A 264481-nucleotide genomic window follows, 5' to 3' on the forward strand; every position below is an offset into this window, starting at 1 on the left:
TTTAACCTGAGTTGGGAAAACTATGTTAGAGTTGTTCAGTTTGATTCAGTTCTGTAAATCAGGTAGCGTTATCACCCAAAAATTGAATGCGAGTCTATGTGTAGCATTTTTCATAATATAATGTTAAAGTAAATATTGCTGTATGTATAAAACATTTTGTTTATTACTTTGCATTGATATGTTGAAGCACAGTCGCCTCACAATAAGAAGGTCCCTATTTCATGTATTTGCTTACCCAGGGCCTTTCTGTGTGGAGTTTGCATGTTCTCCCACAGTCCAACATGCAGATTAAGTGAATTGAAAATGTGAAATTTCCCATAGGTGTGAGTGAGTGTGTGTCTGTGTATATTAGCCCTGTGATGGATTGGCCACTAGTCCAGGATGTTTCCCTGCCTTCGGCCCGAGACCGCTAGGATTGGCTTCAGCACTATCCACGAGCACACACAGGACAAGCAGCTACAGAAGATGGATGGATGGATGTTGCTGTATATGTCAATTGTTAAATACAATTCTTCCTTGTATGTATTTATTGAAAAGTACAGTACAGTAGAAGCAAAGAAAGTGCCTTTTAAGCAGGGACATAAGAATATTTAAGTATTGCTTACCTATACAATGAGTTTGCAATTGTGTTTGCAAGTTTAAGTGTTCACCGTGTGGTGGTCGTCCGAGTTGAGTTTTGATTTCCAGGGGACGGCTGCCACTGCTGCACTCTGCAAAAATTTGAATCAGGGTATTTATTCCATGCAGTGTATCCAGCTGACTTTGGCATATTTAAAGCTGTGTTTTTTTTTTTTAAGTGTTAAAATTCAGAGCCAGCTGAGTAAGGAAATAAGTGTGCAATTATGAGCTCTAATGTATAATCCGTCGGGAAATGTGGCTAAATATTTGCCTGTGATTGATCTACATGGCATGCCCTTGATTAAAAAAAAATATTATCAATAAACTAATTTGGTATCCCACTTCGCTCAAGGTTGAGCATGCATCAACACTAAACAGCTCTGACTTTTATTCTCTGGGATTCTCTGGGTCTCATTAGATGTATTTTAATCAATGTGTGAGATGGCAGTGATAAAGTTCCTCTAATGCAGCCCAATGCGATTCACCTGAATTGGGTTTCCTGCTGTTGTAGAGCTCAAGGTTACCTCAGTAAAGTGCTTCACAATTACTAAGACTGTAATATTGGGTATCGCATTGATTGAAGCTATTATAATGCCCTTGCCACCGTTTTATAAAGTTCAAACCAAGTTTGTGTAGAGTTCTGACTGAGTGTCCACCACTTAAATGGAGGAAGTGGTTTCTCCAAAATGGTTTGTCAAGGTTCCGTTTCAATAACACAAGTCAATTCAGCAATAACATTTGACAATAATTGAATTAGAAATGTAGCTTTTTCGGCTCAAACCATGATGACAAAATTTGTTTTTCAATCTGGTCCAGTTGGCACCCGAATGTTTGTTCAAAAGTAAACCAACTGTCTTCAGGTCTTTAATTTCTTTTACTTATAACGTCCTGTGACATTTGTGATTGTTTAGAGATTCTCAATTAAGTGAGTTTATTAGCATGCTCTGTTGACCAGTAAAAGTTTAATAGTTTTGGCTCTCCATTAAGGTGGCTATTTACTGCTCTGCTTTGTTGAGAGAAGAGTGCTTTCTCAGAACATTTAATTTTGTGATATCAATCAAGTAATTGGGACAATCCATGTGTGATACCTATTTTATAAAAAGGCTCATGGCACTTTTAAAATAAAGGATAAATTGAAAAATGTCACACTTTTATCTCCCCTTTTTGCATAAGATTTCATGTTAATAAACTATCACAGTATATACTTGAGAATTGATTTAGGTGCAGAATTAATGTTCAGATGTTCATATCACATGAGTAACCTGTTCATTTCATGCTATAAACAGGATTAGGACAACATTTGACATGCAAAACACATACACAGACACACAGAAAAAAATCTGTTATCGCCACTTTTAGCATACAGAGCATATGTGCATATAGCAAAAATGTGTGTGCCCACAGGACTGGCAAGCCGATTATGCATGCCTTTTTTATGGTCAATGCATCTAATCTTGACCTGTTGAAAATCTGCTCGGTTCTGCTTTCAAGACGAAAATTAAATTACAGCATGTTCACCAGCACCGCATCCGTGTTAAATCTGGAAAGAGGTCCCGGAAGAGTTCTCTACACCTTAATTGATTGTTAGAACAGCTTCTCTCAGTTACGGGTTAATAGGATTGTTTGAATCAGATGGGAAATGGGATTGCCCATCTAAGTTCAAAGTAAAAAAAACAGGACGGAACTGGAGTAGATCTGAGATTTCCCATCTTCCTCTCATTCACTATTAAACCCTCTTTTACAGTATGTTTATCTGTTTGTATTAGTTGTCTTTGACAGCAATAACTAAAGCTGTTGAAAAGGAAGCTGAAAAAGATTCATTAATAGCAGTACTGGATATAAAGGTTTGCGTTATAACCAAAATCATATAACATTTTTTTTTTTTTTTTTTTTTATACATCACAATATAGCTGGTATTTGCTGGTACTTTAATTGTCTAAATAGCCATTAAAATATGAATTAAAGGCACTTCATCTATCTTCGTTTATTAGCGCACGGAAAACATGACTTTTATCAAGCTTGTACTGTATTTTATTCTCCTTTTGGTGTTCATACTGTATGATATTCTCAACCAGTACATGATTCTTACTGGTTTTGGCTGTGAACGGATGGTTCATATATATGTGTCCGTGTCTTCTCACCCTAAAGGGAATGACTGGAAGACTTCAGTCCTCAGGATTGAGCTCAACACAAACACCAATACCTTAATTTAACAGAGCCCATGGAATCACTTACTGGACTTGTTGAACATTTCAATGAGCTTTAGGAATTGCATAGTTTAACACTGTTGTATTCCTTGTACATGGAATGTTGTTTGGTGTTATACATCCTGATTCCAACGGAATTGCGTCTCATGACCTGACATGCCATCTCAAGTAGGGGGTCTTGTGCTGCAGGATGTTTACTTGCTTAAAAGGTGTTTCCATGGTTTTGAACATATCAATTATGGCATTTACACATTTGTATGTTATTAAGACAACGATAGATCCCCAAATTCCAGGATCCCAATCTAAATGATCAGGTTAGAAAAAAAATATATGCATAACATATTCTCATACTGTCCAGTTATCCAGTGTGATTTGAGAATGTTCCAAGAAGAATCTTGTCTGCTTCAATGAAAGCAAGAAAATGTGACCAATGTCACAAATTTGCTTCTTTAAATGGTGCAGAATCTTATTAATTTTATGCCATAGCATTTCTTTTGTTGCCATTTTTTTTCTGAATCCTAAACATTCTTTGTATTTTCAAGTTTAAATTAGATTTTGAATCTCAGATTTCAATGTGGTCTCAGACCTTTTGTACCCCACTACTACCACAGTGTGTCAGGTCATTAAAAATCCCAGGACACTTCTAAAAAAATTAAAAAATTAAAAAATTAAGAGTATGGGTGTAACCTTTGTGTCCTGATTAAATTTGAGAGTATGGGTGTAACCTTTGTGTCCTGACTTTGTGTCCCCCCCCACCATTGGCCCTTATCAATCATGGCCTCCTTATAATCCCCGTACAAGTATTTCATCTGAAGTCTGAGTCATGTCTGAAGTCTTTAGGCTGGAGTCCGAGACAAGTCCGAAGTCTCTGATCAACAAGTCTGAGTCAAGTCTAGAGTCTTATCATGAGTCTCTAGTCACCAGACATTACATATTTCATTTAAAATATTTTTTTTTATTTGTATTTATTTATTTTATTTCACATAAAAATCCTATTTGCAGAAATGCACTGCACAGCCAATAGTACATACTGGAATTTCGGAGAAACTTCCACTATAATTATTCCAATAATCCACTGGTAGCATCATTGCAAATAATAAGAAGTGCTTTTATATGTAATTGTGTTTCTGACCTGTAAAATGTATTGTTTGTGAGTCTGAAACCTTGTCAAACCTTGCATCAGCAATATTAAGCAAAAGGGATTCAGGGATTATACATGATTCAAATTAAGTGACCTTACAACAGCACTAATGACTTCTAATATCATTCTATTTATTACTATTTGTCATTTTTAAGCTTGTTATTCTTACTAGTACACTATTAATATAATTATATTACACCTTGTATTATTAGTAGTCAATATTGTCTGTATATGAAAGACTCATCATTTTCACAAGTAATTTTCCTCGAGTCAAGTCTGAAGTTTTTTAAGGTCGAGTCTGAGTCGAGTCTGAAGTCCATAAAAATGCGACTCGAGTCTGAGTCTCTAACTCGAGTGCCCATCTCTGCCCCATACATGAAATGGCTCTATCACTCTACTCTCTCCTCTACACCATTAGCTGGTGTGTAGTGTGAGTACTGGTGCACTGTGGCTGCAGTCGCATCAGCCAGGTGGATGATACACACTGGTGGTGATTGAGAAGAGTCCTCTGTTCACTGTGTAAAGCACTTTGTGTTGTGTCAGAAAAGCACTAAATAAATGTACATTCATTTATTCATTAAAGTACGTACTATAATAACTTCAACTATCAAGAGTTCTATAATGATCTTGAACATGTATTTTTGGCCCCACCAGCAGCAGAGGTGTTATCTTTCTCTCCTCACACCGCAGCAGACGCCTGCAGCACTGACTCACTTTATCTTTTGACAAATCATCATATTTATATCCTCACATCTTTTATATCATCAGAATGAACATCTTGGGGTTGAAAAAAGCAGATGATGTGTAGTGCTGCTATGTGGTTTTAATTTAACATGAAATAAAATCAAGAGCGATTGTAGGTGCTTGTGATTTTTCTTACTCCCTAGTGTTGCTTGAGCTGCATCACAATCCATTAGGCAGGTTATGACAAATCGATATATTGGCGCAACCACACAAGACAGATCGAGGCGAGGGCGAGCTCCTCAGACAGTGGAATGATTGTGTTTACAGCGGCAGATGAAACTAGTGCCCTACAGTCATTGCGACTTAAACACATTCCTCACGATGTAACGACAGTCTGCCATGTGAGGACTTAATGTCTCAGACATGTCAATATGTTTTCAAGGGGAGAGATACCATTATCTGTAGTGGGTTTATGCATGAGTCGTGTGATGATTAGTAGTTTTGTTGGCTAAATTAAACAGGCCAGTTTCTAGCATGCTAGCATTCACCTCCTCAGTCATATACTATATCTCGAGTAAGAGACATTGGCCCCAAAAGAATGACTTGTTTTGTTTCTGATTTATAATTATCAATTAGTTTAGGTCCTCTAATCTGATTAGACAAGCAGTGTTCCAAGAGTAATATTTGACTGACTGTAGGTAAATATCCACTTCATCCAACAAATGAATCGGACTGAATAGCTAATGAATTCAGACCTTTTTGCTAACCTGTTTGGCCAATTTGCTGAAAAAAACCAACTCAATAGAATGATTTATTTGTGAACTGGGCATGACTAGTTCTGATTCTACTCTAATGTTTCTCAGATAAGTCGAAGTTTTTCACTGTGTATTTTTTGAAAAGGGACTCGACTGGACTCTGGGTTAAGTCCGAGTCCTCACTTGTTCAAGTTAGAGTCAAGATTGAGTCAAATTGCTCACAAGTCCATGACAAGACCAAGACCTTGAAAATATGGTCTTAGACTTGGACTCTGGTCTCGTGTCCTACAACACTGGAACAAAGTATTAACAACATAACTGTCCATATTGTGTCTGAAATGTACCCTACACAACATTAACCTCTTGTTCACAGAATTGTCTTGTAACTTCTTTTGGAATTTTTTTGAAAAGTTTGTTGGCAGAACAAAAATAACTGTCAATGTTGCGTCTAACATGTACGTTTTTCAATATCTTGTTCGTAGAACTGTTGTATAAAACAATATTGTATACTCACAATTGTGCTGTGGTACTGAATTGTGGCAGATTCCTGAAGGTAAAACATTTATTTTTTTCAATTTATTTCTTCGAATATTATTTTGGCCATACCTGTATCTATTTTGTCAGAATATTATTTTGGCCAAATCGGAGCATAGATGCTCTATACTTTCAAAGAAATCACTATAAATGTTCTTATGGAGCTTGCCAGTCACATTTGTCAACCTATTGGAAATGCGGACAGTTTGATACAATGTCAAACGCTGGCCAAATAGGTTCACACATCTCCTTTGAGACATGGGCTGCAAAAAATGGATCCGCATTTAGACCGTGACAAAAGTCCAGGAATGGTGTGAATATCCTCTGAAAGGGAGGAAATGTTAACAGTCATAACTGTCAGTCACCCAGTTGTCGCTTTAGCAATGAGAGTTCTTTCCCAAAGAGCTTGACAGTAGATGAGCCTTTGAACACAGTAAAACGTTATGTTAATCAGACGCCTCTGCCTGCTGCTGAAGACTTTGAGTCAGCTGTGAGAGAGGGTCTGTTAGCTAATGAACAGCACAGGGCATATTTATTCAATACTGTATTTTGCAGAATTTCATTTCTGACAGGCTCCCCAGGAGGATGTTGAGCAATTTAAATGATAATGCTCAGAATTGCACATTTTGTCTGCCCCCATAATTCTTAAAGTGGTGTGTTGTATATTTCCATTTTTTAAACTTTAAATTCACTAGATCTACACTACCGGTCAAACCTTGACTGAAATGTTTCTCATGATCTTAAAAATCTTTTGATCTGAAGGTGTACGCTTAGACATTTGGTTTAGTAGACAAAATTATAATTGTGCTTATTATTCATTTTTATTTCATTATAAAACTAAAATGTAATAAGAAAAAAGCAACCACTTTCTTGGTTATAATAAAGAAATAATTATTTATTTAATAATAAAGAATAGCAACCAATAAGTGCCCAACATAGAAGGGAACTCCTTCAATAGTGTTACAATACCTCAAGAAGTTGGTTGAGAAAATGTCAAGTGTTCATGTCTGTAAATTCTAGGCAAAGGGTGACTACTTTGAAGATGCTAAAATATAACCCTGTTTATAATTATTTTGGATTTTGTTCAGTCACAACATAATTCCCATAGTTCCATTTACGTTATTCCATAGTTTTGATGACTTTACTATTATTCTAAAATGTGAAGAAAAAAACATTATAATAATAAATGAGTAACCGGTTAAAGTCTTTTGACCAATAGTGTATATTGTTTATGTATATTGGTTATCCATCCATCCATCCATCGTCAACCGCTTATCCTGTGTACAGGGTCGCGGGGGGCTGGAGCATATCCCAGCTAAAATTGGGCGAAAGGTGGGGGACACCCTGGACAGGTTGCCAGTCCATCGCAGGGCCACACATAGACAGACATACACTCACACTCACATCCACACCTAGGGCAATTTTTTTTTTTTGGAGACACCAATTAACCTAGCCTGCATGTCTTTTGGATGGTGGGAGGAAGCCGGAGTACCCGGAGAGAACCCACGCAGACACGGGGAGAACATGCAAACTCCACACAGAAAGGCCAGGGCAACCAGGGTTTGAACCCACGACCTTCTTGCTGTGAGGCGACAGTGCTAACCGCTGCACCACCGTGCTTTTTTTTTCTTTTTTTTTTTCTTTAGCTGTAAGACAGTTTGCTGCAAAAATCTTTTTTTGCGTCTTTAAATTCATCCCCTTTAACCTTTATATGACCCCACGATCACATGCAGGGTTGTTGTATTTTGGCTTTGCTTTATGCAGTGCATAATTAAAATTAATTTAAACCAACTGATCTCAGTTCAGGAGACTATGTGCTTGTCAGTGAAGGGTTAAACTTTTGACGTGCAGAGTCACATGACCAAACAACACTGCGCCGACCACAGCAGAGCTTGGCTTTGAGAGAAGCGGCAACAAAACTACATCTGGTAAGAAACCTTACGTTTTTACATTGAAACCTGAGAAAATGTTACTCTCTAGTTTCATCTGATATGCCTTTCTAAAATTTTTGCAAATTGACATACTAATGTGTACTTTAGTGCTTTTATTTACTTATAAATCCTTTATTTACTGTGCATTATCACGTTGAGAATCAATGGGTTCATCCAAAAGCTGAACATTTTTGTTTTCAGAGGTGTTATATGGAGTTTGGATGGAAATAAGCTTAATATTGAACTGTTCTGAGACCAGTGCAGACAGTCAGCACACTGGAGGTTAAGTAATAAACTAAATGGGGAGCAGGGAAGCATCCTATAGCTCTCCATGCATGTAAGTGCATTCAATCCAAACTTCCTATCAAAAGTTCAGTTTCAGACTGCAGATGATGTTTGGACCACTCAACACGTTTGGCAGACAGTAGTAATCAGTACATCGATTCTGAATTTATAATGGATCATTTTATTTAAATATGGTTGGCAATGATTGGATGATGCTGGCCATTACTTTGAATCAGATTTAATTATGCTAATTTCTGATGTAAAGTCAGTAATATCTCAACAACCTGAATAACCAAAAATTCTATAGCTTGGTATTATTTAAAATTTCCCAACTGTTCACATATGTTCCAATAGATTTTTTTAGGAAAAATATTAGTCTCAGGCAGTTAAAGCTCCATAGCAACACATTAAACTGGTCTTTTGCTGTTTTGTTATTTATCACACTGTTTCTTGACTGTCCTGCCATAAGTGTTCACTCACAGGTCACGAGACCTCTGCATTGTGTTTCATTCTGTTGCACTCTGTCTAGCTGTTTTTGAATGAAATGGGTTTGATTGGGGTAAGGCAATCCTAAAACCTGCCTATTTATTCAGGGAAACCTTAATACAGTTTTGTCGATAAGTCAACCTTCAGGCAACCTACTGAATATGAAATTTCGAAAGAATGTAGTTTTCCCTCAAATTCCCTTGAAGTACCTTCCTCTGGCACAGTTGCGTAGCATGTCGAATTTTGTGTTGTTGCTGACAGGCTTGTGGAAAACAATCAAATCTATCTGAAGTAATGTCACATACATTAATAATATGGACTTGTCCGTCAAGCCTGGTGGAAGATTTCTCTCTCTGACAGGGATGACACATGGGGGTGCCCAGGGACTGCCAAAAGGATCGTAGAACTGCATACGCTCACCCAATCCCTCATTCACACAAATTTTTAGCAGAGTGCTGGCAGTTATTTGATGCCAGTTGAAAAGGTTGACCGCTTCAGGGGCCAAAAATGGCATCAAAGGTCAGCCCAGGTCATCCAAGAAGTCCCAAGCAGGAATTGGCCACTTTAAATTTGAACGCATATCTTTGTTTTTGGAAATGCTGTTTGTGACATTTCGAATCTGTGCTCTGATCCGAATGCGTTTTTAGCAGTCTGTCACTCTCCGCTCATGTTTTATTCAGAGTCGTAGGCCATCTGTGGGCTCCCACATAGTCTTGGGCTCGTCAATATAGCTAAAACATTCATTTTCAGCCTTTTGATGATTAGCTGATATATATCTAGATATTTATGTATTGAAGTTCCAAGCAATTGAGCTTTGCCCTGAAATATGTCTTTCCTGTCATTTGCTGTATGGCTTGTGACGTCCTCTCTGCCTGTGACTGTGGAGACCAGACAGTTGTGGTTGTGTATTGGTATGGTTGATAGATAATCCTTATGGTCAATAAGTGATTCCTCCTTATTCTAAAATGGTACATAATTACCTTGACTGTGGATTTAGCAGTCCATGCATGAAAAGGGGGTGACTCGCACTTCAAGTGAATGATTTAATGATGTTTGTGTGTCCTCAATTCCTCCAGTGCTTGTCCACAGAGGCCTTGGAACACCCAGTAGAGGGAGGATGGGTCACAGGTTTGTTCTGCCCACTGCATTTTTAGGTTGAGTGAAGGTCGGTGACAACCCATATGGTTTTGGCTAACATGAATAGCTGGGGTGTGACATGATTCAGAGAGAGCGTGCAAACCCTTCAATCTTTTTTCCTCTAACTCTCTTCTGACAGCAGTTTTATACTCAAATAAATACATGCCCTTTTATGCCAATGCTTTGCTCGGTCTCTCTTATTCTTATCCTGTTTACCAACATCTTATCAACATGCACTTTTCTGTCAATAACTCCCTTCAGCTAAAGTTGGTTGGCTTGTTTGGATGACAAATCACCTCTGGATTTCCCCTCTGCCACAACCCAAAAGAATCAACCATTGTGATGTTCTGCCCAATGTTATGTTGACACAATGTGAGGATCGGAAGTGACTGAGGCAAAGGATTACACATGTATGAGTTCTTACTAAGGTAATGACAATGTCAAAATGGGCTCTTGGAATATTGAGCATCTTCAAGAGTGTCTAGGCCTGAACTTTAAACCCTTCCATTAGCTCTTTTCATACTCAAACAGCACATCAAGGCTGTCATAATAGAATGTGACAGGTAGGCTTCCATACAAGCTGTAAGAAGAAAGCTCCACATTTAGAGTGATAGCAGATGTGTGGATAAGTAAGCAAGCTCTAATATACTCAAAACTGAGAGAGGAAGAGGCACCTTCATACTGTACAAGTTTTCCAGCATTTTATAGCAGCTCTATGCTGTTGTAGAGATACAATAGTGCTTTATCTGATATTTTGATTGCTTACCTCTCCCGCCTCACCACATGTCTCTTTTCAGAAATGAGTAATAAGGTGACCTCTTCCTGTAGTCATATTATAGAAAAAAATATTTATTTACCGACCACACACACATTTTACATTTACTCATTCAGCAGATGCTTTATCCAAAGCAATTTACAAATGAGGAATGCTACAAATTTGCAGAAAAGGAAATTCATCCTAGGGGTAGAGCACTGGTTCTCAATGGTATGAATGTGAGAAATCAGGCAAAGTGATTTTGTGTATCTACGTATTGGTACTCATTGACCGAACATGAGTAGAGGTTGGACAGTGTGGAAATTTTATTTAATAAAAATTAGATTTCTCCCAAGTATAACACGATTAACTTATTCCAGGGGCAATACCCCTGGATGAACTTGATGTTAAGTGCTTGATCAAAAGCAATGGTGATGGACAGTGTCTTACTCCTTGCAGAGCCCTTATGGTTGCTAGACTGAGCCTTAACTACTACTACACAACACCACTTCTATGTGCCAACTCTTATCATGTCTTCCTTAATTTTTAAGGTAAGACACAAACTTTCAGTGCAAGAACCAACCATCATGCCTCAAACCTTGATTCAGATGTTTCTCCACTTCAAGCAGATCCCCCTCTGAGCTGACACCTCGTATAAGGAAGAATCTTGTGGAGATGGGATGGAAATAGATCCACTTCACCGAACTTGTTCAGGGCTGATAAAAATGAAGGCCAATATGATAAATTAGTAAAGGAGAGAGTTTCACTCCACCACTAAATGTAGAGTATAGGAACTGAGGAGGCAGAGCACTCTATGAGACGGTGCATGTTGTTGTTGGTTTGTTTGTTTGTTATTTTAAGGTACGAAGCACTTGAATCAGCAATCCTTCTGGAGTTTTCAATGCCTCTGTGCAAAAAAACTATGAAAACACAACCGTTTAACCTGTCAGCATCCTCCTACTTTGACTGAGGCGGTTTCAACAGTCTGAGGCATTTGCTTATAGCAGATGTAGTGTTTGTGGACCGCTTTTTTTCCTACCTTAGTGATAGACTTGCTTCCTGAGAGGATCTACCATATTGCTACAAACTGGCCTGTTTCTAGTAAAAAGCCTGAGGCATTCCATGGTCTGATGGTCGCACAACTAAGGGTTTTTATAAGTTCTGTCTGTCTCTCTCATACAGACTTACCGTCTTTTTCTTTCGGTCTGTCTTTCACTGCAGTGATGTATCTTTAAAGGGATAATTCATCCAAACATCCAAATTCTGTCATTATTTACTTGCCCTCAAGTTTTTCCAAACCTCTTCTTTCCAAACCTTTTCTGTGAAACAGAATGGGAGATGTTTGGCAGAAGGGTAAGGACTGACACCTTCGGTCACCATTCAGTTTTTTTTACAATATACAAAGCGTATGGGGCTTTGAAACAATGACAGAACTCTGCACCTAGTGCAACATTTAATGTACAAATGGAAGTAAGCAAAACAAAGACATTAGGCATAATGTTATATTTAGGCTTTGTGGGTCAGGAGGACCACTAATATGGTGACTGCAGTAAATGCTCAGCCCTGACTGCATGCAGCTAGACAGACCTGGCACAGACTCAGTGTTTTAAGCTTGGCTTTTACTGCAGTGGTGGTTTATCTGAAAATGATCTCAGGAGAGGCTTGCACCTGGAACATTGCCATATTCTCTGTAACATGCAAGCAAAAACCATCACAACATTATTACCCCATAATGCTTGACATTACAGCTCTTATTCCAAAGTAGCAAATGTAATATTATGAAATATAGTGAATTAGTCCTAATTACACCATCTCCATAAGGGGTAGTCATAGTCTTAATTTCAATGCACTTACCTCATGAATAATAATAGTTGCCGCATTGTGAATCTCATATCTCTGATAAAGAAAGGAACTCTGTCATGCTGATTCATACGCCTCTGGTAGAAAACACAGCCTCTGCAGTTTTGCAAAGAGCTGCAGCCAAATCCAGTCCTCTGCTGAGGAACACAGGATGTGTAGTTATGAATAGTACACCACATAGCTAATTAAAGTCCCACCCACTAACTGGATTGTGTCAAATTTTTTGTATTTCTCTGGATCAATGGTGAGTCTGTTGAATGTGCATTGATTGCCTCAGGTGGCAGACAGATTGAATGAACGAGTCTCTGTCTCCAAATTGTGAAATCCCAGGATGCACAATTCCCTGAAGAGAAAGCATGTGTTTGCTCATCGGTAGACAATCAGATTGTGAAGTGAGGCAGTATTAAATGTGATAGTGGGAAGTGCATATCCTATTTGTATGGACATTCCTCTAATTACTAGCCTTGGGCTCAATACCTTGTTCATGCATCGATAATCTGAAATTTCCCCGAAGATTATCAATATTTATCGATTTTCTTTCAGATATACATAGGGCTGTTCCTTGCACAATAGTCTTTGTCTCTTCAGACATATCTCTCAAGACAACTTTGGTAAACATTTGTTTTTTAGCATAATATGAGGTTAAAAAGAACAATTTATGATACCAGTGTTGTCAGCTTTTACTTCTGATTAGAAGTATGTCCTTTGATCATAATCTGGACCAACTATTTTGGAGATTTCTGCCTTTTTACATTGAAGTAGATAGGGAGTGCTCCAAAGATGGCTGCCAGTGGACTGACTTGTTAGAAAGACTTTGTCCACACTTGTTTTTGTTAAAAAAAACAAAAACTATATACAGTATTGTGGAGCGGAGGGGGGCGGGGCCGGTCGGAATATCGCGCGCCCGGTCCCCAATCAGCCTGATGAGGCGCGCGAGGGATAAAGGCGGCCGGTGACGATTGTTCGAGAGAGAGAGAATTACGGACATTTTTGTTTGTGTTGTCTTTTAAGTTTTCCATTAAACTATGATTTATATCGTCAAGCCGGTTCTCGCCTCCTCCTTGCCCATCCATCAACTGTGTTACATTGGTGCCAAAACCCGGGAGGGAGGAGGGATGCCCGTCGCAGAGTCCTCGACACTGCCGTCCACCCAGGGGAGCGCCGCTGCCATCTGCCGGGGGACGGAGTAGCCCGACCGCCCGGATGCGGGGTACGGCCGTCGTCCGCGGGGCAAGTGGGGACTGGATACCCCGACCGCCTGGAGCGAGGAGCCGCTGCCGGGGCGGAGGAGTGCCCTGCCGTCCCCAGAGACGCGGAGGGGTCGAGGGAAGACCGCCGTCCGCGAGGGAGGAGGGAAGAAACTCTCCGACCGCCCGAGCGGTAGAGCCGCTGCCAGGGGCGGAGGAGTGTCCCCATTTGCCGCCAGAAAAGCGGAGGCGCGTTCTGCCCGCTGGGGGTCGGCGGTTTCACTCCGGTTCGCCGGTGTTGGAGCGGCTGTCGATCCGCCTGAGTGTGGAGGAGTGTTCGGGGACCACGCGACGGTACATCAGAGAACCGGTGAGTGAGCTTTTTCTCTCTCCTCTCTCTCTCCCTGTCGCACCGTGTTGGCCTTTTCCCTCGCCTATTTTGTTTTTTTTTGTTGTTGTTGTTGTCTTCCCTCCTGTCTCCTCCCAGGGCGAGGAAGGCGGGGATGACCACGCGGACATAAGATACACCCCGCCCCAGCGGTGGCACCTCGGCCTGAGATAACGCCGGGAGGAGTGTGGAGCGGAGGGGCGGGGCCGGTCGGAATATCGCGCGCCGGTCCCCAATCAGCCTGATGAGGCGCGCGAGGGATAAAGGCGGCCGGTGACGATTGTTCGAGAGAGAGAATTACGGACATGTCCGTCATGTGTGTTTGTGTTGTCTTTTAAGTTTTCCATTAAACTATGATTTATATCGTCAAGCCGGTTCTCGCCTCCTCCTTGCCCATCCTTCAACTGTGTTACAAGTATATATAAAAAAAAGCATTGATTTAGCTAGGTTTACTCCTCTCATCCACCCTGGAATTAGTTTTTTCTTCACCAAAAATATTTTCTAGTACCACATACTTTGAAAATAAATGTTGTGCTCTTAACCATGCACTCATAATTTTATTTATATATATATATATATATATATATATATATATATATATATACACACACACACATACACTGATCAGTCACAACATAAAATGCACCTATCGTGTAGGTCTCCCTCATGCCACCAAAACAGCTCTGACTTGTTGAGGCATGGACTCCACAAGACCTTTTGAAGGTGTCCTTCGGTATCAGGAACCAAGACGTTAGTTGCAGATCCTTTTAAGTCCTGTAAGTTGCAAGGTGGAGCCTCCAAGGATCTGACTTTTTGGTCCAGCACATCCCGCAAATTTTGAAATCCCGGCCAGACGCATTTTTAAGGTCAGAAAAAGAGGACATATCCGGGAAAAAGAGGATGTATGGTCAACCTATAGTGAGGTAGTACTTAAAAATAAGTTTGAAGTTTGAAAATTCTTTGATTTTATTCATGATAAAATATTTATGAGTAACTTCCAAATTTTGCACCATCTCAATCCAGCCACAGACATGCTTGTGTAGCGTCTTGGGTGCGTTGCATCATAAACATAAAATGTTTAGGCCACTGTGTCAAGTTAAATAGTTTAATACTCAATCTTTAAACACATCTTGAGATCCCTTAGTTCACATTTGCGCTCCAAGTGTTTTGAACGCAAGAACGTAACACATCTTTTTGTTGTTGCTGCTGAAGGTTGTTTTCTTCACCGTATAACCGTTGCTCACACAGCTGAAATTTCACTTACAGCCCTCTGGAGTAAACAGGTGGTACTACAAACTTGCATTTCTCAGGACTCTTCGTTATTATGGTCTGGGGGAAGTGAGATTGTTTGCGTAAATGGTTTTTATCGTGTTATTTTTTTGTCAAATTAATTGCACTGACAATGCGTTAAATCGACAGGCCGTGTATGTATGCATGCATATATGTATGTATGTATGTATGTTGAACAATGCTCATTTATCAATGTTTTTTTTTTTATCTGCATTGGTGTTGATCTAAATTAATAATCTAGAGATGAGGAACACACAAACGAGAGTTATTTACAGTATCAGTATATTGTTCTTGATTGGCAGCATTACGTGAAATGCACTGCAGAAAAAACAAAGGACGATCCTTCTTTTAAGCACACATTGTAAATGGAGTGTATATCGCTGCGCCGTTTTGTGGTCCATTCTGCTTAACGCGGTGGCTCATTGTTGCTTATCGTGGCCCATTCGGCACGTTTCGTAGCCGAACCACCAGACCGCTTGGTTCTCCCGATGAACATTCCGCCCCTGATCGGCCCAAAAGTGTGTCGGTCCAGCCCTGTCATCACCGCAATGTGTTTTCTTATGTTGAATCTGAAATTCTGTTTGCTGACATTTACACTTGTTTTGGTGTTGAATGAATGCATTGCATAAATGTATCTCTTCATTTTCACTCTGTTGAGTGAAAAAAAGTGTTTGTTTTCAGCCCTTGCTGCTGGCCCGCTGTGTGATAAACTCGAATCGAGTGATAGCGCTGTTGTAAAGTTCTTTTGCCATAAATGTACTGTTCTTAAATCTCAATAAATTACACATTTATTAACACTTATTAAATTAAAACCAGTAATGTATCAACAGTAAAGTCCCCAATTGTAACGGAGAGTATTTTCTTTTTCATAAACATGTTACTTAAGAGAAAAATTGCCCTCCATTAAACCTACTCATAAAGAGTAAATGTAGCGCATTACTACCCACCTCCACTCACGCTTTGGAATGAGACAGTGGTAGTCCAAGCATTCCCCGCCTGGCTGCCAGTTCCTTTGAACTGACTTTCTCTTCCTTGTGAGAGGAGTATATCTGTGTTTCCCCCCACCCCCTCATTCTTCCTTTCTCACTCTCCTCTTTACCACATTCTACATTGCACACACGTTCTTCCCTACACGTGCACACATGCATGCACAAAGACCCATTGTGCTAAGAATGTAGAATGCATGGGTAAGGATACTGCCATGCCTACATGGTTCTACGGGTACACCGTAGAAGACTGATATTTGACCCATCCTCTTCTCCCCAGCTGACTGTGATCTGTCGCTCCCGCCGCCTCCCTCTCCACCTCTGTCTCGCTTTCTCTCTCGCTTTGAGATCTCTCTGAGCTGTGCTCTTTGTGAGGCTGAGCACACACCTTCACACACTGGCTGAGTGCAGTGGTCTGCGCCTGCATCAATTGGACTTCACACAGTGGGGAGGCATGGAGCGCTTTCTTGGCTTTGTTAAGCAGATACGGAGGTCCAGGAGACGCAAGGGAAAAAAGTACCGCCCGGAGGAGGATTATCATGAGGGCTATGAGGATGTTTACTACTATGCTTCAGAGCACCTGAACCGTAAGTGTTCTCTGCTTGCAAGGTTGGAAGAGGGATTACAGCCTACGTATCAGTCATTGTTTTACATGCATGACTACCCTGGAGAGCATAGGGTGGACATTGTGAACAAGTCTACATTGGGGGAATGAATGAATTAATGAATGAATGAAAAGATTATCTGCAGACCACAAACTACTGGAGTGTCTTCAGCTTGCAGCAGTTGAGGTTCCTTGTCAGTGCAAGTGTGTTTATAAGGGTGTAGGTGTGAATGTCCCACCTCCCTCTGCCTGATTGATGGTTTCAGTCTGTCACCATTTGTTGTTATTGATTTAGAGGGTGTTTAATGCTGCGCTGGCCATTAAACATGTACTAGAGTGGATATTTATTGCCATTCTTGTACACTCACTTCTGAGCCGCTGCTGTTTAAGTGATACTTTAAGTGTATTTGTATTTTCTAACTGTCCTTTCTCCATTTGAGAAGTTTGTGTGCGTGCACATGTGCCCTTGTGCTGACACTAGGCATTGTTTTCAACATCATGCCAGTCTCAGGTAGCTGTAGTGCTAGGTTTCAAAAACACAGTCAGAGTGTAGCATCATTCCACAACCATTGTTCTTCCATTGTCTGTAATATAGCACGTCTTCAATGCAAGCTGCATCTATTAAGTCCCTGCGTTTCTTTATTCTGTCTTTTATATCTTGATGTCCTTTTTTTCCTATCTGGGCTGAAGTTCTCTCAGGGAGTTTTGTATCTAGACGATAGAATGACAATTATCATTGTGCTCCACTGGCACTCTCTTACCTGTTTTACCTGCCCACAGGGGTCATGGGGTAATAACAGGGACGAGGGCAGGGAATGCTGTAATCTTCATTACACAACTCTAGGTGAAAGATGGACCATCTGAGAGTGGTTTAAAGTGGATGTTTGCTGTTCGCAAAGCAACGTTGTAGTATTCTCTTTTGTATTACGTCAAATTAAGAAAATCAGTTCAAATGTGCATTAGATGACTAAGAAAGGTGCTCACTATTCAAAATTATTGGGTTGTTAAAAAGGTGGCATACATTTGATATGCTTCCAATTATATGCAAATTCACTTTTTATATTTTAATGTAATATTTTTTTTCTTCCCATTTAAGGCCTATTTATAACAACTTTTGTGACGAATTTGCAAGATGAACTGCCGACGAAAGGTCTATTCACACAGACCATAAAGAGTAAAGTGAAAAACATTTTCACCCCTGTACAGTAGGAGGCGCTGTTCTACAAACATTATTCTGGTGCACGGATCTTTAAGCATTCAGCTGTCAATGCATAAGATTACTGTATTTAACTCAGTAAAGGCAGATAATGACCTAGTTTGGCATAATGGTTTCATTATGTTCGTTCCATATTTTTGGATGCATTAAGAGTAATATAGAATCTGAGTGAGATGAGTAAAGAGCGCTGTTGCATACATCCCTGTCTTTATATTTATGCATGTATTGTGCTGTATATATTCTAAACAAACTCTCAAATCTAGCTTCCCTTTTTTAAATGTGTGGTTAATACAACACAAGGTACAGTGATATAAATGCATGTAATGTGCATTAAACAAAACTGGTATAGCATAACATATGATGCATAACATTTAAAATAATATAAAAGAAAAAAACAGACTTATGGTCTCTTCTTAATTTAATAATTGAATATTTGTATTGAGTTCAGGGTTTCTTGTGCATGATGAGAAAAAGACCACAGTTACAGAAATACTTTGTTTTATTTTATTCTTGCAGTAAAAATAACAGAGAGGTTTGGCAACAAATCTGTCTACACTCATAATAAAGAGACATGTTATGTGTTATTTCACTGCAAGCTTAGTGCAAAGGAATTGCCAAACCTCACAGATGTTTTTAATGCCTGGATAATATAACCGACACCGTAATATACATTTTAAATTAGCATATTAAGACAAAACACCAGGTATATTATATAATGAGGTATCAGCTTTTTACATAGTCTATATATTCTAAAAATGAAAGATTGTTACACTTAACATACTGTTTATTTTTGCATATTTGCATAGTTTTTGTGAATGAGACGTGTAAAAGAGCATAGCACCTGTGTTTGATAGTTGTTAGGCGGCACCATTGTGCTGGATTGTGCAGCAACTTTGGAAAAATGACAAAAAGCTCTCATCTCATTGGTCAATCAGTTTTGATTGCACTCCGAAGAGAGAGAAAAAAAATCAGACTGCTCTCCGTAAAAAAAAAAAAAAAACCTTCAACGGTCGTCGGGCAATTCTTCGGACCCTATGTGAATACTGCCATGGGAATCCATCAATAGGACTTTATATACTACCTCTACAGATCTCTTCACATACTTGAATGAACACATTCTATTCTCTGATTGTATCTGTAAATAGTTTATTCTTGTAATGCTTTGTCTAGCTGTAGCATTTCTTTGGATACTAAAAGTTTTATTACCAAGTTTTTCTTTTGTGTGAAGACACTTTAGTAAAACTCTTTTTGATTCATATTCTGATTCTTAATTAGCCTGAACCTTGGCACAGTATGTGTGTTTTATATTTATGACTCATTTGAATTTAGTTTCAGTTTTTCTCCATAAGTATGTTATTACAGGTTTTAGGGTTCTGAATATTTTTTTATTCAGACAGCATTACCCAAGATATACTCACTCTTTGTCATCAGCAATCGGGATACAGCAATCGGGAAACCTGCAGAATTTCAGCATTCTCCTTAGTTGTTTCTAGCTTGAATTGAGGATGACTAGTCAAACTGATTGCATGACAAAATTCATTCATTCCACAGTTTGCTTCTTTGTAGAAACTTGGAATTCTTTTTGATCAGCGAGTTATGCTGATTATAATATTGCCTGATGGCTGCAACCTGTTCTATAAATGGTTTCTCTTTCAAGTGTGAGTTTTAATGTCAGGTATTCGCTTTGATATGCAGCAGCAAAGTGCTCAGTACCGAAACATAGACTCCAGCTAGGCCAATTAGGTGTCTAATTTTGAGTGAGTCATACAGAGAATGTGAAAGAATAAATGCCATTTGGAATATTTTTAGATTGCTAGAAGATGTGAATATATCATATTTTCCACATATCACTCCTCAGTTTGGCTTAACGCATTAGGTTTGTGTTAAATGTAATTGGACTTTGAGCTTGCAATGCTGCTATTAAAATGTAAAGGCTGGTAAGCGCAGTTTGATGGGCACAAAGGGATCAGCTGCTAGTTATCCCATGACAAAACCATGGAAATGTCACACTTGGACCTCCCTAGCCCAATCGGCCTCCCCTCAATCAACTACAGCCTCAGTCTCTCTCTTCATTATTTCTGCCTTGCTCATGTTCACGATCAAGTTTTATTTTGTCCATTTATCAAATTATCCCTTGTGTGGATTGTTGTTCCATTTTGATACAGTAGATTTTTCTACTGATGGGCATGCTGTAGGACCCACACTTTGGAGGATGTCTACAGGATATGTTGAAATGGATCATATAACCATAACAAAGAGGACGAGAGAGACTATATGTTTTTGTTGATTCATTCAGGAGTCTAGGGACTGTAAAACAGAGCTTCCTGGTAGTGGTGACCCAGTGTTGTCACCTCTTTTCCATTTATTTATAATGGAATATGTGAGGGGTTTCAACCCATTTTCCAATTCACTCCCCCATTTGTAATTTTGAAGTTAAATATGTCGCTATTCCTCATGTTTATTCACTTACTGTATAAACACCTTAACTATTGTTTTCAACTGGATAAGTCAACACAGGTGAACCAATTTCTTCTGTAGACTGGTGTGTTCCAGAGCTTATTAGTATAGTGTATAGAATACTGTTAACTAGTGTTTTAAATGTTGACTTATTCTTTGAAAGAGACTCCCTAAATGAAACATTAGCCACGTTCTTTTAGCTCGGGGCAAGTGTCCTTTCCCTGCTGTGAGGTTCCCTGAAACCTAATGCACAGCATCCATTTTGCTTGTTTGTATTTCTCTTGGCTGCAGGAATAGTCTTTGGTGTCAAGTTTCAGGCAAGTACCTTTTTGGTCAAAGACTTGAAATCAACATGAAATTAAAATTGACACAATTTTATGAAAATTCTGTCAAACAAATGAAAAAGAAACCTTTTTTTTCACCCAACTTAGACCAATTTATAAAATTGTTGTCCTTTTCAATTTAGATTCCTTGATTGGTAAATAGGATATACTTTTAGTAAGATTACATTGCCTTCAATATAACTCTGGAGGATATGACCCAAGTGAGATTAGAAGCCTCAAAGTATGCTATGGTAGAATATGTTTGGTTCCCAAAAAGAGAGTGGCAGCTATCTTGAAGGAACTGGAGAGCAAATCAAGGAACTGGCATATCATAGCAGAAATCTCCATAGTAGGTCACACGAAACAGTACAGACAAAAATAATACAAAGTATCTTCATTTTGACAGTAAAGAGAAACAAAATGTTTCCCTCTGATAAAATGTTCATTTGTTTTGTCCAGATTACAAGATGAATAGTCCCTTCACGTATTTAGAATGGAGAAATCCTAGTTTGCCTTTTCTTCTGTCTGCTAACAATAGTTTTTCCTATTGGTAGCAGACAGTAGAAAAGGCAAACAAGTTTTTCTCCATTCTATATATGGATGGGTGTTTAGTTAAAATAATGGTTCCTTCATGAATTGGAAGTCACAAGATTTTGCTTTCCGAAGACATGTTCAAGCAGTCCCAAATTAACATTTGCCTATAACCCTCTCCAAATCCTTTTGGAACGATGGCAGCGTTTGTTGAAATATGGTTAAAGGGTGCGGCTGTTGCCCAGTGACAGCTGTTTTAGCCCTGCGGTTGCTAAAGAAAGATGAAGTCTGATATTTTAATGAGCTGCTCACAGTTAGTAGGTGATAATGAAGCCTGACGGTCCTCCAAAATGATCTCTCCTCTCCAGTCACCATTCAGAGTCAGCTGATGCTTCTTTAGGCAAGAGAAAGATGGATGTTGTTGTCTTACTCTTGTTTGAGATTTAAAAGTACTTGGCACACTTTCAATGTTTATCTTAATCTTTATCTTTTTGTTGATGTTATTTTATTGTCAATGTAATTTGTCTTTTTCATTAACCATTTTGTAATGTTTCTCTGCTTTGTCCTAGATCAAGTCACAATTAGGCATGGTCGCCATTTGATGAACTGTGCAGTGTTGATGTAATTGACTAATTGGAATAAACTGTTGAAAAGGACGTTCACCAAAAGTATCTATTGTGGTCCTCCGCTTGTATGATTTATTGACAGATGCTCCAAGGTGTTGATGTTCTATTACTGCGTGGCTATGAAGTAGTTCCACGTTTGTTGTCCTGATTACAGTTCCATATCTTTTCATCAAATTATCGGCTCTTAAAGAGCCATACAGCTTTTTGAAACCAAGCAAATATGTAAAATAATGTAAAATATTTGTATAATAAAACCTACCCATCTGTAAAATCCTGCTAATGTAATCTAAAGCTTGTGTTTCTTGCAAGCCATAACTGTACCATGTTGGTTTCAGCTGGACTACCAGTCAGTGGAGTCATGGCTGGGCTGGTAGATCATCTTGGTCAAAACAGGTCATATCAGGTTAATATCCTTTGTTACTGTTCCATAAAGGTCCACCAGCTCAGCCAGATCTCCATCAGCTGGTAGTCCAGCTGAAACCAATTTGGACAAGCTAATAACTAGCTATAAACCAAAAATATTTACATCTGTGTTTTATATTTATTCATTTAGCAGACACTTTTATCCAAAGCAACTTGGTGCATTCAAGCAATACATTTTATCAGTATAGTTTGAACTCATAACCTTGGGTCCAAACCTACAGAAAATACCATGTTCCAAACAGCTGCCACCTTAAGATGGTTTTAGCTGAATTTTGGGCAGAGCATATATTCAATGAAATCTACTCAAGCTTATACCTCCAAATTTGTCCTTACTAGGACATACCTTTAGTTTGAAACACTTCCTGTTTATTATTGGCTGTAGAAATGGTTTGCACTGAAAAAAGTGGACCCTATCTTTTAATGCCTTTTCTCACTAAATGGATGCCTTCCTGTGATCTACAGACCATTCCAGCGCTCTCAGCTGTCACGCCAGTGCACTGCCCCATTTACAGTGGGCATTTTACTCCCTCCTTGCACATGTATTGTAAGGCCACCTCATCCTCCCCACTGGAAATGTCCTCTCTGAAAGCAAAGGCGTAACCTATTATCTCCCCCATTTCTCTGCATGCAATAGAGCCCTCAGCATTAAAGAGGCATGATGAATTCTGATATGTTGTGTAAGAGCCATTAAGGAATACATTAAGCATTAATTTTCAATGACAGTGCCATGTATTAGATACGTCTTGGGTGAGTAAGGAGTTCCAGGCCTCCGGAGTCTTGGAATCTATTTTTTTGTTCATTTTTGGGAGAACTCTGTCAAATAGGTTGACCTTTTCAGATAAGCTGAGTAAACAACAGCAATATTAACTTGTCATCTAGTGATGACATCTTGTTCTCAGTTGCAGCCACCAATGCCCCCTGAAAATTCATCCTCCTTATTACTGTCAGATGGGCTATCATGTGTTATTCTTCAATTTAGTCTCTGAGAGTGTATGATACTCAGCTTGCAACAAAAGGTGAAGTAACCAGATCTCTGTGGTTTTGTCACTGTTTTTAATGTGAGGGGATATTAGCCATATTCATGGTTAAATTTAACTTAATATAATAAAATCTTTACAGTGATTTGGCTGATAAATAAAATAAATAAAAAAATTATTGCACTGAATTCTGCAACCTTATTTTGGAAGTTCTGAAATGGTTCTGTCTCTTAATTAACTTACTGAAATTCAAACATCTGCCCCCAGTGGCTGAAGCTGGAAGTGTTGTTGAACGTGCGGGAATGTTCCAGTTCACTCCGTGGTTTGATTAAATTTACATGAGCATTGCAACATTTTTGGAAAACTGAAATTATGTGCTGCATTTCACGGTTGGCTGCACTTTTCAAGTGAATTGTCTAGGGGGGCCAAAACCGAGCAAAATGAGGTTGTAATCAGACAAGGTTTTTAAGGTGAGTTTTAGATGGAGGATTTAATAAAACGTACCTCCCTAACCTAAAACTTTATCCTAAACTTAACCAATAGTATCCAAGAAGAGAAATGAGTGTTTAACAAAACGGACATCCTTTTTTTGGAAATAATATTACCATGTAAAATATATATATATATATATATGTCACGCCAGTGCACTGCCCCATTTACAGTGGGCATTTTATGTTTTTTATATATATATATATATATATATATAAAACATTACATAACTACCATACATTCTGGTATAAGTTGCAGTTATTTACATTTTTTCCAAAATCCTATATTCCTTAAGGTTTATTTTTTCATGAAACAAGAACTGAATTAGAAAACTGTTAAACACAATTACTTAAAGCAAATTCCCTGATAAAAACAAGCCCAAATGCACCATTATACGATGTACAGTATGCTCAGGCAATCTTCACAGAGCGCGTCTTAACATCAGGGACACACAAAACGTTCTTAGGAAGGAAATTCTTCTTAACTACCGTTTTCATCTTAATTTCTAACTTAAGAAAAAAGTCAGGAATATTTAGTATTTCTCGCAAAAACTTCTTATGAAAGTTCTTAAATTTTTTCTTGAGTACAATCTTAAGAAAAAGGATAAGCAGCATTCAAATTCTCAAAACAAAAGTTTTCTGTAAAATCATTGTAAATAACATCTTAAAGATAGGATAACCTCAAAGTTGTCTTAAATCCTAAAAGATAAGATGTTTAGTGAATTTAATGGGGTTTTCATGTTGAGTCTGAAGTCACAATGGCCTGTTTACATAGAAATGATTTTTTACTGTTTTGTGTTTAATGATATTTTTATTTTCAGCTTGTTTACCCCGTAAATGTTATCACCAAATTCATACAAAGGTTATTTTGAAAATTCTTTATGTGGTGACCGTCCATGATAATTCAAATGGATGCACTGCATATAGCGCGCGCTCTCCACAATCTTTAGTTCATAGAAACATAATAATTATAACATCAGGAAGCTGAGACTTTCTTTTTCTCCCCCATCCACATCCCTACCGGAGTTGGCCACAGCGAAGACAGCCTCCACCACCCTTTCCCATTTACCTACCTCGTATTTTCCTACGTGTTATAATTATCAAGCTTCCCAAGTAGAACTTTTCCTTGCATTAATTTCCTCAACAAAACTTATTGTGTATTTGTTTCGTTTCTTTTCTTTTCTTTTCTTCCATGTCAAATTAAAAGGTATTAAATGGTTACCAGCATGTAAATTCTCCTATGATGGGTAGTGTTTTTACACATGTCACACACTCTCACAAAAAACATGAGGTGCTTGCTACTAAAAGTTTAATAGATACGTTTATTGTTATGATTGTGTTGAAGTATTTAATTTGTTGTTTGGCTGTTAGACAAGGCAACTCCATAAGCAGGCTAGTATGATCAGAAAATGGCAAAGCCTGTCGATTTATTCTTAAAGCTGCTATATTTAAGATTGACAATAAGCGTTTGAAATGGGTACTGCAATCCAAACTCAAAATATTGGAGAGTTGTTAGCCCCGTCTAAGACTCAATCTCATGTGGGTTGCCAGAATGAGCGAAACTGAAAATGTCTCCAGTATTAATCCTTGTTTTACTACTCCTCTGGTCATGGTGGTTTTAGACAGATAGCAAGGCTTTTTAGGTTGGGTGGAATCCGTTATGTCTGATCCACTTCGTTTGGTGACTTCCATGGCTGCAGCACGCTGTGTTGTTTGCCTGCAAACTTGTTTAAATCTGGCAACCCGGAGGTGCCAATACTGTTGGTAAGTGGGCACTGGGTGGGATCACATAGTCCAAAACATTAACAGAAATTCCGGCCTGGAATGGGAACTAAAAAGTATATAAAAATATACTGGCTGTTGCGTTGTTAACGGAGAAGCCAGTATTTCAGCTTGGCATGTTTCCTAATTCTCTAATGACATATTATGGTCATTGTATGTAAAATTTTTTTTTTTTTTTTTTTTTAAGAAATTAAGAAAAAAAACTATTCAAGAAAATATTTGAAATACTGGTCATTCATGCCTACTGGATACAACCTCTGTCAGTGTGACTTATTCACAGATGAGACTTATCTGGGGTTTGTTCTCTCACATCAATGCGATATTCAAATATATTTTAAGGGATTCTACGGACCGTCAGGGAAGTATGGATTTGATTTCAGGGAACATGAATATTCTGGAGCAACATGTTGATTTCCTGCATGATCATGTTGAAAAAATGACAACATTTTATAGAATGTTTACTTGTCTTGGAAATTGGACATTTTCAAAGGTCATCTCTGCTAATGATTCATAATGATGTCTCAGTGTGACAGGTAAAGGGGCATATGTCATATAGGATTGTGACTCCAATTACAGTACTCTGTGAAATGGCTTGGCACATTTTCTCACAGCTTTCATCATCAAGCGCTGGCTGGACCCTCATATTGGTCCTTTCTTCCCAGAGTGCTTGGGAAGAGCCCCCCATCTTCCACTTTTTCCCCCTCACATTTGTCTTTTGCACTTCCTTTCGCTTGATCAAACTCCTCTTTTATTTCCATCTCTTTCTTCCTCCATTTCTGATTTCACTAGTGGCGTAATCCATCAACTCTGATGAGATCAGGACCCAAACTGCCTTGTGCATACCGCACTGCACCGTAGGCTGTTTTTTGGTTGTAGCTATTTCTCTAGCCTTTAATGCGCTTGAATGGTTTCTTTGCGGAGACGATTCAGGATAGATTTTTTTTTTTGTATGAGTAGTTGATGCATAATGTGACCATGGGCTTTTTTTTTATATAAACATCAAGATTTGAGGTTAAGTTTATATGAATGTATAAAGGAAAGTGTGTATCTAAGGTCATTTTCACATGGTCCTCATTTATAATGATTTTTTACCCACTTTTTGCCTTTATTAGTTTCTTTTAAATTTCAAGTTTTTAAAAGTATACAAATCATATAGCCTATCAAGTAATAATAATAGCATGTAATGCATAGCATGTCACACTGCAGGACATGCCAACTTCTCAAAAGTTTCAACTACCCATATGCCTTATAGACATGATAATAGCTTGGTATGGCAGCATATCTTTTGCAATACAAGTCTGAATTACTTGTTGTAAATCCAGTCATTTTGGCATGGTTTGAATTTTTAGTGTGTCTACTCCTATTAAGACTTAATGAGTTAATTCTTGGCATGTTATTTCAAACTACTTCAGTAGAAGTCTTAAGAAATGTGTTAAGCCCTGCTTAGGCATGATTGCTCACAGCATTTGATAATTGTTACGGCAGAGTGAATTACATTCAAATTATTCATTTGAAATGTGCATCAGTTGGTGCCTCTTAAATTAGGTGCCAAATTTAGGTGACCCAAACAAAGTTAACAGTATTGGGCAAAATAGGAAATTAACTTTCATGAGGGAATAGCATACTTTGGTTCCATCTTGTAAATATGACACAAATGTGGGATTATTGGCATTACAATATTGGGAAAGTATTGTGAGATAAAATATTGCAATACTTTGAAATGCAGTCTGTCGTCTCTCTCTCCTCCTACACCTCTAAAATGAAAGATGTGAAAACACTTTAATTTCTTTGAGTCTCTGAATGATCACATAATGCCAGTTGATTGCTTTTTCTCAGACATCCCAGATGTTTTATGAGCTTTCTAAGCATCTTATCCAAGAAATCCAACATTTGCTGTTCTAATGGCTGCTAAAAAGGAAGTAAATTGAGTCTAGTTTAGTCAAATAGTGTGCTTATTGTATAATCATTAGTGTCACCATGCATCAGACCAAGATCAGCACTTTGGTCTGTTCCAGTTCTATTGGCTTTTACTCACAGGCTGCATTTGTGGAACATAATCAAGTTATATTAGTGCCACAACAAACACAAAGTTTCTCAAAATCACCCCTAAAGTTATTAATCAGTGCACAAGTCACATTTTGATATGTGTGCTTTTAGCCAGGTAGGAATAGAGAAAAAGAGAGCAAAAGAGGTGCTATAGAATTGTAAATGAGGCTTTGCAGGACTGACCTGAGGCTGTTTTAATAAGAATGTTTTTGTGGAGCTAACAGGGTTTCTGCAGAGAACGCCCAATCAGCTATGTTTGCCACAGTATGGTGAGTGCCAGAGTCACACCTGCCTGTATGCGTGTGGAAGCTTGTAGAAGTGTGTGTGTGTACGTGTACGTGTGTGTGTGTGTGTGTGTGTGTGTGTGTGTGTACGTGTGTGTGTACAGCTCTGTCACTTCTACCTGGCTCTGTTTACTGATTATTATTCTACTCCCACAAAGCTGCCACTTGAATCTTTGCTCATGGTTGTGGTACTATGCAGAGGAGGGTTTTATATAAACTTTGAGAATTAGATGACTACAACAACTGAAGTGCAGATATCACAGGTTTGTTTGCCTATGTGACCTGCTGTGTTACAGCTGTTCATGCCTTTTAATCCATATCTCTGCTGTATCTGCAAACCCCTATAAAACCAGCCCGTTCGGGCCGGAAGCTCAACAAAGGAACGCAAACCAGCATTCTTGCGTAAAAAGTTTCTGGATTTAATCGCATTTTGGCGGTGATGTGTGATTAGTAGCAACATGTAAAAAATATTGAACACTGTGGCTTTTATTAACAACATGTAGTTACAGCTATTTCATTGTTTTCATGTGTGTGGACGAAGCTATTGTCTTTTATGTCCTTAAAGGTTTGTCATAGACTCACTGTGAAAGTGGCTAACAGTAAAAGGGGCTAGCAGTAGATAGAAATTGATTTATTGCAGTAACTTCAGGTCAAGGCCATATGGCTTAGAGTAAATTAGCATCTCTTAGCCTTTTTTCCGACAATGCCAAATGCTGTTCAAAAAGGGACAGTTGACTTTTGGGTAACACTTTATAATAATGGTCTGTCATAAATAGGCAACTATGCATGAATTAATGCAGGACAAAGTAGTAGTATCACATTAACACTTTATTTACTACTATTAACTAATATGGTAGCATGATTATCCAATCAGTAAGTAATAGTGAATAATGTCCCCCTCAATGTCTATGGTGGTTATGGCCATGATCATAGTCAACTTAACTTTCAGAAATATAGGAATGTATTTGCCCAACCTGTGTATTCCTTGGGGTATCTCTGCTGTTACAAATTATTAACTTTGGCATGTTAGATATTGCAGGAGGTCTTTTCAAAATAATTTTGGTAAACCATAATCAGGGTTGGGGAGTAACAGAATACATGTAATGGGATTACATATTTCAAATACAAAATATAAGTAACTATATTCCACTACAGTTACAATTAAAATTATTTTTAATTAGAATAGTTACATTTAAAAAGTATTTTGATTACTGAAGAGATTACTTTGCATTTTATTGTCATTTGTTTCAATTAATATTTAGTCCTTTTTAGATGGAAAACATTTATACATATAAATTATGATATCCAAAGTGCATTTGAACAGCGGTGAAACACTTTCTTACGTGTTACATTCATACAAGCAGACAGAGAAGTACGTTTGGAGCAGAAGAAATAGAAATAAACCTTGTGTAAATTGTCAGCTTTACGCTAAGATAAAATGCTGTTTCTAGCCATTTTACATGCACGTTACCAAACATGATCATATTTTTTTATCAAGAAAATTCACATTGGATCATCATTTCTTTTTTTTAAGACCTTTGAAATTTGGTTGTATTCTTGATAATAATTGTTGTAATGTTTTCCTGTAAAAATATCTAAAAATCCTTAAAACAAGATCAATTTTATTTATCTTGTTTTAGAAACAACACTACATAAGATATTTAAGTTTTTCAGAGAATGTATTTTTAACATGTGTATTTTGTCTTACTGTACTGGCAGTTTTTATAGTCAAAACAAGTGAAAAAATCTACCAGTCCTGAAGAAGTAATCTAAAGTATTTCGACTACGTTACAGACCTTGAGTAATCTAATAGAATACGTTACAAATTGCATTTTACAGCATGTAATCTGTAGTGGAATACATTTAAAAAGTAACCCTCCCAATTCTGCCCATAAGTAACGAGTTATGTGTTACCACATAAACATTAAGAAATGAATAATTATATTAAAGTGAGGGTCATGGAGACAGATTGAATAAATGTAATTGATGAATTACATTTAATGTAATGTAAATGAATAATTAATTAATATACACTTGAATATATACATTTTATATATATATATATACACACACACAATATTTTTACAGTAATGTTTTTAGTCATATATACTGTAGGTTAATCTTAGAAGAAGTGTTTAATTTTATGTGAAGTGCATTTTTATTTCTGAGTAACTTAATGGATCCAATGGAAAAAAAAAGAATTAGTGTCTGGTGCTTCAAGCCTCTAATCCAATCAGGGTTCGCCCTATTCAGTGATCACTGAAACTGAAAGAAGTGGGTGCAATATGCACACGGTAAACTTCAACATACATACTGTTCTGTTCAGACCGAAGAAAGGCAAAGGAGGAAGCATGTCAAATTAATTGTATTTGTAAATATATTTACAGAGTGAACTGTCTTGGGCGGAAGTACACTGGTGGAATCGGCCTCAAAGCTGCACGCCTGCACGGTCTTCTCTCTGTTTCTTTTGGAGATCAACACATGTCCTTCAGAACACATAATTTTATTATTTTACTTTAAGAGATAAGACTTCGAAAACATGCAGAAACCATGAGCACCAGCAATTAAAAGCATTATCCTGCTAAAGCTTTGTAGCCTATGCGATTTGTTCAATTATTTCAATGATTCATAATTTAATTCCATGTTTTGAGTGTTTAACTTTGATTAAATAAAAAAAATGTAGGAACAAAAATGTGAGTATTCATTACTAACTGTAACACCTCAATTACTATTAATGGTTTATAATGTGCTTTCACTTTATAATAATGTTCCAGATAACCTTTAACTCTTAAGGAAGGAAACTGTAAGATCTCATTAATTATTAATTCATTACCATGACCCTCACTTTATGTTAATGTGGTAACACTTGACTCATTACTTATGGGTTACCAAAATTATTTTTAAAAGGCCTCCTGCAATATCTAACATGCAGAAGTTAATAATTTGTAACACCAGAGATACCCCAAGGAATACACAGGTTGGGCACATACATTCCTATATTTCTGTAAGGTAATTTGACTATGATCATGGCCATAACCACCATAGACATTGAGGGGGACATGTTTCTCTGAAGGTGCATTTCATGAGACCAAAAAAAAACAAAAAAAAACGAATCATTCACATTTTAATGTTTTGATTAGTAATTTATTAGTAGTTATATTAAATTAGCCATTCTCAATGAGGCAAATCAAATTCAGTAATCATTGACTACCAAACAGTGAACTACATCAGTCATCATTTCACTATTACTTACTGATTGGTTAATCATGTTTCCTTATTAGTTAATAGTAGTAAATAGAGTTTTAATTTATACTACTAATTTATCCTGCATTAAATCCTGCATAGTCATCCATTAATGAATAACCATTATTATAATTATTTGTACTGACTTTTGCCCCTCTATTACTGCTGAGTCTTACCATCAGGTGCTAAAATGATTTGCATAATCAACCGGTCCATAAACTGACTGAGGACAATGTTAGCTCTAGGAAAGCTGGTCTTTAGGGTATTCTTTCTTTTTGATACAACATAACACCCTATTGAGCACTATAAATAGATATTTATGTCGTTTATATTTTTTACACGCTAAATGCTCTCAATCTGAAGCGAGCAGCCAAACCATGATGCATTGTTGCTTCAAAAGTTTTCTCAACTTGAATCACTGTATCACAATATAAGTGAGTCATTTATCCAGCCATGATAATATTATACAGCCTCTCTTTGTCAAGATCTCTGTGTACTTTTTAATCAGCCAGGAGTTTGTTAGAGAAAATTAGTTTGTAGGAAAAATGGCACAGGAGTTTTGTTGTTCAACTGAGCATAAAATGATCCTAGAGTGTGGGGTACTGTGGTAGCAAGCTGGCCTGACACCCTGCCTCTTCCCAGCTGTGCTTGATTTCCTTCCCTCTCATCCATGTCCAAGACAACATCCGAGTCATTTCCACAGCCAAGTATCAATTTTAATTGTGTATAGCTTCTCTGTTAAACTCTGCACAGAGCCAAAGGGGATATTTGGACCAAAGAGGAGTTTTTCTTTCCCCTCTCATACACACCAAGTCCTTTTTCTTGTAGAACATTTTTTAAAATGTATTAAACGTCCTTTACTGGACCACAGTGTTCTAACAATGCTATATGATAATTTACCAGAGTTGATAGCTTGCAGTCTGAATTGCATGTCATAGGATAAAGACGGTGAACTACAAAAGATGACACGTCTTCATATTGTGCAATATATTATTTGCTGATTGCACTGAAAAACAAGCAAGCAATAGTGCAGTCTGGTTCACAAACAAATGAATCTTTGTGTGAATCAATAAAGAAACCGGATCATGAAAGACTCCCAATCTTCTGTGTTATCAGTTTGAATCATTCTAAAGAATCATTTACTATTATGTTTTTGTCTGAAAGGCATTGATTTTGTTAAGTTTATGCCAATGTGGATGGAACAGTGTTTTCCTTTTTGAAAATGCGATCTTTTTCCACAAACTTTGGAAAGATAAAACAGACTTTTTAAAGGAAAATTGATTTTTTGTGGGCATTGCCTGAATTAATCTGTCAAAGATAATACTGGTAACATCTGGCACACTTTCTGAAACACAAGTCCTTACTTTCTTGTTTCTCTTATAACGTCATGAAAAACTAGAACATAAAATATCACATACCTGTACCATCACTTTAAAGAGGTGATTATGTTTCAAATGAGCCCACACACACAAGGTAATCGGATGCATAAATCATTAGATAATTGACATGAAGCACAATATGCACAATAAGCACACAGCATCTGCCTTTCTGTCATCTTGCAATCTGGCTGAAAACACGTTAACTTTCAAGGATCAGATGACGTAATTGGAAATGAATTGGCACCATTTAACGCTAAACCAATAAAATTGGGTTCAGATCTGTGCAAAAGTAATCCATATTTGGGCAGAGAGACATGTGATTTGACTGTTCCATATGGCCACCAGGAGATGGCACCAAGAACTTGACAGACTCTATGATGCAGACTGATTTAGTCAAATGGCACTCATTCTGTGAGATCTCATTACTAAAACCATGTATGTATGCCATGTTTGCATGTGTAATTAGTTTGGAGAGACGTTTTTGTACACTAGATTATTTTTGTAATGCTATGACTTTTGATTGCGTTGTTGAATCAACAAGAAATTGCTCTGTTACAGTTGACATAATTGGGAACAAAAAAAGCAGTTTTTTGGAGCCACCTTATTTATATTTATAGATGTCAAAAATAAGTAAAATAATAAAAAAATTTGTGTGTGATTTTTACTGCAGTTTTGTATTCCCATGTCTACAGTATACTGTGTTGGGATGGTGGCGTCATGTCAAAACCAATAGAACTCCACACGCATGCAGTAAACGTGTGTCCCGTTCCATTTTACGTTGCACGCGCTTAAGCTACTATTGCCTACAACACAAATAAATGGTTTAGAACATTTGCATCGTTAAAATGAGACCTAAATCATAATCATCGTGTGCTGTTTGTTCTCATGACATGTAGTTATACATGGAAGATAGTCGTTTGTAGTTTTATTTTTTATTTTTTTATAAATTTATCATTTAGTTTTGATCACTAAAATTATTCATGAAAACTTTCTAAGCACTAAAATATGTTACCAAAATAGTACCGAAAATTACATGGTGGTAGTAGCAATAATAAATTAATAGGACTAATTTTTTTTTTTATACTGTTTCCCCCACTGCAGAAATGGCTTTCTTTATGTAACACAGTTTTTTTCATTGGTGTGTTTGTAAGCATTGCATGTGTGCACATGTTGTGTTGTGAGTGCTCTTTGGGTGAGTGCTCTGGCTCCTGCAGACAATTGCCTGGGAAAACGTCTCCAATCATTATGCCTCTTTGTCCATCGGAAGCCTATAACCCCCCCCTCCCACCCCCTCACCCAAATTGGAGACAAAAAGGGAGTCAGGAGTTTAATGGACAACCGAGAGAGGAGGCTTGAGGAGCTTTTGGCACTTCTGAGTTAAAAAAAATATATTTTGCTCTAGTGGAACTCTGAAAAGCTGTTGTTGACGTGCCCAGGGCACGCCGAGATGACCGTGTAATGCCACTGCTATCTGAGGTGCTTCAGTTCTTCTTTACTTTCCTAACTTGCACTGAGGGAACAGAGGATGCAGTGGCTAAAGACTTGTGAGGTGTCTAGGCCTGGTTCAACATTAGATGAACAGTGATTAAAAGCTCCACTGCTGTTTATATATTAGTGTGAGTTTATAACAGGGCTGCGTATGTATGTATTCATTGTTGGTCTGCGAATGTTTATATACCACTTAGAAGAATAGTTCACCCAAAAATGAAAATTATGACATTTCTTTCTCACCCTCAAGTTGTTTCCAACCTTTAGGCTGTTATTTTGTCTATCAAACACAAAAGGAGAATTTAGGAAGAATCTTTGTTAATGATCTTTTCCAAACAATGACAGTTCATAGCTCCAAATAGGACAAAAAGACATCACAAAAGAGAACTATATGATTTTTGCACCATAGCTCACAAATCAAATGTGCACCAATTGACAAGTTTGACGTCGATGACGTTTGGTCACCAAGATGCATGAGAACCAATGACATGATGTCACGGACATACAACCATACAATTGTCCGAAAAGGCATTATAGTTGATCTGAAAGCTGCGACAGAAGACAGATTTCATATAGTCAATTATTGTATAAGTTTGGGTAAATAATGACATTTTTAATATTGTAGTAGCCTAACCCTTTAAAACCACACTGATTCTGGAAGCCTGAATAGGTGATCTTGCAGATAATGTATGAAGGCAAAAACTGCATAGTTAAAGGTTTAATTCAGTTTACACTTTTTGTGAATGCAAAATGCATATATATGTTGGAGCTTTTGAATCTGACAGCTTGTGCATATTTAATATTGACTATGAATCTGGGGAGTCAAGTTTTCACAGTAATTATGGACTGTAGATAAAAGCCTGAATCCTGTGTGGGTGAATCAGTGCAATTCAAAACGGGCCTCTTTCCCAGTGCTTGCAGCTGGCAAGACAACAATACCCAGAATACACTCAGGAGCTCTAAAGACTTTGAGGCTTTTGTGTCATGCATGCAGATTGGATGTTTTCAATCTCTTCTACTGTTACTGGGATCCACCATTGTTAAATAAGTTGCTAGTAAATCTGAGCAATGGAAGTGAAGACAGAAAATATTCCATTCCGGCATGTATGTATTCCAATGTTATACGAACAGATAACATTGACTCTTTTTAGCTCTCCAAAGTCTCAAAGACTTAGTGTTGGTCTTCATTTTAAGAGGAAAGCCCACATTGTAAGTTTGTATAGACATTAGAATAGTGTCATGATTTACAATCTAATTGTAAGCACATAATCTACGACAAGATGCCAGTTAGAAAGTGCATAATCTGGGAAAACCTTGTATTTCAATTAGTGTTTACACGTTGGATAAATAGAGCAGATTCACATTCATTCTAAAACACAAACTGGAAGTGAATTGGGACAGAAAAAGTTAACGTGGTCTATTTTTGTAGGGTTTAAACACAGAAATGTGAAGCTTATATTTGTATAAAAGCACTTGCCTTAATTATTCTGTTAAAACTTTGAAGGTTTGTTGACATTACCTTATCATTGTAACAAAGTTGTATAACTTTACACAGTAAAGGTTTATAAGAGATTGGATCACACTTAAATCATGTGTACACACATATCCTTTGTCTTGTGATTTATACTTTTGAAAAAGTGAATATATTAATGTAAAAGAATTGGGGCCAATTCACTTCCATGAATTGGCCCCAATTGGAACCTCATTGGAACCTAAATGTTTGGCTTCTTTTTTTTTTTTTTTTAAGAAAATTATTTTTGTGGTAATCAACAGTATGCCACAAATGCTTTTGATTGCGCTTAACTTGTATTGAACCCGGAACATTCATTTAAGCACTACCAAAACTCTAGCTGTAAATTGTAAGCTGTAAACGTCTAATCACACCAAGTATGGATCTCTGAATTTGGGCAAACCGAAAAAATTAATTTAAATAGCTCTTCGGCAACACCAATTATAGAACACCCACTTATCATGTGTTAATGACAACCAACCATTTATAATTATAAAGTTTTCTTTCTTGTACCGTTCACGGGTAGCATTGATTTCCTTTTCCATCAGCTCATTACTATATTTCTCTGCTGATTGAAAACTTGAGTGTCATTACCCTCTGTGCTCTATGCAGGGAAACAAAAATAATGACTGCTAGAAAATGAGTACATTTGACTAGCAACTACCTTGAGTCACAGCATGTTCGATGCTGTTCTTAAAAATAGGCCAAGTTAAAAACTGTGACGTGACTCATTGACTCATTTTTGTAAAATTAAGCCAATTCACCCAAGTTAATTTTTTTAAGTTGGCATTTCCACAATTATCTCCACCTGCCAGCTATCTGTCTCACTTTCAACCAGTTTCCCCATTCCAGCTAGCTAATGTAATTTCAACTAGGAAATGTTCAGGTTGCAAGTTTGATGTTCTTCCTGAACATCTTTCCAAAGATGTTTTTTAAGACAGTTAGTCCAAGCGTGACAGCTGTAATTAATAGCTCCCTAGCAAATGGACTAGTGCCAGCTAGTTTTAAACATGCAGTTGTGCAACATTTGTTCATACACTGTTTTAATTTTATTGGATCTCAGCGCTGCGTTTGACACTATTAACCATAACATCCTTCTCAAACGAGTGTATGGTTGGCATCCAGGGTCTGACCTTGCAGTGGCTTGCTATCTTTTCTCTAAATTTAGGTACTTATTCCTCTTCATTGCACTTGTCTTGTGGTGTCCCTCATGGATCTATTTTAGGTCCGTTATTGTTTTCTCTTTATATGCTTCCACTGGGTTACATTTTTCAGGAATATAATATCGCTCATCACTGCTATGCTGATGACTCCCAGTTTTACTTTCCAGTTAGACCAGACACTAACTGCCCATTTGAGAATCTGCTGAAATGCCTCAAAGACATTAAAAGTTGGATGGTGACATATTTTTTGCAGTTAAATTAAGTTCAACTGAAGTGTTGATTTTAGGCTGCCCAATGTCTTCCTCTCCTGTCTTGGAAGCCCAGTTAGGTCCTCTTTCTTCCAATGTACAAAAGAAAGTTAAGAATCTTGGAATCATTTTTGACTCTTTGCTACTTTTTGATAAACAGATAACTGCTGTTATTAAGGGAAGCTTCTTTCATCTCAGATACAAAGCTAAAACATTTCCTTGTATGTAAAGATCTGGAAATTATCCATGCTCTTATACTTCGCAGATGGATTATTGTAATTCACTGTACATTGGCTTTTCTCAATCTGCTTTATCTCGCTTACAAATTGGCAGACAGTTTAACACGGTCAAAAAAGAGGGATCATATTTCCCACATATTAGCATCTCTCCACTGGCTTCCTGTTAAGTTCAGGGTTGATTTTAAAATCCTTCTTTTTGTTTAAGCATTGTTTGGACTTGCATCAAAATACATTCGTGACCTTCTCCACCCTTACTCTCCAACCAGAGTGCTTAGATCTTCCAATCAATTGTCCCCTGTTGTCGATGTTAATTGCACAAGGGTGATTGGGCCTTTTCTGTGGCCGGACCCAAACTTTGGAATAGTCTCCCTATCACGTGAGGTCTACTTCATCGTTAGCTATTTTTTTTTTTTTTAAAGCTTCTCTTAAATCATATTTTTATTCTTTAGCCTTTGAACATTTTTAAATGATGGATGTTTATTGAGTTGTGATTCTTTTAAAAAATATATTTGTATGTATATGCAGTTTTATTGTTTTTATTCTTGATATTTTTCCTCTTTATTATGGTTTAAGTTTCTCTATTTTACAGCACTTTGGAACAACTTATGTTTTAAATATGCTTTATAAATAAATGATGATTGATTGAAGAAATGTGCTAAACAAATGTTTGCATAACCATTTGGACTTTTGGACATTTGGTAGCAATGTAAAAGGAAGATTAACTTTATTAAAACTACTACGAATAGCTAAAGAATAAGCTGATATGTTAAATCAACCAATGTGTTTAATTTGTGATTCTGTAGCTGTTAGTATTACAAATACTAACCGATTGTAAATTGTCACATTGTACTTCACAAAACAGGTTAGTATGTCTGTGTAGCATGTGTGAGCAGATTAAGATGAATGGACAACAGCATGTGTATGCGAGCAAGATTTGGGAATAACAGCCTCCTACAAGCTTCATAAGCTGCTTTTGATGGATGGCTGCTATGTTTGGGGCTGTTGTATTCCCCAATTATGTACTGGGACTGCTCGTCTACTATACTTTTGATGTAATTTGCCAGCTTTTATGTTCCAGATAGGCTTAATATTGTGCCACTTAATGAACTTGGTTGAAGAGATAAACTATACTGCCAAAAGTATGTGGACATCCAAACAATAGACCCAAATGTCCTTGTTGGGCATTGAAAAACATTGGCATTATGGAGTTGGTCAGACTTCACAGCTACCACTCTTCTGGGAAGGCTTTCCTCAAGATGTTGGAACATGGCAGTTGGGATTTGCTTGCAGTCAGTGTTCCACTTCATCCTGAAGTTGTTGAGGGGGGGTTCAGGTCTGGGCTTTGTGCAAGCCAGTCAAGTTCTTCCACACAAAGTCAAGTCATTTTTATGTGTGTAGCGCTCTTCAGAACAAACATAATTTCAAAGTATGCTTTAACAGAAAAAAAAGCTGTAATATAGTTATGCTTTCAAGTCATAATGGTGCGGTTTAATAAAAACGTGATTGTGCCTTAAAATAAATAATAAAATAATAAAGCAAATTATATTTTTATTTAGACCCCCAGTGAGCAAGCTAAATGCAACTGTGGCAAGGAACACAAAACTCCCATAAGATGTTGGTTACTGGTGAAAAATAATCTTTGGGGAAACCAGGCTCACTAGGGGAGTCAGTTCCCCTCTGGCTAATCAGAATGAATATAATGCCAATATTAGTTATTTATGTGTAGTACAAGTCATGATTTATTGAATTTAGTAAATTAAGTAAGTGTTAGGGGCCAATGTTTAAACCAAAATATTTTGTATGAACAAAAACAGACTAAAATACATTTATTTATGGGACTTTGTGCAAAGGGGCATTGTCATGCTCAAACAGAGGAGGGCCCTTCCCAAATAATTGCCACAAAATTTGAAGTGCACAATTTTCTAGACTGGAATTGTATGCTATATAATTAAGAATTAAGATATTTTTTTGGAATTAACAGGCTTGGGTAAACTCTGTTATTAGACTGTGGTGACGGCATACCTTTTGGCTATGCTGTGTATGACATCATCATAGTAATACACAATCAAAAAAATGTGGCCACACATGGATGCCACTACAACAGTAGTGCTTGTACCAGTGCTTCCTGCCAGTTTTAAGCATGCTATACACACTGAAACCTCTTCTCTTTTTTGTTCACAGAGTAAGGAGAAGACATGAATTACATTATTGAATGCCCCAAGTCAGAATCAATCATTTTATTTTTTTGCTTAGCAGTTTGAGGTGCATTGCAGTCACAGAGATTTACTCTGGTGATTCACCATAGAACCGAGCTGGCACAGACTGACACATGCTGGATGACTTAAACATGGTCTTACAGTGGGGCTGGATAAACTAGGCCCCCCACTTTGTGCTGCTGTTTCTAATGGGTTGTTTTCCTTTAATGGATTTCATCCTGTTGGCAAGAAGAATCAAAGAATGTGTTATTTGACTGTGGTTATTAACTACCTTACTCTAACCTTGTATGTTTTATATAGCTTGAAGCAGTTTAATGCTAAGTGTTGACATAGTTTATTGCAGAAGGATGCACATTGGCCTGACAGAACCAGAGGGTTTTGGATCTGCATAACAAAACCTGTGTATCTGGCATTTGAGTGAACATCTAGATATGACTAGAGGAGAATCTAGTTTAATGTGTTATATTCTCCCTTGAGCCTTATCAAGCTACACTTGCTTCAGTGCCAAGCCATGTCAAAGCCATCATTTTCTCACAACCAACTACTATTGCAGTGACCCCACAATGTTAGTCTAAGGTTGGTAATGAAGAACAGTTCTTATTCCAAAAAGGTACAATTTTTAAAATAAATTTTAAACTGAATGCGTTTCATGACACTCCATTCCATTACCTGTTCTAGAATATCTGCATTCTTCCACCAACAAGGAACACTAAAATAATCTAATGTCTGATGAATGGACTGAACTGCACGTCAAACCAAGAACTGTTAATGTGTTTTGTGTACTAAAGGTTTTTGTGGGACTTAAAGCAGTGCAAACTTTAGGAAGAGTTTTGTTGTATGATACCTTAAAATGACACCAAATATAGTATTGACTTTTAGTAGTTTTATGTATAATCTGTAGGCAAAATATAGCGTAGTAAGTAGTATAATGGTAACACGTTACAGTAAGGTTCCATTTCTTTAACATTAGTGTATAGTTAACATGAACTAACAATGAAAAATAAATTTACAGCATTAAACTTAGTTGCAACCCGTTATTATTCCCATTCAATTTATGGGAATAATAAATTGATTATTATTTAATACAATTTGATGCTAGTGCAGTAGTCGTCAGCATCTGCATGATGACACCAAAGGTGCCTCCTGGCATCCACTCATTGATGTGGAGAGAAACCCCATTGTTTTCAACGAGAAAACATTGTTGTCATTTATCAATCTTTGAATATAATTTTGTGTACTTATCCTCAGTGTTTTATAATACTTATAAATATATTAGTGTGATATTACATTATACAATCATATATACTATATTAGATTCCCTTATCCAACCCCATTTTTAAACCTAAACGATATTCAACAATATAAAACATGAAAGACACTTAGATATTCATTATTTGATGTACATTATTTGATATGTCTTGTGACAATCGGTCACAAGACAATGGCATAAAAATGGCTTTTTCTTTCAGTGAATTGTCCAAATGGGCTAACAAATCTGTCTTAATTGATTCGTGATTCAGTTCGATTCATTGAGAGCTGTAGTTTTTAATGAGGAAATGTTTTTTGGAAAGGTATGCAAAAAAATCACACTCCCTGAAATGTTTAATAAAATAAGTGTTGAGATATCGCTCCATTCTCTTTTACAGCTCTAGACTCTGTAAACAGCTAAAACAAATTTGTCTGTGCGCCACAGTCTCTGGTGCTTTCTGCCTGTCAATCATTTTGCGCATTCTCATAGTATTGTAGTTGCAGAAAATTATTGAGACTTAATGCCATTTTTATGCCTGGTTTTTCATAACAGTTGCCAGTTGAGGGTGCTATTTTGCTACTGTTGTGCTTAATAATAATGGGATGACAGTCTTCTGCTCTGTGTTGTATCTACAGTATCTTTGTGCAGGGTTTTAGGAAGAGGGGGTGTGGCTAATTCAATGGGTCAGCTTGAGGAAATTCCAGAAATGCAAAATAACTTTAGTTAATGTACTATGAACTAACATGAACTAACAACAAACAATTATATTTGTATTAACTAACATTAACAAGGATTAATAATGTTGTAAACACTTTTTGTTAATTGTTTGTCCATGATACTTAATGCATTAACAAATGAAACCTTATAGTAAAGTGTTAAATTACTTTAAAATCTTTACAATTCCCATCGCTAGTTCCTAAGAAATAGGATTAAAGGATTATGAGACCCATTCTGTGGGTTAAAGACTGTGGCATTTGGTGAGCACACCAGTGACTAGAAGGGAGGTAATTGTTAATTTCCATACCAATGTTAATTATCACAGACAACCTTTATAGCCATTAAATATTTTAATTAATGATCATTAGTGTCGTTAAAGGACATTTTCCTGCACACCAAACAAATGAAGATGCACAACTAAAGAGTGAACAAAACCTCAAATACGTCCTTGAGACAGTGGAATTTTGCAGGGTGCAGTTTTGTGCAAGCACCTTGTAATTTCCTTCCATTAATTTTCCTCTGAGTCTTGCACATCATGATGTTAAATGCATGGTCAGTCACACAGGTCAAAGGCAAAGACAGAGCTCTACTTTTATCCTAGTCAAACATGATCACCTGTGAACTGTGCCTCATACTGCCAACTACATATTTTTCAGACGTAACTGCTGATGTTCGATAAAATACTTAAAATATTAAAGGGTTAAAATACTTTCTCCTGTCCTAACTTAACATGTAGGAATAACTGTAAGTAAGCAATTGGTTGACCGATTTCCCCAAATGTGTAAACTCTGTGGTGCTATCAAAACCTATACAAATGGTTTTTTTTCTCTGCACTGATATAGGAGAAATCACACAATAGAAACAAATAGTCATGGTGGACTGCTGTAGTAGCTGCAAGCTAATGCAGATGTCTGCCCACTAGAACATGAGACAAGGTCTTACTAATTTGGGCTGTTGAACACAATTTTCGTTTCAGATTCAGCTGTGTCCTTGAGATTGCATCCTGATTACAGCATAGTTGTTTCTACTTGAAAGACTCCAAATACTGTTTTCTTTTTTTAGTAAGCCTCATGTTTGCACTCTGCACTTAGCGTTGTTTAGAACCTAAGGGACTTGATTTTCCATCACATTATTTTTAAAAAACCTTAGTGTTCTGTTACTCTTTTCATGTTTGGAACCCCTAAAATGTTCCATATGGAACCTTTTACACGGGTTCAATCAAAATAACCCTATTGTGGTCATTCTGTATGTAAAATTTCATTTTTTGCATTTTTTGACTAAACTTAAGGAACATTCCTTAATTTTCTAATGTAGTTATAAGACTCAAAATGTAAAAGTGCAGTTAAAGTTTTATTTTTCAGCATTTTTCAACCACACTAAAAAAGGTAAAACGATATGTACTATGTACAAATAAAACTTAGAATTATGTAAATACATAAATAGAGCAAAATATGTTTTACAAATAAAACTTAGAATGATGTAAATACAAAAATAGAGCAAAATATTTTTACCTAAATAACCCTTTTGTGCCAAAATATAAAATGTGTTTATAAATAGAACCAATTGGCAGAAAAGGGTTCGTATGAGTTATGTAATAAATTAGGACTGGAAACTGCATTCTTCTCATATGTAATACTGTTAAACTTACAAAGCCTGTTAAAAGTGGCCTGTACTTTTGAAGAATACAATGCATTATGGGGCATGTCATCCCATCATTATATTATCTGCCTTCTTGAGTCCCTTGTCTATGAAGACAAAGGCTTTGAATTACAATTATCAAGATGTGAGAGTAAAACTCTTAAAGCACTGGAATTGCCTAGACATTTTTTTTACAAATGTGATTTGTAGTGTCAGCTTGACATTCTGTTGTAAACAAGTATGATAGTTTACAGGCCATCTGAGAGAATGGGTTATAACAAAGGAGAACCAAAAGAGATTCAGAGGGTAAGTTAAATCAATATGAACATTGGCAGGCTGTTGAAAAGAGGGCTCTGCCAGTTCAGTTAAGGACTAAACCGTTATCCTACCCGTTTGCGGCAAAAACATACTGAACAAAATGCGGCGTTTTGAGTACATGAATAATTATATTAATTATTATACATAAAGTCTAGACACATTGCTCATCTCTTGTATTGACTAAAGTCTTGGATTGTAAAAAATTGCAAATACATTGTGTTTTAAGTGACTATTGATTTGACTTTGTGTAAATAATGCAATTCATGCTCTAATGGGACTACCAGTTTCACATGTGAATTGTCTGAGACTAACTATTTTAAGAAATGCCACAATTAATCATGCCCCTAGATCCGCTTGTAGCAATGGGTTTTCCTATGAACATTCAACTACTTTTAACTTGTCTTTAAAACATGCCATACGTGGCATGAGATGATGAAAAATGGCAAAAAGCACTGCAACAGCCAAAAAAAGTCAGTCTGCAAATATATATACATACATACATAGACCAAAAAAATAGAACAGACGGAATACAAAGCCTATATGTGATTCATTGTTTAGTTGACATTCGATCATGTTATCATTTTATAATGTCATTCATTTTACTTCAGCCCTAAAAATATCTTTGTATCCTTCCTCTGATTTTAGTGACATTATTGTTTTACTGTGTCTTCATCATGCAATTTGTGCTCTGATGTTCTGATATTTAAACACTAACTAAACCTGTCCATGCATTCTCTAATGGTTCCCTTTGGACTGCTGTACCAGAAAGCCACCCTCGTCTCTTCTCCCCATCTCTTCCTTGCTTTACTGTCCCTGCAGTGTTCCAGGACCCTTAGGCAGTGGCCTCATTTTCCTTTCTTATCTCTTCTCTTTGTTTGCGCCTCTAAGAGCTCAGCTCATCCTGAGAAGCTCAAGACTTCTAAATCAATTCACATTGATACTTCCCTTCTTTTTTCCTCAGTAACTCTGTCAAAGCCATCTGTAATTACTATCGCTGCTCTTGAGTGAGCTCAAATTCGCTTATTTTGATTTGTTACTGCAGACTCGGACATCATCATTTGGCTTGGGCTAAAATAGATGTGAATCAAAGATCATGTGAACTATCGCTTTAGTAGCCCACCTGTGGTTTCAGATAGTTTATGAAAAAACTGTAAACATGTGTCTGTGGCTCTATGATAATTCCTAAGTTTGTTTTGAGTGACCCACCCACTTAGATCCGCCGCAACAATGTTACTTGACTAATGGTGTGAGTTGGGGGTAGGACTATCTCTTTGTTTGACTAACTGCAGATGAGGGGTATATTTAGAAAGCTAATTTGAAAACATTGTTTATTTTTGCAATTCCATTCGGTGGCACTAGTGTTGCAGATATTACATACTTAAGCTTTAAAGACAAGGAAAGTAATGCTTTCTATAGGAATAAAATAAGACTTCCTTCTAAAGCATGAAGGTTATAGCCAAATCGAGGTTCACACTCTGGTGTTGTCAAATTAGCTCATTTGTGCTAATAAAGACATTCTGACAAAATGTGTGGGCTGTCCTTCAAGAGGTCCTAGCTTATGAAAAACAGGGTCAGACAAAACCATTAGAAACTCTCCTTGCCTGTGATTCTCAGTTTTGTATACATATTTATAAGCAAACATGAAATTGATAAATGTTCTGTTGACTAAGCGTCTCTGGTAATTGGGTTTCATTAATTGGTGTGGCAGAGGATTGCACATTTTGTTGCCTGAGGAGTCTGGGCAGATGGAGGAGGACTTTACAGTCAAAATGAATGACCGTACTCTTCTATTTCAGAGATTTTTTTTTTTTTTTTTTTTAGCTTCTCCACCAAATATATTTTACACTACAGCTCTGTCCTTGACAGTATCGCCGTAGGAAGGAACTAGAGGTCGACTGATATTGGATTTTGCCTATACCAATATCTTAGCTGGTGGATAAGTTAAATAACCAATTAATCAGCTAGTAGTTTTTAAAATCAATTTATTAAATGTAAAATAAATAAATAAATACAAATATTAGTCTTTTCTTACACATGCACAGACATAGAGGCAACAGCAGTCCAAAATGTATAACATTTCAGATGCAGTTTATTGTGCAACCAAAATAACAATAATAATCTGGAAAAATAAGATTTGGTGCATAACGCAGGACTTTTAACTATAAACAAGCCCAAATTACACTGGGAACTGTTATTTTGAGTCCTTGGAAGAATTAAAAAAAAATGTGTGTATGTAAGTAATATCACATGAGCAAGAGTGCGATATGGCCCTACATCAGCACTGCTGTGATTCGGCCGCAGGTAATTACAGCAGTGCTGACTTAAGGCCATATAGCACGATTGCGAGTGTGATATTGCTTATATACAACAGTTCAATGAACAAGTACATTCAAAAAAATTAGGAAAAACCGAGTACGGTCATAAAAACGCATTTGGGCATGGAACTACTTTCTTACACGACCGATCAGAATCTGCCGTTGCTGGTTCAAACCAAATGATGCATTTAGGCCATCATTAGTAATTCAAAAAGTTTAGCATGATTACTCAAGAATAAGGTGTTGGAGTGATGGCTGTTGGAAATGGGGCCTGTCTAGATTTGATCAAAAATGACTTCAAATATTGATAGTGCTGTTTTTTACACAAGTAATGTCCTGACTATACTTAACACTAAATGTTTAATTGTGAAGATGTCTTCAAAAATAATGACATAATTAGTTTTCATTTATCACTTAATGTAATACAAAGTCCAGTTAAAATAAAAAAGCTAGATCAATATTCGGTGTGACCACCTTTACCTTCAAAACAGCACCAATTCTAATAGATACACCTGGACAAAATGTTTATTCGTTGTTGGCAGACAGGTTGTTCCAAGCTTCTTGGAGATTTCACCACAGTTCTTCTATCTATTTATGCTTCTCAATAGCTTCTGTCTCTTCATGTAATCCCAGACTCAAAGTTCAGTGGGGGGCTCTGCGGGGGTCATGCAATCTGTTGCAGGGCTCCCCGTTCTTCTATTCTCAAACAGTCTTAAATGTGTATTTCATTTTGACTTAATAAATCTGAAGATATAAATAACCATCTTAAGACAAATGTTTTTGTGAAATATCTTATATGACTTTTGCACAGTACTGTGTGTACAGGGCAGTGGTGGCTCAGCGGTTAAGGCTCTGGGTTACTGATCAGAAGGTCGTGGGTTCAAGCCCCAACACCACCAAGACACCACTGTTGGGCCCTTGAGCAAGGCCCTTGAACCTATCTGCTCCAGGGGCGCCGTATCATGGCTGACCCAGCACTCTGACCCCAGCTTAGCTGGGATATGTGAAAAATAAATAATTTCACCATGTATATGCAGAAATGTATGTATAATGTGTGACAATTGGTCAAATTAAATTAAATTAAATTAAATTACAGGTCCTTCTCAAAAAATTAGCATATTGTGATAAAGGTCATTATTTTCCATAATGTAATGATAAAAATTAAACTTTCATATATTTTAAATTCATTGCACACCAACTGAAATATTTCAGGTCTTTTATTGTTTTAATACTGATGATTTTGGCATACAGCTCATGAAAACCCAAAATTCCTATCTCAAAAATTAGCATATTTCATCCGACCAATAAAAGAAGTGTTTTTAATACCAAAAAAAGTCAACCTTCAAATAATTATGTTCAGTTATGCACTCAATACTTGGCCGGGAATCCTTTTGCAGAAATGACTGCTTCAATGCGGCGTGGCATGGAGGCAATCAGCCTGTGGCACTGCTGAGGTGTTATGGAGGCCCAGGATGCTTCGATAGCGGCCTTAAGCTCATCCAGAGTGTTGGGTCTTGCATCTCTCAACTTTCTCTTCACAATATCCCACAGATTCTCTATGGGGTTCAGGTCAGGAGAGTTGGCAGGCCAATTGAGCACAGTAATACCATGGTCAGTAAACCATTTACCAGTGGTTTTGGCACTGTGAGCAGGTGCCAGGTCGTGCTGAAAAATGAAATCTTCATCTCCATAAAGCTTTTCAGCAGATGGAAGCATGAAGTTTTCCAAAATCTCCTGATAGCTAGCTGCATTGACCCTGCCCTTGATAAAACACAGTGGACCAACACCAGCAGCTGACATGGCACCCCAGACCATCACTGACTGTGGGTACTTGACACTGGACTTCAGGCATTTTGGCATTTCCTTCTCCCCAGTCTTCCTCCAGACTCTGGCACCTTGATTTCGAATGACATGCAAAATTTGCTTTCATCCGAAAAAGTACTTTGGACCACTGAGCAACAGTCCAGTGCTGCTTCTCTGTAGCCCAGGTCAGGCACTTCTGCCGCTGTTTCTGGTTCAAAAGTGGCTTGACCTGGGGAATGCGGGGATGTTTCTACTCAAGACTCAGTCCAATGCTTCCACGAGGTCCCCAAGGTCTGGAATCGGTCCTTCTTCACAATCTTCCTCAGGGTCCGGTCACCTCTTCTCGTTGTGCAGCGTTTTTTGCCACACTTTTGCCTTCCCACAGACTTCCCACTGAGGTGCCTTGATACAGCACTCTGGGAACAGCCTATTTGTTCAGAAATTTCTTTCTGTGTCTTACCCTCTTGCTTGAGGGTGTCAATGATGGCCTTCTGGACAGCAGGCAGGTCGGCAGTCTTACCCATGATTGCGGTTTTGAGTAATGAAACAGGCTGGGAGTTTTTAAAAGCCTCAGGAATATTTTGCAGGTGTTTAGAGTTAATTAGTTGATTCAAATGATTAGGTTAATAGCTTGTTTAGAGACCCTTTTCATAATATGCTAATTTTTTGAGATAGGAATTTTGGGTTTTCATGAGCTGTATGCCAAAATCATCAGTATTAAAACAATAAAAGACCTGAAATATTTCAGTTGGTGTGCAATGAATCTAAAATATATGAAAGTTTAATTTTTATCATTACATTATGGAAAATAATGACCTTTATCACAATATGCTAATTTTTTGAGAAGGACCTGTATATGCATGCACGCAGGTGTGTGTGTGTGTGTGTGTGTATATATATATATATATATAATTCCTTGCATTTATATAGCGCTTTTCTAGGCACTCAAAGCGCTTTACATAGGATAGGGGGAATCTCCTCAACCACCACCAGTGTGCAGCATCCACCTGGATGATGCGACGGCAGCCATAGTGCGCCAGAACACCCACCACACACCAGCTATTGGTGGAGAGAAGGGAGTATAGTTATGTAGCCAATTCAGGGATGGAGATGAATACGATGCCATGGTAGATAGGGGCCAATGGGGGGTTATTATTATTAATATATATATATTCATTCAAGAATATTTTAAGCTAAAACATTGATGTTGATTTAAAAAATTGCATTATCTACCCAAATGCCTCTGCGTTTTTCTGATAGAATTCCACCAAACCTAAATGTCAGCCATAGGTAATGAAAGAAACATATTTGAGAACATCAAGTTGGCTATAAATTAAAATAGGAAATTCAAAGTGCTGACATTCATTAAGCAACTCCAATTTCACCTCATTATTTCACTAATTCAATTGGATGGAGAGGCATTGGCAGAAAAAAGATAATTGCTGTGACTTTTGCCATGCTTGAAATCCCATATTCACTCGGGTATTAAATGAGATTTGTTCATGTGTGGATTACTCAGAAAACCTGCACTAAAAACCTTTGTGTTTTCACTCAGACTTTAGAGTTCAAAATTTAGATTCCTAATTCAAAGAGACTGGAAAGGATTGGAAATAGATTTTTGATACTACATTTTCTGTTTTTGTGACTTTTTGTGTACCATAGAAATGTTTTATTAATGCATTGCATGTTTGTGAGTGATTAGGTTCGACTGTTCAGTCAGACTTCTCAGGAGACCCAAATAAAGGGCTTTAGATAGAAAAAATAATCAGGGCCTTTCTAAAGCAAAACCAATTTGAACTGCATTTCCTACATACCTGACTGCTTTCAATCAACCCACACAAAAGGTGTGAGTCAGCGGCCCTCTGTGGAGTCATTGTGAGGGAGGGCCCTTATATTGATGGGCTAGAGAGGCTGAAGCTGTATAGGGTGAGGAGAATTAAGAGGTTCATGAAAAATAATGCAGAAAGTGCATAATGATATCTTCATTCTCTCTCTCGCTCTCTCTCTCTCTCCCTCGCTCGCTCGCTTGCTCTCTCTCTCCAGGGGACATACTTGAGTTCCTGTTTATGAGAATACTTCATTTACTTTCTTTAATTAAACTTTTTAATGGAGGAGGAGGTGTAAAATTATGTAGAATTGTACTTTTTTTTTTCCCTTGAAAAATGGCATGCATGATATTTTTCATCACCACAGTGGAACATTTTCTCAGGAAGTGCTTGAGTCTAGTTGAACACTCAAATTATTTTCTGTGAATAACAATCACTTTACACTGAAGTTGTGCTGAAGTTTCGTTTAAAGGAATAGTTCACCCAAAAATGAAAATTCAATAATTTACTCAAACCTGTATGACTTTCTTCCATGGAATACAAAAACAACAATTTAGGAGAATGTTAACACAGCTGTTTCCCTTTCAATGAAAGTATACATTGGTGAACACCATAAGTAGTCTATAAATATCATGCTCAATATTCTGAGCCTTCAGAAGCTATGAACAAATGCCATTTGGTGTGACTGATGATAAAAATCATGTCTTGACACAGCAATGTTGAATATGCTGTTACGACCTCCCCTGTCTAGGGTAGAGGAGAACGAACAGAAATATTCAAATATAAATAATCGTCCTCAGAGCCCCCGTCTCCCGTCCCAGTACTGATCCAACACGAGAACCATTTCCCAGAAAAAGAATTTATTTAGAGAACATGTAAGTGACCAAGAAAACTCAAGACTTTACAAAGGAAGTAATTTACTTAAGAGGAGGCTAATGCCAAAATAACAAACAAAACAAGTCTAACTATTTCAACAACTAAATAACCTAAACACCAAAATTAATGATGTAAACAAGAAAACAATACTAAACCTAACTTCCTCTCTAAGTATAAACAGGAGAAAAATAAGTCAAATTAAATGGCGCCTACCTCTCTACAGCTTCCTTAACTGAAAAATGATAACGAAACAATACAGCAAAAACTTAAAGAAAATAACTCACCCTGCACTCAGGGAGTAAACAAAAATAAAAAGAAAAACTATAACAGCCCAAACAACATTGCACTGATCTTTTCCCTACACAGTAGTACGTTTTTCTTAGGACACAAACACAACATAGGGAGATATAAAAACACAGAACTGGACCAGGAGAAAGGATCTCTTCAGAAGAGAGACAGAGGGGAAAACCTCCCGTCTCTCTCGCACTGCAAAACTGGTCAGCTCTTTATACCGAGCACACGCCGGCATGAGCGAATCAGCATTGGGAGCTACACAGGAGTGCTGATTACCCACAGGTGCTGCCACTTAACCTATGGGAGATCAGAAACAAAACAAAAGACAAACACTCACAACACTGACAAGGATACGTACTCTGACGTAACAATGCACATGTTCAAATGACATTTGAGAATTATGACAGAGGGGAAACAGTATTGTGAACTCTCTCAAATCATTAGATTAATGTTTAATGGAAACGTTTTGGGCATATTCGGCCGAGCAAATTAATAAAAAATCCTGTTAACCAACCCAATGACATTTCAGCACAAACTACTCTTCATGTGCAGAGAAAGGATGACAGGACAGGATAAGCTCTGTGAAAGAGTGACATGGCGGTATTGACTGCAAGCATGAAACAATAAGATCAAGAGAGTCGACAGACTGATATTGGAAAAAGCACAGTGGATTGGGTTATTTTTATCTTAATTGATACCCCTCTATGCTCCCCACTACTGTCAGAGCTAATATTGTTAACGACACATGGCACATTGCAATCTACGGTCTCAAAAATTCCTGTGAAATTTGAAACAACTGACCAAATTTGGAGGACATTGCTGTAGAGAGACATTCAGCTACAAGCTGCTGATTAAATACATTTATTGACAGTGTTGTGTGACAAAATGGTTAAATGTCTGACAGCTGAGCAGGTTGGTCATATTGGTCATATTGGGCTGTGTGTTTGTGTACGTGTCCTTTTTACAAAGGTATTGTGTCAAAAACAATACACACTCACTCTCATAATGGTGAGTGGTATGACCGGAATCTTATATCACGGTATCAGTAATTTTATATCACTGTAACCAGGGGTTAGATTGGTCTGAAATGATACAAAACAGCATACCAGCACCACTGATTAATTTTCCTGTTTGCTTCTTGTTTGTATGCCTTTTTTCAAGCAGATATATTTTGGCAATATTCACATGGCATACCATACTGTATCACGGATCGTTTATACTATATATTATTTCTGGATGAGCTACATTTTAAGCCATTGTAAAATAGCAAATATACAAATTAACACTGTGGCATGGGGGCGTGGTCATGTGTCGATCAGCGGTAGAGCGCGGCACCTGGGTCTTAATTATCTCTAACACCTGTCTCTCATTAGAGTGCTGGCAGAGGGAGACCTGAAAAGGCATGCCAGAGTGTCAGGGAGTGGAGAGAGTGGCCAACAAACACAACAGTCATGCACCGAGAGAGTGTTTGTCCATTTATTTATGAACTGTATATTTGTTTTGACGGTTACCTTCAATTGGCTAAAAACTGAACATTAAAAGACTGAACTTGAACCCGCTTCATTGTCTCCTGACTCCTTCATTGCCCACAAACCTAGATGCTTCTACAAACACTAATTCATAAATGGTCAAATTAACTCTAGAGGTGCTTAATCAACTGTGAATTTGATTCACTTTTACACATATCATGGGTACTATGACTGTTAATGACTTGATAAACTCTTAATTTTTGCTCTATTACTCACACCCTGCTATGTTATTATATCAAAACACTTTTACTCTAATGCTTCATTTGAAAAAAATTATACATTTTAATGCTCGTTTTATAGACCCACCAACATTTACACACTTATTCCAATGTGATTAGCTTCCGTGGTAGCTCACCTTATAGTGTTATACTTTAGACTCTGAGACTGAGCCTCGAGCTCTGCCTGCGACACTTGAAACGAAAGTGAAAAAGATTATGTTGTGCTTAAGTAAATGTTCAATTTAAGACAAAATTGCTTTTAAAACACTATTGGTTAGGTTTAGGTTAAGGGTAGGGATGTCGATTTTGTTCACCTCTCATTTATCTTTTAGGACACTTGGTTAGGTTTAGATTAAAGTTTTAGGTTAGTGAGGTACGTTTTACTAATTAAAACATCCATCTAATATTCACTCCTGCTGGACATTTCACTGGGAAACTGCAGCCAAACGTGAAACGAAGCACGTAATTTTGTTTTGCAAAATTGCTGGCATTGTCATGGAATTTTCATGAAATCAGGCTGCATGGATGACAGCACTTTGCAGCCATGGAGGTAGGGCTGGGCGATAAAACGATATCAATATATATATATCACGATAAAGAAAATCCACGATAAGCTTTTGAGGAATTTTACTGCATGTCGCTAAAACACATGCAGTTCGGCTTTCTCAGGCTGCGTTTCCACTGGGGCGGACGAAATCCGCTCAAAGGCGCTCGCAGCGCTAGGAGAGAGCTTGCTCTGCACCACTGCCAATCCTACGATCCACCTTGCGAGCATGACGCCAGGCATTCATGGGAATAAATTGAAAACGCTCTCAGCTTCGCTCACAACGCGCCAGTGGTAACTTACGGTCAGACTGGATGAACTTGCTAATGCTAGCTGCCTTGCTAACTATTAGGTTACGTCGTACACCGGATTGATTCCATCCGCACCGCAAGACTTCATGACAACTGTTGCGCCCTCTCTTCGTCTCTAGTGAAGAGCGCGACAGAACAACAGTGATGTGGACAACGGCTCTGATCTTTCTACACTGTAATCTTGAATATTGTTCTCTAGCAACAAACATGCATAATGTCTGCCCTGTCCCGCTCCACACGCGTTGCCTCTTTTCACTGCATGTGTGTAGACATGAAGCGCCACATGAGTTAACGTGGTTTCAAAGCACCTTTTAGACCATAACGTTTTTCCCATCTAAATGTATCTTTATTAATCATGTTACGAGCCTTTAAAAATAAACAAATCGATTTTTAATCAAAAGTTTATTGGATGTCTGAAATGGATAAGGAGAGACTAAAATTACTAGTCGGTAGACTAGTCTCTCAGTTTAATGAAAATTTATAAAGGTTTTTTTTTACTAATTTCAGTTTAGCTTTTTGCGCTGCCCTGTTTTTGTTTTGATGATGATGATTATTATTATTATTAGATGCTAATTCCAAGACTGCTGTTTATTTTACTTTATGGAAAATCAGATTTAATGAACTAAAGTTTATTGCTCATTTTACATGATTGTGACATTTATTATATTGCATATAATGCATAGTCCATAACGATACAGTAAATAAACGATACATAGCCCAAACGATACAGTAAATAAATACAGAACATAGATTACCAGATTTTTTTTTTTTTTTTTTTAAACCCACTTTGTTCAGTAAATGTCCCGTAGTAAACGTTAGCTAGCACCGACACTTCTAAGTGGAAACTGGTCCACACATCAAAATAATTCTATAATAATGTGTCAAGTTGTCGTAAACCGCTGAACTCCACATCTCAAAACTTGAAGTTCCATTAAGGTGAAAAAGAGAGGGATAGTAAAGCAGAATGATTGCTGAAGTGGCACAGTAAAGGTCAGTGCACTCGGCCCTGGTATTAATCAAGGAGACTCATTGATAATTTAGCTGCATGGGCAGCTCTTGGGTCATGGGCATCACTGAGTCTTGTAAAGTCCAGTCACGCACTCTTTTACATAAACTGATACACACACATTGACAAAATCTCTCAATTTGTGTTTCATTCTGTCATATTTCCTCTCTCATACACACACCTTCCACTGCTCACAATAAACCTGTGGCTTGCAATTCAGCAATGCACCCGAATAGGGAAACATAAGACAGGGCATTAATCTAGTCACATTCTCCTGTCCTTACATTTCCGGTTTCCATGCCGAACACCGAAACAGCTCTATTTTAAGAATGCATTGCTTACCTGAGTCCTAAAGAGTTTTACATTAGATTCCACTTGTGCCCCTGGTAGATACCTCTCTCCCCATATTACATGAGTCATTTGACAGCATAGCCGATGTCTTATTGACACGCAAGCCTCTCAAAAGCTCTTTCTAGTACAGTCTGATCTTACATGGTAGCTCATGGTTATTTGATTGACTAAATTTCTAATGTCTTGTTTCTAAGATAAATTCTTGTTTCTCTCACTTCTAAATAACTCATTCCAAACTTAATTGGCATTCATTAAAGACCTGCATGTTACAAGGAGATGATGTACTTGCAATTCCGAAGATAGATATTTCAAGTGCTTCCAAGGCAACACTATATTGATATTCTGCAAATGTTCTGGTTAGGGGATGTTCTATATCCCTAATTCTTAGTATTAAAGTTATTTTAATTAAATCAGCCCGAATCACTTAACAAACAGACTTACTGTAAGGCAGAAACACACACTACGCACGGACACTTCTAGCTATGCAAGCTTGATTTTGTGTATTGTTGCTTTCCAAAATGTGTCGGACCACAATTCATAACACATCGCAAGTATGCGCTGCATCCTCAATGTTGCCGCAAGGGGTGCTATGATGGATGTTTGTGATAACTGTCCTCTTCTATGGTGAGTTTCCTCTTTTTAGCCAACTACTGTGATGGTGAAGCAACAGTTTGAAGAGAATATTCCTGAGCAAGTAATGTAAAGCCAAAAAGTTTAGCATTTTACCAGAATGATGTCACATCTGGTTGTATTGCATAGACTTATGAACGTAACCAAAGTATGTCTTGCAAATCAGTCCGCTCGGCACCATCTTTGGCAGCTATTTGTTTTTTATATAAACAAGTGGCATACAAGTGCAGCTCCTATCTACTTGAATAGGAAAAGACAGAAATCTCCAAGATAACAATCAAAGAACTCATTTAAAATCTGCATTAAAATATGACAACAACTGTAATTTGTAATTTTTTTTTTTAAGATTACACTATCTTCCTAGCTAGTATAGCTAATGCACATGTGCATTCTTGAGTTGATTGACAGGCAATGTCTGTATCTTAAAAGGTCATTGGCTCTTTTACCTTTAAGGCCTGACTTCCTTTCTACAAGCTTTGACCTTTGGGAGTTCCAGTTCATTTTAAAAGGAGTGGCCCATCTCTGCTAAACAATCTCTGATGTAACTGCTGCTCCTTGAGACACTCATAATGGAAATGATTGGAGCCAGTTCATAAACATTGAAATGCACAATGTTTCAAAAGTATAGCCAGAACACAATACATGTTAACAATTTTAAGTGTGATAAAATCGGAGATTTACCTGCGTTATGGCGTTTACCAGATTACAGGGTTTATCGGCATCACATTCTCATGACAAACAAGTTGTAAGATTTCATATACCTTTATACAGATATGGTAAAAGTAAAATAAGTGATTGTCACATATTGTACTCATAAGCTATACTTTTGAAACATATACACTTTTTTGTGTATTTTAATATTTTATGGACTGGCCCCATTCACTTCCATTCACTTCCATTGTAAGTGCCTCACTGCAAGCATGATTTTTGCATTTTAGCCTCGTTTAGCCTCACTAACAAGTGGCTTTTTTGTGGCCACACATCTGATTAGTCCCAATCCTGTAAGTTCTCGTCACCTCGTATTGTGCATGTGGAAATGCGCTTTCACTAATAAACATAGCGTTAGAGTTCTACTGTCGATTATTATTATTTTTTTATTATGATGTGACTTCACTAATAGTTTTAGTGATCATGATCATACAAGATTTTTTCCTGACCACATTTCTTCTGTGAAGCTGACGTTTCACCACTATCCTTCCAGGCTTTAATAACGCATTGGACATTTCTCAACCCGATTTCAGCAATCTCCATAGTTGTTTTCTTTGCATGATGTGAGACAATAATTTTCCCCTGCTGAAATACAGTAACATCTTTTCCATGACCACGGGATATGTATTCCGACATGGTTGTTAAGAAATGAAAAGCTGCACACTGCATCATTGAGGGTTCAAATAATTTTTGCCAGCTGAATCATATTAATCGCTGCAATAATGATCCAATCATAGGATATTAAATATCTGCTTATTTAAATCCAAATGGCAACTTTTTTTTTTGGCAAAGCAGTGTATTTAACCATTTAATGCCACATTTACACTGCAAATACAGCATCATGTTATGTGTTGGTTTTCATGCATAGCACACAGGAACAAGATGCCTGTTGAGTGTCATAACAACAAAGTGATGCAGCATTTCATTTACAAAGCTCCAAAGTCTAAAACTAAACGTATTCTTTTCCTGCTTAGCAAGCGCTATTATTTTCTTTATGAAATGCACATTAAAAAAATCCTTCATTAAAAACTTTAGTTTTTCTTATTTTAGTGCTATTTGATTTCCCCACACACACACACACACACACACACCAGATCCACCCCTGTTGCATCTCAAACTTTCCAGCTTCAACCCCTCACTCTGTTTCCTAATCTGCCTTGAAATTTCTGTCACGTCTCTGCCACTGCTGTTCTTGCCATTCTGTGCCAGTGCTGTTGAAAAAACGAGAACTGTCAAAGAATAACCTGTCACTCACTGCCCAAAAACGCTCTTCACTTCCAGCCATTTTCTCTTTGCTGGAACATCAAGGCTCGCTCGCTTCCTCACACTCCTTCCTTATTCCTTTTCTTGCTCTCTCTTCAATAATTTTGAGTCAATTTTTGGCAGTCTTTAAACTCCTACTCGGGCATCTGTTTTCCATCGTTGCCTCTGGATTGGTCTGACTGTGTCCTCACTATCACAAAACTGCCACAGTGGAGCACAACAGTCTGGTTCTGGAAGTAAAAGTCGCATTAAATTCTTCCATAGACTAAGTGATTTTTAAATGATAACCTATAAAGACAGACCCGCCATGTGCTCCGAAGTTGTTCATCGATAGTTAATGCCTTTGTTGAAGCCATTAGTCTGCGTAATTTCAATTTTTTCAATAGCGGTATTCCTTGTGAACAACTACACTACCCATGGTCCAACAGAGAGCTATTCACCAATCAGAGAACCGCCACCAACAAAGCCCACCAAAAATGTCCAGCAGCGACTGTCCGCATCCATGACGCACTGTGAATGACGCAATGAAGTCGGTCTCCCTACATCCTCAAACTACATATTTAGTTGTATATATCAGAATATTTTTCAGTAAACCTAAAATATATTGTTTCTATACATATAATTAACAACCTAAAATCAATAGTTTTATACATTTCCATCGTTTTTTTTTATTATTAGATTACATCATTCGCATTGCTTCTTGTGATTGTAGTATGGGCCCTTGTAACAGACAGTAAGTACACAGTCTTGTACTTTTGTCTTTTTGTCCAATTGTCGAATACTTTTTTGCTTCAAAACTAATTTTATAATGTTATGATTCACCTCGGAGCTGGTTGGTTTGGCACATAACTTAGAACTCTTTTATGAAGGAATTTATCAAAAGTCTTTTTTAAAAATACTTTTGGAACCCATATGGCTTAAAAAGTGGGTAGGCGATGTTGCGCTCCATTAACGTTGCTTTATTTCCACCCACAGAAACCATGAAGTAAACACATTTTTGTTGAAGACATTTGTATAGATTTTTGTGTGATGATGATGGCAGAAATTCATCAACTGATAATCAAATGATGACTGTTACCTTATTTGCAAAGTTACTTTGCATAGAACCGGGTGCTAAAACAGCACAGCACAGCACAGATTTATTCATGTGAAAATAAATGATGCTATAAGCGGGCACGATTGATTCTTTAGTGTCTAGATTACAGCTCTCTTTAGCCACCCTGCTTATCTAATTGAGGACTGCTGTGCTCTTAAGGAGTAATCTCGTTCTCACCCTATCCCTCTCTCTCTCTCTCTCTCTCTCTCTCTCTCTCTCTCTCTCTCTCTCTCTCTCTCTATCTATTTCTCTCTTTTATCTCTCTCTTTCTCTTTCTATCTCTCACTATTAGCGTGGTAAACAACTTCTTCTCACCTATTATCTCTGTCTGCACAGTTCTTAGTAGCAGCAGACCCACATCTGTAATTATGCTAGCTTGTACACAGGCATGAGGACGTGAGGGTGGCTTGATTGATAAGAGCCCTGAGTCCCTGTCAGAGCTACCCTTTAACTGCCTGTCGGAGACCATTACAGGGTCTCTCTGCTACGAGGGAACAAAACAAAAAAGTTTCAGGTTGTTACCACCCCCTCAGGCACCAGGGATAATTCTGGCTGTTCGAAACAATAGGGCAATAAGTTGGTGTTGTGCATCTCTGTATGTGGCTGAAACAGTATAAGGGCTCTCCACATGCCACAGGTTAGGTTGCTGAAAAGATGCTTATTCACTCAGTGCTGTGGACATTTTGAGTCTACTCCACGAAACAGTAAATGTTGCAGGCTGAGACTCCAAGAAAAACTCTTGACTTTGCTTGGAACAGGTAATGAGTAAATATTACAAGAGGGAAAAACGTGTGGGCTTGGGTATGGCTCCAACACCTAGCACTGTAGTTTGAAGGTCCCATGTAATCGAAATTGGAGTTGTGTGGCTTTAAGGCCATGTCTCTTAGCTTTGGAGCCATTTATATGTTGGTGTTATCCTAAATGTTAACAAAATTAACTTTTAGGGGATGCACAAATTGAAAAAATGTACAGTCTTATGGGAAAATGGACCAAAGATATTGATGACTCATCTTGCACAACATGGACTTTTGTCTAATTAAGCACTCACTACAATGACTGTCCCTCCCCTAATACCACCTGCAGCAGTCTAGCAAGTAGCAAATGGTTTTTGGATTTGACAAAACTAAAGCCTTTTTGCTATTGAAACAAAAAATAGGTTATCCCACCAAAGTTTCTTGGTATGATGCAAGACTGAGAGACACATGGCAGTACAGAAACAAAACAAGCTATGTGCTCTCACAAGACACAGCAACCCGAATGGCACAAGTGCATATTGCCAAGATAATAGGCTACATGCACTCATACCAACTTACAGATAAGACGAGAGAATGCACGACAACGGCAACAAAGCACTGCCATGCATTCTTGCAGTAGACACAGCCTGTGCGTACATCGGTAGGCAAACACCACACTATGCACTCAACAGGCGGTAACACTAGACAAGACACCTGTGTGAGAGTTCATCCACAAATAAACCTAACACCTCAGACTGAAGTGAATGAAACTCAGCACAACATGAAGACGGATCATAACCCGGAAGCGAAATGCAAGCGCAATGCGAACGCGCCCATGGTTGCGAAAGACCGACATAAACGATTGGCGTGTGTGCATGTCGCCAGGATGGTAGAAGTGCAATACACATGGCAATAAAAGACCAAACATGGAGCATGAGTGTCCAGATTTTGACATCGAAACCGAACAAACAGGGAAGTCAAGATCCAAACACCATGCTCCGGATATGAAACAAGGCCAACTGAAGAGCGCACAGCAGGAAAACCACAACAAAAGCCAAAAGACAGAAGACCAAACACAAGACAGACGCAGAACAATGATGTCACAAGTTTGTTACACAAAAACCTAGACTGTGACAGTCTAGTGTGACCGCAATGTTGATTATAACTGGAGCAATTTTTTGTTTTTTGCATCACTACACTGTTCACTTTCATTGTAGACTGTGTGTCTGAATGTACACTGATCAGCCACAACATTAAAACCACCTGCCTAATATTGTGTAGGTCACCCTTTTGCTGGCAAAACAGCACAAACCCGCATTCCAGAATATCATTCTGAAATGCTATTCTTCTCACCACAGTTGTACAGATCGGTTATATTAGTTACCGTAGACTTTGTCAGTTCGAACCAATCTGGCCATTCTCTTTTGAGTTCTCTCATCAAAATGCCGTTTTCATCCACAGAACTGCCGCTCACTGGATGTTTTTAGCTTTTGGCACCATTCTGAGTAAAGTTTAGAAACTGTTGTGTGTGTGAAAATCCCAGGAGATCAGCAGTTACAGAAATGCTCAAACCAGCCCATCTGACACCAACAATCATCCATGCGATTATCTAATCAGTCAGTTGTGTGGCTGCAGTGCATAAAATCATGCTGATATGTGTCAGGAGCTTCAGTTAATGTTCACATCAACCAGGGCCTGGGTAGCTCAGCGAGTATTGATGCTGACTACCACCCTTGGAGTCGCAAGCTCGAGACTCCAGCCAGGTCTCCAAAGTAACCATATTGGCCTGGTTGCTTGGGAGGGTAGAGTCACATGGGGTAACCTCCCTGTGGTCTCGTTTAGTGGTTCTCGCTCTCAATGGGGCATGTGGTAAGTTGTGCGTGGAGCGTGGAGAGTAGCATGAGTTTCCACATACTGGGAGTCTCTGCTGTGTCATGCACAGCGAGCCACGTGAAAGAATTTGCGGATTGACTGTCTCAGAAGCTGAGGCAACTGAGACTTGTCCTCCGCCACCCGGATTAAGGTGAGTAACTGCACCACCATGAGGACCCACTAAGTAGTGGGAAATGGGCATTTCAAATTGGGAAGAAAAGGGGATAAAAAAAAAAAAAGTTTACATCAACCATCAGAATGGGGAAAAATGTGATCTCAGTGTTTTGGACCGTGGCCTGATTGTTGGTCCCAACAGAGAATGGCCAAACTGGTTCAAACTGACAAAGTTTATGGTATCTCGGATAACTGCTCTGTACAATTGTGGTGAGAAGAGTATCATCTCAGAATGCTATTCTGAGATGCAGGTTGGCGCTGTTTTGGCGACATGAGGGGGACCTACACAATATGAGGCAAGTGGTTTTAATGTTGTGGCTGATCGGTGAATAAAACAAAGTCTTGCTATCTTGTTCATATTTCTAATATCCACTCTCATCCACAATTTACAGGCCCCGTAGGAAACATTAACTCATGTCAACTGTTCTTGCAACACTTCTCTTTTGTTGCTGATGATATGTAATGATTTTACAGATTAAAGTAATGGCCTCGGCATCGCTGCAAGTAGTGAAATGTTAATGAGAATGCTTGTATCTCAGCCGGTCAGGCTGTCACTGCAGCGTGGGTTATTTCTCAATGAGGGAGGATGTGTTTTGTTGTCATCACTTAATGATACACTGCTCCCTAGATATGGTTAAGTTTCCTCCTCCAGTGGAAGTCTGGTCCCACCTTTTTTGCCCGTTTTATCATCTGCCAGGTGCTAATCAAAAGTCTATTCATTTAGGAATTTAATAGCACATGAAGACAAGCAATCATTCATGTCTGGAGCACAAACTGTGCGAGATGAGTCACACACCAAAGTTTAATCCTTAATACTTTGGGAGATTGTTCACACCTAAGTATGAGCAATAGTAATAGTGATGCTTACCTTAATACAGTACATGTAATGCTGATCCATGGAAAAAAGACAGAGAGATTGATAGAAGTTGTTGGAAAGAGAATGGGAGAGTTCCAATTGACTGATAGTGCACTGCAAAGTGGACTTCACACTTTATTCAGCCATTTTAAGTGAGATTCCAATCCGAAGGAATCATATATGTCCAGTTAAAAGGGCAGTTCAAACAGCATCGGTAATAAGGGTGCATCAATACATCACTTCAAAGGAAGTCAGAAGAGATATTAACCCACCAGTCATTGCAAACCATCAGAGTACTAAACAAAGTTTAGCTAAAATAAATTCTGAAAGAAAAGAAAAGTAAACTCTGGAGTTTGTGTTCCACTTAATTCACTTCAGGTGTGCTCTCTATTCAATTGTGTGTGAGTGTAAAGTGCACGAGGACATGATAGTTACATCCATTATCATGATAATTGGTCATATAACAGTTAAGAAGACACAGATATTATAAAATAACCAAATAACATGTATTTTAATATCAAACAGCAACTGCCATTTAACTTTACGGTTTTGAGTCTTGAGAAATGTATTAATTATATTTTATATCATAATTATATTAATCTTGCTAATGAGAAATGCATTTAGCTCCTGATGCCTGATGTAGCTGTACTCCCTTCAGAACAAATTTAATAGCTGATTTCCCTTTTTAACACACGTGATAACAAATCTCACATCAGTTAACAAGTCAACAGACACTCAAAGTCCTCCAATTTGTACGCTCTCTACAGGTTGTGTGAATATAGATCCTGCAAAGAGCCTAGTGCTAATCTCACTAACTAGCACTCAGTTGAACCTCAGCTCAAAATTAACCACCTGAGTTCTTATGGTAATGATAAGGCATTTGCAGTGTTTAACACTGGGTGATCCATCTTTCGTCTTCATCTTTCACGTACCTGCTATCTCCTAATGTGTGTCAGAGTGAGTCATCAGTGTCCCAATGTTTAGTGGATTAAGAACCTTGCTGCTTCCCAAATTTGTGTTCATGATATACAGTACTGATTTACAAAATAGGGGGAAAGGAAGCAGAATTAGATACAGCCTCTGTCTCTTTGTGTATCATTCACCCATTCTCCCAGCTGGGGTTTAAAAATGGAGCTGCCATGTTTGCCACATCTGCTCAATCTTTGAGTGCAAGTTTGTGCTTCTGGCTTTAGATTACAGACTCTGGAAATCTGTAGGAGGTCCAAATGAGCCAGTGGCATGATAATGCTAGACCCTCAGCTAGATCTGTTGCATTTGGGAGCAGCTGGAATTGTGGACTTTATAATGTCAGAAGTGTCAAACCACAAAACTTGATACTTTAAAGAACCCAGACATACCCGTTGTTTACAGAGTGTTTGTCATGGCATAAATGTGTAAAAGCATGTTTGCAATGTTGTTCTGCTTTTTGTATCTGAGTGATCAGCACTGGGTTGGGATGTGCATCATAATCACAGTCTCCACCATGCTCTTTGATCCCACCTGAACAAGGTTTTCACCTTTTGAAATGCTAAGCGTCTACATGCAGGTCAAAGTCCTGATTTAGAACAGCCTCAAGTTTTACATGAGACAGAACATGATTTTCCATAACCACATGCATGTTATTATTCTGTCAAACTTTGAATTAATGTATAGTTTATAACTGAATGAGGGTTGTTTGTTGTAACAATGAAGTTATAACATTGTTATCCTCCACGTGCAACAATGACAGCTTTGCAGATCTTTGGCATTCTAGCTGTCAGTTTGTCCAGATACTCAGGTGACATTTCACCCCACACTTCCTGTAGCACTTGCCATAGATGTGGCTGTCTTGTCTGCCTTTTCTCATGCATCTTACAGTCTAGCTGATACCATAAATGCTCAAGGGGGTTAAGATCCATAACACTCTTTTCCAGTTATCTGTTGTCCAATGTCTGTGTTTCTTTGCCCACTCTAACATTTTCTTTTTTCTTTTCTGTTTAAAAAGTGGCTTTTTCTTTGCAATTCTTCCCATAAAGCCTGTACCCCTGAGTCTTCTCTTTACTGTTGTACATGAAACTGGTGTTGAGAGGGTATAATTCAATGAAACTGTCAGCTGAGGACATGTAAGGTGTCTATTTCTCAAACTAGAGTCTCTGATGTACTGATCCTCTTGTTTAGTTGTACATCTGGTCCTTCCACATCTCTTTCTGTCCTTGTTAGAGTTGTGCTTTTTCTTTGAAAACTGTAGTGTACACCTTTAGAAAAGTTTTTGGCAATTTCGGGGGGATTGTCCCTGTAATAAGTGCACTTTAACAAATGCATAAATGTAAATGATTGACTGAGTTTCTAGAGAAAGCGGTTTCTCTTTTGCTGTTGTTTTGTTTTTTGTTTTTTGCTGTTATGTTTTACCTAATTTTGACCTTAAGACATGCCAGTCTATTGCATACTGTGGCAACTCAAAAACAAATACAATGTTAAGCTTCATTTAATGAACCAAATAGATTTCAACTGTGGTTGATATAATGGCAAGTGATTTTCTAGTACCAAATTAGTAATTTAGCATGATTACTCAAGGATAAGGTGTTGGAGTGATGGCTGCTGGAAATGGGGCCTGTCTAGATTTGATCAAAAATGACTTTTTTCAAATGGTGATGGTGCTGGTGCATCAGCAATATCCTGACTATATTTTGTGATCAGTTGAATGCCAATTTGGTGAATTAAATTTCCTTCAGAAACAGCAAAATCTGTAAATGTTTCCAAACTTTTGGCTGCCTGTGTGTGTGTGTGTGTGTGTGTGTGTGTGTGTGTGTGTGTGTGTGTGTGTGTGTGTGTGTGTGTGTGTGTATTTTTTTTTTATGACATATTGTGATTTGTATGCAGTAATCAATACTTTTTTAAAGGGACAGTTCACCCAAAAGTCAAAAGCTCTCAGTATTTATTTACCTTTTTGTTGTTTCTAACCCTTTTGACTTTATTTCTTCCTTGCAACACAAAGATAATGTTTTGGAAAATTTTAATATACATTTTTTATATGCAACTATGTTGAAAAGAGATTTGTGCTATTTGTGGCTTTTTAGAAGCTTGAAAGCTCTAAGTATCAAAAAAATGGTCCATATAAGTCATGCTTTATATTGCAAGTACTCAGTAATAGAGCAGCTTAATGTAAGTAAAACACCGAAATGTCCTATTTTGTGTGTCACAGTAGAAAGTAAGTCATATGGGTTTACAAAATAAATAATTAAGGTGAATAAATTATGACAGAATTTACTTTTTTGGGTGAACCCTTTTAAGAGTAAAAATGTAATCTAAAAGTAAACCATTGAGATACCAAGCATCACCACTACCCTTGTTTTGTGCACGTACTGCATTTTTACCCTTAAGGAGACTGTAAGGTATCACCGAAACAAAACATGTAAATGCACCTTTAAAGGTAAAAAAAGGTGGTTCAAAAAAGGTCCCCTTGAGGGTTCTACCCCACTAAATGCCATTGTACATTTATTTCAGAGAGTGTAGGTTTATCATATTGTAAAGTGAGTTGGCTGATTCACTCTCAAAAAATAATTTAAGTAATCAATAGTAAAAAAAAAAAAAACAGTACTCATTTCATTAGATGTCTGTTATATCATTACCTTGTGGACTGTACAAGGTAACAACACCCATAACCATTCATTTCATTACGTTTGAAAGGTGCCCTATTGTTCTAAATCAAACAATAGTTTTGCAAGGATGTCACCAGCTTAAATATGCATTTCCAGTGAAGCAGGCAGGCAGTTAGTGCTGTAATATAGATGCACATGATTGCTGTTGCAGCTTCTGTGGCTCAAGTGCAAGCTGAGGATCAGATTTAATGTCTAGCCCCCCGCCATGCTCTCACGAGGACGCCCCGGTTCAATAGTGAGCAGCTAGAACGTTTGTGTTCCCTTGCTGTAGTGGAGGCTGGTTAACAAGTTAGCAGAGGCACTGAAGTGCTTTTATCTCCTCTACATTGAAATGCACGGCCACATCGCAAAGCCCAGAGGGTTCGGTTTTGCTTGATTCATCTCTGTCATACACACTCTCACACTCACACACACACCAATGAACACAAGCAAACGCACACCCAAATTAATGTTACTGTCACACTCAAGTAGACCTTTGTAGATGTTTATCACTGTTGTCACCCCCTTTACCTAGAGTTATGTTTCTGTCTCAGGGGATTTGCAATGTTTCAATGCATTAAACGTCTAGAGGTTCTTATATACAGTATTGAGGCTTTTGGCTTTTTTACAAAATGTTTCCTGCATAACTGTGATTCCACAGAATCTGTGTAGAAGCATCTACTAACACACTTACATTATACAGTTTGTGCACATACAGCTCTGGACAAAATTAAGAGACCACTGCAAAATGATCAGTTTCTCTGAATTTACTATTTATAGTTATGTTTTTGAGTAAAATTAACATTTTTGTTTTATTCTATATAGTACTGACAAAAATTTTCCCAAATACAAATATGGTCATTTATAGCATTTACTTGCAGAAAATGACAACTGGTCAAAATTACAAAAAATATGCAGTGTTTTCAGACCTCGAATAATGCAAAGAAAACAAGTTCATATTAATTTTTAAACAAAATACAAATTTTCTAACTTGAAGAGGTCATAAATCAATATTTGGTGGAATAACCCTGATTTTCAATCACAGCTTTCATTCATCTTGGCATGCTCTCTAACAGTCTTTCACATTGCTGTTGGGTGACTTTATGCCACTCCTGGTGCAAAAATTCAAGCAGCTTGGATTTTTTTGATGGCTTGTGGCCATCCATCTTCCTCTTGATCACATTCCAGAGGTTTTCAATGGGGTTCAGGTCTGGAGTCTTGATCCAGTGGTCCTCCATCTACACCTTGATTGACCCGGCTGTGTAGCATGGAGCATTGTCCTGCTGGAAAAACAATCCACAGAGTTGGGGTACATTGTCAGAGCAGATGGAAGCAAGTTTTCTTCCAGGATATCCTTGTAAATGGCTTGATTCATGCATCCTTCACAAAGATGAATTGGCCTGATTCCAGCCTAGTTGAAGCACCCCCAGATCATCACCGAGCCTCCACCAAATTGGAATCGGGCAGATTTGTCTTTTTGAAGGATGCGTGAATTTATTCCTTCTGCTCTAAACAATGCTCCCCAACTCTGATGATTGGTTTTTCCAGCAGGAAAATGCTCCATGCCACACAGCCGGGTCAATCAAGGTGTGGATGGAGGACCACTGGATCAAGACTCTGTCATGGCCAGCCCAGTCTCCAGACCTGAACCCCATTGAAAACCTCTGGAATGTGATCAAGATGAAGATGGTTGGCCACAAGCCATCAAACAAAGCAAGCTGCTTGAATTTTTGCATCAGGAGTGGCATAAAGTCACCCAACAGCAATGTGAATGACTGGTGAGAGCATGCCAAGGTGTATGAAAGCTGTGATTTGAAAATCAGGGTTGTTCCACCAAATATTGATTTCTGAAATCTTGCTAAGTTAAAACATTAGTATTGTGTTGTTTAAAAATTAATATGAACTTGTTTCTTTGCATTATTCAAGGTCTGAAAACACTGCATCTTTTTAGTTAATTTTCTGTAAGAAAATCCATTCAGCCCTGCTTGTCCAAAGGACACTGGCAGAACAAGCCCCCATGGCATTAAACAACCATCAGTGTGACAACCCAGGATGAGGCAGCTACAACTGAACATTGTCACCAAATAAAACAGCTCAGCCCAACATGATTTCAAAGAGGGACTGCATTTACACATGCCAGCTATAGAACTCAGGAGAAATTGAGGACCTATTGGGTTTCATTTAAACCTGGGACTGAAATCGTGTATTATTTCCTCTTGAGTCTCATGTCACTCTCACTAGTAGCAGAACATCTCTGAAGGTCTACAGTTGGATAGAGAAGTCCATGAATCTCAGTGAGTTTAATAGTTGACATTGTCTCTTTGAAAGCTGTGGCTTTGTCACTTTTTTTTAACTGCAGTTTCATAGTTCACTGTACGAAGTCTGATAGAACTGTGAATTACGAATGTAAAAATATGTTGATGCATCGCGATTACATTAATCTGAGAATCAAAATTAAATGCATCAATTATAGAATGTTATTATCGATTACATTTATAGAACAAACTTATAATTAAAATGATGTACATGAGTGAGCATATGAAATAATAATAATAATAATTCCTTAAATTTTATATAGCACTTTTCTAGGCACTCAAACGCTTTACATAGTATAGGAGGAATTTTGATCTGACAGTGAAAATGCAATGCATTAGTTAGAAAATTTTATAATTAAAATTATGCAACAAATTGACAATTGAGATTGTGATGCATAGACAGCTTTTGAAATTCAAATGAGATGCAATCTGATGTAACAGATTTTTGTAACTTTATTAGTCTTATATTTTGCCTATTGTCATTTTAATTATTGCCAAAACAGTTCTGAAATGTCACTGTTAGTACTTTAAACAGCTTTTTGGGGCAACATTGCAAAAAATAAATAATATATATATATATATATATATATATATATATATATATATATATATATGCTGTGCTTCCCCATTCTTGAAAACACAAGCTAGCCATCTCTTCCTGATTATGCTGTGACAGCATCCAACTGATTGCAATATAGTGTTTGAGGACTAGCTGTCATGTCTTGTAAACAAAGTTTATTAAGTATATTAAAGGGCATTTCATCATCTGTTAGTTTAGAGAAGTAGTTCCTATCCCTGTTCCTCCAGGCCCCCCAACTCTACACATTTTGGATATCTCCCTAATCAAACGCACCTGATTCAACTTAACATCTCATTAGTGGAGACTCCAAGACCTGGATTGAGTGTGTCAGAAAAGGGAGATATAAAAAATGTGCAGTGTTATGGGGCCTCCAGGAACAGGGTTAGGAACCACGGTTTAGAGCATTAACAACATTTTCACCAGAGCAGGTTGGCAATGACATCAGCTGTCATGCCTCGATTATTGAGTCATTTGCAGTTCCATCTTTAGCCGAAACACTCCTACCTCACTGCAGTACTGTTTGTGCAGAGTAAACAAGCGCTAAAGCTGCAGTTCATTCACACTAGACCACGATTATGCAGTTGAGATGTTTTTTTATGAGCTATGTCATCATTAGAATGGGCTGCATTATGGGCAGCTCAAGTGCTGCTTCCCAACTGACCCAAAGCTAATTTTCCTACCCACGTGTATGCTGTATTTGATTTGTTGATGCTTGCAGATGCTGATTGGAAAGATGCAAATTTGATCGTCAAATCATGTGCCATTTTTTTCCTCTCCTCCCTTTAGCTCAAGGCACTGAAGTCATTGGGGTAGAAAAACCTTTTGAAAAATGTAAATTGTGACACTTTTTTTCCTTTTGGAAGGGGGTGAGAGAAGGTGGTTAGGCTGTCCTGTGCATTGAGATAGAAAACCATTAGACACATAGTTATTTTAGCAGAAATTTCTCCATTATTTAAGGTGGGGTGATGATATAAATTAATTGAAAGGCTAAATACAGTACACACATTCTGCTTCCCAAAGGTATAGTGACGCATCTTCAGTCATGTTTGCTTCGTTGATGCATAGCTGGTGCCGTAAGGCTGCTTATCTCAGCCAAAGCTAGCAGCATTGATCATGTTTAGATGGCATGTCCATTCTAGTGGATTGCCTCGGGAAACACAACCATAGAAAAATTGTATTGCTCAAATGTTGCTCGTTCATAGCAATTTAACTATTAACAACACTAAACAGAGTTCCCGATATGTTTTATTAAAGGGATAGTTCACCCAAAAATGTTAATTATCTCATCAATTACTTATTTTCATGCTATCCCAGATATGTCTTTCTTCTGCAGAACACAAACAAAGATTTTTAGAAGAATATGTCAGCTCTGTAAAGTCCATACAATGCAAGTAAATGGTGAACAAACCTTTCAAGCTTATGTAGTACATTCAGAAAGTATTCAGACCCCTTAATTTTTTACATATTGTTTTGTTGCAGCCTTATGCTAAAATTATTTATATTTATTTTATTTTTTATTTTTTCACATCAAACTACACTCCATACCCCATAATGACAAAGCAAAAAACTGATTTTTGATAACTTTGAAAATGTATTAAAAAGAAAAAACTAAAATAACACATTGACATAAGTATTCAGACCCTTTGCTATGGCACTTGAATTTAGCTTGGGTGCATCCAATTTCTCTGGATCATCTTTCAGATGTTTCTTCACTTTGACTGGTGTCCACCTGTGGCAAATTCAATTGACTGGACATGATTTGAAAATGCACACACCTGTCTATATAAGGTCTTACAGCTGAAAATTCATATCAGAAAGCAAAAGCCAAGCAATGAGGACAAAGGACTGCCTGCAGACCTCTGAGACAGGATTGTGTCAAGGCACAGATCTGGGGAAGGCTACAGAAAATTGCAGCTGCATTGAAAATTCCAAAGAGCACAGTGGCCTCCATTATTCTTAAACGGAAGAAGTTTGGAACAACCAGGACTCTTCCTAGAGCTGGCCGCCTGGCCAAATTGAGCAATCAGGGGAGAAGGGCCTTGCTAAGAGAATTGACCAAGAACCTAATGGTCACTCTGTTTGAGCTCCAGAGATCATGTGTGGAGATGGGAGAATCTTGCAGAAGGACAACCATCACTGCAACACTCCACTGATCTGGGCTTAATGACAGAGTAGCCAGATGAAAATCTCTTGCTCAGGACCTCAAATTGGGCCGATGGTTCACCTACCAACAGGACAATGACCCTAAGCAGCCAAAACAACACAAGAGTGGCTTAGGGACAACTCTGTGAATGTCCTTGAGTGGCCCAGCCTGAGCATGGACTTAATCGAAAGTCCATACTCATCTCTGGAGAGACCTGAAAATGGTTGTCCACTAACGGTCCCCATCCAACCTGACAGAGCTTGAGAGGATCTGCAGAGAATAATGGCAGAAAATCCCCAAATCCAGGTGTGCAAAGCTTGTCACATCATACCTTAAAAAGACTTGAGGCTGTAATCGCTGCCAATGGTGCTTCAAAGAATTACTCTGTTAAGGGTCTGAATACTTATGCCAATGTGATATTTCAGTTTATTTTTTTTTTTTAATTTTTATAAATTTACAAAGTTATCAAAAATCTGTTTTTTGCTTTGTCAGTATGGGGTAATGGCATGTAGATATATATAGTATATATATATATATATATATATATATATATATATATATATATATATATATATATATATATATATTTTTTTTTTTTAGTATTTTAGCATAAGGATGCAACAACAAAACGTGGAAGAAAAATAAGGGGTCTGAATACTATATGAATGCACTGTAAGTGTATTATGATGCTCCTTGACTAATATATTTTTCTCTCCCTCTCTTGCTGCCTTTCCTGCTCATGCTGCTCCTTCCATTTAGGTAAGTCCATCTCTTTAATATTTCATGTGCGTGCTGTCTGTCACTGTCTGTCACATTCAAGGGTCTTTTGTGGACCCGTTTCAGATCAAGAAAAAGCTCTGCCACCCACATAGTGACCTGATGACATCAACCCTAAGAGACCCCCTATTTACAGGCAGCTAAAGGTTATATGGTCACACTGGTGCCAGCAGTTTGATGGGTGACATCGGTGCATATGTGTGACCCATAAATTTAAAGAAATAGTTCACCATAAAATACAAATTCTGTTGATATTATTTACTGACAATATGTCATTAAAAACCATATGACTTTCTTTATTTCTCCTCCCAAATCTCAGTCATATTTGTGTATTTTTAAATATGTGTTATGACGGATTGCGGCAAGTTTGACTAGGTGTTAGTTGTTGCATGACTTGTAATTAAATGCATTGCAACTGTTTTAATATGCTTAAGAGCAAACGAGATTTAAGAGCTGTGGCAAATGTGAAGTTTTTCAGTGGATAACGACTTAATCCTCATATTGTGTTCTGGTCATTTTGGCCCTAAGAGGATTTTCCTTTGCCTGAAAATGCTAGTTAATGCTAATGCTAGTTAGCAATTGGACTAAATCTTACTGACTTTGCTCACGCGGGTTTCACCTTGTTACACTTCTGGTGTTCTCAATCAAAAATGACCGGCCTATTAAAATTGCTTATAAATCTCTAATTTTGCTATATTATCACCAAATATTGGATTCAACTTGTTTTCTTTCAATTAGCACAGGTTTTGTTATTCTTTTTGGAATCTTTTTTTCTTGATCGGAGGACTTACTGGCCTGAACTTATACACCATTATTTGTGGATAGTTTTAGCAATATTAAATAAAATAGAAAACATTCTGTGCTATTTATTACACAAGTGTGCTTTAATATTTAACCAGGAAGTTTGTTTTGAAATGCTTTTATTTTGAACAAAAAGGCAAAAAGTCACACTTGTGGTGTTCCCGGTCAAAAATGACTGGCCGTTGAAAATGAATGGGGAGATCAAAAATAAGAGAATAATTGACTGTTCAGGAGCATGTTCATGTTAACATATGTGCATGTGTGCTTGAAAACATAAAGGCCTCAGACCTGTGCACGCGCACAGACCCACACACAAACACACACACACATGCTCAAGTACAGGGTAGGATAAAGTTAATCTCTGTGAAAAAGATAGCATTTAATACTCAAAAGAGTTTGTGCGTGTACATGAATGTGTGTGTTATTGCGCAAGTGTGTGTATATGTGCACGTGCACAGGTCTGAGGCCTTCGCTTGCAAGCACACATGCACATATGTGAACATGAACATGCTCCTGAACACTTTATTTTTGATGAACACAATTTTTTATCTCCCCCATTAATTTTCAATGGCCGGTCATTTTGGACCGGGAACACCACAAGTGTGACTTTATGCCGTTTTGTACAAAATAAAAGCATTTCAAAACAAACTTCCTGAATGAACATTAAAGCACACTAGTGTGATGTACAGAATGTTTTCATATTTTTTTTAATATTGCCAAAATTATCCACAAATAATACTTTTTTTCCCCAATCAAAAACGGAGGTGCATAAGCTCAGGTCAATAATATTGAAAACAATTTGACAAACATCTAATCCAATATCTGGTTATAATATGGCATAGCGAGACATTTCTTAGCAATATTTAATAGGCCAGTCATTTTTGACCGGGATCACCAAATTAGGTAAAATATTTCAACATAGTACAAGGGTTAATTATCTCTCCATTCCTCAGACAAAGCTATTGTATATTTTGAGAAGGCTTGGAGTATAGCACACAAGTCATATGGAGTACTTTTAAGGTGCTTTTATAGCACTTTTGTTTTTTTGGAGCTCAACACACCTAGTCCCCATTCACTTTCATTGTATGGAAACAGCAGTGTGAACATTCTTCTAAATTTCTAATTTTGTGTTCTATGGAAGAAAGAAATTCACATGAGGTTTGAGTAAATGATGACAAATTTGTAATTGTAAAAAAAACAGTCAGCTCAGTTCCACCAACCTCCAAGCGTAAACAAAGAGATTGCCTGACTTTTACAGATGTTGTTGATATAAAAGTCTGAAAAGGTCTGTGTTTGTTTAAAGAGTTTAGACCACCCAAAGAGTCTGGGTTTTAAATATGTCTCTTTCACTGTCATTTGTGCAAGACCACAATCGATCTGGGGAGTGGATTGTATTTCCAGCAGCTAGAAATAGGCCTTGATGTTGTGTCGTTCCAACATAGTTTATGTAAATGTGAACTTTTAAAATGTGACCCATTTAATTTAGGGAAACATATATAAGAAAATGATTTGCACCTCCATTATAATGATTTTTATAAGCACTTATGTTCTGTCTTTATTTAATGAAATGTTTTTAATCCATCTTTACAAACGATGATTAAATCGATGAAATGTCTTCCGAATCGACTTTGTGAAGTCTAAAATCTTTTGACGTGGAGCTGGCTGGATTTTTAAAAAGATGTGAAAAGGAGTGTAGAAGCCCTGAAAATAACCACTTCCCCCTCACACAGGAAGTGGTGGGGGGTAGCAATGCTGCATTATGCAATTGTAATCTCCGCTTGGCTTACCCAGTCAAAGTCTGATGGCTTTATGAAACAGAACCAGCAAAAGTGATGCTGACTGATACCATATTGCACCATTAGCAATGGATCCTTGTTTTTCTAGAATAGCTGTTGTATTATAAAAGGATCGGCCACCTCATTTTGGCTTGTGTCAGTCAGCTGCGACAAACCAATAGAGAGGTAATTTACTTCACTTGCCAGAGGCCAAATAAATATTTACTTGCAGCCCTGAGGCCATGGAAATACTGTACCGTACTGGCAATAGAAAGCCAGGACTTACAGACTGTTTAGAGACATTCTACGTTTCAAACACAACAAGTGATTTTGGATAGCAGTGCAAATACATTTTAAGATACCGAAAGGAATTCTTAACTGCCAGGTGCAATGATGTTGATTTTTACTGCTCTGGAATACCAGCAGTCCATAATTTCAGACGAGTTTGACTAGTTGTTTCTAAATTCCACATGAATTTGCAACACATTTTATTTCCGTAATGTGACATATTTCCAATTGAAACAGGATAGTCAACAAAAAACAATGTATTATTCATTTTTTAACGGATTGGAAAAAGTGGACATTCCATATCAGAATGGAGCCAGACCTGAATGCAAGGAGGACAAAACTGTCCTTTTGAAAACCCACCAGCACATACTTGAGGCTTTTTGATCACGATCTAGAGGCTGAAGGTCAAGTTCACCCTCGAGAGGGCTTCTCAACGTTTCCCAATGTTATTGTTTTTTCCTCTTTTAAATGTATCAGTATTAGCTATTAGCTGTGACCTTACATTTAATCAAACCAACATTAAATACAGGCAAGATTTTACAAAGGGTACATTACCAAAACAATAGCCTAAAATAATGCCAAATAGCCATTTGGCTATTGATTAACATAATTCTTTGCATCCACATGGCCTAGGTAACACAAGCCGAAAAGTAAAGTTGTTTCAGAGGCTGATTACTTTTAGATTTTTCTTTGGAATAACGCACACTGGTAACACTACAATATGGTTACATTCGTTTTACATAAATTTAGCATTACGTATCATAAACTGAAAATAACCAATATCGTTTTTACAGCATTTACTAATATTTGTTAATGTTAGTTAAAAAAAATACAATTGTTCATTGTTAGTTCATAGTGCATGAACTAATGTTAGCATATGCAACCTTTGATTTAAAAAATGTATTACTAAATTGTTTAATTAACATTAATAAATGCTTGGTAAGTATTGTTCGTTGTTTGTTCAAATTAACTAATGTTAACAAATGGGACCTTATTGTACAGTGTTACCCATGCACTGATCAATTGTGCTTAATAAGACCAGAAAATGTATTAAAGTTAATGGTGTTAATTTTGATTCCACGTTGACTTTAACCCCCCACAAGTGCTTCAAACAAGGGAAACTTTCTGGATCTTGGACCACTGAATGGTGTGTCAAACAGGCCCTTGTTAGGCTGCTCACAGTGTGAAGGGGTCTTGGATAGCAGGTGTGTCAGAGATAAAACGGAAGTAGTATGATTCGTTGATATGTAGCACTGGAGGTCAATTGTTGTCAGGCTATTATTGGCATTGATGTTCAAGCCTGCGCAGGTCTATTGAAGTATCATTCTCTCTCTGTCCCTGTCTCACACACACACACACACACACACACACACACACACACACACACACACACACACACACACACACACACACACACACACACACACACACACACACACACACACACAAAGACAGTGATCTGCCCTCTGGCTGGCCTTGGTTCTGATTAAATGCAGATACTGTATGCTGGTAGCTGTCACCGTGTTTTGTAATAACAGTGACTAAGATTGATGGTGCCTGGATGTCATTCCTTCATCATGGTTGTGCTGTCTTTGATTCCAGCAAAGTGTTTTCCACAGGCTGCCCTCATTTAAAGCAGACACACAAACTTTCATGCTCTGCCAAATGAGGACCTGCAAAGACTCGCATCTCAGGATTGAACAGATTAGCACACACTGTCAGGAAGTTTTAGAGCATAAGATGTACGACAACAGTCCTGGTACCCAACTAACCTGGTTAAACAGCTCCCTCTGCTGAGGTGCTGCAGCTCTACATCAGCATTATCGGATGATTTATAAACCTCCCTTATTAAAATGTCAGTGATACATCCATTTGCTGTAGTGAACATGACATCATTAAGAGCTTGACTGATCATAGTTAACATTGCAGTGCTAAATTGTATCTGTCTGTCTGTCTTTCTGTCTCTTTCTATGGCCCTCCACTGCAGGGATTCACTGTGTTCATGTATTGGCAAAGCATACTTGGTCAACCGAACTTTATATACGATTTTTAGATTGGCTGCAGTTGTGTTTGATGGGTAAAGGGGTCAATGGCACACACACCCACACACACACAAAGAAAACATTAGCAGCACTTTATAGTATTGCTGAGTCAGATAAGCAAGCCATTATACTGTGTGATCTGCCTGGCCACCTTTCGTCCACTAAATCCATATGGAGAAGACATTAACCACCCTGCAGGAAAGTCATTCATATTCATAATATTCATAAGCTGCTTTACTTACACTGTTACCCTTGCCTTACATGTTTTGCCACGCCAAGAGCGGTTTATGTTGTTTTTTTTAACCTTTTCTATCCCAAAACACAGACACACACACACACACACGTTGATTCATAAACACACTCACAAATACTGTTGCATGCATTCTCACACCATATTTCACCAGAGGGTCTCAGCCCACTTCCTGTCTACTCCTATAAGTTGCATACTACCGCTCACTGATCCACCCTTTCTGAGAGAGACTGCACAATTTCCATGGCAACCACCATGTGCATGCGTCTGTGGTTACTGAAAATCCCCCACCTGCATTTGCCGGTGCACAACTGTGCGCGTTGCTGCCCTCGAGTGGTGGAGAGGGGGATCTGATGTGTGTATAATGATTTTAGGGCTATCAATTAGTCCTAGTCCTTGTTTTAAGAGAGGTTCGATTAGAGAGGCACATGGGTTGAGGGACTGTTCTCCCCAGGTCAGATCTAGTTCTCGCAGCTGGGATCAGAGGCAGAATGCGAAGGCTGCTGCAGAGCTGGGCTGGGGTCCCTCTCTCATGTCCAACCTTTTACACTGCTTACGTTCATGAGGAGGAACTGGCAGGTACAGGAGAGGAAGTAGACATCCAAGGTGAGAGACCATGAGTGGCTTTGGTGCAGACTGGTCATACTATGAGATAGGCTAGGGTATTTGTGGAATCGTGCAAATCATGAAGGAATTTGTAATGTATGTTACAATAATTGATGTAAATGTGTTATTTTTCCTGGTCATGATAATGTTGCTAGAATGTTATCCATTCCTGAAATCTTTGGGTTAATGAGTTGTCTGTCATGCTTACCTAATTTTGCAAAGTAGAACATGTTCCTAATCAACATCCGTGTTGGTGCTGAAACAACATCCCTATCAATCAGTCAGATTATAGGGTTAGGTTTAGGACATATATATTATACACACACACACAGTGGTGAGAAAATGTATATGCACCCTTTCGAATTAGCTGGTTTTCTGCATTAATTGTTCATAAAATAATATCTTCATCAGTCACAAGTATCGACAAACACAATGCGTTTAAGCTAACAACACACAAACAATTATAATCTATCATATCTTTACTGAACACAACCCATTGAACATTCACAGTGCTGTGTAAAATGTAAGTGAACCCTTGGATTTAGTGACTGGTCGGCCCTCCTTTGGCAAGCAATAACCTCAACAAAGCGTTTCCGGGAGCTGCACATCAGACCTTCAAAACTTCAAACTTGGGAATACATTTTTTAATATGATTGCAAGCGGTTCAGGTCCAGAAGCCTCAAACAGCCTCAAATGAGGATGCTCCATCCACCATACTTCACCGTTGTGATGATGTTTTCATGTTGGTGTGCGTTGCCCTTTTTACGCCATACGCAGTGCTGCGTTTTCTTCCCTAACAATTCAACCGTAGTTTCATCAGTCCACAAAACATTTTCCCAGTTGTGTTGTGGAGTGTCAAGATGGTATTTGGCAAACTTCAGGTGCACAGCAATGTCTTTGTTGAAAAGTAGTGGCTTTTTCATGGTGTCAATTTGACACTATCAGCTTTTATTGACGTCATAGGCCTAGGCGTTCACATACTTTTTCCATCCTTCACTTTGAATGTTGTTTTTAATATGTACAACAACATAACAATAGTATGTGTGTTATTAGTTAAAACAGATTGTGTTTGTTCATTATTGTAACTTAAATGAAGTTCAAACCAGTTTGTAATACACAATTATACATAAATGCAGGTAATTCAAAATGGTCCACATACTACTACTTGCCACTGTAAATAAATTATATAATTTTTGATACATCAGGCTTTAAATGTCCTTATCCTTGTGGGACCCTGCATTTTAATTTGTATTTAAGTTTCTCTTAGCCCATACATGCCTGAGTAGTAACTCATGGAGTATCTTAAGAGTTATTTCTTTACATATATACTTCATCAATTGCAATTCAATATTAATTGCCAGACTTTGTGAGAGAGCGCGAGAGAGGGAGCGCGAGAGAGAGAGTGCTTTAGCAGCCTGTGGAGATCCTTTTTGATGTGGCCTCACTTCAAAGGGGCAGAAGGGTTATTCCAGCTTCCCATTGGAAACAAGGCCGTGTTTGTTTGTGAAATCACTGTCATCAGCATGTCATCACACTTGATAGGCAATATGCCTGGAATAATGCAACTGATGCCTCTCTGCAATCCAAACCTGCAGAGCAGTTTAATCTTGTTCTCTTGTGTTAAGACACTCGGTGCTCTTATTTTAAATCCCTATCTCTATTTCGCTGACTGTTCCTTTCATCTGGAAAAAGCTTCTTAAGACAATTCTGTGGGATGAAGATGCTTGACTAGACCTGTTAATCGCTTGAGTTGCACCTTGGCTTGAAGACAGGTCTGTCTGACAGGGGCGTCTGTGGGTAGTTTTTGCTCTTTCAAAATATTTTCAGTCAGACGAAGGCTGTTTATGGTGTAAACTGTTACTGCACTTGATTGCAGCATCTATTTGACAGCGAGATGGCATGAGTGGTCTCTTCATCTTTGTGTCTGCTTGGCACCTGGACTGAGTAGCAAATTGTCCTGATGGTGAATTTCTGCTCAAGGCAAAGTCAATTTTGCAAACTGCCTCCATCCTTTCCCTGGTAACTTGGGGCTGGCACCACATGTTCCCTGGTAACATGGGGCTGGCACCACATGCCCTGGAAGACCAATCATGGCCCACTGAGAGAGATGCCAGGATCCCAGCTTTGCCAGTCTTGCAGTAGTTGTGACATGCAGTGTGGGGGAAGCTTGATAAGCACTTAGCTGTTTAAACTTTGTCATGGCAGTGAGTGTTTGTGGATCTTCCCATGGTCTGTTCTGAGGAGAAACATTGTTTTGAGGTTCAGCTCAGAAATGTGTAATTTATTGTATTTATGAGTAAATTAATGAATGCATTGGCCATTTTAAAACACAATTTGCTCTTCCATCTGACATTGGTGTACTATATACTGTATAGTGTTTTTATATAATTTGCCATATGTAACATCACATTTTTAATTCCACCGTTCATGGTTTTCTAGGCCAGGGGTCAGCAAGCTGTTTGAATTGAGGTCCGTTTTTTGCTCTTGTTTAATCTATGCCATATCACCTCTCCACCAACTCTACAGTACATGCACATGCAGCTCCATTTCATTTCCACTTTATTTGCAGTAAGGGTAGCATGGAGTGGTTAACTACTCGGTTAGTTGGTTAGATTTGCCACTAGTCAACGCATTGGGTCTGTGCAGAGTAGATTTGAGTTTTGCTTGTTGCATATGGTGATAGCAAGAGGAAAATTCCTTAGTCTATTTAGTATATCATGTTTATTTGCATGCAAATAAATTTTTAAATAAATTAAAAACAAAATTGTAATTATGCTAGTGTAAATGACGTGAAAGCGAAGCATTTGCGTTTACTAAGCATGTATGAAAGAGTCAATAATTGGTGGAATTATCAATTCATTATCAAATGGCAGAAAAAGTCATTTACATAAGGTAAACATTGACCTGCTGAATATCCGACTAATTTGCAACTATTCTGGTGTGTTAGTTGACTAGTAAAATTCAGTACCCATGCAATCCCTAATATGCAGTAATATTTACTTTTACAAAGTATTGTTTTAATGGCATAATTCACATGATTTACTCACCCTCATGTCATGCGAGATGTGTATGACTTTCTTTCTTCTGCAGAATGCAAACAAAGTAAGTATCTCTAGGACATTACAATGCAAGTGAATGGTGACCAAACATTTGAAGCTCCAAAAAGCACATAAAGCACCATAAAAGTAATCTGTATGACTCCAGTGGTTAAATCCATGTCTTATATTATTTGATAGGTGGGGGAGAGAACCAGATCTTTCAAAGACTTAAAGTTTTTTAAGTCTTCACTTTCACATTCTGAAAATCTTAACCACTATTAAAATAACCACTTGTCTTGTAATTACTTTTATGCTGCATTTATGTGATTTTTGTTTTGAGCTTCAAAGGTTTGGTCACCATTCACTTTCATTAAGGACATACAGAGCTGATATATTCTTCTAAAAATCTTGATTTGTGTTCCCCATATAAAAAGAAAGTCCTACAGATCTAGTATGTCATGAGAGCGAGTAAATGATGAGGGATTTTTCATTTTTGGGTGAACTATCCCTTTAAGAGTAAAAAGCTTGCCAAAGTGCATTTAGCTGTCACCTCCAATATGACTGTGATATTGTTTTTTGTTAAACCACTGTTGTTTTTGTTGCACTCTGCTATCACAAGTAAACGGATCTGCACTACACAGTGGGTCGTGCTGATAGTTTGGTCCATTTTGTCCCACTTTTTAAGTGTTTGGCTTCCCGTAAAGCTTATAACTAAACAATACATGCTGCATGACTACAAGGAAAGAATGCAGCAAGAGGTTTTTGGCACTTCAACATTTGGACTTATCTAGAAATATCTAAATATAATACATACCCCTCCTTTAGACTTATCACAAAATTTCCAACAGTTGCCAACTCCTGTTATAGGCTAAAAAGAGCAGAGATTTAACATAACAGATGCTGTCTTGTTTGTGACATACTTGATGTTTCCACCACATCAAGTTAGAAAGGGACTGGTCCATTTTCTCAATAAGGAATTAAACAAATGCACAGATCAGTTTAATTCTGTTCCCCAGAGCTTGCTTGGAGCAGCTGTTAATTTGAGTAAATTAAATTTTTAAGGAAAGATTTTTAATTTAGAGATGGTACACATAAAACAGCATCAGAAAAGCCCTCATTTGCATGACATTGTGATGCACACTTGACCTAAATGTAATGGCCAGGGCTTCAATCCGACCCCTCAATTTGCTTCCATTAGACTGGATCAATATATAGCTCTTATCTAAGTCTAGCATAGTGCAAGAACAAGTGAGCGAGAAAGAGATGTCAACATGAGCCCTTTATTGTAGCTTTATTATAACTTTATATAAAATTAATTAGAAGATAACCATGGAAAATAATGTTTCTGTCACCAAAACTGTACTATGGTGGAATTATTTTGACACATTAGGCCCCTCAATAAAAATGTATAATCTTTTCTGTCCACTGTGTTTCTATGCTTTGTGGATGACTGCGTGGATCCCATTATAGCTGCAGACCACTCGTTTTTAAATAGACTTCCTACAGGATAATGTGTCCTGTCACTAAGTACACATAATTTCAAGCTGCTTCCATGAACATAATAGTGATGTCTGTTTACTCTAATGGCCTACACAGCCCCAGATTTCTGTCCAATAAAGTGCCTGTGGGATGAGGTGGAAAACTGTTCACTGCATTAATGTGTAGCTGAAAAATCTAGTAGCCACGGAGTACCTATATACATACACTCATTCACATTGAACAGCTTTTCATTTTTAATACCATGATTTAATTAAGCTATATGATGATTTGAAATTGAATAATGCTCCCACTGCAGAACTAACTTTATTTGAGCCCTTTCCTGTCTTAATGCAGACACTAACAATAGTGCGTTTCACCACTTTCGCCACTAGAGGCTGCTAACGTCGCAGAAAACACACTGCGACTATACACGCCATTTCAGCACCACTGCTAGTGGACAGCTCCCGTCATTGTCTATAGTGTTTTTTATAGACTAAAGGGCATCAGAATGCGTTCTCGCTACTCCTCTAGCTTTCTTGTCCAAAATATTGCGCTTCAATTTTTTTTTATGGTCCGGTTAATCTCAAATCTAAGACATCATGGTTTTATAATATTGTATAATATTATAAAATATATGATAATTTATGTATTGACTGCAGTGTGACATGCTGTAATTCATCTAAACAAATGTAAACAGCAGGTTGCTGATGCTTTTATAATTGTTCTGCATGCCATTTTTATTAAAGTCAGGTTTACTGTACATTTTAAATTCTTTGTGCTTCACCCAGATTATTGGTAGTAAATTTACAAACAATACATATTTGCTTAAAAATAAGAGCATCCCTCTATGTGAATATATACAGATAGAGTTATTGTGGATGTGTAAAATGTGCAAAATGTCACATTGCTGGACAGTTAATGATGGCAAAAAAAAGAGAGACTCTATAATGAACACTGAGGTCTGGGTGAGTCTGAGATTTCTGTGAAACATATTTTCCATCTGTCTGACTGCAGTTGCCATGAGCGCTCTCAGCATCTGATGATTGAGATTTGCCAGGACCCCCAACCCGGCAAGTTCACAGCCATACAATTTGTTTAATAACAGACCTCTGCACCAGTATGTCATGTTGATGTTGAGTACATCCACCCATGCACATGGAACACCCCTTAATTACTTGCATTCACACATATGTATGAATGCTTATCCTTACGGAGCTATTTCCCATGGAGGTTGGCAGGCACCTTCAGAGCTGCTATGAGAAAGCAAAAAGTGTCCTACTGGTTTGATTGCCATTCCAGCCACGCTCATCTCAGGAGAATTGATTGCACCTCCCAGGAGACAAACAAGAGATTTGATTTCCTTGGTTTAAATATGTTTCATAACCATGTGGTGTCTCTCTTTACAATTTAGATCTTTATATTGCACCCATCATGAATGATGATGATATGTCATATGTTGCATCATATGCTCTTTTCTCACAGAGCATATACAGGAAATCAGATGTACCTCTCAATGCACCTGCAAATTTAAAATTAGACTTTTGTGGCTTTTAGTGCATGTCTATTAGTTTGGAAGCCACATACAGCTCTGGACAAAATTAAGAGACCACTGCAAAATGATCAGTTTCTCTGGATTTACCATTTATCGTTATGTGTTTGAGTAAAATTTATGTGGTTTTATTCTATAAAGTACTGACAACATTTCTCCCAAATTCCAAATACAAATATGGTCATTTATAGCATTTACTTGCAGAAAATGACAACTGGTAAAAATAACAAAAAATATGCAGTGTTTTCAGACCTCGAATAATACAAAGAAAATAAGTTCATATTAATTTTTAAACAACACAATACTAATGTTTTAGCTCTCAGAAAGTTAATATAAGTTCAGAAATCAATATTTGGTGGAATAACCCTGATTTTCAATCACAGCTTTCATTCATCTTGGCATGCTCTCTAACAGTCTTTCACATTGTTGTTGGGTGACTTTATGCCACTCCTGATGCAAAAATTGAAGCAGCTTGGATTTGTTTGATGGGTTGTGGCCATCCATCTTCCTCTTGATCACATTCCAGAGGTTTTCAATGGGGTTCAGGTCTGGAGTCTTGATCCAGTGGTCCTCCATCCACACCTTGATTGACCCGGCTGTGTGGCATAGAGCATTGTCCTGTTGGAAAAAACAATCCACAGAGTTTGGGGACATTGTCAGAGCAGAAGGAAGCCAGTTTTCTTCCAGGATAACCTCTTGTACACGGCTTGATTCATGCATCCTTTACAAAGACTAATCTGCTCGATTCCAGCCTTGCTGAAGCACCCCCAGATCATCACTGATCCATAGATCTGTTAAGAAACCTGATTAAATTTTTACATTTTATCCTGTTTGAGTCCAAAGTTTAGTCTCTAGGTTAATCCGAAATGCCATTTTTTAAATTACATTTGAATGCTGCTAAACACAATGTACACAAATGTGGACTTCAGCAAATGTTTTTCTTAAAAATCTTATATTTACTGTACTTTATCACATTGAGAATCAATGGGTTCATCCAAAAGCTGAAACATTTTGCTCTCAGAGGCTTTATATAGAGTTAGGATAAAAATAAGGTGAATTTCGAACTGTTCTAAGACCAGTGAAGGCATACAGCACAATGAAGGTTAAGTCATTCACTAAATAGGGAGCAAAAAAGCAAGGGAACATCCTACAGTTCTATATGCAGCTCAGTGCATTCACTCCTAAAATTTTAGTTTCAGACTGTAGATGTTTGGATCACTCAACATTTTAGGCAGACATGGTGCAATGGTAATCAGTACATAGATTCAAAATGTATATTTTATTTTAACATGTTTGGCAGTGAAGGGTTGATGCTGGCCATTACTTTGAATCAGAATTAATGATGCTGACTTCTCATGTAATGTCTGTAACATCTCAAAAATTTCAATAACCAACACTCATGGAAACAATGTGATAAAAGAAAAAAAAAATCAGACTTTCTATAGCTTGGTTTTATTTAAAATTTCACAACTTAACCTGCTGTCCATATCGTATGTGAACATCCATTTTTAGGAAAACTGTTTGTGCTAGATTTTTTTATTTGTATTATTATTTATTTTTTGCATGTTTATTAGGCGTTACTAGTTACAAATCAAAAAAGGAAATGGAAAATGCACACAGCTGTCACGCTCGGGTCTCAGGAGGATATGCTTGTGTTCTGAAAGTTGACAACGTGATCTTTTAGCAAATATAAACATTTAAAATGTATTAAAAGTCTTTCTTTTCTAGAACAACATACCAAACATATTGATGATTAATTTAGGGGTGTATACACATTTACTGTCCAATCAAATGCTCTCTGAAATGAAAATGCCACTCCCCGCCCTAGTACCTCCTGCAACAGACTAGAAATAACAAGTAGCAAATCATGGTTTGCTGTGATGTAAACTGAAGTCTTAAAAAAGGACAAGCCCTTTGATATGACCCACTCCAACTTCCTTTTTCAATAGGAAATATGTCAACACAGGAACGAAAACTGCACTTGTCTATCCATTTAATGCGGTTTTTAAGCTGGTGCCTTTTTGATTAAATATTACATGCACATGTACATCCCAAACTGTGATAATTTGTCCTTTGGGTTTCTCATGTGTGATAGATGCATAAAAGACTGCATTAAGTATTTAGGGGTTAATTTGCCTAAATTTTTTGAAGTGATTATGGTTTACTCAAATAGTTCCTCTTTTCTTGTCTTATATTTTTTTTAATACAAGCTTATGGTGGATGGCTCTATATAGCACGTTTGGGTCTTAAACAGTGGTAGAGTGCATCAGTTCACTGACATCTCTATAAATGTTATACAGAAATGACATCTCTTTTCCCTCTTCTCTTGTACAAGTGGACTGATGCACTTTCCCTGTGTGATAGAGCAATAATCTCTGATGTGCAGGGTTCCTACTCCAAAACAACAATATAAAGATCAATTTAGCCACATGAAAACAGGCCTTGCAATACCCTTGTAGACCATTACCAATACTCTTATAGACCCTTCCCACTGAGAACTACATGCATGGCACACAAAAATATCTCATCTTTATGTGGTGATCCCTGTTCAAAGCATTATCTATCCAAGTGGACAGACAAATCCCTGTATGTATGTAATCTGGTCAGTATGCATAATCCCAATAGCAGACTGGACCATCAACCTGGATGCTGAACATAATTTAAATGAGAACACAGTACAGTTGCAATGACCTTAATACTTACTTTCTTGTTAAAGACTCATTCTTGAGTATTTTATACATGCACGCACAGTCACAGACAGAGATAGACCCCTTTAATTCCCTTGCCCCTTGTTGTCAGGATTATGGAGCTTCTAAATATCCGATAATACACTGAGACATGCCTGACCTAAATGCATGTTATCTGTGTTTAACAAAAAAAAAAAAAAAAAAAAAAGGATTGCTGATTGGTAATTTGCACATTACAGAATCAAGCAGTGATGAAAGGCGATATGCAAATTTTTGACATCAGTAAACGGACGCAGTTGGCTTATTAACTGTTCAAATCCGCCAAAAAGGATTTGCAATTTTTTTTTTTGTCCATTTGAATATCTCTAACATTTATGTGAAAGTGAAGAACAATAAATCTTAAGATTTCAGTCGCTTGATTGTTTTGTTGTTTTTGTTTGTTTTGACTTTATTGTCTGTTCAGATTTCCTGGACAGAAATTCATCTTTGACACTGGCATAAAAAATACATCTTATCAGACAATACTGTACATCCACATACGTAACACATAATAAAACACATGGAACTCATTTGTCCCCATTTAAAAGCATTTTACAGTTACTACAATACATATGCATATATATATACCTACCAATATAAATATATAGTACCTCAATTACTAATTTGGTTTAAAACGGTTAACGCCAATGGGACAAATTATCTTTTATACATGTTCTTTTTAGCCAGCGGTATACGCAGCCTATGCCCCGACGGGAGGGCCTCAAAGCAGGAATGGAGGGGATGGGTCTGATCTGAATATACTGCAATTGCCTTTTTTTCCATAAAATATGAATATAGCTCTTGCAATGTGCTGTTTCTGGCCGGTGATCTTATTTGCTTTAATTACTCGTATTAATTTTTCTTATTTTAATTGGGTTGTTGCGTGTTCAGAAAAACTACTGTCTGCATTTTTATTTCTTTTGAAGTGACAAAAAAAATGCATGAAGTTTGTTTAAGTTTCATCAAGGAAATTATTCAGCCCTAACCAAAGGGAAATCGATAGAATCTCAGTTGCGCACAACGTGAATAAGTGCGCAACTGAGATTCTATCGATTTCCCTTTGGTAGAAACAAGCACGCTGCCATCTGGAAAATTTGGCTTTAAAGGTGCACTCACTTTTGTCTTTGTGTCATCTTGGATGCTGACACCTAGTGGCTTATATGCCGCATAATTTAAAATCAATAGTTTTCAGTTTCAGATGCCATTGTAGAAATATAGTATTCACAGTCAGTCATGATTACTTTAATTAATGAGTGAAAGTGTCAAATAACAGGACGTTTACTGAGAATAAGCGAATAGTATACAGCTGATCATGTGATTCTAACATGGCAGCCCCCATGAGGAGACCCACTCCATGTAGAATAAAACAGATTTTATAAGGTTACTGATTTGACTGGAGTCTTCATTTGAATGTGAGTGGTCACTATTTCCTACATATATTGCAAAATTACAATTATTGTCATGAGGAGTTAAACTTTTTTAATGAGGAAATAATTTATGAATGCACCTTTGAACTTCCTGTCTAGCGAAGTGGATTTACAGGTTATAGAGTTGCCAAATGTATCAGTATTTTAGGATTCAACAGATGTCATAACCCAGTAGCAGAGAGGGTAGATTTGAAAACAAGAGTACTTCATTCATAAATCTAAAAGATCCTACCTTAATGTTGTGGACATACCGATATGCCTCTGTGCTCATGAAACTCCTCGAGGCAACACAAAATCATTAAAAAGATTTCTGTACGACACCTCTGACCATCTTCTCATGTCATTCATCCATCGTGTTATAGTAAAGGTGAGCAGATTTTTAATGTTAAGCAGGGACAAGGGAAGCGGTGCCACTATTTTCTCACACACACACACACACACACACACACACACACACACACCTTGTATTCCATTTACAAGCATTTTAATCACATTTAAGCCTTTTAAAATGGTGGGATGACAAATGAAATTTCAGTACAAGTACAAATGTGATTTCCTTTAATGTCATGACTGGATGTGAAATAATACAAGCTATCACTGTTCGGAATGTCATGTCAACTTCACATTTTAACACAATTATTAACAAATAAAATCCTAAATAAATAATTAGAATTACTCCTATCATAATAATTAAACACTTGTGTCATGAAAAAGAGCAGTGTGTCAGCTCTCTGAATGGGATCTGCCAGGTCGAATTTAAATAACTAACATTTTCATGTAGTAAAGTGATGGTGTAAACTCACAACATTAACTCTTGGTGAAAACTACGTTCTGTGCACAAAAAAAATAATAATAATAATATAGTCCGGAAGTTAAGAGACAAAACACGGAAGCGCTGAAAAGGGGCGGGGCTGAATAAGGAGATTATATTTTATTTCCCCGCTTGTATTAATATCGAATCCATAATAAATTATATATAGATTATATTATAAGAACCCACTCGTCGTGTGTGTATGTGATATATAGATGTATATATATATATATATATATATATATATATATATATATATATATATATATATATATATATATAGGCCTATATAAGTACAATTAATAAAGTACAATATAGGCTAGTCTAAATAAGACAATAAATAATTTAATCTCAATGAGTTATTTGTCCCTTGGCTGGGCTAAGTTATCTGGCTACTACTCCTGAATATAGTACTACTAAGCATGCAACTTTAAAAGCTCCTTCAGACTAGACTGACTCGCAGATGAGAGAGACTTCAGCAGCCCTGCGTGTGTTCCTCTGCTGCGCGCTCCTTGCACAACCACAGGATTTTTATGGGGGGGAAAATATGATTTGCCATTGATAACCACGGATCCTAGCGTTGGATTGCGTGCTGGGAACAAGTGCATGATTCGAGGTCTGCACCGCTTGCGGAGCCTGTCTTTCTCCGGTGGGACACGGTGCCTGTACTATGTGCGAGGAATCTGGATGCCCATGTGGATGCATCTCTTTTATCGGACGAGCACCTCGGCAACGCGCACTGAGCTAGTATGATAGCCGTCTCTTTCAAATGCCGATGCCAGATACTGCGGAGAGTGAACAAAGGTACTGTTGCTCATTTTAAGCCTTCATTCTACCTTTTGCAACCCTCCACCTCGTCTCTGTTTGCAAGCGCGCTGTTGTCTGATTGTTTATGTAATCGATGTGGGCTGCTGACATTTACGCAGGACATTTAGACGCAGAACGGGGTCATCGGACCTGATAGAGGACAGCAGCATGGACCAGAGATGGTCATCAGCTGCGCGCCTTTGTTTTAAAATCCTTTTGCATGAAACCTTCGGGCAAAAAAGACGCACTGAAGTATCGCTCATCACCCACCCTCCATCATCCACATTGATATTGAACAGGAGAGAGTACCGTAGTTTGGTGGTCTGCCCAGTGTAGGCTACTTGAAATTATGCTCAGTGTCTTTCTCCCCAGTTGATCTGAAGGCGAGCTGTGGTTTGGGAATGCTGTTTTGTTTGCTGGATGAGAAGCTGATCAAGGTGTGCATTGGAAACACTGGCTTTGTGAATCATGCTGGGATGCCAGCAGGGATTGTCTAAACCATCAGTTTGTGCATCTCCAATGCAAACTAAACTAAACCTTGTCTTGAATGCCATGTTGTGTTGCTCTTGAGACTATGGGATTATTCTTTAAGGATATTTGTATAATTTTGCCCATTGTGCAATGGCTAGAAACCGTTTTCTAAGAGAGTAGTGGTAAACCATTACATTATTTCTGTATAGTTTCCCTCGTCTGATGTGAATGTGAGTTGGCCAGTTTGGCATTACTTAAAAGACGTGAAATGGTGGAGTTGTTATAAATACTGCAAGTTGTCCTCCCTCAGAGGGGAGCACTTGATGTAAATGAGTAAATACTCAGTTGGCTTTGTGGGGGGGACAAGCAAAAAAGAATTTCAGCCAGAATGTAGATGCCTTTCATCCATGCACAAACCAGTAGCTTGTGTCTGGATGATATACTGATTTTGGCAAATACCTTGAAAGGATCCGTCATTAATGTAGCTAAAACAGCAGGTGTAAATTATAAGCTACAGTATAGTTGCATGTGTTATGTTGAGAGAATCAGATATGATTTCCCTTGACACTTAGTGCATTATTATAGTTGTGTTCCTTCACAGACGCCTGTGTGTCAGTCATATATTGTTTTCTCTACAGATCTTGCCACCTGTATGGTTTATCACATGGTTTAACTCTATCGCTTTGTGTGTGTGTTCGGAGTCTTAGTCATTTGGCTCATGATGAGTCAGCGAGTAATCTACAGTAGGTTAAATGAGAGAGTACGAAGGATAATTTATTTATGGAAGATAATGGATGCTGCAGTCATACTGTAGGTGATGTAGAGCTGGTATTGGTTTCTGGCCACAAAATGTTAAACCAGTCAAGTCTAATCATTATGTCTGGTGATATCATTAAATATATTGCACCCTCAAAAGTCAACAGCATTTTATATTACGAAACAGTGATATTTAATTAAGGGATAATTAATTACAATATTGATAATTAAGTTTTTCAATATGATTATCACATTACTACATGACTTTCTGCAGTAAATGATTGCCACATTATATTTAGTTTAATGGCCAATTCATGCAATTATCTAATCAGCCAATCATGTGCCAGCAGTGCAATGCATAAAATCAGCAGATACTGGTCAGGAGCTTCAGTTAATGTTCACATCATCCATCAGAATGGGGAAAAATGTGATCTCAGTGATTTCAACCGTAGCATGATTGTTGGTGCCAGACGGGCTGGTTTGAGTATTTCTGTAACTGCTGATCTTCTGGGATTTTCAAGAACCATCTCGAGAGTTTATTCAGAATGGTGCCAAAAACATCCAGCGAACAGCAGTTCTGCAGACTGAAATGGCTTGTTGATGAGAGAGGTCAACAGAGAATGGCCAGACTTGTCCGAGCTGACAGAAAGGCTACGGTAACTCAGATAACCACTCTGTACAATATGTAGTGAGCAGAATATCATGTCATAATGCACCACACATCGAACCTTGAGGCGGATGGGGTGTGTGTGTGTGTGTGTGTATATATATGTATGTATGTATATATGTATGTATGTATGTATGATATACAGTGTTGATGTAATACATTACTAAGTAATTACTTTTACTTTTTCATTGAAAAATAAAGTACGGGATTACTCTTATTTTTCAGTCATTTAATTAGGTACTTCTGATGTAATTGCATTAAATAATGTATAGACTATAGAACAATTCTAAATGTAATGTTTAATGTTAAAGTATAAGTTTTCTAATTTAAAACAGCCCCTTAAATTCTTTGGCCAGTTCATGAATAATTTATACTGATAATATATACCTAGGCTTATAAATATACCTTTTATAATGACTTGCTGTACATTGTCCTGCTTATTACATGGCTACCTACAAGGGTCTCACTTTATATTAGGTGTATTTTAACTGATATGTACTAAAATTAAAATATATGCAATATAATGCACTTTTTTTGTACATGTTGTTCTGCAAAATTCTCATAAGATTCACATTTGCTTCTACAGAGGTTGAGATACGGGTAGGTTTAGGGTTATGGTTTAGGGTAAATGTTAGGGTAGGGTTTGGCTTAGGATTAGGGGAAGGTTAACAGTGTGAATACAGATGTAATTAAATGTAGATACTTTAAGAACAATATGCATTTACATAAGTAAATAGTGTCAAATTCTTAAGTACATAGTTGTTAAAGACGCCTAATATAACGTGGGTCCCTTACACAATAAATGGCCATGGAATACTGATTTGAGTTATATATTTTAAAAACTAAACATTTAATATCATAATACAAATATATTTGACCTCAGAATGCAGCAATTGACAAAACAACTATTAATGGAATTCATGTAATAATGTGATATTCTTATTGAAAAACTTGTTCAATATTATGTTCTATAAAAATAAAATATTGCAATTCATTTTAGAAATTTCTTCTCAAAGAAAAAAAAAAGGCTTGGTTTATTTTTTTCTTTCACCAAGGGTCCACTGCAGTGTTTCCCCCTAGGATTGTTTTCTGCAGCTGTGCTGTTGTGCGCATGTCCACAAGCCCGCATTGCCAGACCAGTATTTACGCGTGTTGGTCAAAGAACAGATTAAAACAGGGGTGTCAAACTCCATTTCAGCCAGGGCCACATCAGGGTTTATTTGCACCCTCAAAGGGCCAATTTGAAAATGTGGCACCAGCACCTGCTTTGGTAGCATCCATGCAAATAATAATACATGTTATGTGCATTGAAATGCACATTTGACCGTACAGCATTGATTTTGATGTTGGGATGCAGATGGAAATTATGATATTAACCACAGTAACATCTATGGAAACAAATGAACACCTATTTTTATATGGCTAAATTAAAATATTCTGACAGTGTGAATAAGTTGGGTCTTCTAACAGATTCCTTTCATCAGGCTTCGTCTGATTAAACTACAGTCATCTCTTTGAATTTCTGAAGGCAACAAAACAATTTACATTTGCCAACAATCAGAGAGAATTACAAGAGTACAGAGATTACATAGATGGAAAGCTGCTAGCTTGGTCCATAACTTTGAAAATGCACCATAGTTCTTCCATAGTATCCAAAATTTTAACAATAATATTTTTAATAGTTCATGGTAAACATAAAATCATGCATGGTTCCTCAATACTATGGTTAGTAACTATGGTTTCTATATAAAGAACTATGGCATTTTTGTAATGAAAAAACAGCAGACTAAATACATGTATAATGTTTTTCTGCCACAACTACCATAGGTAATATAGTACAGTTAGTGTTGGTCCATGGTAACGTTTTGTAAGCGTTGCCTTCTAATTGATGTTTTCTTCTGTTTTCTTTGTCAGTGACATTTAGAATGTGAGGGCTGTTTATTTTAAAGTAGTTTCATCACCGAGGCAAAAGAATTTTGCAACAGACAATTCTGTACCGCATTCAAACGGGTTTCGCAATCCCCTCCGCACATCTCACTGGTTCACATGCATGTTTAAAATAATCTGTTGTTCGATTGAGAACAGTCCGTGAATAACCGCACCTGCTCTGCCCTCGTGCTGCTATGTGTAGCGCTGTTTCATTCCACTTTTTAAGCAAGCAAAATGTGCTACAAAACAGAGATGACAGGCGAAGGTTCATTTATATTCACGAGGAAAGCCCTAAAAGCCCTAACTCCCTTGCCATCCTACATTTCGCGGCCACTTGAAATGAAGTAAGTTTGACGTGATGTTATGCAATGACATCACTGTGTGTGAGTGTGAGTGAGTGTGTGTGTGTGTGTGTGTGTGTGTGTGTGTGTGTGTGTGTGTGTGTGTGTGTGTGTGTGTGTGTGTGTGTGTGTGTGTGTGTGTGTGTGTGTGGTGGGGTCCCTTTCGCAGTGTAGAAAGCACACAGCTGACTGGGACTGGCAAATATTATGTTGCATCCAGAATATTAAATTAACCATGTGAAATCCCAAGAGCAGCACTCATAATTTAGCAGTGGTGCAGCGCTGCTGCAAAATGCATATAGGGGAACACTGGTCCAGTGCAACCATTGTTTCTGATGAATTATCATTTTATTTGAGATCATCTAGTAATCCTGGCCTTAGCTCATACAGCATTTGTCTTGGTAGTGGCATTTACGGTGCCATGGCCAGTTGGTTTTATATCTATTTTACACATTTGTAGCTACCCAGTCAGAAAATTAAAAAGGGGCAGAAGGTGTTGGATTTCTCTTCATGTTACGAAGAAACAGACAGAAGTCTCTGCCAGTAAACAAAGTAAAAGTTCACCAAAAAAATGTAAATGATGTCCTCATTTATTCCAAACCTGTGTGACTTTTCTGTGGAACACAAAAGATATTAGGCAGAATGTTAGCCTCCGTCACCATTCACTTTAATTGCTTTTTTTTACCCTTTCACCTAAGAAATGTTATGGTGTGGCTAACCTTCTACTTAAAATCTCCCTTTGTGTTCTATGTAAGAAATAAAGTTGTAAGAGTTTGTAACCGCATGAGGGTAAATGGTGATAGAATTTCCTACTATCCCTTTAATATTTATTAGATGAAGATTCTTTGGCAACTTGAAGGATGGAGCAGTATAAGTAGGTTGTTTGATTAAATTAATTTATGCCATTTTTGTTTTCACCAAATGGAATATCCATGCATGCCTTCACTTTTGCAGGTGTTCTGCGAGCTGTGCCAATTATATTTTAGTAGCATGTTTAGTAATGAGCAGAGTGATGCCATTCACTGCTGTATTGCTTTTCGGCGACAAGGTGGGCAGAGGGACCTTGCCTTAATAATACAGTCACGGAAAAGCATGTGTTTGCTTTAGAGATTGTATGTTTGTGCTTGTGTGGGAGTATATATTCATTCAATCCTTCGGTTTGTATGTTTGAGCATATGATCAGTTCACATCCAAGTGTGTGTATTTGTGTGCATGTGTGTGGCTGCTTGTCTTAGTAGCGTTATACCGTGCCTGCTGTAATAATTGATATGCTAATCGCCCCCTGGCTCTGATAAGAGTGCTTTCAATCTTCATTCTTGAACAGTCACTGGGTACACTGTAACCATTTTGGACTGAGCTCACTGGCTCAGGCCACCTGTTTTCAAAGTGAAAAACAATTTAGAGCTCAGTTTGTGGCGCTGCATTAAGGGAACCTGCAGATAAGGTCTAATTCACACCAGATAGAGAGACAAAACGCACCCCAGCTGAGAAGAAATAGCATGGGGTAAAAAAAATCCACAAAAAACCCAGAAGGAAATAATCAGGCAAACAATATCCTGTTACCTGCATATTACTTCTTGGATTCAGCCACAGGAACTATAGTATGGATTTGGTAATGATGGTCAATTTATTGACTAGTCGTCCAACAACCAACTAGTCGATAAGTGAGGTCAACTTGTTTATCTAAATCTTTCTATATTTTTTAGCAGCTGGGATTTAATGAACTAGCTGACAGCATACTGTGCTTTAGCTGTTGTACAGTTTGCATGGTTTTAAGCACCACCCCCTTTTTAAGTACTAATACAACAGCCGTAAACATTCAGATGGACGTCTTTGGCTGGTGCGCCAAATCTCACATTGCGTTTTTTTTATTAGAAGTCATGACGTGCTTTTTATTGTTTTAATATGTTCCTTGAGGTTCACTTATAATATTAGTATATAATATTAATATTATTTTTTACACAAGAAAACAGTAATATATTTTTAAACATGATCATTCTACATTTAAACAACGCTCAGTTTTGGAGCTGTTTCTCTTTTAAGACTTGACTGTACCACTGTTACGATTGGCTGTCTGCTCTTTCCTTGCAATCTCACTGCTCACCACTACTGGCCAGGACTACAGAAGTGAAGGTAAAGTAGGCATTGATGTGTTGTTGTGGAGGTGGTCAGATTGAAATGTCTAACACGGTGTGACATCACAATGTGGAGGAAGTATAGAACGAGGCCTTTTGGCAGCTTGGTTTCAACAAATGCTAATTTTGCAGTGAGGAAGTTTTGAGTTATGAAACTTAGAGTATATTTTTATAGTTCAATGACCTCTTATTTGTATAAAGATTAAGGAAAATTAAATTAGTATTTAAAAAAATTGTATTTAATAGTATTAAAAGTAAAATGGCAAACCTTTTAAAAGCATGTTTCAAGACCCCTATGTTCCATTCCATTGTGCTCAGTCTAGCAAGTTAATACAAGGTTATACAGGTTCAATACAAGTTGAACTCAATAAGAAAATATTTTAAACTTCACTCATTTAGGAAATAAAATTGAAAATAAATAAATGTAAGTGAATAACGCTAGTCCATAAATGAACAAAATACACTGTTTCAAAAGTAGAGTCACAAGATAACATTATATGTGTTCACATGTTTTTGGTGTTATAGCATATGCCAGATTACAGGGTTTACCAGTGTTGTGTCGTCATGATGACGAAGTTGTATTATTTCACAAAGATAAGGTAATTAAACAATTTTATAAAAAATAAATAAAATGTTAACATATAATATTTAAATATTGTATCTACACTTTTGAAACGGTGTATTTTGATGTTTATTGACTGGCCCCAATCACTTCCAATGTAAGTCAGTTACTGTAACCACAGTTTTTCTCAAAAGGATTGAATTTTTTTTTTTTATGACAATCAACATTATGCTACAAATGTTGTCGATTGAACTTAACTTGTATTGAACATTCCTTTTCGTCACATCCCTAGTTTCTACCACGCAAACAATGCAAGAATCACACCTTTTCTGTTCAATTCACTCTCCAGAGGAACCATCATGATTTCAGAAGTCCACAGGGCATCAAGCTCTTTTGACAGGTTTGAGTTTAAAAAGAAAGCTGTCAGATTTTGGAGTTGAGAGATGCAGTTTCCAGTGCATCTGGCTCTTATTCATTCTGCTGGCACACATCTGTCCTGATCCTCCACAGCTTTCCCTTTGAACAGCCTCCATCAATCCTTTTACATTTGCCTGACAGCTGGATTTATCGTCAGGAAGAGGAGGTAGTGGATGGAGGTGCTGCTTCTGCCCTGCAGAGCGTTATGAGCGTAGACCTGAAATTGTAAAACCTAGAGACATTATGGTTTGACAGCTCCCAATGAGTATCCTATATTTAAATCATGATCACTACAGATATAAAGTGGAAGATAGTAGAACAGAGCTCATTAAGTTTGAAGTTCAGGGTCCTAGAACGTCAACCTTCAGCCTTTGCAACCACTAAAATGAACAGCTGTCAAAGGAAACTGGACTAATTAAAAGATTTTTATTTTAATTTATTTTTAATAGAAAATGTAAATGGTGCTTTCCTGTGCAAAACTCACCCCCACAATGCCAATCTGTTATGGGTGGATGCCAAGGCAATATTATGTGGTTTATTAAGCTTTTAATAGTGCGATACTATGTGGTTGCTAGTAAGGGACAGAGAAAAAATAGATTCACAGATGAATTGCAAATCTTTCTCCAACAATTCTTAATCAGTTCTCAAAAGGATAACATGTAGATGTATCAGGAAACATTTTGAAATTGGATTGTGACTCCCAGAATTGTGAGGAGCCTGAAGATTTCCACCCCTAGTTGTTATAGTGTTCTTGGAATGGAATGGTCTCTCCTACAATATTTGAATAATATACATTAGTTTTGGCCCAGTAGGTCAAACTTGTAAGACTTGTAAGACACTTATAAAAAATAGTAGCATACAGTAATAGTAATGCTTGTTGTAGCAAGAACCATCCCCGATTCACTTATGTTAAAAGAAAAGACTATCGAAGATTAAAGTAAATAATTATTGTCAACAATATCACAGACATAACTTTACCTTCCTCACATGGCCCAATGACATGTCAGTTGTATTGATTGCTCTGCTGATATGTCAGGCGATGAAACCAACACGAGCCTCCATTTTGTTTTCAATCAGCCCTGTCTGTTTCAGTAGAATAACCTTTGTGCCCAGAGGAAGTCTATCATTTTGAACGGACTACACTGTGTCGCCATGCCTTGAACCCTCTCTTTAATTTCTCCACATGAGTATGAATGTCACAGAGTTTTCTAAAGGTTAAGTTTCTATGCTCTTGCGGATGGAAAGCAGATAAGCACCTCTCAGCCTCCGCTCTGGCACGGTTTAAATATCGCCTCAACGGCGAACACAAATGTGCTTCTCAGACAGGTTAATAATATGGTAAAAATGCCCATAAATGGCAGTCCTTTCTCAACTGAATGACTCGTCTAAGAGAATGTCCTCTGTTGGGCACAATTAAGTCATTTCTACCCCTACGTCGGTTTTTGGCAAGGCTCGTCTGTCTCAGGGATATTCACACCCCTTCCAGGCAATCCAGCTGGTCCTGAAGCCCGGTGCAGGTTTGGAGGGCCCTTTGTGGCATGCTGTTCTGTTATAATTGAGTTGCAATCACTAACTGTGCATATTTGTTCATAAAACTTGTGTGTGAACGTTTTCATACAGAAAAATGGTTCTAAAAGTTATACAAAACTATATGTACACGACAGACAGATAGCACGCCTTTATTACTGGAAACTACTAACTGACCTACATGTCACTTATTTCAGAGTAACCAAAATTATTTGCGTTATTCAGAAGCTCAGTCTGGAATAGGATCTGCATTAAAATCGATTATGTGTAATCTATGCCTATTTAAAAGGGCTTTATTGTGTTTCAGATGATTTAGAGAGTGGCATACTAAGATTTCTCAGGCGAAAGAATAAGGATGCATTTGCAGAAACTGACAATTGGCTGTACAAGTGAGGTTGTGCAGAAAGACCTTATAAGGAGTATTCTTGGGGGTGTATTATGCTAATTGCTAATGCAGGCACACACTTCCTTATTTAGAATTATTCTGATTCTTCAACATTAGAGCAAAGGTTAGAACAAAATGTGTATACATACCTGTTGCAAATCCGAGAGAAATTTTGTGTGTGAAACTTGTCTGCACACATTCAAGACACCATTATTAGTGAATGAGGCCCATTGTGTTTGTCAGTCTGGACTAGGCTCATCCTGTAGAATTTTTCACACCCAATTTAATTGAGTTGCTATTCAGCTACTTGCAGCCCAATGTAGGTCCATAAACATGAGCACACACCAAAACAAGCATCCCTGATTCTGAACAGAAGCCTTCATTAGCCTCATTACATGCAAGGCTTGCTTTGCTTCTGCTTGTGTCAGCTGGACAGCATATGAAAGCAACCAGCGATAGCTAATTTGACCAAATTCATGTGCTGCCCTGGAGCTTTAATGCTCTTGCATCTAAAGCTCTTCTTGGCTTTGCAAAATTTGTGGCATCAGCATTGTTTCAAACCAGACCGGTTGTGTAAGACGACTGCCTTGGAGGTATTCTGTGTTTTCTGATTGGCTAAGCTGCATGCATATGTCGGAATAGCAAAACTGGAACTGGTACAGTGTGTCATGGAAAATGAATGCAGTCCAGCTCAAAGCAAACCCGAACAGCCATCTCTCGGCTGGCTCCAGTTGATTAGGGGTCAATAGAAGAAAGATTCTTTTGGCAAGAAATTTCAAATAAACACTGGCAACACTTCAGACATTACATTTTAAGTGGACTTGTAGGTATAAACACATGAATGGTAGCGCTCTCCAAAACAATTTTTCTGACTTTCTTGAACACTAACACTACATTGCCAAATGTTTATGAACATCCCTTCTAATTCAAATCAGGTCTGGCTAGGTCTCTTATTTCTTATTAAAACCATTCTTAATGCTGCAAAATACAGTCTGAATGACATTCTATAGCGTACATTCCCTGTTCCATTATAACGCTGCCATTGTGCACAAAGTGAGGTCCATAAAGAAATGGTTTTCTGAGTCTGATGTGGAAGCAATTAACTGGCCTACACAAAGCCTAGACCTGAACCCCACTAGACACCTTGGGATTGAATTGGAAAACTGGCTGTGAGCCAGACCCCTTCACCCAACATCAGTGCATGACCTCACTGATGCTCTTGTGTCTGAATGGGAGCAAATCCAAGAAGCCTTGTTTCTACATCTAATGGAAATCCTTCCTAGAAGATAGGAAACTTTTAAGAAGGACCAATTCCATTTTAAGGCCAATAGTTTTTAAATTAAATGCTCAACAAGAATATATGCATGGTGTTTAGGTGTCCACATACATTTGGCCATATAGTGTAATGTGGTCACCCACTGTATTTGAGCTTAAAGCACCTGAAAAGTTCCAAAACATTCCATCCAAAAAAGAAGAGCTATGTTTTATCCCTATAGATTTTTCCACTAATACTTTCATTTCTAGTGACTGTGTGGGCTTTGCATAGGAGAAACAGTTCTGATGGAGGCTTGGCCCTGTGGGGGAAAAGAAACATTATGAAGCAGCAGGTGGTAATGGGGCTCGTGTTCAGTTTGGTTTGCGAGATGGGGGAATAGAAGAGGTAGAGAGGTTGGTTGTTTTCTGTCATTCTTAATCTTCTCTGTTGGTTAGGATTCCTTCAGAGTTGGGGGAGTGATAGAGAACAAATAGTTTGTTCTTCTTGCCCACTGAGAAAGTATCTTCTAGCACACTCCTTCCACCATCTTCCCTTTGATTTATTTGTATTTCTCTATGCACATGGGGCATTGAAGTTATAATGCAGTGTTATAACATGCTGCTCTAAGATAATGAACTTGTGGCACCTGGTGATCTTGCACAAAACATGTTTCACACACATTTTAGTTTACAGAGAACTTCAAAGACCTTCAAAGATCTCTTGGAATCAGTGTGTTTGCAAAGTGCAGCCAACAGCGAGTTTCAAAGGAATACTCACCCAAATATTTAAATTATATCATCATTTACTTTCCCTTATTTTTGTTGTAAACCCATATGACTTAAATTCTCTTCTGTGAAACACAAGGAGATTTTTTGCAGAATACCCAAGATGCTTTTATACAATGAAAGCATATAAAGTAGTATAGTGACCAGGGTGTCATGCTCCAAAAAGGTCAAGAAATTCCATAGAAACAAAAGTAGTCCATATGACTATTTGCCAAGTTTTCTAAATTCATACAATAGCATTATTTAAAGAAAAGGACAAATCAATGGTGAAAACGAGACCTTCAATAATTATGTAAGGCTATGTTCAGACTGCAGGCAAATCAGATTTTTTTCTCAAATCAGATCTTTTCAGGTAGACTGTCCGCACTATTAATTGCAAGTGATCATATCAGATTTGCGTGTTCAGACATAACCAACATATCTGCATGGGTTGCTTTTGTAACAACTTAGGCTTACCCATGTGACGATGCTTTCAAAACAGATGCGGGAAAAATGGAAGTGCATCATCTCGCTCTCCAAATAAGTGTCCTGTCCAGTCGTGGTGCAGAACACCGTTTTTTGACATCAGCTGTGTCTCGTTTGGAAGGCTGCATTCTCCAGAGGTCGCATTTGTTGGCCTCATACGTCTTGCTTCAGAAAAGCAAGTAGGATACTTCAAATTCGACCTTTCACGGGAATTCAGAGGATGCATGAGGTGTATCCTTTGTGGGCACTCACAACCCACAATTCTTTGCTTCAACAGAAATGTCTAAATAAAATAACGGTAATTTGCCTCATACATTCCCTTCCAAAGGGATTTTGTTCCCTTCTCACTCAAAGCGTGCGCTTGTTACAGTGTGGTGTGCTGTCATGGCAAACATGATACGTTCCGTTTCCATTTTTTCTATGAAGGCGGTCTCATTTAAACGAGACTTGTTTAAAGGAGGATGCGCGGTATACGGCAGGCTTCAAAGGACATGTCCTAACTAGCACACAGTCTTCGAAATCAGACACAGCCATCATCGTTGTGTCACGTTGAGAGTGATGCTAAAGACCATTTGAAATCCGAATTGAGCAGCCACAGCGTCCGGACTGAGACGCATCTGAAAAATTTCAATCGCATTTGAAACCACCTCCCAATGTAGCTTGAATCAGATTTGGAAAAATCTGATTTCATGTGGTTATTTGCTGTCCAGACCATCAAAAACTCATCTGGATACAATCTGATATGGCAGTCTGAACAAGGCCTAAGAGTATGTTATGATTTAACCAGGTTTGCCCATTGAGAAACTGTTGCTATTTTGTTCTTAAGCAGATGTTTAAACATTATAATGGTACTGTAATCTCACACTGTCAAGAAATGTTACCATGGCTGGGAGCGGTATTCATCTTTAAAAATGCCCAGCAATGCCTTTCCTTTATGGAGGTCAAAGAGAGTTACATTCATTAAATACATTTGGAAGCATTCTCATGAATTTCAAAGACATCCCGCAGTTTGAGTTTTAGCTTTTAAATGGATTGGCCTCAGACACTTTACTCCGCAAATTACTCTCAGTAGTGGCCTTCAGTGAGAGCTGGTGCTCCTCTCACCTGCTCATCAGATAAGCTTCATAGAAGGGCAGAAAACACTGTGGGCTGGAATGAAAGTAAAATCAATCTGAGGAGTTAGCCACTTAACTACAGGAGTGATGCAGCCAAAGGGTTGTCTGCTTGAAATTGTTGATGACACTGTTGGGTATCTTTATGAATGAAAACCTTCGTTGAATAAGCAAACCTTTATTTTTCCAATCAGCCCTGCTGGAAAATCAATTTTAAAGGGATAGTTCACCCAAAAAAATTCCCTCATCATTTTCTCACCCTCATGCCATCCCATATGTGTATTGACTTACTTTCTTCTGCAGAACACAAACAAAAGATTTTAGAAGGATATTTCAGCTCTCTAGGTCCATACAATCCATGTGAATGGTAGCCAGACCTTTGTACATTCAAGTTCACATAAAGGACACATAAAAGTAATCCATAATACTCCAGTGAGTAAATCTATTTCTTCAGAAGCGATAGGTGTGGGTGAGAAACTGAACAAAATGTCTCAAAAGTATATATTTTTTACTATACATCTCCACTTTCACTTTTACATCTGAAAGCCCCATGTGGTGCCTGTTTAGTTTCACTTTCACATCTGAAAGTATCATATTGCTTCCGAAGATATGGATTTAACCACTGGATTACGTTTATGCTTTTATGCTGTGATTTTTGGAGCTGCAAATGTCTGGTCACCATTCACTTTCATTGTATGGACCTACAGAGCTGAAATATTCTTATGAAAATCTTTGTTTGTGTTCTACTGTAGAAAGAAATACACTTCTGGGATGGTGTGAGGGTGATAAAATAATGAGTTTTTTGGAACATGGTAGCTTGTTTCTAGCTGGTCTAAGCTGGTTTTTACCTGGTCCAAATTGGTTATTAGCTGGTCTAAATTGGTAAACCATCTTGGACCAGAAACAACCCATTAACCACCTTGTCATATGAGCTTAAGGTGATCAATAAACTGTTTTTTGGAACATAGATGCTGATTTTTAACTGACCATTAGCTGGTACAAGCTGGTACACCATCTTTTACTAGCAACAAACTAGCTACCAACTGGTCAACTTAAGGTGGATATGCTGGTTTTTGGAGCATTGAACTGATCAGCCAATAACTGGTATGGACCATCTAATGGCGAGCTTGGATATGCTAGAAACCCTCCAGTAGGTAGAAGTGACATTCCAAGGTTTCAGTCATTTACTTTCCTGTCAGTTTACCAAATGATTCATGGATTTTGTTCTTACAAATAAGAAGCTATTGTTCTTTGTGGCCAATTCAAAGCTTCATCTCTGCATCAGCATGTTCTGGTCAATTGCTCTTCTTCTAAATTCTGGAAAATCACAAGTACACATCAAGACTGGAGAATTGCAAAGAGCCAACTTGCCACAGGGCAGCCGTTTTTATCTTTATATATTCTGCATAATCTTTCATTTGGCTGCCCTCCGATCCAGTTGACCAACCAGCTGAACACACTATGAAATCATCTGCTGCTTTAGGTTGCAGTATGGACAATAATGAGCCCACTGTTGGTGCCTGGGTCAGTGTTTGAATGTTCATTGAGCCACCTGGTGCAGCTCCAGCACAGAGCCCAGAGGTGAAGGATTACATAAGCTTCCTTTCCAGAAGTTCCCACTGTGTAGCAACGGCAGCAGGTGCTGACCAGAAGATGAGTTATGGCCCTGGTGCTAGTGGTCTCCCCTGATGTCTGCACAGTTCAGAACATTATATGCACCCATATGATCAAGTGCTGCAATGAAGTTTGTACAATTTCAAAAGTTGTGTAACCACAAATTACAAAATCTCAGTTTGTGTGACATTAGATCATGGTTGTTTTTATCAGACTTAACAGTAAGTAGAATTGAAAATTTTCTGAAAAAATACAATTAATGTGAGGAGGGCTTGCACAATCAAAACTAGGGTGTTGTGGATGGTTTTCGAGGCATTGCCATGTGGTTTCTAAGGTGTTCTGAGTGGTTTCAGTTGGGTGTTATGGGTGGTTGCTTGGCAGTTGCTTATAGGCCAAAGTGTTAACCTTTTCTAGTCCTTAAAACCTTTTCTATCTATACTGTATTAGGCTTGTATCCCTCTTTCAGTGTATGTGAGATTTTTGATGCAAGAACTTGAATGCTTAGAAATCTGATAGCACTCTCCTCAATTGTAATGATTTATGCTGCCATGTGCTATCGGAATTATCCTACTTCCCACTTCTGAAGTTGTAATTACGAGTACATCACATTCAAGTGCTTTGTTATTGGAAAGAACATGGATGACGCCAGGTTCATTAATACAGTATGTGGAATCCAAGCAACAGCCATTGACTAAAAAAATGTTTGCTAGTTGCAAGATTTCTTGAGGGACATTTATTTTGACACCATAATACATATAACTCTGTAAGCTTTTTCTATTGTTCAAAAATGTACAACATGCATCAAATTAATGACTGACATGGTAAGCCCTAACAATTAGCTGTATTTCATTAACTACAGAAACCGTACATTCCTCTGCCATGTTGAAGGTTTAGGACTCCACCCATCGCGGAAACTTAAGTATCAAAATTATCGTAATTACAATTTGAGTGGTCGTTCATTTGCAACTTCTGAGTGGGAAACGTCCCAATAATTCTGATAGTATGTGAAGGAAGCATCAATGTTTCATTCACGTGTGTAGACCAGAGTTTTATACTTAGGGGTTTGTTCAAATACCTAACCATTAGGGATGCACCGAAATTTCGGCCGCCGAAAATTTTCAGCCGAAAATGGCACTTTCGGTTTTCGGCCGAAAGAGAAAAAAGGCCGAAAATATGAGCCGAAAATATATACCTCCTCGCTCCGCCCCTCAGTGCTCAGATTTCAATCTGGATCGACGTAGCCCTTATCACAGCTGTTAGATAATTCCACAACGGCGCTACCAAACAAAGGCGATCATGTCAGCGGTGTGGAAATTCTTCAAAGTTTCTGATAAGGACATCAAATTTGCGATCTGCAGTGTTTGTCACAACAGAAAAATGTCACAACTAGTGCAGCTACACCACAACTTGAGACGTATTTATATCTGAACTATGCCAGAAGCGACAATCCCCTTGACTACGGGCGCATAAAGAAACACCGCTTTCCTTTGCTTGCGCGGATTGCGCACAGGTATTTATCTGCCCAAGCACCAGCACAGAGAGTGAGAGACTGTTCAGTGCAGCATCTCATGTTCTTGATGAGCTTTCTGAAAGGAGAGACTGTCAGAAAGTTTAGCAACTTTTGTTCTTGAAGAGAAACCTGTCACTTGTAGTTAAATAGAAAGCGGTCCAATATGATGTGTATAGCAATTACATTACACTTGTTCTTCACTTGAGGATACATCTGTCGTTTACAGTTGAGGTTGGATTTAGTTCAATTACTGCTGTTTTGCACAATAATTTTCACTTAAAGTGTACATACGTTTACATAAACAGAATAGAGCACTGATCTATATATATAATTATATATTATAGTTATATATAGTTCAGTGGAATAGAGGCCATTCTGTGTTCTGCCTGTTGTTTTAATTAAAATTACTGTTGCATATTTAAACTTTTTGAAAGATGTTAGCTAAGTTCATTACTTGACTGTTGTTGTGCATATAATAGTTTTCTAAAACTTTACATTATTTGGATAATTGTTAATAAAATCTGTAAAATTAGATTTTTACAGAACTGAAAGAAGAATAATATTTAATATAGTTTTAATATATTTTTTGTCCAATTTTGTTGTGCTGCTTTCAATAAAAGTGTGATTTATTTTATTGGTTTGTAGTTTTTCAATTCAGATTAATTAAATTCATGAAATTAATGAAAAAGTATCAAATTAATACAATTATTCACAACATTTTTTTTTTTTTTTTAAATAGGTAAAAATTTCGGTTTCGGTTTTCGGCCAAGTGCATCCTGGATTTTCGGTTTCGGCCCAGAATTTTCATTTCGGTGCATCCCTACTAACCATAAGGTTGAGCAATAATAATAGTAATGGCTCAACAAGCACCACTATTATATAGATAAAGCACCTTGTATTTTGCTGCCCTCTTGTTTCTCGTTTCGTTTTAAGTCCAGTCAATTTAGTGTGTCCTTTTGATAGGTGAAAGAGCACATTAGCTTGAATTACTGTCTCTATGTTTTAGAGTTAATGCACAGTACTGCAGCCCACTGGCGGAGGTCATTTACTAACACTTACTTTCATTCAGATAATTATTCTAGTGTTACATTCTATGGTAAGTTCTGTCAAGAGCAGCTGCCCATGTCTTTCCATACAGACACTTCCTAACAAGATTATGGTATTTAACTGGGATTTATTGTTAACATTTGAAGTCAAGTTAGTTCTCTCTTTTCACTGTGTTAAGTCAAACCCTAACTTCTAAGGCCACCCATTTTAAAATGTATGGCCTTATAATCCCAGGATGTCCCATCCCTTCACTCAGCTGTGAATTTGAACAGGCACTCCTCCACTGTGCCCAGGAGGATGCTTGGATTGTTGCTTCTGGTATGGGGGCTTTGTGTCATTCCACTTTACACAGTCTGAGATCATGGCTTAAAATAATAAAGCCACTCCTTCCCTCTTTCATACACTTGTCACCATCTGTATTGCAAATTATTTAGTTCAGCTTGCATTGGTTGCTGAGAGAAAAAGGATGCCTGTTGAGCCTACAAAAGTCCAGAGTCTGCTAATCTTTGTGGAAGCTTTTAGGATGTGTTTCTGTACCTTGCTTTCATGTCTTCCAGTTCCCCATATGAAAGTACTAGTATGCATGAGCGATCTGCTCTGGGACCTGACAGAATGATGGCTGCTGTTCTTGCGTCTCTCTTCTTGTCTTTCTCTCTCTCTCTCTCTCTCTCTCTCTCTCTCTCTCTCTCGCGCTCTCTCTTTCTTTATCTCTCTCTCTCTTTCTTTGGCTCTTTCCTTCAGTGTATCTTTCTCTCTCGCACACATCCACAGACACACAAATGTCCTTCTGCTTTATGACCGGTGTTCCTTTTTCTGCATTCAGGCTTAGCATCCAGGTTTGTATTAATTTATTTATATAGCCACCTGTCTCTACATTCACACACAGAGGATGAGTCTTCAACCAATCAAAATGTCTCTTTAAAAGGGCTTTCAGACAAACATTGATCTAGAACAACCCAGCCGGGAATTTTAGTAATTTTCAGTGAGAGTTAGTGATTTCTGGAAGTATAAGTGACAATGACCGTGATGCACTGTGGGCGTGTACAACGATACGACAAAGTTGTGAACATTTTTACTTTGTGCAAATGGTCAGTGACGCAATGCAACAGCTACCTTCCTATCGGTTGTAGACATGGGAGCACACATGGTCCGTATCCAATGGGATTCTGTAGTCGATTGTCGGCAAGACAGAGAAGTTCATGTTACTGTAAGCTATTTGACTGTTCTATATTATTTATTTCTGTCTAAATAAACTGATATAATAAAATATTATACACTGAAAATCATTTGAGGAAATGTCAGCAAAGTTAATTTGATTCATCAATTGATAATCATTCATCATATGATGCATTTTGCACTTTGGTCATTTATATACAGATGGTTTCCTCTGCAGAATGTACTTTTTTTTAGAAGCAAGAATCCTGATTCCCTGTCAAAATAGAACTGCATCTTTTGCCGTCAGCCTTTGTAATTAGATTTTCGAAAACTAGGGCCAGTTGATCAGCCCTATGTGGCAGCGGGGGCGTGGTCAAGCGCCCGTCCGGGAGAGAGAAGCGGTAAGGGCGCTCACACCTGGGCCAAATTATGTCTAACACCTGTCTCTAATTGCAGTAGAGTGAGGAGAGCGGTTAAAATGCCAGCAGCCACAGAGGAGGAGAGAGTGACCGACAAGCAGACCCAGTGTTTTGCCATTTATATGTAGTGTCTAGTGTGGAAAGAAGATAATTAAAAGCTTACTGTATCCTGAAGACCTGTTTCCTGTTGTCCTTGCAGAGAGAGTTTTACACTGGGTCTGCTTGTCGGTCACTCTCTCCTCCTCTGTGGCTGCTGGCATTTTAACCGCTCTCCTCACTCTACTGCAATTAGAGACAGGTGTTAGACATAATTTGGCCCAGGTGTGAGCGCCCTTACCGCTTCTCTCTCCCGGACGGGCGCTTGACCACGCCCCCGCTGCCACACCCACCAATAACGTTAATGGTAGAAACGTCTTCAAGTGACCAACAGAGCAGCCACCTGGCAACCTCCAATGTTAAAATCGCAGTGTATGAACAGGACATGAGTGTCACTAGTGGAATGGTTCTAATGGGTCTCCTATATACTGGAATGTTCTGTCAATTTTTCCTTCAGTCATGTATACGAGAGTGCACTAGCACCCTGTGGTATTTCTCTGAACTGAAGTGGAAAAAATTGCCGGGCCATCATCATCACTTTCAGAACGCCCACCGCCTTAGTACCTACTGGTGCCCTCATCCGAACAACATCTCCATTTTCATGTTTGGGAGTGTGTGAATAAAAAAAAAATGGCACTTGAGCACTTCTAAAGTTGCAGCACATTTCTGGCATTGCTAGTGTTGGTTTCTGGGGGGTAGAGTGGCCTTCAGACAATCATTGGGTGTTATAAAGTGCTTTCACGCTATAGCTTTCCGCAGTGATTTTGGTGAGTAACAACCATGATGGTCACACTGCCAGAATGAGAGATTGAATGCTAAAAAATAGGCTTTGCCTAATATGGCTAATTGTTATCCTGCTGTGCAGCTTTGTTTTCTCAAAACAGCTGATTGTGATGAAATTGCAGGATAATTGTGAAATTGGGTGTTATCCTACTGTATGAATATTTTTTTTAACTCTATATAATGGTATACTTTGTTTTTGATAAGAACCAGGAATGAAAATAAATATTCAGTCATGCATGTACATGTCTGGCCTAACAAAATAGCACCTGCATAATTATGCTTGAATGGTTTGAGTGTTTAGGGGGTTGCTATGCATTTGCTAGTATAGTCTGGCTGGTTGCTATGGTGTTATGGGTGTTTGATTGGTGGCTGAATAAGACCAAGTCAGAACAGCCTACCCATAAATTATATTCTGGTCCCTAGAAATGTCTGGGTTACCTCCTTCAATGTAAGTCTATGGGATTTTTCTGGCCTATTTAATTGTCCGATCATTTAGTAAGTGTACAACTCTCATCAATGCAAAAACGGTGTAGGGTGAGTTTAATACCCACTGCACATGTGCTTATATCCTGTGATTCTCTTTCATTTTTCTCCCTATGTATGTGTTTGTTATCTGTACATGCTAAGAACGGAAGGTTAATTTGGAGAGCTGTCTGTCTTTGTAAGATGGTGTAACCTAGACAGAAAACTAGCCACTTTGTAGTACTAGAAAAAAGAACCACTTGATTAAGCTTTCTCTTTCTCTCTCTATATATCTGTAACCCAGATTCAGGAAAAGTAGCAAAAGAGCAAGATCCAAGAGCATTTGAACGGCTCACATATTCCGCTGACACTGTGGCTGAATCGTGTTATTATTCAATCTCAATCATTTCCACCAGAGACAAACTATCAAGACAAAAAGGGGGAAATTCCTAAAATTCATGAAAGAAGCTTGATTTGATAAAGTGTCTTTTATTTTCTGATGAATAAATGAAGCATCTCTTCTATCCTTATTCACTGTAATGAGCTCTGATGGAGCAATGAAGCCTTGGGGTACTTTATAGAAAAACATCCACATGTTGTTTTACACATGTCTGTGTACTTGATATGCTTTGAAACATGTATATGTTGGAGCTTTTTGCATATTGTCGATGGATGTTTTCGGCATGAAAACAGAAATCTGCTCCCACAGTTTCATCCCATTTTAATTTTCTTTTTGCTTGAAACTGGTCTCAAATTCTGGGAAATCTCATTACTGGATGTGTCAACAATCCATTTAGCGATCCCTATGTTGTTCTGGTCATCACCTGCTTTTCCTAAAAGGCTTTCTGTGGTGGATATGACCTACTACTGGAAAGCGTCCCATCCACAAACGTAATATGTACAGTGTATATATATATATATATATATATATATATATTATACACACACACACAGATGAGCCAAAACACCTGCCTAATATTCTGTTGGTCCTCCACATGCCACCAAAACAGTGTACAACACTGCAAGTCCCCTGAACGTTTCCTGTGGTATCTGGCACCAAGACATTAGCAGCAGATACTGAAGTTCTGTAAATTGTGAGGTGGAGCCGCCGTTGATCTGACTTGTTTCTCCAGCACATTCGGATTGATATCGGGAATTGTGAGGCCAGAGCAACACCTTGGACTCCTCTTCATGTTCCTCAAACCATTCACAAACAATGTGTACAGTGTGGCATGGCGCATTATCCTGCTGAAAGAGGTCACTGCCATTATGGAATATCATTGCCATGAAGGGATGTATCTAGTACGATCTGCAACGATGTTTGGTAGGGGGCATGTTTCAAATTGATGTCCACATGAATGGCCAGACCCAGGGTTTTCCAGCAGAACATTGCCCAGAGCATCACATTCCCTCCACCGACTTATTGTCAGTGCATCCTGGTGCCATGATTTCCCCATTCCCTATGTTGACTTAATTATGAAATAATGGCTGTTTTATTTGAATCTGGTAATATTTATATTAATGCTTAACTTTTTAATTTAAAAGTGTTCAATAGCATATTCATTTTCGCTGTGGTATTGAAATTCATATCAAGAATCTTAGAAATGTATTGGTTGGTTTCGACGACTGAAATGTTGGTCACGTGACAACGCTAATTCTCAGTCTGAGAGGAGACTGTTGGCTCAGATGGTGGCATCTCTAGACCAGCTAATTCATAGATGTTGTGAACTTGGTATCATTCATTTGAAATCAGACTGTCTGGTCTGCTCTCTGGGGAAATGCATACAGTCATTTTTCCACTCAGACATAGTGCCAGCCAGTAGTTGCTTTTTTTTTTTTATGTAAGGACATTCTGCCCAATAGAGGATGATGGGTAGGTGGACTTGTTCACAATTTATTCTCCTATTTAAACTGCACCTTGGATAAAATGCTAATTAATTTCAAAGTGAACTGCTAATTAAAATGTCAATGTCAAATTAACTTGTAATCTAGTTTAACAAAGTAAAAGCTTTGCCAGATCTATGGCCGGATGATCTCTTAATTCACATTCAGATATCTTTGTGCAAACTTCAACATTCATATATAAGTTCATACATTCATATATAAGTCATACAGTATGTCATGTATGTTTAGCAGCATGGGTTAATAATTTCACCATAATTTTAGCTCCATTCTCTCCTTTTACCAAAAAACACTATCTATGCCTTCATTTCTCATAGTACGTTGGCTTCAGGAAAGAGCACATTCATTCATTTAATAGTTTGCTGCGTTTGATTGAACCCAGAAATGCCCTAAGAATTCCTGTCAGCCTTATAACTGACTGATATAAAATGGAGGAGACCTATTTGTCATCTCCTGTGGTCTTCAGAAGGGTTCCTCTTGATTTTGACCTCCCCTCATTTCCATGAGCAGCTCTTGCTGGGAAATGACTTATTAATGAGAGGGTATTTTTAATACTGTCTGATTCAGAGTTTTTTCTGCCACTGGTTCAGAAATAAGTAGGAATGGGATTTAATGCTTTCATTGATGCTCTTTTAAGCCCACTGACAATAAATGACAGTAAAGTCAAACTGACCATGACTGATGATCGAGACTAAATTACCCATCAGTACCTCGCTCTAATTTCTGGTGAGGCCCAGCTGTCAACAACTCCATGGTGCATTATTTATCGGTCTCATTTTTTGTTTTCAAACTCACACTGTACTCTTAAGAGTCATTAATAGAGGTATTGTGTTCAATTGCATAAAATAGAATAGAATGGAAAATATTTTTTTATGATTTCACCTTGGATGAAATTAGAATAGAATAGAATAGAATAGAAAATTATATCTTTAATGCAACATGACCAGAGTGAGAATAGAATAGAATGTAATTTAATATATTTAATGCAACATGACCAGGAGTTAAATTACAATACAGTATCTTTAATGCAACATGTCTAGGAGTGAGAATAGAATAGAATATCTTGAATGCAACATCACCAGGAGTGATGATAGAATAGAATATCTTGAATGCAACATCACCAGGAGTGATGATAGAATAGAATATGCAAATAAAATAGAACAAGTAATTATGCAACAGATGGTATGGCCCCCACAGAGCTCAGATCTCAACATCATTAAGTCAGTCTGGGATTACTTGAAGAGACAGAAGCAATTAAAACAGCCTAAATAAATGGAATTGTGGCAAGTGCTCCAACATGCTTGGAATAACCTATTTTCAATATCTTGGAAAACTGTGTACAAGTGTACCTAGGAAAATAACTGCTGTTTTAAAGACATTAAGTGGTCACACCAAATATTTATTTAGTTTATTTTATATTTACTGCTCTTTATATGAAGTTAATCAACAAATTAAAATTATTCATGCCATTATTATTAAAAACATCTTCAATATGAAAGATTTTTATACAATTGACTTAAACATTTGTACAGAAATGTAATTTCTCCTTGAAGACCTTAAAGACTTCCCTGCTGTTCTTTAAGGGCCCCAATATGATTGGAGCCCTGATGTCTGTTAACTGTATTCCACAACTCTAAACCTGAGCACACAATAGGATGGCCCTAGCTGGAGCTGCTCGCACTCAGGGAGAACCCTAATGCACTCACTGCATTTCACAGATGGAAGGCCGCTGTTCTCTGTGTAACAAGTAGAATCATCAGGGGAGCATGATGTGTTAAAAGCGTGCATCTCTCTATGTTTGTGTGTGTGTGAAGAGCTGACAGCTTCCACTCTAATTTATTTTTGTAGCGTTGAAAGCTACGTCTATTTTAGAGTGTTTTTAGCCACTATAATGGCCATGTGTACATGACGGCTATAAACTCCTGTGAAGAAGGCTCAGTTGACTTTTGTCTCTTTGAATTTGTGAACATGTTGCTTGCATGTGACAAAGGCATGTTTTCAAATGTAATTTTGTTTGCTTGTGTTTTGCAGATGAAGGGCCCTACACTAAACACTCTAATCCCTCCAGGACACCAGATGGCGCTCTGGCCGTTAGGAGACAGAGTATTCCAGGTATGAAATCTCACTTGTCACTCCTTTAAAGGAACAGTTAACCCCCAAAATAAAATTCTGTCATTGCTTGCTTTAAGCGCTAAAACAATGCAATTTCTCGAATGAAATGAGCTTATCTCATGCAGTCATGAATGTGTGACTGACAAAAATAATTTATTTAAAAATCAAGTTACCAAAACCTACTATTATGGTAGTTTTGGTTCCTATAAGCTTTAAAGTGAGCTGCCAATGTATTGAAAATATCGACTGAGAGTTATTAAAACATTTAATTTTGTGTTCCGCATAAGAAGGAACGTTATACAGGTTTGGAAAGACATGAGAGTGAGTAAATTTGGGTGAACTATAGCATCCCTTTAATGTTGTAAATTAGGGTTGTGGTTAATGGTAACCCTCAATCTGTGAAACTCCCACAGGATTTGCAGTTACTACTGCCAAAGAGTTGACTGTAGTACCCCAAATAAACACAGTGTATGAATGTTGACTCTCCCGAGACTTTGCAGAACAACATTTGCCTTCTAGACACAACCATAAATTAGTCAATACAACTGCCCAAAATGGCTGGCGTTTACTTTCAGTGGGAATTACCGCCGTTTACTCTCAGTGGGAATTGCCACCATTGACTTTCAGTGGGAATTTGTAGTTGGAAGCCATTTGAAATTGTTGGAGTTTTATGCTAGTGTGCCTTACCAATGCATCCAGCTCTGAGATGCCTCAGCGGTTTTTAATCTGATTGGAATAGTGTTGTTAAATCATTTACTTGTACGTTTCTGTACTTGGAATATCAACACTCACAGTAATGTAATTAAAGCACAGTATTCAATTACACATATTATGCATAATAATTCTAATAGTAATAACATTAACAAAGTGTGAAACAACATTCTTCTAAATATTTCCACATTAATATATTATAATTAACGGGCCTATGACTGGTTCACTGGTAATGTGACAAGATTAACAAATTGCTTACCCCAGAGTAATGTTTAGAGAAGCCCTGCTCCCCTATTGTATTAGTTTATATCCTTTTTGAAACAGCTCTCATTTCTGTGCTAAAGAGAAAAAAATAAAATAAAAAATGTCTCTCAGAGGGTGTTGAAATAAATTCCCTGTATAATCTCTCAGTACAGAGCTCTAATCACATCAAGCCTATCTTCGGAAGTGGTTAGCGTTTAGTATGACGGCTTTTGGGCCCTCGTGCCCACGTTCTGATGCTTCATGCCGTAGGCACGGGGCTCTTTGGACTGCTGTATTAAACCATCCATCTGAAGACAGATTAGGCGCAGACTGTGATGCTCCTGCCGAGTTCAGTGTGATGGTTTTAAGGGTGTGCGTATCGGTGAGGGAGGCACGTCGCATAATGCTTCCTTAGAAAATGAGCTTCTGCCAAAGGTGGGATTATATGGCGCTGTCGCGAAGTGCTTTACATACATCAGACATACTATAGAACAAGCCAAGCGGATGCAGCTGAACATTGTGTTGGACCGTGGGTGAAATACGAAGAGTGGGATGTTACCTAACTTGTTGGATATGTTTCATTGTCTGTTGCAATCACAGTTAATTACTATGGACCTTATTCAGAGTTGCAACATATTTAATTTTTGAAAGGAATGAAAACAATGCTGTGAGGGATAGATGTACAGTTTGTTCAATGGATAGTAATGTTTAAATTGGTGTTGATTGATGAAACACTAAAATGCATCTTTCCAAAAAAATATCAGCAGACAAAAAAACTCTAGAAATCAATCTAATGTGAAAATTAGATGTGATCTTGGGCCTTTATGCACTGCATATCATTGTACAGCCATACAGCCTTAAGACATGATACACTGATTAAGTATAATACTCACAATATTTGCTTAGGACTCAATATATATATATATTTAAAGACATTCCATTATTGTGGCAGATGAGTAAAGCATTGAATAGACTTGACAAAAAGTAGCTTTAGAAGGCAATTTATTAGTTGTTGAATTTCTGTATCATTGAACATAAGTCTATCACTGGCTGACAGTCCACAGCAATCCAGTCTGCAATCTATCCAAGGTAGACATAGTGGCTGTTCTCACAGAAACTTTTTGTGTATTTTGTATGCATTCATTTTAATTGTTGGTCTGTACGAACGTGTCAGGTGACCGACTTTGACCATTGCATCACATCTTGCGGTTTTTCAGTGTCTCACATCATGACCACGGTAATTGCAGATGCAGTGTTGAGTTGAGTTGAAAGTAATTCAAAAGTAGTAGTAGAAACATCCCTTTTGTTTCTACTATATTTTAAATATAACTTGGTAAACTATCTTGACAGATCTTTATTGTAAAGGGTTTAATCACTGTTTTCCATGCTTGTTCAATGAACCATAAACAATTAATGAACATGCACCTGTGGGACATTCCTTAAGACACTAACAGCTAACAGACGTAGGCAATCAAGGTCACAGTTATAAAAACGTAGGACACCAAAGAGACTTTTCTATTGACTCTGAAAAACACCAAAAGAAAGATGCCCAGGGTCCCTGCTCATCTGCGTGAGCGTGCCTTAGGCATGCTACATGGAGGCATGAGGACTGCAGATGTGGCCAGGGCAATAAATTGCAATGTCTGTACTGTGAGACGCGCTACAGGAGGACCGGAAGGACAGCTGATCATCCTTGCAGTGGCAGACCACATGTAACAACACCTACACAGGATCAGTAAATTGTACTGAGTAAATATCTTTTATTGACAGCCCTACTTAAGTTTAGAGAAACCCAGCTAATAATATTCTTTGGTATTCTTTGGTTCTTTGGTAAAATAATATTCTTTATTTTTTTATTTTATTTTTTAAGATGCCCATTGACATTGTCTATAAATGATTCAGTATTCGAGACACCCAGGAGTTGTTTATGAATAATAAAATCATTTAAACCTCAAGGACTGTCTGCATTAAACTTAAGTGATGCGGTTCACTAAAGCAGAGTGGCTTTAGACAGAAAGGAAGAATATGAAAACGGTTTTCTTTGCTTAGACTCTCCAAAGACCATAAATGCACCTGTGTAGATATCCTGCATTTTTAAAGTGCTGATTTGAAAATAGACATAGGAATGGAGGGAAATGATTTAATGTACTAGATGATGAAGGATTTTATGCTGAGATAAAAGTAGAAAACGCTTGGGTTTTTTTGTGTTGATGTGTTACCTTATATGACATCTTGAAAGGATCAACCCTTTTTTTTATATAGCCAATACCGAATAGGCTTTAGTTATGTCACAGCCTCGAACATACTTCCTAATCGATTGCAGATGGTTTTAGGGGGAGGGACTTGCTCATTTTAGAAAGCATTATATTGGACAAAAATCTGTGTAGTGCAAGATGCGTCATCAAAATGTTTTATGCATTTTCCAGGAAGTCAGAGGCTGCGTATATCTGCTAAAAGTACATTTTGGCAACTTTTAGAAGTACACTGGCATATAAATTGCTTCAGAGCTAATATTCATGGTCTAAAAGCGACACTGTTTTATTTTGTACTTTTTTGGGTTGCACTGCTCTGGTTTACCATGTCTTGTGAAACACCAGAACCCTCCCAAAAAAAACTGACTACATCTCAGATACAAGAAGTAGGGCCTACCACTCCTCTCCAAGATTACATCTTGGTATTTTGATAAAACCGAGAGAGAGATGCCCAGGAGAGTTAATCATGTGAGTCCCAAATGCTCCTAAAATAAATGTAAGAATAGTTGACATCGTTCCACTCTTGCACCACCAATAGCTTAGCTGCGCAGTTAAAACCCTATGATTAGTCCCCTGCACTGTAATATGTATGAGAGGATTAGCAAATTGTTGCCTTGAATTGTGTAATTGAATTCATCAGGGGTTGGGGGTTGTGTGCTTGAAACGATTATAATCACAAAATGTTTTAAGCAACGTAAAGATGAGCTAAGGCCTGCAGTGCAGGAGCCTCCCCAAGCTCATTGGGTTGCAGGTGAAGAGATAACGAAAAATCATTCATGTATAACCTCAATTTCCAGCTACCACACTAGCTCATGCTTATCCCACATGCAGGTCCCCTGGCATATACATCTCTTTTTAAAAGACATGTTATCATTCGTCGTATAGGCTTAGAATGAGAGAGGGAGTTAGCTGTGGAAGGCATTGGGTGTTGGCTTGCAAGCTAAAAAATGTTGTTGCATCAAAGTGACTCAGCACTTTCAAGACTGCATGTAATGCAGGATACAACTACAGGCGCATCTATTAATTTTGCCTATAAGCTGTCATAGAACTGTCGAAAGTGTGAAAGTTTAATGGAGGTTGTGGCTTATTTTTAAAGATTTTGTGGTGCTTCCTTGTGGGCATAGTTTCTCAGGGAGTTTTAGGAGCTGTTCACACAGAACGCATTCTCGCATTTAAAAAAAAATGCAGGGCAAAACGCAACAGAATGGAATAAAAGAGCCAAACTGTTTTTAACTTGAATCAGTGGATTTGTGACCACACTAGGTGCAGCGCAATGCACAACAACCATTGCACAACATCTTGTCTAATTTGTGTGAGAGTGCCAATTCTAGGGGTGGGAGTGTTTGCGCTATCTGTGGGTGTATGTGCGCAAACTTTGGGTGTATTTTATGGTAATTAAGCAATTTGCTAATTTCCTGAGAAATAAGTAATTGTGCCAAGACGTTTCAGAACCACTTCTGTTTTTTTGAACGGCAAGTCTAAACTCAGTTCCTGCATTTGCAGTTTGGAGATTGTTAAAGTTCATGTCAGAAAATATATGAACATCAAATTAAGTCCATGACGATTACTGTTGTAGCTGTTTTATGTAGCCAAAATGTATTAGATTTGTGTTAATCTTTACAGAGGTCATGGATTACTTTTGAATTATTATTAATACTATTGTGTTTGTTTACAATTTTATTCATGATCTAGCAAAATTGACCAGTAGAAGTGAAGTGCTTGCAAAAATCCCTTAATCCACAGCCTAACCTCAAGGCCGACAACCACATTTTCCATGCGTATAGGAGTGGGTCACTGTAATAGAAATATGCCTGACATTCCACAAGGACACCGTTAATGCACAAAAGAAGTTAAGTCCATATTTCAATTTTCCTAATTCATTGTATACTGCTCATTAAGACTACGAATGCTGGTGCTTGACAGGAAACTGACTATTTAATAGGACACAAGACACAGGGGCAGTGGTTAAGGCTCTGGGTTACTGACCAGAAGGTCAGGGGTTCAAGGTCAAGATGCCACTGTTGGACCCTTGAGCAAGACCCTCTGCTCCAAGGGCACCGTATCATGGCTGACCCTGCGCTCTGACCCCAATTTAGCTGGGATGAGCATAAAAAATTATTTCACTGTATATATGCAAAAATATATAATGTGTGACAAAATAAAGGCAGCTTCTTCTTCAGACTGTGCAATAACCAGAGAAGAACCTCAGAATAAAACTGCACTTGACACAGCCCTTTAGCACTTTGTATGTGCAATTTTGCCAAACCCGGGACTTAGTGCATGCTTGCACGAAATTAACTTCATGGCCATGCCCACTGACTTGGTGCGTATGACGTATCGTGTAATGGTAAAATAGGACCCACAGTCTTAAAAATGTAGTACTCATTTCACAAGATGTCACTGCGGCCTTAGATGCTCATAGCAATCTATCACACAAACCATCTCAGGAAATGCGGGTTTGCAATGCTGACAAATGCAACTTGGCCAAGTGTAAATGCATTTGATTGTTCAGGCCACATACATAAACTTCTTCTTGTACTGCAATTCGAAGCAATTGTACCCACCAGTTTTTATGAGCCACTTAAAGTGCAGAAAATTTTGCTTCCCAGCATTGTCATCATCATGGAAGTGAACGCTGTTATATTTGCATAGATCGCAGGAATAGTAGATCGGATTTATATCCATTTTGCAGAGACACATATATGTGGTCTAGTGTAAATGAAACGTTAATCGGACTGCAATCTGATAGATCAAGATGCATGAAGTGACTAGGTCCATTGGCTCTTAGATTTTTTGCTTTTTGTTTTCTTTCTACTGAAATGCATTTCCATAGTGGACTGGACCCCTCTGGGGGGTATTAATGTGTCAGAAGCAGATGAGTAAAGAGATAATAAGTAGATGTGTAGGCTAGAACTTCATAGCTCAACGTGCCTGTGTGAAATTCATGATAAATGCTCTGAAACTTTTCTCCCAGAAGACTCTGGTTGGCGCAGAAGCCAACAGAAAGTGTTTTTCATATCCCTGTGTGTATGTGTGTGTTGTCCTTTTTCAGAAGAGAGGACAGCTCAGTATACTAAGGTTTACTTCCAACTCCTCCAATTCAGCTGGTATTTAGAAAGGAATGTATTCAGTTAACTATTAAAACTGGCACTCAAATTAAATCCTATTATTAGAGCTACTGTAGTGCTACTCGCTGGTGGTAGGAGTAGGGCTGGGAGATATAGCTACCAAATGTATATCTTGAAAATATTCAGCCTTTTGACGATATTGAATATATATCTCATTATTTATATTTGCTCTGAAATGGCTTTTCTTTTATTATTAAAAGAACCATCATTTTGACCATTTTTATTCTAAATGTTTTAGTAAATATGTTAATACACAATGTTTATTGCAACAATACAATGTAATAAAGAGCAACATAGATGTTTTAGTATATGAAAAATGCCACATGTGTAATTAAGGGAACATTTGTGAGTGATGATGGCACAAATAAATTGCTAAATTAAGGTTTTGACCTGATTTTGAACAAACCAGACTATTTTTTAGCAGACTGATTCATGGAAATGAATCAAACTTTACCAACTTGAAAAGTGTTTTTGATACTGAATCTTAAATCACAGATGCTATTTATACATTATGTAAGTCTCAAGACATGGAAGGACTGTGAAACTTGTTTAATGACCTCTTTAGGAAACTTAATATCTAAATGAAATCATCCCTATACTCACTACAGTATCTAGCTTAATTATATATCACCAGCAAAATCAGCAGGACTATATAAGAATATATCACCTAGCCTGACTTGGGTATGTTATTGTGGTGTTTTCTACCTTTTTGACTGTTTCTAAACTGTCTCAGTGTGGCTGGGAATATTGATCCCTCTCTCATTCAGCTTCAAAATGGAGTCCATCAACAGGGAAAATAGCCTTTAAGAACCACTGTGGTCGATTCACTCCACAGAAGGTACTTATATGGCATGCAGAAAAAGGGATTTCCAAGTCTCAATGTAATAAAGTCTATCATGATTAAATATTAGCAAAGAGACCCATTATTAAATTAAAATACCAGATTGTTTATTCTCTGATTGCAAATATCACATTCAATCATTAATTTCATTAGTTTCAGTCAATAATTTGTCTGCCCTTTGAAAACGTGTTTGAAGAAGTAATTGTGTAATGAATGATGTCTAGCAAGGTCTTTTTTAATAATTGTAATTCTGAAATAATTTTGGAGTAATTAAAGTGATTGTTTCTGAATTAGTTTAATGTTGTATCCCGCAAATGTTTACTGGCATCTACTATTAGACATGGCTGGCTCTATTTTGAATTAAGGGACTATTTTTCATTTTGACTGCTAAATTGATTTTTGATTCCAAAAATCTAAATCCTGTCATTATTTACTCACCATCATGACATTCCAAGCCTGTTATTTTTTTCTGTGGAATGGAATAATAAAATAAATGCTTGTCTTTCCCATATCTGTAAGGATCCAAACTGGACAAAAAAAGCACAAAAAATGTAGTCCATGTGGCTTGTGCACTATATGCCAAGTCTACTAAATCCATACAATAGCTTTATGTAAGGATCAGGCCAAAATTTGGGTTGTTATTCACTGATAATCTTGCCCTCCAGTGAGCTGATAACTTAAGGATCCGATCAGTCTGATTCATGAACGAATCATTCTTTTAAGCTGGTTCTTTTCATTGGACCAGTTGATCTGGTTCACAAATCAGACTGTTCGAGTTCTTTACTTCAATCCACAGAATTCGTGATCGAGCTTACATCTCACTTGAGGGCAAGATTATCAGCGCATAATGACTTCATTTCGATCTGTTGCTCACACACATCTATCCTATGGCTTCAGAAGACTTGGAATATAGTGAACAAGGTATTTCTCATTTTTGGAGTTTGACCTTGGTGGACACTGAACTGTTATTGTGTGGAAAGAGCTGCTTGAAAAAAATGAAAATTCTCATTTTGTAAAACCATATGGGTTTAGAACAACATTGAAAAGTGAACAATGGCATAATATCAAAAATGGTAGACGCATATGCTGTGCAAACCTGTCAAGCTTTGAACAGGCTATAGCCCTGTTCACACCATCAGGGGCACAGCAAAGCAAAGCAACAGGATGTCGTTAATTTTCAATGAGTGTACAGCAGCTTCCGGCGATGCCAGTTACAATGACCATTGGCGACAAGATGTGGGTGTGGTGAGCAACAAGACAACGTTTAGAAAAGTTTAACTTTATGGAAATGATGAGGATATAGTGAAACAATGATGTGTGGAAAACTGTGTCAGAAACTGTCACCATTCTGAGTGAGTTTGTTTCATATATTAATAGATCATTAATCTTGTTCATGATATGATGCATTAAGCACTGCTGCAGTTTATATAAAACACACTCCCTTGCAGAATGTACATTTTTATAGGTGACAGAACTGATTAATTATCAATGACGTGTCTGAAATTGTCGATATTCTGTCTGTTTAATTCATACATTGATTGATCGTTGTTAATTATATGATGTTATGACCACCTGTGACATGCACAGAACGGGGCAGCAGGGCCGCAAGCCCTTTTCACTCACAAAAACTAAAGATGTCCTTCTGGTCATCCAGAAAAAAAGTATACATTTTAATAATTAAATTAAAATGGTGAAATAAAACAGTAATGTGTTATTATGAGGATTCTTTGTAAATCACAGGCGTATTAAATAAAATTAAGGATTGCAAGTGATCCTTCCTATGCCCAACTCACTCCGAGGTGCAGAACCCTTGATGTGGGTACTCTGAAGGGAACATGGAATTAGTGTGTGCATGTGCTTTAATCTTGTGGAAGGGCCCATTCATTTTATCACTTGCATTTGGAACGAGATTTCGAGTGGAGTCCCCTCCCGCAGCAGTGCCCTTTGAGGGAGCAAAAATGTTATTTTGAATTCACCCCGTAGCCTCGAAGTGGCGTCACGGAGCATCAGCTTTTTTAATTCTGTTTGTGTTTCATGAAGGTACAAGCGAAACACGACACATGATATATGTTTACAGCATATAAACTCTAAAAGCTTTTTCCTCCAGGCCATAACTTGATATTAATTTAATATGTGAGTGAAATAATGTGTTTTTTTTCTGCTCGCAAGCTTTCTGAACGGCATGATGATTTGACAGTATGTTTAACAGTTTGTGTAGAATAAATAATCACATTTCAAAAGTTATGGAAATGGGAAAACTTTCCCAGCAAATAAAAAAAAACACCTGGGAAGAGTTGGTTATATTGCCTTTATGCATTGTAAAGTCTTTAAAATGGCACCAATTTCTGTGTTATTGAGGCGAGAATTATAAATTATTTAGATGATCTTTTTCAGCATGGAAAGTATGCTAAAATATTTTATGTAGGCCTATTATTATTTAAGCGACTCAAGAGCAAGTATACAGTAACTTCCTCATTTATTTTCTGCCTGCAATGCAAGCAACATGAATAATAAATAATATGTAACTACATTTCAAAATGTTTACATACTTGGAACTCATTTTTGATGCTACGATAATTTTATAAATACTTTTGAATCCAGAAATTACATTGCGTGCGTTGCTTTTGTTTATTTATGAAACATATAGTTAGCATTTTGGCTGTGTACTCACAGAATGATGCAGGCACACCAACACAGAACTATAAATGTTCTAAAAACCAGATCAAATGTCCACTCATCAACAGATTAATACTTGATTGCTACCACATTTCTGACATCACATGGCACACCTGCAGTGTAGACCGCTTTATTAATTATAACGGGAATTTTTTTTTCAGTGCTAGAAATTGTTATACCTCTTTTATAGAATACTGCCATTAACTGAAGTTGTTGTCTGATTCGGGTAAAGCCAGTTTGTTTTTTATTTAAACTGTTAGATTAATCACTTTCAGAAAAATACCATTGTATTACCATTTTTGGAAATGTGGTCTCCCATTCAAAACTCTCAGAATGGGAGCAGCAGGGATAAAAGGATAAAGTGAGGGTTCAGAGATGAGAAATGTGAAGAGAGTGATGAGACAAGAATAAGATTAGAGCCCAATATAAAAATAAAAAAGTCACTGTGTTGTTATTAGGGTAATACTATGGTACTGAATTATTATATTCATATTTCATGATACTGTCATAGTACTCCAAGATACTTCTAAAAATACTATGGTTCTAATATGACACATCAAAAACATGGGATTATCACAGACCATGTCTGGAGAAAAAAAGTAGAAGATATGGGGCTTTTCTTTAGGAATATAACAGAATAGACTGTTATTTGTCAAAAAATGGAACAAATAAAGTTTATAATACAAGAAACATTCTTAAATACTCAAGACGTGAAGAATTAGTTAAGTGTGTATGTGATACTCTTTAAAAATTGATATAATAATAATAATAATAATAAAATAAAAATCAGTGCCTTTTTTTTTTTTTTTTATCCTTTCGCCTTGTCCCTGCTGAGGTTTGTGCACGCCACTAATGAGCACTGCTCCAGGTTATATAAAACACTCTCTCCTGCAGAATGCAAATTTGTAGAGCCAAGAGAACTTATTCCTTGTCAAATTAGAATGATACCTTTTATAGTTTACCGGCAGTACATCAATAACAAGTGTATTTGTCTGCATCCCACAAGACAACAAGTAACACTCACCTCACTTCGCGACAAGCCCACGACAAAGCTAATCTATTGGCTGAAATAACTTTTAAACTCCTGTGCAATTGCTGTATGACTCCTGTTGACATCTTTGTTAATAGTACCCAATAATAACTATTACATTATATTTCACATATCATATTATTAAACTGGATATATAAATGGATAGATTAAACCTTTATCTGTTCTGTTTTCTCCAGTAAGCTCACAAGCTAACCAGTTAGCCTATTAGCTTAGCATAGTTTGTTCTCCTCTTCCTTTTCATCATGTTTCTCCTCACTGTCACCACCTAGTTAAACAGTGGTATGATTGTATTCTATAGAAATTGTATGTTTCGGTATATTTAATAATTTTACAAACTGTTCAGTTTTAATCTTTGTGCTTGGGGTATATTGGGTATACGGTTTGCTGTGGGACTAAATAAACACAGCAAACACAGTGTATGAATGTTGCAAAAAACTTTAGCAAGACCTCAGCATTTTACCGGTTATGTGAAGTGGCATGCCTTGTAGTAGTCTTGCAGGACACATACAGAACCAGACAGACCCTTCTCACCATTAACATTGAAGCGACAGCAGTAGGAACGCCCACTAACGACTTCACAGTACAGGGACTAGCGACATCAAGCAACAATGTCTGGTGTTGGAACGGGACTAATGACTGCAGGTTAGCATCTTCTGTCACAGTTTGGGATAAACCTGCACACATCGACTAAGCCGCCAGTGTAGATATCTTTATCTCTTTTGCTCTATCTGTCTCTCTTGTTCTATATTTGACTCTCACACTCCATCTTTTCTGTTATCTCTTTTCCTGTATCTCTCTTTTAATCTCTCATGCTGTCTCAAACTCTCTCTCTCTCTCAATACCTGTCTGATAGACCCAGGAGTCTCTAGTATCTTCGATTACACCACAGAAATCCATCGGCTTTGAAAAAGCTGATGGCCAACCTCATCACCGTGGCAACATGGCAAGGTAACACTAGCTCTATCTAAAGAGGAAAGGTGGTTGTGGGGACATGGAATGAAATGAGAGACCACAAGTAATGGGATCAACTTATCAACCTCCACACCTGTCCCAGTGTTACCCCCAGAGCACAGCTCATTAGATCCCAGCGGCCCTTTTCATAGCTCGGGCCGAGATATTACACTGAACCCTCTGTGAACTAAGAGAACCATGCTTTCCCCAGACAGCTTAAGACTGAGCTAGTAATATGACAGTGGCATACTGTCACCACAAATTGCTTGGATATAAGATGACCCTCAGTGGGCCCGTCGGTGCAGCTGCGTGTATTGTATATTGCGAATACAGCCGTGTTTGGCTTGGAATGAGTTTGTTTAAAAGTGTGTGTATATATATTTAATATGACATTAGACTATCAAGAGCTATTAAATGACGGTTATATTTTACTTTGCTGTAATGCAGACTTCACACAGTCATGGAAAATGTCATTTCTATAGTGATTTGTTTTCTTATTTTTTTCTAGTTTTGGACTGCTTTAAAATATTGAATCTGCTTTGTTATTGCTTGTGTAAAGTAAAACTAGCTTGTAAGCCAATGTTAAAACATCAGTCTCTTCACTGAGGCTTTTATTGGAGAGATTTGTACAGTAGTAAGTATGATTGTTTACAGTACATCCAATATATCAGAAGACTGCTTGCACAGTCTTTGCTTCCTCCTGAAGTGGTTGATCTGGTCTTTTTACTCAGTTCAGGTTTTACAGTATTTTAAATGCACAGAGGGGGGAAGATGTAAAGAATTTTTTTTAACTAAATCAAGGAGCTATCCTAAATTCCTTACACCTTGTAAGTGTTTGTTTTAATTGTTTAGCCTAAGTTTGTTTTCCTGTCTTCCACATGTTGAGAGAGTTCTTTTAATGCTTTCACAAACCTCAGAAAGACGCATCATTTATTATTTACCTGCATGAGAGGTGAGAAATGACAGCAACATTTATAATCAGTCCCTTTATAACTTGATTCGCTGTAATTTGAATCCCCTGAAGAGTAAAGATCTTTTAATCAAATTATTTGATGAGAGCTTAAGGCAAATTGAGCAGTTCTTCTACTGTTAATTATTAAAAGATTGGCACGCAGCACGAGGCATGTTATATATTGAAATGTCTTTTGAAATTGATTCCCATTTTTTCTCACGACAAGATGTTGTGCCTCTCCCAAACACAAACTAACACACACACTAAATTATTCAGCATTTCCTTTTGGCACATTATAGGTTTGGTTTCTCTTTTTTAATTACTTTGCTGTCTTTGACATGTCAGCATGTTCAGATTAGACCGGAAGCTCCCTGCTTGGCTTCCAAGGCTTGCCCGGAGGTTCAGGTTCAGGCCCGATACTGAGAACCGATCTAACCACTTTCTTTCCCGGGTCACATTTCTACAATGCTCCTGTCCTGTGTCAATATGGTAGCAGTATTGATCTGAGTTGGAGTGCAATGTCAAATATGTTTCCTCCTCTGCTGAGGGGAACGGCATTGCTGATTTATATGCAAAGGGCTGTGCAGCAGTTATGGATTTTAGGGCAAAACCAAGCTGGTGGATTTGTAATGGATATACAGATTTTAGGATTTGATTACAGATTTAGAAACCATTTTCTGTGAGGTTTATAAAGATTAACCAATAGATTCAAAGTCTTTATTCTAATAGAAGTGTGCAAGACCGCTATTGAAGCTGTTTACTACTAGGGAAGTGCGCTTTGGTCATTTTGACTACTCTTGTGCTCCGATAAATGTTACCGCTTGGGGTTTCAGTTGTTCAAATGAGTGCTTGGTTGTTAGCGTTTTTTTTTTTTTTTGTGTATCTTTTAAGACATTTAGCGCTCTCACAAAAATTGGATAAGATGTAGTACATGGTTGTTGCAATTGTTGTGTTCAAGAAATTATTTTAACGAAGTTGCACATAGCTGTGCTCTGTACAGTGTTGTGATGTTTCTCTACACTGTGAAAATCAAGTGAAAATCTTTTAAGTGAATGAATCGTTCTTGTTCACTTCACACTGACTCCTTTTATTTTCTTCCAAAGCAAATGAGCTCCAGTTTGAAGTGCAAGACTTCTCTTGCCTGTAAAGACAGACTGTAGCGTGAGCCAATAGCATTTGTGAGCAGCATATGAAGGACCATATTATTGGTTTTACACCTCTCTCTCTCTCTCTCTCTCTCTCTCTCTCTCTCTCTCTCTCTCTCGGTCGGTCGGTCTGTCTGTCACTCTGTCTGGTGTTGTCTAATCTAGTCTACCTAGTCTATCTAGAAATTAATTGGTCATAAGGTTTGGAAATCCTGAGTCAAGTACTCCGGTACTAGTGCCCATCCCAAGTCTTTACTAGAGTATTTATTGAGCTCTGTTTATTGTCGCAGAAGAGCAAGTGTCTTTTATTTTGTTTCTATTCTAGCCTTTAAGTACAGAAGAAAAAGCTTTTCTTGTACACTGTCACGTTATTGCCATCCTCCTGCGGAGAGATGATCAGCATGTCTGTTTTATCAGTAGCCTCTGGAGGGGTTTGGAGCTCCAGCTCCCCCAGTATCTGTCCTATGGTACCTGCCACTGAAAGACAGAGTGAGAGGAGAGGAAACTGAGAAAAGGCATATACATCCATCTTTTCTTCCCTCCAGTGACGAGTGAGGCATTATAAATCCCTTATTTCTATTTCTACTCCAGCTAAGACAGCTGATGTAGTTGATGGTAGGGTGTGAGAGAAGGGAGGAGAAGACACCCTGCTTGCGCAGATATACAGCACGCTTAATGTGTCTTTGATGATCTTGCTGAAGGATTGAATGACAGCCTGTCGATGAAGGAGAGAGCAGCAGAGTGACGCATCTGCCTGACTTGCAAAATCTGTGCAAGCAGTTGAGAGAGAGACAGTAAATATAGGACCAAAGAGTGATTTTGTTTAAAGGGATAGTTCACCCAGAAAAGAAAAATGTGTCATCAATTACTCTTCTTTGTTGTTTGACACCCATTTGAATTTATTTATTTCATAGTATACAAAAGAAGATTGGCAGTATATTCACTTTGCTCTTTTTCATACAATGAAAGTCAAGCTTCAGAAATGACAATAAATTGTTTGGCGTCAGAACATTTTGAATATAGTGCAAGTTGAAGTAACTACTTTTATGTTGGATTGGAGTCTTTTTCAATCTTTGAGACAAGATTGAGATGGTCTCAGTATCTTTTGGAGTCTCTCTCTCTCTCTCTGACACACTCACTCACACACAGAGCACTCTGGAGTGTAGGTATAACTAATTACCAGCCAGGACAAAGAGATAAAGTGAGAGAGAGAGAGATAGATATATATATATATAGAGAGAGAGAGAGAGAGAGAGAGAGAGAGCGAGAGAGAGAAGGCCAGGATGCCTGATCACAGTCATTTAGAGGAGAGGAGAGAGAGGTATGGCAGCTGCTGGCCTCCTCTGCTCCTGTAACCCACTCATCTCCTGTCTCTGCTCTTCCTCTCCCACCTCCCCCCACCCTACTCCCCATCCCACCTTCTGCTTCACAGACGAATTTAAGGGCACAAGCACTGTGGAGCTGATCAAGAAGGAAGGCACCACCCTGGGCCTGACCGTATCCGGAGGCATCGACAAAGACGGCAAGCCCCGCGTCTCAAACTTGCGCCAGGGCGGAATCGCTGCCAGGTTAGTGAGTAGGGTTGGGGTGAAGTGTGTGGTCTTTGTGATTTTAAAGCTGATATGTGTAATTTTTTCAACCTGGTCTCATAGAAACACATTACCATACCTACATTTTTGCAAAAGGATTTTAACTTGTCTCTTTGTACAAATCACTGCAGTTTCATGGTGAAATGAACACTAGAGGCTCTAAAACATTGAATTTTTATTCAATTTCACACAAATCCAGAGTTAAACAGCAGATTATCACTTTATACACACTTAATTTTTGCCCTGTTCCTCACACAATCTTATGACATCAAAACCCTTTTACTATTGTGCATGACTTGCAAGGTGATGCATTTTAACATTTGCATAATTTTGACATAACCAACTACATTTACAAGTTTGTTCAATGCAATCAAATTGCAGCGTTGCTCAAAAGTTGCACTTGTGATGCGAAGGACTGGAATACGAGGCCTGAAGTGCACACAAGTCAATGCGTGAGCCGAATGTGTTATAGACGAACCACAAAAGCTTTTTTATGATGCTATCAGTTAGATTTAGGTTTAAAGTTAAGCATAGGGAGGTAGGTTTTGTAGATTTAAAGCTAAATAGAGCATTAAGCTTAAAAAATGGATCTGTTTGGGAGAACATTTAACTAGCTTTTAGCACCACCGAGTGGACTTTTCATGAACCGCGTATTTAGTTTTTTCAAAAATTTTCATGAAATCATGTTGAGTTTTTCCTGATGTTAAAATATTTTCTCCTATCTTGGTTAAATATGCAGATTCTAGAAGTTAACTATTCATGTCTCAGCATTGCAACTCTGTGGTGCTTTCAAACATTGATATCTCAGTTAGCACACGTACAACTCAGAGATGTCTGATTTAGATCTTTTCAACTTGAAAGCATCACAATCTAATTTGCATCAGCAAAACATCTTAAAAAGACTATAAATCATAAACATCTTAAAGATATCTGCTGAATGTCTTATTGACATCCAAAACATACTTATTTATATCTTATAGGTGTATTACAGAGACAACAACGTAAAAAATGTCTTCCAAATGTACACACACATCAAAGAGATGTCTGTATGTGTTTCTAGCAGGGATGTTTATTTGAGAGGCCCGGCCAGCCCGATACAGCAACATTGGTTAAACCAAAGTTGTGGGAAAGGCACTATGCACAAGCGATACACCCAGCCAGCTGGCCCGAACTTACCTGTTTGTGTCACCTGATAACACACGGGACAAAACTGGCTCAACCCTGAGGTTATAGAACCTTGCAAATGTGTTAGGTGTTGCTCTACATATGTCTGCTAGAGAGGCGCCGTGGGACAACACCCAAGAAGCTGCAACACCCCTTGTAGAATGGGCTCGTAGGCCAGCAGGGGGCGGCAGGTGCTGGGCGTGGAATGCCATAGTGATTGCATCGACGACCCAGTGGGTGATCCTCTGTTTGGAGACCGTGCTTCCCTTCCACTGTCCACTGCAGCAGACAAAGAGCTGCTCGGCGCTTCTAAAGCTCTGCAAGTGATCCAAGTAGATGCGAAGAGCGTGCACCGGACACAGCAACGCCAAGGCTGGATCTGCCTCCTCCTGGGGCAGCGCTTTCAGGTTCACCACCTGATCCCTGAAAGGGGTTGTGGGAACCTTGGGCATGTACATCGGTCGGGGTCTCCGGATGACGTGAGAGTAAGCACAGTTTGCTGACAGAGAACGCCTGCAGGTCCCCTACCTTCGTGATCAGGGGGCCGTCAGGAGGGCAGTCTTCAGATAGAGCACCTTTAGATCTGCTGACTCAAGGGGCTCGAAGGGAGCTCCCCAAAGGCCCCGAAGGACCATGGAGAGGTCCCACGAGGGAACGAGGCACGGCCTAGGGGGGTTTAACCTCCTCGCGCCTCTCAGGAACCTGATGATCAAATCGTGCTTCCCTAATACTTACCGTCCACTGTATCGTGATGCGCCCATATAGCGGCTACATACACTTTAAAGGTGGAGGGGGACAGCCACCCCTCCAACTTTTCCTGCAAAAAGGAAAGCACTGACCCTACTGGCGGAGCCAGTGTTGCTGCCACAGGGGGACGCCCTTGGCGAAAAACAGACTGGGGTTCGAGACATTGCATCAAGCAGGATGTGTTGAATGGTCTGCTTTTTAACCACTGAGGATTGCTGGGTGAAATCCTCTACGGTACCGCCGTATAGGCCAAACTGGTTCGACCAAGTTGGGCCAAAGGTGGCGCTCCTGGACCACTAAGGTGGACATCGCTTGTCCGAAAGACCATGCCGTGACCATCATCGCTCTGAGGGTGAGACCAGTCACTGAGCGCAGCTCCAGCATAAATCTCGGGTCAGAACTACCCTTGTGCAGTTCTTTGAACACCACAGCTTGGTGCACTTGCAAAAGAGCCGTGGCATGCAGGGCGGAGGCGGCCTGTCCAGTGGCACTGTAGGCTCAGTCGTGAGTGACGACTTAAACCCACGGGCCCTGGACGGGAGACTCGGATGGCTCCGCCAGGTGGCGGCATTCTGCGGGCACAAATGCACCGCGATTGCCTTACCAACCTGGGGAGTCGCCGAGCACCCCCTGGCAGCCCCACCGTCGAGGGTGGTGAGAGAGGACGAGCCTGCAAACCGGGTCCGGGCAGTAAAAGGTTCACGCCGCGATCGTGTGTGCTCATCATACACTTCCAGGAGTAAATGGGGCGCAGCCGTAAGCGCCGCTCAGAGCCCCGGGACAGATCACGGGGCCGCGAGGGTTCAGGGTTGAAGCGGCAGAGGAATTCAGCTCTGTGAACTTGCTCGCTCAGCTCCGAAGAAGATATCTGATGTGTGTTTGCAGCATCACTCCTTTTATACCCGTATGTCCGGGGGAGTGGCATGCAAATTCCACATGCCAATTTCCAACATCTCAAGATCAGAGATGTGTGGGATCCGCAGGAGCGACCCCTAGTGTCAACTCATCGACACAACGTCGAGTGAGTGACAGATAGGGAACAATGTTTATTTTTGTAGTTCTTTTTGGTGATGCCAGTGGTTTGGAAATTACACACATCAGCTTTAAAATACTTTCTCTTATCCCAGTTTAATCTGCATAAACCACTATAAGTGAGCCATTTGTAGATTGACGACAACTTGTGTGGTGCTTTCAAAACTGATCCACAACTTCTGACCAATGGCATGAGTTAGGGGTGGGGCTAACAGTTTTGCTGAACAATAACAGATAAGAGGTTAGTAGGACTGTTGTGGAAACATGTTTGGAAACCATGTAGTGCTTGCTAAGGAACTCAAAAAACCTTAGCAACCGCATGGCAACGCCCACATTTTCTTCAAATAATTTAACAATATACTTTGTTCTTTTAATCCAGTTTGGTGAATATTGTGATGCAGAAAATGTACACTTCACATCTAAAGCTGTGTATTCCGTACATTTTTTATTATCTTCTGTGTTGATGGTAATAAGTTCACTAAGTCAGCATCAATTAAAGAGAGATTGAGTCCACGTGCGTGTGTGAGCCTGTATGTGCTGTATATATTCTTGTCTCTGCACACATTCTACGTTCAGTCAGAACTCTTCTCTAGTTTCCATATTGGCTCCTGGAAATTGCAGATGTTCCTCTGCTCACTACAGTGTCACCCCCTCTCTATGAATACACACACACACAATCCTCAGAGAATACATGCTCAGATCCATGAACAAACACAACATATGCCTCTCAGACGTATTTATATAGTAAAACAAACACTCTCACACACACACACACACACACACACACACACACACAGACACAAACACCTGCAGCTCAGCACACTTTTTACACCTCCTTAAGAACTTTAAATGTTTCTCTCTGTGTAACCTCTTGTTTCATGTTACTGCAGATAATCTGAAATAACTGCCTGTATTCACACTTCATTTTGCAGAATCTGTTGACAGTCTGTGCACCTTGTGAAAGCAAGAGCTTTTAACTGGATGCGTGTGAGAAGGAGAAAATTAGAGTCCGGAGTAGCCCATTTCTGCCTTATTTTCAACATTTCTCCATCTTCGTTCTATTTGTTCATTCCAGTCTCTCCTCCTGCCAGTTCTCTGTTTTCTGATAAAAAAAAATCCTTCTTACACCAACTTATAAACATGCTATATGCAGCCATAATATGCACCGATTACACTGTTATTGTTATTTATGATGACATTGGTACAACTGCAAAGATGTCTGTATAAAAGGGTAATAATGGGCAAAATACAGACAAACAATTTATGAATTGTGTGAATGGCTTTCACTGCACATGAGTGAATGGGCACTTGAGAGTATTTGAGTAGATTTGATTTCTTTTGTAAACAAATTAAATTAAAAAAATTGCTTTCACACTGGTGTGTTTATGTTGAATACTGACTGAAAAATAAAAAATAAAAAGTAGTAGGTGGAGCTTCAGGTCACACCTACCGATTGCATGGTCCAATGGCTACAAGAAGGTGTCTAGCATCCAGTTAGAATTTTTCCTAAAACTTTGCCCAGACGAGCTGTTACGACCACCAAAATGAACTCAAAATGTGTGTGTTCTTTAATTTAGTTTGAGGTATATAACAGCCTTTAGCTGGTTTAAGATGGTCTTTTGACTTAGGCCACTAAGGAACCATCCACAACCACCCTGAACACTCTAACAGTAGCAAACACAAAGAAATGCCTTGGTAACCACCCATATCACCTTAACAACCACATAGCAATGCCCTGGCAACAAAAACACCCTAGCATCATGGTGGCAAGTTTTGCACAGGCAAACGCCACTGACATTTTCTTTGGAAAGATATAAACATCTAATTATTGCTGTCTTTCTTTGCAGGAGTGACCAGCTGAACGTAGGGGACTATATTAAGTCTGTAAATGGCATCAACTTGACAAAGTTTCGTCATGATGAGATCATCAGTCTTTTGAAGAATGTGGGCGAGAGGGTCGTGTTGGAGGTGGAGTATGAGCTGCCACCTGTCTGTGAGTGACATTATAAGATCAACAACCATATAACATAATATTTCAGAAATTATCATATGCATATTGATTAGTGGTGGACTGTTATGCGCTTAATATGTTCATGTCTAAAGTGTGGTTGATGGCCAATAAAATGCCTATACTTACAGTATACAATGGTTTATAAAAGTCTAAGGGCAAATTTAAAATACCATTTTAACCTTGAAATAAAGAACATTTTGGGACTTTTAAAAGTTAAACAAAAGTTGTGAGTTTTTAGACATTTTTAAGATTCTACACTATTTCTAGGGCACTAAGCAAATGCATGCAAATTTGTGACATTGAACATGTTAACACCGTTGTACAAAGGTAACATATTTGCTTGCTTCCATTAAAACACACAAGATGCTGTTTGGATCACTCTCAAATCAATATCAGATTTTGCATAAACTTATGGGATCCATATGGGATGAATGCATGTTGCAAAATGTTCACAAAAAAGATTTATTGGCCTAACCAGTTGGTCTACCACGATGCATTAAACGTATTATGTATTTTAGCTACCGGTAATAAAAAACTTATTAAGGCAGTTTTCTAACAGGAAGTTTAAATTGAGATTCCTAATCCTCTCAATGAGCACTGAACATGTATTTTATTTTAGTTGGTGTGCAGTTGTTGTACTGGTCAACCATTGAAGTCTTGTCAGACCTTTGAATAGTTTCTTCTCTCCCTCAGCTGTCCAGGGCTCAGGAGTCATGTTCAAAAACATGGAGGTGACGTTACACAAAGAAGGCAATACATTCGGTTTCGTCATCAGGGGTGAGTGCCTCTGTAGACTAGTCTTGCAAATGTTTTTCAGTCCACCTCATCAAAACAGATCAACATCAAACAAAAAAGACCATTTCAGATGTGTTGTCCTTGGGCCTAGTGAAAGAAGACAGAAGAGTACTTGCAGTACTGAGTCTACATTTCGTCCTCCTTTACACTACTAATGCTCAATTTACAGATATTTACAAAACTGCATTTGTGACTTCATTAAAGAGAAAGAGACAATTTTTTCAGATCCATCTAGGGTAGGAAGTCTTTTGAAGAGAGAGAAAAAAAGGTTTCCATGCAGTCAAGGTCTTGGTTAACTTGACTCTTTTTTTTTTTCAAGTCTATCTCTAAAGGAATCAGAGGCGTATTGAGGACTTCCTTTTCATCTTTGAGACTCCATTTGTGAATACGATGATATGCAATTTCATAGCTAGCCATGGCTTTAAAAATGTATGCTCTTGCTCTCTTGTTGTAAAATGTATGGAAATTACTTTAAGGTGAGCAAACAGCCTTTGGTCTGTACCACTGAGCTGGTATTTGCAGCTGTGATTTACCTCATTGGTTAAGTGTATGCTAAACATATCAAATGTGAATATAAATATGCAGGAGCATAAATGCAAAGTGTTTTGCTTTATGACTAGCATTTGTTAAATGTGTCAAAGCATGTTGTTTTCTCCCATGGTGTAGGAGGTGCACACGAAGACAGAAACAAATCTCGCCCGGTTACCATAACAACCATCAGACCCGGTGGTCCGGCTGACAGGTGAGATTAACATCAGCACTGACGATGAATATTGGTGTATCACTAGTAAATTTATTGTGTTGTTGATTAAAGATAAATGAGTATGTGTATATATACAGTACTGTGCAAAAGTTTTAGGCACTTGGGAAAAATTATGCATAGTGAGGATGTCTTCAAAAATAATGCCATAAATATTTTTAATTTATCAATTAACGTCATACAAAGTCCAGTAAACATAAAAAAGCTAAATCAATATTCGGTGTGACCACCTTTGCCTTCAAAACAGTACCAAATCTCCTTGGTACACCTGGACACAGTTTTTCTTGGTTGTTGGCAGATAGGATGTTCCAAGCTTCTTGGAGAATTCGCCACATTTCTTCTATCTGTTTTGTCTGTCTCTCAATTGCTTCTGTCTCTTCATGTAATCCCAGACTGTCTCAATATTCAGTGTGGAGCTCAGTGGGGACCATGACATCTGTTGCAGGGCTCCCTGTTCTTCTATTCTATTTGCAAAAGAAATGATTGAGAGCCTAAAATGTTTATTTCCTATTGATATGCTAAAGCTGAAAATGTAATAACCATCTTATGACAAATGTTTTTGTGAAGCATCTTATGTGCCTAAGACTATTTCACAGTAATGTATGTCTTTGCGTCACATTAATTATTGAAATATTTGTTTTTAAAAGCAAATTTTATAGTGCACGATTAATATTTCTGGTTAGTTTTTTTTTATTGTTAATGTAAAATGTAATCATTTTTAATTGTAACATAATTATACATTTATTGTCCATATTTAGAAGTACACTAGCATATCGACATCAACTAAAAGCCACAAAACTCCAGTTTTGATTTTATGGGGTCTTTAATTAATGTACAAATACGTTTACTCTTGGGACCTTGTAATGCATTCAACGTTTAATGAAATAGGTCTAGCATAGTTGGACTGTAGTCATTGCCATGATTTGAAATAGCAAGAAATTGATGAAAATAGTGTTTCCCAGTCGGATTTCTCTCTCAGAATTGTAATAGATTGTCCCACTCAGAACTTTAGTGCCCACCTGAGAATTGCAAATGGACTGGTTTGATATTTCTCTCACTCTTGCGTTTGAACTGCTCTGTTATTACTCTCATTACACTCCAGCCCGTTTCTCTCTCTCTTTTCTCTCAACTCTTATCAATATTCATTTTGCACAGTCGTAATTTAATTTTTACCAACATAGTATTCCCATTTCTTGCGTTCAATGACGTGCCTCCCGTTTTTCTGAGTAAATATTGTGTTCTGTTCCCACCTCTGCAATTTAGTGTTGACTGTGCTCAGTCAACGGGTCCCCTTGGAAAATAAAAGCAGCATTTTTCATTTCAGTGTTATAAATCAGAGCTCTAACCAAAACTTTGGTCCCCCTCTGTTTTTCCCATGGTTGAATGATTTTTGAAACTGTTCTCTCCTCATACCTCTCACCTAAAGATCAATTGTTTCACAAAATCAAACTTTTGACTATCGAAATTAAGTCTGGTCCCCCTTGCACCTTGTTCTATACAGCAGCCACCCAATTAAACAGGAAGAAATCCTATGACTGTCATGCAAAGTGACAAATCACATTTTGTTTTGTTTTATATGTGCCATTTAGGGGCGGACAAATCTGAAATCAATATTTCAATAATAGTACTCTACAAAGCCTTAACTACACCAAACACTGAAACTGGAAGTTGGTAGAAGCCAGCCAATAAAATTGGAACTGGTGATTTCAGCTAGCACTTGCCAGTTTTGTACACAGTATGCACCAGACATATGTCAACAAAATGTCAACATACACTCCATTCCATTCCGAAAATTTCATGTTTACCCCATTTTATTGAGTGCCTCCAATTGTGCATCAGTTTATTTTTATACCTTTCCTCCATTCTTGAGGTATTATGCTGTTTTTGTGCAAGGTCTCTGGTGTGTTGTACACATACATAACTTGGCCAGCAAAGATATAAGAGGGATTGTTTTGAATTTCTCTCCTTACACATTGTAAATCCCACAACCTTGCTGACATTTACATGCAAACAAGCGTTTTGTCTCTGGTAAACCACACATTCCCCCTTTAATTCAGAGTGGCCATTTCAGTCTGTATTGTATTTGATTGTCTTTTTCAGGGAAGGTACCATCAAACCTGGCGACAGGTTGCTCAGCATCGATGGAATCCGTCTGCATGGAGCTTCTCACGCTGAGGCCATGAGCATACTCAAACAGTGTGGCCAGGAAGCCACTCTACTCATTGAGTATGATGTGTCAATCATGGGTAAGGACAAACCCCTCTTGTACTAATCCCATCCCCAGATATATACACTTACTCATTTTATCCATAACAACTTACAAATAATGAAATCACAAGGAATTTATCACAGCAAAGTAAAAAGTATTAGCAGAATTAAGCAGTAAAATTATTTGAAAATCATTTACTCACACTCATGCCATCCCAGATGTGGATTAATTTGTTACTAATGCTGAACTCAAGTGAATGGTGAATGGTGACCAGACCTTTCAAGCTCCAAAAACACACAAAGGCAGCATAAAAGTAATCCATATGACTCCAATTGTTAAATCTGTCTTCAGAAGCAATATGATAGAATTGGTTGAGAAACAGATAAATATTTAAGACATTTCTTTCTATAAATCTCCACTTTCACATTCTAGAAGTGAATGTGAAAGTGGAATTCATAGTAAGAAATTATTTGAATTATTGATCTGTTATTGCATCGCTTCAGAAGACATGGATTTAACCACTGGAGTCATATGGATTACTTCTATGCTGCCTTTATGTGATTTCTGGAGCTTGAAATGTCTGGTCACCATTCACTTGCATTGTATGGACCAACAGAGCTAAAAAAAAGTTTGTGTTCAGCAGAAGAAAGTCATACATGTCTGGGATAGCATGAAAGTGAGTAAATGATGAGACAAATTTCATTTTGCAGTGAACTATTCCTTTAAAGTTGAAATGTGTTTTTTGCCCCTTTAGTGAGACCAAATGGAATTGCAAAAATAACAGTTTCCCCAACACTCCCCCCATTTGCCATTTGGTTGGACAAAAAGACAGCCCACCCCAAATTCACTGCATTAGTTGAGCCAATTTTGCTGTATCCGGCTAATTTGAATGTTTTCATTTGGGATACGCCTTTAAAATATCTTAAAGTGCTTTTCACGTCCGTAAACGCATATTGACTGAAAACATTTTGGCAATTTTGAAAGTGTATCATGCAATTAGGTCATTTTATTGAACTCTTTAAAAAGGTTGATAAGTTGTTTGAGTTGCATTTCTGAATGTCAGAGTAAACATGCTGTGGATGATTACAAAGTGCCAAAGAGCTAAATGTTGTGCACAAAGACAGAAATTGATGGCAAGTTATCTGAACTGAAAAGAAAAGGAAATCATATAAGGTTTGAAGTGCCCTGTGGCTGAAACTCATCCCTCTGATGTCTTTGTTGGGCTCTGACCCGGAAGTGATAAAAGGAACGTTGTGCTTCACTGCACTGATAGGCGCCTCCGTTTGGACCAAGCTTTGCAGAAATTGTAGCATTAACTACACACTGAGCCTATCAGACAGAGATTTTGGTCAGTGCACATTTCCTCTCAGTTTAAGTCTTGCTGTGTAACCTGTACATTGCTCTGCTGCAGGTATGGACTGGGAATAAAAAAAACATTACAACCCACAGTGAATAATCGTCCACTATATGTGTATGCGCATAATATAAAGCATTGACTACTGCATTTTCTAGTTTATAAAAAGTGTGCCATAACAATCCATAAGGAGTGCACTTGGCAGTATTTACTGATGTGTATATTAACAGATAACATTTTCATATGTCTGAAATAGCCTAATTTAGGGACAGTTCAGTTTGAATATGTTCTTGTGCTTAAAAAAAAAAAAAAAGCTAGACACAGCGTAATGAATGGAACAGGGTCCATGCATTTTCAAAAGTATATCATACTTGATCTTAAACCAGCATTTTAAAAAAACATGGAAAAAACATTGGTATGTGGCACAAAGATGAAAGACCCAAAAATGGATGAAAAAATACATTGGTTGTGACATTGCCAAAGAGCAAAATGAAATAACACAATAATAATATAAAATATTTGTATAAAAAAATTGTATTTTATTTTAAGGTCCTTTAACATAAACAACGTACTCATTCTGCGCTGCCTATTCTCGTAAAGTGGTTTATCGAGGCGTGCACAGTGTGGGTTGAATGCGCAAAAACATGCTTTGCAATTAGGCGACACTTCAAGCCTGAATTGCTCCAATGATAGGTAAATCAATTTTTGTATTAAATTAACTTACCGATCAAGGGGCATGATTAAATATGTTAAAAGTTGATATTTTCCCTTTTTTTTACACTTTTTTTTCTAGTCTCTAAAACAAGACGAATTGCACTCCTTTTTCTCAAGTTGTATTCATATCTCACATATCAACACTACTTAATTGTACAAAATGAACATGTTAAATTGACAGTCCTATTTTGCATAAATGATTTTGACCAACCAACTGGGATAAATCACGACCTGTCCTTCCCTGCTCTTCTGTGATCACTGGTTAGGCCAAAATAATGTGCTTTCTCCACACTAAAAACAATTTACACCTCCTTTCTACCTCTCTCTCCACCTCCGCTCTCTTGCACTTCCATGAACTCTCCTACACTAACTAGGCTTTGATTAAAAAGGACCGCCAGAGACCAAATATGCATTGTGCATTCATCACGATTTACGACCGCCCTTGTCCAGCCCCCCTTCTACATCCCACCGCTAGAAGCTCCTCCAGCTCGGTTCAGAGCTACATCACGCCAAAGCGAACGCTCGCTTGCAAGCTCCTGACTCCACTCATCGGCATGATGCACTTAACAGTGGCACGTTAATCATCAAGACTCTGTCACCCATGTGGCATCCTCATGATTGAACAATTTCCCCTAGCTTTATTAATGGATGCCCCGCTCCTCCCTTTTTTAGCTGGTGTCAGGCAGGTCTATTGAGTTTGCCAGGAAGGTGGCGTAAGAAAGCAGGGGCCCGGAAAAAAAACGAGGTGTAATCGCTCTTCATCATTACCAGTCATGACATAATGCCAGGCAGCTTATGCAAGCTCTCTTTTAGCATTAAACTGCGTGCCCAATTATTAGGCAAGTGAGTATTCTGATCTGATCTGATCATTATTTCCATTCATATTTTCCAACTCCAATCCATATAAACTTGAATGCTTTTTGGATTCAATCATTTTCAGTTGGTATGCATTTGTGTAATGAGGGAAGGTGTGGCGAAAGTGACTCACACCTTATATCAAGGTGTGCATAATTATTATGCAGCTTCATTACGTCAATTAAAATGGGCCAAAAAAGAGATTTAACTGACACTGAAATGTAAAATATCATAAAATGCCTTTCAGACGGAAGCAACACTCTTGATATAGCTAAACTATTGAGGCATGACCACCAGACAATCAAACATTTTGTTGTGAATAGTCAGCTGGCGCACAAAAATGCATGGAGAAGAAAAGGCACATATTAACTGCAAAAGACTTGATGAGAATTAAACGTGAAGCTACCAGGAACCCATTGCCCTCCAATGCCACCATATTCCAGAACTGCAACCTACTTGGAGTGTCCAGAAGTACAAGGTGCCAATTGCTCAGAGACATGGCCAAGGTCAAGAAGGCTGAAACGACCACCACTAAATATGTTCACAAGTTGAAGCCTCAAGATTGGGCAAAGAAATACATGAAGACTTTTTTGGACAGATGATATGAGAGTGAATCTTGATGGACCAGATGGATGGGCCCGTGGCTGGATCACGAGTCATTGAGTCAGGTGCCAGCAAGGTGGAGGAGGGGTACTGGTATGGGCTGCTATCGTTAAGGATGAGGTAGTTGGACCTTTTCGAGTTGAAGATATATTCAAACTCTACTCTTAAACCTACTGCCAGTTTTTGGAAATTATTTTCTTTCAAGCAGTGGTACAGGAAGTAGTCCTCAGCATTAAAGAACACCTGGAGGTGTTACTCCAGAAGGGGGCTGGCTGAACTCCAATATGGAACAACACTTCCAAACATGATTAGAGTTAAGGAAAGGGTTAGGTTAGGGGCTCTGTATATCTTTTCTGGTGGTTTGGAGCTCCTGTGCACTATTGGAGCTCGGCCTGTAGCTATATCCTTCTCGATAAATGTATTAGTTAGACCAGCACCAAATCTGTATAAACCAGCATAGACCAGGATAGAGAATTCAAGCTGGTCTAATAGTTTTTTTTATTTATTTTATTTTTTCAGGTGGAGTTGAATTGAGTTCAGTTTGTATTATTTTTGAGTATTATATTATCCATGTTGTTCTGCATTAGACATTTGGCCGTTGCATTGCATTTCCCTGTTTTTTTGTGTGTGTGTGTGTGACTGCATTTTGAGTTTAAAAGGGTTCTGTTTGTAAAAGTGGGTCTTCATCGGAATTCTGTTCCATTCAATTGGAAGGGCATTCGTTATGTATTAAAAATACAGTGTTCAGCTTTGTTCTCTATATAGGGTTGAGTGGTGCCCCAGACTGAAAGTCATCATGTACAATATTATAAGTTGCATACAGTTGTAACTAGACTTGTTTAGTTGTTGTTTATTGAAATATGAAGTTAATTTATTTGTTTTCATGATAGATCATTGCTATCCATTCTGAGTACACTAGAACGGAAGTATTCATGCCCACCTATAACTTCCCCTCAACTTTTTTTTACATTTTTAACGTGTTACCACATATTTGATTTTTGTAGAGCCAATGTACAGACCAAAGTGGCTGCAAAGCCTTCTTAGACTTGGTGCTTGTTTTTTGCTGTGTTTGTTTTTGAAGACAGTTGATAGTTGTCAGGCTAATGCAGGAGTTTCCCCTTACGTTGGCATTTTGTGACATTACTAAGCTTGTTTACTGCAAATACTGGGAGGAATTGACACGCCTGACAGCCGACAGCTGTACGCCCACTCTAACTAAAGACCACCTGCACTTTCTGTCCACTCCATGCACAACAGCAGGAGCTATTTCTCTTTGTAATGAGCGTCAAGTGAAATCAGCATGTTGGAAACAGGCTGGGTGAGTGGACGTGTGGCATGTGTTTACATTTGGAGGGTTTACTCTGTGCTCTGAAGATATACTGTATGGTGAAATGAGGTATTTTAGTGTGGCCCATTACTAAACTGAGATGTAGAATTACCTCCATTACATCTAAACAGGTGCAAACTCAGCCATTCACCGTTATTCACATTAATGAGGTATGTGTACATGTATGTGTATCTATATCACCTTCATTCTAGGACTGGGTTGTGTAATGGTGTATATATAGTACTGTGCAAGAGTACAAATGTACCAACTGGTAGATATTTTGCTGTGCTGTTTATGCTACAGTATATATATATATATTTGTGCAGCTATTAGCAGGAAGAACTTCTTAATGTAATTTACATGTGATAAAGCTTAAAAAATATAGAAGGACAGTATATCCTTCAGAAGAAAGGACAATAAATTACACATTAATAATCATAGTAATAAACTTTGATAGTCGATAAAATGAAAATAAAAACATAGTATAAAGTCAAAGTATTAATATGTGTAGGGATGTCCCGATACCAATACTGGTATTGGAATTGTGTCAGATTCCGTGCTCATGTACTGGTTGGTACTCATACTCGTAAAAATGCTCAGACAGCAAAAGCCGATGCCATCTGACGTACAAATGTCATTACGTAAAAATTCATCAAACAAATTTAAATCATGTCATGTCCTAGTGAGATTATTTAACAGCAAAATCTGTGATTTAATGTGATAAATATATAGTTTGCACGTACATTGTTTTAAATGTGAGTGCTTGTGAATGTGTGGAGCCGGTGTTATGCAGGCATAAAGACACAAAGTGCTCATACCTTTTAGAGATCCTTAACTCATACATGGAAAACACTATTATGAGCATTGCACACTCTGTTTGAGGCAGATGACAGCGGACAGAGCGCTAATTCACTTTAATCATATGCAGACTACATATTTATTTATTCAAATAGAAGCCTTTTGTGGTTTAATAATCACTGAGTCACGTAGCAATCGGCTTTTCCGGATTTGTAAGCTGCCGTCATAATGCCAGAGCTCCTTGGTCATGACAACACAGAAACACTTCAAAATAAAAGCTCTGCCAAAATAAAAGCTCAATTTAAATGAGAAAGTATGACAGAAATAATCACTACTATTTAGTTGTATTCACTGTTATACTTGTACAACTAATACTTATTATAAATCAATAGAAATTCTATTATGTTTAAGCAATATCTCACATCTGTGATGCTCTGTTATGCAGCACTTTATTTGACAAAAATTATTCCAACGTTGTATTTAGGATTGTGCTGTGAGGTTCTATATAAAATCAATTCAATTGATAAAAATAATACAATATCATGTTGAAAATTAATTGCTATACTTTTGATTCAAGTTTTTATTTCTTTAAACACCATTTTGATGATAAAATTAAAATAAACTGGTGATATGGAGATCAGAAAAAAGAAACGGCTATCAGACTCAGAGTATCGGCAAGTACAAAAAAAAAGTATCTTTACTCGTTCTCAAAAATAATTTATTTGTACATCCCTTTAGATGTGGTAATATTGCCCAAATGTTGATCAGGACATTTCCGATTTGCTGAAAGTTGGTAGAGACATGTATCCCTACCTAATATTATGTTATGTTATCGAAACAATTTTACTATAATCTATAATCATTTGAAAAACTATTCATTTTAGCGCTTGTATTACAGACCCACCTACATTTACACAGTTATACAGTTATGCCATAGAAGCAAAACAAAAAGATGTGGTTGCTTTAGTAAATGTGCTTTTCATGTTAAATTTACCTTTATTAAATTATAATAAAATTGTATTATGTTTAGGTGTTGGTTTAAGGTAAAGATGTTTATTTTGTTCACCTCTCATTTATCTTTTAAGACACTGTTGGTTAGGTTTAGTTTAATGTTTTAGATTAGGGAGGTACGATTTATTCATTAAAACATCCATCTTCTGATTATAACATCATTTCACTTGCTTTTGGCGCCCCCTGCTGGACATTTCATCATGTAATTTTGGTCATAATCACGTAAATTTTAATGGAATCAGGCTGATTAAACAGTGATATAGGTTTTTGGACTTACTGTTCACCTCTACTTCATCCATAATTTATTGTACGTATTCACTCTTTTTGCTTTTTACTGTAGATTCAGTAGCAACAGCTTCAGGTCCGCTGCTGGTGGAAGTGGCTAAGTCTATGGGCTCCAGTTTAGGTCTGGCTCTCTCTACCTCCATGTACTGCAACAAGCAGGTCATCATCATCGACAAGGTCAAACCAGCCAGCATTGCCGATAGGTAATTACCGCCACAATCATTTCCCCCCACACAGTGGAAGGTGACCATTTTGATTCCTTATAAATGAAGCGTCATTGCTCTTGTTTTTTCTATTATTCTGTGAGTAAGATCAATGTGCTGAGATGAGAAGAATGTATGCCGCAGTAACCTGATGCCTGCTTAGGAATTTTTTAAAGTTTGAAATGCATAAAGCTTAGCAACTAATTATAGAAATTCAATAACTCATCTAGTCTTGATGCTAGCAGAAAGGCCTGGAACAATAATAATGGTGGTGGATTGCTGAGCAAGTGAAAATGCTTTCCATCAGAGCAGATTAGTTTTTTGAAGATGGTTCAGGGGTTTGCTCTTGGGAGAAACATTATTAAATTGTAGATAACTGATATGCATGCTTTTATGGCGATATTTGTTGTTTATTGAAGAGAATTTGTTTAAGTTCAGGTTTTGGCACGTAAAGGTGAAGTGTGTAATATCTGCACCACTACCGCTAACAAACGGATTTGGAAGCATCTATTGGACGACAAACAGATAGCCCCGCACCTAATTCTCGCCATTGGTTGAGCCAATGTTCCTATGTCAGGCAGCACAGGATGCTAAGGCTACGTCCACATTAATCCAGATATGTTTTGAAACGCTATCCGTCCACACTGCTGTTTTCAATTGTTTTCCACAAATTGCTCATCCACACTAAAACATAAAAAAACGCTTGAATCCTCTTACTGCGCATGTGAAAAATAGCTGTTCCATGTACAGGCTGAAATGCAATTGTCCTCATGTTTTGTTGCCAGAAAGCAATACCTAGTAAACTTTGTGTCACCTTTGAAGGAATGAATTGTAAAGGTTGTACAAAGTAATATTTATCTTTAACAACTCTCTCAAAGTGAATAACAGGCACAATAACGCTGCTACAATGTGGGCCGCCATCTTGTTTTGGGTTGAATGGATCATATGACTGTGTCACATGACAACAAATAGCTCATTGTTTTCAGATATCTCCGTCTTTCCCATCCACACTACAATGTGAAAATGGATCCACTTGAGAGAGCGTTTTCGAAAGCTCAGTTTTTTGCTGTCAAAAGAGCCTTCTCAATGTGGACGGAAGGCTCTTTTGTATGTCCATTAGTATGGATGAGGCCCAGTACTTTTGAAATGTATTCCACTACAGATTACAGAATATATGCTGTAAAATGTCATTTGTAACATGTTTCGTTAGATTACTCGAGGTCTGTAACATTCTATTCTAAATACTTTGGATGACTTCTTCAGCACTGGTAGATTTTTTGACTTGTTTTGACTATTAAAAACTGCCACAAAACAAAATACACATGTTAAAAATACATTCTCTGAAAAACCTAAATATCTTATGCAGTTTCTAAATCAAGACACTTAACTCAAATTTATCTTGTTTTAAGGTTTTTTAAAATATTTTTACAGGAAAACAATAAAAAAATTATCATCAAGAATAAGATTTTTGCCCTAATATCAAAAGGTCTTACTAGAAAAAAGAAATTATGATCCAACATGAATTTTCTTGATAAAAAAAATTATCGTGTCTGGTCACATGTGCATGTAAAATGGCTTGACATAGCATTTTAGCTTAGCATAAAGCTGACAATTTACACAAGGTTTATTTCTATTTCTTCTGCTCCAAACTTACTTCAAACTTACTTCTCTGTCTGCTCGTATGAATGTCACACATCATAAGAAAGTGTTTCACCGCTGTTCAAATGCACTTTGGATCGCATCATTTATATGTATAAATGTTTTCCATCTGAAAGGACTAAATATTAAATTAAACAAATGACAATAAAATGCAAAGTAATGTCTTCAGTAATCAAAATACGTTTTGAATGTAACTGTATTATAAATACCACTGTATTCTGGAATACAGTTGCTTATGTTATATTTTAAATATGTATTCCCGTCACATGTATTTCGTTACTCCCCAACCCTGACGAGGCCTAAAACAAATGCATGTAGAGCAATGTTTTGAAAGCAATAAAGTGTTTACACTTTTCTGTGGAATTAACGTTTACTTCTAAATAACTGCATGATAGGACACATGATAGGAAAAGCATTTTCACATTCCAAAAATTATTAATTTCACCTTTAAATTGTTATGTAATGCACTGATAAGTGTAATGCACACAATGTTTAGGGCTGTCAGAACAGGAAGTGATGTCAGTGTCTTTGCAGGTGTGGTGCGCTGCACGCGGGTGATCACATCTTGTCGGTGGATGGCACAAGTATGGAGTATTGCACACTGGCCGAGGCCACCCAGCTGCTAGCTAGCGCTTCAGAACACGTCAAAATGGAAATTTTGCCCCACCACCAAACAAGACTGGCTCTCAAGGCCCCTGAACATGGTAAGAAACCCACACACACACACTTTCCATTGACTTCTAATGTTTTACCCTGAGCAAATTACATTTCCTATTCCCTAACCCTCATTCAAACCTTTTAGATTTAATTAAGGCATTATTTAGTAAGCCATTTTCTTTGTGAGGACCATTCTGTGCTCCACACAACAAAGGTGGTTTCAGGTTTTATTATCCTAGTCCATCAAATGCTTTAGAGCATTTTTTAGTGTGTAAGCCCCCTAAAGTGACACCGATCAGAAAGCTTTGTTGATAAGAGAAGCCCATTTTACTCACTCAGCATTATATTTTTGGTCACATTTATTAATGGAAGCTGTTGTATGTAATGTAGTATGACGTGCATCATGCCGTGTAGCATATCAAATCCCAGGGCTCTGAGGAGAGTGGAAACATCCCTTTAACAAGTTAATCAATATTCAAAGTGATGCCATATGCATAATTGATGTATAACATAATTCTTGCCTGTCTTTGATATCAACCGTATAGTTCCTAGACACAATATGTTGTCTGAAATAGGGTTGGGTGATATTGTTCAATATTTAATATCTCAATATCTTTGTGTATTTTGACAATATTCCATGTACTTCCATATTTATAGATTTGCCCTGAACACTGTTAAAATCAAAACAGCAATATTTGCGTGAATATTGAATCGTTGAATCTGAAAATGAATGAATCAGTAACCCAATTTCAACTGATTCACAGAAATGAATGAAACTTATCAAACTCTAATCTAATTTTTGCTACTAAAGAGACACACTCTAGTGCCCTCACACTCGCAAGACAGAAGACAAAGAAGGATTGTGAAACTAGTCTAATGTCTTTAGACAAATAAATTACAACAATACATTTTTTATCATTCCGAATAAATTGCATTAGATAAATAAAGTACATTATTTAATTTATTGATTATCATTACAAATAAATTGCATTAAGATTATCACACTGTTGCAATTTGATATCTGTAGCAAAATACTTTCAAATATATAGCGAATTTACAATATATTGCCCAGCCTTGGTCTGAAAACAGGGGGTTTGGTGTCAGAGTGCAAGGCCAAGAGTTTCTTGTCTACATGGTGGTTATCTTAATTATTTTAAACATCTTTTCTGCTGAGATATTGTAGCTGCAGACAGGGCTGTGCAAGGACAGAGGATGTTGCTTTGTGTCTCACATTGTCAAGGGTTATGTGTTGTTCGCAAGCTCATTCTTTATCACCTGACAGGCTTTTATTAAGCTCTGCTGCACCAAATGGTGTGATAACAAAGGCTGGCGTCAAATGTTTTGAGCAACGATGTTTCTCCCAGAGGGGCGCATAGATTCTCATGACATCTGGTGTTTGGCGTTTCATGTCTTATCAGCAGCAGGATGCTAGCGTTCAACACCAGGGACAAAAGCTGCAATGCTGCTTCACGTCTTGATAGGTTGGGATTTATACCAAGATTTGGAAAGCCAAACTACATGTAGACAAGAACAGGAAGGAGTGCATCCAGTGGTCCTGAATTGAGAAATCCCTGCATCTATTATATCCAATTTAAAAATAGATTGAAAGCGATACATGACAGGCCTCTGGATGTTTTCAAGATCTTAAACTTCTTCTAATGTTCCCTTAAGAAACCATGCTACTCTACTGCAGACTAACACAGTAAGATGTCATATGAGCAAACAGGAAATAGAGCAGAATAGGGAACCTCAGGCAAACATCAACAAAGCCTTTATACTTTTATTATGTGGACAAACATGACACCTCAAATCCTATTGCTTGTTTTCCTTTTCTAAGCGATCAAACTGATGATTTTCATTTGGTGGATGATAAAATGGCCACAAAAAATCCCAAGCCATATCTACTTTAGGGACCAGAAATGTCATGGAGATTTGGGGGTGGGCTCTTTTGACTTGAGTCAGAAAGCAACCACCTAGCAACCACTCAGAATACACTAGGAACTGTATAGCAACATGCTTAAAATCCCTCAGAACACCTTGGCAACTTCATAGCAATGCCCTGGTAACCACCCTAGCATAATGGCACTGACAGGCAAGCATCATTCAAAAAGAGGGGACTGTCCCCTCCGGGTAGTGAGTGATCTGCTTCCCCTAGTGGAGGAGTTTAGTTATCTCAGGGTCTTGTTCAAATGTGGGGGTAAACTTGAGCATAAGATCAATAAGCGAATCGGTGCAGCGGCGGCATTAATGGTGGTGAAGAGGGAGCTGAGTCTGGAGGTGAAGCTTTCAATTCACCACTCGATCTATGTTCCTGCTCACCCTATGGTCATGACCGAAAAAATGAGATCACGGATACAAGCGGCCAAAATGATCTTTCTTAGTAGGGTGCCTGGGCTCAAACTAAGGGAAAGGGTCAGGAGCTCAGATGTCTGGGAGAGGCTCGGAGTAGAGCTGCTGCTCCTCCGCATTGAAAGGAGCCAGTTGAGGTGGTTCAGGCATGCCCCCTGGATGCCTTCCTAGGGAGGTGTTCTGGGCATTACCAGCTTGGAAGTGACCCCGTGGCAGACTTGGAACACACTGAAGAGCTCTATATCTCGGCTGGCCTGGGAACACCTTGGGATACCCCAGGAAGAGCTGGAGGATGTGGCCAGGGAAAAGTCTGCTGAGTCTGCTGCCACCGCAACCCGAAGCCTGATGAGCAGAAGAAAATGGATGGATGGATGGATGGATGGATGGATGGATGGATGGATGGAAGCCCCATTCACATTTTCTAAATACATTTTTGAAATCTTGTTAGCTTTTACTACTACTCTGCCTTTGCTGCTGGTTCTGCTTGGCTTAGACCACATACAAAGAGGTCAAAGATCTAGAACACACCCTATATATTCCATAATTCGAAACATACTGCTGCTGTTCTGCTTGGGTAAATAACCTTATTGGTGAAGTAGAATTATTCTGCAGGATGTTCACAAGGTCAGTAGCTGTATGACCTTCTGGCTGTGAACTAAATAAGAACATGGAATAAAGCTGAGGCAGAGAGAACATAAATTAAACATAATAATAATGCTTCCTGTAACATGCTCTTGAAGAGGTTCTCAGGGCCCAGCATAAAAAAAAAATGAAGTGACCTGTAGGTCAGCTTATAGGAGGTGTCTTGATTGGCTCTTAAGGAAAGGAAATTGGGTTTAGTGCTCCATCCAAACAGATTCACTGATGGAAGTTCACACTAGTTTCCTGTGGAGAGCTGCTCACATCTACTGTCACACTTCCCACATTACTATGCATTTGCACGTTCCCAACACAGACTATAAACACACAATTATTCTCTATTTCCTGAGCTCAAGCAGATTTAGTGCACTGAAGCGTTTCTGTAGTACTAACTCTATTCTGAATACCAGCCAGTGTAAAATTCCAGACAGCTGGCAGACTCCAGAAACATCTGAACACCAGACAGCTGGCTGACATCTGAATGCACATACACATCTTTCTACCTTATCACTGCATAGTAAGACACTCATCAATATCAGTTTGTTGAGCTGCCACAATTATCCTCCACCCATTACTTGTTATAGCATACTCAAACATTGATCAAAACAATTTCACTGGGTTACCATGGGCCTTTGCTCATATCTTGTAGTACAAACCTTGCGTATACTAAACATATACAGTAGTATATACATTTGAGTTCAACAAAAAATAATTCTTACCTTACTGTTATGGGCTCAGACACAGAGGCTACAAGATTCCAAAATGAATTAAATCCCAGATTTAGTTTATTTTTCAACCAAAATTCCAATAATAACCAGAAAAAAAAAATCTGATTTGGTTCATATTGTGGGACTTTTAAGTAATAACAAGCCCAAAACACACAAACTCTTATTTTGAAAAGACTAAGACTTGGCTCTGTTACTATTCTCTGTATTTAAGTATTTACCAAATTAAGCTTTTTAGAGCCTATATTTTCACCAGATGAAGTTAGCATTGATTTTTGCCAATAACGATAATTACAAAAAGCAAATATAGGCACTGATTAATCTGTAAAACCGATATATCAGTCTACCTCTAATATATGCAGTATATATACATTTAAATTACTACACATATACAATATACACTCACCTAAAGGATTATTAGGAACACCTGTTCAATTTCTCATTAATGCAATTATCTTATCAACCAATCACATGGCAGTTGCTTCAATGCATTTAGGGGTGTGGTCCTGGTCAAGACAATCTCCTGAACTCCAAACTGAATGTCAGAATGGGAAAGAAAGGTGATTTAAGCAATTTTGAGCATGGCATGGTTGTTGGTGCCAGGCGGGCGGTCTGAGTATTTCACAATCTGCTCAGTTACTGGGATTTTCACGCACAACCATTTCTAGGGTTTACAAAGAATGGTGTGAAAAGGGAAAAACATCCAGTATCGCGGCAGTCCTGTGGGCGAAAATGCCTTGTTGATGCTAGAGGTCAGAGGAGAATGGGCCGACTGATTCAAGCTGATAGAAGAGCAACTTTGCCTGAAATAACCACTCGTTACAACCGAGGTATGCAGCAAAGCATTTGTGAAGCCACAACACGCACAACCTTGAGGCAGATGGGCTACAACAGCAGAAAACCCCACCGGGTACCACTCATCTCCACTACAAATAGGCAAAAGAGGCTACAATTTGCAAGAGTTCACCAAAATTGGACAGTTGAAGACTGGAAAAATGTTGCCTGGTCTGATGAGTCTCGATTTCTGTTGAGACATTCAGATGGTAGAGTCAGAATTTGGCGTAAACAGAATGAGAACATGGATCCATCATGCCTTGTTACCACTGTGCAGGCTCTTGGTGGTGGTGTAATGGTGTGGGGGATGTTTTCTTGGCACACTTTAGGCCCCTTGGTGCCAATTGGGCATCGTTTAAATGCCACGGCCTACCTGAGCATTGTTTCTGACCATGTCCATCCCTTTATGGCCACCATGTACCCATCCTCTGATGGCTACTTCCAGCAGGATAATGCACCATGTCACAAAGCTCGAATCATTTCAAATTGGTTTCTTGAACATGACAATGAGTTCACTGTACTAAAATGGCCCCCACAGTCACCAGATCTCAACCCAATAGAGCATCTTTGGGATGTGGTGGAACAGGAGCTTCGTGCCCTGGATGTGCATCCCACAAATCTCCATCAACTGCAAGATGCTATCCTATCAATATGGGCCAACATTTCTAAAGAATGCTTTCAGCACCTTGTTGAATCAATGCCACGTAGAATTAAGGCAGTTCTGAAGGCGAAAGGGGGTCAAACACAGTATTAGTATGGTGTTCCTAATAATCCTTTAGGTGAGTGTACAGTATAAAAATCTTTATATTCAAAATACTTATGTATTGCCTAAGTGTATTTACCTAAGTAAACAAAAAATTTGATTAATGAAATGTTAATGTTAAAAGTAATTTAAGACTTTCATTGCATAAATGCATTCAGTTATTTTTAGAAGACTAAAGAACATGTATATAAATGAGCAACTAGCCTGTAGCTGTTATTTGGGACTAAATTCCACTTCCATCAGACTGCAAATCCACTTTGCTTATGTTAAAAATCCAATTTCGATTTAGTTTTTTTGTTTTCTCCATTATTCACTGAAAAATGGGACTTTGTCAATAGCTTTGTTTTGTGTCTATTGAAAAGCATTTTAAAGCATGTAATTAACATTTATTAACAATTAAATTCAACAGATTGGTTAGATTTTACTAATTTGACATAAAAATGGTTTCAGTCGCGTCAGTATTATTTCTAATCATTGGTCGGAATTGTTGGAACACCAACGCATTTGTCATTGTAACTCAACCTCAGTAGCAGCAAATGTGAATCTTGTGAGAATTTTGCAGAACAATATGTAGTTACACAATAAATGCATTGTATTGTATGTATTTTAATGTTGGTACATAATACTTAAGACACCTAATATAAAGTGGAACCAATGGACCTTCTATTATAAATAAAATCCAAATTGGTCTTATATTAAAAGTAAAGTGATATGCAGTCTTTGTGTGGCAGAATTTTGTAACAATGAAATCTAGGCTAGTTGTACAAGTTTTGTTTTCTTGGCTTAAAAGAATAATTGAATGCATTTGAAACTGAAAGTCAGGAATGAATATCATGAGATAATTCATGATTGATTTTTTAATAATTGGTTCACATCCATAGCACATACTGTTATGTCATATGAATAAATAAAAGATGCAAAACATCATATATTAATTTGCACACTCCCTTTTAATGATAAACGAACAATCTCATATTTAGCTCCTACATACACATACATACATAATTGTAGAAGAAATACATCTCATCTGTCCAGTCTTGATTACCTTCAGTCTCAGTAGATTCTTTATTGTCTTTCAGCTTTACACTGCGGTGTGATGCTATCTTGATGATGGATCCCTGGTCTCCACCTTTACACAAAAACACACTCCACCTTCACCTCTCACAGTCTTTCTTTCCCTGCCTGATCGTTTTATCTCCCCTCCCCTGCAACCACTGCCCTCCTGCAGTTTCTTTCTCTCTCTCGGTCTTTCTCAGAGACTGCATTTGCAATCTTGATTATCAGGTTGTGTGCTTGTATGTTTGAAATCTCTGGTCACAGCAAACATGCTGCTAAAATTAACTCTGAAACAGAAAGGAGTTAAAATAGAATATGATCAATGCGGTAGCAGGATGCTCGTGTCCATGGTTGAATATTCCTTGGGGACTCTCTGAGAGAAGCGCCTACCTATTGGATATTTAAGATTTTGCAGTGCTCTTCAACACAAGTGAAAGTCTCCATGCCTGCAGGATACATATGAGTCATTGTTAAAAAGACAGTTGTTTACTTGCACTGCATACTATATAAACAAAAGTCTCAGAAGTTTTCATTTTAATGTTGTTAGGTAGCTCACATGCACGTTTTTAGGTCTACATGTTTAGGTCTACATGCATAGACCTAGAACTTGGGCTGCCTCCTGTCCCATTAAAAATGGGGTCATCCATATTAAAAGATGAAATGATGTATCCCGTATCGAATCAGTTCATCCCGTATTTTCAAGTCTGTCCTAAAATGGTCAAGGGGATGAAAAATCCTCCAAAATGCTTGGTGGTGTTTTGTTTTCTCTCGTTGGTTTATTCATCAGTTTTAATCAAATAAAAAAAAGGTCAATTAAAAAAACTTGTCTGATAAAACTAACAGTTACAACTCTGAAATCTGATTGGATGAGCCATATTTAAAACTTGTAAAAATATAGGTGACATGCACACTATTAAGCTTTTGTCTGAAAGCGCATAGATTTTGCTTTGTTTATGCCTCTAATCCACACTGGGATATATTACTGGGACATAATATATACTAGGCTATAAAAAGCTTAATTTGTTAAATTCGGTCATATGGAGCATTATAACAGAGGCAAGTCTCTATCATTTTTTTAATTAAAATGCCCTGTTGTATTACGGGCTTGTTTATGGTTAAATGTTCCATGTTATGCACCAAATCTGCATTTTTCAAGTTATTATTGGAATTTTGTTATCTTATGGGATTTTATTCATTTTGGACTTTTGTAGCCTCAGTGTCTTTGCCAGTCATAGTAAGGAAATACTACAAAATCTTTAATCATTCTATACATCGAATGAAAAAACTGTCAGACGATTAATCAGTTATCACTGTTAGTTATCGGTATCGGCAAAAATCCACTATCGAAAGACCTCTACCGAATACTTAAAAAAAACGATGATGTTACATCCGTTTTCAACTGAAAACATAGTGTGGGTGTGGCCTATCTATCTATGTCATTTTGAGTTAGGTTTATTAACTATATGAATTGGTGGAAGAGCTGTTTATTATGAATACTATTATAATTATTATTATTGGTATAAAATTATATTGAAACATTTGGAACTTACCTTGGTTCTATCATATAGCTGTTGCCGTTTTATAAAAACAATATGCCAGTCAAGGAGTGAATAACAGTGATTTACCATTCTGTTGTCCCTAAAACTCCCTTTAACCATGGTAAAATCACTATTGCTTGGCCTCTCGTGGTTTATTTATTTATTTTAACCCTTTAAGTGTCTCTTTGTATATTGTAGCTTGTGTAGGTTCTACATATGTAATGATCTATGTTTCTACCTGCTCACACCCTCCCTCCCACTCTCTCCTCTCTGTGTGGTCAGTCAAGGTGCAGAGGAGTAACCGGACATTGCCATGGGAATCCGGAACTAACAACAACAGCAACTTCCTTCCCTACCAACACTATAATACCTACCACCCTGACCAGTCCCGCAGCCAGACCAAGCAGAAAACCTCTCCAAACAACCCCTGTAATGTTCCTACCATTTTTCCTTCATCCACTTTCTATTGTATCCCTCCATGTCTCTCTTTAAAGGTGAAAGAGTGTATCGTTTCAGATGTTAAAATGCTTAGAGACATCTAGAAGTTTGCAGATCTTCATAAATGGATTACCCTGAAAAATGTAAACGGAGTTGCTCTCCGGTGCATTCAAAAGATTTGAATATCCCTACCAGCCAATGATACGAGTTATGGGCAAGACAGTCTGTTTGTATGACCAGTGGCTGATGTTTGAAACCAGTCATCAAATTTGTAGTTACTTTTGGTGATACTACAGTTACAAAAAAGTATTGTGGTGATGCTAACACTGATGCTATCAGATAGTAATGCCATTGTGCATTGTAGTGAGTCAGAAATGACTATAGTATATTACTTTTATTTATCACCTATAAACAGATTTATTCCATTAGTTTATGGGTTTTGGCTTTGTAACATGACCATGTCATTGACATGGCCCAAATAATTGTTTCTCAAGGTCTATTTTTGTGACTGTTGGCCATAGTGAATAATGTTCGCATGGATATAAAGTTCTCTTAATAATGATATATGTCTGCATCTGTCAAAATTGGCATCACTTACTAGATGCTATCATTTCTTATAGCATCTCATTTGTGCTTTATTTCAATATGGCTGTTTTTGTTTTTGATCTTATGGGAAAACAGAGCAGAACTAATTTGTTCTCAGGCTCTTTCTATGTCTCTAAACTATTCTGTGGCTAAAGACAAATTTTCTCTCTTCCTTTCTTCTTTCTCTGTCTCTGCTGCTCTCTTCCCTGGTATTATCTGCCCTTTTTTTTTCCATCTGTGGGCGTAGCTGAGCTCTCTTTTCCCAGAGGCGAATAGAACATTACTGCTGCCATACAAATCCAGACAGGCACTTGGTGGTGTTTGTGAGATTGTGCTATGAACATAATCCTAGCTAGAGATGTGATGTTGCTCTATTGATATTCCAACCACGTGACCAAATTGTTTCTCAATGCGGTCATAGATTTCCTTTATTGTCGTCCAGTGAATTCTGGGACGTGTAGTCGATGATAATTGATATCTTGAAGCCATGGACTTGTAATGCTCTCTAATTGCCTGATGAGATGAGATGATGCGTTGCTAACAAGATTGTCACTTGTTATATTAACTTCTATTCCATGAATCTGAGATGACTATTAAATGCACTCCGCAGTTGCTTTTTTAGGTCCTTCTCCTCACTGAAAATAAAAATAGGTCTTACAGAGTCTGCTACGATTATATAGAGTCATTGCTATAAATTCCAGCCATCACTGCTCTATCGATTTCCTTTTCGCTCTCTGCATTTCAAGGGTGCTGCAAGAGTGTTAGAAATGGCCTGCACTTGAAGAGATATTCATACTAACAGCAAGACTCAACGCGACTGGAAATCATTAATTTTCAATTACAATAGGCGATTTGAGGCAACATAAATGCTTACATGCATTTTAAAAGTTTGATTTCAGCCGGTAATGTGAGCACTTTACCAGTCTGACTTTTGCAAGAAGTCGGACTAACAGGCCTACAGAATGCGACTGACGTGCGTTTCGTGCAGCCTGCTTGCACATTAATTGTAGCTCAACTGGTAGTGCATGGTGATAGCAATGCCAAGATCATAGGTTCAATTCCCAGGGAACACACAAACAGATCAAAATGTAAACTCTGAATGCACTGTAAGTTGCTTTGGATAAAAGTGCTTTGTAATTTCCTTATATGACCTACAAAGGTAATATTTTTCTAGCCATGTCATCCTATTGAGTCAAATACTTTAATTTAAACAATGAATTACATTTTTAAATGGCATGTTCCAATCATTACAAAATTGCACGATCTCTACATTGCACGATGTGCATTATTACTGAAACATTTTCTTTTTCTCATTCCCATATTTCGGCTATTAAATTAACAGCCTACAAAACAAATGCACAAACACTGTTCCCATAGCCTCTTTTAATTTCCGACCCTGGATGTAACGGGTGTTTACGGTCTCTCTTTACCATGCAACTGGTACATTACGCAAAATATTTTTGCTTTTTCTGCCTTTGCAAATGTGCTTCATTATGAGGGAGCGCCATGATATGAAAGGCGCACGTGCTTGTAATGTTAGCTTTGTTGATTATAAACAGAAATTATATTTAACCAATAAAAAAGTGTGATATGACCCTACATCATCACTACTTTATGATTTCATTATATATAAAAAAAAAACTAAAAACATTACTCTGCAGTCTGCTAAATTAATGCAATGAAAAGCTGACCAGTTTAGGCATCTCTGGTTTAACAACACTTACAGAGTCTTTCATTGGTCATAAAAAACAGTTTGCCCCTTCCTCAAACTCATGTCATTGGTTGAGGCAATGTTGTTGTGTCGGGCAAGTCGGGATGCTTAAACAAACAGAGCAATGTTGTAGTGGGACAGAGCAATATTGTTTATACTTTTCAGGGAAATCAACCTACGAATGGGATACTTATTGTTGTCTGTCCACATCAAAGGAATATTCCGGGTTCAAAACTAGTTCAGCTCAGTTGACAGCATTTGTGTGACAATGTTAATAACCACAAAAAAATTAGTTTGACTTGTCCCTAATTTTCTTAAAAAATTAAAAAATTAAAAGTAACTAAAACTATGTTACAGTGAGGCACTTATAATGGATGTCAATGGGGGAGCTTATAATTTTATAAAAGCACTTACATTAATTCTTCTGTTAAAACTGAAAGTTAACATGCTTATTGTTTATGTCATGTGGCTAAACTTTTGAAACAGTGAATATTTGACCATTTACGGATTGGCTCCATTCACTTCCATTGTAAGTGACTTTTTTTTTTAAAAGAAAAGGAGGGAAGAGTTTAAATACATTTTTTGGCCAATCAACATTATGCCTCAAATGCTGTCGATTGAGCTTAACTTGTAGTGAACATGGAATATTCGTTTAAGATGGGATAGAGTAAGGTATTTCAACATTGAAAAAATGTATGCACTTCATCTCAAAATAATAACTCATCTTCTCTATTTAGAGGGTCAGTAAAGATGCCACAGGCAATTCCTTGGACAAATCACTGTTTGTTACACATAATTTACATCATATCATCAATACCTTTTTAGTCATTTTCTTTTTTTATTCCTCTATAATCCTACCCATGATTATTTATTTTCCTCTTGGTTATGGAAGTTCAGAGGCTTTTTGTTGTCCCTAAAAGATGTGTCCTTGATAAGAGTGCAAGAGCAAAGCTCCCCTGAGAGTTATATTACTTACGTCTTTGTTTCCTTTGGCTCTATAGACAAATTAGCCTGCATTTGCTGGACATTAACTACATTATGTTATCAAATACAATACACAAGTAGACCATAGTGCCTCAATATGGCTCTTATAGCTTTACATAAAAAGGCCATTGCAGAATATAGCTAAGAGCAAACAAATGTTTCAAACATCAATACAAAAAAGTATTTAATCTGTTCTCATTTTTGTGGGTCTGAACATAACATAACATTTCATTTAAGTTCACCCAAATAATGGAAACTCCCCATCATGTTGTTCCAAACCTGTGTGACTTACTTTCTTCCATGTAACACAAAAGGAGATGTTATGCAGATTGTTAGGGGCAGAGTGACCATGCACGTTCATGCATCACTTTTCCATATACTGAAATTGACTGGTGAATGAGGCTGTAACATTCTGCATAGCATCTCCTTTTGTGTTCCATGGAAGAAAATCATACTAGGTTGGAGTTAATGATGGTAGAATTTTCATTTTTGGGTGAACTATCCTTTTTAAGAATTGGCTTTGAAGTGCTCTATCTGATAAGTGGCAACAGTGATTTGATTCTTAGCCGTTGCTTTGAGATAAGATGAGGCTTTTAGGCACTTGGGAGTATTTTTAGAAGTGTGCTTTAATGAAGACTTTGATTCACACAATGTCAAACACTGGAGCACAGACTGCAGTGTTTTAATGAGTTGTTGTATGCATTTCCTCAACTGTTGACAAACCATGGGTCTTGTTACCAACACCTGTTTTTAGACTGTTTAAATCAAGATAATATGTACAATATTCAGTGGAGTTCTATAGTCTGATTGTACATTGCAAATGTGGGACTCAAAATCTAATTTAACCTGGAAATAGACAAAGTTTTAGGATTTTAAAAAGGTATAACAAAGAAACTCGAGTGTGTGCTGTAATTAAAGCAAAAAGACAAACCAAATACTGTGCAATTTTTTAATTAATGTACATTTTTTACATTACATTTTTCACTTAAATTAGTATGCTGATAATGTATATGGGGAAAAAAAGAAATTCTGTCTAAATTTGAAATGAGTATTTTATAGTGTGTTCTGTACCACTGAGAGTTTTGTTGAAAAGTTTCATCTCTGCTTCTCACACAGCTCTGGGTTCATCGTTCTCTCCCACCTCCATGAGTGCCTACAGTCTGAGCTCACTCAACATGAACACACTGCCGCGCACCATGTATCCCACTAGTCCTCGTGGCACCATGATGAGACGTAAACTGAAGAAGAAAGACTACAAGAGCTCAAGTATGTTTAATTCAGTTGCATTATGTTTAATTCAGTCAAATCAGTCTAAGGGTGTGTACATTTTGTTATTTGTTGAACAACGTATTAATGTCATATTAATGGAAAACTGACTCTGCAAAATGCATCTATATCACTTTTGAAAAAGGAATAGAACAACCAAAACTTAAAATTCTGTCATAATTTACTCTCACTCATGACGTTCCAACCCTGTATGCCGTTTATTTTTTTCCTTGTAGCACAGAAGTAGAACTTTTCAAAGAAAAGTTCATAGTGACCAAGAATGGCAAAAGGAATAAAAAACACTCATACACTATATTCCTAGACATCTGAAGACTTGTGATAGCTTTGTGAGGAACAAAGTGAAATTTAAGCCATAATTCATTGATAATCATTTTAGATCGTGTTTGCTTCCATGCTAAAAAAAAAATGCTGTTCAATGTCAATGATGTAAAAATGGCATTTGTTCTTGCTTTTGTGTTGACTGAATGTGATGTCCCAGGGTCAGAAAGGTTGGGGGGCTTGGGGCAAAAATTGCAGCAAAACAAAAGTTTAAAAAGTTTTGTAACATCGGATCTATTCAATTATAGTCTTAGTTATGCATATTATGGTATAAAATATGACTTGGTGTTGATTAAAGAGGTAATAAATTCTCAATTTGTATTAATTAACTGATTATATTGAAGTATTTTACTGAAATGGGTGAGACATATTTTAGTTTTAACCCTTATGTTGTGTTCCAGACATTTTGACCCAGACAACTTTTTGCGTTTTATTTTTAATTTTTTACTTAATACAATTGGAATAAAATTCCTTGATTTATTTATTTTTTTACATATGGTATCTGAAAACACAAAAAAAACAATTGGACTATTTGCTTAAAATATAATTGTTTTATTTCACTTTGTTACGCTCATGTTCCTGATCAATAATGACCGGCCATTGGAAATTAATGGATTAGACTGAAAATACTGAAATAATAAGTGTTCAGGATCATCCCAATCCTTTAGATGAGCACATATGTGGACATGTGCACACCCACACACACACACCCATACAAATACACACATGTGTTGAGCAACCTCTTGTGCATCGTCTTACCCTTGGGCTTGGGCTCGGGCTCATTTGAATCAGGATAGTCTGCTGTAAATTATAATACGTCATTGTCTATGTTATATGTACACTGGCGGCCAAAAGTTTGGAATAATATACAGATCCTGTTTCAGTTTAGGAAGGAAATTGGTACATTAACTTACGAAATTGGCATTCAACTGATCACAAAGTATAGTCAGGACATTACTGATGTAATAAACAGCACCATCACTATTTGAAATGTTCTTATTTTTTATCAAACCTAGACAGGCCCCATTTCCAGCATCCATCACATAAACACCTTATCCTTGAGTAATCATGCTAAATTGCTAATTTGGTACTAGAAAATGATTTGCCATTTTATCAAACACAGTTGAAAGATATTTGGTTCATTAAATGAAGCTTAACATTGTCTTAACATTTGCTTGAAATTGCCCAAAAAAAAAAAAATATTTCATACAAAGGTGTACACTACAGTCTTCAAAGACAAAGTACAACTGACTCTAACAAGGACAGAAAGAGATGTGGAAGGCCCAGATGTACAACTAAACAAGAGGATAAGTACATCAGAGTCTCTAGTTTGAGAAATAGACACCTCATATGTCCACAGCTGACAGCTTCATTGAATTTTATCCGCTCAACACCAGTTTCATTTACAACAGTAAAGAGAAGACTCAGGGGTGCAGGCCTTATGGGAAGAATTGCAAAGAAAAAGCCACTTTTGAAACAGAAAAACAAAAAGAAAAGGTTCGAGTAGGCAAAGAAACACAGACATTGGACAACAGATAATTGGAAAAGAGTGTTATGGATCTTAAACCCATTGAGCATTTGTGGGATCAACTAGACTGTGAGGCGCGTGAGAAGTGCCCGACAAGACAGTCACATCTTTGGCAAGTGCTACAGGAAGTGTGGGGTGAAATGTCACCTGAGTATCTGGACAAACTGACAGCTAGAATGCCAAAGATCTGCAAAGCTGTCATTGCTGTACATGGAGGATTTTTTGATGAGAAGTCTTTGAAGTAGTTTAAGAAGTTATGACATTTTTTTTCAAATTGTAATAGTAATTTTTCACGTTATTAATGTCCTGACTATACATTGTGATCAGTTGAATGCCACTTTGGTGACTAAAAGTACCAGTTTCTTTCTATAAGAGCAAAATCTGTACATTATTCCAAACTTTTTGCTGCCATTGTATGTTTTGTTTAGTAATAAGGATAAACGTGACAAATACCATTCTCTTTATTATATTTATTCGTGTCTGTGGGAATATTATACACTAATTCCGCAGTCTGTCTTCTGAGTGAAGCAAATTTTATCATTACATTCTACTAATTGAGACCTTTCCAACGATATATAGCACATGGCCAACTCATTTTTTGATATGGATTTACCAACTCTGAATATAATTGTTGTGATAACAAATTTGCAATGAGAACAAAACCATTCTTATTTGTCAACCAATAAAAAAGCATTATTTAAGAATTGGTGTGATCACCTATATGCATTGTAAAGTCAAGATTCTAGGCATTAAAACGACACCTATTTTGTTCAGATCAAGCAAGTGATTACTAATTTATTACATAATTATTATTATTATTATTATTATTATTTTCTGCAGGGGTTGCACCCCACTAGCCCGGTATGAGCTTGGTTCAATTAATCCTTCTATCAATTATTAAAAAAAAATAGGGTTAAATGGTTAGAAAAAGGACCACTGAACGGTTGACAAATGGCCCTAAAAAATGTAATCCAGGAGGCAGAATCCACAGAGAAAAATAAATAAAAACAGTAAACAGGTTTGGAACAAAATGAGGGTGAGTAAATAATAAGCTATTGTGAGCTATTCCTTTAAGATTAGTTGATTTCGAATCCGCATTCAATCTTTATACCCATTTTTTCATCAGAATGGCTGAAGTAAAAAGAAAAGGCTTGGATATTGATTTCCTGTAAACCTTCTATAATCAGCATCTCCATGCAGACTCTGGCCATGGACTTGTTTCGACTTCAATATTGGCTTTAGCCATTCTTTGTGCAAAACAGAAGTCAGAAGGTTTCAAGTACCGCCCACAGTAATTCAGAAATGAACCTTTATAAATGCCACATTATGCTAAATGCATGCAAGGTATCGTAAAGGAGCTTGGTCAAAGCATTGGAACAGCAGCGTAAATCCAAAGAGGTCGCTTGGTGAGAGAAAAAGGGCCATGCAGCTGTAATTATGCTATAATAGTCTGTCTTTATCAGTAAAATCTGACATCTTAACCCTCTCCTCCACCACCTCAGTATAAGTATAGGCTATGAATTTAAATGAGATCACAGAGAATGGTAGCACTTACCTGGAGTGAACACCTTCAGCATTGTCTTTCTATATCTAAATCTGCCAAGCGAGAGCGGGAAATTATACCTCTAGCTACCAAGTAATTAGATCCTGAAAGATATTTAATATCCTTTAGCTGAGCAGCGTCGCTGGCACCAGTCGCCGCCTCTGCTGCAGAATTACCTAACCACACTTTCATATCTCGTGGGTTTGGGGGGCTTATTGGCATGCTCTGTGAACAGTAGCTTTAAACAAACATAGAGTCTGGAAAAAATGGTTAATCAACTGCCCACATCAGTCGCTGTAGTCACCGTAACTTTGAGCTTGTTACAGACTTGCTTGTAAGTTTGTTTTGTCTTGCTTTTGTAGTGGTTGTTGGTTGATTTGCTGTGGAAGTGAGAGGAAGTGTGGTTCAGTTAAATGAGAGTCAGTACTTACAATGGAAGTGAAAAAATGTTTTGCTAAAAGACGTAAACATTTTACATGTTAGCATCATTTCATTGTGATAAAATCCCTTACTAACCTTGTCTGTGTTAAGTTGTATCCAATACCAGAATTACAAGGTTTACCGTTGGTTGAGTTGCTTGTATGCCACATTTTTGCTTAGAATTTCACGAAAGATAAAGGAAAATATCCCATACCATTACTTAGAGGTGGTGATTATCAAACGTTCCCACACACAAGGTAATTGGATGCATAGATCATTAGATAATCCACACGAAGCACAATGTTTCATATGGCCACCCGGACATGGCACCATGTAAATGACACAAACTCAGTGATGCGGACTGGTGGAGTTATATATGGCACTCATTCTGTGAAATCTCATTACTAAAGTCATGTCTCCGTGCATGCATACCTTTAGTCATTGTTGTGTTTGCATGTGTAATTAGTTCTTGTGTACAATTATTATGTTTTATTTGTTTGGAGATGCTTTTGGACACATGGAGATGTTTTTGGACACTATGATTAATGATTATTTGTAATACTATAACTTTCGATTGCTTGGTTGTATCAACACAATTTGTATTCTCGGTTACAGTTGGCATGATTGGGAACTAAACAAAACAATTTTTATTTGTACCCGAGATATGTCATGTTAAATAAGAAAAATAAGGGGAAAAAATACATTTTTGGCAGTTTCTTGAGCTGAAAGTCTCAGAATATATCATAATCACTATCATTAAAACATGTGAAAAGTTTTCTTTACAATGATACCAAACACTTGATCCTCTTTGTTTTTGTTTGTTTTTTTATAAGCCTTAAACTAGCAGCACAAGTTTAAATTGTCTCTGCATATTGAACTGGCATAAAAGAAAGTATTTATGAGGAAAGAGAAGACTTGTGTGTCTTTTAGTCCATGTCTATTAGCTTTGAAGCCATATTGCTAGTGCTAGTGTACTGGTCAAAGTTGGCAAAACATAATTTATGAAGGTATACACATCTAAGATTTTCTCATTTTCAGACTCGTCTTGCTTACAGAATTTGTACAATCAAATGCTCTCTAGTATTTGAATGTCCCTCTCCCTCATTCCATCTGCCTTTTACTAGCAATAGCAAGTAGCAAATCATGGCTTAAGACTACGACGGAAACTAAACGCTATTAGCTGTTTTAAAAAGGGACAAGCCCTTCGATCCCTGGAGGTCCCGCCTCAACTTCCTGTTTCAATAAGAATTATATAAACACGAAAAATAAAACTGCACTAGTCAAGCTGTTTCAGGGGGTCGGTAACATAGAACGAATTGCACACATCACCTTTAAAGCTGAATGAAAAGTAATTTAAATTTTCCCCTGTAAAGATGTTTTTGTGTATCTCTGACTTTGAAGTGCTGAATTTTCCATAATTGGGCTCCACTTGTTCTGAACATCAAGTTTAATAGCTTTTCCTACCATGCTGTTCATGTATTTTCAGTTTTACATCCATGAGCTTGTGCATGCCCCCTCACAAAAGCCTTTTGTTTAGAAAAATGATTTCATAATGGTTCTGTAATAGCTGTATTGAGTCTTTCCTCAGCTGTGAATTTACTTTAACTTGTAAAATGTGTCTGAATAATCATAAAGGTACACTAGAGTGAAATATCTCATGATGCCCAGTATTCTTAAATTCACAGGCAAACACAGCAGACAGTCCAGTTTTTCCTGCAACTATGTTTACTTGCAAAGAGGTCTAAAATACCTGGAGAGAAGTTTCAATTAGCATTCCATTTCTCTCAATGACAGTTACTTGGCTGGCACATGCAGCCCCATAAGTTTGCAACTTGAATGCTACAATCTTTGCTTCATTTGCCAAAATAAAAAGCTTAATTGTATAGACAGGCACACTTTGGTGCTGTACATGAACGTAATTTACATAGTACCTCACTATTAGTGTCTGGAGACCTCGGCACAGCCTGAGGGGAGGCAGTGGCGGTTATATCAAAGAGGCCATTTGCCAAAGATACGTTCCAACAAGCTAAAGAGTAGAAGGGAAATGAGTGAAGATGGGTCTGCTGCATGCAGCACTGCTGATTCATCATTTCCAGTCTTTGCATGACCGACGTCTCCCTGCATAAGATGCGGCAGTCCCTCCTGAGGCAAGCAATTTCACTGACTCACAGAGACGAAATAAATGTCCTGGATGTGATTCAACACATTTTAGAGCGAAAGAAATTGTAACAAGGGAGGGCAAAAGAGAGATACATGCCGCAAAGTCACCCATCAGACAAAAATGACTAGTCTGATTGTTAGGGTAGGGAGTCAATACTAAAATCAGTGACATTTCCCGATACCAATTTTGATATTACAGTAAAATGTATTTGCTGTTGTGTGGTCTTTTATTACATTTGAATTTGTAGACAAAAAAATTAAATAATAATGTTTATTATTACAATCTGTTTAAAATGTTATATTTTCAAGTTATTCCAACTAATAATTCAAGTAAAAATTTGGTGATAAAGAACAAAAGGTATTGTTTAAATATAATAATAAAAACCAAATCTGAATATTTTAAATAAATATTATTATTTAATAATAAATTATATATTAAGTACATTAATTAAATTAAGGTGTAGTTTATCCAAAAGTAATAAGCCTTACCGATGTATCAATTTATCACTAGTACCCAGTAAAAAAAGTACAGATACTCAGGTATGTGATGCCATCTATTTGATGTGACCTATCCGGACACATTGAGAAATAATACACAATATTACCAGACAGCTGCAAGATCAAATGAAGCTGTGAAGGTGAGGACAAATCTGTCTTGTCCACACACCCCATATACCAACACGCATTCATGAATTTTTCTTTTCTCCCTCTCACCTTCTGGGGATAAACTAAAACGCTTTCACTGCTGTCTTTTCTAAACCTTGCTTACTCCTGTTGTGGCTAGTGTCATGCTAATTTTAACATTTCCCATCTGTGTCTCTGTAGTCCGTAACAAACCTTTCGGCACATAATGTGCTGTGACCAAACTAGCAGCATATGTCCTTACTGGGAGAGCATTAGTATAATTGTATTGTTGGGTAATGCCCAGAGTCCACATTTCTTTTCTATTTGGTTGTCAGTTGAGGTGCTAATGAGTTTTGCTAGATGAAAATATAGCAACATTAAAGGATGGCATTGAGGACCTGAAGGTCACATGTATGTTCTACAAGGCACAGATCAGGCTTGCAGCACATCTTAAAAGATTATGACCCATTTTTCCCAATTTAAAAGTCTTGTATCAAGCTTCAACACACCTCTTAATACAATTGACAATTCTAGAGTGTCAGTTGCGTAGGGGGATGTTGATTTGAGTCAGAGGCTTTATAAGATTAGAGGTCAGTTTCCAAATGTTACTAGAATCATCAAGAATGTTTTTTTTTTAAACTAGACTGGTCTTCTGGTCTCCTAGTGTCAGGTGGTTGTTGCTGTTGGCTGTTTTTAAATGTTTTTTGGGCACTTTTCAGCTGGTCAGACTGAAAGACCAACTTAAATCAGATAAGACCAGCAAACCACCTGAGGCTGGACTATGCTGTTTCAAAACTCTTCTGACACATTCTGAGGATTTCAGGTTTACACTGACTCATTGGTCTGTGGGAAGCAGAATTGAAAATTTCTTGCAGGAGAAAGAGAACAAGAGAGACAGTTGGCTGGCGATTCTGTGAGATCTATAAAGGAAGATCCCTCAGTTGCATCCTTGTCTGTCAGAGCATTTGATATCTACCAGAAGCTGAAGTCTCCACGTTACCAAATCGCCTCACAAAGTGAGACTGAGCAAAGGCTTCAAAGCACAAAGTGCAACATAAGGGTTAAAACTAAAATATGTCTCACCCATTTAAGTAAAATACTTCAATATAATCAGTTAATTAATACACAGTGAGAGTACAGTCTGACCAATTTGCAAAAAAGACCAGTCAGAATTACTTCCAGGGCTACAAGAAGATGCAAAACAAATGTTGATAGATGTGCACTGCAGACCAGTTCCCGTTGTCCCTGAAAACATTTCAATGTCCTTTTCACACACAAAGAGGCATCTAATCCTCCTCTGCCTCACTTTAACCTCTCTTTCTCATCCCTCACTCCCAATAAAAGGAAAGGTCACTGCATTTAAAACAATAAATGTGTCTGGTGTGGTAAATCCAGCCCGTAACCAGGGCCATCAATCTAAGACATACTCACTCTAAAGTTACAGTAGAATGATCCCAGGAGTATAAGAGGCTTTTTATGAAAGCAGCAGGCCTGGTTTGGCGCCGATCGATAACCCAGAGGCAGATTTCCATGAGCTTTGAGGACCCTGCTGATAAAAACAGCTTAAACCTGCCTAATATAGTTGGCCTGGTTTTATAGTGATTTTGAGAACTTTTTAGTGGGTCATATTTAAACCAGCTGAGCACCAGTTTTGGCCAGGCTGGGAGACCAGCTGGAAACCAGCTTCGCCAGGCTGGGATGCCAGCTATACCAGCAAGAAGACCAGCTAAACCAGCTGAAAACCATCTTGTCTAGGCTAGAAGACCAACTCGACCATCTTAGACCAGGTAAAACCAGCTTAAGATGGTCTTTGCAGGCCGGCCAGCTAAACCAACCGAGCACCAGCTTGGCTAGGTTGGGAGACCAGCTAGAATAGCTTGACCAAGTTGGGAGAGAGGCTAGACCAGGTGAAGACTAGCCTGGCTTGACTTTAGACTAGCTAGACCATTTTAAACCAGCAAACCAGCTTAGGCTAGTTTAACCTGGGCCAAACCAGCTGAGCACCAGACTGACCAGGCTTGGAAGGCCAAACTAGACCAGTTGAAGACCAGCTTGTCCAGGCTAGGAGACCAGTTACACCATTTTTAAGCTGTTATCACCAGTAAACCAGCAAGCACCAGCCTGGCCAGGCTAGGAGACCAGCAAGACCATCTTAAACCAGCCAAGACCAGCACACCAGCTCAGGCTGCAATGGATGGAGAATGTCTCTGTGGGGATTTTAGAGAGAGAACACCTTTTAGAATTGGCCAGCTTCTGTGTTTGCTCTCTTTCACTTGTGATGGCGGATTAAGCGTGGTCAATCAAGAGTGTGACGGGCCCTGATATGTCTGAGTGGGTTTACTGTTGTCTCTTTGGAGGTGTACACAGTGTGATCAAACATCTCTGGAAGGTGTGTTGACAAACTGTGGGCAAGGAAAATTGGTTCTTGTTTTGGTCCAGTTATTGCTAGCATTGTGGCTTTTCAATTGAGATATATCCCAAGTGACTTTATTGATATAGACAATTGTAAATGGAGCACAGCACAGTGCATAAATCAAATTGATTATGCTTGTGTCCTGTTTTGTTGGGGAGCCAGTAGAAACACTCTCAATCAGTGCGGTACAAACAAAAGGGTAGATCAGATAACACAGGCTATTACAGTGTTTTTCATAGAAATACAGTAGAAATAAGCTAATCATAACTGAACATACATTTTATTAAATAAAAATGTCTTTTAAGAGCAGAATATTGTCACAGGACAGTTTTAGATGCTTCTGTTAGCATGACCCTAGCAACGCCAATATCATGGGTTTCGATTGCCAGGGTAAACACATACTGATAAAAACTATACCTTGAATGTACTGTAAGTCACTTAAATAATTTGCCATATTAAAAAAATATCTTAGGAGGAGATTCCCAAAGCCTTGCAAACTGAATATGAACCTAGACTAGCCCTATATCAAAGTGTTTTTTTTTTTCTTATTTCTAGGTATATCTTGCTGGGCCAAAGAACACATATTTGATTCTTAAATGCAGTGAGGGCACAAATCCGGCTTAGCCTTAGTAAAGACTCACACTGCAGACAACCTTTTATTCTTTTAGAAGCTCTAGGAGGGTGCTCGGAGATGCACACAGAAAAGCTGTGAAACATTTAAAGGAGTAGTTCTCCAAAATATCTCCTTTTGTGTTTTACAGAAGAAACAAATTTGATTGATTGGAAAGTCATTGTATGTATGCAGTAACAAGATTTGCATTGTGCTGGTCATAGATGGGCTGTTCATTCTTGTGCACCACATGCATTATACTTTGTATGACCGTGTTCTCCTCTGTCTTTCATCTCTGCAGTGTCTCTGGCTTCTAGTACCGTTGGACTGGCTGGTCAGGTGGTCCATACAGAAACAACAGAGGTGACCCTCATCAGCGACTCCATTATGGGCTTTGGAATCCAGCTACAGGGAGGAGTCTTTGCCACTGAAACCCTGTCCTCACCGCCGCTCATTGCTTACATAGACCCCGACAGCCCAGCAGAGCGGTGAGACCATAGAACCATGATGTATATTAATCTCCAGTGCTTCATTTGACCTAGTAAAAACCTGAGTTTTTAATATTCTGGGTGTTTTAATGTTTAATATTTAATCTCAAATCTAATTTGGATTATGTGAACATATCCCAAACCCCAGTTATTACATCAGTCTCCAATCACAACTTGTCTGTTATATACTTCATCCATGAGAAAATGTGATAATCAAACATGATATTTAACTACTTGGTCATGAAGATCTGAACTCAAGTCTGCATGTGCTTTGATTGAGTGTGCTGTTATGTGACCGAGCAAGGCAATTAACTATAATTACCTGAGCAATGATGTTTTAGCTCACATACAGATGAACTTGCACATCAAGGATTTATGTCCCAACTTTACTGCAATTACTGACCTGAATTCCTGCCAATTAAATTTTAATTGCAGTAATGGACGTAAACCTTTTAATATTGGTTATTTGATATGGATATACCATGTGTTTACTTGGTTTTGCTGCTTATTTAGTCCAAAAACTGCCCATTTAGATAAGAAGTGACCATCTGGCTGACATTTAAATGAGCGATGCAGTTAGTTACAGTTATTAATATAAAATTTGATATAACTCTGAAAGCAAAGTTGATATATGCAGGTTTGTTCAAGGATGTCTGGTTTACTAGCTACCAAATTCCTTAAACAAAACTCTGAATATCTGTCAAAGATTTGATGGCATGCAACCTTGCAAATGTGAAAGTCAGCTACTATATTTTTTCCTTAAAAGAAATGTGTTGCATCCACAGTACCTTGTAAACACAACCGGGTCTTTCTGTCAGACTGATAAAAACTGTTAATCTGTTAATCAATGGTATATGCTCCTATTGAATATATAACTGTATTATTTTTTTTAAACAAAAATCATGTGATCTTATGGTGGAATTCGTGGTTAAGAACTACACTACCCATGTTACTGAAGTGTAATTGTCCACCAAACAGAGAATTTCAGCCAACAAAGTGTACCAAAAGAGCTCAGCAGCGAGCGCCCACTTGAACGATGTACTGGAAATGATGCAGTCAAGTCTGTCTCCCTACACTCTGAAACAACTTGCATGTTTGTTTTCATACATCTGTCAGTTCCATTCCTCTAATCTGATTGTACGAGAGGCATTCCAAGAGTGCTGATAATTCACACCAACAGCACTGGGATGCATTACTAATTGTATCAGTCTGCTTGTGTTCGTGGCATACCTGACTAACATTTAAGAGCAGTTCAGATGTGTAAGAGCATCTAAATGTATGAATTTTCATTCATCCCTGTGACATTAAAGATTTGAGCCGGCAGGTGGCAACAAAATACAGTCTTGCATGTGATATGAGCGAGTTCAGTTGATTTTGTGTCAGTCAGTGTACAAATTTCTGTCATCTGAAATAGTCTCTCATTCCATGATTGTACCGATTACCACTACACTATAGCTGAGAAATAGAGTTAAACTTACAGCTTCAGCATCACAGCTGTGAGTCAGGACAGACAGAGTAATCAAACACACTCGAGTGCCCTCGTGATACAAGTTTCCGAATTGGCAGAAGAAAATTTTCAACATGGCGGAATGAAACTTGTGTCCTCCATGTTTCAAAAGGAGTGTTCCATACGTATAGGATAATTCCGATAGCGCTTATCATCACTCCACACTACAGCTGAGGAATAGAGTTAAACTAACTGCTGTAGCATGTTCATCACAGTAACAGATGCAGGTAATCACATGCTCAGTCTCTCTCGCTCTCTCTCTCTCTCTCTCTCTCTCTCTTTCTCTCTCTGGTGGAGATAGTGGTGAGAAAACTGTATTTCTCTAGTACCTGTAAGTAAGTAAAATGGGTCAGTTGCACTTGGTGACTTCTCTTTCCTACCACTTATGATATGTTTTTATATCTTTCTATTGTATATGGAGCTTATAAGAATATAATCTTTAAATATAAATGCAGCAAGAGATCAGAATAATAGAGCAGTGTTAACATAGTTTATGAATGTTAGGAATGTTGATATAGTAATGTTACATCTAATGAGGTAGAATGGGGTATATGGTGGGAGGGAAAGTATGCTCTTAGTCATGGTTCAAATGTAAGCGCTGGGGTTTCAGTTTTATTCTTAGAATGATTGACTGTTGATATTTTAAAAGTGGAAGAATTATAGACTGGGAGGACACTAATCGGGTTAAGGCTGAAGTGGAAGGCTTAAAGGTTTTATTTATAAATGTGTATGCACCAAATATTGGAACAGAGCGGGTTGAACTGTTTTAAAAAATTAAGAACACTATTCCTCAAATTGATGATGATATCTGTGTAGTTATGACTGGAGACTGGAATTGTACAGAAGATTTCAAAATTGATAGAAATGGAGTGGAACCTCATTTTCAGTCCGGTGTGATGCTTTGCAGTATAATTCGAGAGAGTGACTTGAATTATGTTTGTAGAAGCAGAAATAATGGGATAAGACAATATGCTTGGTTAAAAGTGAGTGATAATATAGTTAGGGGTGCCAAATTAGATAGGATATATTTGAGTAGGAGTTTTAATAATAGAGTAATGAATGCTGCCATTTTTACAAATGGTTTTTCTAATCACCATATGAAAACTATACTATATTTTAATGCAAAATTGTTGAATGACAAATATTTTTGTGAGATATTTGCATGGTTGTGGGAAGAATGGAGGTTACAAAAGAATAATTATAAAGCAAAAAAATCAATGGTGGGAAGTCTGAAAAATGCGAATTAAAATGTTTTGTCAAAATTATGTTTCTCAAATGTCATCTAAATGTAACACTACAGTTCAGAAAAAGTGTTGATAGTCAATGAAGAAGGGTTTAAAAAAAAGTGCTGAGCTAAATAAAAAAAGGCTAGAACTTAAACAGTTTTTTGCATGAACAAGTTAAAGGTGCTTTAATATGGTCCAAAATATGTTAAATCTAAGAAATGTGTTTATTTGTTTAACTTGGAAAGACATTTGGTTCAGAACAAGCCTATGCTTCATTTGAGGTGCCGTAATGGAACAATTACAAAAAATAAATTGGAAATGAGTCCGCTTTTATTCCAAACTTTTTGGAGCTGAACACTGAGAGACTGCCGGTACCTGTTGAGCTGAGTCCGGAGTTCTGCGGGCTAACCAACCCCAAAAGTTTTCCTTCAGCCTGATGGCTTCCTTCACTCTAGGTGTCCACCTGCGGGTTCTATGATTGCCACCCCGACAGGCACCAACAAACTTCAGGATGTATTCAGTGTAATTCAGTTTCCCTTGGCATCTGATCCAACTCAATGACAATAAAGTCGATCACTGACCTTTGGCCTAAGGTGCTCTGGTACCAAGTACACTTATGAACAACCTTATGTTCAAGTATGGAGTTTGTTATGGTCAATCCATGACTAGCACAGAAGTCCACTGCAGAACACAGCTCTGGTTCAGATCAGGCAGGCTGTTCCTCCCAATCACTCCCCTCCAGGAATCTCCATCGTTGCCAACATGGGCATTGAAGTCACCCAGCAGAATTATGAATTCCTCAGCTGGCACCCCCTCCAGGGCCTCTCCTAGGGTTCAGTGCATAAGCGCAGACCACAGTCAGAGCTTTCCCCCTGCAACACAAAGTCGCAATGAAGCATCCCACTCATCTACTGGGCTAAACTCCAAGATTGTAGCGCCAAATCGGGGGCTTGTGAGTATACCCACACCCGCTCAACAACTTTCACCCTGAGCTACTCCGGAGATGGAGAGAATCCAATCCCTGTCCAGGAGTTTGGTTCTTGAGCCAGAACAGTGTGTAGAGGTTGTGTTTCTCAACCTAACACACCAATTCTGGCTCCTTTCCCACCAGTGAGGTCACATTCCTTGTTCCAAAAGCCAGTTTTTGTAACTAAGGTCCAGTCCGCACAGGCCCCCATCTTCACCTGCTACCTGTTTGGCATTGCACCACTCCCCTATTTCTCTCCTTGCAGATGGTGGGCCCACAAGGAGTCAGCCCCACATTTTTTTCTGGCTAAGCCCAGATGGGCCCCATGGGTCAAAGCCCAGCCACCAGCTAAAGTAAATTGGGGAAACGTCAAGGATATGCAGTTGGCCAGTGGTCAGTTTAAGGGCTTCCTCAGTTACAGGGGGAATTAAAACTGGGCAGAGATGGTTTTAAAATTTTAGGGGTGTTTTAGGCAGTCCTAATTTTAAGGAAAAGAATTGGGAGGATGTGTTACAGAAGGTTATTGCCCAACTGTCAAAGTAGAAATGGCTGTTATCACAATTATCTTACAAGGGTAAGGTCTTGGTTACAAATAACTTAGTGGCCTCCACTTCGCGCCACAGACTGATTTGTAATCGAGCCTCTGGACAACTTGGTCACAAATATACAAAAAAGACTGATTCACTTTTTTTTGGGAAGCTCTTCTTGCCAACCAATGAGAGAGGGCAGGGACTAGTGAATTTAAGCAGTAGAATTCAAGCTTTTCATTTTCAAGTAGTCCAGGGATTAATTTTTTTTAATTATTTAACATTGGACTAAGACAGCAAGTGTGATATTGTGAAGATTGGGGAGATGAAATTATGATTCATAGCTTTTTTGGATAAAACTATTGAGAGTGCCCCATATTGCTTTCTCTGTTACAAGCATGGATGAGGACTTTTAATTTCAGGTGAGATTTTTAAGTTCATACACATTGGATGTTGGAGAAATCTCGGTTTCACAACGCAGTGATGTGTAGAATACTGCTGTCCACAGTGGGTGTGCAAACAAATATGTTAAGGAGTGGCTGCACAAAGTTAAGAGATATAAAAAACGCTGATGGCTGGAGACCAGTAGAGGAGATAATGGACATAACTGGACTGCAGTCCTCAAGACTAGCATCAAGATATTTAGAAGTCTTTAGCCTTAGCCCGTTTAGCCTTACCTGGTCATTTTCAGGAAGTGATAGATCGGCAGTTCGAGACAAACCGACATGTGGCTCACCTTAATCCAGCAGTAAGGGAGGATTGTAGGTTTTGTGGACAGGAGGAGACGGTGGAATATTCGTTTTTAGAATGTATATGATTAGAAGAGGGTTTGAGGGTCTCGGTGGGAGGTGACAATAAAGAGTTAAAAAAAAGACAATACTTTTCTGCTGAATTATGTTTTGGGTACAGCTAAACTAGCAATCTGGAAAACCAAGAGAAATAAGGAATTGGGGAAATCCATAGTAGATCTAGAGGCTATGTTGAGGGGATAAATTGCAAAGAGATTGAGAATTGAATTTGCTTATTAGGAATTGGTTGGAGATTTGACAACTTGACAATAAACAATACTGAAAAAGTTAATAGAGTTACTTATTTGTTGTAATATAGAACTGTTGTATAAAAGCAATGTCACACTCACAATTGTTCTGTATTGTCCCTCTTAGCAGTACAGCTGTGATTACTTGAGGCATTTGGCCCTAATAGCTGGAAATACAACACTCTTGCTTGTGTGATATTGTTTTAATAACTGAATATTTTGCAATCAAATTCAAATATATTGATTCTATACTTTTAATCAGCAACTGAAAATCAATATTTTTATATTTTTCCATATAGTTGAATTGCAATATTTCAAAATGCTTTCTGAAGCTGACACTAGTAAAATATTGACCATGCTGGTCTAGATGGTGGACAAGCATAGTCCTGATGTTCCTTGCAACCCTGACTGCAGAGACATGTTGACCAACATCTCTTGAAGCTGGTTGTCCTGGGAAGTTGATGATTAACTATGTTAAGAAGCCTGATGGGGACATCAATAGATCAGAACCATGCTTTAACATGACAGTAGAATATCGCTTCTGTTTTGCTGTTTTGGAATTCAGTAAAGGTATTTTTGTCTCCTCCGCTGCTTAATTTTTTATTTTGTTTATTCTGACCTTGAAGTGGAAGCCTAGTGGACGTTTGTGTTTTTGGCATCCATTTAGCAGTGCCAGCTGGCATAATATAAGAGGCTGGCACAGTGGTGGCTGGTTTATTCTTGATATCACCACCTCTTAGTCTCCACTGCAATCAGTCTAGTTTATTTAACACTCTGTGCCTTTATTTTGTTGGGCAGGTTAAGTGGAATTGTGTTTTCTAGATCAGCTCTCTGTGCACAGGTGTGGCATCCTGCAGATCGGCGACCGCATCCTGTCAATAAATGGAATCCCTACAGAGGACAGCACGCTGGAGGAGACCAATCAGCTGCTGAGGGACTCCAGCATCACCAGCAAAGTCACACTGGAGATTGAGTTTGATGTAGCAGGTAGGCACACAGACCTATTCATCAATTCTAAGAAACATTTGGGAGGAAAGATCCATCTGGCCACATTCTGCTTTTGTCCTAGGGTTGTTTTGGTTTTTAACAAAAGTTATCCCATTATTCTAAGAGCCAAACCATCTGGTGCCTGTTTGATGTATATAAATGATTCACACTACAAGACAAGTGGCCCATGATTTAATAGCTACCATTTCCGGCCAGACAGTGCTGTGTTGAGGCTCAACATAGCATTTATTCACTTTTGTCTAAAAAATGACAGCACACTCTCATTTTTCCATTTTGTGTTGTGCATTGGCAGTGTAATCACAGTACACGCCTCGCCGAAATCCTGCAGTCCTTGAGGACACATTGTAATTAGCTTGTCATCTAAGTGTTGTGTTTAATGTAGTTTGATATATATTTTTTTTTTAGTTTGTCTTTTGTTGAGCTAATCAGAAATCTTTGAAACTTATGTAGTGTTCCTAACTACAAAAAAAAAAAAGATCTTCATGTCATGAAGTTGTTGTTCTACGTCAAGTTAGACTCCACCTTGATGGTTGAATGATAACCCAATAAAGTGTGTTGTTACAGTGTGACAACTTTTGCTTGGAAGGTAGGGGTGTGCAGCAAAAACATTATCTGTGTTTTTATCAATTGCAATGGCAAAATTATCTAAATATGTATCTGTATTCAGATATATACGGATGTGGGCGGGGCTTAAACTGGAAGTGGGTCAAAACTTAATGAAAAGCCCATTTTAAATGTGACTATTCCATTTATATAAAAAAAAATTATTATCATTATATTTAATTAAATTCATTTTATATTTTTTTTTACAAGATATAGCTGTTTATGTGTTGTCAACTGTGGGTTGCTCTACATCATCCTCTATATTGTCAAACATGCAAACAAAAAACCTACTAATATAATACAAAATATTCTGTTTGAATTAGAAATAAACAAATATATTCTAAATATATCTTGATAATTATCTATTTGCTCTGAAATGACTTGTGTTTTTTGTTTTTGTTTGTTTGTTTTTATCAGAGGCAATATAACAAAATCAAACAGACCTTCTAGACAAGTAGATTCAAAATGTTTAATTCATGGAAGTAACATTTTTGTTAAAATAATAAAGGCATATTTTCAGCCTGCTTAAGGAGCAAGTGAGACACTGAGGCATGTTATCGTATATCTCACTCGGAAGGTTTTAAACATTAATATAAACATTTCAAAAAGTGGAATAGCTCTGATTTTGGAACGTGCAATAAATCGATTTTATCTTGAAATAATACTGCACATTTTCATTCACAAAGTTACAGTTTAGTCATATTGAATTCACAAACTCACCATTGAGTTTTCATTTTAGATATGGTTATTTAAAATATTTCTATAAAGAAATATTTTATATCAGTAGAATTCGTTGTTCTTTTTGAAGTAATTTCCGTACCTGAATAAGGTATTTGGCTTCGGGCATCTCTATTGGAAGAAGAATTACTTGAGTGTTTTGGCACTTAAAATATTCTTCATCCAGGTGGTTGTTTTGAGAGATTCTTTTGTTGGTTGGGGAGAAAGGAGCTCGCTTGAATTATCGAATGGTTATTCTGAGAGCTGCGGGCTTTATGTGTAATTGCAGGTCATTGGAGTGCATTGCAGGTTCTTTGTTCAAACAGTTTGATACTTGCTGCCCAGCGAAGGACATTTTTATGGAGATTTCTTCTCCATGTGGCTTAATACGCTTCTGTCAAAAACATAGTCTATGTTTATTGCTGCCTGAAAGAAATTCAATTACTTTGTTGCCTGAACTGTAACCGCTCTCCAAGGCACTTTAAGTGTTCCATAATTCTTGTGTTCATAAAAATAGAAAATGTTGATCTGGACAGGCTTGCTTCTAAAATCGGCCCCTTAAACCTATTTTGTCCCTTTGTTACACAGAGTCGGTCATCCCAAGCAGTGGAACCTTCCATGTGAAGCTACCAAAGAAGCCAGGTGTGGAGCTGGGCATCACCATCAGCTGTAAGTACTCTCTAGCTCAAGATCTGAATTTATATTAAAGTGAAGCAACCAGAGCTCAGTTTGTTCTCAAAGTGGACTTCACTCATGTTGTGAAGTTACACTGATCTAAAGAATCAGAACACTATACTTAATGATGGCATTAGGAAAACAGTTCTACACTTTATGCTGATTAGAGTTTTTCAAAAATGCCCAAAACCAGACCAACTCCTCCTAGAGCTTTCAACCTACAGTTCATTCACCAAACTCAGTACAGACTATCACACACTTTTCTGGAGTAGTGTGTTATGTCTTCGCTAAGTGACCGGAATAACAGTTTCACACTGCAATTGATTCAAACACTAGCTGTCAAATTTCAATATGTTCATCTATCTTTGTAAACAAACCTATCTGCTATTCTGTCATAGGTCACAATGTGTTTTCAAAGGGAGGACACAGAGTAATTACACCATACACAAGATGTTGTTATATAACCATGTCTCCTTAGAATTTCCCACTTTTCTTTTGATGTTTTAATTGCAGTCTGTTGTGCATCTTTAGTATTTGAAATGAGCACAAAGTCATCACAAAATTACTGAGATAAAATATTTATTACGTTTATCCTTTTTTCAGTTCTAAAGACACTTGCTTATGGAAATGTCACAGTAGTTTATGGGTAAGTCACATAAGTTGCTTTGGGAAAAATCTGTAAAACTTTTAGAGGGTTTATTCTTATTTCATACATTCTTTTAAGTTATTCATAAAGAGAAACCAAAGTATATATTATCTATCATTCATTATGATTGTATTTTAATTGCTAGACACACACTGTAGTTCACAGAATCTGTGTTTTTGGGGAAAGGTGCATTTTGGGAACATTTTAAAGTAATGATGAGCAATTGCTGAACATTTTAGTCATTTATCTTCCTTTTATGTAACTCCATACCAAATATTGTAGCATTAAAAGTACCTTTCCTAGTTTTAATTCTTGTACTAGACCCACTTTTGTCGTTTGCTTTAACTACAGCTATTATCAATATTTAGCTTTCTTGTTTTCAAGTAAAATCACATCAACATCTTTAAAATAAGACCAATCGCAAATCAGTATGCAAATATTGCAATTACTATCTGTCAGATTTTCAATGCCAAATTACAATGGTTAAAGGTGAGATTTTTAAGCCGTAAAAATTGCTCTTAAAAATTATCATTATTTGTATTTTTAAAATACAAATAATATTAGAACGCCTTAGGCTGAATCTGCACATTAAAACTTTTGTGATAAATTAATTGAAGAACATAGTGAACAAGAAGAGGAAGAAGAAAAGGTGAAGAAAAAGAAGGAATAAGGGGAAAAGAAAAAGAGGAAGATGAAAAAGAAGAGGAGGGAGAAGAAAATGAACAAGAGAAAGGATTGAAAGGAAGCATGAAGAAGGGAGAAAGAAGGGGGGAGGTGGGAGGATTAAAGGAACAAGGGGAAAATAGAAGATGATGAGGAAGAGGAAAACTATTAGTAAAAGGAGGAAGATGATGAGGAGGAGAAAGAAGGAAGATAAAATGGATGAAGTGGAAGTAGGAAGGAGAAGAGGGGGAAGATGAAAGGAGTAAGAAGAGCAAGCAGGAGGAGGAAGAAGATGAAGGGGAAAGAAGTAGTTTTACTTGAAGCAACATTGAATAAGATATTAAGATTTGTATTTAGAGAATATGTCTTGAAGTTCATTTTTCATGTCCCTGTTGGCAAGTTTTTTTTTTTCAAGCATAAACATAATATTATACTTGAAACAAGACAAATGCTTTTTTTCTAATATTGTAAGAAAAATAAACCTATTTTAAGAGATATTTTCTGAAAACAATTCTTAATTCTTACAGTTTTGCCTCTCAAGTATTTGTGTTTTTTGGATGTTTCAATATTTTTACTGGAAAACAAGACAGAAATAGCTTACTAATTAAGAACATTATTTTTTGCAGTCATTTCTCAAATATCTCCGATATAAATATCAATCTCTGCAGTGGACCACCAATGAGACATTGTCTTCTCCCCTGGCCTTAAAAACTAGACACTTCTCAAGCTCCTGACTCCCAAAGGCTCTTAAACTAAGCTCTTTTTCGTGAAAATAAAAACCAGACTATTCCCACCCCATCCCGCGAACATACTGTGTCTTCTCACCCGTTTTATCATTTGTTTACCATCACCTGACTTTTTGGGAATGGTTGTTAGAGACAAATTTGCCTTCAAATGCAATCTGTTTTGTTCCTGCAGTCAGAGCTCTGTTGAGCTCCATTCATAAACGCCACGCTCCAAAGGCTTGAAGCTTTTGCCAGCTGCTTCATCAATGCCCGCCCGCATCGTCAGACCAGAGTGATTCATCCCCTCATTCCAGCTCGGTTTTGTGACATTGATTGTTTTTGCCATTAAAGCATTATGATACTTTACATTATGAACTTTTGACTTTTATTTTCTAGCTCTTTGTCAAGTCCTCACACAATGGTGGGCTAAATGCAACAACCCAACCGTAATTGCTTCTCTCTGAAGCTCTGGAGTTGTTTACCTCCAAAGCAATTTCTGACCGTCATCCTCCACACTTTCTAAATTAAAGTATTTATTACATTTTGTTGCACAAGTTGGCTAATTTGGAGCAATTTCTCCCTGGATCTGCCATGCAGATATGCACAGTCCAAAGATAATATCAAACTAAAGCATTTTGTGGGTTTTACAGCTGTCTGAACTTTCTAAATGAATCAGCCGGACTATTGCGCCCTGTTCTAAAATACCACAGTAGCTGCTTTCTCAGATCATTAAAAAAATTCACTCAAATATCCCTCTGGTTCCCATTTCACTGCTTTCAAAAACTCTATGATATTCATTTTAGGTATAATTTACCCATAAGTGAAAATTCTATAATCACCCTTATGTTGTTCAAAACATGTTTGTTTTTTTTTTTTTCTTCTGTGAAACAACAAGGGATATAATTTGCAGAATGTCTGAGCTGTTCTCCTCAATATATGGAAAGTGGGTGGGGACTGGGGCTACAAATAAGGACAAACCAGCATCATAAAAGTAGTTTATGCAACTCAAGCACTCTATTCCTAGTCGTCTTAAGCAATATCATGGCTTTGTTTGAGGAACAGACTGAAATGTAAGTAATTATTCACTGAAAATCTGGCATTAATTGTATGGAAAAGAGCAGCTTGGACATTCTGCTATAAATAACTCCTTTGTGTTCGACAGATGAAAAGAAGTCTTATGGGTCTTAAGACATGAGTGTAAGTAAATGATGACAGAATTTTCATTTTTGGGTTAACTATCCTTTTAAGGCTCTTCAGAGATCCAAAATTTGGCATTGAATGACACAAATGAAAACTTTGTGCAGGAGAAGTTTTTTTTTTTTAATAAGAAAGGCTACCTTATTATAGTGGACCTCCTTTATCCCAATAGGTAATGTGTAATATGCAGATGAAGTCTGTTCAGTTATACCTGCGGCTTACTCAGAGCCATCAGGAGGTTTGAGAAAGTCAACTTTTATGACTTGGGATGAGAGAGAGTGAGAGGTGTTGAAATAGGCTGTCCTGTTCATGTTTAGATTTATATATATTGGCTTTGCCAAGATCTTGTGGCCTTCCTAAGGAGTTTAATGGCTTTCTGCTTTGTGCCACTGTGTGGCCCGTATTTCACAGGTAATAATAAAGCCATAAAGGGACATCTTTATAGATGTCTTGTTTACCTCACCTTATAAGATTACCTTGTCTTATTCTCCTGGTGGCAGCTCATTGTGGACTGGAAAATGAAATGTAATATATAGTAGATATTTATACAGTGGAGTCCAAAAGTCTGAGACCGCATTGAAAATCAGGGTTTCAAAATCTAATTTAAATCTTGATTTTATACATAATGATGAAGAAATATTTAAGACTCTGCACTATTTCTAGGTCACTGAATAAAATTTCTCTCAAATTGTTATGCTGCTTATATTATTTGTAATATTTTTTTTTATTAATATTAAATTAGAAAAATGACTGAGATAGAATATATAACATTAATACTGAGACCAAAGTTGGGCAGATTGTCATAAAAAAAATTGTTTTAATTCTTAGGGTGTTGTTAGTGGTTGCCAAGCCATTGCAGTGTGGTTGCTGAGGTGCCCTGAGTAGTTTTAATCATGTTACTATGTGTTTGCTTGGGTGTTCTGGGTGGATTCTAAAGTGTTGTGGTTGGTTGCTGGGAGGTTTCTTACTGGCCCAAGTCGAAAGAGCCTACCCCCTAAGTCACTATGATTTTCAAATCCCTAGATGTTGCTCCTCACACCTTAAAAAAAAAATGTTTGCCTGTTTTATTGTCCTCCAGGAAAAATAGAGCACATTTCGACATCTCTATGGATTGCAGAAATTGGTTTACTGTATAAAAAAATAAACTGGATCAAACAGCACACAATTGCAAAAGTTTACTTTCTGCAGTTGTATTGCTCCAATTTGACGCTTAGCTTGTGTCGCGCCTTTTGAAGATTGGCATTCACCTGGCCCCAGACCATTTGAAATGCCCAGTAAGAGCAGAGGCAGGTGCAGGGCTGCGGGTAAGCCACACTATTTATCATGGTTAGGCCAAATAGCAGTGCAAGCGAAAAGGGGGGGACTATGACAAATCGGCTTACCAACAGCAGCCACAAACCAGTAAACTCTAAGCTACCATGCCACAACAGCAGAGAGAGACTCCTTTACATTCCATTCTATGAAGAAAAAGGAAGAAAAGTGAATTTGTTAGAATACATCTGGTATTGCATTGCTGCATTTATTCTGCAAGGCCAAATGCCCAGATCTGATATTTAGACACACATCCATTTATTTTTTGTCCCGTTTATTTATTTTAGACTGTTTACGCATTCAAATCCATCCAGACGGCGCTATCAGTGCATGCAAGCAAATTCCCATTAAGACATGTCAGTTCACTCTGCAGCCATCTCCTGGGCAGCTATTTTCTGTGCAGTTAACTGGCTTAAACATTTAGCTCCTATCTACTTGAATGGGGGAAAACTAAATCTTTAACTCTGTTTGTCAGTATATTTTTTCAATTACATATTTGAAAGAAACAAACTGACAACAAGGTATCCAAAATTTGCTTCTTTAGCTCGAATCATGCTGAAAAACTATATATATATATATATATATATATATATATATATATATATATATATATATATATATATTTATATATATTTGTTTAGCCTGTTCTGGTTAATATGCAGTTATATAATCAGTTTTCAAGAGTACACAAACTCTATAAAAAAGTTAATTGTTTTTTGTAATTATTATTTATGTATTTTCTATGTATTATTTTGGGGGTTTTTTTACTGGTTCTTCCATTATTACTGCAACTTGTACATGTTCTATAGTATTTATATGGAACTCCAAGGTACTTCCAAGAACACCATGCTGTTTCTATGGTACATGTCCAAACAAATGTGATAGGATCATGGTACATGTAAAGGAAAAACATGGTAGAATCTTGATATATGTCCCATAAACCATGGTATGATGTTTGTATATGTCCCAAAACTATGGTAGGATCATGGAATATGTCCCTAAAACCAATGTAGGATCATGGGATATGTCCCAAAAACCATGTAGGATCATGGAATATTTTCAAAACATCATGGTAGAATCTTGGTACATGTCCCAAAAAACATGGTATGATCATGGTATATGTCTCAAAAGAAACGTTTGGATCATCAAATATGTCCCAAAAACCATGGAAGGATGTTGGTAATCCCCAAAACCATGGTAGGATCATGGGGTATGTTCAAAAAAACCATGGTAGAATCTTTGTATATGTCCCAAAAACATTGGTAGGATGTTGGTAATCCCCAACACCGTGGTAGGATCATGGGGTATGTCCCCAAAACCATGGTAGGATCATGGGGTATGTCCCCAAAACCATGGTAGGATCATGGGGTATGTCCCCAAAACCATGGTAGAATCTTGGTATATGTCCCAAAAACATTGGTAGGATTTCTGTCTTTATCTATAAAGCACACATAATAAATAATTAGGATGTTAGTATATGTCCCAAAAACATAGTAGGTTCATGGTACATGTTCAATAAAACATGGTCGAATCTTGGTATATGACCCAATTTCCGTGGTAGGATCATGGTTCATGTCCCAAAACTAATGGTGGTATGATGTTAAATGTCACAAAACCCATTGTAGGATCATGGTACATGTCCCAAAAACCATGGTAGGATCATGATATATGTCCAAAAATACAGTGTACCCTTTGTAAGTGTCAAGTTCAAATTGGTGCCAGATATCTCTGAGAATTTGGTGATAGTTTAATTTAAGCCCTTATCAGATGAACAAGATCTTCAGAAAACATCATCAGAATCATCTTGTTTTTTTGGTGTTCGGACCATTACTATGAAATTCAAGAATGCTCGTTTTTATATGTAGTTGTGTAACATTCTTCGATTTTGTGTGTGTCAGAGAGAGGGTTGTTTGATCTGGACACTTGCTGCAAAATTAATCAGAGCAGCCTGGTATGGAAGTGCTTTGAAGTGCTGCTTCTGAAGGCGACATCACACTGCTGTGTACTGTAGCTTGTGGTGAGATGCCCTTCTGATCAGCGAACACTGCACCCTCTTTTAGAGCTTAGCAGGAAACATGATTATTTCCTTGGTTAGAGAACTCAACATTAGGAGATTGAATTGTCAGGTACATGAACCAGTTTCTACCACCTGTATTGCTGACACTTAAAAGATTGTGTTTGGGCAGCTTCTTCAAATATGGCTCCCTCCTTTTGACAGTTCTAAAGCAATTCCTTTCCTCCATTTTTAGACTAAAGCTAGTGTGGTAGCCTGTAGCATCTAGATTTAATCGTTGACCATGCTCAATTAAATTGTCCTCTATTTAATTTTATCTATGTACAACCAAAACGCTCTGGCTTGCTCTATAATTTGGGCAAAGAAAATGGCTCTAATTTGGGTCTCATTCAGGCCATATTAGCTAAATGAAGAGCTTTTGCGTAGTTTGAAGTTTTTTCCAGCCAATATATTTGATCCAAGGTTGTCACTTTTAAAACCTCCACTATAATTACACCATGACTTTTCTGAAAAGTGCTATACAAATTAAAAATTACTTGACTACTGTAATGAAATATTTTTTAAATGTAATTATTTTCAGCTTGGTTCTCTATTTCCACCAGGCTTTAAAATATTCCATCACATTAATTGGATAGTCCATTCTCTATCCAAAATGTACACGCTATGCATTTTAATTCATAGAGTTTAAAGAACAGAGCCCCAAAGGGCAGCACAGGATAGTTACCCATTACCTGCAGGCTGCACAGAGCTTCAACATTTATGATGAATCTGTGACACCAGCTGGGTGGTATATTAGGTGGAAAAAGTGCACAGTAGGTATTAGTTTATTTTTCTCATTCAAAGTGAGAAAGACCTTCCAGTCTGTATGTGACGCAACAAGCGAAGATGAATCATCCTGAGCATCCTGCAATTTAAAATGAAGTTTGATGTCACACCTCCAGATATTCCTGGTGTGTGGGGAACAGATTTGACATATGTGATTATGCACTCATATCTGTCCCCACTGGTGCATCAACAGATAACCTGGGCTGCTAAAAAAAAAGTGTAGTGCATTCTAACAATGACTAAAAACTGAAAGAGCTGCCTACCTAGCCAAAATTTTAGGTATCCTAGCCCTGTTGATATGTTTTGCTGGTCAGAGTTGGTTTAAGATGGTCATATCTGCTTTAAGCTGGTCTCCCAACCTGGCCAAGCTGGTGCTCAGCTGATATAGCTGGTCCAGCCTGATTAGGACATGAAGGCATCTCACTAGATTTTTAACCAAATGGCCTGTGAATTAAAACTGCAATCTGTAATTGTAGAATTTGCTAGCCTTCAGCTGACAGTAGCTTTAGCTACTTGGAAAAGTAATAGTATTCCTCTGAAGTATGTTGGTGCTTTCACAAACATTTTAATGCTTGAAGTGGTACTTGTTCATGAATGACAAAAGAGCCTAAATATAAGTTCTTAATTACAAAGAATGACTCCCAGTTTGATAATAAGCACTGATGCCTACAAAGAATGGGTGGGATTGGTGCATTAAATTAATTTAATTGTTCTCTTCTCTCTTTACAGCTCCTTCCAGTAGGAAGCCTGGAGATGCACTCATCATCTCCGACATTAAGAAAGGAAGTGTGGCGCACAGGTAATGACTCGAGCCATGTCTCTGTTTGAATTATACAAAAAAGCACTAATCTCATGCAAAACATATTTTGACTCATAGCTTCATATACTGCCTCCAGCACATCTACACCCAGCAGAATCTAACGCTTTAGTATATTAAATACAGATATACAGTACATAATAGTTGGATTATGTGTTGTATCCAAATGCACAATGCTCCACTCTGACTCAACATAACACAGTATACAAACATAATGTACATCAAACACTGCCTCCATTGAACAGCAAAATTTTAAAAAGAATTTAATGCAAAACCCAGTTGACTGTTTTGCTCAAAAGTTTACAATAAACAAGTGCCCTAACTCATTTGAATTGCCACTTGTTGTCCAATGCAAAACCAGTAGAAAACCACAATCGAATACGATACCTTGAGCTATGCTGTCCTACAAATGCAAACCACAGTAACTACGCCAACAATGAAACAGAGCAATCGCTTCGAAGTTACCTGGTTTAAGAGTGGATTTTGGAATTACTGCAATAGTCACTATTCGTTCCCTTGAATCTGAGGATAGTTTCGCCAAACCTGTTGGTCACATGACAGAACATAGTCTAAAAGAGCCAATTTTGGTTGCATCTCAATTTTGAAAAATGCTTGGTTACTGTGTTTTGCCTTTTTATAGGGCAGTATGTGTGCAAATGGATAAAAAGAGTAAGGCTAAGAGTGACAATAAATTCAAGTCAATGGTTTTCAATAGATTTTTTTCAAGGTAACACAGCTGGGTATGTTTAACAGTGCACGAATCTGTATAAACCACACCGCAATTGACAACAATGAAGTCATGCTGCACTCTACACCTTTCCTCAGGGTAAACTGCTGAAATGTATGTCAGTATGGACAGTCCACATTCTCCCAGCCTCACTAAATCAGGAGCCATCCTCTGTAGCCAGAGGAAATTTGCATTTATCTACATAAGTCTGCTTTCACAGGTCAATGCAGATAGCATAATGCTCGGTAGTCAGGCTCAACTCTGTGCGCAGATATTATAACATTATCCGTGTATGTCTATCTGAAGCTATTTAAGGCACGAATGAATTGCTGATCTAGATGATAGTCCCAAAATTCAGCTGCACTGATGGTGTGTAGCAGGGCTAAGAATGGAAAGTGCAGAGTGCAATAACCTGATTTGATTAAACATGCTGAAATGAAAGTGGAGGGCAAAAGTTATCAAGATTCTGTAGAATATATCCATGTGTTCCCTTGAAAGAAATTAACTTGTGTGTTTAAATGAAACAGAATATTCATTTTTAGAATTTTTTAGCTCTTTGTTTGATTGTGGAGAATGAAGTTAGCACCTGTAAGGTTTACTTCAGTCACAAGTTCTCAGAGCGCATACGCTCAAGACAGAAGACTCATGCTCGACCTTCCTATTTTCTGATTACAAATAAATTAAGAAATTCTCTGTGGTGTGTGGAATTTCCCCCCACAGTGTGAGTTGTTGTATACCAACTAATTACCCCACTTTCAGCACCCATACTCTAATCTGCTGTGCTTTACATAATGGATCATAGGAGAAATAATTGGGTTATGAACCAGTGTGTTAAACACTGAGTTGTTAAAAATGAGTCTATCTTGTCTGTGTTTAGATGCCCATGTTATATGGCCTTGCCTCTTACAATTTTTCAAATCTTGCTCTCCTCCACTTCAGTTCTTTTCACAGCGTCTAAAAATATGTGAGCTATTTAATATTAAGAAGTAGTGGAACAATTGTGAATTCAGGCAGGGCCACGACTGTGTCTTATCTGAATATGGAACGGCTGCACAATTATTTCCAATACCAATAACAGGGGTCATTGTTTTTTGTTTAGATTTTTGCTTCAAACTTTGTGACTGCTCTTGGCTGTGTACCTCAGTCCATCTTATGAATAATGGATGTTTTTTCTTACAGAATGCAAGCACAGAATAAAACAATATGACAGTGTAAATGTCGCATAGAATAACCTTTCCCTCAAAATATTGAGAAAAGAAATATTGACTTGCTGTATTTGAAGAAAGGTTGCTATAAAATCCAGAAGCAGTTGCACTTTTACATAAAGACTCATGCTCATGTGTAAATCTCACAAAAAAATGTAATGAAAAATGAAGCTATATTTTACATAAAGAAAAAAGTCAATTTTCAGGATCTTTAAGGTTGTTTGTATTGTATTCTCATTCATTGTTTTGATCATGCATTATTGAATTTGAAATTTTCATTTTTTCACATATTTTTCTTTTATTATTATAATAATTTTTTTGCTTTATTTTCGTTTTTATTTTGTATTTTTTTTATTATAGTTATTAGAATTTGTGGGTGAAATATGCTTAATTGATATAATAATACTGCAGTCAACAATGAAATGATCTTAATGGTCCTAAAAATAGTCTTAATTGGCTGCCATTTGTTCTATACTTTCTCTTTTGATTTTGTGGGAAACACGTGTGCGTGTGTGCGCGTGTGCTTGTGTACTTTGCTTTAGTTTGGGGACAAATTTGTACCCCAAAGTGAGCTTAATCAGACAAAATCTCCCTTAGGGGACATTTTGGGATGTCATTTTGGTATGTTCTCATTTGGGACGATCCATAACTAAATTATTATATTTATAATTTGTTTATAATGTAAAAGGTTTTCTGTTAGGGTTAGACTTGGTGTGTGGGTTAAGGTTAGTTTATAGTAATTATAGTTATAATTATATAAAAGCATAGAAGTCTATGGTATTTCCCCATTTAGATCAGATAGAGCACATGTGTGTGCTGATGTGTGCAGAGGAACAGCATTCTCTTGATCTGCCAGATTATATCTTTATTTTACTGTGTATGAAGGACGGGCACCCTGGAGCTTGGGGATAAGCTTCTGGCAATAGACAACATCCGCCTGGACAGTTGCTCCATGGAGGACGCTGTTCAGATCCTGCAGCAGTGTGAAGACCTGGTCAAACTCAAGATCCGCAAGGACGAGGACAACTCAGGTACCTCAGAGTCTCTGCAATCACCCCCCACACACAGATGAAAATTGAAACCCAAAAATGACAATTCTGTTATCAATTACTCACCCTCTTGTTGTTCGAAACCTGCAAAAGACAAAATGAGATAATAGGCGGAATGTTTAGTTTCAGTCACCATTCACTTTTACGCCATCTTTTTTCTATACAATAAAATTGAATAAAGACTAAAGCTTGTCATTCCCTCACATTCTGCTTAACATCTCCTTTTGTGTTCCACAAAAGAAAGTCATACAGGTTTAAAATGATATGTGGGTGATTAATGGTGACAGAATATACATTTTTGTGTTTAGTATCCCTTTAAGACTAAAACCCCATTCAAGGACAAAGACGCTGCCTCAGCAAAGATTCATAATACCCATGCTTGTTAGCCAGGATCAAGATAATTAATTGGCTTTTAGGGCCCGACTGATTATCTTATTCCGATTTAATCTAGTTTCAAATAGATACGGCAAGGACATGAGAATGGACAATGTGATAGAAAACATTCGGAAGTGCTCTTAGCTATAAACTTCTTTGGCACAACAAACCTAGTTGTACTTCTTGATGTTTTGTGACAGATGGAGGTTTTATGAAGGTGTTATTACTAAGAAGCAATTTGTTTCTTCCTGAGATCCTTCTGTTTAATATAACTGTCCCCTATTTCAACTTGAGGTAGCCCATGTTCCACCTGTGATAATGGTTCGTAGTGCCTCTGCTGCCTGAAAATGTCACACTGAGATGCTCATTATATCCACCTGACCTTCTGGTCAACCTGTCCTTTCTTCTGGTGGGATAGAACAACATACAGATATCTGCTCTACAAAAGCAAAATGTAACTACACCAACACTGAAACCGAGGAACATGGCAATCAAAGCTTTGATTGTTCAGTCAAATGTGTTGCACATACTTACATGGTAATGCACTGATAAGATATGTACATAAAGTCTGCCCTAGTTTTACCTCAAACAGCTGTAAGGACTGTGGTTTGCCTTGGTTTTATTACCTGTCAAAAATGAACAAGCGAAGATTTTAAGAGGAGTATTTCAGCTCTGTAGGTCTATACAATGCAAGTGAATGGCGACCAAAAATTTGAAGCTCCAAAAAGCACATTAAGGTAATCCATAAGACTCTAGTGGTTTAATGTATGTCTTCTGAAGCAATCCAATCGATTTTGGTAGAGATTAGACCCAAATGTATCTCCTTTTTCATTATAAACCTTGACATCTGCTGTTTCCTTAGTGATCATGATTTCAAGCTCAATTTCATGTCCTATAGTGCCATCTAGCGCTCTGCGCATGTGTCAAGCACTAGGAAGTGTAAATGAGCTTGAAACCATGATCGTGCCTAGAGACGGCAATTGCAAGATGTACAGTGAAAAAGGAGTTCAGTTTTGGTCTGATCTCACCCCTGAAAATTATTTGATCACTCTAGAAGGCGTGGATTTAACCACTGGAGTTTTATGGATTAATTTTATGCTGCCTTTATGTGCTTTTTGGAACTTCAAAGTTTTAGTCACAATTCACTTGCATTGTATTGCCCTACAGAGCTGAGATATTTTCATGTTCTGCAGAAAGACAGAAAGTCATACACATCTGGGATGGCATGAGGGTGAGTAACGGATGAGAGAATTTTCATTTTAGGGTGAACTATCCCTTTAAGCTGGCAAGGAGAAAAGTGCCCAAAACCCCTCTAAAGCCAGCAAACTGACTACCCTCACCAGGCTGGGAGTCCAAATTAGGCCAGCTTAAGCTGGTTTTAGCTGGGGGGGTTTTCAGCAAGAAAGATACTTGATTTTGGTCATTTTGCACAGTTTCGACAGAACGTATAGTTACTGGGAATTGCCTTTGCATGGCCTAACCTGTCCTTGCATCCACACACTTCTCACTTCATCCTTAACACTATTAATATTGCACTTATAGAGGATAATTGGGCTTAATCACTTCAATTTAATGCTTGTATGGTTCAATTATCTGATTAGAAACCCCTTAGAGCCTTCACCCATCCTCTAGAGGTGCAAAGCAGGTTTCCATACTCCAGCTCTGAACCTTTCAAAAGCATTTAACTGCAATCCTTATCTCCATTGTACTCTTCATGGGCATCATGTGTATACTAGAAATCAAACCTGCGAATTGCATTTATTTTGCATTCATATTTCATGCGGAATGTCTAGTATGTCCACTGAAGGGCTCTTCTACTGTGTCTCAGTAGAAAATAGATTCCATCACGCTTGCTTGCTCAAAGCTAGGAGCTCATTTAGATCATTCTTGCCATGAACATTAAGGTCTACATCCATTTTTTACGAGTCCTTTTTTAGAGCAATGACAACAGATCATCAGTCTAGGGCAGCATCAGCACACAGACTGAGAGAGGGTGCTGACTGTCGAGCTAAATGGGGGTAATTTTCCTGCGATCTCTCCATTAGTCCATCGTCAAAAAACAAAGGCTTAATGAGCCGACCTCGTGTTAACGAACATCCCCAGACCTCTAGTGTCGAAAGCAAGTACACGCAAACACACACACATACACATACACAAACGTTTGAAATTTAAGAGATGGAGTGCTGTGTGAAGTATTAGTGCTTCATTATTATTTTGAAGAGGGAGGGAGATGACAAGGATTGCCTAGAGGGTCTTGAGTTTTTTTTCTCTATTTTCCTCTTTCTCTTTAAATGGATTTGTTGACCTCTTAAGTGATTTTGAGTGTTGTAAAGAAATGTTACAAATATTTTATTAAATGGATTTAAAACTAACGTGCCTTTTGGTGTTGCCAAAGTTCCTTCTGTTTGCTGATTGCACAGTGCATTTTCAGTATCAGTATTTTTGTCTTTTCTAGTTTAAAAATCGAAATATCTTTAAAACATCACACATTGACATTTATTTATTTAGAAGATGCTTTAACCGCAACATATTAAGCAAGTGCATTTTATGAGTTTGTCTCTGGAAATCAAAAGCTAGTTCCACACTTCACCAGATGAATGACAGGAATGCCCAGGATCCCCCCTAAATTGACTTGAAAAGCGAAAAGGGTTGTTTTTAGAGAATATGTCTTTCTATCCCCATTTTAATTAGCTTTTCATGTTTAAAACATAAATCTAACAAAAATACTGATTAAGAAAATGTTTCTTTGCAGTTTGCACGAAATGCACTCGAGCTCACTCCTATAATTAATTCACATCTGACATTTGGTTTCTTGAAAACCACTGTGGGTCTAGGATGTAGAGGTTTAGTTCTCCTCTGATGCTGGTGTGTATAATGATTTGTAGTAGTAGGTGCAGTATCCATTTCTGAACCCAATGAAGGTTTCTTTCCTGAAATGGATAACAGAGCCGAAATCCCATTTTTTGTATTATGCATGTGGATGTCTCTATTTTGCCGCTCCTCCATATTTCTCTCTCGTGTTTCTTTGTTTTCCGAATGCGGCATTTCCATTATTTTACATCATTCTTCCCTTGAATTGCCTTTATTTCCTTTCTCTTCCAGCTATCCATTTCTCTCCAGTTTATTACTTAGTTTTTCTTTTACATTAGCGGTTGTATTTATTTACTTGGCTTTTAGTTGGTTGTATTGTTTTGTTTCTTTTAGTTTGGCTCCTCTCCCTTCCTGTCTTCTCTCCACCTGTCTCTTACATGGAAAAAAAACAAAAATCTTATTCTGAACAAGTATATTTATCTGTTTTACAGTAAAGACATTTTTATTTTTTTAATCCATAAAACAAGATAAATTCACCTGGTGTGCAAAACTGCATAAGACATTAATGCTTGTTTTCAGAGTGTTTTTTCAGGCAATGGCAGATTTATTTTCATTTATTTTAAGCATGAAAAGGTGAAGAAAATCTGTTTCTTTCACAATATGGGAATGTTAATTCACCTTCATGTCATTCCAAATCTGTATGACTTACTTTCTTCAGTGGAGCACAATGGGAGACATTTTGACCAATGAACTGGTCGCTCTTTTTCATGCAATTATAATGAATGGGGACTGGAGCTTCCAAGCTTTAAATCTGTTGCAAAAGCACCTTAAAAGTGATATGTAACACTTTATGCTGCTTTTGTGCCTATTTTAAAGCTTGAAATCTGTAGTCCTCATTTATTTTAATTGCATAGAAAACAGCGACCAGTACATGTTTAATAATGTACTGATTGCTCTTTTCTATTCAGTTAAAATAAAAATAAAACATTTTCATGGAATAAAGAAAGTCATATGGGTTTAAAACCACATAATGGTGATATCTTACTCAGTTTTGCTTGATTCAGATGGATTTTTCTTGTTTTAAAGATGTTTCGATATTTTTACTGGAAAACAAGAAAGATACGCATTAAGGATACGATTTTTTGCAGTGAATTTCCTTTTCAATCCTCCTTTTCCTCAACCACCCCACCCCACCTCCTTCCCTCCTCTCTCTGTCCGGTGTTGTGAGGGGTGTCTTCGCTCTGCTCTCTGCCCCTTGTGAGGTATCCTACGTGATGGCAGTGTTGATAGGGACGCCCGTGTGCTGTTGGCCTGTGTTGCAGACGAGCAGGAGAGCTCTGGCGCCATCATTTACACGGTGGAGCTGAAACGGTTCGGCGGCCCGCTAGGCATCACCATCTCGGGCACCGAGGAGCCCTTTGATCCCATCATCATCTCCAGCCTCACTAGAGGAGGCCTGGCCGAGAGGTAACACTGTTTACGCCTTCAAGGCTCAGGGCTTCAGTGATACATGCTTTTAAGACTACTAAATAATGCTGAATGTGTCATTTGTAATCATATATCTTATATTAGGGGTTATCCATTAACAATGGTTATTATAAATGGACATAAGTATACAATAACATAAGAAGGCTTTTGAAAGACTTTGATGCATTGCACTTGCGCGTGAAGAGTTGGTGTGCTCATGTCACTACAGAACGGGTGCCATCCACATTGGCGATCGCATCCTGGCCATTAACAGCAACAGTTTGAAGGGCAAACCTCTCAGTGAGGCCATTCACCTGCTGCAGATGGCAGGGGAGTCCGTCACTCTGAAGATCAAGAAGCAGGGAGAATGTACGTTCTGCAATATATACTGTACATACAATTCACAATATACACGTTTGGCAGTGTAAAAACATAGGCAGCATAATATTGCTTTTTAAGATAAATTGTTCAGTACAGGAAAGGCAGCACAGCATGTGTCCTGAGCGGAGAAAGCAATCTCAGAATGCATTGCATCCAAGTTGGCAGACGATTCTAGATTCTTGTTCATGATCTCTCTCTTCTTTCTTTTTCTCTTTCTGTAGTGACAAGCCCAAATCAGCCCTCAGTAACGGGTCGTTTGAATGATCTGAGCGACATGGAGGATGACAGTCAAACAGGGCAGAAACCCGGCAAACTCTCTGACATGTATTCCACCACCATTCCCAGTGTAGACAGCGCAGTGGAATCCTGGGATGGCTCTGGCATTGATGCCACCTTCAGCACCCAGGGTAAATTTGAGTATGAGTTTGGAACATTAAGGTGTATAAATGATCACAAATTTTCATTTTGGGTGAACATTTCCTTTAATATCTCATGTCATTTTCTGCCCAATGACATACAATATATCTTGTGTCAAGAGTCTCTTATGACCATGGATGCACCACCTGTTCTTTTGATGAGATCAGACCCCCAAACTTAACTACAGTGCCAAGCTGTGTCAATCCCATTGCTTCCTGGAGGGTTGGTTGAAGCCCAACAGGTCTAATGGACATTAAATTGAGTTTCCCTTTCTCTGTAGACCTGCAAAAATGTATTTACTTAGGTAATTATTTACAGTAATCTGCAGTGGGATAAGTGTCTTTTATGAGGCCAGCTGGCGGTACAGTGCATTATATAGAAGAATGCATTATTTTGCTGAGTGGAAAATTGGTTGTAATAAGCACTGGGATGCACATGGTTATTTGAATAACTCGTCAGTAATGTGTTTGAATCGCAATCGGCTCTCTCGACATTGAGGCCTACTGGTCAAGACTAATCATAATCATGAATTGCAGCAAGAATGCCAAGTAGGCAGATTTATTTATCTGAGAAATGGGTTCTATTAATTTATAATGCTTGTAGGTGTTAGTCCCACAAATATCTGTTTGCATTTATATGTAGTGAAAGTAATGGCTGTAGTAGCAATTATTTAATTGGTCCACAAGGTTTCATGACCTATAAACAATTCTGAAAACGGAACACAGAATTATTATAGTGCTGGCAAAGCAGCACTGTAGTGAAATAATTTTCTCCTTCATCTTGCTCTTCTTTCTCCTTCTCATCCTCTTCCTCATCTTCCTCCTCCTCCTTTCTCTTTCTCATCTTCTCTGTCATTCATCTTCTTCCTCCTCCTCCTCTTCTTCCTTCCTCTTCCTCTGTTTTCTCCTACTTCCCCTTCTCTTTGTCTTCCTCTTCCCCTACCTGTTTCTCATTCCTCTTCCCCCTCTTTTTCCTCTATCCTCTTACCTCCTCCTCTTCTTTCTCCTTCCACTTCACCCTTTTTATCTTCCTTCCTCTTCCTCATTATTGTCCTTCTTCCTCTTCCTCCATCTTCTTCCTCTCCCTTTGTCCTCTTCTTCCTTTTTTCCTCCTTCCCCCTCCCCTCTTCTTCCATCTTCCTCTTCTTCCTCTTTCTCCTTTCTCTTTGTCCTCTTCTTCCTTTTTTCCTACCTCCTCTTCTTCCTCATTCCTTTTCCTCTTCTTCTGCTTGCTTCTCTTCTTCCTCCTCTTCTTCTCCCTCCTACTTTTTCCATCTTCTCTTTATTTTATGTGACCTATTCTCCTTGTTCACTATGTTCTTCAATACATTTGTCACAAATGTTTTAATGTGCAGACTCGGCCTTAGGTGTTCTGTAATGTTTAGTATTTAGTATTTTTAAGAAACTTTAAGATTTGAAAATCCCTCTTTAACTGTTGTAATTTGGCATCGCAAATCTGACAGATAGTGATGATGTAATTTAAATATTTGCATACTGAGCTATTCTTTTACTACCTTGCAAACACTGTTATTTTCTTTTGGAAATGTAAATCTAGTAACAAATATAATTGCAATATAAATACATTATGACTAACCTATCAGTGAGCAAAACCCTTTCCTCATTCCCGTTATTAACCAAATGGCATCATCAGTCATTTTTCATTTATAGAGATGATTAATTTGTCCCAGTGCTGCTGACATATATTTCCTCAAGGCCACCTTTGCGTTCTCCTGCTCTTTTCCTCCTCTCTCACTCTGATGAGGAAAGGAGATTTTGAGATAGACACTCACGCCTCATGTTAACAGGTTCATATGAAACATCTCTTTCTTTCTTGCTTTCTTTCTTTCTCTCACTCTCTCTCTATCTCTCTCTCTCTCTTGTATAGTTCACCCAAAAATGAACATTCTACATTTTATCACCCGATGTCTTTTATCTTTTCTTTTTTAGAACACAAAAGGTTACTTTTTAAACAATATTCTGGCTGCCTGCTATTTTCCAGATTTGTAATGTTTTTATTTGTGAGCTTGACAACGGGCAAGACTTTCATTGAGTAATGACTTTCAGCCTGTTTGTGAGACAAAACAGTCGTATTGCTTCAGAGAACTTGGAATATGTGGTGTGTGAATGGAGGAATGAGTCACAGTCTAAAGCGCTTTGAAAACTGCTAAGGTTAAAAAAGTGCTATATAAGTTCAGACCATTTACCATTTACAAAGAAGTCATCTGGACCACTTCTATAATGCTTTTATGGTGGTACTTTTGTCATTTTGGAGCTTGATAGCCCCAGTCTCCATTCACTTACACTATATTTAAAGACAGGCTATTCAGGCAGGATATTCTTCAAAATTCACCTTTTGTGTTGCGTGAAAAGTCTAAAGATTTGGAACAATATGAGGGTGAGTAAATGAAGACAATTTTCATTTTGGGGTGAACTTTTCCATTTAAAATGCCCCATGTCAACACAATAAAGTATCTACCTGTATGATCTACCTGTATGTATTAATCCTTTGAAAGGGGACATTTAAATAAAATAGCTATTCAGAGAATCTTTTACTAAGATTTCTTGCACATTCTCATGCCCTGCAGGGTGAACAAATCACAAGTAGTTAATATGTATTGAATTCTGGGGAATTATAAAGCCCTGAGGCTATGCTGTGCTTGGTGGTTGTCTCCGAGGGAGAATCAGACCAAAGCGAATGAAGCAGAATGCTGTGGCTCCCTCCAGAGACGAGTGTGTGAACACTGCAAGTATGCTGTTCTCCTCTCTCCCTGTAGTACTCGCCCTGCCTGCAGCTGTCTTGAGCCAGATTTATGACCAGAGCCTGGGAACCTGAACAACCTGTAGCCTCTGTGCCAGTGTTGCGAGAGAGAGCTGTGTAATGCATATATGCGCTCTGTCTTCTGGGAACAATTCATTATCAGGGCTTTTTTTGTCAGATTTACAGTCAAATCAATATTTGGATCTTTACAGAGTTACATTGTGTGCAGGGTCCAAACTTAACACTTGGCAAGCAACAAATGTGAGTAATGACTGACTTTACTGTCAGACCGATGTTACTGTCACAATTTTAAGGACTATTATTGTACAATTTTTGTAATGGGGAAAGTTGTGGTAACAGATTTTGGTCATTAAAATTTGTTAACAATTAATGTTGTTTTTTTTTTTTTTTTTCTACAAAAAAATGCAGTATCCGTTTGTTAAAATGATGACATTGTTTGTTTGATCAGTTGAAAAAGTTGAGGTGTTACAGGCCAAAATCAGAATTTTAAGGGGTAGATACTGACATTTGATGTGTTTTAACTACTTTACTAGTTAAAACTAGTACAGTCAAATATTGATTTGACTGTAAATCTGACAAAAAAAGCCCTGATAATGAATTGTTCCCAGAAGACAGAGCGCATATATACATTATACAGCTCTCTCTCGCAACACTGGCACAGAGGCTACAGGTTGTTCAGGTTCCCAGGCTCTGGTCATTTAATTTTTAAAATTATGCAAGGCTAATTTTATGTTTGATCATAAATTATCAAACGATTTACCAATAGGACTGTGATGTGCACAGAACAGGGATAGCAGGGGTTAGAGCCCATGCCCCTTTCATTCACAAAGGTGCTCTACTGGTTATCCAGAAAAAATATATACATTTTAATAATTAAATTAAAATAGTGAAATAAAATAAAAAATTAATCTCGTAATAATCTCACAATAACTGTAATATTGTTATATTATGAGGTTTCTTTGTAAATCATGGGGTATTAAAAAAATTAAGTGTAGGTGCCTTTAACACAAAACAGAATGTAAAGCACGCCAAAACATGCTTATTACATTAATACCTTTTCAGTGCTAGAAATTGTATACATCTTTTATAGAATACTGCCATTAACTGAAGGTGTTGTCTGATTCGGGTAAAGCCAGTTTGTTTTTTATTTAAACTGTTAGATTAATCACTTTCAGAAAAATACCATTGTATTACCATTTTTGGACATGTGGTCTCCCATTCAAAACTCTCAGAATGGGAGCAGCAGGGATAAAAGGATAAAGTGAGGGTTCAGAGATGAGAAATGTGAAGAGAGTGATGAGACAAGAATAAGATTAGAGCCCAATATAAAAATAAAAAAGTCACTGTGTTGTTATCAGGGTAATACTATGGTACTGAATTATTATATTCATATTTCATGATACTGTCATAGTACTCCAAGATACTTCTAAAAATACTATGGTTCTACTATGACGCATCAAAAACATGGGATTATCACAGACCATGTCTTGAGAAAAAAAAAAGGGTAAAATATGGGACTTTTTTTAGGAATATAACAGAATAGACTGTTATTTGTCAAAAAGGAAATAATGGAAAATAATGTTTATAATACCAAAAAAATTGTTAAATACACAAAAAGCAATGAATAAGTTAAGTATATATAAGTGCTGCTCTTTAAAAAAATGTTTTATAAAAATAAAACAATTAAAATAAAATCAGTGCCCTTTTTTATTCTTTTGCCCCTGTCCCTGCTGAGGTCTGTGTACACCACTAATATAGGATGCCCAAAGGTTTGTCTTTTAAACTCAAGATGCCACACATTTGTGGAATTGTCCTCATAAAGGTTTTTTTTTATTTTTTATGAAAATACACTGAAAATAAATACAATGGAAATAATTATTAGTTATCTTAATCCTTTTTGAGAAAGGTGCAAAAATATGCAATGGGAAAAATTGCTAAATAATACCATTGTGATGGGGACAATAAATGATATTCTATAAAAATAATCATATGCAAATTGTCAATAAGAACTGTTTATGGATGACAAGTTTTCTCAATTCACCAGATGTTACAAAGTTAATTATGGACCCTGGGTCATGCGTTTGTTTCAGCTCCCACAGGTTTCCAGGCAACAGGCTACAGTTTCCACAGCCATGAGTGGCGGAACGCCAAGCCCAGCCGGGGCAGCCTCTCCCCGGTCAACAGTAGCCGGCAGAGGAACAACATCCTACCAGACTTCGGGCTCAGTGTGGATGACTGGGACAGGCCAAGTGCTAGCGGGTACATTACATAATAAACCATATCTCATTGTTTAAATACACTTATTAGCTAATCTTGATTTAATCGCTTATTACTAAATTTTCTTTTTATTTATTTCTTTTTTACTCACAAGACAAACTATGATAATAGTGCAAAATCTTTCAAAAATAATGGCATTTAAATCAAAAAAAGAAAGAGAAATGTGTTATAACGAATAAAAGGGATTAAAACTTGGTAGAATGGAAGAGAAAATTGGAAATAGTATCATGCTTTAGATCCCACACAATGTTTGTCCTACAGACCAATATCGCTTGTAAATGTAGATCAAAAGTTGTTTACATCAATAATAGCTACAAGACTTGCAAAATAATACCAACAATAATTGATTTAAACCAAACTGGATTTGTGAAAAATCGTTTATAGTTTGATAATGTGCGACGAACACTTAATCTTATCGATTATGCAACAAAAACTAAGCAACAGATGTTAATAATGACTTTAAATACTGATAAGGCATTTGATAGAGTTCCATGGCCCTTTATTTTTGAAACATGCAAAGCGTTTGGTTTTGATCAGAAGTTTATTAAATTAGTTAAAGAAATATACAATCAACCAAATGCAAGAGTGAGGGCCAATGGAACTCTCTCAGAGAAATTTTAATTAAAGAGGGGGACAATACAAGGGGACCCCTTGTGTATAGAGCATTTAGCACTAAGTATACAAATACATTCTAGAATGAAAGGACTTGGATGAAGAACATAAACTTGCATTGTATGCAGATGATGTCATAATGTTTTTAACAGAGGTAGAAACATCACTACATGCGGTGTTAGAGGAGATAGATCTGTATGGATCTTTGGATCTGGATATAAATTAAACTTGAATAAGAAAGAAGCTATGGAAATAGGGGACAAATTCCCCTCTATTTTTTTTAATAAATTATCATATTAAGTGGAATCGAACAGAAATAAGGTACTTGGGAGTGATCATTCCAAACAGTTATATTTCGTATAACTATAATCTTATTTGAGAAAATAAATACAATTAAAATGAATGTTCTCCCAAGAGTCTTTTTTTGTTTCAAAATCTACCAGGATATATAAATTTAAAAAATTGCCATAGTCTCTTTAGAAATTTTATTTGGGATGAAGGGAAATCATAACTTATTACTTAAACAGTTCACTCAAAAATGAAAATTCTGATATAATTAAAGCCAAGTGTACACTACACGACTTGCAGTCGGCGTCCTGTGACTCACAGTTTGTTTTTTTGTTGTGCTGGTGTGAATATTTAAGGACTCCAGTGTATCAACTACACAAGCATTCGTCCCTGACTGAGACCATGTGTACACCTGGTATTAAGTTTGGTTTTGGGTAATCCTATCACAAATGTACAAGCGAGACATCACCGTTACACCTGGTTGTCTGTTTTGACCATTTATGTTCAGATTTCGAGGAGAGAGAGTTTCTGATTTCATGAGGACATGCATTAATCTTTACGTCTGTGTTTTACTGAATGATAGTAAAGCATAAAAAAGTAAAAGACAAGAAAGCACACAAAATCAGTGCAGTACCTGAATCTGAGCTTCCAGTGTGCCTGCTGCTCATATATGTGCCTCTACTATTGTATATGTTCATCCATTTGCTTTTTTCAAATTTCCAATTGTACGCTTATTCCCTTTTAATCCACACAGAACCAGTGAAAAATCAGTTTTTTCAGCTGCCCTAAGCTTCTTCCCGTTGCATCTAAAATTAAGATAACGAAATTCATTCACATACTCCCGCAGTTTATTCTTGATACATGTATAAAAAAAAACATGAAAGAGTGGCTCTCGTCCATTTTCTTGCTTTATTGTCACCATTTGCATAGGAAAAAAAATTATAAATATTTGATAATAATAAAAACAGCAGAAAGGGAGAAGTGGCTGATTTTTTTTTTTTTTATATACATTTTTTTTTCTTTTTTTTTTTTTTTTATGACTTTTTTTGTCTCCTGCTATCTAAATCTTGCTCTCCTTTTTCGACAAACATGAAAGAACGGCTATAGGGTATGGGGATTTCATTGTCTCTATATTTCATTGATTGTGTCTCATTGTCGGTCTTTTGCTTGTCGGGACAGTGGGCACACATGCCGACAAGCTGTCTAGATATCAAGCAGTTTTGAAAACTGTCGAAGCGTCTGGGACTCGTCTCAGCCTGTCGCAGGAGTGCACACACAATGAGACCTTTCGTCGTGAAATCCGAGACTTCTCGTTGCAGACCAGTCACCGACTCAAAACATCAATGGAGATGAGCTTGAATTGTGTAGTGTCCACTAGGCATTACTTACACTCATGCACTTCCAAACCTGACTAACTTTTGTTGAACACAAAAAGAGAATGTTGAAGAATGCACTGGCCTGTCTTTCCCATGTTGCAAATGAGAATCATTCATCATAAGAGCACCATAAAAGTACTCCATTTTACATACATGAGGGTGAGGAAATAACGACAGAAGTTTCATTTTTAGGTGAAAGCCAGACACCCAGGTTAATGTGATGTCTTGTATTTATTTGAAGGATTTTCTACTATATTAGCAGTATACATAAGACTGAGTTAAGTGGATTGGAAAAGTGAAGTTTGCAGCCCTCGAAAATATTATCCTTTTATTACCTCTTTTATTTTCCTAAAAATGAAAAGTACTGACAAGTCAATATCCATTTCATCAAGAACAGAAAAGTATTGTGCTGCTCAACTTCACCTATTAACATGTTTTTTGTGACTTCTCAAATTCATTAAATTAAAAAAGACACAATCTTGCAAAGGGCATCAGTGTAAAGATTAAGATGTGAACATTCTGACTTTTAACTTTATTATTCAGATTAACTGGGCCATCTGCAATATTTCTACAAATCCGCCTGTGCATAATAGTCTTTTTTAATCCAAAATTGACCCTCAAGTCATATTATTAACTGAGCCATGCAGTACGTTTGCAGAACATTGTATTTTCAAATATGTGGTAGCAGAGCTTTGATCAATAGTTTCTGGGGTGATTTCACTTTATTCTTTGTTAGCTCATACTGTACAGTCGGAAATTTGTAATTCAGATTCCTTGTGCTGTAGATCAAAGACTTAAGTCGGCCCTATGTGCAATAATGAACCCAGCAGGACTTGTTAAGGGACAAGGCCTTTTAAGTATTTAGCTGACACAATAATTATGATCACCCTCTGAGGTTTTTTTCTAAGATGTTACAATTGTATTTATGTGGTGACTGCATGTGCTGCCTTATACCCCTACAGCATGGGACTAAAACAAATCATCTGGATTGTGATTTTGCCAAGTTGAATGTGTTCCTGAATCAACATCCTTGTTGGTCCTGGAACAACATTCCTATGAACCAATTAGATTTTAGGGTTACAATTAGTCTTGGGGTTGAACAAGATTATAATTAACTTATCATTACTCTCTGATGTTAGAAGTGTTCTTTGACACGAATGTTGCTAAGGGACCAAAAAATCTATTAAATATATAAAAAACATTGGATCCAGGAAACTCACCAAAACATTTACTTGAAAGTAGAGACTCAATTCATCTTTAAAGCATTCAATCATTCCAGATATGCTTCAGTATATTTTGCAGTCTGAACTTAAATTGAAAAACGTATAATGTGGAGCATCCTCCAGCTTCACCTGCACATCATTTTTATTAGGTATGCATTTATAAACTTGCCCTTATAGTATATTCCATAGGGTGAATACAGTTAAATTGGACAACTGGCAAAGTGGGACACTTAAGCTTCTGCCATCTGTCATTATATGTATAATTTTCCATCAGCATTAAGGTAATCATATAAGATGACGTGGATGGCTTATTGGGTCATATTTCAATAGCAATGCAAATAAAAAATTATCAGAAAGTGTCCTACTTTATCGTTAGTCTTGTCAGTTGGGAATGTATTGTGGTGATTTTAAGGCAAAGACCCTTAAAGTGTTTCTAAATTGGGTATAAAGTCTTGCTGCAAAACCCAATGTAGTTCTACATCAAAAAGTGACAAATTGAGTTTTAAGGATTGAATCAAAAGTGGTGTTTGTTTCTCTAAGTGTCATTATTGACTGAAGCTGATCTCCCATTGCAGAGTGTCCACGCTGCCTACTGGTTTAATCTCAGACAGCAGGTGAGATTCAGTGCTGTGTGCCTGTTACCTGCACTACTTCCCCAAATCAATCCGGCCCTTTTCACTTCATAAAGCCCTACTATCCACCAGGACATCATCGCTCACCATGGCGTGTCCATCACAGTGTGTCCAACTGGGTGTCTCTGTATGCGTCATTCTCCAAGAGTCCCACCTCTACCCACCATAGCCTGCACAAATCATTGGCTGTCTCCTGCACCCATCACTGTGATGCCTGCCTGCTCATTGAATGTCCTTATTTTTATATACCATGTGGTGAAATGTGTAACTGTGTTTTAACCAGGTTCACTGTGGGACATGATGGGACAGAGCCAGACCAGGAAGAGAACTTCTGGTCCCAAGCACTGGAAGACCTGGAAACATGTGGCCAATCTGGGATCCTGCGAGAACTTGAGGTGATTTAAAAAAATATAATGGCTTACAGTTGTGTCCATTTTCCCACCCTGCTGAAAAAATGATCTTAAACCAGCCTAACATGGTTTGCTGGTCTTAGATAGTCACCCAGCCTGGTGAGATTGGCTTGTTAGGTGGTTTTAGAGGGGTTTGGGGTACTTTTCAACATGTCAGGCTGGGAAGCCTGCTAAATGAGCTGAAGACCAGCTTTTCCAGGTTGGGAATCCAGCTAAACCATATGAAGACCAGCTTGACCATGCTTGGTGACCAGCTACACCAACTTTAGACCCGCTTGGCCAGGCTGGGAGACTAGCTAAACCATCTGAAGACCAGCTTGGCCAGGATGGGAGACCAGCTAAACCAGCTAAAGACTAGCTTGGCTAAGCTGGTAGACCAGATAAACCATCTGAAGACCAGCTTGGCCAGACTGGAAGACAAAGTAAACCAGCTGAAGACCAGCTTGACTAGGATGGGAGACCAGGTAAACCAAGTGAACACCAGCTTGGCCAGGCTGGGAGACCAGCTAGAACACCTGAAGATCAGCTTAGCCAGACTGGAAAACCAGCTAGAAAATTTGAAGACAAGCATGGCAGACTGGAAGACCAGCTAAACCAACTGAAACCAGCTTGGCCAGGCTGGGAGACCAGTTAGACCATCTGAAGACCAGCTTTGAACAGTCTGAAAGACCAGATAAACCATTTTAAGACAAGCTTGGCCAGACTGGAATACCAGCTAAACCAGCTGAAGACCAGTTTGAACAATCTGGGAAACTGTCTTAACCAAATTAACACAAGCTTGGCCTGGCTGAGAGATCAGCTACACCAACTTTAGAACAGGTTGGCCAGGCTTAGAAACCAGATAGATCAACCTTACACCAGCTTGACCTGGCTGGAAGACCAGCTAGATCACCTGAAGTTCAGCTTGGCCAGATTGGACGAACAGCTAAACAAGCTGAATACCAGCCTGGCCAGGCTGGGAGATCATCTTAAACAAGTTAAGGCCAGCAAACCATTTAAAGCTGGTTTAAGAAGTTTTTTTTCTCAGCAGGGAACTCCCCTGGTCATCCTAGCTCTTTGCACTCGTTGAATCCCCCTCCTCGCCATGCCCCCCCTCCACTGTCTTTTTTAGTAGCATGCTATGCCAACCTTGGTTTTGAGTAACAGATCCTTCTTTTTCCAGGACAAGCCAGACAGGCTTCTGAATAAGAGAAACCTGGCCATCTTGGTACCACTTTCCTTTCTTTGGGCTTCCTCTTTGCTTGTAGTGCTGGCACACAAGTGCTCTCCTTGTGCTAATAGGCTTAGTGTCTCTTGCCGGGGGCCTGCTTGAAAGTGGGGGGTTTCACAGACATCCACTAATGACATCCACTTCAGATCCTAGGGGTGCATTCAAAACTAAAGTATGACGTGTTAAAGGCATAGTTCACTCAAACATGAAAATGTTCTCACCCTCATGTCATTCCAATCCTGTATGACAGACTTTTTTTCAGTGGAATTACTTTTTTGTAGCGTTTGTATACATTCAAATATGGCACGTCAAGAATAGCCGTCTTGGAGAGTTTTGGTGGAAGGGAAGATTTTTTTGTGAATAACTTCTTAAATTCAGTCTATCCCTTCTGATAGATAGCTATGTGGTTTCTTTTGTGAATTTTGGAACTAGACAGCATCTGTCCCCCTTTACTTTCATTGTATGGAACAGATCATAGTAAACATTCTGCCTAACTTCAGAAGAAAGTCATACTGGTTTGGAATGACATGATGATGCTAGAATTTTTCTTTTTTGGTGAACTGTTTCTTTAAATACCAAAAATACTACAGAAGAATAGAAAGAACTGTTTTACACTTAAAGATAACAATGGAAAGAACAGCATGGGGAATTTCTTGGAAACTGGCTTTAGGACAGGCCCCTGTGTTAAATAAATGTTTCTTTTTTCAGCCTTGTACAATAGATAATATCTTCTGTCATGTAATGCATTGTTTTATTTGACGTGATTTGTGACTAACCTTGAAACACTTTATGAAAGCAGATTGATTTTCTTGTCTTTGCTTTGTCAGGTACCTTGAGTTAAATGCGGACTAAATGTAGCCGATGGCACACAGAAGCTTTTAGTACTCAACGTTCATTTTGAAAGTCACTTTCCACTGTTACTAGTCTGTGGAAATACAATGAAATCAAAAGGCTTTTACACTGAATGTACCCTTTGGCCCTAGTTGGATTTGATGAAAGTGTTTGCCTCTGGTTTGTGCCAGTAGTAGATAATATTGCACTCAAAAAAATCATTATAATAAATTTTTTTATTTTTATTTTTTTTACAAAAGTCACAATATTTTTAATATGCTGAATTAATTATATGTGTCCTTTTTGTCAAGGTGCATGATTATGTGTCTGATAACCAATGTAATGGTTTTTATGCTGCTTACACTAATGCATCAGCTTGGTGATATGAACAGTTTCCACTTTTTGTATGGTCACCTGTCATTGACCTGGAATTCTATTCCATGCAGTTTGAGTGAGATTCACACAAACTGGCATATGATGGTAGATTGAAGAGATATTGACAAAGGCATGTGGGCTCATACAAAGCATGATCGGAGAGCTGCTGCAAGGGCTGTATGTTGTGGAGTTTTTTTAGTTTCAGTCTTGTGTAGTGTCCTCTGCAACAGAACCGAAACACGTTTCTTTTTGAAGATTTTTTTAAAATGATAAATCACCAAATTGTCCACTAGCCATAAAAAAGGTTTGTTTAATCATTGCCATGGCTTACCATGGTGGAAATTGAAGTGGTTCGAACTGTCATTAGTAGTGTGTAAAAATGCATGTTTCTACTAAGAGTTTGTGTATTGTTGTCCATCAGCATTTTGCTTCTTGTTACTGTATTTACTAAACAGGACGTTTAACACAAATGTATGCATATAATTGTAATTGCAATGCTGTGCCATAGTCTGTAGTGCAAGACTAAATAATAATATTTGGTCAGTGTTAAAGGGATAGTTCGCCCAAAATTGAAAATGCTGTCATCATTTACTCAACCTCCTTTTTTCTTGCAAACCCATATTATTTTCTTCCATGAAACACAAAAAGACATGTTAGGCAGCATGTTAGGGTCTTGAAATCCTCAGTTCATTTTCAAGACATCTTTCTTTTTAATACAATAAAAGTCAATGGTGCCTGTCAGTCCTTAAATGCTGCTTACAATCTCCTTTTTTGTCCCATGAAAGAAATTAAGTGGCACAGGTTTGGAACAACATGAGGCTGGGTAAATAATGACTGATTAATTTTTTTTTTTTGGGGGGGACTATAAAGCTTTATGGCCCTTTAACTATGAGAGTTTATGGGTGTTTTACTATCAATGTATCTTTATACTGTGTTCTGTTAAATAATGAACACAGTGGAGTATGTTTTATTCTTCATAATGAAAACCCTTTGCAAAATGTACATTTCAGTTGTTCACTGACATTTGAAGCAGTGACGGCAGTTTTCTGCAGTGTGAAATGCAATATTTAAACTGCTATCTAAAACAGCATTTTCAAATTTTTGTAGAATTCTGATACATGACGTTTTTATGACCTCATAATAATTGAGATTCTACATGGAATATTTGTAGTTTTTTGTATTTAATGGGATAGTTCACCCAAAAATGTGTTATTCTCACATCATTTACACATCCTCATTCCATCTCAGATGTGTATGACTTCATTTCTTCTGAAGAACACAAACAAAGATTTTTAGAAGAATATTTAATCTCTGTAGATCCATACAATGCAAGTCAATGGTTGCCAGACCAAAAAATCCAAGCGATGCAATCACTATGGGTAACACACGGATCAACATTTCCATTCTTTTTTTATTGTTAAAAAGGACTTAAATATTGATCTGGTTCTCACACACACCTATTATATCACGTCTGAAGATATAGATTTAACACCTGGAGTCATATGGATACATTTTAGGCTGCCTTTGTGATTTTTGGAGCTTGAAAGGTCTGATCACAATTCACTTGCATTGTACGGACCTACAGAGATTAAATATTCAGCAGAAGTCATACACATCTGAGATGGCATTAAAGTGAGTAAATGATGAGAGAATTTTCCTTTCTGGGTGAACTATCCCTTTAAGAGGACTGAAAAACGCTGAAATGTTTTTTGAAATATGGTTATTGTGGTTTTGCTTGCCACACTGTAGGCCACTATCATGTCGGGCAGCTCTTTGAGTCTTAACCATGACCCTGCGCCCACCCGAAGCCATCTGGGCCGCCAGGCCAGTTTTCAAGAACGCGGCAGCAACAAACTGCAATACGCACAGGCCAGCCGCAGCAACACGTTGCCCACTGACGTTGGCAAAAAGGCTTTTTCCATGAGGAGAATGAAGCAGGAGATAAAGGATATTCTGTCACCCACCCCAGTTGAGCTTCATAAGGTGGGAATGCTTGTAAATAGTGTCTTAGTTTCAGCCTTGAGCACATTTTTATTAAAAAAATGTAATCCCTTTTTTCTTCCCAATTTGGAATGCCTAATTCCCATTACTTATTAGGTCCTCGGGGTGGTGCGGTTACTCACCTTAATCCGGGTGGCGGAGGACAAGTCTCAGTTGCCTCAGCTTCTGAGACAGGTCAATCCGAGCATTTTATCATGTGGCTCATTGTGCATGACACCGCGGAGACTCACAGTATGTGGAGACTCATGCTACTCTCTGCGATCCATGCACAACTTACCACATGCCCCATTGAGAGAGAGAGAACCACTAATCACGACCACGAGGAGGTTACCCCATGTGACTCTACCCTCCCTAGCAACTGGGCCAATTTGGTTACTTAGGACACCTGGCTGGAGTCACTCAGCTCACCCTGGGTTTCAAACTCAAGACTCAAGGGGTGGTAGTCAGTGTCAATTCTGAGCTACTCAAGCCCCAGCCTTGAGCAATTTAATCTTTAGCAAAAAAAAATATATATTTTTATTATATCACTAAATCAGTATTTTTTTTATCTGTTTTCCAGTAAAAATATCTAAACACAAGATAGAGACATAAGATATACGAACACTTGTTTTCAGAGAATATATATTGAATTAAGTTAATCTTTTTTAATTACTGGAAAGTATTTTTTTTTTCTTGTTTTAAACAAAAACAAAAAATTGTTAGTTTATACTTAAATAAGAAAAAACAGTTTGCAAATTTAGTGAAAAAATTACACTTATATCTTTGGCAATTTTGCTTCTCAAGTTAACTTGAGTGTGACTGCTTGTTTTAAGGATGTTTTGATATTTTTACTGGAAAACAACAGTTTAATGTATGTAACTACTTTTACATTCATAGGTGAGTCTCTTGAAGGACTCTGACCTTGAGGACTTTGGATTTAGTGTGTCTGATGGCGTCCTGGAGAAAGGGGTTTATGTGAACAACATCCGTCCTGGAGGGCCTGCTGAAATTGGAGGCCTGAAGTCTTATGACAGATTGCTACAGGTGAGCCACTGTGATAAATGTGAGGTGTTTCAATACATACAGTATTTAACCCTTTAAGCTGTGAAATTGTTTTTAAAGAGTTCCTGTTTCAGTGGAATGCCCAAAATCAAAGACTTAAAACTAAAAAACAAAGATGATCCAAATTTGAATGATAAATGATGAGAGACTCAGCCTAAGAAACTGCTGAAAAAGAAAAAGAAAAATCTTAATCCAAAAATGTACTTTTTTTTTCTTCTTATTTTTCTGATATTTTATTACAAATCTCAGGGTGTAAATAAGGTAGCTCCAAAAAGCTTATTTTGTTTTGTTCCCAGTCATGTCACCTGTAACTGAGTAAACTTTTTTTTTTTTTTGTTAATACAACAAAGCATTCAATATTTATGAAAATAGTTATCCTAGTGTCCAAAAACATCTCCAACTTTACATAAAAACTATTAACACAACAATGTTAAAGCAGGGGTACTCAATAGGCAGACAGACGGACACTTCAATCCAGACCAAGATCTAAATCTTTGTGCTAGTTGTCTGACGCCTGGCTAAGTGACTATGTAAGCATATGTGTTTATAAGCATGAAGTGTGAATAGCTCATGAAACGCTAGAGAGAAGTATTTTGCACTAGTGTGGGAATAAAGCGTGTCCAACACTATGCACTTATTCCAGCTCTCCGTGCTTTGCCTCTCTCCCAGCTATAGACATGAGGCGCAGCATAAAGCCTGATTTACTGTACGTTCAGTAGTTGCAGGTGTGGTTTTTTAACAATGGTAGTGAAGATCCCGCAATAGATATAGCCATCTTTTGCTTAAACACTGTAGAAAACAAAAATAAAAAAAAGTGTAACTAGGTGTCTAATATGTGATTCAGATGGTTCAACTAAGCCAGGTTTGTGTTGGGACGTTTTTTTGTTTTTTTTCCTCTAAATTTAGCTTCATTAATCAGTTAGGAGCCTTTGTTATAAAAAATACAATTAAAAATTACAAAAAATATATTTTTGTTCTAATTTTGTGAAAATTATTCAGAGATTTCATCAAGGCGTGGATGGCAAGGAAAGCCTATTTATACTTTAATTAAGCAAACAGTATTTTAATGCATCACTGTTGTTATTTTAATTGTTTGTTTGTTTGTTTGTTAGTAGATTCTCACTTTAAGGAAAATATAAAAATGGTCAATTCTTTTAAATTTTTATACAGTTTCTTTCAGGGGACACCCCTGAACCCACATACAGTAGTTTTTATCCTTCAAAAGGCCTCCTATATCCCATACACGTGCTATATATTATGAATGTAAAAATATTTAAACACAAAAACTGGACTGCTTTCATTCAGCTTCAGAAATAACTGTTGATCTTATCTTTTATTATTCATATCCAAGTGCCTTCGACTAATATCTGTGCCACTAGTGTCACCAAATGCATCTGGAAAAAGTAATGACTGATACATAAATATTCAAGTATTGTAACATTGAAAGAAAATATCCCTAATTGGACATGCAATGACATTTAATTTGTCACTTTTTTTCTACAGATAAACCACGTACGTACCAGAGACTTTGACTGCTGCTTAGTGGTACCTCTAATAGCGGAATCTGGAAATAAACTTGATCTAGTCATAAGCCGAAACCCAGTTTCCTCCCAGCCCTCAGAACTGAATCCATTATCCAATGAAGAGCCAGTGAACTGGACTGACCCCGGAGACCCACTCAATTCGCCCACCGCAGGGCTGGAACAGGGCCAGCACAACTCCACACTAGCAGGACTGGAGGACACAGACCCCAACAAGACTTTATAGCAGAACCTCCCTGGTGCCTGCAATTAAGCGCTCCTCCTCATGGTGCTAAAGTGAACTCTCCCTGAACGGCTCCCTCTGCTGGAGACAAAGTGAGGGTCTTGTTCTTAAACAGCACACACCCAGACCTTTTTTCCTAAGAGCATGAGCCACCATGACAAAAGGTCCTTTCCTGACGTGCTGGGTGTGTTTTTACCCTGTGAAAATTGCGACAATTATGGAAAAGACCACACTGACCTCTTGGGAAACCAAAACTATTAAAAACAAAATCAAAAAAGGGAAAAAAAAAACAACCATGATGACAACTGAAACAGTGCCATCCTTAATTATTGCCAATAAACAAGAATAGTTTGAAGGAGAATACAAAAAACAAGAGAAATAAAAGCAAAGCATAAAAGCAAAATTGAGACTTTTAAGGATGATATGACTGGCAACACAGTGTCGGTGTTTGTGAGAGTTCTAATGTGTGCGCGAGTGTGTGAAGACTTTATATCGCAAGCCTGCAGTGCGTCCACAAAGTCTGTCAGAGTCCAACGTCCTAAACACAGCCATCAACCCTTCTATTTAGTGAGACTGCAACACAAGTGTGTGTATATTGTATGTCTGTGTATTTCCTCCTGATATCTGATGCCAAGGTCAAAGTGCACCCCTTATTTTTGCTCAAAAGGAGGGGCGACAGCTGTGTGGTAAAAAAATAAAAATAATAATCAGCACAATGAATTTGGAAGCCATTTTTCAGTTGTAAACTGAATATGGGTTTTAGCATAATGCATGAGACCTAATATGAACTATTTTATATTGATTGAGGTAGACTTGTCCAAATACAAGAGCTTGGCAACATCCACGTACGAAAAGAAAACACAACCCCATGTTTCGGTTCTCTGTCCGCTATGCTGTTATTCATTGTAGCTGACCTGATGTCTCGTATAAATATGAAATCCAATGTCACATTGATGAGAGGGTGGCACAAAGGCACCTTATCTTGAAATTGGACAAATATCTATTTTTATGAATAGAAAATGATGATTTATATGGGGTGTTTGTATTTGAGTGATCGATAGTGAACATGAGGGATGCCGTGGGCCCTGTCAACCATGTATTGGAGCAAACTGATGACATAGAAAAGGTCATTTGGTTAAATAAAAAAAATACAAATAAAAAAAGCTCTTTGTACTTGTAGACTCTCCTGTTTATTGCCCCATTTTGAGGAAATCCATCACTGGCCCACAGAATATTACAGCTATTTATTCCATTCAGTCCAATATCAATCCAAAAAAAAAAATAACAGCAGTGTAAGTAGGTATTTGGATATTAACAGTTTACTATCAGTTACATCTAGGATACATATTATTTTTAGGAATTACAAACAACAATAATATGGAAATGTTGGGATGGGCTTTAGATTTTACGGTAGACATTTTCCTGTTCTAAGTTGTTCTTATTTGCTCAAATGTGCAATCCCTTGCAAAAAAAAAAATTTAATAAATAAATATAAATACCATGATAACCATTGTTTCTTGCAAAATAACACAGTTACTAGTTAATTTGACTCTTAAATCAACTAGTAAAATTAGTCAAATTTAAAATTAACTACTCAAAATAGTCATAATAAATTTAAAAGTGATCATCTTTGTGAAAGAATCGTTCACAAAGTTTCCGCCATTTAATTTTGTGATGACACTGGTGGCTAATGCCAAGTTACAGTACCACTGTTTTGTTGTAGCAACAATAACTGTAACTATGGTATTTTGGTGGAAATTGGTTACTATAGTAAATGGTATACCTCACTTATAATGACATAAAAAAAGTATTTAAAAAATGTAAGCATGGGGTTAATATCCATAAGAATCCAGAAAAAAGTATTTTGTATTCCCCCCTTTGTTTAAATAGTTATTAATCATTATGGTAATTTGTATGTGGTACTGTTATGGTTTTATATGTCTCATCTGACTTGTTTTTCAGACTGTGTAAGCCCAAAGGGTATGCAATCTGTTTGTAAAGAGAAAAAAAGTGTGTCAAATAATGAGAGAATGGATTTGTCTATTGAGTTGTCAGTTCTACCGTATGTGGTAGACCACTAAACATACTTCACATTTGTAGCTCTGCTTGGAAAAAAAAAATGTTAAAAAGAAACAAATCGTAGTAAAGAGAAAAACACGTTGTCATTGGCAGGCTGCTAATGGCAATGAATACCTTCACCCACCTTTGTGAAACATTGTGGCTTTTGATTGAGTGCCATCACCCTTGTTGTCAGTGCTCAAAGATCCTGTCTACTCACTATTTTCAAATGACACATTGTGGTCCAACCTCGTCAATGGCACGCTCACGTGGAGTTTCTTAATGGAGAACGTTTGACTATAAAAAAAGTGTCTTTTTTGTTTGGTTTCAGATAAACCTTCAGGTACGGGCTCATTCCCCAAACTCATGCACTGGATTTTCAGAGGTTCTCAAATGTCATAGATAAATCACTACATGTTGAATTATGGTTTTCGAGCCTTGATTCAAGCATTAGTTTTCACTTTGAACATTGTGAACATTACAACATGCAATGCTTGCTTGACCTATGTTTGTCACAGCACTTCTCTGTGTTACTTCATGTGCACACATTTTTGTGTAAGAAAAAAAACCTCATTCATGTTCATGTTTCATTTATGGAAACATTTAGTGAAGTCAAGCACTGCCAGTTAAAGTAGTGGGTATCCATTTTCAGTATATGATGAATTTATGATTCAATGTCACAGTTATGTCCCTGAAATATTGTATTTTTATTTCTAATGGACAGGTAATCTGAGCTGTAAAGTATTTTTGTACAAATTTAATACTTTGTTAGCATGATGTTTATCGTCTATGTATAAATTTGGGGATTCCTACAGCTGTAATCCTTTGTATGGCCGACAAAGAGAAACAATAAAACGACATACCGAGTGGTGAGGCGACACTGAATTAATCTCTGTCATATGAAACCTCATTAAGTGTGGTATTCTATGTTGGATCCTTTCCCCCGATGATGTGATCACTTCAAGTCAAATCATTTTTATTTGTATAGCGCTTTTCACAACACACATCATTTCAAAGCAGCTTTACAGAAAATCATGCATTAACAAAAACAAAAAAAGGACTGATTTGTTTTTTAAAATTATTTTACTGTCTTATATTTTAAATCTACAGAAAATGAAGTTTAGAATACATTAAAAAAAAATATTTGCTGTAACAAAAAAATTGCCTCTGCTGTGACCTAGTCAGTTTGTTTAGAGAACAATTTGTAGTATTACAATCCAAAATGACTCCATCCAAAGGGGCAGAATTCAGCTGTAGCAACAGAACCGTAGGATCTTGTAATATTCACATCAAACTATTTTATATGTGCTGCAAAGGAGAATATACTGTGTATATTAGTACTGATTTTCAGTTCTAGGATCAATAAAGTCAGACACCAATATGCTGTTCTGTTGTATTTAAAGGACAGCTTACCCCATTAGCCATGACTATATTCACATTATAGCACTGCCTTGAGGGTCTCATTGCTTTTACTATACTGTTACTTAATAATCAAGATATTAAAGGGATAGTTCACCCAAAATGAAAATTGTCCCATCATATACTTACCTTCATGCTATACCAGATGTGTATGACTTTCTTTTTTCTGCTGAACACAGACACCGATATCTCTGAGAAAATCTCTTCATTGTAGGTCCAATACAAAGTTCAAAAAGCACACATGCAATCCATATAGAATAGAAGCCTTTATTTTGGTCAAATATTACACAAAATGTTTTTGCATATATACAGTGAAAGTCTTTTCTTTTTCACATATCCCAGCTAAGCTGGGGTCAGAGTGCAGGATCAGCCATGATAAGGTCAAAGATACGGTCAAAGGCTTTACTCAAGAGCCCAACAGTGGCATCTTGGTGGTGCTGTGTTTTTAACTCCGACCTTCTGGTCAGTAACCCAGAGCCTTAACCGCTGAGCCACCACTGTATGTTTAAGTTTTTTTTTTACTATAAATCTCCACTTTCAAACAGCTCTACTAAGAGTTGTTCTTTTGTTTTTGGCGATTCGCATTCTTCACGTATATCACCACCTACTGGGCAGAGAGGAGAATTTATAATAAAAACTATTTACTTAAATATGTATCTGTTTCTCACCCAGACTTATTATATCGCTTCTTTGAATTAAACCATTTAAGTCGTATGGATAACATTTATGCTGCTTTATGTGCTTTTGGAGCTTCAAAGTTTTGGACCCCGTTGACTTGCATTGTATGGACCTACAGAGCTTAGATAGTCTTCTGAAAATCTTTGTTTGTGTTCAGCAGAAGAGAGAAAGTCATACACATCTGTGATGGCGTGAATGTGAGGGTGAACTAGGCATTTAAGGACATGATGGAATCAATGATAGAATCAAATGAGTTTGCTTTTCATTTGGAAAATGGTAAATGCCTGCTGAATTCCCCTGAGAGACTATTATGAAAAGAAGCAGAAAAGTTCTCACTTGTAATAGAAAGTTTTTGCTTTTGAGGCAGTGGTTAAACTTACCTGGTTATTGCCTTCAGAATTTCAGTGAAGCTTGTAAAGCTCAATGAAGAGCCCTGCTTTTATACTTTAAGTTAACAAGGATGACTCAATATTTAAATGTTTTAAGATTACCCTATAAAAACAATCTGGGTATATTTCAACCACATGGATGGGAAAATATTTGGCAAAACACACAATGCACAAACTAAAAGTTGCAGCTGCCATAATCAAATAGTCTAATATAATAGTCTGTGTATCTATCTGTCTGTGTGTCTGTCTGTCTGTCTATTTGGCTGTCTATCTATTGGAAAGGAGTCACTGGAGTGTTCTGCAGAAGATATGAGGTGATAGAACGCATCCCCTGAATGTAATAAGGCATTTGGTTATTCAGGAACACTTGGGAATGCATTCAGGAGCTACAGCATACAGTGTACCTCCAAATGAATTATTTGGCCATGTCCCTGAGGCAGGCACCGCAGAACCTTTAATGAAATGCTGTGTGGACACCATAAAGAGCCAGATTCCCCCTCAAGGTCCTGGGGAGAGCAAGGTGTAGCAGTGCATTTTATTAAGAATGCCCAGGAGAGACTGTGAGCAACTTATGCAGCAGCACAGGCACAGCCCGAGACCTACAGGCATGTCATTACTGGAAAATATGTCTCATGGTTGAGCTAATAGGTAAAACCCCACAAAAAAGACAACTATATTCTCTTTTTAGATAAGGCTGTAAGTAAACCGCAGGGAAATTACTTTTGACCACTGCTGGGCTTATAAAATAAATGGAATATTAAAATAAAAATGAATTGCCTGAGAATTAACATGTGTTGGTTAAATATGAGGAGGAACGCTCCACGGATGTTTTATGGACTTGCATGAGCTGATTAGCACCATAAAGGAATAAAGCAGGTGCAAAAACCCTCCTGAGGCTGGAAAGAGATTTGACAGAAGAATAAAAAGTGTGGATTCTTCGTCCGAAGCTTGAGCTAGACATTTGATTAAGGGGCTATTTTTATAATTATTTTATTATTATTCATGAAAATTGGAAGCATTGAACGAATAAATATAAATTAATTATGTAAAGAAGCACAGAATTGTGGTGGTATTTTGATTTCTGCATTTCAGTCATATATAACTAAAGTTTTGGTCCTCCAATGCTACCAAGGCCATATATGTACGTTTGAGGTGCTTTAATGATATGATTAAATCCACCACTTTCCTGACAGGAATAAGGTTCTACACTAATTTGTTGTGGCATTTAGTGTGCATACTAAGTGTAATTCATATTTAATGAAGTATGTAGTATGCATCTAGATGTAGTGCATACTACACACTGTATGTAGTGGAGACTAAATACAATTCTAAGGGTAGTTATACAGTATTAGTATTACATACTAGATTTGTAATACAAGTTAATTGTTAAGTATATTTTACAATGCAAATTGCACAGTTCATCATGCATAGCCTTTTTAAGATTTTAGGATTGAATTTTAGAAATGTTGCAAACTAGCTATATTTTGGACATGCCACAATATACCCTCTCCATATTGCATGTCATATCATAGCTGCATAAATATAATTCAAAGGTTTGTGTTTCTCTGTAGGTTCAGAGCCCATAATTAAATTTTGTTAAACTCACACAAAGATGAATGTTAACCACCCACTGACTAAAGGTGGCCACGATTGTATGATGACAGCAAGAAATCATAGCTCAATTAATCAAATAATTAGAGTGGTGGTGGCGTAGTGGGCTAAAGCACATAACTTGTAATCAGAAGGTCGCTGGTTCGTTCGCCAAGGCCACCACCATTGTGCCCTTGAGCAAGGCACTTAACTCCAGGTTGCTCCGGGGGGATTGTCCCTGTAATAAGCGCACTCTAAGTCACTTTGGATAAAAGTGTCTGGCAAATACGTAAATGTAAATTAATGAAGCAAAATATTTCAAATAAATAAAAAAGATGAATGGTTGCTTAATGGTCCACGTAACACTCAAGTTTCAGTTTTCAGACCATACCAATCCAAATCCAAATATAAAATAATGGTTTGAAACTTTGTTTTTTTTTTTTTTTTTTTTTTTTTTTTTTTCAGACATTTCAGGGAGGGAATTTCCTTTTACATTTAGTGTTATTAATCCTTTCTTATGCGTTAAGGCCTTTTTACGGAGCTAACTTGGATTGGTCCCGGTTTCTCTTCTGCAATATAGACAGTTTGTGGTTAACGATTTGGGGATTTCGTCTTTTTTGTTTTTCAAGCCAAACTTTATTATAATAATTCAGTTTGAAATAAATATCATACAAGAAATGGAAGAAATTTTCAAATGTATTTTGTATTTCTACTTATGTATTTGGATTGATATGGTCTGTAAACTGAACTGTGAAGCATTATATGAATGCTTAAACAATGTGGAGTAACAGATCGTGCGGGCCCCAGTGCAAAGAACCTATTAGGCCCTCCCCTTTTGGGGCCTCGGCCATTTTTCAATGCCCGTTTGGCCCCGTCTCACCCCGTTGGGACCAATGGCGGCTGCCCACCTTCCCCTTCCTGTAGTAACACCATTGCCTTAATACATTAGTAACTAACTTAGGCATGTTGTTGCTTAAGGAAAAAGACGTCCAGTTTACTAGAATTTATAAAAAAAAAAAAAATTTAGCTTAGTAATTCTTCCCATAGTGACTTAACCACAATTATAGCCTATACACTAACAATATGTATCCAACGCTAAATCAATTACAGAGGGTGTTCTCTGTTGTGGTAAGCTTGTTTTTCATTACATTAAAATACTCACCACTAGGTGACAGTAACACATATTTGAGCTTCCAAGTGGTCAACACCAGAAGAAGAGAACGAGGAAAAGACGGAAGATAGCATAATAGCAGAGATTCTGAAAATATCATTTAGTTTGGTCAGTACACGATTCTGATTTCAATCAGTCAAGCATGAATCAAGAGAAATATCCGCGGTCATCCATTGAGGATGATTTTAATTATGGCACGAACGTCGCAACGGCGAGCGTCCAGATCCGGATGGGTGAGCCGCTTTTTACATGTATTTAAATAGCCTTGGCGTCTACGTAATCAATAATAGTACCCTTTTAATATATTAACTTGGACTTGGAATGATTAACATTTGAGAAATACCACATTTGTAACAAAGAGTGTGATCTTAAATTCTTTCACTTAATTATTTATTAATTTATTTCACAGACATATGGTGTAAATGTCAGCCAGTTGAATCAGCTGTCACGAGTCATTAAGCTTATTGATTTCTTGAAATGTCACAATTGTTTTTCTCAGAAATGTCGCCTGTGGTTGTAAAACCAGCTTATCTAGTGGTGGAACTTGATTGCAATCTTGTTTTTGGAATGTAAATAAACCCAGACATGAAAATAATAATCATTTAAAGATTTACACATACAAAATGCCATATAATTTAATAGAGTAATCTTTAAACACACACACACACATATATTTATTTAACATTTTTATTTACTTTTCATTGCACAATTCAATTTGGTCATAGTTATGAAATTGAAATGCGTAAATGTAAAAAAAATTAATAAATAAAAAATAAAAGGCAAAATAGTTTTTGAGTGTATGTTGAAACATCTGCTGCATCTGTTCTTGTTTTATCTCTATCTATCTATTTATCTATCTAGACAGACAGACAGACAGCTATGCATATGGTTTGTACATATTTGAGCAGTTGACACTCAAGACTTCTTTTTCCCCTAGATTTCCTCCGCAAGGTGTACACCATCCTGTCGTTGCAGATTACCATCACCACTGCTGTATCTGCTCTTTTCATGCTCTGCAACCCCATTAAAACCTTTGTGCATGAAAGGTAAGAGCACACCACGCTTGTGCATTTGCCTATTCATTGTGTAAGTTTTGGTATATAATGGGAGTATATTAAATGTGATCCACTGTATATTTAGTCCCGCTCTGGTGCTGATATCTGCTATCGGGTCTCTTATCCTGCTCGTTGCTTTGGCTGTATACCGTCACAAGCACCCTATCAATCTTTATTTGCTGTTTGGATTTGTGAGTATGCTTTTTTTTTTTTTTTTTATAGGTTTGGAGATAACAGTTGAAATGACACATTTGAACAATCACAATTATTTCTTAAACTGCTTAAATTCAAACTGGGACTATGGAAATTGTCATCTTAAAGGAATATTTCATTAGTTACTCACCCTCATGTCATTCCACACCTGTTTGATGTAATGTTTTCTGAAAAGCATTAAAAGAGATATTTCGAAGAATGTACTGCTTGCTCTTTTCCGTAAGATTACAATTTATTTTGTGCACAAAAGCACCATAAAAGTATCTTAAAAGTTGTCCATGTTCTGTGCAAAGTCTTCTGTAGTGAAATTAAAGCCTTGGTTAAGAAACAGACTGAAATTTAAGTCACTGGAAATCATGACATCCAACCTTCACTATCTTTGAGCATTCATGAGAGTTCAACGAACTGTTCCTTTGAGTCAGATCCAGTTCACAAAACTACTTCTCACTTAAATGTTGGTCCCGTCTTTACACAAAGGTATCAAATGGTTTATATGACTGTGAATATAGTGCACAAGTTGTGTAGACTACTTTTATGGTTCGTTTGCGACCTTTTTGATGCTTGAAACTCCCAGTCACCATTCATTGTAATTGCAAGCAAAAGAGTGACTATTACATTCTTCAAAGTTTCTCTTTTTGTGTTCCATTGAAGAAAGTCAGTCCTAGGGTGACTTTTACTCAAAAGGGTGAGTAAATAATGACACATTTTCATTTTTTAATGAACAATTCGTTTAAATATGACTTACTCTTATAATTTATAAAACTATAATGTAACGTGCAATGTTGTTGCAGACGCTGCTGGAGTCTATGTCTGTAGCCACTGCGGGTAAGTTTAGGCATTTTCTTGATTGATTAAAAAAAGTCCTGTCTCACAACAGTAATACAACCATCTATAATTGATCACCTGATACTATATTTTTCTTCTTTTAGTGACGTTTTATGAGTACACCATCGTGCTCCAGGCCTTTGTGCTCACTTCTGCAGTGTTCCTGGGCCTCACTGCCTACACCTTCCAGTCCAAACGGGACTTCAGCAAACTCGGAGCCAGGTTATTCTCTCTTTTTCTCTCTGTCTGTGATCGGCTTAAGGCCTGAATCTGTCACATTCATCATGAAAACTGAGAGCAAGAATATTGTTTTAATCCATTTACTTTGAATCCACTGGGAATGGCGTTCATGTAACTTTGTGGCAGAAACTCTCTTGAGAAACATTCATCTTAACCAGTCATTAAAAACATGAAATCTTACAAAAATAATGGGGCTCCATGAGTTATAACTCTGTTGTATCATGTGATGCATGGTCCATTATTCGGCATGGGAAGACACCGGGAGGAAAATGTAATGTCTTTATGAGGAGGGTTGCAGAATTACTATTAATCATTCCTGTAATTGGACTACTTGACAGACTGAGGCTATTAGCCTACTCTCTTGACAGCGTATGCTCAGTCCTTCATGTTGCTTTTTTAAATACTGCTTGCTCAAATTCATATGCTAAAAATTCCTAATTGATACTCTTTATTTCATAGTCTATTTGCTGGCCTGTGGATCCTGATCATTGCCAGCTTTATGAGGGTGAGTGGACTGTCCATCATTTAAAGACCCAGTTATATGGGTCTATATATCCCAGTTATGTATACAGATGAGCCAAAACATTACCACCTGCCTAATATGCTGTTGGTCCTCCGCGTGCCGCCAAAACAGTGCCGACCCGCCGATGCATGGACTCTACAAGACCCCTGAGGTGTTGTGTGGTATCTGGCATCAAGACATTAGCAGCAGATACTTCAAGTCTTATAAGTTGCGAGGTGGAGCCGCCGTGGATCAGACTTGTTGGTCCAGCCCATTCCACAGATGCTCAATCAGATTGAAATCTGGGGAATTTGGAGGCCTGGGCAACACCTTGAGCTCTTCATCATGTTCCTTAAACCAGTGTGTGGCCGGACGCAGGGGTATATCTGGTCTGCAACGATGTTTAGGTAGGTGGCATATGTCAAATTGCTCAGAGCATCGCACTCCCTTCACCGGCTTGTTGTCTTCCCACAGTGCATCCTGGTCCCATCACTTCCCCAGGTAAATGGCGCACATGTACATGGCCGCCCACGTGATGTTCAAAAAATAAATAAATGGGACTCATCGGAACAGTGGATCTTCTTCCACTGCTCCAAGTTCTAGGTGATTTTGGCAGTGGACAAGGGTTATCATTGGCACTCTGAGCGGTCTGTGGCTCAGCCCAATTCGCAGAAGGGTGCGATGCACTGTGTGTTGTGACGCATTCCTCCTGTAACCACCATTTAAATTTTCTGTGACTTGTGCTACATTAGACCTTCTGTCAGTTCGGACCAGAGGGGATAGCCTTCATTGCCCTTGCGCTTCGGGCGCCCAACACTCTGTTGCCGGTTTGTGGCTTGTCCCTCCTCGAACCACTGTCGGTAGGTACTCACCACTGCAGACCGGGAGCACCCCATAAGCCTTGCCATTTCAGAGATTCTCTGACCCTGTCATCTGGCACTTACAATTTGGTCCTTATCAAAGTTGCTCAGGTCTTTACTCCTGCCCATTTCTCCTGCATTCAACATGTTGACTTCGAGAACTGATTATTCAGTTACCATCTAATCTACCCAGACCTTGATATGTGGCCTTGTTAGGAGATGATCAATGCTATTTGCTTAACCTGTGAGTGGTCATAATGTTTGGCTCATCAGTGTATATTTGTTTTAAAACCATCTATATGCTATTCTACTCTTAAAATGTGACAAAATGATCCTTTAGCATAAATATGCATAAAACAAATTTATTATTATATGCAATGAAAAGTTTTTTTTCTTCTGATTTTAGCTTTTTTTCTACAATGACACAATGGAGCTGGTTTTCGCTGGGGCTGGAGCCCTGCTGTTCTGTGGTTTCATTATTTTCGATACACATGTGCTGATGCACAAGCTGTCCCCGGAGGAACATGTCCTGGCATCCATCAATCTCTACCTGGACATAGTCAACCTGTTCCTGTACATTCTGCGCATTCTTGACTCCATGAAGAAACACTGAATGCTTTGAAGTTCTTCTTTAGTTTCAGAGTTGATTTCTGGGTACTGTAATGCTGGGAGTGAAATTGAAAGTACAAAACTTTATTCTTTAATTTAACAGGCTCCATGTACCATAGGAGAGTATATTTTTGCCAAAAAACATGTGCTCATTTCAACTAATTAATTCAAATGTTATAAATTAGGAGGATCCACAATAAATCTTGTAGATCACTGCATTAATATTCTGGACAGAAAGTCTTAACAGAGTACATGCACTGGATGCCAAACGTTAAGGTAATTTGTAATGTAGTTTTTTGCAATGTGCATCATTCTTCAATTAAGGCATAAATATACTTTTTTGTACATGAGATACTGCTCCCACGTTTCATCACAGCAGGGATTTAAATGTCAACTATCATATTAGAGTTTCTTCCTTGTTTTCAACACAATGGTGTGTGCTTTCAACTCTTCATTTTGTTGTAGTGTAAATTTGAATGTTATAACTAGTTATGATTGTACAAAACACATCGATCTGTTAAATGGTAGTTTTGATAGAAACTGCAGCTTGTTTTGGTGTTAAATTCCATTCTACATCTACCTATTCTCGGTGATTTGGTCTTCAGTGAAGTGCTTCAGGAAATTAGTGATAATGGTTTGGGAACAAACTTTACCTCAGGCCTACACATTTTGTTTAATTTGGGTGTGTATATTCATAATTCATTGAAAGTAACTTATAAAGTTGCAGATGTACTTCCTTACCAAAAGGCCTGAGTTTACAAGAACATTCCATTAAAGCTGCATTTAAGCTATTACACAATCAGCACAAACACAAGTTAGACATTCATTTTAATTTTGGACAATATAAAATGTTTTTGTTTACAACTGTCATGGGTGTTAGTTAAAAAATATTTAACATTCAGTAAAGTAACATGATTCATACACTTCATGCAGCATGTATATTTCAACATGTAAAACAACATATTTCCCAGCCATCTAATTTAAATAAACTAGAAAAGTATGAAATAATTGTAAACACAATATTACATTTTTGTTGTTTTGTTTTGTTTTGTTTTAAGGACTTATTAACTAATCCAAAGTGCAATATTTATTATAATGGAAATATAATTGCAGTCCTTGAATTTAAGGACAAAAATGTAACTTAATAAAACTCAGCTGTGCTTAATAACCAATCAAGCTAGTTTAACCTGTATGTGTTGTCTTTATAATAACCCAAAACAGAACCATGCTCTGGTTATGGAATATAACTCATAAAGACCTAATGATCCGTTGGTTTATCTGTCTCTATAAAGTACTGGCTCCCTGCTTTTGAAGAGTAACAGTAAAACAAAAAGGAAGCCTGGTTACGTATAATATTTCAGCATTTAATATTCACCCCAAGTGAATCGGAGACCTTTGTGGTCTGTAAAATGTGTCTGCATACTTTCAACATATGGCAGCTTAAATTACTTTTGCTTTCTGTTTGGTTCAGAAAGACATGTTTACCTCCTGTCAGTCATTGATCTCTGCTTTGACAGAATCTGAATCTCTTTCAGCAGATTGGGTGTACGGCTGATGTCCTGTCTCAGATACTGGGGGATTTCCAACTTGCAGATGTCTTCTTTTCTCACCATCTTCTTGATCAATCTTATACAGTTTTCTTGTAATGAGTACACTGAAAAATAGGTCACATACAATGTTACATGTTACATACATGTTATGGTGAGAAACAAAAAACATTATTCATATCAGGGTCAGAAACTTGGCAAAATTCAAATTGTGGGTGCAGAAAATGCCCTATACTACTTATATTATTGTAACATCTGATACATGTATTAAAATGCAATTCTATGCATGGATGAATAGTCTAACTGCTAACAGATTATTTAATGAAGTGACTCAAATGACATCACAAGATGAACGTAGAGTGTTTTATTTCCGACACTGATATCAAAGCATGTGCAGCATTACATGATGAATGAAATGAATACCTGGCGCTGTTACATACACAGTCTGATAGGCCGGATTTCCATACTCGTCGTACTCCGCAGGAGTTGGAAAGTAAATTTCACTAAAGTTTGCCAGTAGTTTAGCTCCGTCAGATGCTCTAAATATCCACGGATGAGCTGTAATATAGTGTATATTATTACAAACCTGCAGGTGAAACAAGTTACCGCTGCAACATATTGGCGGAAATAAAAGTTCCTTTACTAATAGTCTACTTACTCCGGTAAGTGTTCATCTTTAATGTTTTGTCAGGTATTATGTCACCGTAAGACACTGGGTTGCCTTTGAAGTTTAGCCACCATGCCTCAGCATTACCGTTGGATTTGTTAGTAAAAGCTATGTAAGTTGGATCGTAAGAGTTAACAGATTTCAGAGGAGCAGGCTCTTCCTGGTCAGCCATGATGCCTTGTGATAGATGATGGATATGCAGTGTTATCTGATCAACGATAGGGGGCAGTGTTTCCCACTTTTAAAGGGATAGTTCAACCAAAAATGAAAATTCTCTCATCATTTACTCACCCTCATGCCATCCCAGACGTGTATGACTTTCTTTGGACACAAACGAAGATCTCAGCTCTGTATCTCCATATATACAATGCAAGTGAATGTTGGCTAGAACTTTGAAGGTCTGAAAAGCACATAAAGGCAGAATAAAAGTAATCCATATGACTCCAGTGGTTAAAGCCATATCTTCAGAAGCAATATGATAGGTGTGGTTGAGAAAGGACACAAAACTGTAAATCTCCACTTTCACTTTTACATCTGGTGGTGTGAAAGTGGAGAATTAGAGTAAAAAAGGACTTAAATATTGATCTGTTTCTCACTTGCACTATATTATCACTTCTGAAGACATTGCTCTAACCGCTGGAGTCAAATGGATTACTTTTATGCTGCCTTTATGTGCTTTTTGGAGCTAACTTTCACTTGAATTGTATGGACCTATAGAGCTGATATATTCTTCTAAAAATCCTTGTTTGTTTTCAGCAGATGAGAGAATTTTCATGTTGGGGGAACTGTCCCTTTAATGTGTACACCAAATATTCAACATTTTGTCATCACAATTCTGCTACAAACTTTACAGTAGGTATTACAAAACAACTAAGGGTTTATTAGTGAATTTTGGGGTGAATGTTGTGTAAAATTGGTATTTATTACATTTCAGCCATTTTGTTTTGATATTGCATAATAATTTCTCTATTTCGCCAATATATCATCAATTTGCCAAGCTGCTCTCTAGATATCAATATCAGCAATCTGCCATTGAAAACCAGATTTTTACTTGGGCACTAGTTTACTTAGGGTAAAACTGGGCTAATGGCCCCTTTGGTTGAAAGGCACATGTGCTTTTATTTTATGTACTTGGGGTAAAAATTCCCCCTGTTGCAGTTGCCCATTAAAACCCCATTTGTTTTTCTTAATTGAGCCGAAAAATGTATTCTATCTTGATAGACTTTGTGAATATAATAAAAGACATTTTCCTTAAGGTTTCTTTAGCCCCTTAGTAAATTACATTATTTATGTACATTAGATAAATACATGGGACGTGATGCTTCATTAATATACACCCCTTGCCCATTTTTAAGTGTCATATAGACTATTAAAGGTCATTAAACCTGGGTTAAGCAAGTTTCACATGTTTGAAACTTATGTTTGAATTTTTGAAAAGGTTAGGGTTAGCAACACTTTTAACCCTGAGTTATGATCGCCTGCTCCAGAGCAAGGAGATCATATTGTATGGCTTTTACATCCTAAAAATGCACAATGTCCCCATACTGTAAGCCTACATCAGCTACCCAGATCTGGTACAGAACCTAAATAGACAACGTGAGCAATCATTAAGCATGTCTGCGTGAGAATGGGAACTGAAGACCAGTGAGACGATTCAGAATTTGTCCCAGTTTGTTTAAGGAGTCACATGATGACCCATCCACACTATACTGAATCTTCAAACAGGTCAGTAGCCCCTCACCCATTCTTTTCTGAAAGACCCAGAAAGAGATGGTGAAATCCACTTAAAATTCCAGGGCGGCTGGTATTCTTGAAGGATGGGGGCACTCAGAAATTCTTGTGTGATGACAGCAAGGCTTTGATGTCAGTGTTTTTTGTCTCTGGAGAAGCAGGCAGGGCTGTCTTGAGAGAAGAGAGAACTATCCTATCTCTAGAGACACCGGTTCACTTTACAGCTCAGACTATACAGTACACACAATCAAATAGCCTGAGCGTTTTAAGGCAAGCCATTTGTGTAAATGTGATCATCTCACATGCATTTTAGTTTTAAACTCGCTTTGAAAATATATAATAGCCTAATTAAAAGGAGGACATTTCTTAACCCTCTTTAAAGGTTTTGGAGAAGTTTGCACTCAGACAGTGCAAACTGATTACATTAAAGCATTTTCCTACCCATTTTCTTTTTTATATTTCCTTTATTGCTTTCATACCATTTAGTTATAGCATTTCACCATATTATAATTGGTGGCACAGCAGGATTCTCTCTGATGTTACTTGGCAGGTTTCATTTGAATGAGTGGGAGGTTTGGCATTCACTCTAAAGTATTCAGAGGTGTTTTCGTTTAGCCTTTTATGCCCTTTTAGCTGTTTTATTGTTAGCAATTAAAGACTTGCCACACATGTTTAGACAAATATATATATATATATATATATATATATATATATATATATATATATATATAAACTCTACCGGTCAAAAGATTTGAAACACTTACTCATTCTTTATTGTATTATTATTATTATTCTTATTATTATTTCACATTTTAGAATAATAGTAAAGTGTGGAATAACATAAATGGAAATATGGGAATTATGTTGTGACTAAACAACATCCAAAATAAATCAAAACTGTGTTATATTTAAGCATCTTCAAAGTTGACATTTTCTCAACCAACTTCTTGAGGTTTTGAGTAACAATTTTGAAGATGTTGGGCACTTAGTGGCTGCTTTTCTTTATTATTTGGTCCAAGGCATCAATTTAAAAAAAAAATTTAATTAATAAAAAATTAATATGGTGGCACAATTATATTTTTGTCTACTAAACCAAATGTTTAAGCATACACATTCAGATCAAAAGATTTTTAAGATCATGAGAAACATTTCAGTCAAGTGTTTCAAAGGTTTTGACCGGTAGTGTAGATATAAAGATTCATCTATGTTTTAAAAATTTAAAGAATTTAATGGATAGAAACGAAGCAAAAAAATCCTGAAACAGGATTTTCAACAAGAAACAAATTGCCATTTGATTGCATTGTGAAAAGCTGAAGGTGGTTTGAGGGGTGGTATGAAGAAAAATAATTCAAGGGCTAAGTTACATCATCCGAGAAGGAAAGTCATATCAGAGGCAGAGTAAGTTATAAAAACAGATTATGATGACAAAGATTTTTTTATTTAGAATAATGTGCACTAAAGAATAATTCATAAAAAAGACCACAAACATGTAGGTTAGTTCACCCAAAAATGAAAATTCTCTGATCATTTATACACCCTCATGCCATCCCAGAATTGTCTTTCTTTCTTCTGCTGAACACAAACAAAGATTTTTAGAAAAATATCTTAGCTCTGTAGGTTCATACAATGTGAATGGTGGCCAGAACTTTGAAGTTCCAGAAAGCATATAAAGGCAGCATAAAAGTAATCCATGTCTTCAGGAGTGATATGATAGGTGTGAATGAGAAATATATCAATATTTAAAAAAACATTTTTGCTATAAATCTACACTGTCACTTCCACATTCCTCTCACATTCTTTGTGTATATCGCCTCATACTGGGCAGGGAGGAGAATTCATAGTTAAAAAAAAACCCACACCTATCATATTGCTTCTGAAGACATTGATTTAACCAATGGAGTCATTTATGCTACATTTATGAGCTTAATACTCATTCATTTGCATTATGAGGGCCTACAGAGCTGATATATTCTTCTAAAAATCTTTGTTTATGTTCAGGAGAAGAAAGAGAGTCATTTACATCTGGGATGGTGTGAGAACGTGTGAATGATGAGAGAATTTTCATTTTTGGGTGAACTAGCTCTTTTAAGAAAACATGATCACACTGGAAGTGGGCATGTTGTTCTCAGAATATTCCATGATGCCCTCATAATGCCAAGTTACTTACAACAGACAGCTTTCCAAGTGTGTACTTCCCCTGTGATGTGACTGATGGTGCATTGCGTCAGCAGTGTGGGAGACCTGGGTTCTTGAACCACGTTGAAACCAGGATATAATTGCGTTTGCATAATCAGTGATGAGCACGATTCAGAGGTTCAATTCAATACTCTACTGACTGTTTGGGGTTAAGGATTGTGGGTAGAGATAATAAAATATGCATTCTTCTTCACTGTATTACACCATTAACAGCTAAAATCAACTTGCTTTTAATGCTACTCTATGGACATTTCAGCTGGAAATGAGAAGTATATAGCTGCAGTCCGAGCTCCAAAGAGGGGGAGCTCCAAACAGGCAGCAAAAATATATAGAGCCCCTAACCTAATCCTTTATCTAACCCTGAGTGGAAGTGTTGCCCCCTTTTGGAGATAACCCTGCCCCTTTCTGAGGCTACCCCACCCTCTTTTGGTGATTACGTCCCTATTTAGAACCTACTTGCCAGAAACTGGAGCTCACATGTGCCCTTGTGTTCAATAATACTTTCTGCTTTGGCCACTGGGGGCAGTGCTTAAAATTTTGGTAAGCACAGACCAACTATAGTTCAAGACAGTTCAACCTACTCTTTCTGAATTCATTGTGAGGTCAGGCTAATTAAGTAAATCTGACTTTAAATGTTTGAATCCAGAAAGCCAAGCTTAAATAAAGTCAATCCTCACCCTTAAAGGGCACCTTGTCTCACTACTTTGAAACATGAGGGACTTGGCAGGTCATTGTTAGGGCCCTGTATTTTTGTTTAGCAATCTGTATTCTCTAAATCCTTATTGTTGGGCTGCTTTGCCCAATTTCCTGTTTATAAAAAAGCCCAGAACCTCTGTAACAATGCGACTTGCGGTTAACAGCCAGCACCCATCCCCTTTAACCACACTGCAGTATTTTTCCGATCTTCTCTACCTGTAAGCCTACTGTATTTTCCAGTGGGGTGATTATGTATGAGGGGAAGAGAAGATCTAAAGCTCTTGGCTCAGACAGCCCATTCTCCCGCTCGTCCTTTTATTGCTTCTCTTTTGCTGGGACAATGAAGAGAACCTTTCGCCACAGTGGGCATAATGTGCTTGTTGCTTCTGTTGGTTCTGTCTTTCTCCTGAGCACCACAGGGGAATTTTACTGGCTGGCACAGACAGACTCCCACTACCCCAATGAACTGGCCTCTCCTGCCTCTGCCAGGGCCCTAAAAAGTTCCTTCAAATCCTTGTGCTTTGATTACATGAACAGAAGATGTACTGTCATTTGGCAATGTGAATTTAATGTCAATCACTCATAAAACTGGGTAGCTCAGTGGTAAAGATGCTGGCTACCACCCTGGGAGTTCGCTAGTTCAAATCCCAGGACGTGCTGAGTGACTCCATCCAGGTCCCCTAAGCAACCAAATTGGCCCGGTTGCTAGGGAGGGTAGAGTCACCTGAAGTTATCTCCTAGTGGTCACTATAATGTGGTTCAGTTCTCCGTGGGGTGCGCAGTGAGTTGGATGTGGATGGGTCGTGAAGCCTCCACACACGCTATGTCTTCGTGGCAAAGCACTGAACAAAATACATGATAAGATGCATGGGATGCGTCCTCCACCACCTGAATTGAGGCGAATCACTACGTGACCACATTGAGAATTGGGCATGCCAAATTGGGAGAAAAAGTAAGAAAAAAATAAGAAAAAAAATCACTCATTAAACTCGCCTGTGCAAAACACGGTTGGTAGGTGTTCTGATTGGTTTTAACATGTTGCTCTGTGGTTGCTAGGGTGTTATTGGTAGTTGTAAGCAGTTACTAGGTTGTTGTTTATTGGCCCAAGTCAAATGAGCCCATACTGTTTCATTGATATGGTTCAGTTCCTTTCAAGTCTGTTGGATGATTTCCACTCGCTTGATGGTCCACCAGGCAAAAATCATTAGTCTTAGTAGCACAACACTCTTCAACAAAAGGCAAGGTTTGATGTGTCATTCTTGTTTATAGTGCAAACGGTGAAGATTGAGTTACATGGCAAATTTAATATTTATGGTTAGTTGTTTGTTCAAATTCCTAACCCTGAGTATGAGCACCAGTAATAGATGCTTGCCTTAAGCAACACTAAATATTTGTGGGTGGTATCATAGTGTGTGCGAAACCCACAAATGTTCCTTCTTACATGCCCTCTTTGAAAGTGAATCATTTAATGTGATGATTCCCAGAAGAGGTATCGTATTATCTGTAATGGAGTTACATTGCAGCTGATGCTCAATAGACAGAATCTTTCAGATTTTCTCACTTCAGTGCCCACAGGCAAGTTTAAATGGAACATACCTGTTCATACTTAGACTGCACCTGCTTTACGTAAGTTATCAGATGTTGGAGGACATTTCCTCCAGCATCTTCACAAAATGAAATCTGTTACCATGTTTTCAAAAATTGTGAAAAATGTAATGATAGGAACAAAGCAAAAAATCCATGAAAGCCAGTTTCCATATGTACTGGAAGTATGCTTTGACCTGAATCTTGGTCAAGTTTTCTATGGATAAAGCTTACAGTCAATATTAAACAGTGTTTGTAACATATTTTACTTCTACAATGTTTTCTTTTTAGAGTGAAACAGTCCCGTGCTATGCAAAAAGTAGGACAGGACTTGATTTTCTCCATCAGGAATTGATTGGATTGTGGAAAGTTGTCTCTGCATAACAGGTGGTTGGAGGTGATGGCTTGAAAAATAATGGCTCTGTGGCATCATCTGTAAAGGAAAGTCATTTTAGAGGTGGAACAATTTATTACATTTTGTATTTTGATGAAGATTATAAAGACTGCACCTGCTTCACAAAAGGTACCAGATGTTGGAGGAAAATTCTTGGGCAATATCAAACAAACCCTTCATGAAATGAAGTCTGTTACCATGGTTACCGCCATTTAATTTGACTGGTGCATTTTTGGGATTCCACATAGTGTTTTTGTTATTGTTTTATTTCCCCCATGAAAGGTGACCTGACAGCGCAACGTTGCGTGGCTCCCATGGGCATGGGAGGGCGATCATGGTGGGCCCTGGTGCTGCTACGTGATGTGGAACAGTACAAATAATCACCCTTTTCTCTGGCCACCAGACCAGCTTCCTCTGGACTGTGGCGGGAAACACGGCCGATTGAGCAGCACCCCCCCATAGCCAAGGCAAGGTTAATTGGTGTAATGTGTGAATGGTCCTAGGGCTTCCACATGCATGAGACTTAGCTCTTAGCATCATTTCTTTTTATAATTACAATCAGCCCCTCAAAATAGTTACACAGCAAGTATATGTAGTTCATCCACATCCTTTAACCATGATGCATGTACTTGAGAAATAAAATTATATGTGATATTAAGTCTTGTTTTCAGAAAATGACAAAATGTTGTGTGGTTTTTGCTTAAAACAAGACAAAACTTTTGCCAATGGGGTAAGAAAAGTAAACCTAGAGGGAAAACACATTTTTCTTATTAATTACCTATTGCCAAATAGTTTATTACTTGTTTTAAAAATTAACCTCGCAAAATGTTGTTAGATGTCTCTGAAAACAAGACTTCATTATTAAGTTTAATTTGCTTTTCAAGTAAATCTATGGTATATTGTTTAAAGGCTGTTTAGATATTTTTATTGAAAAACTAGATTCTTCGGTATTTTTTTATTTATATATTTTTTATTTATTCATAAACTTTTTGCAGTGTTGGTATTGTTCGGTTCTTATTATTGTTGGAGACCTTTAAAGTGTTACGTACACAGACCTCAGACTCACGCAGATGTCATGCAGCTATCTTGTCCTTTTCAACCCAGCCTTGAAACCCAAAAGATGGCCATTTCCAAAACTTGCTTTTTGAGAGCATTGTTCAAAAAAAAGGATTCAAAAGCAAACCAGAATAATGGTGTTCCAGGTGACTGGTGCAACAAGCTTTATGTATTTGGTAACTAGACATCCACATTCCAGTTGAATGACATAGTCTTTTACCGAAACCAACATCTGACAATTCGTCACGTTGGTGGAGATTGTGGAAATTAATCCTGTGCCCCATCTTACAGGGTTTGCACACCTTATAACAATGACTTTCCATGATTTTTCAAGTTGTGGTTCTGGATAAGCTTTTTAAAAGTTAATTTTGTAGTGATTGCATTCAGAAAGAGCCGTTTTAAGCCATTGAACATTTTTAAAGCTGGGGATCATTTAAAATTTCCATGATTTGTCAATTGCTTTTTGAGATTTTATTAATTTCTAAGCCTTTTCCAGGCCTTTAAATCACAATTGTTTCCCTGATAAAATAAAATTCCCTGATATTCGCCAGGTTTTCCATGACCATCAGAACCCTGAACTTCCATGACCATCAGAACCCTGAACCCTGTATTTTTGACCATTCATTAGTTTTTGTTTTTATTATTATTATAATTATCATTATACTATTTCACTTTCTCTTTATATTTTTGGCAGTGAATATGTGAAATACATTCAATGTTTTCAGAAAGCATCTATCAAAGTGTTGTAAGTGTTGTATGTTGTTTTCCTGAGCAAAATGTTGGTTTTACAACGTATTCTTTTGCCAATGCACACAGAGTAAGACCAACCGCAGTTTAGTCAACCCTAGATTCTACAGAAGTTACAAGACTAGCCCATAAAACCTGGCTCATTCTTTTTACAATCCTTCCTTAAAGGTTTAGAACCTTTTGGAAGAAGTGAATAGTATCACCATGTGAAAGAAAGATCACGTTTTGTAAGTACTTTTTGATGTTTAGGGAGTAAAGTTGCAGCACTTTGCCAGCCATAATTTTTGATCACGAAAACTTTTCAATCAATATCAGGTTTATTGATCTTTAGTCTCGTCCAACAAGTGGCTGTCTGGAGTTTGCTTTCATATATTGGATTTGAAAAGCTTTAACTGTTCATAGATCTTGACAAGCTCCATGACAACACAATGGAACATTTTATTTGTATAATTCATTAAGTTACATGGATGAAAATATTATTTTGTGTGTCATGTTTATAATGTTACAAGCAGCTTATGCACATAGTTATATGTAAGTATGTAGAATTAGCTACCCTAATGTATCATATCTATATATAATCTATACATTTCAATTTTTCATAGCACAAACAGGATACATATTCAACAAAGTGGTATATTCAACAAGTACTTGTTTGAGAAATATCTCGTTACTAAATAATAGTTTTTTATGAAACAATTATGTTAGTGACAATAATATACATTGCAAAATATTTATTTAATCAGCACTTTTCTCTTGTTTTCCTGTAAAAATAAATACAAAATTTAACATCCAAATATTAAAACTTTTATATTTTTATATATTATATATTTTTTTATTATAATTATTTTTATTAAACATTGGCTCTTGAATTAATGAATTTTTTCTTACCCCACTGGCATTTTTTTTTCTTGCTTTAAGGCTTAGTCTAACAAAATTGAGTGAGATTAACGCTTAAAACAAGAAAAAATATTTGTCAATGGGGTAAGAAAAATTATTCAAAATATATTTTCTCAAAACTGTTAGTACACCCAAAAATGAAAATACTCTCATCATTTACTCACCCTTATGTATAATTGTGAGTGAGTAAATGATTTTTGGGTGTACTATCCCTTTAATATGTTATGCAAATTTGCTTCTCATGTAAATTTGGGTTAGTTATCCAAAAGTTATAGTTATAGCTTTTATTTACTAACTCTTATGTTGTTTCACACCCTCATGAATTAATTTCCTTTTTGAAATTGCATCTTTTTCCACACAATAAAAGTGAATGGTGGTGAATGAGGCTGTCATTCAAAGGATGAAAGAACTTTCATTTTTGGGTGAACTATTCTTTTAAGAATGTGTATATATTTTTACTGGAAAACAAGACAGAAATAATGATTAAAAAAATAATTTTGCAGTGTAGGAAATGACAACAACATGTTTACAAAATAAGCAGGTAAATCAAACAAATCTTTAGCACAAGCCAAACACAGTAATTACCATCCTAAGCTGGATCCCCACACAGAAGTTCTTTGGCTGTACTGTACAATTCACCCAGTGATTCACCCCCACATGTGAAGCTAAACCACAGGGCAACTCACAAACATCTCTGACGTTCACCACACTAGACAAATAACTCTATGACTCATGTAGAACTCACTCCCTACATAGTTAATGCAGGACAGAAGCTCATTGAAGGGGAACTCTGGGAGATATTATATCAAAGGAACTGTGGTAAAATAAGACACTGTGACTGTATTACAAAAACAAGTCTTGCTCTGAGAAAGCAGCAGTCCAGCTTGGGAGTGTCACGTTGGCACTGATTAGGATCGGAAGAAGAGGATCAAAGATTTGTTTCAAGGAAGGAGGTATTGAAAGGGAGGGAGTGGCCAGACACCATTGGCTAAAATGTACAGGTTTAAACCACATAGTTGGTGTCAGAGTGCTGACTGGATTCGGGGGCTTCCTTGGTGTCCTTTACTACTGCAGGCTGTGACTTGTGCTTGGAAGCAGAGGCCCTCTGACTGTTCGAGGTTGCACCACGAAATCCTGGGGAGACAGGAGGGATTCAGCAGTGTGTTGCAAAGTGCAGGACAAGTGTTATAGTTGACAAATGGCCTCTTAGTGACAGAGAGGGTTACATTTCAATAATTTTCAATCATAGTTTGAATGGCACAATTGTGGAATATTTAAAACTGTTAAATACCACTGCTTGATTGTTACATTATTGGTACTTGTATAATAGAGGTAACAACTTTTCACCACGTGAATACAGGATTGAATACTCTAAAATACAGGACCATGAAGACGCCTTCATTTCGGCCAAAATATGGGATGTTCCAGCTAATACAGGACAGTTGGCAACCCTACTGTGATTTATTTGGTTAACCAGTGATTATATGGCACAGTGAATGAATATGCTTGATAGTAGACAGGCATTTACCTCACAAAATTACTGCAGTGGAACCATGGTACAGGGATGGCATCAGATGGTAATACCATGGAACTCAATGGTTACAATATTCATGTACCATGGCACTTACATGGTACTTCAATGTATTTCAAAGAATACCATGGTCATGATGGTATCATGATACATGGCATTGCTGTAGAACCGTGTCCAAAGAAAAAGGTAATACCATGGTGCTCTTTTCTGCTTTTTTCTTTGTGTGATTGCAGATTTAAGAAGCAAGTAAATCCAGGTGGAAACTCTATTTATTACATTTTGATGACAGATTACAAAGACACGTTTTTAGGATTGATGTGCATTGATGAATCATTCACATTTAGACCAGAAACATGTATTAGTTGATTTAATGTTCATTTTAAGCCAGAGAATTGCAAAACATTTTGCCCGTCTGCAGTAAAATGTACACAAATTTGCATAATGTATATTGATGAATGTCCCTGTAGCAGCCAATAATGTAACAACTACTGTTAATGTAATAACTGCCAATAATGTAATACATATTTTTTCTTTTTTCTTTTATTAACACAGCCAATAATGTAACAACTTAATACATTATGGGCAAAAAGTTATTACACTATTGGTTCAGAGATGTTATTACATTACTGGTAAGTTATTACATTAAGAATGTAAAATGTATTACATTAGTGACAACTATTACAATAACGGTAGTTATTACATTATTGGCTGCTACAGTTCCTTCAATAGCATGCAGGCTTTTTTGCATATAAATTATGCAAAAAGTGCAGTTCCTTACTGCTTTCCATCTCAGCTTTTCATCAAAAGAAATACTAAGGATGCACCCACCGATGCAACATTTTTGTTCTGATCTGACATCTGATTATATAGAGCAACATCTGCAGATACCGAATGTTTGGTTGTTCCGCTGCTTTTTATTGCTACCTTGTTTCAAATAAACTTTGAAAGAAATTTAAATAATAACTTTATTCTCTGTCTCTAAATGTCTAACATGTCTCAGATTAGCTAGTCTCAGATATAAACAAAGCACTGAAACAGAAAGCACATTATTTACTCACTTTAGAACCTGGCAAATATCCTCTTGTTAGGTCACATTAAATTGGTAAGTTTTCTTAATTTTTGTAATGTTCTTAACAGACATGAGCTAAATTCTGAATGATGAAACTTGTCCCATTTTAGCGGAAACAGTCTCTGCTTTAGCATTGACAAACTCAGTATATTCCTTGCTGTCTTAAGCTTTAACCTAGTGTGACCCCGCGTACACATGTGTGGACGTTGTATTTTGGCCACGCTATATTCAACTGGCCAATACTGATGATTGGCTGATATTTAGTTGCATCTCTAATAAATACATAAGGCCACAGTGCTTTGGGGTGATGTAAGTTCATGAATACCATGTACAAAAAATCATAGTAATAGTATTTTACTTTTGTTAGTGTGGTAGCAGATTTAACAGCTGGTCACATCTTACAGGAGAATAACTTTTTGCCTTCATATTTGTGAAAATGTCTCCTTATGCTATAGATTTACAGCGGATTACTTGCTCTAATCCATTTCCAGGTGGCAATTAGGAACTGGGCTTTGGAAAAGGGGTTGTTAGCTCTTGTCTTACTCTTATTGCAATGACGTCCATGCCAGCCGTCCCTGCACTGGCACCTGTTGGGCTCTACGCAGGTCCCGTGTGCTCCACAGCTGGGTTCGCAGACAGCTATACACATACACACGTATACACATACACATTCAGCCATACACAGAGACACACTGTTTAGTCTTGGAAACGTATCATGTGCTGTTAAGCAAGCATGGAGCCTGAGTGGAAATTTTAGGGTGCAATCAAGCACTGATACTTCATTTTTACAGAGTGTGTACTGTGCAAAAAGCAAAATTGACTAAAGTGAGCCTTTTGGAACACATGCTTTCAATCAAAAATGCTTTCAAAAATGCTTTCAGTTGTTTTGCCAAGTTGGGCGTGTATACAGTAGCCCCAAAATGTATTTAGACATTTAAGTCACACTTAAAACTGTCTGAATGTCATTGCATTAGGTTCATTTTAGGTTTAAAATGAACCTATCTAATTTATTTCCTTAAATATGTCACTTGGTTTGGTATTTTGTTATATAGACATTTAAATTGTTTTACTGTTGATTAAGTGTCAAGTTTTTGGTACCACTCTAACTATGACAGGATAAATGGGGATAATCTCACCTTTGGAGCACAGATCACCATGGTAACCTTTGCTGCACTTGCATTTGTTCCTACCCATGCATTTGCCTCCATTTCTGCAAGGTTGTCGACATTTACCTGCAATCATACAAAAACAGCCTACCAATTAATAAACTGCAAAATCAGTTCAGATAGGTCACTTTAATCAAGCTTGCAATCAGCTGAAGCTCAGCTGATCACAAAGTCTACCAATACAATTCAGATGCTGTTCAGAGCAGTTTTATTTAAGTCCAACATATTGCCTTAGTTAATTGTCTTTCCATTTCATTGATGCAAACTGCATTTAACACCCTCCTCCATCCCCAGCTCCACCTCTTGCTTTGCAGCTTTGTCTTTAATTTTCTCTATATGTGTGTTGTTCTGTGCTCTAAGATTAATTGACTGCCAGTTTGGAATTCGTATTTGCATGTTTTAATGCACCTTGTACCTAGTATATCAATATAAATGTTTTTTTTTTTTTTGTTTTTTGGCAATTCAAATTCTTCTTTATGGATTTAACCAGTGGAGTCATATGGATTATTTTTATGCTGCATTTATGTGATTTTTGTACCTTCAAAGTTCTGATCACAATTCACTTACATCGAACCTACAGAGATGAGATATTCTTCAAAAAATCTTTGTTTGTGTTTTGCAGAAGAAAGAAATTCAAATACACCTGGCATGGCATGAGGGTGAGTAAATGATGTGAGAATTTTCATCTTTTGGTGAACTATCCCTTTAAACGGATTACTGTGGATGCGGCCTAAGTAGGTTAAATAATATATATATATATATATATATATATATATATATATATATATATATATATATATATATATAGTAAAGGTAATATTATTTGTATTTTTTATTTTTATATATATATATATATTTCAATAGGAGTGAGGAGCTAAAATCTAAAATGCAGGAAGAGGATGTAAAAAAGGTAACATAAATGAAACCTAAAATAAAAAGTAAATTCAATGACAAAGGACAAGGGCATGGGTAGGGTAGACCCTTGTTTCAAAATGCTTACAGATCTAATTACCCCTGCATATTTGATAAAGATCAAGTGAATTTCACAGAGCTCTTTGTTCCTTGACAAATGAACAAAATCCATACCCATGAAATAGACAAAGAGGGGGATGTCTTTACATAACATGACCTCAATGGGATCCCGGATGTTTATGTCACAGACCGTTTTGATAGTGAACATGATACTGCTGTGGATCAGTTGGCAACAACTGGCTTAATGCTGTTAAAATATTACTGAAACATTACTTCAATGTTTTTCTGTTCTCTCCCTTAAGATAAAGCAGTTGAAATATGGTGCTAAGTCACTGCTGAATTTCGATGCTTGAATACTTCCTGTCTGCTGAGGCATGATGAATGAGGAGTCTAGAGTTGCTTAAACATTAGCGAAAAAGACTCGACCCCTAAAGCAAAGGAATTTGATGCTATCCTCACAACAGACATCTGAGGCAAAGCAGTAAGTAGAATTTTAGCTTCAAGGTGAAGCGCCATTTTTCATGTTAAAAACTTTTCCTATTCCAGCTTAATATGCACACAACTAGAAGGAAGATAGGTTGACTTCCCCAAAAAGTGTAAACACTCTGGCTCTGTGACACTTCAAAACATTGCTTTGTTTGTTTGAGTATCCCGACCAGCCCAACATCAACATTGGCTCAACCAATGGCATGAGTTTGGGGTGGGAGTGTTCAAGAAACCTGTTTGAAATTTTCTTGCAATTCCATTTTAAATGAGCACAGAGGGCACAGAGATTACACACTTCACATTTAAAGTTCATGAACTGGCAAAATGTGTTCCTTGAATGCATTGTAGGCCACTTTGTATTAAAAGTGTGTGCCAAAATGCAATACAATTTTATGCTGTTTGTGATAAAATATTTGGCAAAGAAGAAGACAGGCTTGTAGTATCTTATCTAAAATGTTGTACAATAGAGGTACGATAAGTAAAATAATTTCCTCTTAAAAAAAGAACCATGCATGGTTAACCACAACAGTGCTTTAGATTGCATGATGTGAGCTCATGAGGTGGACATCAGTGATTAGGGTAACAACTGCATTACATCCTGTGTTTGCTCATGTAGGCGCCGGCCCATTTAACACTGATGTGAGAACACACTTCACTTAGGAAGTTTGTTTGGGAAACTGCTCTGAGGCCAAACCAAAGAACAACTATCCAGCCTTTCCCTGAATAGAGATGATAATAATAATGATGTTATCACCAGTATGTAGTTACAATTTATTCAGTATTTTTCTTGAAATTCCTCTAACATTTTAAAAGATATTGCACTCGATTCAGTTTTAGCCAGTGAAATATTTTACTGCTGTGCACTACTTCTTATAACTACTGAATATAACATATGTAAATTCACTAAAGAAATGTCCATGTCATTTTAAGATTTAATTCATTTCCATGACTTTTCCAGGTCTGGAAATCACAATTTTAAAATTCCCTTATATTTTGAGGTTATCCAAGACTGTGGGGACCCTGTGGTTTGTTACTGGTGGATTTTGGCATGCTTATTTTGTGCATCAGTTCAATGCAGCATTTTTGTTGTGTTGCAGTATTGATAGTGAAAGCACATTGTGTCTGAACTCACTCAGCTCACAGCGGCTGCCCTCAAAGCCAGCGGCACAGATGCATTTTCCAGGATGGAAACACGTCCCTCCGTTCAAACAGGTGGTGCTGCAGTTAGCTGTTAATACAGCAGAGATAAGGTAAAGTCAATGCATCAAATCCACAAAATATTGTGCTTGTTATATGCATAATACATTAAAGAAAGATTACAAGGAATAAGACATAATAGCAGAGATTTGTAAGAGGAGCAAATTAATTCAGCAGTGAAGTAATGAGTTGAAGAACTGGGGTTTTGCGATTCAAAAACCAACCTTTCTCACAGCTGGGTCCATAGTAGCCGGGAGGACATATACACATGCCTGGACTCATACACAGACCACCATTCAGACATCTAGGGGAGCACAGAGCTAAAAGATGGGGAAAACACATTTCAATCATCTATACCTCTTATTTCTTTTCTTTTTTTGCTAGCATTTGATTAAAAGTTATAGTATAAATCTAAATACATTTGCATGCAATTTAATGTTTAGCAGCTCAGCCTTCATGATAAACTGAAAATTATTAAAAAATATTCTGAAACCTAATATTTCACAACACTCTGGCTGGCACGACAGCAAGGTTTCCACACTTTCTGATCAATTTCCATAACTTTTCCATGACCTTTTCAGTCGCTCGTGATTACTAGATAATAATTTTTAAAACACAATTTAAAGGAATATTCCGGGTTCAATACAAGTTAAGCTCAATCGACAGCATTTGTGTGTATTGTGTATTATCCCTCCTTTTCTTAAAAAAAAAAAAAAAAAAGTGAAAATCTGGGTTCCAGTATTGAAAACATTTTAGCATCTAATGGAAGTCTTTTTTTCTGTAATCCACTCTTTAAAGTTGTAAATAGATGAAAAACATATGTTTGTGCCTCCCAACCTGCTGGGTAATTCATATATGTTTTTCAGACAAGGAAATTCTAGAATACATGTACCATTCTCTCATCTAAACTAGTATATTGCAGGCTTTACCACACTTTGTAATTTGCAAAAGGCATTTTGGGAAGTGATGCCTTGAGGTTTGGTATAATCATCTTCATAATAAACTATATACACTCATTTGTTTCCAAAGGAAGCTTGTCTTTCTGAGAAATGTCTGTCGTGCAGAACACACTTCCATTGAAAATGGCACCCTCCTTTTTTATGAATCTATTTGTGGTTAGAGACTTTTCTACAAAGTTCTACATGCTCACACATGTTGTTTATGGTTTTGTATTATTCAGATCTTTTGAGATATTTTGAAGATGTATTCAGGGAGACAAAACTATTGGTATATTCCGAAATCTGTCAGTAAGTACAAATATTATATGTGCACTTTAGTCACATCCCAAAACATTTTAAATAAATTGTAATGCCAAATCTTTTAAGAATATTTCTGCAACTTTAAGCCATACCATTGGTTCGTATGGGGAACAGACAAAAATGTACAAAAAGCTTTGGCAGAGGTCAAGATTATCACTGAATAATTATTAAAATTTTGGTATTTTCCTAACAAAACCAATCTTATTGCTTCAAATGACTTGAAATATAGCATACAAGTTGTATGGACTATATTTATGTCACTTACATGGTACAGAGCTTGAAAAGCCCTTGGTTGCTATGAACTGTTGTTTTATGGCAAGAGCTGCGGGACAGCTCTTTAAAAGTTTCCATTTTTGTGCTCTACAGTAAAATTTACAGCAAACGGTTTCACAGCAACATGAGGGTGAATAAATAATTACATAATGTTTATTTTTGAATGAACTTCATTAAAAGTTTACTCTTTATTTTTTATTTATTTTTTTTGTATGGTGGAAGGTATTTATAAACGTGGTTACCTTTCTCACAGTGCACGCCATAAAAACCATCCTGACACTCGCAAACTTGCCTCTCATTGCAGTAGCCTCCATTGCGACAACCACCAGGACACTTTGCTTCAGAAAGAGAGAGAGAAAATGGAGAAGTTAAACATGGTAAGAACTCTTTATTTCTTTTTTCATCTCCACCAAACTTTCCATAACTTACTTTCTTCCTATACCACTTCAAGGACAAGTTGAAAAGCCAGTGAATTCAATAACAGCATTTCCTTCAAAAGAACTGACACCAATATACATAAAGAGAAAAAAGAATCTCAAAGGCTTTGAGGTGAAACCACAATGTCAACAACTCAGTCAAACACAATGTGGCCCCAACATGAGCTTGTGATGTTTCATTGTAGTTCACATACTGTTTCTGAAAGGCATGTAATCTAGTCTCATGTGGTTCATTCAATGAAGGAGGTTTTGTAAGGAGGATCGTTCAGAAATAACTTTCAATCTACAACAACAGTCGTTCATGGGGCGACCCTATAGTGACCTGGTTCAGAATAGCAGCCCTCATCTATACACATAAAAAAGACTGGTTATAAACTATGAACACACATAGCACATTCGATCACCTTTCTATGTGGTATAAAACATACAATGGGTCTAAAAGTCTAATACAACATTGAAAATCATTTTCCCCCTTTAAACCTGGAAATGACAATTAAGAAACATACGACATGTTAAGACTTAATTGGATAGTAAGTTCTCTCATCATTTACTCTCCCTCATGCCTTCCCAGATGTGAATGACTTTCTTTTTTTGCAGGACACGAGCAAAGATTTTTAGAATCAAGCTCTGTAGGTCCTCACAACGCAAGTGAATGGGTACAAAACTTTTGGATCTCCAAAAAGCATATAAAAGCAGAGTAGAAGTAATCCATAAGACTCCAGTGGCATCATCCATGTCTTCAGAAGTGATATGAAAGGTGTGGGTGAGAAACAGACCAATATTTAAGTCCTTTTTTACTATAAATTCTCCTCCCTGCCCAGTAGATGGCAATATGCACAAAGAATGTGAAGCTCCAAAAACAAAAGAAGAATGTGAAAGGGAAAGTGGAGATAGTAAAGAGGACTTACATATTGTTCTGTTTCTCACCCACACCCATCATATCACTTCTGAAGACATGGATTAAACAACTGGAGTCTTTTGGATTACTTTTATGCTGCCTTTATGTATTTTTACGACCTTCAAAGTTCTGAAATATTCTTCTAAAAAGATGGGATGGCATGAGGGTGAGTAAATTATGAGAGAATTTTTACTTTTGGGTGAAGTATTAGTTTAAAATGCTAAATTTTGGGGTTACTAATCAAAAGTCCATGCCAGCTCTAGTGCATGCTGTCATTAAATAAATAAATGTTTCACTCAAATAGATATTCTAATAATTTAATTTGTATGGATTTTTTCTTTTTTATGAACTTTTATGAAGAAAAGAATGCAAAATAAAAACATTTTCACTAATGGTCTCAGACCTTTGGAACCTATACTGTAGTAAGCACTAAATTGTGTTCAATACTTTTAATAATAGACACTAATCAGTCCTTCTTAGAGGGTAAACTTGAATCTTTTAAACTATATTAGCTACGTCTTGATGTCATTTTGTCCTGTGGGTGAAATTCAAGCAGCCAGACCAGTTTAAAAAAAAAAACAAATTGTGAGGACTAGTCATTAAAGCACCCTCAGCTGTCACTATAGGAAACACTTTGCTTCCTCCCTGTGGGGTGGCGTCACACAGATGGACCATCTGATCTGTGAAGTCTACACGCCGAATGGAGAGGGGTGGAGAAGGGTGTGTAGCGGAATGCAACACCGTGAGGTCAGTGTGTGTGAGAAGGGGTGGAGGGGGGATCAGAGAAAAACATAACACGCTCATTCTAAAGGGCTGCAGCTGGCAAAATTCACATGACCTAATAAGCCAGTGATGGCTTTAGGCATAAGGTTGAGAATCACCCATACCATGGTCTATCCTTCTCTTTCTCTCACTTTTTACCCACTCTACAAGGTTCGTGCAAGAAAAAGAAAGGAGATCTCTTTAATGTCTCAATTGTTTCTCCTATACAGCAATGAAATTAAAAAGAGAGTGAACGTAGTCTTTTCAAATGGAGACTTCTCTGAATTTTCTCCTGAGAAAAAGACCCCATAAATCACAAAAGTGTCTCCTAAGAAGAGATCTCAACAATGTCTCACAGTGCTTAGATTTGCCAGTATACCAAAGTGCTATCAAAATATAAACTCTGCAAATTCCTCAAAGAATTGTCGTTTTCATTTTGAATCCTCAATTGAATTGTGAAACAATTGTCTTATTATTATTTCACCCGAGGAAATTTAGGAAAAACATATGTGGCAAAGTTTATACTAAAAAGGAACATAAATAAGAACTCTATTGTCTATCAAAGTGTGAAAAAGACGAATCTTCTGGACACTCCTCTGCAAAGTTTCACCATCATCCAATGCATCTGATCCAGTATTTTAGATTCTCTATAATTATAACTTAACATACAAGGTTGGACTTTAAAGTTAGAAAACTCACCTCTTTGGCAAGTCTTGAAGAAGATGGCGTTGTGTGGAGTCCTCAGGATTATGTTTCCACCAGCATTCATCACCAAGATGGTCACCTCAAATGCTGCAACACCATCCTGGTCACCTCGGCATGGGAAGCCCACCTGGACCACTGAGAATACAAGATTGCTTTGGTAAATCAACCTAACAGCAGTTAGATCAGCTCTTATCTGCTGTTAGACCAGAACTGTCTAGGATTCAAATAATCTAAACCCTCTATATGTGATTTTAAAGGCATGGCTCACCCAATTTCTTTCTTCCATGGAGCACAAAAGGAGATGTTTAGCAGAATGTTCCATTCACTTTCAATGCATCTTTTTCCATACAAAGAAGGTGAGTAGTGACTGAGGCTAACATATTCCGTTTAGCATCCCCTTTTGTGTTCCACGGAAGAGAGAAAGTCTGGGTTTAGGACAATAAGGGGTGGGGGGTGTTAAAGTCATAACATTAGTAAATTAAATGAAAGAATAAAAGTGCACCAGATGCTTTGTGCGGCACAGAGCCTAACAGAGGAACATTGACAGTGGGGTCATCCATTATGTCCTTGTCCAATGAACGCAGTGTCTGAAACTCATAGAAGAACTCTGCCTGAGGAAAAAAGAAAAATAGGTAAACTTCCACTAACATTCTCTTTTATTAACCTTTTCAACTGTAAAACAGGGCAATGACAGAAATGTGAGTTTGCATAGGATTATGCAGCATAAATCCTTTCATGATAGGAGCACATACATCTGTAAAGAGTAAAGAAAGTTTTCTGGTAGCTTACGTTTGCAAGGCAATCAATTTCCTCCAAAAGAACCGCAGCTTCCCTCTAATGACCTCAGCCCTTTGAGAATTACACACTTGTGAGGACAGCCGTGATGGCAAGGCCAAACACACGCCGCACACACACAAAACAACTGTCCCAAAAGGAGATGAAAGCAAGGGAGACAGCTTTTTTTAACCTCTTTTTTTTCTGTAGATTTCTGAGTGTAAAAGCATGGCAGCGTTTGATGAAGGGAAAAGTACACAAGCTGTGTGGAGAGCTTAGCTAATCCTGCAGCTGAATGGTAATAACCAACACAGATAACTCTCGCCGCCAGCCTTTTAAGCTGGAGACCTTTGTTCTAGAGCCTCGGCGGCTGTCTTTGAAGAGAAGACTAACAGGGCCCAGGATGGAGTGGGCCCTCTCTTTCTCTCTGTATCCCTCCCCTTGCTCTTTTAATTTCTCTCTCTTGCTCCTCTTTCGTCAAGTCCACATGCCATTCATTGATTATGATCCTGGTGTGCATAGATGCTCATAGATCATTTGTCCCAGTGTGCATACATCATCTGCGAGAAGAGATTCCTGTTCATTCCCCGAACAATAATTTTTAAAGAGTTTTTAACATCATAAATTTACAGTCAGATATTCAGATGCATGTACACTGGTGGCCAAAAGTTTGGAATAATGTACAGATTTTGCTCTTATGGAAATAAATTGGTACTTTACACAAAAGTGGCATTCAACTGATCACAATGTGTAATCAGGACAATAATAATGTGAAAAATTACGATTACAAATCGAAAATCTAAAAATCTCCACTTGCAGCAATGACAGCTTTACAGATCTTTAGCATTCTAGCTGTCAGTTTGTCCAGATACTTAGGTTACATTTCACTCCACACTTCCTGCAGCTCTTCTGATAGATGTGACTGTCTTGTCGGGCTTCTCACACACCTTACAGTCTAGCTGATCCCACAAATGCTCAATGGGGTTAAGATCCATAACACTCTTTTCCAATTATTTGTTGTTCAATGTCTGTGTTTCTTTGCCCACTCTAACCTTTTCTTTTTGTTTCTCTGTTTCAAAAGTGTCTCTTTCTTTGCAATTCTTCACATAAGGCCTGCACCCCTGAGTCTTCTCTTTACTGTTGTACATAAAACTGCTGTTGGACAGGTAGAATTCAATGAAACTGTCAGCTGTGGACATGTAAGGTGTCTATTTCTCAAACTAGAGTCTCTGATGTACTTATCCTCTTGTTTAGTTGTACATCTGGGCCTTTCACATCTCTTTCTGTCCTTGTTAGAGCCAGTTGTCCTTTGTCTTTGAAGACTGTAGTGTACAACTTTATATGACATCTTCTGTTTTTTGGCAATTTCAAGCATTGTATAGCCTTCATTCCTCAAAACAATGATTGACTGATGAGTTTCTAGAGAAAGCTGTTTCTTTTTTTGCCATTTTTTACCTAATATTGACCTTAAGCCATGCCAGTCTATTGCATACTGTGGCAACTCAAAAACAAACACAAAGACAATGTTAAGCTTCATCCAAAATAAACAAACCAAATAGCTTTCAACTGTGTTTGATATAATGGTTAGTGATTTTGTAGTACCAAATTAGCAATTGAGCATAATTACTAAAGGATAAGGTTTTGGAGTGATGGCTGCTGGAAATGGGGCCTGTCTAGATTTGATCAAAAATGATTTTTTTTTTTAAATATGTTGCTGTACTGGGCTAAAGCACATAACTGATCATCAGAAGGTTGCTGGTTCAATCCCCACAGCCACCACCATTGTGTCCTTGAGCAAGACACTTAATCCAGGTTGCTCCGGGGGAATTGTCCCTGTAATAAGTGCATTGTAAATCGCTTTGGATAAAAGCGTCTGCCAAATGCATAAATGTAAATGCTGTTTTTTTACATCAGTAATGTCCTGACTATACTTTGTGATCAGTTGAATGCCACTTTGGTGAATTAAAATACCAATTTCCTTCAGAAACAGCTAAATCTGTACATTATTCCAAACTTTTGGCCACCAGTGTACATGATGGTATTATGAAGGTGAGAATGTTTTTATTACCATAGGCAGTTTAATATACAATATATTTGCACTTAATTGTACACAATACATTTTAAGCTTGCATGTTGGCTCCTCAGATTTAAAAACAAATACAAAGGGAACCTTCCATAGTTGCACTCATGTTAGCACAACATTTTTTAGCTTTCATAATCTTTTGAGGTGTTTTAATTGCCACATTTGCATTATCTTCTCATTTTTGTGGACTAATATCTACAATTTATGGTTTTCGGAACATGTGTTATGTGTAAATAAACTGTTAAAATAAAATGTATAAAAGAACGTTGTTATATCGCTGGCTCACTCAAGTGGGTTGCTATCATATTGCAACAACATATTACAACTCAATCAGATATTAAACAATATAATAGAATACATTTAAAGATATAAGAAGTTGTATACCAAGGTATTGTGAAAGTTGTTCCTCGTGATGTGGAAACAGGGAAATAGGAAAAATGGTTTGTCACAGTTTCTGCCAAAACCATAACGAATAATAAAGCGAATAAACAAGCAATAAAAACGCAACAAAGTGATTCCATATGGAACTTTCCCCTTCACAATAAAGCGCGGGTTCTAGCACGCGCGTGTTTTCAGTGTACAGATGTTTGGCACATGCGTGAGGGGGCGCGCTCACGCGGCGGTCTCGCGCTTTGATCCGTATTGCCTGCCAAGCTTTACAACACCAAGGTGCAAAATACTGCAAGAAATAGAAATACAATTTTTCAGAAGAGGACAAACGAAACCGTGACGGTGATTATTAGGTCATGTTTCGACAAAAACGTCGTTTTACACCACGAGCTTAATGAGCTGTTGCAGAGACCATTATTTGGAGTTCGTTGAATAAATTATAAATGTATGTTCAGAACTTCGTATGAATTTCAATGTTATCTACCTGATAAATCACAAACATTTTCATTATAGGGTACAAATAAATATTACATCTTGTAGATGTTCACATCCTAGTTGGTATTGTTCCCCAGCAAACAACGTTTCCCTAACGTTAATGAATTGTTCAGATGTGGTTATTAACTAACGTTCTAGAAACGTTCTTTTCAGGTTTTATTTTAATAGCCATAAACGTACCTTCCCAGAACGTTGCAGGAAGGGTTTTGTGTGATATACCTAATAATAATTTATAAAGAACCTTATCTATTGGTTTTATATTGCGGAATCAATTTTTTCCTTTATTTTTCATCAGTTTATAGGCCTATATCATAATTTTTTCAGAATTTCATAATTTTATGGTCATATTTGTATGTTTAATAAACGTTGCAAAGAGATGTTTGATGAACAACAATGACTGACAAAATGTAGTAGGCTTCAGCATTTCATAACATTTTCAGCTTCATAAAAGTATTGCAAATGTACCATTTTAGTGGTTCATTCGAATGGTTTAAAATGGATATTATAACTTGACATTTTGCAGGCAAGCATCCATTGATATATCCCTTGTTATCACAAGCAAAGAGCGTGCAAACTCAAGAATACAAACCTTGACAAGCATTGCAATTTGCAGAATGAAGTTGAACAGTACCTGATCAGTGGCTTGCCAGGTGAAGTTCACGTGGTGGATATTGACAGGTATTGCTGGCATCCGCTGCTGTGCTTTCCTGAAGTCGTCTGTGAATGGGGCCATTTTCCCCTCTGAGACTATTAAAATATCTTCCTCAAAACCTGTTGGATAAAACATTGAGCATTCACAATCCTGTCAAATTTGGAAAATAACTTTGATTCAAGTATTCTGAAATGTGATAGCTCCGTTTAGAATTGAACCATTTGCATAAATCACGCCAAACACTAGCCTATTACCAATTAATATTCTTGCTTGATTGGCATCAATCCACATGTACATGCTTCCTTGCTCTGGGACAGCTTCGATTAACAGACCCCCTAAAAGTAAAAGAATGCACGTTTTAAGGTGCAGTTGAACAGCAGAGCCATTCCTGAAAGCCATGCCTCGATTTATCAAAGTGAATTGTCCGGTTCCCCTCTTGTTCAAATCCCGTTCACTAAATGCGTCTCAAGCGAGTCTGGAATTGACAGAATGATTCGCGCGGACTGTTCCGCGAGCTACTTGTACACCGCAGGATTTGCAATTCTTTAATCTCTCCACGAGGTGGCGAGATATAACATAACAAAGAGGCGCCCCTAATCTTAGATTTCAGATTTTATATTTTGAAATCTAAAAAAATGATAGCTAATTAAAATAATTTCTTCCATCCGCTTTAATGGGTGTTTTGAGTCAGCCTAATGTCCGAATGGCAAGACATTATTATTTATATTATAAGAAATATCATATAATTTATTTATTTTCTACTTAACTAGTAATATATTTGTTGCTTTTACACCGACGGCTCCCTCTTGGTTTGATTTAATTTAAATATAACTTTTTTTTTCATCTTGTAGTAATTTTATTTGCATTTATATGACTAGAAGAATACATTAAAAAAATAAAAAACATCAGTGATAAAGTATCAAAAGTCAAATATAATATAAAATAGTTTTACATAAATTCGACAACAAGTTGATATTTAAATATTTGTATAACATTTATTGTTCAGTTTTTGATTTTCTGAAAGTTTCCCAAACATTAACATTATGCATTTTTTTATTATTATTACAGATATTACAATTTTATTTATAAATATATGTATACAATTTATTTTAAGACACGAAAAAATTACAAGAAAATAATAAAAGAAAGACAGAAAAGTGACAGGGAAAGGTAAAAATATATAAAACAAAATAAAGGTACAAATTACATATATAATTCAAATACATTATGCATTTCAAAATATTTAATCTTAATAGCTTTTTTTAGTTACAGTCGTGCTTCACTCAATAAAACCATTAAGTTGTTTTAGTTTTTACTAGTAAATTTGCATTATGCATTTAAAATCAGGTCAGGATTATAATAATATTCATTCAAAATATATATCGAATCTACTTTTGAAAAATCAGTGAAGCCAAAATGTAAAGTTTCCCTTAACAGCAAAAAAGTTTTTGAACACTGAATACATTTCTGTAAATTACGCCACAATGTAAATGAATGAATGCAATGTCAAAATAAATGCAACGCTTTTTATAGTAGTCATTACAGAAAACTGTTTTAACATATATTTTTCCTTTTCTCTCAACAGTAACTTGCTGGATCGAATCTGAAGTTTCAAGTTGGCCGTCTGTTCCATAGACATAATAATGTTCTGTCCGCTTACTTGTACGTCACTTCCGCTGTTGCGCGAAGTGTGTGCGTTTTTTCGTGCAAAGATGGCGTCCATACAGTTAACGGATGAGGAGCTTTTCTCTGCATTAAAACGACTCGGATTCATCCCGGGCCCGATGACGGAGCACACGCGGCCCGTGTACCTGAAGAAACTGAAAAAGCTGCGGGAGGAGCAGCCACAGGCCCGGGGATCCAGGGGCGCGAAAGGGCGCAATAGCAGCGGGAGTATCAACAACAACAACGGCGGCAGCAGCAACAGTAACGCCGCGGCGCGAGCTCACGAATACAGAGCCAGGCCACCGGCCAGTGACGTCACGCGCCTGAGCGCCAGCCGGAGCGCCGGTGGACGACCGACGCCGAGCGAAAAGCGCAGCGGCACAGACAGAACCGGAAAGCTCGTGCTGGGCTTCAGCTCGGACGAGTCGGACGTGGAGGCGCCGCAGAAGAAAATAGGCCTGAATCACGGCGGCGGCAGCAGGCGAGACCGAGGATCCGCATCGCAGACACCAATCAGGCCCGCGGGAACACCCGCCGCCACTCGCAGGAGCGACCACAGATCCTCCGTGGAGGATGGGTCTCCGTGGTGGGCAGACCGGAATAAACCCAGCATAGGGGTGGATGAACGAGATCACGACAAGGACGAAGATTTGGAGGAAACGGAGAGGAACAGTAGGGCTGTGAACGGGAATAAGGCGTTTTACACATATAATAGTGGTAAATTAGAACGGGATTACTCCGATTCAGACGAGGAGGGGGAGGAGGAGGAGGAGGATCGAGAGCGTCCCCGCGAACGACGTCTGACTTCCAGACACAGTCCTCCTAAATCCACCTCGTCCCCGTTCCGAAACGTCTGGGACTCGGAGAAGACGGCGCAAAATATTCGAGACTTCAGAGGTCTAGACATGTTGGGGGAACGAAGGGAAGACGATGACAGGGAACCAAGGGATCTCAGTGGATGTTTCATAAGTCTCAACCACCCTAAACGGTCTGGTTTGTTCACCGGTACTGACGGGGCTGACACTAATAAAAAACAATTCGACAATGGAGAGGGTGAGTCCGGCAGCAGCAGCCCTTGGTTCAGTATCGGACTCAGACCGCGGTTCTCCTCCTACACCGGTCTGTCTGCTACTTACCGAGCGAACCACTCGAACCACATCGGTTCGAACCACTCCTACAGCCATGCCTCATCCCTCAAGCCCAAACAGCACACAGCGACGGTGCCGGAGGACGAGCTCTTGCAGCAGTTTAAAAGGGAAGAGGAAGTGTCAGCCAACGGGGGCTTTAGCGCACATTACCTGTCTATGATCCTCCTGACAGCCGCTTGTCTGTTCTTCGTGGTGCTGGGCCTCATGTACCTGCGCATGCGGGGCTCCAGCACCTCAGAGGCGGAACCAGTCAGTAAGTATCTTGTGTAGAATGTGTGTTATCTCGCTTCGCCATCCGTCTGGGTTTGGGGGGCATCATAAGTTTCTGGGGGGACACAAGGAAAATCTGGGGGTGCGATATCCCCCTACAAATAAGTATTGTGGCTGTAACATGGTACTTTGACATTTAGCATTGTACTGAATGATCACCATATTAATTTAACATGGTATTAACATTAGAGCTTGCATAAAGATTTCCCAATTCGATTTTGATTCACAAGCTCTCATTTATGATGCGATTTTATTCTGGTTCATTTGTGTAGGCTATATTTTAGTTATAATGTAATTTTTCTTACATATGAAAGAAATTTACTCTCAGCTAATGCTGTAAATTTAACAGAGAACCTTCTAACTTGGTGCATTATGAAAGTAGTAATTAAAAAATAACAACAGGGTCCAATCTGTACAGTTCAATTGCTATTTATTTAACAAATATAATAATCAAACAATCAATATTGAAGTAAACTGTAAAGTAGCTGTAAAAGGAGCTTGAGATTTTTAGAATCGATATCAGGATTGTTCAATTGAAGATCATGAATAATTGGAAAATTAATATTTTTACCCAGCACTAATTTACATGTTATTTAAAGGTATGTCAAAGTATATCATGTCATTGCCATTGTATATGTTCAAAAATTATGGTAACTAACTATTGTGTTCCACTAGGGCTGGGTATTGATACAGATTTCCCAATTTGATTTCTATTCACAAGCTTTCGATTCTGATATTGATTCGATATCAATTCATATGGGTACATTTCTGTTACAATACTATTTACTTGCATATAATTGTAAATTTCTCTCTCAGCTAATGTTCTTAATTATAAAGGATCCTTCTAGGCAATCCTGCTAGGTACAATTTGAAAATATAAATTTTACAAATTCTATTTTATCATTAGATTTTCATGAAATCGGTTGCATTATAGCTTTTGAAAAAAATATAAAAATTCAGTCTGTTCCATCAGGTAATGTCTTGAAATTGCATATAATATGTTGCATATATATTTTGTTAGATCTTTATTGTTTACTTGCGTAATTTGTACTTTTTACTTGTATATGGAGAACACGTGCTAAATCGGTATTGTCTCTTTAAGACTTGCGGCATCAGCTAGTAAGCGCATCAGCTAGTAAGCACATATGATGACAGAAGATGTGCAGAAGATTTCTTTACTACATCAATTATATCAACAACTGACTGTAATATACAGTAAGGGTATTAAAAGAGACAATATTCAATGACATGGGGATCTGTGAATCTCGTCTTTGGACACAACTAATTAAACCAAACTTTTGATTGGGTGATATTTGGTTGCACATGCATTATAGAGGGCTGCCACATAGAGTGAACGATCGATTTTGGGATTTAAGAATCGGTATCAAGATTGTTCAACGAAGATCGCGATGCATCAGAAAATCTATATTTTTACCCATTATGGTACCATATGCAAAAAACATGCAAGTACCATGGAAATGTTGGTACATTTGATCATTTAAATCACCTATTAATATTAAGGTACTTTAACTTATGCAATTGCACTGAATGATCTCCATATTCATTTACAAAGATATTTCCATGCTACTTCAAGGTAATTCAAAGAATACAATGTTATTGCCATGGTAAATGTCCAATTAGCATGGTTTTACAAAAAAAAAAAAAAAAAAAACATGCTAGTGCCATGCTGCTATTTGTATATTTTAATGTTTTAATCGCCCATTTGCAATACCCAAAAGTGTCTCTTTGTCTCTTAATCCAGTAGTCTGTTAGTACATAAGGAATGGTGTAGATGTAACCAAAATGCCGGATGACATTTTCATGTAAAGGTACTTGGGCTGAGGTTTCAGTATCCAGACCATGCAAATAAGACCATCGTCCATTTAATTGTGGCTGAGTGGTTGCTGTAATCCTTGTGTCAAAGCTTCATCCCATATAAAATTATGTACAGTGTAGTTTATTCTAGTATATTTGGTAAATATAGAGACAGTTTTTAAGTATTTGTGCAGATTCACTAAGACTTTATTAAATATGACACAATTCACACTGGAGTCCCTTTTTTTGGCAACTCCATTAGTTAGATGTGCCCAATCTTCATAGCATTATCATGCCAGACTATTCAACATCTAGACAGGAAATGGACTGTGCCACTGGCTGTTTTATGGGACACAGAGAGATATTTTCATTAAAAATACTAGGGCACTTTGTGAAATGTCAGAAATGAGTGGGGTTGTTGATTGAACCTTTTTTCCTAAATGCTACAACCAGAAGTCTGTGACCGACTTCTCAGCACTTTCTCTCTCACCATTTTTGCGACTATATAAAGCCTTATCTCTCAGTATTTTCATTTGGGGGTTTTCTCGCCAAAAGTGAGAGCATGCAAGATTTTACTGAGCTACTCATCTAAATCCCTCTTTAATACATCACCACAGAATACCATTTTAATCTTTACATTTTCTGTATTGAGCAATTCCTGTAATTTCAATATAACCATGTCTTGTCCCAACATTGGTATGTTGTAATCACTTACAGTCATAATTTGATGACCAGCATTAATCTTTTGAAAAAAAAATCCTAGATGAGAGAAAAGTTGAAGTCTGTTCTTGGATATGCATGCACTGCCACTCAGTTTAAATGTCTTGAGTACCATCAGTGTAAAGTGCTTTTGAGGCAGAGACGGCTCTTGAGAGGAAGCCGATTGATGAATTACTGTGTATATTTGTGGCATGGCCAGTCTCTCAGGGAGGGAGCTTTGACTGGAGAGTGCACTACAGACATCTAGGTCACAGACAAGCTAAAGCGGCCTAATTGTTAGTCCGTCAGGGGACTCGGGAAGCTTGTGGCCAGCCAGAGTGACTAAGTTTTCTGGCCGGCTCAATGCCCGACTCTCATGCTGAGTGAGATTATATATGTATCATTTCTTACTTGCTTAAAGGAATAATTCAGGTTCAATTAAACTCAGTCAACAGCATTTGTGGCATAATATTGATTACCAAAAATATTTATTTAGATTAATAAGGCCTTCCAGTGGAAGTGAATGGGGACAATTGTTGGAGGGTTTAAATGCAGAAATGTGAAGCTTTTAATTTTATAAAATCACTTACATTAATTCTTCTGTAAAATCACATTAATTAATTGAGCTGTAAAGTTGTTTTTGCAGTAGTTCAGGATTGTTGACTACATCGTCATGGCAACAAAGTTGTAAAATTTGCTATAACTTTACACAGAAAAGGTTAGTTTTTAAATTTTGTCACACTAAAATTGTGTTAACACGCATATTGTTTACGTCTTGTGGCTTATCTTTCGAAATAGTGAGTATTGTAACTTTTATGGATTGCCCCATTCACTTCCATTGTAAGTGCCTCACTGGAACCCAGATTTTGGTTTTGAAAGAAAACGAGGGGCAAGTGAATATTTTTTGCGGTAATCAGTATTATGCCAAAAATGCTGTTGATTGAACTTAACTTGTATTGTAACCTGGAATATTCCTTTAAGTTCCCATATTCTATGCAAATTTGGCTCTATTTGGAATATCTAGTAGATATTAGGATGAATCAGATGTAGGCTGTTTTTGATAAATCAAGTGCATTCAAGATTCAATTTGACTGACAGCAAACTACAAACCAGCCAATTAGCAAGGAAAAACTCATGCAAAATATGTCTGCACATCTTTGGCACAACAAATTAAATCTGGGTCAAGCTTGGTCACAACACAAAGTGCCATTGTTTTTTTTATAGGTGTATAGTGCAGTGTATTGCTTCCACTCTTCTGTTTAGAGGTCATTACATGACTTGCGACATCATACAGCTCAAGTTTTATATCCTAGACAAATGCAGCCTATGATTGTACATGTAGGGCGGTCGCTGTGCTATATCTGGGCCTGGGCCAGAGCAAGGAGAGAAACCCAATTTTCAGACAATGACTCAAGAGTGAGACACTGAAAAGCTCTCACCCGCAGTCACTCGTTTAAGTGTGAGACAATGAGCAGCCCTCCACCATAGTCACTCCCTCTGTCTTCACCCAGCATGGCTTGGAAACTCTGTCTGGCCATGATATTATAATTCTCTTAGTAGGTCACTATATCTGCTGGACTAAAACAGTAAGTAATGCCATTTTGTCCTTGTCTTTTTCAGTCAAGAAACACCCGTTCGGACCAGAGTTTGACAAAGCATATGTAAGTGTCTGTCTGCTCTGAGATTCACTTGTTTCCCATGTATTAAAGTTTGAATCAGACAGTTGAGCTGCTTGAGTCAACGAACATGCACTTAATGTATTTGCATTGACTCAACAGGACGTCAAAGAGCGAGACCTCATTCTCAACCTTCTCTTGTCTCTACATGATCACCTGGCCAATGTTGCAGGTGAGTAAACAATTTAGCCATGTGCAAAACTACATATTTTCAAACTTTTCTAGTCTGTGATTTGTTAGAGATGCTGATCAGATGCATTGCCTGGCAAAGTATGTGCACTAAGACCCTTCTATATAATAATTGATCAGATATATACACTAAATATATATATATATATATATATATATATATATGATAACAGAAACTTTGTTAACAGCAGGCAATTTGAAGTCTTACAGAAAATGTCTTGTTATTCTGAATTCGGGGGATTTGTTATTGAAGTGGTGCATTGACACAGTTACAGTGGTGCTTTTCAAGGGACGAATTAAGGCCCCGTTTCCACCTGGTATAACAATGTGTCTCAGGTGATCCCATCACATGTGGTCTGGTGAGACATGTGGCTGTTTACACCTTGTCATTTAATTGCGTCTGCTTTGACCACTTGTGTTTGGATTTGGAGGGGAGGGTCTTTTTCATGACGGCATACATCAATCTCTGTCAATATGTTATTGCATGATATTAAAGCACATCAAAGTCAGAAAAGACAAAGAAAGTGCAGAGAAACTGCACGCTGTTTCTAACAGATGTGGTTGAAATTTATTCTAAGAACAAATGCAACATGTCAAGTAGATTATTTGTTATTTTTGTGTATTACCTGTATTAAAGGAGCTTTAGACGTTTGTGCTGCTTTTCTGTGTTGATATCAGACACACTTCAGAAGATCCGTGAAGCTCTCGTGATTGTGGATGTATCCGCTTTTTACAATTTTCCAATCGTACGATTATTTCCTTTTAAAACCGTTTGTAAATGGCCAATTTTAAACTCTTGTTTTAGCACAGCGTTTGATTGACGAGTGATGGGTGGCACTTCACTGCTGCCAGGACGCATACAGGAAGGATTAGCGTATACTCTTTATGCTATGTGACCACATTCGTATGTGTTTTCAGTAATCCAATCACAAAACGTTTTAGACCCTGTTTAGACCTGTATTTAGGGCTGAGCACATGTGATCGGATCACCCGAAACGCATCTTAATACCAGGTGGAAACGGGGTCTAAGAGACTTCTCAAAGAGAGTTTCGGCACGCTAAAACTAGAGATGCACCGATACCACTTTTTCTCTTCCGGTTCCGATATCGGAAATCTCAGTATCGGCCGATACCGATCCCAATCCGATACCAGTGTTGTTTTTTTGCATAATCATTTAGTTGTAAGACATCAGTCCACTTCATTCATACAGTTATTTTTTGGAACCCATTCAACGTAAATATTATTATAATTTGCAAACAAATACAAGTGATGACAATAATAATAAATTGTTATTAATATTATTACTATTGGCTTAATTCTAAATACAACAGTAATATATTTAAATCGTGCACTTATATCCTCACTCTTTTATTTTGACATTCTAAACTCTCTAGGAAGTCCTGTAAGTGTCTGTTTGTAGGCAAGTTCACAGTAGTTAAATTAGCTTATCCGAATCTTTGTCCTTTTTGGAGCTTGACAGTAACGAACATGACTAACACACAGTATCGGATTTGGATCGGGCTCGTTGGACCGATACCCAATCCATCTAAAAGCTTCAGTATCAGAGCCCATGGGTATCAATGTATCGGATCAGTACATCCCTAGCTAAAACCCTAAAAAAAGAAGTCTCTACATTCATTCACTTTATACTTTTTTTTTTTTTTTACAATTTCTATTGCTGAACTTATCAACGAGTGTGGATCATGACTCATCTGTAATATACTTAATCACATTTTCACCAACTAACCTCAGAACTCGCTTTGTTGTCATGTTGAGTGTAATCATCATGCTGTACAGTTTAGAATTTATGTATTTGGAGCTAAAAAAAAATTAATAACAAGCATGCAAACTCTTTTCAGGAGAACACGACTGTGGTGACCATAACAATCCTTTAAACAGAAGTGTTTCCTTCTGGGATGCCTCTGAGTACCTCAAGGTTTGTTGTTGTGTTTTTGAAAGATTTGATGCTCCATTTTTGTAAATATGAAATTAAGTGGCTTAAATTATTCAAATGTCAAAGTAGGTTCTTTCACTTGAATTAAACATGCACTTTTCGTCATACTGAATAGCATAGTTTTTATATTTAGACAGAAGTTGCACTTCCAGTTTGAATGCACATTCTAATAACACTTTTCTTTTTCAAGCTCCAAAATAAAGCCTATGAAAACTGGATTGCAACATCTTTAGAATGGATCTTGAAAACCAAAGAAGTTGTTGGAATAAAGTATGTAATATCTATCTATTGCCTTTTTTTTCAGAATCATTCCATTTAAAGTGGTTTTTTTTTTAATTTTCTATAATTTTATGCATGTGTGTAGAGGGAATGCAGTTTTCAAAATATAGTTCATTCATGATTTGCATGTAACGTTTAGCTGTAATGTAATACCATTAGTATGTCTGTGTGTGTAACTTTTTTGTTTTTCCCATTTTCACTGGTGGTATGCACTTTTTGTGTAGGTTGGTTGGTGCTGACCCCTATGAACCTGTAGAGGACATATCGGAAATCTCACGGCTAGAGTCCAGCCACCCTCGCATGTCCTTCTTCTGCCGCTTCAGACGGGCCTTCTTCACTGTGATCCTCAGAGTTTTCCTCATCCTCACAGGTGCACATCATGTTTTAAAATCAGTAAAACATAGTCTTGAGATCAGTTTCCTGTGGTTATGATTTGAATATGTAGTTGAAACTGACTGTAAACAGTTCTAAAGACAATTTCTGGTTAAACTTACTCTGCTTCAAAAAAGTACTACTTCAGAATATCTTGCCCGTTGTAAAAAAATTAAATAAAGAAAAACAAGCTTTTTCCCCTTGTTCTCTGTTTTTCTGAAGGCATTGGTGGAGTTTGGGGTTTGGTGTATTATATAAAATACAGATGGCGCAGAGAAGAAGAAGAAACAAGACAGATGTATGACATGGTTGAGAGAATCATAGGTAAGGTTATCACATCATTTACAAACTGCATTACACTTGCTCTTTATTTTCAGTGTTGAAATTGATCCATCCATTGGTGAGAGACAGCAACATTTTTTTAAATGCCTGTGTTTTGTCTTTGTCCAGATGTCTTGAGGAGCCATAATGAGGCCTGTCAGGAGAATAAGGATCTACAGCCGTACCTGCCCATTCCTCACGTTCGCGACTCTCTTGTACAGCCTCAGGACAGGTATGCCGTTTTTGCAAATGACAGAGTGAATCGCCATTCTGAAATTCATAACAAATTTAGGGCAAAATTCTTACTCCATTCTGGTATGGAATGCACTTTTTTCAAGATCTTTAAAGATTTTCAAGAAGTCTTTCCATTTGTTTCACTCTGAAATACAGCACATTACAGAATTCAAATGGGTATTTCATGTTGATTAAAAAAAAAAAAAAAAAGTACCGTAGGAACTTCCACACGAATATGTTTTCATTTGAAAACGCGTATTTTTCTCTAAGTTTTGGCCTTCTGTCCACACTGAGATGGCATTTTTAGACAGCAAAAACATAGCTTTTCAAAAGCGCTCTCCCAAGTGGATACATTTAAAACTGCCATCTTATCATTGCAGTACGCACAGAGAAAACAGATAATGATAATCTGAAAATTATATTGTGTTTGTTATGTGACGCAGTCATGTGATCCATTCAACCCAAAACAATCAATATGGCGGCCCATGTTGTAGCGGCATTTTTGTGCCTGTTATTCACTTTGATAGCATTGTTAAAGATAAATGTTACATTTTACAACCTTCACATTGTATTCCTTCAAAGGCGACGGAAATTACTTGGAAATGCTGTCTGGCGGTGGAACACGTGGACAATTGCGTTTCAGACCGTACATGGAACGGCAGTTTTTTCACATGCGCTGTAAGGTGATTTAAAAGTTTCATACGTTTTAGTGTGGACAAGCATCTTTTGGAAAACGCTTGAAAACGACAGTGTGGTGTTTCGAAAACGGCGTTTTTAAATGGATCCGGATTAATGTATATGTAGCCTTAGAGGTTATTTTAATGTTTAAGTGACAGAACATAATACTTTCCAAGAGTTCAGGTGAATCTTCCTCTAAATTGTGCATTTATTTATTACACAACACAAATATTTGTCCTGAATTACTTGTGTGTCTCTTTCAGAAAGAAGATGAAAAAAGTGTGGGACAGAGCTGTTAAGTTCCTCTCGGCCAACGAGTCTCGAATCCGGACAGAAACGCAGAGGATTGGAGGGGCAAACCCCCTTGTGTGGAGGTGGGTTCAGCCCACAATGTCACCTGATAAGATGTCCAGCATGCCTTCAAAAGTGTGGCAAGGCAAAGGTAATGCTTTCTCATTGTGTGTAACTTTATTACTTAATGAAGGCTATTCTTTAAGGCTGAAGTTGTGGAATTCATATGCATTGCCCTGTTTCTGTTAGCTTAAATATCTAAATGTTTATAATTCCAATATGCACTATTTATGGAGTTAAAGTAGCTTTTATTTCTCAGCATTTCCTTTGGACAGAAGAAATTCGCCTCCCAACAGCTTAACGCCATGCTTGAAGATTCGCAACATGTTTGACCCAGTAATGTAAGTTTACCAAGAACGCTCACAAGTTTGAGAAATTCATTGAAGTGTGATTAAAGACGGACATTACCTGACTTACCTTATTTAGAGACCGTTTTTACAAGCTTATGTAATCTTGTTTAAACAGACTAGCTTCTATTTACATTGCTTTGTACTCTTGTCTTTCAAAGGGAAGTGGGGGAAAACTGGCACCTTGCCATTCAGGAAGCCATTTTGGAGAAGTGCAGTGATAACGATGGAATCGTTCACATAGCCGTTGACAAAAACTCTAGAGAGGTGGGTATCGTCTAGGCAGTCTAGACGTGTATTCCTAGAAACAAAAACACATGTGTTGCATCTGGAAATATGGTTAACAAAAAAATGTAATTGTTTGATGTATGTTTTGTTATTGTCTAGGGCTGCGTTTATGTGAAGTGCCTTTCAGCAGAGCATTCTGGGAAAGCCTTCAAAGCACTTCATGGCTCCTGGTTTGATGGTAAATGAAGACTGCTTGTTATCAGAATTAGCCCAGATTTAAAGCTGAATTTGCTTGTGTGTAACAACACTGGGTAATATCATGTCATTTCAAGATGAAATCAAAAACTCACAACTATTCCATATTTCAGTTGGTAACTGTCAATCCTTTCGCATATCTTTCTAGGTAAACTGGTTACCGTGAAGTACCTGCGTCTTGATCGCTACCACCAGCGTTTCCCACAAGCCCTGGGCTCCAACACACCCCTGAATCCCTCCAGCTCCAGCATGTACAGCATGTCACGCCTGAACCAGCGATCCAGCATGTCCAGCTCATTGGGTTTCTCTTGAGGGATATGTTAACTGCCATCACCATCATCTCTGCTCTCTCTTTTGCTATATATGAAGCTCCTTTCTCCAGTTTCCTCCTTACCAGTGAGAAGTTGAGAAGCTTTGACAGTCGGACAACCTGAGGACCACCCAATCAACTCCTTACAGCCATATGCAACAATGGTGTTTAAACCTGTGAGCTGCTGTGTTTTTCTTAATTTCCTGTCCTTTGGTATCAAGCGAAGCAAGGGAGAAGCATACATTGGTGTCACTTGGAACTTTAAGGAGAGTTGGACACCACAATTCTCTTTATTTCCCATAACTGGTGCAAGTGGACACAAATTTCCATTTATTGTATTTTCCTTCATTTTTTTATATGCCATCTTCATGGATTCAACAAGGAAACAAAATGGCTTCCAACTCTAAAAACATGAATGAGAGTGAACAAACAGTTGTCGTTTTTGCTCTCCGCCCTCCACTTTTTTACACAACTAACTCCCCTCCTTTATTTTAAGGGGGTCTGTTGGGCTTTACATAGCTGCATGTGCTGGTAAAAGTATGCCTATATTTAAGGTTTGAATTGTATTATATATTGTGAATGTTTATATCTTTAAGGATTTTTTAGCTGATGTATTCCCAGTCCGAGAATGGCATGCACACACTCCAGAAAGGGGTGCTGTAAATATTTAATTGAATGGTGGAGGTTGAAATAATCTGTATTAAATTTAAATCGTCATCTGCTCTCATTTGTTTCTTGCAAACACAGTATTTTTGCTCCATTCAAAGACATGTCAAATGGGGTATTATTTAACATGACTTTGCAAGAGAAATTACCAACAGTTTTGATCCATTTCAATGCCATGTTTCTGAACACTAGTCTCAATTGATTATATTCAAGTATATAATTATTTACTAATTAGTTTTGTTTATATTTTAAAAGTTATACTTTTCCCATTAGAATTGGAGCAAGTGGATATTAACTTTTTTCCTCACCCATATTTAATTCCACACTGTCAATGTTTTTAATCTGTCCCTCACCTCTTCTAAAATTCCAAAGGAGACATTTTTGAAGAAAGTTGGTTGCTGATTTCCTTGTACACTTGTGCTGCAGTCACAGCCTATAAGCGAAGATCTGACGATCTGTTCTGATTCTAATTTGAATCGGGACACATTCATAAACTGAGCATGTATTGCTGCATTTTTGTCTATTTTGGTTGACAAAGATTTATCAGCTTTTGTTTAGATGCAGTTTGGGTTGATATGAGGTAAATAAAATGTAATTGTTTATTAATAATATTTTTCTTTTTTGTGTAGTTTCATTGCGTAATCTGCATAAGCATGTACTGGTGCATACACTAACTTAATCGTGCCTCAAATTTGTGCTGTTTTCAAATGACTGGAAACTATATTTACATAAATGGTTGAAGACTATCATCTTTATCTGTCTTAAAAGGAGTAATTGTTAATAATTCAAAACATTGCTAAGAAGTTTGAAGAGGTATCAGAATAATTGCTTCAAGTTATCTGACTTATTAATGGTATTAGTTATATTTCACAACAGAAGCCTTACAATAACACTATTTTTAGCTTTGCTAGTCTAAGAGCTAAATTATAAGGATCATGAGTTGCATCAGTTTACAGATTTTATCTTTGAATAAAGAACACTGTGTTCATAATGCACTGATATTGGATGGAACTACATCTTCAACCTGACCTGAGATTCAATTTGAATAGTTTATTCATGCTCCGAGATGTTTGAACAACAAATTAAAACATGTAAAACATGTATCATGGTAAACATAGTTTCCACTCAAATATTATAGTTACTGCAATTATTGTTATTACAGTTTAAAAAGCTTCCAGGATGTTTCAGATTTTGCTTGGGTGACTGTGGTGGCTAAAAAAAATAAGTTACAACAGTTTTACTGAAGTAGCAATAACTATAGAAACCAGAATATTATATTTTGTTACTTAAGTTTTAATTGTCAGTTTGCTTTAGTTTTAAAAATATAATTTACCTGTATAATATTTATAATTATTTTATAATCTAACATTTTATAGACTGATCTCAAATCTCCCATTTGTCTAAAATACAAGAAAAGTTATTGTCCTAACTATGTTCATTTTTGCAGAGAAATTGTATCTGTGAGGAATTTAAAGATTTAGGCCCCGTCATAGCACAGCGATGGCACTTATCAGAGTTACAAATGACTTGCTTTTATCATCTGACCATT

General features: G+C 37.6%; 5 protein-coding genes across 8 annotated transcripts; 3 read left to right on the top strand and 2 right to left on the bottom strand.

Moving 5' to 3' along the window:
• The first annotated feature begins 16662 nt into the window (after positions 1-16662).
• Positions 16663-214135, top strand: grip1 (glutamate receptor interacting protein 1). 3 transcript variants are annotated; one of them, XM_052118849.1, is made up of 26 exons: positions 16663-16830; positions 112672-112752; positions 128135-128270; positions 133082-133227; positions 133939-134022; positions 134707-134782; positions 136901-137046; positions 144012-144159; positions 146353-146522; positions 154662-154808; positions 159214-159363; positions 169302-169488; positions 175593-175738; positions 177668-177748; positions 185865-185934; positions 188770-188915; positions 193382-193586; positions 193816-193955; positions 194189-194374; positions 199253-199421; positions 203514-203552; positions 203854-203965; positions 205143-205187; positions 208146-208379; positions 209274-209420; positions 210942-214135. In XM_052118849.1, exons 1-26 carry the CDS (start codon positions 16698-16700, stop codon positions 211203-211205), a joined length of 3588 nt encoding a protein of 1195 aa, XP_051974809.1. In that variant the 5' UTR covers positions 16663-16697; the 3' UTR covers positions 211206-214135. The 3 variants fall into 3 exon arrangements, with proteins under 3 accessions (XP_051974809.1, XP_051974810.1, XP_051974811.1); XM_052118850.1 differs by lacking the exon at positions 205143-205187 and having other exon boundaries at positions 193442-193586; XM_052118851.1 differs by lacking the exons at positions 203514-203552; positions 205143-205187 and having other exon boundaries at positions 193442-193586.
• Positions 214136-218535: 4400 nt separating this feature from the next.
• LOC127637752 (protein lifeguard 4-like) lies at positions 218536-224253 on the top strand. 2 transcript variants are annotated; one of them, XM_052119003.1, is made up of 7 exons: positions 218536-218740; positions 219445-219553; positions 219648-219753; positions 220567-220600; positions 220705-220822; positions 221300-221345; positions 222609-224253. In XM_052119003.1, the coding sequence occupies exons 1-7, from the start codon at positions 218650-218652 to the stop codon at positions 222813-222815; spliced, it is 711 nt and encodes a 236-aa protein (XP_051974963.1). In that variant the 5' UTR covers positions 218536-218649; the 3' UTR covers positions 222816-224253. The 2 variants fall into 2 exon arrangements, with proteins under 2 accessions (XP_051974963.1, XP_051974964.1); XM_052119004.1 differs by lacking the exon at positions 222609-224253 and adding an exon at positions 221475-222599.
• On the bottom strand, positions 223852-225206 carry vhll (von Hippel-Lindau tumor suppressor like). Its single transcript, XM_052119005.1, has 3 exons — positions 225017-225206; positions 224782-224916; positions 223852-224465 (listed from the first exon to the last, which is right to left on the bottom strand). Exons 1-3 carry the CDS (start codon positions 225195-225197, stop codon positions 224293-224295), a joined length of 489 nt encoding a protein of 162 aa, XP_051974965.1. The 5' UTR covers positions 225198-225206; the 3' UTR covers positions 223852-224292.
• An 8541-nt stretch (positions 225207-233747) lies between these two features.
• On the bottom strand, positions 233748-249955 carry wif1 (wnt inhibitory factor 1). Its single transcript, XM_052118681.1, has 10 exons — positions 249730-249955; positions 249455-249594; positions 245584-245692; positions 245076-245216; positions 242522-242617; positions 240972-241067; positions 240683-240778; positions 238063-238158; positions 237470-237565; positions 233748-235460 (listed from the first exon to the last, which is right to left on the bottom strand). Exons 1-10 carry the CDS (start codon positions 249872-249874, stop codon positions 235330-235332), a joined length of 1146 nt encoding a protein of 381 aa, XP_051974641.1. The 5' UTR covers positions 249875-249955; the 3' UTR covers positions 233748-235329.
• A 1222-nt stretch (positions 249956-251177) lies between these two features.
• On the top strand, positions 251178-263559 carry lemd3 (LEM domain containing 3). Its single transcript, XM_052118519.1, has 13 exons — positions 251178-252541; positions 256693-256733; positions 256851-256920; positions 258797-258873; positions 259082-259161; positions 259395-259540; positions 259765-259866; positions 259993-260095; positions 261039-261217; positions 261386-261467; positions 261635-261740; positions 261861-261939; positions 262105-263559. The coding sequence occupies exons 1-13, from the start codon at positions 251188-251190 to the stop codon at positions 262266-262268; spliced, it is 2583 nt and encodes an 860-aa protein (XP_051974479.1). The 5' UTR covers positions 251178-251187; the 3' UTR covers positions 262269-263559.
• The last annotated feature ends 922 nt before the right edge of the window (positions 263560-264481 follow it).

The sequence above is a fragment of the Xyrauchen texanus genome, chromosome 45 (genome assembly GCF_025860055.1).
Source record: "Xyrauchen texanus isolate HMW12.3.18 chromosome 45, RBS_HiC_50CHRs, whole genome shotgun sequence".
Taxonomy (NCBI): Eukaryota; Metazoa; Chordata; class Actinopteri; order Cypriniformes; family Catostomidae; genus Xyrauchen; species Xyrauchen texanus.

What these genes read in the sequence shown, in the direction of transcription:
- grip1 (XM_052118849.1), top strand. Translation starts at nt 16,698, where the DNA reads ATGGAGCGCTTTCTTGGCTTTGTTAAGCAGATACGGAGGTCCAGGAGA. An exon ending in GTATGAGCTGCCACCTGTCT is followed by an intron (nt 133,228 to 133,938) that starts GTGAGTGACATT and finishes TCTCTCCCTCAG; the next exon opens with CTGTCCAGGGCTCAGGAGTC. An exon ending in GTATGATGTGTCAATCATGG is followed by an intron (nt 137,047 to 144,011) that starts GTAAGGACAAAC and finishes TTTTTACTGTAG; the next exon opens with ATTCAGTAGCAACAGCTTCA.
- lemd3 (XM_052118519.1), top strand. Translation starts at nt 251,188, where the DNA reads ATGGCGTCCATACAGTTAACGGATGAGGAGCTTTTCTCTGCATTAAAA. An exon ending in ATGCCTCTGAGTACCTCAAG is followed by an intron (nt 258,874 to 259,081) that starts GTTTGTTGTTGT and finishes TTCTTTTTCAAG; the next exon opens with CTCCAAAATAAAGCCTATGA. An exon ending in AACATGTTTGACCCAGTAAT is followed by an intron (nt 261,468 to 261,634) that starts GTAAGTTTACCA and finishes TGTCTTTCAAAG; the next exon opens with GGAAGTGGGGGAAAACTGGC.
- wif1 (XM_052118681.1), bottom strand. Translation starts at nt 249,874, where the DNA reads ATGGCTTTCAGGAATGGCTCTGCTGTTCAACTGCACCTTAAAACGTGC. An exon ending in TGGTGATCTGTGCTCCAAAG is followed by an intron (nt 237,566 to 238,062) that starts GTGAGATTATCC and finishes GTATGTGTATAG; the next exon opens with CTGTCTGCGAACCCAGCTGT. An exon ending in TGGACGTCATTGCAATAAGA is followed by an intron (nt 235,461 to 237,469) that starts GTAAGACAAGAG and finishes CTGTCTCCCCAG; the next exon opens with GATTTCGTGGTGCAACCTCG.
- LOC127637752 (XM_052119003.1), top strand. Translation starts at nt 218,650, where the DNA reads ATGAATCAAGAGAAATATCCGCGGTCATCCATTGAGGATGATTTTAAT. An exon ending in TTTATTTGCTGTTTGGATTT is followed by an intron (nt 219,754 to 220,566) that starts GTGAGTATGCTT and finishes ATGTTGTTGCAG; the next exon opens with ACGCTGCTGGAGTCTATGTC. An exon ending in TATGTCTGTAGCCACTGCGG is followed by an intron (nt 220,601 to 220,704) that starts GTAAGTTTAGGC and finishes TTCTTCTTTTAG; the next exon opens with TGACGTTTTATGAGTACACC.
- vhll (XM_052119005.1), bottom strand. Translation starts at nt 225,197, where the DNA reads ATGGCTGACCAGGAAGAGCCTGCTCCTCTGAAATCTGTTAACTCTTAC. An exon ending in AAAGATGAACACTTACCGGA is followed by an intron (nt 224,917 to 225,016) that starts GTAAGTAGACTA and finishes ACTATATTACAG; the next exon opens with CTCATCCGTGGATATTTAGA. An exon ending in TGTGTATGTAACAGCGCCAG is followed by an intron (nt 224,466 to 224,781) that starts GTATTCATTTCA and finishes CCTATTTTTCAG; the next exon opens with TGTACTCATTACAAGAAAAC.